Here is a 288,358-nt window from a genome sequence, read left to right as displayed (position 1 = left end):
GGGGCCTTTCTCTGTGGAGTTTGCATGTTCTCCCCGTGTCTGCGTAGGTTTCCTCCGGGTACTCCGGTTTCCCCTACCACTAAAAACATGTACAATAGATTCCCCTCTATTGTCAGGACTTCCCTGAAAAAAGAGATTCTTAATCTCAGTGGGACTATCCTGGTTAAATAAAGATCAATAAATAAAGCTCAGGTAAGAACATATCTCAGTATGGAAAAACGGTGGCCTGTTCCTTTAAGTACAAAAGATTTTGTCCATTTTGTTGAGTGTAAGTGCAGCGAACAGGCCACCCCATATGGATAACAGGCAATTTCCTCAACATTTAACTACGCAAGTTTAATCAATAAGTCGTCGCCAACTATTTGACAGTGAAAGGATTTCAGACTTTCAAGTTACTAAACCTTCAAGCCTGTGTCATAAACAAGTCCGTAGACTCTCCACCCCGGCATTATATCGACAACTGCTGTTACGCTACTATGTTTCCATTATGTGGTACGGAGGTGAGGACAGCGAGACGCAATGCACCCTGGTACATACGGTTCTTCTGGGGGAGTGTGTGTGTGTGTGTATATGTGTGTGTGTGTGTGCGTGTGTGAGGGAGCTGTCAGCCTTGCACTGAGCGACCTTGTTTAATTCAGCAGCATATATATTGCACTGTTGTGGAGCGCGCTACAGGAGAAGTGCACTAAAGGAGAGGTGCATAGCCGAGCAAAAGCCCATAGACACCCATTACAAAGACACACGTGGACATTGACACACATACCCACTCACCCCGGGGCAGAGGACGTATTTTGTCATTGGTGCTTATCGGTGGATATAAACCAGTGACAAGGAATGTGCTGTCGTTGCGAGCAGAGGTTCGCCATAGCACTCAGCGATTATGTGCTTGTGCAGCCCCTATAGACCAACCGCGTAGATAAAGCACACATCACTTTACATGCAGGCGATCCTTCATAAAATCGATATGCCTATAGTTAATTGCACAATGATTTGGTTAAAAAATAAAGATAAGGGTGTCTGATAGAACTAACCAACCTTATGACCACAGAGGAGCAATTCATTGGGAACAAATGCTGATGATGAGATTAATATGATCGTAAAAACATGGAGACACAACAACACATTTTATCTACTTACTGTATACCCTAGACAACCAGCCACAACTGACCTAACAAAAAGCTTGAGCCGCTCTCACATGACTTTAAAGCAGAACTCGGTAACTCATGCCCCTAGAGCCCATAAGCGTCACAGCAGGTGTCGTAGCATGTTGCGTTTTTTTTACAAATTAGTTGTCCGTGAGGGTAAATACCACACTGACAGAAAAGACAAAGGAAGAGAGGGATATTGTACATTCAATTACACAATGGAGAGATTTTTTTTCACTCAAACTTGTCTGTAAATATTGTTAAAGTGGCGCTAGCCCGCAGCTAGCTTTGCCCGTTAACCTGTTAGCTTCTTCTTCGTGAATCTATTCTTGTGTATTGCGCCTTCGATACGGAGCAGGGAAAGTTGCAAGTGTAAACAAGTTGCTTTGTTCTTCTTTAAGCTCAATAGTCATTCAATTTAAAGCAATCATCTGTAGTTTTTTTTATGCATATTTCATTGTTCAGTATGTCATTACCTAAAAGCCTATTAAACAAAAAACATAAGAAACTTGAAAAATTGTCCAAACCCCTCACATTGACAAATTATCTCCCCATGCCAATGTTGTATGAGTGAATGAAAACATATGATAACAGGAGAATCAGGATGTTAAACTTTATGTTCAATGACAATATCAAGTCATCAGTGTAATAGCCCCTAGTCTTCCCTCCTAAAACATACCAAAAAACATAAAAAAAATAAAAAAAATGAGAGACCCGTCAAGGCTTTCTGTCCAGGCACTATAATGACACATCAAAACTAAAATAATGGCATTTTCATAAAACATCAAGTGTATGACCAATACCAAAATGGTGCTGTCATGTGGCTCAGTAGATACGCTGTTACACATATGCATTGGGGCGTTGCTATAGCGTCAATACTCTAATAATTTCATTAGCATTTCAGATATTCAGGTGGCCTATTTTCCTGACCTTAGGGAGGCTATACAAGATACATTTTCCGACCCAATAATGTGTCTCCAGCCTAATGAGAGGTCCCGCAGTTGGATGTACATGTGGAAATGCTTGTGAAACATCTTGCTTCCTTCATGAAAAGCAGCCAATCAAAGCAGTGAGTCCCTTTGGTGATTAGTAGAATCGGCCAATCACGTTGCTCATTCAGAGCCTTGGCAACAACCTCCTCGAACAGCAGTGTGATGTGAGAGAGCGGCTGGGGCTGTGCATCTGTGCAGAGACCATGTGTTAGCTCTGAATGGTCTAAATCGGAGCCTGTGGTGAGTTCAGGGACTATGGGTTTATTATTAGCAGTAACGGTTATATCGGCAGATGCCAACCACTGACCAGCGTGAGACGCTTTAAAATCATCATCGGGCGACAATGGCTCAGATTGAAGACTACTTGTATTACAATTGGTTTTGATCTGGACTGATGTGTCTTTGAGCAAGGCACTTAATTTACCTTTTAGTAGCCCGTCAAGTGCAAGCCAATTATAATAATTATTCAAATTATTATAGAAAACAACTCTTTTATTTTCCAGTTTTCTACCACTTGTAGCAACATGTATATAGAAGTGAAAAGTTTTTATTTATAATTTCGTTTTTCTTTTATTTGAATAATGGTGTGTATTTTTCCCATTTTTTTGCCTCACACCAAAGTTCAGCCACGAGGTAGAAGTCCTGTGGTGGCCAGATCTAGCTTGACAAAGAAAAACTAACATTAACTTTGATCTCAAATGGCACATAAAATATAAGATGTACTGAAAACATGATTGATTTTATCATTCCAAATTAAACTTTAATTGCAATTTGAAAAGTCTGCATGACTTGATTCTAAACTTGTCATTTTATAGCAGATAATGGGGAATGTTATTTATTAAAGCAGTACTAAGTAACTCATGCCCCTAGAGGCCATAAGCGCCACTGCAGGTGTCGTAGCATGTTGCGTTTTTTTACTCATTAATTGTCCGAGAGAGTAAATACTACGCTGACAAGCAAGACAAAGGGAGAGAGGGATATTGTACATCCAATTACACAATGGAGATCATTTTTTTCACTCAAACTTGGCTGTAAATACTGTTTAAGTGGCGCTAGCCCACAGTTAGCTTTGCCTGTTAGTCTGTTAGCTTCTTCTTCTTCGTGATTCCATTAGTGTGTATTGCGCCGGGAAAGTTGCAATTGTGGTTTTCTGGCACCAGGGGGAGATGAAACACCCCCCCCCCCCCCCCGCAGTTATCCCATTAACACTTGTTTTACCCCCATTGGGACTAAGAAAAGGATATATTAAGGTAAACAAGTTACTTAGTTCTTCTTTAATATTGTTGAGTTTAATCTAATAATGTAATCAAATTTAGTCTTGTATGCTTTTCCAGTCACAATACAATTTCATGCATTATTCATTTACTCACTCACGGTCCACATTCATAGGGGCAAGGTGGGAGAAGTGTTTTGCCCAAGGACACATTGACAGGCGGTGCTAGTCAGTGCTGTGATTGAGCCGCCAGCCTTTGTGTTTTGTGTGGAAAAAGTCTGTAACCTCTGAGCCACCGCGGCCTTCATGCGTTCTCTTTTATCTCGCATCCCATGACGGACAGATTAATTTATGACTCCATAAATTCATGATTATGTTCCCCTACTCAGAGCTAATACAGCCAGGTGTGCTTCTGCATAAATAGGATTGAGTGGAAAATGCGCCTTGGCTGGTTCACGTGGAAATTGATTGCACGATGAAGCTGGAGTAGAACCCTGTCTCATCTAAAAAACAGAGTTAGCTTACAGTAGAGATGATGAAATACATGGGAAAACAAGGCCAACCTTTTTACTACGCATGTCACGAGACCCTATTGGCTCATAGCTACCCACTAGATTGAGTTGGTGCCTTTAGGGATAGTGCCTCAATGCTTAAAGATAAAAAAGGATGTCATTGCACGCTGTGCGGTAATCCCTAACGCAGAACCATAAAAATCAGCGTATTCTTCAAACCATTTTAAACTCCAGTGAGCAGCTGTTGAGGGGTGAAACAAAGCGACGCAGTGGCAGCTGAGGCAGAGTGTACGGCTTTGTCATAACCATAAGCTGCATGTAAAAATACGTTCATTTGCCTTTCGCTCTCCGCAAACCCGCCTGATATAAATCGGTATAGCCAAATGCTTTATGGATCAAAACAGAAAACATGTGAATTGATGGCAAGATGTTTAAAGGCATCAATACAATACAGATCTTTTTCTTGAGCTACTTCCTATTAAATTAGTTGTTTATGTGCAGACCACTTTTTCCAGTAATTCATAAGTCACAGAAAAAGAAACAGAATTGGCAAGAACCCAAATTTCATTTTGGGCATTTTCATTCAAGGATATTGTACTTTCAACACCTATATATTTTTCTGTTTAATTGTTGTTTTAGAACTATTACTATTGGAAATTAGCACATGCAATGTAAAACAATGCATCTGGTTAATCCAAAGCTATTGCTATGTGATAAATCATGATGTAATGATGTAATGAATAGATAAATAAATTGCAGGCCGTTGCATCAGAGCTGCAAGATTTGGGGTGGCTTTTCAAGTATAATTTAAATAGATACAGTTGTGCTGTCAAATATTCCACATTTCACATTTTGAAGTGCAGAGTGTTTGCCATGTAACATAGTGATGTCATCAGGACCATAGGGTTAGAAGTTAATTATAAATCATACTGTGCAGTCATACCATCTCACTTTGGCTGTTAGGCGCTGAGTGTTTCGGCTTGATTATCAGTATGAAGCACAACCAAAGTTACTCCTCATGTGGAAGTATCGCCAGACTCGAATGGTCAGACCAGCACAACATTTTGAGTTCATGTCACCAGGTTCCTTCTCAGGTTCCTATAATAACTCAATAAGCTGGTAAAATATGGAATTAGAGGGGTGGCTGGGAACTGCTTAAAAGTTATCCATTGGGGAGGGCGCAGTTTATACAAATGGCTCTTGGCATCGCTTGTGGAGTCCCCCAGGGGTCAGTGTTGGGTCCGAAACAGTTCTATGTATATAAATCACATTTTTAATATATTCCAAACTCTAAAACTCTTTGCAGATGATACACATATATTCTACAGTAGTGATAATTATAAAGATATAAATACGCTGAACAAGGAACTAAATACAATAAAGTAGATGATCATTAAATATTAGGAAAACTAAAGCAATGTTGCTCGGTTGTCTAAAAATGAATTCTGAACTGCAAATACCTATTGAAGGGATCTCAATTGAAAATGTAAATATGAATACATTTTTTGGGTTTTACAATTGATGACAAATTGACTTGGAAATCCAACGTCAGACATATAAAACAAAAATCTCTGATGAGAATGCACTCCACACTTTATTTTGTACCTCCAATACCTTTCCTATTGTGTTGAAATGTGAGAAAACACTTAATTAATCATTTATAAGGTTGGTTTCCTAGAACTGTTTATTCAGTCAAAGTTGCTAAAATTGAAGGATCTTTAAATTATTAAACGTCAATATTTCTACATAAAGCGTTTAATAATTTAGTACAACTTTGGAACAAATGACATACTCAGTACAACTCAAGCAATGCCAAACTATCCACAGATTTAAATTGTTATATAAACTTTGTGTCTGGTCACTACATAGAGAGAGTGGGTCTTAAATTTTACATTCATATTTTGTCTACTAGTGTTGATGTGTGCTTTTATTTCCTTACCATTGTTGGTATTTTGTCTATTCCCAGTGTTGGTACAAAATGAAGATGTAACATGGAAGATCACTGTAAATATTAATGAAATAGTGAAATGGGGGTGGGATTAAATATGTTTTCTTCTTCCCATCCCCATTTATGTAGAAATGAATGTTGTTGTTTTTTTATGCCTGAAATAAATAAATAACTCCTCCTGGAACCACCACCTTAACGTGGTGGAGGGGTTTGAGTAACCGAATGATCCTGGGAGCTCTGTTGTCGGGGGCTTCGTGCCCCTGGTAGGGTCTCCCATGGCAAACAGGTCCTTAGGTGACGGGTCAGACAAAGGGCGGTTCAGAAGCCCCTAATGAGAGACCAACAGGCCCGGTTAGAATCGTGAGGCAGTCCTTCTGTGGACCCACCACCTGCAGGAGGAGCCATAAGGGGCTGGGGCAATGTGATTTGGGCAGCCCCCACGACCCGGAAACGGAAAAGTGGAAGAAAATGGATGGATGGATGGATGGATGGATGGATGGATGGATGGATGGATGGATGGATGGATGGATGGATAAATAAATAAATAAATAAACGAGACATCCAGATTCCAGACTACTTTGTTTTCCCCCCTAAAACTCTCGTAGGGCTTTGCAACTAAAGGGAGTTGAAGGTGATGACAGAGATGATCGTAAGTCACTGACTGTATGAAAAACACATATATAAAGGATTATTATAATACACCATCTACACCAATTACTTTATCCATTTCAATCCCTTGCAAGGACCAGGTCATTATTGCTCTGCTTAAATGTGTGTGTGTGGGTTTTTTTTTCTTAACTTGATTAATGTCTAACTTATGACATTTGTGCAAACTCTTTGTGACACAAGATTACAGAACACCAAAGTTAAATACGTAGCAGAAGGTGTGGTCGTGTGGTTGAGGTGAGAGCTGACAGAGGGAACCCTGTTATCTGTTCTTGTGTCGGAGGTGCTCCTCCGGCTCTGACTCACTCACAGAGATAAAACAGCACCTCCCACATCTGCAGACAGCTGCGCAACGGAATGATATTATTTATCAATGAGATAATGTAAAGCAAGCCAAAGCAAATGACTGAAACTGCAAGAAGAAGAGGGTTAGGATATGCTATCAGCTGGTTTACTGTTACAGAATATTGATTTAACATTTTAAGCTGTAAACTAAACCGTAAAGGTTCTTCAAACACAGAATTTAGCTGTGTTAAATATGTACAATAACAGGCATTGTTGTTGTTTCTTTGGTTTTCGCTAAATTACCTGGATTTCAATTGTTCAAAATCATAAGCTAAACTTTATTGACAATTTAGCAAGACGAATTTGTCTTTTTATCAGACACCTTTTTTTTAAATAACAAATCAATATACACCATAATGTAATATATGTTATTAATCTCTTAACCCCCACCTGAACCGAGCACATTTTCTCGAATTTTTGCTTTATCCAAATCTAAAAGCGTCAAAATAGCGACAAAAAACATCCCGAAAAAAGCAACAATGACACAATAAAGAAGCGACAAAAACATAACTATAAAAAGTGATGAAAAAGCCACATAAAAGCAACAAAAAAGCAACAATAACACATTCAAAAAAGTCACACAAAAAAAGACAAACACGCACAACAAAAATGCATCAAAAACGCAGTGGAGAAAAAAAAGAATTACTCTGTGGGCAGTAAATAACTCTCAAGTCGAGAAGCTGTTAGATTTGGGTAATGCCGAACTGGAGAAAGTGCGCTCGGTTCAGGCGGGGAGTAAGAGGTTAAACACTTTTCTTTTTCGATTAACCGTGACATTTTACCCATGTGCCATTCTCCCTGTATAAAGCAGTCCATGACAGGAAAGAGTTGCCCATCGCTGCCTCAGATCACGCACAATGGCAGATATTTGGAGTTCAATCGGAGAGGAGGAGGTGGAGGAGGAGGAGGAGAACGCTTTGTCGGCGTGTGTGTGTGTGTGTGTGTGTGCGTGTGTGTGTGCGATTGTGAGTGTAGCTACAGTAGAATACATGAGTCACACTGAGGGGGCCTGATACATCTGCGCCCAGCACGACAAATGTGTACCGCTTGACTCTGTTTCAAGTCTACAACCACAACCCATATGGTCCTGTTTTCTTTTCTTTTTTTTTGTACAGCTTTCTGAATTAGATAAGCCTAAAGCGCGTGACTTTATTTTTTTAACCATACTTTAATTTCAGTATACACCAGGACAAATAGAAGTCATGATAGATGGTAATAATTTAAAAATGCTGTAATATTAAGCAATTCTTAAGAAATAAATATCTATCATATCTACCATGTACCGAGCATTAACTGGTGACCCCGGGTGCAAAATAAAAGAAAGATCAGTGTAGTCAATATGTAAGAGAAAGAGTAATGAATTACACAGCATCATATAGATAGTTGTTGTGTATTTCTGTGAATGTTTTCAAGATTTGGTTCACAGTGCACAATTAAAAAGCTCTAAGAGAATAAACATTTGAGAAAAGGCTGAAATATGAGCTGCTAGACTAAAACAACGCAGCTTTTATGCATAATACATTCTTATGAAGACAAATTATTTTGTGGTATTTCCAACCATTCACATTTCAATTGCAATCAAAAATGCAGGCATTTAAAGAAGGCACAGGCTATGATTTGAACAAACAGACTCTGCAGTTTCCAAATGATTTTATGTGAGTATTTATTAGATTTATTAACTTATTATTATGGGATGTGACAGAAGCCAAAATAATTGAAATGATTTTGACGACGTATTCCCAAGCTCGATAGACCAATTATAACAGTGGTTCCCGACTACTACAAACAAACTAAACTGATTCTAGCAACGGTATTGGTGCTGATGATAACAGAAAGGAAAGAAATACATAAATTCTTAGACACCATAAGATGTACACATAACCATGTATTCCACACGCAACATAACCTGTAGTACAGGGCAGGCAGGCGGGGCCGCTGCTCGAGGAGAGTCTCCTTCTGGCAGTGGACTCCTAAATCTTGTCTCTTTTAATGCACAGACACGTAGCAAAGGGTGGGCCGGTTGCTCGGGGGCTGCTTCCCTCAACTTCTTTTAATACACATCATTAAAATCTAAATCTGGTTACCATGAGAATCAATCAATCAATGAACCAATCTGTTATTACTTTGCTTCTTAGGAATAAATATGGGCTATGTTATATATCAGAATAACACTTATATACAACATAAATACTGTGTGATGGTTGTGATGATGATGATTTTATTTATTATATATATATATATATATATATATAAACATGCTGATATATTGGATGTAGGAATGAATAATTATACACTTGTTATAAAGTGTAGTATTTTGTGAATGTTGTCGTTGTTGCAACAACAACAGGGGCGGACTGGGACTGAAAAACAGCCCTGGACTCTGGCCAGCCTGGCCCAAATAAGCGTAAATGCGACACTTCCACAAATACATATGTTAACCTCTTACCACCCGCCTTAACCGAGAGCATTTTCTCCAGTTCGGCTTTATCCAAATCAAAAGGCTTCTTGACTGGAGAGCAACACTGTAACACACCTCATTTGAAAGCTAAAATCTAGAAAAGTGATGGTAACTTTTTGTCATGTTTTTGTTGCTTTTTGCTGCTTTTTCATTACTTTCTTGTGGCTTTTTGGCGTGTTTTCGTCTCTTTTTCGTCACTTTTTTGTCACTTTGAGTAAATAAGTTTGTCTTCTTCACTGGGGGTGATGGTGGCGCCGATGGTAGAGCGGGTTGTCTCATGATCAGTAGGTCGGGGGTTCGAATCCCACCTCCTGAAAGTGCACACTGCCGTTGTGTCCTTGGGCAAGACACTTCACCCACATTGCCCCCAGTGTCTGCTGTACATTGGTGTATGAATGAGAGTATGAATGGGTGAGTGGATCCTTGATGTAAAGCGCTTTGAGTGCCTAATGTAGGTGGAAAAGCGCTATATAAGTTGAGACCATTTACCATTCTTCCCACTCCTTTTCGAGCTAAAATGTTATTTATTTTATTCTGTTGGCCAATTATAGAGGCAAAGGAAGTGTGTTATATGTAAAGATCTTGGACAGATAAGGCATGTACCCTTGTCTCTGTATTTGTTCTTGTGTAGTTTTGTTTATGGCTCGAAATAAAATGTTCAAATCAAAACTACAGTCATTTAGCCTCAGGTACCCCTGGAGTCGTTTTGTTGGTCTACCTCAAGGATCCTGTCATTTGTACAAAGTGATCAACTAAACTCAGATTATTCAGTATCAAAGAGGGAGTTTAAAATAAAGCTAATTCAAACCTTTTACTGAAAACGTGATACCTTTGTGTATTGTGAGGTAATATCTTCAGCTATTTGTTCAATATTCCCTGCAAACTCTGGTGGGGAAACACTGATCGATGGCACTAAAGTTGTACATCGGGCAGATTTTGGAGCGCCTCTTTTCGAAACAGTCATTCTTAGTTTGTCAGCAGGTTTCAAATTATATGCAGATTTCAGAGCTGTCCATATGACGCTCATTGGATTTGTGGGATGTAGACCACACATGATTTTTATTGCGTTTGTCATTTGATCTGCAAATGTTAGGTCAAGGTTGCCCCTTTAAACCTGTCCAACTGCTCTGTGTAGCAATATATTTTTTAAAGTAATGTCACACACTCTGTAACAAGGCGATCAGACAGGTTTGAATATAAAATAAACCTTTGGATGTGTGATGTAACCCAGCCCTCAGAAGTCTGACATAATCAAATCAGATCAGACACGACTTCTGTCAAATGTGTGAGGCAGCTCAATGGTGAACAACTGCCCCCTCCTGGTGAGAGAGAGAACCACCTCGAGAATATCAGTTGTGAGCCTCAGCAATGAAGAATAAAACAGTGAGCATCGTTGTTTTGCAGTGAGGGTGTCTATTTGTCTGTGCCACACAAAACACAACATGAAAAAAAAACAATTGCAGAGGAATGTTCCATATACTATATACTAAATAATAGTAATTTAGATGGGTTATTTTGAGTTGACCAAGGAGTGCTTTGAGTTCCTCCTGTCCAATCTATCCAATTTATCTATTTTTAGCCACTAACTAATTATATTCAAGACAAAGAGGAGAGATGTAACTTGTTGCGTAGATATTAATATATAGATATAGTTGAAGTGCTTGTTAACCTCTTGATCCCCACATTTTCATCGCTTTTTGTCACTTTTCTGTTGCTCTTTTGTGTTTGTTTGTTGTTTTCATCACATTTTTGTCACATTTTTTGTCACGTATTTGTCACTCTCTTGTTGCATTTTCTTACTTGTTTCTACTTTTATGATTATTAAGAAGCATTTAAGTTTGGGTAACGCCAAACTGGAGAAAATATGCTCGGTTCAGGTGGGGGTTAAGAGGTTAAAGCAGTAGTGTGAATATGGGTAAAGTGGGACACCTAACTTTAATAATGATTCATGATTTTTTTTTAATGTGGCATATTTTATTCCTAAAAATACAAACGCATCTTAAGGTTATAACCTTTTGAAACTAACAGACATGCAGAATTATATTACAAAAGGGAACATCCCAAAATCACATGTTTATTCTGTATAGTGGGACAGACTCATATTGGCAACGTGGGACAGCGAATTTTTGTGGAAAATCCTGGGTATTAGGTGTTTTTTTATATTTACACATCTTCAAATTAGATCAATTTAACTATATATTTCTTGTTTTAATTAACTTTTCTGATGATTACATTTCTGATTGACATTTCTACTGTAGCTCTTGTTTACTATGAACTGTCACCATTTAAAAACATTTCAACATTAAGCTATTCTTTGAAGTTTCTTAGTTCTTTAATTGTAGCTTTTTATAATATAGACTATATATATATTTCTTTTAAAGTCTTTTAAACATGTTTGTTCCTACTGAACCAACTAAAAGCAGCCTGAGTTCATAGATTAACATGTGTTTTTTTCCCCCTCACAAATAAACAAAGAGGAATCTGATAAATGCACTTTACACAACATTATTCATCCATTGTTCTGTCACACTAGTTCATACCAAAGCGCCTGGTTAGATATTCCACATTGGAGCATGTCTGACAGCTCCTTCTGCCCCGACACAGATCCATCACAGCCCTGTCTCACACTACAATTAGAACAACCATTAGAATGGTAATTATTATTCATAACCCCTTAACATAGTCATAAAAGTAGTTCCCACAATAATGTTAATTATTTTTATCACAAAAATTAATAGTGTCCCACTTTACCCATAGCACATTGAAAAATGTGTCATTGGACCAACATGTGTTTGAGGCAGAATTATAACCTATGTTAAATACCTGACTTTTTTTTCCTCCACTGGTGTAAAGTAGGCATCTAAAGCTTTAAAAATAAATACATTAAACACTTTGGCATTTTGTTCAAAACAAAATATTAGGTAGAAATAGAATTTTCAAAAAGTTCCACTCTACCCATATTCACCCTACTAGGTAACTAATGCCCCTAGAGGCAATAAGTGCTACTGCAGGTTGTTGCGTTTCACTCATTAACTGTCCGTGAGAGTAAATACTACGCTGACAGAAAAGACAAAGGGAGAGAGGGACATTGTACATCCAATTACACAATGGAGATTTTTTTTTTACTCAAACTTGGCTGTAATACTGTTTAAGTGGTGCTAGCCCACAGTTCGCTTTGCCCGTTAACCTGTTGGCTTCTTCTTCGTGATTCCATTAATGTGTATTGATGGCTCTTACCCGGTGGCAGGGAAGTTGCAATCGTGGTTTTCTGGCCAGAGACACCAGGAGGAGATTAAAGACCCCCCAATCATCCCATCAACACTTGTATTACCCCCAGAGGGACTACGAACAGGATTTTTTTATGGTAAACAAGTTACTTAGTGCTGCTTGCTTCGGAGACACTCATGTAAGTAAACAAACCACTCCAGACTGTAGTCACGGTCTAGTTTCCATCCATTGTGCCACGCTCACACTCATGCATTCTTCCTGGATCTTCTTGCTATGAAGCAAAAGCAAACTGCTGTTCCACTGCACCGTATATTATTTACATTTTTGTGTTGTTTTTCTGTAGGGTGTCTATTTAGTATCATAGAGGCTTTACTCGTGGTTCTTAAAAATCACTGTTCTCTGTAAAATCTGTTAAAAAAAAATCCCCTTTCTGAAGGTCAGATATGTTTGGAAATCAAGTAATCCATCAGGGCACCTCCACCCGCAGGCTAAGGGAGAATGTGGGCCTCAGCTTTGCCCCGGGCCATATATGTCATAATAAACAGAGCAGAGTGTGGCCAAGTGACCAATGATTTATGGCTCAATATTCTATTCTGCTTCTGGGACTGGGACTAAACACCTCTGTCTCACTCTTGTAAAATATCTCAGACAGTAGACGTCATGCTGTCTGGTTGAGTCCTCTTTAAAAGGGCTCTAGATGTAAAAAATAATGGTTGATTGTTGACACTCAGACAAGACAGACATGTATTTGCTGTAGGGAATGAAGTTTACAGTGCAATATCCAAAAATATTCATAAGGCTGTATATTATTTATCCTACTACAAGGTTGTGCAGATTTCACTCTTTGTTTCGGTGTATATTGCAAACTCACTGTTGAGAATTACAAATAGTAGAAAGCCAAAACTGTCGGACCATGGTCAATTAAAGGCCCAGTGGATCATTAGATGAGGATAAATCATCTTTTTAATGTGTTTCCTAATTGCAGCTTTTCAGCCACAACAAATCCCTCAGAGTATTTACAAAGAAAACAGATCATGCTCATTTGGTGACAACGTGCCGCTAATATCCCCATTAATTTTATTTTTTCGCAGAGTGAGAGGGAAGGGTGTACTGTCTCCATTAGATGCTTGGTTAGAAATGGGCTGCTCTATACAGGATGTGCCACACTAACAACTGTCCAGATGCTACAAGCTAAAGAGGGAATAAACACATTAGTCTTGTTAGCAAAATAAATCCTCCACAAGAGCATCTTTGCACACGCGAAATACTCCGTCTCTACAGGCTCTTTTTACTGCCATGGATGGAAACTGAAAAGGCAGGATATCTCATGAGCTGCAAACGGTTGCATTTTGCAACGTCACGTTCAGGGACTGGAGACGCCCTTTTCATGTGTCATCATGCGTCTGTGTTTACAGGCAGTGCTATTGTTTTTCCATGTTTCTTTCAAAGCCTGTGGAGAATTCTGAGGCTCTCGTGCAATTAAATGTGAAGAGAAAGCTACAAAAAATCCACAAAGAAGAAAAATATGCCAGAAAAGCAACGATAACACATTAAAACAACGAAAAAGAGCCACAAAAGAACCACAAAAAACGCAAGGTCTTAGCTTTCAAATGAGGCATTACACTGGCCTATTAGGCTGTGAGCTGTTTTGGGTAAAGCTGAACTGGATGCACTTAGTTAAGGCGGGGGTTGAGGGAACAGGCCACCATTTTTACATACTGAGATATGTTCTTGCCTGAGCTTAGACGAGTTGATGCATGACTGTCTGGTCTTTGTGAGTGTGCTCAGTCACGCAAAAAGACCAAAGATGTTGTTAGCATTTGGCCTTTCCCGTATGTATTCCTATAGCTCAAAACGAGGGTTAAGTTGGAGGCTACCACACGCTCTTCCAGGGGCACGCACAAAGACCAGACAGGTACGCATCAACTCGTCTAAGCTCAGGTAAGAACATATCTCAGTAAGGAAAAACAGTGGCCTGTTCCTTTAAGAGGTTCAAATCCAACCGAGTGAAGGACAGCTTCCTCCACCAGGCTAGTCAGGAGGTTAGTGAATGAGCTATAACTGCCTGCTCCTTAATGCTATCTGTCCAAAACATTTAACATAACCTGACCGTCTTATTCTAATCTTATCCATATTTTGTTTTCATTCTCATAACCTCAACATTGCCAGTCCTGCAGTTCCATTGCTTCATCATAATGTCTGACCACACAACATATCTGATCCTACTTCTTTCCTTTCAGTCTCCCTCCATTTCTAAACATCCAAATCTAAGGTTAGCGTAAACACATTTCCATATCAATATTATACAGCCATCTGCTGCAGAGGTGTTCTGCATGGATAAAAAGGATTTGCTTTTTCAAATAGTTTCCTTTGTTGATCTGATCTCCTCTGCACACACCCACGTGTCAGAAATGTTGGCACACAAACACACCAAATAACAAAAGAATGTTGACTTTTCCATTTTTGTTGCGTGCCATTGTTTTGGATGAATAAGTTAAACAAATTATTGATTAAAGTGTTGTGTAGGAGAGGCCGGGGCTATTTGTCACGCGGGGTAATTTGTCACGTTGCTTTTAATAGCCACACTAGAGGGCGCTGTATGCTGGTTCTGATATATATAATATGTGTATTGGTCTTCTTCTCTTCCAATAATAATCTTCTCATTTGGACTGAAGACCTGAGGAGAGGACACATTTGAATTGTTCTTAAGCCTTTTCTGGGTTATTTTTGTAGTAAGAGCTTTCCTTTTGTCAGTGCCATAAACAAAAGACACTGATCTGAAAGACACAGATGCTAGCTTCAATTCGAGCCGTTTCAGAGCTAGCATGCTAAAGCCGTTTGTTGGCTAGCTTACATTGTTGGTAAAGTGGACACTGGGCTATTTGTCACAAAAACTGTGGGGTTATTTGTCACATGTGGAATAAAAAGTGGGACATTTTTTTCTTTTGTGTCTAATATCTTTTTCTGATCACTTTATTTTAACATTAGCTTTTATAGATACTGTTTGTTTGGGTCATTTTCATGAATTTGTACCTTTCATAGAGCATTTTGCAAAAACATCAAAAGTTAGTTCAAATGAGTGTAACAGATGTGTGTTCAGATGTGAACACAGCTGGCATTGCGATTGTTTTAAATTGTATTTTGTCCTTTTATGTCACTTTGCAAAGGTTTATAAAATTTGAAGTTGACATCAAACCAACTGAAGGACAGCTTCAGTCGCTTCAGCTTATTTTGTTCTGGTCATTTTTTGATGCTTTCTTCTCATCGATTTTTTTGCCTTGTTTTTTGATGCTTTTTTGTTGAGCTTTCATCACATTCTTATGTCATTTTTTAGCCATGTTTTAGCCACTTTGTACTGTGTTTTGCGTCATAAACACAAATCGTTAGTGCCCGGCACTAACATTAAAGACCAAAGCATCAGTTTGTAAAACGTACTTGCTGAATGTTACATATCAGGCGTAACTACAGAGACAAGATAGAGTACGGCTTCATGTATGACAAGTACAATTCCACTGATGCAGTATAATCACTACAATATCATAATAGTGACAACCAACCCCACACATTGTGACAACTTGCCCCTCGTATGGGGCACATTGTCACAGTCGATCTTGTTGTGTTTGACGGTTAATATCTATTTATGGAAATATGATAGAAAAAAGGAAGCAAGGTCTACTTCGAGTCAAGGGTTAAAGCTTCATTTAATGGAAGTCTGACTCTTGTGGGATTTTCTGTTGATGAGCAGCAAACTCTTACAAGTTCTTACAATTGGCTATTCTTCATACTATTAACTACTAACAATTATGAGAAATCGCTTGTCATTTTAAATATCTTGCAAATTCCTCTGTGGTAATTGTCAAAGTAATTATTAATTAGGTGTTCTCTTCCTGATAGTGAAATGGCTCAATATAAATTTGAAGTTTATGACAAATGTTGATTTAATGATTTTATTATTTCTTTATCCCCTAAATTACCGTTGTTTTAGAAATGAGGCCAATAAATGCCAATGGTGAACATCTTGAGTTACTTCAAAAAGGAAACTAATCTATTAATCCCTAATCTGAAGAGCAACTGGGTCGATTTTTTAACCATTTATTAAATAGACTCAAGCAGCAATTCAGTGATTATACCACTTTGGCCTACAAGGTTTTAAACTTTTGGCCGAATCCTCAAGCACTTTGATTTCATTGCAGCTTCCTCTTCTCATCCATCAAACACTAAACCACACAAGGTCAAGCTCCCGAAATCATGTCACGATCTTGGCCTGCGTGGTCTTGTTCAACACACAAAAAGGACACTATTGAAAGATATAAAAAATAAGGATGGAAATAATTGGGTTTGAAGCTTCTTGGCATCAAAACTTGTCTCCAAGTGACAGCCATGAAAAATATGAGGTGAGAGTTGAAGGCAATAGTGTTTCGACAATAATCTACAATGAAACAGAACAAAGCTTTTTGATTTTTGATAAGACAAGGTTTGTGTAATGTTCATTGTGTGATTTGCTACAGTTATGGACCATTTTACTGTTCTATAAACTGGGACAAAGTAATGATTTTGCAATTCACATAAAAACAACTCTTTGATTGAACAAAACCACAGTGGATATGAGGATACTATGTTTAGATGTCATGCTGATGCAGCTGGATCAAAGTAACTGGGGATAGTAATATGAACTGGAGATACAATGGGGTGATTTTTCCTAAATATTACTACTCAGCATTATATATCCAGTCTGGAAACCCTGCACGCTAGATGGTGAATTTACTGAAGAAGACAACAGTTAAAAGCACTTATTCTGTAGCATACTACCAAACGTTTACATTGAAAGCAGTATGTGCTGGCCTTTGCAACATTTCTGCTTACAAAAACAAAAGCAAGCTTTATTTTTCGTCAGCAGTGTTTATTAATATTATATTGTTACATTTCAAATAATTATAGTTTAGCTCACTGTAAGTTACAAACAATATTGATCAAGGTTCTACAGGAATGAGCAGCTTATACTTAACCACATGTGGTGTGAATTTACCAGCCACGTGTTTTACAAATGTGAACTCAAATCTCACTATGTAAATGCCAAGTGCTGCCAAAACAAAGTACAAAGGTAAAAAAAAAAAAAGAAGGTCATCGTGACGAGGATCAACATACAATATTTACATCACCACTTTTTGCGCAGTTACATTTAAAATTGTACTCCACCAAAAACTATTTCTTAGTTGCCTTTTTTTGCTCTCTTCCAAGTTTTCTATTGATTGCATTGATGGAATTGAATATTTGTGCTGCCTGCAATTTCTCTTTTACCAACTATACACAACAATTGTTTAGCAGCCAGAATCATTAGTTTAAGGCAGATCAATCTGCAACAGCTCATTTAAGCTTCATAAATATGTTACTAGAGACATAAAAATAACATAAAATAAAAACATTTTAAAATTCTCCCACATCAACCCTCTTGTCCCTGAACTTGCTTCTAGCCTTGGTCCGAGCTTTGAATGCAGCAGAGTTGTGGAGATGCTGGTACAAATAGATGAACAACATTAGTGAATGTTACTCAATGTTGAGAAACAAAGTCCCTGACTTACCCTTTCAAAGCGAGAGATTTTCATGGCCTTCATTGTCGCAGAATCAACCAACATGGGCGGTCCCAATTCGAATACGTCACGAATAAATTCATTTGCCTAGAAAAATACATGATTTGGGGTTAGAATCACTTGCATTAAAGAACAATGAAGATTAGCAAAATGTTACAAGTTGACATTGCTTTAAACTAGAGGGAGCTTATAAATCAAAGATAGTTTTGTTCAATATCTATAAACGGGATTAATTTGCTTCTTATATTACAAAAAAAAAACTAGCAAAGGAGCAGCATAGAGATAAGATAACACACCTGTAGATGGTAGTTCATTCCAGAGCCCACAAACTCCCTGAAGGTGTCATAGGTCCTCTTTCTGACCCAGCTATCAATGGTCATGCGCTCGGTCCCAAAACGAATGGTTTCCACCTGAAAGTCCCCCTCCTGAAATACAGACAGAAGAGTGAAATCAGATCAGTTCATAGTGCGCTGTGAACATCAAATCTGGCTAAACAATAGTCGGCCTCACCTCAACAGCTTTTAGCACATCCCTAAATACAGAGCGCTGCTTTCTCTTATCGTTTTTGGCTCTGTGCTTGTTGCAGTCAGTGGCCAAAGCGGACAATTTATCACACAGGTCATTGTAGTTATCGATCTCAAAATCCTGCAATGGAGAAAATATATATAAAATGTATCATTATCCTACAAGCAACAGCAAAGATTACACCTACAATGACAAAAAGCACTTACAGCGTCCATGTCTCGGGCCAACTCAAAAAGCAAAGCAATGGTCTCCCCTGCTGCAATCCTCATGTTGACATCCTCACTCTCCAATAGTCCAGGGAGTTTGGGCATGTGTCTAAAAAAATCAAATTCTCAAATTCAAATGAGTATTCCCACAGTACTAAATCGAACATGCGCAATGTCATACCTCCGGAGGACTTCCTGGAGTTGGCTGCTCGAGCAAATGGTGAGTAGAAGGGCCCATGACAGCAGAGCATTTGTGTGGAGTTGGCTTGTCTGGGGATTTACTGAAGGAAAGGTACCATCGCCCTTCGCATACGAGCGGGAGAACAGGCTCTCGAAGCACTCCATTGTGGCAAACACATCCTAAAGCAAAACCACGTACGGTTTAAAATCGTTATCGTTACTTCAGCTGCCTGTGCTGCAGCTGTCTTGCAAAGCACACAAATGACTGACCACAAATTGCCCTTATGCCCAGAAGTGCCAACCACAAACTGCAAACAAAAGCAGGAACTTACCAAAATGTCATCTTCTGCAACTAAAGTACAGAGTCCCAAGCTTGTTGCCACCTGTTACATAAAATACAAATCAATCATTACACTTCATATAAATCATTTGTTTTCTATTGGAAGCATTGCGAATGCTCTGCCTGTTTAGCAAGACGATCAGGTACTCACAGCCTGCCTGGCCTGGACATTGGCTGATCCATCTGCCAAGATGTTTTTGAAGACAGGTTTAAGGGTTTTTAACACCTCCTCACTCTCGATACCAGAGCCCAGCTGGATACAGAGAAGGCATGCTAAAGAAGCCGCTGCCCGCTGCTCCTCACCTTTTCCTGGGAACCACAGAAAAGACAAGGTGTACTTTTTAGGACTAGGTTTGCTGTGGGCAGGTAAATGTTGTTTTTATGCAGTTTTTTCCGGTGGATTTGATATCACCAAGTAATTAAGAGTCCAGGGCCAAAGTCAAAGTTATTTGCCCAGGACCAATGTTAGGCTGTTTGGCTGGCTGTAACATTTGTCCTGGACTCTTAATTACTTGGTGAAATCAGCTCGACCCTATCTTCCAATATTAGCCAGTAATTTGAGCATGTACCTTTTTTGAGGCATCGCTCAATACTGTCTGAAATGGTCATTCTTCTCTCCGAGATAAACTCGTACAAAATCCGGTTAGCCATAGCAGTCTTCAACCCGTCCAGCGCCCCCTGTCTGGTCTTTGCACTAAAGCATAAAAAAAAAAAAAAAAAAAAACACAAATTATTGTTTTTCTTGTCTTGAGACAAACAGTGTCCTGTCCTAGGGCTAGTGATATGTGTTATTCTTCCACCACATTGATCAATTATGATTCAATACATCTTTATTGAATGATATAAACAATTATCCCTTTAAATGTAGTTTTAATATAAGTTTTAATATACGGCTTGTGAGATAGCATTTCAAAATAAACCTCAGCTTTCCAATCCAGGGTTTAAAGCTAAAAAAAATTCATCTGATTGAAAAATGTTTTCAACTAAAATCTTTCTGTATCTTGGGACATGAATAGAATTAACCAGTACATTTATTCAAAAACTGCACTATATATTTGAGAGCAACATGGCTGTGCACTTGTTGCATAAAGTATGAATACAAATGCTATACAGTTTTACTTCCTTTTTTCCCCCACATTTCCAGTTTTGTTATATAGTTGTGTGTATTACTTTAGAATCAGGCTGCTATATCATAAACAGAAATTAGATAAGTGCAGTAGCACAGTACTGTTAGGTGGGCTAAATCAGAGAGTCACATGCATGAAACAGTACATATAACCAAATCTGATTTAAATAATTATATTAAAATAAAACTTTGTTACTACTATGTACTTCCTGATATGTACTTCCCAATGTGCTAGCTCCCACCACACATTTTCTTCAGTACATTATAAACATGCCCTACAAGGCTTATTTCAGGCCATCTCAAACTCCAGACTCAGGACCGGACATGAACCTTGGGGTGACTTTGTTCGGACACTGGCGGCGCCTCTGCATTGTGAATTTCACTGCCGTAGCAGAGCTTGTTGCATTCCCGTAAGTGCAGTTGCAGCTTTGACTTGTAGGGGCCGCGTATACAGAGTCGCACAGTCTGCTGGCAGACAAAAGTAACTGCCCTTTAGACACAACTGCTAATAATGAGCTCTTGAGGTCCTGTCTAGATTAACGGCTTGTATCAAAATCCTTGAATAGAGGTAGCATTATAATTGATATTCTACTCCCTTAACTGATCATAGAGCTGTAACTGTTAACATACAATTGATCAGTCCCTTGGTCATGCAGCCTCCTTTGTACCACGTTTTAGGAGCTTACTGACAACAGACAGTGCCATGTCTTTCATTAAAACTCTTGAGTGTCCCATCATAGGGCTGCGCTTTATTATAAATGTATAATACCAATATTATACTTTTTTATCTCACTCATGTTAAAATGCACTCTGAGCATTAAATTATTATACTTACAGTTTTTTTACCATTTAAATGTTTACAGTTTTAGTGCAATGAGCGCAGAATCCCTTTTTCAGACCTTTGACTTTATTTTCCAGTTTGAGAACCCCTGATTTAAATTGTTATGTACTTGCTTTGTTATAGCCACAAATAATAGACTGTGTGTGTGTATGCTGACTATGTCCCTTTAAACAGTTGGTATTTTTACCTCTTGTCCACAGTGCTGTCGATGAAACCCTTCAACTTGTACTGGAAGTCTTCCTGGGCTGTGTCCTCATTGACCTCACCACCTGGCGGAACAAACAAAAACATATTTTCTACCTCTGCTATGTGCACAGAAATCAAGACATGAGGGAGATAAAATCCCCCAATAATGAAAGCGACCAGCAACTTTAAAACATACCCTCCTCTGGTACGCTGGTGGTGTCACTAAAGCTGCTGCAATGACTGAGCGTCTCTATGGAGGCGTCCTCGTCGCTGAAAGGCTGCACATGTGCATGGTGCCCTCCTGCTGAGAAAGAGAAGGTACAACACTAATTTAATGCAAAAGACATTAGTGTGGAGCAGCATTTCTGCGCAGCCCTTATGTAACTGAAACCACACAGGTGCTCCAGCATCAGGAAGATAAGATTACCGAACCACAACCTTTGCACAACCAATGCAGCTGTTTTTTTTATCATCTAATGTGAACAGCACCATGTTGCCAAAGCACACGTGAGATACAAAAGTACAAGATCAGGTTGGAGAGACACGGGTCAACAGGGTCAATGTGACAAGTTACGGAAGACGAGGTATGCGTTACAGAGGAAATTCTCTATTGAAATGACTGCAGGAAGTAAATTGATTCCTTTAACACTCGAGTTGTATCCGTGATCCGAGTTCCTGTAATGCACAATGATGTTTTGTTTATATAATTTAAACATAAGAACAGTGCTGTTTTTTGTTTTTTTCCCCCCCTCCTATTGTTTACGTTGTCTAAGCAAAGAAATCATTAAATTGTAGATCTTTGTATTGTGACTGTATTGCAAGATAGATTTACAGTATATTTTCCAATATTGCCATAGACATCATATCATATTCATATTGCAAAAAAGGACACACGGTCAGTATTATATTAGGCATTGGCAATTAGAGTCAAAACTAATACTGATAATATAGACACGTAACAATAAACTGAGCATAGTAAACCATATCTTTTCCTCAGTTGCCCATGTAGATAATTATAATCAATAATCATAATATTCATCATTGTTTTAAGATAGATATGTCGCCTACATTGCCACAAAAAGGTAAAGAGCAATATATGATTAGAAGAAAAGTAATAACATTGGTCAACATAGAGGTTGGGCAACGTTGTTAATTGTCGTTTTAATCTAACATGTAGTATATAACCCATAATAATATAATACAGGTCTGTCCCATAGAGCTATAAATCGTGTTTTGTGTGTTGGAAAATGGCATATGTCCTTAGGCAACCTCTGAAGTCCAACTCTAATGAGTCACAGTAATATCCAAAACAAGTGCAACAATTGTCAACAATGACTGTTAAAACAAATTGCACACGACAGATTAAGTTGCGTAGTTTTGTTACGGTGTGTTATTCCCAGTTAGTTTACAAACAAAGAGGTTCGTTCAAATAGGGCCTATCTGTGTGAATCATGTGTCGACGTGGGCCATTTCTCCGCCAGCTGATTCCGAGGAACCAGGGCGCCGCCTTTTGCAGCTTCCGCACACCCCTTTGGCGCAAATAACAACTTCATAGACTGATAGCGACTATATTAGCATTATGCTATTTCAGATTGGCCCAATAATCAATAACTAAATTACACAGGCTATCCAACTTGGTCAGTAGTTTGGCGTAAGCAAGAAGAATTGGCGCTAGGTTGCGATGAGTAGAGAAGCCACGCTATAAAATGGTAGTTACTTGTAGTTTCCACAGTTTTAATCCAAATTTAGCATACAACGAACGAGAATAACAGATAGAGACAGGCAACAGTAAATATGTCAACGTTGTTAACGTGGCTAAACCAACGGCAGCAATGGTTACTTAACGTTGGCGACAGGGTCAAAATTAATCGTTTCTCAAAATGAGAAGACTAATTTAATCCGTCTAAAGGATTTATAATTGACAGCGGGAATATGACTAAAATACAGAGGGACGTTTTCCCACCAACAGCTATGCTTTGTGTTATGACTCCTAGCTAGGTTTGTTTTTCTCCACATACCAAGCTGTGACTTTTGTAGTCCGTACTGCGTCCACATCCAACGTTACGTAAGGTAACAGCGGCTCCAAAAGAACTACAACTCCCGTCGCGTCGAGTAGGACCTAAGCTAGGCCATAAGCGCCGTAGCCGCGCGACTCACCTTTGCTGCTCTTCTTCTTATTCCGTGGCATTTTTGCGCAGTTTCGAAGTAAGAAGATGATCCAAAATCAGCCAATACACGACCAGCCTTTATTGTATTGTCTCGTAAAATGAAAATATTCTCGTGGCACAGTAGGCAAGGAGGAAATAAGAGCGATCTTGGAGAAAGACTGTGAACCGAGACGATACATTTTCCCTCAGAAACCAGGGCTGCTTAGGAACAACGCGGCTCGGACTATTTATACCGGCAGACATGTCACGAGGAGGTTTCCCGGCATCGCTGGCCAATCCAGTAACAGGAACGGAAGTCTCATGTTTTCACTCGTGCCCATGTGTGGGGATAACAAAGAATGGATCTATTCGGTGATATTTGCACAGTAAAAAAAAAAAAGTATGGATGGCACTATGGATGTAGGCCTGCATTATTTGGCACACATTTAGGCTACGGGATAGCGCCCTGGTATATGTAATCGACGATGTCAGTATTGCATATAAGCCCATGTTCGGCATCTCACGCTCTCGAGAGTGAAAATAATTCCCTGACACTGACACCCTTGCAAAAATAGTGTATGTGGATAAAATCAACGTTTCGGCCCCGAGACCTTTTCTTTATCAGCCACATTGCCCAAAATTTGCCGGCAAGGTTGGCACAACTGGGATTTCCCCACCTCTCCATCTATAATATTTTTATATTTAAATAATATAATAATTTTTTTATAATATTTAATATTTTGATCATTCCTTACAGGTCCAATATTGATACTTTATTGGTTTGTTTCGGTGGGACGTGGGGAGGCTGTGGACAACCCAAGATTAATTTAAAACATGTCTTTGGTGAAAGGGAACAATTACTACCACAAACCACTGCAACCATTATGCAGTTGTTACACAATCCTGACAAAGTTAGTGTTATAATATGAATATTATAGGCTCTATGTTATAGGATATAACTGTGTGAACCGCAAATGATAAAATGTAATTAACCTCTGAACTCCCGCCTGAACCGAGAGAATCTTTTTCCTCACGTCATCAGATTTTTTTTCCATCACATTTTTGTAACTTTTTTGGAATTTTTTTGGAATTTTATGTCACATTTTTGTATTTTTTTTGTCACATTTTTGTCTCATTTTTGTCATTTTTTTGTCTTTTTTTGATCCATTTTTTGTCATTTTCTTGCTACATTTTGGTCATTTTTTAATCACATTTTTGTGATTTTTTGGTCAAATTTTTTATCACATTTGTCATATTTTTGTACATTTTTTGTCACATTTTTGTCATTTTTTGGTCATTTTTGTCACTTTTTCATCAATTTTTTCGTCACTTTTTTGTCGATGTTTTCTCACTTTTTTGTCACATTTCCATCAGTCTCAGTTTTGTTGCTATTTTCACAGTTTTTTCCAGAAGCTTTTGGACTGGGGTAAAGCCAAACTGGAAAAAATGTGCTCGGTTCAGGTGGGAGTTAAGGGGTTAAGGCAAAGGGATAGAATAATTCAAAGTTCATGAAAAAAATCTAACTTCCCCATGTTACATATAACTCACTAAGAAAATGACTTTGGCTGATATAATAAACTATATTCAGATTTCTGAACAGATTTTCATAACAGAAGTACAAATAATAATGAAAGCAGTGTTTTGAGTCAGTGTGACAGATTCTTTTACCTCAACATTATCCAAACATGGTCAATAAACTTTGGGAACTGTTGCATCATTCCAACTTTGACTCCAGGCTCCAGTGGTGTAGAAAGTGCACAAACAAGCCATATTATTCACAATAATAATACAAACCTCCATGAATGTATTTCCTCCCAAATAGGCTCTATAAAGCCTAATGTAAAAGTAAAACAAAACAAATATTGGTTGAACGGTTTGCTCTTAGTGCTGTGACCATGTTCCTCTATTAGAATAGTGCATGTTTTGTTACTCAGGTGGAAAATTCAAGCAGTTGCAGTAATTCCCATGGTGCCGTGGCACACTGAGAGATAGGCTCCAAGTGCAGATTTCAAGAGACTTATTTTCCCTGCCTGCAAGTGTTATAGTTATATAAGTTAGGCCTATGTATCAAATTATCCAGATACCAATGATTTTATACAAATCATACAATGTTATGTAAGGAAGAAGAAAAAGCCAGGTGTTTGCTAATCCATCCATCCATTTTCTTCCGCTTTACTCGGGGCCAGGTCGTGGAGGCAGCAGTCCAAGTAGAGATGCCCAGATTACCCGATCCAAGCCAGTGTTGGGTCAGTTACTTTGAAATTGAAATATACAGTGGTATGCAAAAGTAAATCTTCATGATTTTCTCCCTGTAAATCTTCATGATTTTCCTTTATAAATCATTGGTTGTCTGGATAAGAAATTTCAATGAAATATATCATATAGGATACAAACACAGGGATATTTGAGAAGTGAAATAAAGTTTATATGATTTATTGAAAGTGTGCAAGAATTATTTAAACAAAATTAGGCGTGTGCATAAATTTAGGCACCCTTGTCATTGTATTGATTTCAAAACTTTTAGCACTAATTATTAGAATTAGAATTATTAGATAAAAATTGGTTTGGCAACCTCAGTGCCCCTTGACCTCCATACACAGGTGAATCCAACCTTGAGAAAGGGTATTTAAGAGGCCAATTGTAACTGTTTCTCCTCTTTGCATCTTCTCTGAAGAGTGGCAACATGGGAGCCTCAAAACAGCTCTCAGATGACCTGAAAACAATGATTGTTCAACATCATGGTTTAGGGGAAAGATACAGAAAGCTGTCTCAGAGATTTAAGCTTTGACTTTCAACTGTGAGGAACATTGTGGGGAATTGGAAGACCAGAGGCACAGTTCTAGTTAAGGCTCGAAGTAGCAGACCAAGAAAAATCTCAGATAAGCAGAGGTGTAGGATGGTGAGAACAGTCACAGTCAACCCACAGACCAGCTCCAAAGACCTACAACATCATCTCTCTGCAGATGGTGTCACTGTGCATCGTTCAACTATTCAGCGCACTTTACACAAGGAGATGCTGTAACGACTAATGCGGAAAAAGCCTTTTCTCTGCACACGCCACAAGCAGTGTCGGTGTAATAATGCCGCCAAGCAAAAGTGAAAGTCAGAGATTTCCTTTTCCTTTGCTTTCCCCGTTCTCCCGTGTTTTGTATTGACGGCATTAGCTACACACTACTGCAGATACACCAACTTCAAACTTGATTTGGTGCTGCATTACACTCGGTGGGAGTTTGGCATTTTTTCATTCATATATTAAATGCTCTTGTAACTCGAGTTACTTGAAATGTAATGACTAATATATTCCTGTATTTTGTGTAAGTAATATGTTATATTCCTTAGTTACTGAAAAGAAACATATATTTTTGTAACTTGTTACTTTTGCAATACGTTACCGCCAGCACTTATCCACACACACCTCCTCCCGCTGTTCTGAGGGGACTACGAGGCGACACCAGGCCAGCTCAAAGACATAGTCCCCCCAGTGTGTCCTGGGTCTACCACGAGGCCTCCTCCCAATAGGACATGCCTGGAACACCTCCTGAGGGAGGCGACAATGAGGCATCCGGAACAGATGCCTGAGCCACCTCAGCTGGCTCCTTTGTTTCCCAATATATACTTTAATGAACACACAAATTACGGTCATAATATTAATTATTAGCTACAATATCTCAGTGAAAACAAACAAACAAGCAATTGTGGTGACGTCGCGGACACTATGGTTGCAGTTTCACATAATTGCCTTGTCACGAATATACTCTACCCAGTACAGGCTAGAGTTTCCACTACACACAAGGACTGCGGTTGTTGTGGGTGGCGCTCCCCTATGTGCACGCTGGAGTATAGATAGATTTCTGATGACATCACATTCTCCCATAGTTACATGTGGCGCCATCTTGTGTGTCAAGTGTCTAATTGTTTGTATTGCAGATCGTTGATAATATGTTGAAGCAATGGTTCACATCTGTGTTGTATGAGGCTGTACAAATCGTGCTCATCCCGACACAACGAAGAGACAATGTTTCGATATCCCAAAAGTGATTTATCACCAAGGAACTGACAGAAAAGCAACAAGAGACGTAATCTGGCGAGAATAAACAGAGAGGGCTTTGATCCTGACCCAAGACACTATAAAGTTTGCTCCGAATATTTTAACAGAAATTGATCAACAGTGTATATCCTTTAATTCACTTATTTTCGTGATTATCAGGGCAATAGCTGTTTTATAACCCATCGGGACCATTAGAAGATTGCGCACCCTCAGTAGTTTGCATGTTTTTCTCTCCATGTCCGGATGGGTTTGCTCTGGATGCTCCAACCAAAATCATGCACAATAGATTATTCCTCCAGCCAGGTGATTGTGACCAATAGCCTGGCTCCACATCTGGAGATGGGTCACTGGGCACTGCACTGCGGTCGCCCACTACTCCTTACGGGTTACAGAGGGTCATCAAAGAATGGGTCGAATGCAGAGGACAGGTTTTATGGGGCCAATAAAGTGCACCATAACACCTTAAAGGAGCTACTACACCTGATTTTACTTCTAGAAATGGAATGACATTTATTTTACCCTCTTTAGTATGTTGTAAACTCATACATTTGTGGGGAAAACACTGCATCAAATTATAAAACATGTGGATCAATTTTATGAACTTTCCTTTCAAGCTATTTTTCTTGTATTTTTGTGAAAGTGACCCTGAAAAGTGACCCTGCAAGTTGTGAAATGTGCCGATAAACTTGTCCCTGTAAAGCATTTGGATGCTACAAATATATTAGGAAAGTTTACAAATGAGTTTGGACCAAAACTAGCATCTTAATTTAGTGGCTTCCGATTTCATTTTTTGAAAAAAAAAAATCAGGTATAGGGCCTTTAACCTTATTTACAGATAACATACTTTTCAATCTGGCCAAAATGCTGGAATAAAGGTTCACCGACATGGGCACTAGGGGGAGCCATTCTGTTTAAAATTCATAGAGCACTCCTCAAGCGAAAATCTCGCTCATGTTTTGATGCATTATTTTTCTAAGCAGTTAACTGTGCTCACCTCTGAACTGTGCTTTGATTTTAAGAGTTAAATGGACAAGAGAGGGCAATGCAAATATCAAACAGCCAAACCAGTTCACTACTGTATATAATGTTATGCACATGGGAGTTATTATCATGGGAGCATTAGTGCTTATATATAACGAAGAAAACAATGACCTGCCAATAAACCAGTGTCAAACAGAGCAGCCCAGTCAGAACTTGCTCTAAATGCGTGAGGCGTCGTATCAATGGGCACTGACCCTGACCAAACTTATGCCCGAGGAATACAGATTACACCCATTATAACAGATAGCAGATACAAGGAGGGCTGACAGCACGTATAATAGAACTTTTCTGAATATTAATTCTGCATTGCCATTGTTTCTAAATAATTAATGTACTACATCGCCCGGAGCAAAATGATACGAGGCTGCATGAGGAGGTGTACGGTAGCCCTAAAGCTTCAATTATAGCAACATCAAAGGCCAAGCCCAGGTGACTGGTCAAAGAATCAATATGCACTTTTTGATGGACAGTTGTTGATACAAAGGTGATGTGCATTTATTTAAACAGTTTGATCTCACCTGACCAATACAGTTCACGCAAAGTTCCTATTTTCTGGGACAGAACAGAACTTTCTCATTCCTTATTCTTAGGGGTCTCAACAAAGTATCTTTTGGTTGTGGAAGGTGTTTACTTGGTTAATTCTGTGTTTTTATTGGTGAACCTCCCTGATTTCCCTAAGATGCCAATACATTAAATGAAAATGATAATTAAATCAGGGCTGTAAGATGAGACACTATTTAAAAGGTAAATGTTATATATATTATACTACAAAAACGTTCTGCAATGCATGTAATACTTGGATTAATCAGTTTTTAATGCCCCAGTACCACACACTTTAATGTGGTAAAATTCAAAATCCCCTTCACAGGACTGAGCAAAATTTTATATGGGCAGTAAAAATTGAAGTTGTACAAAAATGTATGAAATTTGGCAGAAAATTCCATTTGTGTCTTCCATCTCATCTTGTATATAATTAAGCTATTGCAAATTGTGTTAAATTTATCAAGATGACTGTCCTCCTTGACAATATAGTTAGATAACAGACGCTGAATCCATCTCTTAATTGTTGTCTTTCATTTTTCCCCCAAATTGTTCCATTTCAGCGGGGTTGAGCAGTTTATCGGAGAACTCTGTGACAGACAGGCTAAGCTTCTCCCTGTGTAATTACCTCATCGTCCTTTTTTTTTTTTTTTTTGCAGCTCATATTATACAACTACTTCAATCTCAATCCATTAACCATTTTAAGAGGCCCCTGAGAGCTCCTTTGTTCTGATGTGTGCAGTGCATGCTCTCTCAGAGACATGCCCAACATAGCGGCTAATTGATCAAAGAAACCAAGACAAAGTAACTGGTGGAAGGTCATAACAAAATGGCGAAACAGCTTTTATCCAAACTTCAAACTTCATCAAAAACGCTGAAGAGGGCTTTGAAACACAAGTAGCCTGTCTATCTCAATCCTAAACAAATAATTGCCACCTCATATTTAGTTTATTGTTGTTTTGCAGTCTGTTTTGTATCTCTTTGTGACAGTTTAAAGTTGTTGTTTTTTTTATTCTGTGCAGAATGTGAAGGCAGGTAATGGAGTCTTGTTAACCGAGCATGTGCTAACCCAGTTTTTGCATTTAAAAAATAGAGAAAAAATCTGCATAGCATGTATTTTATCAGTTGCACTGCAAAAGGGACATTTCGGGTGTAAAATCAGCCATTCATCAGGTCTAATGAAGGCCCAAAATGTCTTTTTTATGGTGTATGCTGTGCAATACTTTTTCCTTTGTTGGTCTTGCAGTTTTACAGATTCTGCTCTGTGCAGATGTCTGCTTAGTTTCATTTGTATGAATGTGTTATGGCTCAGTGTACCTTGTGTTGTCAGATTTGCCGTCAAGGTCTTGGCTGTCAGGCATCAAGCCTTTGGAATATGTGACGAGGGTGTTCTCAGGTGTTTTGGTTGTCACTGTGCAGGCACATCCATGGACCAGTGAGCAGGAAGGCTACAGTTTACTCTTCATAGGTTCTCTGGGTCTGAGAACACAACCTCTTAACTGTATTGTCTATGGAGGGAAATTCATCCTCTGCATTTGACCCATCCTTTGACCGGTAAGGAGAAGTGGGCAACCGCAGTGCAGCACCCGGGACCCATCTCCAGATGTGGAGCCAAGCTCCTGGTCAAAATCAGCTGCCTGGAGGATTCACCTATTGTGCATGCTTTTGAGGAAACCCTTCCAGACATGGGGAAAACATGCAAACTCCACACAGAAAGGCCGCGAGGTCTGAGGATTGAACCCGCGACTTCATTGCTGTAAGGCAGGAGCGCGGTGGCTAAGAAAACATACTTAGTGTCTTGTACATAACTTCACTTCACTTCAGTATCTTGTTCATAACCTGTGCAATTTGTCCACATAGCACTTGTGCTTCAGTTACAAAAAATGACAAGAGGGAAGAATAATCATTAAGCTTCACATACAGCTAAAACAAACAGTCTTCAGCCAAGATATGAACATTGAGCTGAGGCCTGTCTCGCATTCTCTCAAGGACTGTTCCAGATTTGAGCAGGGTAAAACAAAAACACAGCCTCACCGCGTTTAGTCCTGTCTCTGGGAACTAGCAGGAGGACCGGAGATGGTTCTACTTTGGTGCGAGACCAAGAAGAGACTTCTACACATGCAGAGATGTTTTAAAGTCTCTGAGCAACATTAAGACAGTGGGGAGACCTGAGCACTGGACTAATGTGGTCATGGCCATTACAATAGTCTAACCTGCCGGAGACAAACACATGGATGTGTCTGTGTTAGACACATATATTGTGTGTCTAACACACTATATATTTTTATCTTGTTTTTTCAGATGGTACAACTGTACAACTATTTGTTTAGCCTTCTTTTCTGCACCCCTACTCAAACTGCTTGTTTACTTGTGAAGGTTGAACAGACACAAACTTACTCAAAGACGTTCTCATCAATTTCCAGCTCAATCTTAATAACAATCTGCACAGAAAGCATTTTGCACGTCAGGTATGGGCTTATCTGAGCAGGCTAAAATCCATTACGCCCCACTTACACACTCGCTCAAAAGAGTACGCACACTCAGGCTGATAAGGTATTGTCCTTGTCATGTGGCCATCTTATTAAGGAGATTAAAAACACATTTGGAGGCAGGTCCTGGATTTGAATTTGGTGCTTAAGTGGTAAATGGTGCACTCACAGCTCTGCTGTCCTCAGTACCTGCTGTTCAATAATGGTTATGCTATTGTTGATTCCTATCTACAATTAAAGTTTTTTGTGTTTTTGAAATGCTCCTACAATGTCCATAAATTCCAAAATATTTCTTTTAATAACAGCATCAATAAACAACAGTAAATAGGCGACAAAATGTGGAACATTATATTTACCAAAACTCACTAGACTCAAAATGAAAGCAATTAAAGCAAAGCAGTATTGCGTTTTGTAGACTCTGCTAAAGATCTGAGTCACACAACTAATCTCACTTTCTACATAATGACATAATAGCCCCCTGCTTTTGTGTGCGTTTGATTATATAGTCTCAATTGGAGGACAGACAACAGGGGGAAGCGATCTGTTTTTCAGTTTACCATTGCCCGGTGTGAAGCCAACAGTGGGATCAATAGTGCTTTGCCGTGTTCAATTTCCTTTGAAAAACCCTTTTCTTTAATAGGGCTTTCTCCATTTTCTCTCTTCATCTGCAGGATGCATTGTGTAAGATGTTACCAATACAACTGATTAAATGATGGTAGGCTTTTAAATGAGTAACAATGCATACAGTGGAATAAACATTATTTTTGGGAACATTCGTATCTGTTTCCGGTGGTAAATAAAGTACATGTAATGTTTCATAGCGGTTTAAAAAAAGAAAAAAGCTTGTCTGGTTGGCATGCTTTAGTCATCATGAGCTCGTTCTCTCTGTTCTGTCATTTTTAGACCAGGTTTATCACCTTGGGTTTAGTCCTGGTGGTAGTTGGAAAACAGCACATTATAAGGTGGTTCTCAGCTTCTGCATCTGTTATACCACAGCTGCTGGGCAACCTGCAAAGTGACATGGGTGAAAACGTTTTTGGTGAAATAAATTGCAATGTGTTTTTGGCTATTTTACTTTGCGCATGTACAAGATTTCTCGTTGCAACGTATAAAATTATAAAACTAAGGCATTCAGTAGAAGTTTGATAGATTTGGTTCAAAGATAATATTAGGTGAGAGCTTTTATCCTTTTACGGGAGAGTTCTTACATAATAAGCCAATGTCAGTGTGGATAATGTTCTGAGAGGTCTTTTTTCTTTTTACTTTCATTTGTACAATCAGTCTGGCAGCTTGGATAAGCGCAAAATGTTATTACAGAATATTACTTCTCTTGTTCGACTGGAACAAGTTGATCGTATGCTGTTACATTCTGTGCTGCCAGGGGCCACGGACGAAATGCCTTTTCATCACGAGAGGACATCGCGCCCATGGGCTATAAAGGTGGCTGACAATGTGACGCAGGAATCTCCATTGCAGCTACAACCATCTATAACACATAGCACTTGGTGCATTATTGACTATGGTTCATCCAACTTCATCTCACTTTTATGTGTTCCTAGCCATCATAAATGCTCCCAAGCCAGTAAAAACAATGTGTATCACGCTATCTATTGACCTAGTTGTTGTCACTAGCTTTAGAGCGAGAAAATGTCAATTGTATCAGCGTTTGCGGAGGAATTATCATTGTAGATCTTTGTCTAACCCCTCAAGCTAAAAGCTAAAGTGGCTGCAAAAGAAATCTATTTCAGTCTGTAGGTAAAATCTCTTGTGACTTGGGTAATGTTTTTTATATTTGGAGCTTGTTGTCATTGTGCCAGTGGTTTAATTTAAAGGGATATTTCAGGATTTTTGACATAGGGCCTCATTTCCTAGTTATCCAGAGTGTTGTTGATTTCTGGAGATTTTTTTATTAATTCATGCAGTCCTTATATTTGAAGAGTTTAGTGGTGCTAGGCTAGTGCTAGGCTAGCACATGTCTATGGTAACTAGTAGCCTGCATTAAAAACCTCTGCAAAATCATGGGGTAGTCCCATTGACAGTATGGGAAGTCCTCCAAATGTTGCCATATCTGATTTGTAGAAAAGCTCCTTTATGAATTTTTGCCACGTTGAGGTGACAACATCTCCAATCAAAGTGGCACTTACAATATGTACACTGTATGTCCACTCCCAAAATGGAAAAGGGTCAAATAGACTTTTTGGGGTAGGGTATGCATGATATTAGTATTTCATAAACATCCATGTCCCCAAATATAAAATAAGCAAGTTCAATTAAAACATTGGTTTTACTGATGACAATTTAAAAGTCAGAAAATAGAAACAATGCCAGATCCCAAAAGCAAAATCAGCATCTCTCTTCATATAATAGTTTTAGCCACATAGGAATTCTTACTTTTATCCAAGCAGGACACCCTTTGGTATTGCTGCTTTTTAGCATGTAACAGTCATGTCTTACTACTGGATAAAACATTTTAGTCCATGTGGTCATTGGCCAGGAAGTCAGTGGGGGAACTCCGAGTTACTTATGTGATGTCCAGCAAAGTATCTGTTCTCCTTTTTCTCCACTCTTCCTCTTTTGGTGGCATCTTTTGCTCCGATACAATTAGATAGAAAACAATGCATAACAGATTCTGAGACTCATGAATTGTGTATGACAATATCTATTGATATTTTTTGCGTTGCAAAAGGTGACAGAGTTGGAGTTGCCCGCAAACTTTCTGGTCCCTCAGAGGAAGTGTGAGGCTAGTTCTGACGTCTGATGAATCAATGTGAAAAGAAAAAGTGTTGTTCGGCTAAATTGGACTTCTCCTTTTTAGTAAATGAATAGAAAACCAGAAAAAAATAACACATTGCCATGTTCTGCATTTATGGGAAATTATTATAAATGAGCAAATGTCTTGTGACACGACAAAGCTATAAAACTGCATTTATTTATTTATATGTTTATCAGTGTTGATATGCTTTTTACCAACCTTACTGTAAACAAATGTTAGAGCAGTGATTTACCCAATTAATGTTCACTTTTGATCAAAAATATTACACAGTTTTAATGGGCTAAAATTTCAGGGGTCCCCAACTGGCGGACCTGGGTCAAGATCCAGACGTCCAGAGGCTTTACTCCAGGCCCCAAAGCCTTTTCATTCTCTCAAGATACTCAATTTCTAAGGCTGAAAAATATCTACACAATTTGAATAAAATGCCAAAATGATTGATTCATTGATCAGCTCTGCTATGTAAATACACAACCTGTGCTCTTGTTTTAACATTTTCAAGAGCAATGACTGCATATGTCCGGACCCTGGACATATGTCGAAAGTTACGAAAGAAAAGTTTGCGGACCTCGAGCTGATGTAGTTATGGACCCCAGGGCTAAATGCTTATTTCAAAATACAATCTTTTTTCATGTGTTCATCAAGCCTTGATCATGGACTCAAAATGACAATCAGTCACTATTAGAAGAAGAAGAAGATCTTTATTTATACAGCGCCTTTCACAGACATGGTCACAAAAGACAATTGTACATTCACTCCATACTCGGTGGTGGAAAGCTACGTTTGTAGCTTCAGTTTCCTCTGGGGGAGACTGTCAGAGGCGCTTTCGTGACTACACATGTCTGCGCCAACGGACCCTCTGACCACCACCATACATTCACTCACACACATCATTCATCCTGGCCTATTGTACATGCTTTTAGTGGTAGGGGAAACCGGAGTACCCGGAGGAAACCTACGCAGACACGGGGAGAACATGCAAACTCCACACAGAAAGGCCCCGTGTAGGTGGGAATCAAACCCGGACCTTCTAGCTGTGAAGCGAGAGCGCAAACCGCTGCGCTACCGTGCCGCCCAATAAAGCAACTTATCAAGAAAGACCCACAATCGACTGTAAATGTTCCTGCGACACATACCAGAGCCTCCACGTAACCCGCATCTCAGTCAAACTACGGTGTTGTTACACTGATATATCAATGCCTTGTTTCGGGCCTATTTTGTCTCAAAGATGAGTTGAATCCACACGGTTCTCGTGCGGTCACTTACAGTAACTCTGGTTCTCTGAATGTGCACAGTCTAAAACAAATTGGGTTACTAACAGGCTAATTCTCAGAGGTCAGACAGAAGCTAGTTTTAAATCAGCGGTTCCCAAACTGTGGGTCAGGGACCAGAGGTGAGAGAATGTGACTATTTGCCATTTAAAAAAGTTGGGAAAGAGACTATAGTAGTCCTAAATCCCAGTCTCACAGTGGCTTAGTGGTTAGTGGTTATTGGTTCTCAAACAGAGGGACGGGGCCTGAATTGGGGTCATTATGTTCCACTTCTGCCCTGCACTACTGCACAGTGGAACTGCTTTTGACCACCCCTGTGTGGATTTTTGCTTTGGGCCCCAGAAGGACCAGCACTGGCTCTGAATATAGTACATTTTCCTTCAGTGCGAATCAGGAAGTCAGAGGCTAAATTAGCACACTGTTAGCATTGGCGCTCGCCTGCGTTCATGTCTCAACTCTGAACTCCGGCTGAGGCGAGCTTCTCATTTACACAGCAACAGAGAGATTTTACTCTTTTTTTACAGCTTTAATAGATGTCATACCATGTGACACATTGCAAATACTTCTCCATAAAGCCGATGTCCAGTACAATCTCACAAAATAACCGTTTTGCTTTTACACAAATATCTCTATCCCTGTTTTCCAATTACGATTATCTAATATCAACACAAAAGGAGCAGGTGTTTGCATGGCTGCAGTCCACACTTCATAAATTTGTTATCATCTTAATGGCTTGAGTGCATGTTCTTTGGTGCAGTGTCCATCTGAGTAAAGTAGAATCCCTGCACTCTCTCTCTCCCCCTCTTTATCTCTCTGCTCGCAGGAGAATTGGAGCATACAGAGATGTAACCTGGGACTCATAATCACCCAGCTGCTGCCTGCCCAGCACCACCTCTCTCCAAGTTATCTATTCCTCCTCCACCTCCTATTTCATCCATCTTCTCCATAGACCTGGCTGTAATCCTCCCCACAGATGCAGCCGGCGAGTTTACCCAGAATACCCCTGGGCAGGTGTTTATCCCGGCAGAAAGGGTCGAGATGTGGATCCAGATTGGGGTTCACGGAAGGTTCTCGGGGCTTAAGGCAGTGCCACCCTGCAGAGCACAGCGAGGGGCCGACCCGCGGATAGGGAAGCATTAACACCCATTGTAATCGGTTAAACTGTGAAAGTGAACTTAAAGGTAGTATTTATCACCGTGAGAGAATGGGGATAGTAATGGTTTGGTGGTCGTGTTGCACTAAATGAATCAAGCGCACAATAAAGGAGGTAGGTAAGAGCAACACATTTACTAAAGGAAAGCTTTCCTCCTTGTGGATGCCTGATATTGTCAGAGCTTGGAAGCAAAGGTCAGTACCTGGATGGGAGACAGAGGGAATACCATGTTCAACTTCATGGTGACTGGTGTGTAAAAAAAAACGCTTTACAAATAAGATCTCCTTCTCTACATGTTTTTCCTCATACGTATGCCAGTAATCTATAAGAGTTCCAAAGTTAAATCGTTCTGTAAACAAACGTCTTGCCTATACCTCTGAAGTCTCTCACCTTTATAAACCCAACAAGTAAGTCAACAGTGGGGGTGAATCAATCTATAAGACTCAATCACAAAAATATCAATACTGATGGCAGTAAGAGAGCAGTGACTCTGGTGTAGCTAAAACGAACTAAAAGCATTTTTAAATTTCAAAATTAGGTCGATTGAGCATCACAAACCTCATCAGTGCTTTGGCACTATTTTTCTTTTCTAAACCTGCTCATTTATTTGTGAATTATACACTTTCACAAGCACACTGTGTCTTTTGTTTATAACTTAGTGTGCATTTAAACGTGTATGTCCTTGGTTAATATGAGCAACACTTATGTGTTCTCTTAAACTCTCAGCCCACACTCCCTGCAGCAAAGGAATGTAATAATAATTGTAAAAAAGTGTCATTGTGAATACAGAAATACATCTACAATGGCGGCTACAGTTAGAATGAAGAGGTCAACAGAGTAAAGACAACAACAGAGCGGTGCCGTAATGACCATGGGCAGTATTTAAATGAGTGTGTGGCGCTTCAGTGCACAGGTTGACTGAATTATTACCTGTGTCTGTTCAGGGGTGATGTCTGCACGCTTTAAACAGCACTGGCTTTTAGACACAAAGAGAAAGGAAAATGGGGAAAAGACCACAACTGAAGATTGTAAACCAGAGACAAATGACATACTAATACAGCTCACATGTAAGTACTCATTTCAGTCAACCGGCATGGGCATGTAAATGAGCAGCATTACTCTCTGAAATATTGCAGAAGTCAAGCTGTGTTCCAGTTATGTTGGAAAATCCAACCAGGATCGAACGTTTTCTCCGAGTTTTAGTGTTCCACTTTTCCAGGTCTGAAGCTTTGGAGATTGACACGTGCGCAAAAGTTACAACTTTCTTGCTCATAATCAGTTCACAGTGAAAGTGAAACTTCATTGTAATACAAATATATACATATTGTAATATAGTTACATAGTATCATGTATTTATTATAATTGTCATGAACACAGTTTTATTCAGCTCTATATGTTCCTTTTCACCATTAATTGAGACTTTAGCAACAGAGCAGTAAAGCTTCTCTGTTTTGTGTTAACATTTAACAAGTGTATTTGGAAAACATCTGCTAAATAACGCAGTTAATGGAAGCTTTACATTTGTTACATGTCTTGTAGGGTGCAGCCATCTTTAAATTATCCTTCTTGGGTTAAGTGATAAAGTTGTGAGTTTCCGAGTCAGAATAATGGAGTTGGTGTGCGTTCCAGTTGAAATTTCCAGTTTGGAACTTTGAAATCAGTTTCTATTCATCATAATAATAATGGCTTACACTTGCACTTTACAAGCCTGTATTAGCAAGTTTCTCAAAGCGCTACACTGTCGTCATTTCTTGTGTAGCATAAAAAAGTCATCATTTTTAGTAATCACAATATTACTATCATTGCAACTGACATCATTGTTATTGTCAAATGTCAGTGGTGTGCCGTCAGGGCCAGCAGGGCCTTCTCTGCTAGCCCTGGCCAAATGAAGAAAAAAAAGGGTAAAATGTCTTATTAGTATATTTAATTTATAATTCATTTTTATAATGTACAGTTGAGTCGTTTATATTGGATTTGTTGATGTGTTATAACCCAAAAACTGCCAGCCAGCGTGACTGACAGAATTATCAGCCAATCAGAATTGGCAGCAACTTCCCCTATGTTTTCTTTGCCTGGGAAAACCGCTAATGTAGCCGCACATGGGCAAGACATTCCACTCAGAAGTGAACCGGATATACAGATATCATCTGGAAGTGTCCGAACGAGGCAAAATGAAGTGGATTTATTGATCACGGATATTTGGAGCTCCTTCCTCATGAAGAGCTTGAAAAGCAGCGGGAACAACCAGCTTGGCCCCAGACAGGAGAAGAGTTTCCCCGCGTCAGCTGCGCTGAGACTCGGGCAGGGAACAGGTACGGGAGTCGGGACTACGAGCCCTAACAAAGCATCTCACAAAGCACCAAACTGTAAGTTTAGTATATTTTTATTATGGGAGATTTCGCGTTTGAGTTGATCTTTGATGTCTCGCTCGGTCAAAAAAAAATCTCATAAAAACAGCCGCCTGTTTCCATGTTATAACACGCTCGTCTCCGCCTGTCATGTGTCGTGTGTTGTCGTGTGTTGTGTTTCCGTATTCACCTTGTTCCGCCCCGCCCACTTTTGCCTCTTTTTGCTTTGTCTCGGCACTTCCGTTGTACAGACACTCCGGTCGAGCGCGAAGCCCGTTCATTCCATAGAATTATAATATATATATATGTTCATTCAGGAGAACGAGGGGAAATGTTCTCTGCTCAAATCTGATGTTAAGTCGATTGATTTGTGTAAAATATCCAATGTTCATTTGCACCAACATGTCAACACTGCAACGTTTCTCTGCGCGGCGGCAAAGTGGCTTTTTCGTGTAGTCACTGATTTTATCTGGACTTCTCTAGTCCTATGTTAACTGATAGGAAAAAGGGGGCGGGCACAATTCATGGCGCCGCCCACGGGAACTTCCGGAATAAGGTGAATACTCGTACGAGTATAGCCTGGCCTTAGCTATCCGTAAACTTCGGTCAATTATAATTTCCCTACATGTATGTCTGGGCTTGATCTCAGTGGCTGCGTTACATCGGTTGACTTTCTACCATTCAGCGAGCGGGGGAGGCGGGTGTTGTAGGTGACGTCAAGCATTTGCGCCGATTTGCTGGTTGTAGTTTGGCAATGGCGGCGGATACGAAAGTAATGGAAGCTCTTCAATCCGTCCTGGCTCGGCTCCCAGATATCCAGAAATTAAAATTGAAGCCTTGGAATGTGCAAGGAATGCGCCCAAGAGTTATGATAGCTGCTTAACTCACAAGCGAAAATCTGTTCGTCAGATCGTTTCAAAGGAGTTCACCCCTCCCACCTGATAACGGAGCTCAAGTGAGAAGTTCCAGACCCTTGTACGAAACGTAGTAAATACAAGGGTATGGTAAAACCAGGCTAAGGCTGAGGCACCACTGCTTTGGTTTGCGTTGTTGATATATAGCCTACTTTAGCGAACAAGTGCCACACAAAAAGGTAATCTTATCCATACGCCTGTTGATCAGTTTATATGCGTTTGTACCTACAATGTGTTACGACCATATTAGTCTCTGCACTGGCTTCCTGTCGCTCAGAGAATAGAATTTGCTTGCTCTGCTTGTTACAAGTCTTTTCATGGTTTAGCACCAAAGTACATCTCTGACATGTGAACCATCTCGGGGTGTGGGAACTTCAGGGAGGGATCTCCTGGTGGTTCCTAGAGTCAATAATAAACATGGTGAGGCTAAAGCTAATACCTGGAACAGTCTTCATGAGGATGTGAGACAGGCCTCACTCTGACAATGTTCAAATCCAGGCTGAAAACAGTTGTTCTTACCCGGCGGGCATACATTGATTGTATTCTATCTGCACTCTTGCCTTTTACTGTAATTACTATTTTGTTTTTTTGTTTATGTTTCATGGATTGATTTGCCTTGTGTATGAGTTGTGCTCTATTAATACACTTGCATTGCCATAAAGTTTTGTGGACAACTTCTTTCGAAATCCAGCCCACTGGGAAGCACCTTGACGTGTAGCCTGTGCATTCTCGTTCCTTCAGAAACCACACTGTGTACATGAGGTTATATACTGTTACTGTAAAAATGCTTAGATCTACCAAAGCGCAGAGAGGCCATGGGCAGAAGAAGGGCAGTGGGTCTTTCTTCCACAGTTCTGCTCTCAGCTCCACACATGCTGCTCAGCACCTCAGGGATCTCGCTTCTCTTTTTGCTGTGTGGTCATGAATTTAGTTATCTGCTCTCAATTTCACTGCTCTACTAGGAGTCTGCTAAAACAGATGCAGCTAATTTCACAACATTTGGTGAAATAGGGTATAAAGGGGGATTAATTTTGAAGCAAAGTCATAAACAAGGATGAGCGGGCAGCCCAGGGAACTTTTATGAGAACATCAATCAGTCGCCATGCCCAATTATTGCAGCCAAGCTTCAGAATAGCTCAAAACAGAAAATCTGTTACGCCTTTTTTCCAAACAATAGTGGTAAAAATGTGGTGTATAACGTACTTTGCAGGCTATAAATGTAATGAATGAAATTACAGTCTTAGTTAAAGTTACAATTCAGCAGTCTGCCGTGTGTTATTGCAGGGGTATCTTGAGAGGAGAATCTAGTGATAATCCACAGCCTTGCCTCACGCCAAGAAGGTCCCAGCTTCATTTTTGGTCAATTTCTGGGCCAGGGCATCTTTGAAAAATATATCTTTGCCGACAGAGATGATACAGCTCATTTACGGGGGTCCAGACTTTTAACAAAGAAACAGACATAGGGCCCGAGGTTGGAGAGAGCGGACACTTCTGAGACAGGTGGGAGAGATGGACAGAACACGAGTAGTGAAACGTTCTTTGTTTGGCTAATCATGTCTCTTATGATACTATCAAAGTCCATGTTTTAAAGTGTCACACCCCTCTCCATCTACTGTATCTCGCAGAGCATCATAAAGCCCTCATTTGCTCACAACATCAAGTGCACAATGCTTTGTTAAGACACTGTTCAGTATGTTTCTGCTTGGACGTGGAGGAGTCCTGTGGAGGAGGAAATATTCAAATGCTGTGAATCTAAAAGCATCTGCACATGAGCCACTGTCACAGTAACAGTAAAGCAGAACTAAGTAACTAACTAATTACACCTAGAGGCCATACAAATATTGTACATCCAATTACACATTGGCTGTAAATACTGCGCTTGTCTGTAGCTTTGCCTGTTGGCCTGTTAGCTTCTTCTTTGTGATTCTATTAGTGTGTATTGGAGGCTGCGACCCAGAGGCAGGAAAGTTGCAACTGTGGTTTTCTGGCCAGAGACACCAGGGGGAGATGAAAGACCCCCCAAACATCCCATTAACACTTGTATTACCCCCAGCGGGACTATGAAAAGGATTTATTAAGGTAAACAAATAACTTAGTTCTTCTTTAAATGGGACCAATGAAGGTCACTGTCATTATTTAGTAATACATGAGTTATTAGCTAATATGACCATATTCCAACTCAAAGGACAGTCTGTGGTCTTTGAGTTATTTCTAACTTTCAGTAGCCTCACAGACCCCTTGGAAGCTTTAAAAATGTGAATTTGTAATCAAATTAATATCTTCTCTCAACAACAAAAAAAAGCTTACTTTATTTTGGCACCTAACCAACAGTACAGTTACAATTTTTGCCCCCCTCTCCAAATGAGTTTCACACCCTTGACTGAGATTAACTTTGAGCAAACATATAATGAGTCCCAGCTCCAACAATGTGCTTAATATCTCCCCCCCCCCCCCACACACTTTTCATCCCTTTTCACCCTGTGCTGTCCTATCCAATAAGGCCTATGGGCCAAAATCCTTAAAAAATATATTTATATGTTTCTTTCTTTTTTCTGAAGATGAATGACTGGATAACACAAAGCTGGTGAGTTGTGATACTATATTCACTAAAGCATATAGGCCATGTTACTCAGCCTCCAATGCCTCTTATAGCATAATGAGGTGATCATTTTTCTGCTCTGTTTACTTTAGCGCGCTTAAGCTAAATGAAGTGCACTATTATTTGCTGAAGCACAAACAGCTGGCTGAGAAATCTTTCTCCACCTGTACTCACTGTGCGCTGGCTGCACTGCTTTGATCTACGCTAAAAGCCCTTGGTCAAATATCAGACTGCCTCAGCGCCTCCTATCTTGTGTGTAGTATTGGATATTGCAAATGTAGTTACTAATTCAATACAGTATGTTTGGATCAGTTGCTTTACTCTTGGTGTTGTCTTGCCATTGTCGTTCCATCCTCTTTTTTATGGATTGTGATTATGGCACTAACTGTGTTCAGGCGAGGTTGCTTCCTGCTGTGGCAGCTGGATGTTTGTTTTTGTTTGTGGCTGCAGGTGGACCCTCCTCTATCCATGGACGAGCTGGCTGAAGTAAGCCGTGAGGGGATGAAACGTACAACTGGTTCATAAAGACAAATGGTTATATGCATATTGGCAAGAAAGGGGAGGAAAAGTGGAAAAAATTGCGGATGCTCAATTTCAGCTTGAGTCTCAAGGCGCATTGAGTTACCTTGTGTATGAAATGCATGGTATAAATGAATATGCATTGCCTAAGATTTAGATTTAATGCTCTTCTCTGGCCTTTTGTTAGTGTGTGCACCTTTCAAATGCATAGAAAGATATTTTATCTGGTTTGTTAAGTTTCATATGGAAAGCGCCGTATAGATACAGACGGCATCTCTGGAATGATCCATATATGGTCATGTTTGAAACACAGTTATGGGGGACAATTTCGAGAAAATCTAAACTTTCTCTAATTATTCAAGAACTACTTTAACAAATGCTGAATTATGAATATAGTTTTCTACTGAATAAAGATACAGAGACATGGAGAGGAGCAAAGTGGTTCAACAGCCCATAGATACATAAAAAACGGTGCTAATCGTGCTAATGCTACTGCCGTTTTTTCGCTTCTACTGAACAATCTACTGTGACTAAACATCCATATGGACCCGATTTATTTGTAAGTTTATATTTCGCCAGAAAATGGCTAAAAAGAGTGAAAAGTGTGTTTCCCAAAAGATTCTGTTTTCCCCCTCGGTGAGGCCCTTCTATTACGCGATGCTGTCTGTATCTATGCAGTAGTGCTGGGCAAAAAAAAAATTGAATTTAAAATGTATTTGGTATGTCAAATCGATTCATATTTTCAGAAAATCTTTTTTCTTCTTTTTTTTTGTATTAATAATGTGGATGTTTAAAAACATTTGCTAAAAGCTGCAAACGACGCCGGACTCTAGTACCAGAATAACCCCTAAAACAGTGTCAAATATCAGGTCCTGGATGTTCTGGGATTGGATTTAAATGAGTGACATCAAAGACTCATCATTTTATCCTGCATAAAAATACACATATCACACATAACGATGGACACAAATTGAATCCACTCAGCACGCGGCTCATGTATAATAAAGCCGCCGCTCTGGAGAATTGATTTCAAATTCATGATTTTCCAGCTTTCTCCTCCTCCTTCAAGGTGCTTTTACCATCACCGCGCCCTGCTAATGTATTCAGCCGGCGCCGAGATCAAAGATACACGCGTGATATTTTGGTGCGCAGATTGCTACATGTATGTGAGCAGCTAACAGGCATGTAGGCTTATCTTCAAACGCAGCGGTGGGGGCCCGGGGTGAGAGGTGGCATGCTGGGATATGTGTCTTGATGTCAGATTTCTTAACAGGATTTGCAGCCTCTTCTTAATTTGCAGTCACATTATACAGGTATGAAGGTGAATCACAGGCTGAGAGCGTCGGCGGTTTGTGCCTGTACTGACCTTAAATAAATACTGAGGTAAGATGGCTGATGTGCTGGAAGTCCTACTTACACCGTGACAAGCCTCAAGGTGTCCTGACGAGGACCAGGAGGCGGGACCACATTACACCGGTTTTAGAATCGCTGCATTGGCTCCCCGTGTGTTTCAGGATCGATTTTAAAGTTCTTAATGGTTTTTAAATGTCTTAATGGTCTTGGTCCTTCTTATCTTTCAGAACTGCTTTTACCTTATGAACCTTCACGGCCCCTTCGCTCCTCCGGCAGCGGTCTCCTAGTTATTCCTAAAGTCAAAAAAAGACTCATGGTGAGGCGTCTTTCCAATATTACGGCCCTCGCCTCTGGAACGACCTGCCGGAGGAGCTCAGGGCTGTAGAGAACGTTCATGTTTTTAAGAGCAGGCTCAAGACCCACCTTTTTAGCTTAGCTTTTAACTGATATTTATTTTTGCTAGGCCTATTTATTATTATTTATCAGCACCTTACAATTAATTAAATTGACATTTAATAGTTATTAATATTTATTTTGTATTTATATATTTTACCTCTCGGTCTTTTATTTATTTTATTTTTTTATTATCCTATTATTCAATTTTACTTACGTACTTTTATTTATCTTAACAATTTTTATGCTCTTCCAGTTTCCTCTGGAGGAGCCCTCTGCCTCGGGAGCGGTGATTGGCTGTGGCTGCTGGGGTGCTGTCTTGTGGGTGTCTGGATGGAGGTGTGGTGTTGTCCGGGCACCCTGTGTTGGTCCCTGTGGCTGCAGCCGAGGTGCCGCTCCCGATGCAGACGGCTCCTTGGATGGTGTTTCCCTACCTGGTTTATCTGCACCCAGCCTTATCTTAACCTTTTGTCCATAATCTCCATTGTTTTACCGTGAGTGTGTATTGTGTGCTTGTGCGGTGTGTCTCTGGGGAGGTGGGTGGGGGGAGTGTGAATGCTACAATGTGTCTTTTTTTTTTTTTTTTTCTTTTTTTTGGAAGGAAGTGGGTGTGAGAGAATGTTTTTAAATCTGTAAAGCACTTTGTGTTACATGACATGTATGAAAAGCGCTATACAAATAAAATTGATTTGATTTGATTTGATCAGTCATGAAACAAAAACTGTTTCAAAGTTCATTGTCTCCTCTGTCAGCACATATAAACTAATGTCTAATTATTTCCTCATAAAGGTGTCCAAAAGTGGAGACAATATTCAAAAACATGAGCGTGATTTTGCCAATTGCAAGACATAAAGAAATAATGGGTCAGGTTTCAAAACATTTCATTGGTGAAATATTTGATTGCCCTGATCCTCATACCCACCAAAAGGAGAATTTACTCTGATGAGCATTTTAAAATCACTACAGTTATTAATACCCCAGGCACAACCTCGGGCGCAAAACAGGCAAAGTTTTCATCATTAGCAGCAGTGTAGGGGTGAGGCAAATAATCGGTTTGTAAGATGCAATGTCAATGGAATTATTCTGAATCGATGCAGCATGGTCAATAATTGGGATTTAGCAAGCTATTGACTAAATATTATAGCCTTTTACATAGGAATACCAAGCTAAACCATTTGTTGCAACGAGGCAATCACAATTATGCAATTAAACAATGATTACAAAACGTGGCAGTAAGATAATTGCGACCCCGCAGTCGCCTCACCGGCTGCAGCGGCGCTTCAGCGGTGGCCTGCTGCGTGTCTGAGTAGACCAGCTGGAGCTGAAGAAACAGCGTGTCCAGAGTCACAGCCGCCAGAAAAACAACCAGGGTGCGCACCAGGCTGTGTCAGTGTTGGGGAGAACACTTTGAAATTGTATTTAGCTACTGGATACTGAATACTTGCCTTAAAATGTATTGTGTAACATATTCTGTTACTTTGTCTAAACAGAGAAGTGTATTCTGAATACTTAGGACACTTACTGTCACAATGATTGTCAGTGTATATTTATGTATAAATATGGCGTATATAATTACAAAACTACGATTGTTGTAACACCTGTTATAAACTCACTCACCAGTACTTAGGAACTCTTTTACTCTCTTGGCAAATAGAGCAGCATCATGTGACGCATGTGCTGTTTGTATGAACTGTGGCATCATCATTTAAATCTTTATTTTTTATTTTAGGAGGAAAAACAGGTCATCATTAAAAGTTATGTGTTAATAATGTTGTGCAATATGGAGGTAACATTTAATGATTGAGTTCTGGGATGTATTCTCTTGATATTTGAAAAGTAGCTGCATTCTAAATAGTCTCAGATGAAAGAGCAACTTTATCACTCAAAATTAGTATTCTACATGTATTCAGTTACTTCCCAACCCTGCGCACCGTAATCTCTCATCTTCACATGTCCAGGTCCAGGTAGAATCTTATTTCCACAGTTAAAACATCACGTCATTGTTTTGATCTTCTTCCTGAGGCAGCTTGACTGGGTTGACCAAGGACATTACTTTAGGGCCTGATGATTTGCACTCAAATGGTTCAAATAATAAGAGCGTTTATGAAATTCTGTTCACAAAAAGTGGCTGACATTTGCATCAAACACTGTAAAACCAAACAAAGTAGTGTTTACAACTCTCAGGCGTCCATTTCCAGAAGAATCAGTCCATACTTTGCCATACTGGATATTGATGTAAATGCCATGCGGTGCAGTTTTAGCCTCACACTATGCCTGCAAATACTGACTGCTTTAATGTAGTGGGAACAGTAAAACCACAGAACATGTTTTATCGTGCTCCGTGTCATGTAAATAACAAGGAATGAAATGTGGAAGCAATCAATGCAGTGCGCTGCCTAGAAGATGCAGCAAAGACTAAAAAACGAAAAACAGAGCCACTGGGTTTTATAAGGTTGTCTCAGCGCTTGTGACCGTTCCATTCCTGCCAGTCAAAGCTCTGATGAGAGCTGAGGTAGAGGGTCTGGGACATACACTATGTTTCAATAAAGTATCAGGTATGACAAGGGCATACATGAAAATGAATTGATTTCTTTAATAATGGAAGGTTTGTAGGATAAAAGAGGTATTGAACAGATAAATTATCTTGAAAACTAAAGCTATCCCATTAAAGCAGGCTCAGTGATAGTTAACAACTGACTCAAACACTGAGGTGAACTGGATCGTTCTAGTTCAGGGCTGTTGTCACTCAAAAAAAAAGCTCCTATTCCTTAGTGTTAAATCTTTGTAATTTTAAAACAATATATTGGGGAGACGTGACACAGATGGTGGAGCTTTCCCAGATGCCTTGGGCAAGACCCTTCACTCCTTCTGAGCACCTTGACAAATGCTCCCCCCTTGAAATAAATCCAAGCCCTCCTTTCAGTATTGTGTCAGGAGCAGAGTAACTTCCCCTCTGTGGGCCGTGCGGTCGAGAGCACAGATTGGTCTGAGCCGTTTAAACAGAAGCTGAGGTTGATAAATCAGAACCATGGGAAATCTGGGGCTGTTTCTTTCCCACTCTGTCTGTCCAGGTGCACTCTGGGTAACACTCACTACCAGCCCCGCATGAGGTCATCCATCTATCAGGAAATACTATAGATGTGCTCATATAATACTTCCTGTCCTGTTCTCGCATTAAGGGTATTGTGTTGAAGAATACAGTTTAAGACAACAAACCAAGCTCAAAATAATGCTGTTTTCATGTCCTGCTGCCTCTTCTCTTCTCTTTCTTCTCTTTCTCTCCAACAGTATGTGTTGTCTGCAAACTGTGTAATATTTCTGTGACGTCCCTGCAATATCTCCAAGACCTGTCAGACAAGGAGATCTTAAAGAGACGTAACGGTGACGTCGCAGAGGCTTCACCGGGACATCTCTGCAACTGAGAAGAAGTCTCGGAGACGATTGGGCTCAGACATTTCACACTTCAAAAGGTGTCTTGCTTGTGCACGTTTTTTAAGCCCCGCCCCCACGGCCACAAACAACTATTGCTACTGTTGTTGGGGTACGAGAAGCATGGGGGCCTATATGGATGGAGCGTAGAGCGCAGGTTCCAAGGATTAATAATGGATTTTGTGTGAAAATATGAGGCTAGCATGTGGATTATTGATGGTATAAACTGCATCAGTGACTTGTACGGAGAGGCTTCTGCTAATGCAAAAGTAATATGTTGTTAAAGTGATGCATTTTGGTATGTATGCTAGCTTATTACTTTTGATTGTAGCAATAGGCAATATCCACTTCTTTGCTTGCAATGTCTTGTAATAGCCAAGCTACATAATACTGAATATGCCAATTAAAAGAATATGTAACTGGGGCGCTGGTTAAAGATAGGCCGTGGCTCAGTCTGTCCTTGTGTACACTACAGCCTGGGACATACACTTCATGTAGACCACAATAGACGGCATGTGTGGATCGACACAGCTATCAGAAATGTTCCCATATCCTAGTCCTGCCGAAAAAGTTCTGCTCAGCTGTGGTGTCAAGAACAACCTGCAAGAACTGCCGAACAGGAGCTGCTATAGGACAAAATCACAACACTTCTTCACGTTCTTGCAGCTCTGGGTGCAAGAACAAATTTCCTGCATCTTATGTATGAATAGGCCCTTTATGAAGTATAAGCCTTTAGCCTTCATGTTTTGGCGGAGACATCTGCAAGACGTCACAGTGGCGTAATCTGGTGAGCACATAATCAATCCAAGTTGTGGCTGCCAGTCACGACAGTTGCAGAGACGTCTCCTCCAGTGACATAGTTTCAGCCGGAGCCAAAAATAGAAGCTGTGACAAATAAAATTAATATATTCCACCTAAAGGTCATAGATAATGTGTATGCATTGTGACATTTAATGAACAGTTCATAAAGTTTTAAGCGAACACACTAAAACATCACAAAACCAATAACAAAAGTGTTCTTTACAATTTGATTACACATTATTATGCATCCTTGCTGACCAAGGAAGACAGTTTAATTTGCACAGATGAATGTCATTCAGTCCATTTTTCTTCACTTTGACAGGGTTTAGCCACACTTCAATCTAATATTTTAATCAATCTTTAAAAGTAGCATTTCTGAGCCCTACGTCTCTCAAATACACCTCCCAGTGTTGCTGCTGTAAGTCTGCATCTAAAAACCTTCCGTATCCAGGCCTTCACCGTTACCCTACCCCTCGCTGCAAAAGAGATTTGGGACACCCCTTTGTCTCATGTGAACACGCAAAAAGGAGGGGAAGGGCTCAGGCAAAGGGCTAAGGGGGAGAAATGGGATTGGTTGACCCTCTATAACACTTACAATCAAGGCTTCTTATTCCTGATAAAAAAACTTAACTCATCATTTAACCATCTCCTAAAATAGAACGGTGTGTTACCCCAGAGCAACAGTAGGTGTTCACACTTTTGAAAGGCGTGAAATCAAAAACCACAGGCGTTTTGCTTCCTCATACACAGCCCTTTTGAATAGACAGTATAGTTTAGTGAGTACAGTCAAAGATCAAAGCTCATCAGACCATGACAGAATGGTCTTAAAACTCTGCATTTGACAAAATAGAAGCGGTAACCTCAGTTAAGTTGAGTCTCTTGGTCACAGGAGAATAATCTTTTCCCTGTCTGCCATGTCTTTATCTCTTGCCCATGCTTTTTGCCATCCTATTTGAGATTTGCTGGCCTCTGCTGTGGATGCTCGACGAGGAGTGCACTCACCTCTGTCAGGAGGAGGTTATCACTGCAAAGCCTGCTGCGTCTCCGACTGAGTAAAGAGCCACACAGCATCCCTCCACTGCATTTCATCTGAACCTTAATGGACAAAGATTATAGCCAAAGAACACAGGATTACTCATATAAAATTGGTTTCTTCTCATTTTAGTTTTAAATTTAGATAAAAGTGGGCCACAATGAGAAGATAATAAGAATAATCAAAAAGTCATTCTGCAGCATCATCGGGCGCTCTTGTACAGGAGTTTTTTTTACGGAAAGATATGGTTTTCAAGTTCACTCCGCCTTTCATCTGAGCCTTCACAGACAACGATTACAGTCTAAAACCTCTTCTTTAGTTTTAAAATTAGATTAGATAACCCCATTATGAGAACAAAAATATGGTTTGTGTAAATTTGGGTAAATTTTACAACAAAAAGGTTGGCAACTAAGCTAATACACCTAATCTGCGAACATGACTTTTAGCTAATTTATTGAAGTGCACTTACGGAAATTAGCCGTTGGATGACTTTTAACAATACAAACTGCAAATACATGAACAATATGGAACAAGATGCATTTGATGACACATTGTTTATCATTGAACTATAATGGGACAGTTTCCCTGGTGTTTTTTTTAAAGGTTATGACTATTTCATATCCGCCAGGGAGGGGTCTCTAATGCTGTTGACTTATCTGTCCAGATCTGTCTTCCTGTCTCTGGTTTTTGCTGACAAGATGCTACGCGACCAGCAATTCCCTGCTGGTTTCCTGATCCCTTTATTACATGTCCTCTCTGTGTGTTTTTTTTATGGGGGCCTCTCTTGGTTTTTCTCCCATCATCTAAAGACATATGTTGCTTTGTTCTAAAAATGTCTCTTTAGAGAATGAGAGGGAACGGTCGGCATTGAGTTAAACTTACCTTACCTCTCCTTTCTTCACAGCACATCATTATTTGCTTTTATAATCCAATATGAAAGATTGTATTCACTTTGCAGAATTGGACTATTTTGCTCATTCAGATAGAGGGCAGACATCTATACAACTGTAAAGGCGATTTACTATTATTGAAGGAAACAGAAAATACACAAATATGACCTCATCCTTGGCCACACACTTTCTCTCATTCTACACTGTAATCTTATGACTAAAGTCCTTTCAACTATCAACAAACATTGAAATATTCTGGACTTTGGTATATCATGATTTTGTTGTGTATTAATAATCTACATATACAGTGAAAACATTTTTATTCTAGTAGTATTGGGATTCTCCTGCTGAAATAACAACAGATAAAAGGCCAACAACTGTTTTACTCCTAAAAATAAGATATTTTTATATTTGAAATAAGCTTTCATTGTGTGTGGAAGAAATAATTTGATTTAATCAGCTAAATCCCATCATAGTGATTAGGGCTAAAGTTCCAGTTGGACCAGGAAGTAGAGCAATTACATCATTACTTAACAAACGTATTGTGCCTCCGACCCGGAGCAGGAAAAGTGTGGTTTTCTGGCCAGAGACACCAGGAGGAGATGAACGGTGAACAACCCCCCAATCATCCCATTAACACTTAACACAAGGATTTATTAAAGGGGCTAGATGCAAGTTCATCATTTTTACATTCACTACTGCCACCTCAGGTCTTACGCGTAATTGCAGCTTCGATATGAAGCTTGTGCATGACGGCACTTCGGACCCGAATTAACTATTTTTTGAGTGACAGAGCAGGATTTTAAAGGCAGTTGTGGTGAATAGGTCTGGGCTCATTCTACACATTAGGACATTGCTGGAACATGGAGGGGGAGGAAAATACATGATTTTATCATTTTTAAACTCCGTATAGTCCCTTTTAAGGAATAGGCCACCGTTTTTACATACTGAGATATGTTCTTACCTAACCTTAGACGAGTTAATATATACCCGTCTGGTCTTTGTCCGTGCGCTCTGTCACGCAAACGGAGCACATACGCAGCCTCTCCCACATGTCATATACCTCCAAAAAAGCTCACAATAGAAGCTACCAAGCTCTTCCACGTGTTCCCTATTTAAATAAAGTTACGTGAAGTGTTTTCAAGCGAAGTATATTTACACAGAAATGTAGCATGTCGATTTTATAAGCAGATAAAAAGTACTATATTGTGAGGCGTAATGATACGAGGATCACAACGTCCGCGCAGTAACTCCCAAAGGTTATTGACGGAAGTGAGCTTGGGAAAGTCTTTAGGAGTTACTGCGCGGACGTTGTGATCCTCGTATCATTACGTCTCACAATATAGTCCCCCTTTGTATCTGCTTATAAAATCGACATGTTACATTTCTGTGTAAATATACTTCGCTTGAAAGCACTTCACGTAACTTTATTTAAATAGGGAACACGTGGAAGAGCTTGGTAGCTTCTATCGTGAGCTTTTTTGGAGCTATATGACATGTGGGAGAGGCTGCGTATGTGCTCCGTTTGCGTGACAGAGCGCACGGACAAAGACCAGACGGGTATATATTAACTGGTCTAAGGTGAGGTAAGAACATATCTCAGAATGTAAAAACGGTGGCCTATTCCTTTAAGGTAAACAAGTTACTTTGTTCTCTTTAAACATTTGCTTCTGAAATTTAATTTTGGACACGCTGGTGGGACTATGTCTCCGAGCTGGCCTGGTGTCGCCTCGGGGTCCCCCCAGAACAGCTGGAGGAGGTGTGCGTGGATCGGCAAGTCCGGGCATCTCTGCTGAAACTGCTGCCTCCACGACCCGGCCCCAGATAAAGAGGAAGAAAATGGATGGATGGATGGATGGATGGATGGAAAAACAACTGCCAATGAGCAATAATTTAAAGCCAAAGCATTATTATAGCATTATTCTTTATTATTATTTACTGCTACTACTGTTCTGCTACGACTATACACCATTCCATTTCTTAACATATATTTAGTAAATACTCAGTCTACTCCTTAAGATTGCCTTTTCTGTTTTTTAATGTAGTGTCATCAAGCTCTCGTATGAATAATTAGAAACTCATGTGCACCTTTCATTGGCTAACACTAAACCACAGTGCTTTGACAAATTAACTCATGAGGAGATTTTATCGGAACTCCCTGATCCCAGTCGCCAGATTCAATTACCTCTCGCTGCGACCCGGCTTCACCAGTTATCAGATGAGTCCTTTTAATAAAATCAAAATCTGACGACTAATGTTGTTGTCATTGGAGATGGCCCTTAAACCTAGATATCAGACTTGGCAGCCACCGCATCAGGCTCCAAAGTGTGACCGAAAAATCTATAAATTCTATCTTCACACTTTCACACATGCGCTCATCTCAGCTCCTACAGCGCATATTTACTGCCATTACTCTGAATAATAATAATCTCGGGTAAGCAGATGGAGATTGAAATGCAAAATGTCCCTTATACACAATGTCCTTGCATATAAACTAGCAGCTGGCATGTATTTTGGAGTAATAGAAAGTGCTGACTAAATTGAATCACGTCCTCGGTATCACAAGCAGTGGTTATGCATTGTGTCAGCATGTTTTGGATGTTGATAACCGAGATAATGACAACCTTAGCTAATGCAAAGGCAAAGCAGAAATTACCAGCTCACCAGAGAGTGAATCTTAGGCACCGCGTCTTTCTAAGGATTTAAGGGTGTAGGAGGAGAGGCTACAGTCAGCACAGCACATGCACACCCACAGACCAGCAGCAAGAGAGAGAGAGAGAGAGATATGAACCTGAAAAAGACCAAACAGTATTCACTAATAGTCAGCATGGAGCCAGTTGGTGGTTTTTGACAAGTATGAGTAAGAGGAATGACTAAACAAAAGGCACTGTGATGAGGATGGCTAAAAAAAACCCCAAAAGGGATGGTGAAAAACATGTGATACGGAGTCACACAAGATCTCTTTCAGCAGTGGATTTGTCTGGTATACAAAAGAACAGAAAAACAAGTTTGCAGAAAAGGAATACCTGCCAGTGTTGTAGTATCCTTGGGCAAGACACTTCACCCACCTTGCCGATGTGAATGTGTGATGCGAGCGACTGAGCGGGTATTCGGTGGTGATCGATCGGAGAGGCTTGTGGTGCACACTGGCAGACATGTTTGTGTAAATTCCAGTGCTCAATTTGATCCACTCTTTCAGTTTTTCAAGGTTAAGGATCCGGGAACTGTTTTGGAGGATCCGGCAAAGAATTAAGATCATATCATGGTGTTTAATGAGAGCGTTCTGACATCCGTCTTGGCCCGTTCCCCCGAATCCACCACATCATTCCAAAAGTGTTCCTGAAACTGCAAATTTACAGATTAAACGTGGATTATGCCATTTTAATTTGGAGAAAAAAGTTGATATTTGTACGTATTTGACCCCTGTAGTGACACTGGCTGTATGGCACCTTTACTTTCGATCACGGTGGTCTATACAATGCACCACTGTGATGGAAAATAAAGGTGCCATGCTGACCACTCATACAGCCGCTGTGTCACTGCAAGGCCAAATACGCACAAATATCAGCTTTTTTTTTTTTCCACCTAGGTGCATTATGCAACTTTAAAGAGTTACTAACCCCTCCTTCCAGAGCCTCAGCCTCAGAGCCTCAGATTGCACTGACTGGTTCCAAATCAGTGTCTTACCAACACTGTGGAGGGTGAATGTATATTGCATATGTAAAGTGACCTTCAGGCCAGAGGATCAAATCAGGACTAAACTTAAACTTACAAAAGGTTCTAAAATAGACCTGAAGTGGACTGTTACATAAACCCAAAAATCAAGAAATTGCAACTTTCACGTTTTAAGATTACATTTTATTCCTTTGTTTTCATAATAACAGTGTGCAGCCCATGTTCTTTACAGGTCATGTAGTCTACTCACTTTTTCCTAGTCTTAAAAGGTAAAAGTTAGTTAGAAAAAGCATGTTAAGTTTGATCCATTAACGGCGGTCCAAACTCAAAAACTTTTCCAAAGCATTCCAAAAATCCCATTTAGATTTTATTTCCCAACTTATTGCAGGCTTTATGGCAGGCTAGTAGTTGTCGTTGACCCTTTCATGGTTAAGGGCTAACATTGACCCATTACCTCCATCATCATTTTATGTATCTGAAAGGCCAAGGAAATATAATTTAATTAAAGATTCCATTTGACACTTTTCTGTAGGTTGTAAGCTTGTGGAGGTGTCTGTGGTGGCGAGGAGGGCCTTGCCAGGCCTTGCTTTCAAGTGACTTAGATATACAACCATTTATGACAACCATCTGTCCAACACGGATTTGTGTGTGCGTATACACTTGTGTGTGTGTGCGAGTGGCTTCAAGGCTGAGTTCTGCTGCCGCTGGTGGGTGTTGGGGTCCAGGTGGCAGTATACAGTAATATTTCACCCACTGAGAGCTACAGCACCAGGGCTGTGGGGGCACACTCAGCTTGTTAGTCATAAGAAGCATTGTCAAATAAAGCACTGGTGCAGCTGATACCGTGAATCAAAACACAGAGTTTCTGCCTGTAAAGACATTTTTGTAGTCGGGCAAAGTTACATAAACGTAAAAACATAATAACTGTACTTTTTCTAAAAATCCATTTTTAGATATTGCTAAAACTCTTGAATAGCGAAAGCTATTTCCTGAATTGTGTTGCAGTTGGATGTCCTGATTTTTAAAGCCCATCATCGGACTCATTCTGAGCAGTTGTGTACTCAAACTGCATTTTTTTGCACATTTGTTTGCATACCTAGCAGAAGATGACTGCTTGTGTAGTCTTTTGAATACATATATAGCAATGGTATGCTTTCTTAGTTGGGCCGAGGGACTTTTGGGACTCATGGAGTTGGTGTCTTGGCTTCAACTGGGCTTTTTCTATTGGTCGTCTGTTGTCGTCTGTAGGGAGAGTATCATTTGACATTGAACACCTTTACAAGTTAGTTCACATTAGTAGAGTTGAAAAAGAATGACATTAGCGACATTTGTGTATTAAGTGGATAAATAAAATATTTGTATTCAACATTACATCAAGAAATAAGGCATGACATGTCCACTTTAAATAGTGAATTGGTTCTCTGACGCTAGAAGTTTTGATGCTACGGCAGATGACAATATGAATTCTTTAACAATACAGAACAATACAGCATGTGAGGTGGAGATGGCAATGATATTTGGCATTTTTTGGCAGCCACAAGATAGTGGAGCCACATGCAACCTCAAACGATTGCATATAGCTCGGATGTAATTGCATAAATTGAGGAAACTTCTACACATAGCAAGTAGCACAATAACTGGGCAAACAACCAGCGGACTTTCGGGCTTTACGCAGGAACGGTGGCTTCCCAAAGTTTGTAGCTAGCAGCCTGCACATACGTAGCTCCCTGCTGCGCATCGGCAAGTTGTTTGACGTCAGAGGTGAGAGGTTGAGCCACAGATGAGATACTTTTTTTTATTGGAGCACCCCTTCCCCTCATCAGCCATTAAAAGCAGGAGGACATTGGAGGGTTGGTGGCAAATTGTCTGTTCAGATAATCCCTGGTGCAAATGGATAAAAAGACAGCAGATGGTGTTGATGTCCAAACTTGTTTTTCCACCAGGGTCACATTTTAAAGTGAGAAAATGACCTAATAGCTCAGCAAGTGTGACATTTTTACCATATACCATAAAAACTGGTGCTTACTTGGTGTTGAATGGAGGTAGTATCTTAGAGCGGTTACATATGCAACCTCAATGTAGCTTTAACTCATCACTGAATGGGGCATGTAAACACAGAGGCAGGTTCTATTCTTTAAAGCCACACCGCATAGAATTTTAGCCAATAAATAAAATTGAAAAACAAGCATTTATTTTATGACAGATATTTTCATCATTGAAAAATACCTCAAAAATGTACAAACAAACAAACATGTGCCTTTGTTGTTAGTGGCTCAGCTCTCCTAAAACATGACTTTAGCTTTACCGGGAGTGGGTATGTCTCCAGCTGGTGTCCATGGTGATGTTGAGTAAAGTCAGCAGAATTTGAGATTTAAATAGGTTAGATTCTCATTCAAATCCATTCCTTTGATAACCCACTGCAGTAATAGAATTGTGTTGAGCTGGTCATAAGGAGCATGTGCCAACTGTGTGCCTTTAAGAATCATTTACTTGTTTCAATGATAATTCTCTTTCTCTTTTCTTTAGATTTTCTCTTTAGTGTAGATTCAATACAATTTAAATCTGTAATTTATTATTTCCAGAAATTAACAATCTCCTCATCCATTGTAGGCGACCGATTATTATTACAACGCAAAAACCCACACCATGGGCACAAAAATATTACACATGGAGACCAGAGAAGACAAGATGGCTGTTGCCCTGGTGCACTAACCAACCACTGACTGAAGCTGGACCTAAAATAAAACCACATCCCCTTCAGACCCGTAACACCTGTTACAACTACAGTGAAGACAAGGCGCAGTTGCAACCGGCATTGTACTGGAATGCTAAGCAGCTAAGGCGCTCTTCCTGCTAGCATGATGCTCCAAAACATAGGAGGACAGAGACTGAGGCAGAGTAAAGATGCGCGTGACCCTTTATTCTTCAATGTCACATATGGTGAAAATGAAATCACACAAATAATGGTTTCAAATGTACAAGTGATAGTGACTATATTTTCATGATGATTAGAAGGATATATATTAAGCTAACGCCAAAAGCTTTTGACAAGTGTGTTGCACTTTTAAGTTTTATTCCACTATGTTAAGAATTATTATGCAAATTGTACGCCTGTGATGATTAGGTAGTCAGGTAAGTCCAGTTAAGGGAAAAACTATACTGAAAAAGGCCGTTCAACATTATTAAGCAGACCACCATTTTCAAGCTGTAAGGGAAAGAAAAAGGATCTCTCTGCTGACGAAAAGCATTAAATCGTTGAATGCCTTGGACTAGGTGTGAAAACATTTGATATTTCATTCAAGATCAAGCGTGATCATCGTACTGATAAAAGATTTGTGGCTGATTCAGAGCACACATGAGTTTGTGCAGATAAAGGCACAATGAGATCGGTTTCTGCCAGACAAATACATCAGATTAAGAGAGCAGCTGCTACAAAGCAGCAAACAGGTATTTTAAGCTGCTGGTGCCTCTGGAGTCTCCCAATCATTAAAGGAATAGGCCACCGTTTTTACATACCGAGATATGTTCTTACCTCACTTTAGTCGAGTTAATATATCCCCGTCTGGTCTTTGTCCGTGCGCTCTGTCACGCAAACGGAGCACATACGCAGCCTCTCCCACATGTCATATAGCTCCAAAAAAGCTCACGATAGAAGCTACCAAGCTCTTCCACGTGTTCCCTATTTAAATAAAGTTACGTGATGTGTTTTCATGCGAAGTATATTTACACAGAAATGTAGCATGTCGATTTTATAAGCAGATAAAAAGGGGTACTACATTGTGAGGCGTAATGATATGAGGAGCAAAACGTCCGCGCAGTAACTCCTAAAGACTTCCCCCGCTCACTTCCGTCAATAACCTTTTTTTGGAGCTATATGACATGTGGGCGAGGCTGCGTATGTGCTCCGTTTGCGTGACAGAGCGCACGGACAAAGACCAGACGGGGATATATTAACTCGACTAAAGTGAGGAAGAACATATCTCAGTATGTAAAAACGGTGGCCTATTCCTTTAAGGTGTAGGACCCTCCAGAGGCTTGCAGTTATGCATAAACCGTCTATCTGGCCTCCGCTAAACTGTTCATTGAATGCTGATGAGCAGAAACGGCTGCAGTATCAATTTTCATACCATTCAACTATTTTACGCTTTTCATCAGCAGAGAGATCCTTTGTCTTTCCCATATTGCTTGAAAATGGTGGTCTGCTTAATGATGGGGACGTCCTTTTTCAGTAGTTTTTCCCTAACTGGGCTTACCTGACAGTGATTCAAAGAGCCCTGAGACACAATACAATCCATGAGTTTCCTTGACCTTTTTTTTTAACTTTATGGCACTAAAATACAATTTGCATGATTATTCTTAGCATAGTGTCGAGTCTGCTCGACAATTAATGAAGGCACCAGCCATATAACATTCCTGTGTGCCGTGCCCTTGACAGTCCCTTCACTTGGCACTGGATTTTGAGTTAAGTGAAGGAAACCCCACTTGCAGAGCTTTTGAAGTGGGATGTCTGCTTTACAAAGGTAGTACGAAGCAGTGTATGAAAAATGCTACGTAGCACTGACTCTGTTTTGATAGTAAAGGTTTTCAGAGCATGTGTTTAAAATAGATGTGAGACAGCACGGAGAATCACACTGCTGTTTCTAGCGTTTGAATCCCAGAGTGAACACTAAAGTTGACAGGACCCGTTTCTTGTTCAACAGTTCACGTCTCGCTGCTTTTGTCTGCAGCTCTGAATATCAAAACCAGAAAGATCATCCAGCGTGTGAGCAGAGGATAAAAATGGCCTTTTGTCTATTTTTACATCCAGCCAAAACACAGATGGAAGCAATTGGACCAGCAAGACTTTTCATAACATTCATGCAAGTCAATATTCTTATTTGTAAAGTTTAAAATGGTCTCAAATGGGCAGAAAAGCCTCAGTTCTTTCAAACAATTAGGCTATATTCAAGTCAAGTATGAGTAAAACAAGTGAGCTATTTGCATTTCAGTACTTGCTTCACATTTAATATCCTCATGAATCCCATTTTAAATCTTGCTTATATGACTGTCATCACATGTTCAGCCTACATGGTGAATAACCTTTTCCGTACATTAGGTTTTATCCTAAATGGAATTAAATCAAATGGACGGAGCTGGTGGATAATCCCTCAATATAGAAAGCTATCACAACATTTGCCAAAACTGCAGCCAAGCATTTTCTGGCAGCATGGGGAATTAACCATGGTAAAAACAAAACATCACAGGTTTGAGAATGACGGTCTGGTGATGGTTTATGAGTTTTGAGAGTGTGGAGGAGGACACTTATTCTATATATTAAGCAACACACTTCAAGAAATGTGTTGGCAGAATGAAGCAAATAGTTTAATGTTTGTGAAAAGAAATTGTTATGAATGAAACGTCACAAAATGTTTTGCCTTGCCTTTCTTTAGATTAGTCCCAGATGACAAGATGCTTTTTTATTTATGTATTTTTATTCTGGTTAAAAGCATTGATTAATTCTGATTTTGGGTCTTACTCACACCGTTAGCTGTTTTTTTTCCTTCTTTTTCTGATAGACTACCGTGCGTGAATTCAGCTTGATTGTATTTCTCTTAAGCTATATTTAGAGATGTGTTGAATGTGTGGATGATGCCTTCTGTGTGTGACCTTTAGCAGGCATACGCTCTTCAAGCATCACCCATCTGATCCATTCTTCCTGGTGTGAATTACATCAAAGCTGGGAAGAGCTGCAGCAAAAGTGATAGGTTGTGCTCTCACAATAAGAGCTCTTGCCATATTAGAGCCATAGTTTATAGTTTGTCACGCAAAAAGCTAAATAACATACGCGATCTGGCACGCAATGTTTAATAAAGCTGAAATAAATCAAGCTGTCCCTCCGCTCAGCTGCAAAGTCAGAGCCGAGATGAGTGTGAGGCAGGCGGGGAATGAGAGACAGCTCTAGGCGTTGCACACGGATCGCATGCGCAAATTAACCAAATGAAAAGAATTTCATTGATCAGAAACTGTCACATTGGCTGCGGAGAAGTTGCAGGGTTGCACAGTGGCACTTACACACGTTGTAAATACAGCGTTTTCTCACTTTTTTAACACAACAAATGCAGCCGCTCGTATCAGCTGCTTGTATCTGCATGTGCGCACTGAGCAACCGTGCCACAGGGTTTGGAGGAACGTGAACCTGAACTTGAGCGCCCTTAAAGGAGATTGAGCGAATTGAATGCAGCCAGTGTTTGTTGAAGTCATCGCTGCTTGTAGTACATGCCTCCGCCAACCCACTTTTTTTTCCTAGGCGACTCCCTCAGGCGACCGGCGAAATCACACATGCAAAGTGGTAGCCTACATACGATCAAAAATTTGCGATGACTAAGACTATCCGTGAGCCAGGCACAAGATCTGGCCCCATATTTTCAAAAGGATGACGAATAGGTCAAAACTGTGCACGATGAATGATTTGACAGTGAATGTTTGTATGTCACTGGTTAGAACTGAACTGTCCACTGCAAGCCAGTTTTGCACACCGCTCGAAAGTATATGAAATGAATTAAAGACTGTAAAAAAAAATCCCAAACTTCTGTATATTTCTCTTTTTTTTCTTTGACCCGGGACAGTTTGATTGATGCAGCACAGCTGTTGAGCTTATTTGTGGTGATGGGGCAGAAGATGAAAAAGCTACCGGTGGTTTGAGAGGCGGAAGTGCGGAGTAATCTCGGGATCCCATCTGGAGCAGTGGAGCTTCCCTGACAACTACCATCTCCATCTTGCCTCTTCGTATCAGAAGTTGAACGCCTGGCGAGGAACATATGCCGTCTCCCTGATGAAACACCCAGGAAACATCTCCAAATGTGGGGACACGGGAGGAAATGGGAGACATGAAAGGGACAGTGGAGATCATGTTGAAATAGGCATGTTCCAGCTTGTCCTCTGAACATATGCCTGACCTCTGCCACTCTGCACTTGCTCAGCAGCCACTTCATCACCCTATATCCGTCCTGCACTAATCTACCCAATAAGACAAAACACGTGCTATTAATATCTCCTTACCACTTATAAACAGGTGGATAAAAGTACAGGTTAGGGCAGTGGTTCTCAAACATGATATACAATCTAATGTATGCTGCACTAAAGTATTTTTATTCATTTTTTCGGGAAACTGGTTTACACATTTTTATTAGACCTGGTTTAGTCAGGGATTTGGTCTAGTGATGGGATTTATGTCTCTTTACTGGGCGCTAAGTCTTTGGAATCTGTTCATTCAAAGAGCCGTTCAAAAGACTGGCTCTTTTTAATGTGAAATGTTTAAAGCGTCAGCCAGAAAACTCACAATAGAAGACACGATAAAAGGCACACTTTTTTATTTATTTAAACAATCTAAAAATCACAATGGGACGGATATTCGTGCTTGGAAAAACATGTTTGTGAATAAAATCTACTAATAAAAGTAGCCGCAACTGTCGGACAAATAATGTTTACTACATTTAGCTTTGTTTGGCTGATTCATGTTGTTCATTTAAAGGGGTTATGGGTAAAATTGACTGAAAAAGAGATCCGGCTCTTTTCACAATTGCGATCCAGTTCGAACTGTTCACCTTAAAAGGCCGTTCCAAAGAGCCGGTTGGTCATGAATGCCACATCACTAATTTGGTCCTGATGACGTACTTCGGCAGCCAAATTTTTTATGAGTTGCTTGGTGTGCAAACATTGAGAACCACAGGAACGTTTTGGGTTTCTCAAAAACATCATGTGTTTTAATACTAAACTAAACAGTCGTGCATTGAATTCAGGGTTCAAGTGTTGACAAATGCAATGGTCATGTCATTATTATGATGGTCTGATAAGCCTATAACATCAATCGAGTTTATCTGTTGGGAAAAAAAAAAAGCACACTTCCTTCTGTTCCGTGTCCTCCATGGGACCACTCCATTGGGTTTGTGTCTTACTGTGCACCCTGCCTCATGATTTATTCATATGTAGAGGGGAACATTCCCCCATACACCCGGCAATGTACCCCCAACCCCCAACAACCTCTGATCAGAAATATTGAAACACTGTGAAAAATAAAACGGCTATATATATATTTAGCTTTTGTGATGCATGTTTATAAGATACTTTAAGGCTTACGGAAACACGCAGATAACCACACCAGATGACACAACCCCACCCTGTGTTAGCATATCCATTTATAATTCACCAAATAAGCTTCAAAGGTGAGAGAAAGAGGGGCGCATTTCTGACACTTCAAAGCAATAATGTTTTTACCACAACATAGACATGATAAAATAGGCTTTTACCAAAATGCTTTGTGCTCAGATACATGCGAGACCAGTACGATGAATTAGAAAGAGGCAGAACCATATTTTATAATGCGCCATCTGCGAGATCGAAGTGAAATGCGTTGCACATTAAAATGTTTAAATAATTTGCACTTCTTTCCCAAAACCCCAGTCGTGACGGCGGAATTAGTATTTGTGCGGAATGGATGTATTAAATAGTGATGACAGCCGGCTCATAAAAAATGTGTGACATTTGTGGAGTCGAACGCTCACCCACACAGACACGGGGAGACTCTCTCACATGGGGCCGGGCCGGCAGAGGCAGAGATGCAGCTGCACTGGCCTTCACTGGTCTTCACTGCCTCCTCTCTGGGACTCATGCATTTTTCATCTGGTCCCAGCACGGACCTCTATTCAGGAAAAAAATCCTCCCAAATACAAATACAAAGTCATGTTTTACAGTAGGGCACTGCTGTCTGTTCACATAACCTGCAACTGTAAATACAGATGATTCCCTGATTCCCTGATTATAGAATTTAACCTAAACATTCTAATATGGGCGGCACGGCACTACAGCGGTTAGCGCTCGTGCTTCACAGCTAGAAGGTCCGGGTTCGATTCCCACCTGGGACGGGGCCTTTCTGTGTGGAGTTTGCATGTTCTCCCCGTGTCTGCGTAGGTTTCCTCCGGGTACTCCGGTTTCCCCTACCACTAAAAACATGTACAATAGGCCAGGATGAATGACAGTGTGTTTGAGAGTGTGCATGGGGGACGACATACAGATACACTGTCTCTACCAAAATAAACCAATAATATAAAATCCATCTTGTAAGACCATCAAAAATTACTGCTGGGCTTCTTTGCAATGAATATAGAAATTATAAACACATACAATGTAAACAATTTTAAATCGCCGGCATTTATCATGTGACTGCCTTGTGCAGCCAAGCACACTTCATAAACAAGTGTGCCTAATGCTGCATTCATGTCTGGTGAAGGGCACTTGGCCCGAAACGTCACGTTTTGGGGTGAGCTTTATTAAATTTGGGAGTTAATCACGAGGTTGTGCTTTCTTTCTCATTGCATTCTTTGCAATTCCCCCTTAGCTTTTTTTTGGTTTTGTTTATTTTTTGTTTAAATAAGCTCTATGGGGGTTTAACCTCTACGTTGACGTGACGGACTACACTACCCAGAATGCTTTGCTGATTTTTTTTTTTCTTCTTTACGCTGTCAATGGCGCTGCGTTCAGGCACTCTTCGGACGGAGGCATTTTTCGTTTTCATCTCACACAGACCTTCATCAGCTGAGCATAAATGTTGATTAAAATTCAACAATAAAATCTACAAGAATTTACAGCCGGACTCCGTGCTTGCTTTTACGAAGCACTGCGTCTTTGTTATTTTTTAGAAAAGCAAACTAACAAATAAACAAAACAGAACATGAACGCAAATACAAACTGTGATTAATTTTCCATTTAGGAGTTGAACATTATACCACTATATTATCCTACACAGCTACACGGAAGTATACCCAACTGTTTTCAACACTGAAGCAAATGCGCCTGACGCGTATTTCGGTCGCGAAATAATGTGGTCTCAGTTATGACCTTTTCAATGCGCGTATTTCCTGCAGCCCGTGAACGCCCCCCGTGTCAGTTTCACTCTCCAGCCCTCTCTACTCCGAGCTCCTCCAGCAGCAGCAGCGGCGGCGGCGGCGGCGGCGGCGGCAGCGGTAGTAGCGGTAGCGGTAGCGGGGCTGCTTTCACCCCTGTCTAAACAATGCCTGCTACTACGCGCACCGGGGCGCACCAATAGAATGAGTTACCGGGACACCTAACCTTTGCTTTTCGCTGCTTTTCCCCCGCCCGCTCCCGTGAATGCGCCCGGCGTAAACATGTGGATACCTACGGAACACGAAAAATACGGCGTCGGTAAGTTTATTGCCTTTTCTCACCCCCCACCCCCCCCATCATTTCATCCCCTAGTATTGCGCCGTAGGACATCGGGAGGAGAGGAGAGGAGAGGGGGGGGGGGGGGGGGGGACAGGGGTTGTGGAAGATGTGCGGTGCTTTTGATATTGTGCGTGAACGTGTGAGAGATTTGCTTTGGAGTGAAGCAGCATCCGTTCTTTTTTTCCAAGGCAGCCCGTGATGGGATCTTGGAAAATTGAGTGCCACATTGCAATAGGTTTCTTCGCTATGACCCCCCCCGACTATTGCTTACCAAATCATCCCCCAGGAGTCATAATTAATTTGTCTTTTCCCTTTCATTTTTGCATTGTCACTCCATCTGCACGAACAACACAAGCACTGTTTTGTTGTGGTCCATCGGTGTCTTGTCTGTTTTGCATGGAAAGGAGGGGGGGGGGGGGGGGGGGACGGCGCGACGCTTACTGTAAGGTGATTAAGCCTAATGGTCATACGCAATTAACCCATCGTCGGTCGTTTGATTCGAGGCCATTTGTAGATTTAATTTTCAGGGGGGGGGGAAACGATATGAAGCTTGGAAATGACAGCATCGCAGTCTCGCCGTCTACCTGAGAGGGAGAGTCCTGCGCGCGTTACAGTGCATTGTTCCAGACTGGCGGGACTAGGCATCATAACAACGATCCATAATATATCACAGACACATGCAAAAAACGTACAGGGTAGTTGTCCTCACATTTTTTCCCCCCCTTTCACCCCCAGCCTTTTCATATGGGTTGACTTAATGAGCTGTTTTCATTGCTTGAGATGCTGAGCTTTTTTTTTTCCCTTCTTCTTCTTCTTTTTTAAGGGGAGACACTACAGGCAAAACTAAAAAAAATTCAGTTTTCAGGTTTTGGGACAAATTGGTCTCTGAACATACAAGCTTTCACCCGGAAACAGAAAATATACCTAATCTTCACAATAACATGTTTAAATATTGCGCTGATTCAATGTTCCCCCATAGACTTATATGGGAGAACACAATTTCAAGGGCCTTTTTTCTCAAAACACACTTTTCTGTCATTGTGGCGACACTATGTCCACGTCAGTCGGACCTAAAGACTTCAAATTTTTCCTGCCTTGGACTGAACGATATTTGGAAGATTTTTTCAGAGGGATTTTTTTATTATCTAATCCCTAAGCCCCATTTATTGAGTTTTGAATGTCAAAAAATAAGGCGAAAATTACATTTTCACAAAATTTTCCACTAAATAACAGCTTATTTTAAAACTAAACAAGAAATCCTAAATCCCCTCTGAAAACGTCTTGGTAACTCATTCATCAATAAAGTTAAACCATAAATTTGAACGTAGCTCTATCCATTATTCAGATTTCGGCGCCGAAAAGATAGGAAATTTGGGGCATTTTTAGGCATAAAACTCCTTGTTCTTATACGAAAAGATAAAATGACAGAAAACTTGCAACTTTCCTTATTCACCTGCAGTGTCTCGCCTTAAATGTCTCATAATAATATCCCCCTGAGATATAGGTCTGCACTCTGCTCGTGCTCTAGTCCCAAAATCATGCACCAACAACCATTCATTCAAGTTGTGCCGTCCTAATCCTTTTTTTTTTTTTTTTTTGTGCCAAAGCTCTAATCGTCCCCACAAAAATCATGCAATGTGAAACTTATTTGATTGTATTTTTCTTTTCTTCGGCCGTTATTGCAAAACTCGCGCACGCTCCTGTAATTGTTGCTTACCGTATCCAAAAATGCCACTTTGCACCGTGCGCTGAAAATAACCACAGTGGACCTTAAACCTCAGTCTTTGCCGTCCTCTCTCATGCACTTTGTGAGAACATTTTCTTTTCTTTTTTTTTTTTAGCCTGCAATAGACTTGTTCTTCTCCATTTTCCATGGACTTTGAGTCAGGACCCTGATCACTAAGCACTTATGTTATAATATCCTTAATCCTTGCTCTGGACAGTTCACCCCTTCAGCTTTGCCAATTTTGATAAGCCCTTGCACATTTATTGAATTTTCCTCCTTAATCCCCTTACTTGACTGTCAGTATTCACTTGACTGAATAATGAAAAATAAAAAAAACATTATTTTTGAAAACTTAACACCAGCTATTGTCCATGAATTGTGAGAAAGTGTTAAGTGGATTAGAGCCTATTATCTTCTCAATACAAGTGATTTGAATTGTTTTTGCGATTCTGTCCCTTTAACATTGTCTGGCCGCAGAAGTACACTCATTTGTGGCGTGATTTTGTGAGGAAGGAACTAAGCTGTTTTCCTGTTGAGAAATTTAGGTTAGATTATGACACATGTGTGCACACAGACGCTGCTCAGGCATAACTAAGTGACATTTCACTGCTTAACGTGATATAGGGCAACATTTTGGCTTGGGTCTTCAGATTTTCTCTCTTTCTTAAGTTTGCAATCAGCCAAGCATGCTCTGATTTTCTTTTCAATTTGATTTGGTTAATTTGCATTCTGTCTGGCTGCAATTGTGGGGGGTGCAAGAACAATGCAACTTATAAGGATCACAGTTGTCCTGTTCTATTGTGATAAAAACGGCAAATCCAGTAGTGAAACAACTTGACATGTTCTGAATGTCATGGGTTCATGTCAGTGTAGCAGGTGCTGTTTCAGTCTTTTAAATGCTCCTAGATGTGTGGAAAGAGTAAGACTAATACAATTTATACAGAAACAAGTATAATCACAATCTGATCGTGGCGTGTCAACATTCATATTCTCCAAAATAACTTGGGCCCAGTGTGATAAATGGTAATACAAATATAGTACAATGTCAGATGAAGTCATTAAAGGGATATTTCAGGATTTTTGACAGAGGGCCTCATTTCTTAGTTATCCAGAGTGTTGCTGATTTCTGGAGATATTTTTTTTTTGTAATTCATGCAGTTCTTATATTTGAAGAGTTTTGTGGCGCTAGGCTAGTGCTAGGCTAGCGCATTTCTATGGTATCAGCTAGCCTGCATGAAAAACAGTCTGACCCGCTCCACAGTGCACCTGAGGCAAATCACTTATAACTATCATATAAACCAGGGGCAGGCAAGTTTGTGTCATGGAGGGCCGATTTTCTTCATTGCCAAAACACCAAGGGCCGAAACACATAATTGTAGCCCAAAGTAAAGCACCTTTTTTCTACAAATATAAGTAAGTTTTGCACGCAATATATGATCTTATGGGTTGTTTTGCTGGGAAATGTGAAAATACTGAGCATTTTCCACATTTTAGAGTCATTTTCATGTATTTGGTCTCTGATTTCTGAATAAATGTTTCTTCAAAATTCTCTTGGGGGCCAAAGGTTTTATGCTGGAGGGCTGAATTTGGCCCCCGGGCCTGACGTTGCCTACCCCTGATATAAACCATATAAAATGTGTTTTTTATGCAGGCTAGCTGATACCATAGACATGCACTTGCCTTGCACTAGCCTAGCACTACGAAACTCTTCAAACATAAGAACTGCATGAATTACAAAAAAAAAAAAAAATATCTCCAGAAATCAGCAACACTCTGGATAACTAGGAAATGAGGCCCTATGTCAAAAATCCTGAAATATCCCTTTAAGTGGCTGGACAGTGCATTTCAGAACATTTTTGTGGAGGTCTAAACAACAGGGCTAGTAATAATAGCAATCTTTATACATGATAAATCCCAATACAAGGAGTTTGCTTTGTTATGAGCACATTGTGTTACCTGAATAATTGCAGCGATTTGCTAGTGGAAATCATTCAAAATTGTGATTTCCATTCGATTGCGATTAAGAGTGCAGCCTTATTCCGGAGTTTGTGTTCATATTGTTCATCTAAGGTTTACCCCAGTGGCAAAACAACCTCTTCTAAGCCCAGGTAATGATTTTTAAACGACCATTGATCCCTCGATAGTGGCTGAAAATACCATCTTCTCTCTTATCATGTGGAGAAGCAATCATGCCTTGCAAAATTATCTGAACTGTTACACTGGGATCACATAATATCCACCTGAACATGTCTCTTTGGTACAACGGAGGGTTTTATGAAGACGCATGTAACCGCTGCAGTGTCTCCTTTTTGGTTTTCTGTTTGGATTGCCACATCGAATCATCTCTTACTCGGTGTAAAGACTCCCGACTGTGTGGGATTGCTTTTTATTTTGCCGTTGGATTAAGAATGGATGCCCTTCGAGGGATTACCTTTATTTTGCCACTACAGATTACAGGCTACAGATTGCCAAAATAGGCTCATTCAGTTTACCATTGTATTGTTTACATTTTGAAATCCAGGCGTGAAGAGTCACAAGCTGATGCTCATGGTGCCTTCCCCAAGTCTGACAACATGGAGGTTCTTGTGTCAGGCAGAGAATCTGGTGTATGTTAATTACAAAGTTCATTGTGTTGCTATGATTCCAGGAGGGACAGGCCTAAATTGGAAAGAAGATCTAAATATTGAAATGAGCACATTAGTTGTTCGCTTCTTCAGGTGATAATCCCAGTGAACATGTTACCCTTTTAATGCCACAGAGGCTAAAGCTGCTTCAAATTCCTTGAATCCTTGCAGGGACATTTTGATCTGAGACCAAATGTGAGCACTGTCTAATTGGAAGGTAGCTTCCGTTTGATGTTCAATTCGCCTTACCAGCAAAAAAGGGCCCAGGGAGGATGACGGGCCACTGCTATTGATGAAATATGAATGGGCTCTTGGTGAGTTAATGTTAGGACACCGTAAGACGCCCACAGTGGAGTGATTACTGGATTTTAACCCCGAGCAAGAAGGCTGGAAGATTGATGAGATCATGCTAATATCTGATTTCTTAATGTACTTGTAAAGCTGGGGGTGTAGATTCTTTGAAATGCGAGCAAAAATGGTGACTGCTGCCTACGAGACCTATGAGATCAGGTAGCGGGGAGAAGCAGGGTGCCAAGCTGAGATATCACAACCAAGATGACAGAGCTACTTCCCAGATATTTCTGTGATGCTCAAATTGAATCTGTCAGAAATGCCATTGAATAAGCTTTGAGTCAGGCACTTGAGGCAGTGTTGTGTCATATTGAGAAATATGAAACCAACGCTTTGGACACGATGAGAGAGAGGCCTTTCCCCCTCAGTGAGACCCGTGGATTCAACCCACCAAGCATGTCATTCCTCATTATTAGATAGTTCTCGTAATAATCTAAAATGTATTCTGTGTGGCTATATATCACATTTTCTTCTTTAGACAAGACAAAGGCTACAGAGGAGGAATTAAAGTCTTCACCGAGACCCCAGCGATTCTCAAACAACGCGCCTCTCGCTCTTACAGCTGTGCGGCAGAGGATGAGCGGGCACCTGTCAGTGGAGCCGCTGTCTGTGCCCCAAGTCCAGAGTTTATGAAAAAAACTCAGCCACTCTTATCCTCGTTCCATTGCACAGAAAGCCCCTCTACGCTTATCTTTATATTTCCCACAAATGCGAGAGAGTCAAGTGGGAGAGGAAGTGATCGATGCACAATTAATTGGTAAGCTATTATTTCAACGGCCTTGCAAACACATCAACAACAGTCGTCCTTTACCTTGAAGTCGCAGCTTTGGCCCATTTAAACTATGAAGGCAGAGAAATGCACTGTCCACCGCCCTGGGCCATGAAGAGTCTTTATATGCATGATAAGCTATTTAAATGTATTATCTTATTGAATTACAGTCATCTGAATTCCACTCAATGCAGATGTTATATTTTGTGTGCTGTAGTGTATGTCACATCTATGTCAACAGCCAGGCTAGATGTGAGGAGACGGCCCCGTCCCCTGAGAGCATTGCACTGTGGAGAGCCATCACCGGGCCCGGGGCTTTCCCGCTCTCTCGTGGCTGACATGGCTTGTCCGTCCCTGGGGGGATGTCAGCGTGGTTGATGGGGGGTGCGGGAGGCAAGACTGGGTGGTTTTCGAGGGTGCTGGCGCGTGTCAAGGTTGCGCTCATTTTCAAGGCATCCCTCTCTGCTCTGTCACCCCTAAACCCTAACCGTGGCACCGGGCACACCCCTGCTGTTCCACAGGGGGATTAGCAGGTTGTTTTGGAATCAGCTTGAGGCCCATTCCAGTATTATGAGGCCATGATTCGCTAATGCTGTTTGCCTCTGGGTAATGTATGGACAGGGCAGGCTTGAGGGGGGGAGGGGGCGTGGTTTAAGCCGAGCCCTGACCAACACCAGCTTGTAATTGCTTCGTTGCCCGCTGCCTCCTCTCCATCTGCGGAGCCATCACCCCCCCCCCCTTCCCTTCCAGTGTACACGTATACACACATACAGCCCACAGCCATCATTCAACATGGACCGAGCCTGTAGGACGCTCCCTGGTGGATTGAGCAGATGCAGAAAATAATTTAGAAAATCGGGCGAGTTAACACACGCGACCAATCTGTTCAGCGTGCGCGGTTTAAATAAATCTGCATAGACATGTGACATACGACAGAGGAGTGCATAATTCAGCCGTGATTCACTGACAATAATAGACTTTGTACCAGGAAGACGGGAGCCGAGACGCGACTTGGAAAAGCGCCGCCGCAGCAGTTTAGTTTGTGTTATTCAATTAGACCGGGCTCTATTTGTTATGAAACCTGCAATCATGACACCCAAATTACACAAACATTGCTTTGTTTGTTTGGAGTCAACAACGCAGATAACACAGAGCAAAGAGACAGTTGTGTCATCTCACTCAGCCGTGTTGTTAAAATAATGAATGTATTTGAGATTCAGACTATTGATTGGTTCTTTTTATAGCGACTGTGCTGTTGGGAAGGCTGTGAACAAACGAAGGAAACAATACATTTTAGACAATTAACAAAAACACAAGCCAAACCTCAAACATCATGTGAACAACTCTGGGTCAATTATAGACCTAGACCTATAAGAAATCCACCCGTCGTCTACTTAAAAGAGAAGCTGGACTGTCCCAAAGATATTTTGAACTTTAGAAGCACACAGTTTCCATTGGCAGGCTCTGGTGGATTTTTTTTTTTACAAATTTAAAAATATTGCTGTTTCTGTAGAATCTGTTAATGATCAAAAAAATAAACCCGCAATAGGCGAAATCCGCGAAGTAATCAGCTTTATGCACTTTTCTCACTAGTTCCTACGGGTTTTCCCTTATGCCTGGTGTTCACTGTGCCATTTTTTTTGTCTTATTAGATTTTTAGATTCACATAACAGACGTGGGGATGGTAAAATCGTGAGCTGCTCTCGTCTCCACTGTGCGATTGTTCAAACTAAGAGACGGTTGTAGCGACCACCAAAGTTTTATCGTAGCCGTTTGAGGCTTCAGAGGGCGAATGTTTATTTTCGCGGAAAAGTGCAGGTCCTCAAATGCGAAGTCGGACCTGTTCGTGCCCGGCCTGTATTGCTCTGACACTGACCTCTGACACTGACCTCTCTAGTCACAGAGTATCCTCTCTGCAGCGAGAGGATACTCTGTGACTAGCCAATCAGGGCGCAGAACACAATGCACGTATGGCGTTCATGCACTGTAAAAAAGCATGCAAAATTGTCCTAAAAATGAATCCGCAAAACAACGAGGCCGTGAAAGGTGAAACGTGTTATAGTGAGGGACCACTGTACAGTACAGTACTTCTCATAGTTATTCAAAAATGTACTGTTTTTTTTGTTTACATTTATCCGTATGCTTACTGTGTTGAAGTGGTTTAGTAAAATATTGCAATATAATTTTGGCAATATTCTGTTAACACATATCACAAGTATATATTAAAAGTCTCTCTCTTCTGGCTCTGTGCAATCCCTGCTTGGCCCCAGCCTGTCTGCTTTGGTTGACTGTAATAGTCTGTCCAGAATGGTATATTATGCGCAGGCAGCTGGGGGTAGATGTCCTGTGTTTCCATTCCAGTGCCATCCCCGCGTCACTTACTGTAGGGCAGTGAAGCCGCACCACAGTGAGACGCCTCAGTAACTCCCAGCACATGCATATGGCTGTCTTAATGGCTTGGCCTTGTCACATTGACTCAATGTGAATAATTAGTCTCAGAGGCCTGCATGTCTGCTTGTTTATGGATTTCAAATATGCATTTTATTACCTTTGATGGAAAGGGTTTAGTAAAACATGAGTGGAATGTAATAGAAAAGCAGATGGACTGAAGTCACATTTTGAATGCTCACAAGCAGCTAATTGCAAAAGCTACAATTTTAGACCTTCTCGTCCCACCTTAGACCTCTATGTATAAATATGTTCTGACATGCACATAGTCTTGTGTTAGAGTTGCAGTCTTCTCACCATGCTCATAGGTGTGTTTAAATGTGCTCTGTGGATTGAATCTTACGTGTAATCTAATTGCAATCGTGAGTAGACGGTCTGCAGCCAGACCCACTTGTTAATTTAAGGCAGGGAGAGGCAACGTGAGGCCCGAGGGGCAAATCCGCCTCCACAGGACTCTGAGTCCCCTTAATCATTTTGAGAAATATATGATTGCACAAATATAGATCACCTTTTACAATACTCCAAAAATACTGAAATTAATTTAAATTAATTTCCTGGGAAGGACTCCACTGTTTAGACAACATGAGTAACACAACTACAGTATTTAACTTGAGTTTAGGCCTCCGCGAGAAGCCTCAGCCCCATATTTTTTGATAAAAATTGGCCCGTGACTAAGCACAATTGGATAGCTTTGTTGGTAAGGTAGAGATCGCACCGGAGAGACTTATTTGAGACTTAAATAATCCTCCCAGGGAAAATAATTACACCCTCTCCTCTGTGTATCCTATAGCAGTCTGTGAATGTAGCTTTCTTGATACAATCTGTGATCCTTGTGTGAGTGAGGTTAATAGGATATGTCCGATTAGTAATGCACCACTTTATCCCTCCAGTAAAGGGCTCTGCAGTGCTGTGTGTATTTGCGTGAGTTTTGTATGCTCTGTGTGGGCCGGTGAAGAAATGACTGACACGCCGTTTTCATAAGCGAAGAGCGTCTGCCGGTGACAATCACAGTGACTGACAGCTGAGGAGAGCTGTTTATGCGTCAGGAGGCTCTGGGTTTTAGCAGAAAGAAAAGCCACAAACACAAGTGCATCGGTGTCCAGTTGGATCTAATTCAAGTGTACGTAATTTTACCTCTATAGGGTAAAATCACTGCAATAATTCAATCTGGCATTATTCTGTTTCTGTTTAGATATTAAAACTTCATTATTTAGCTGTATCATTGTTCTGGAGAGTGTGCAAGTGTGTCCAAGACTTATTATCTTGGAAAAATGTTGGAAGCCTTGGCAGTAAAGCTAAGAAAGGTCTTATATGGCCCAACTAACCCACTCTCCCCAAACTCTTTCTTTGTATAGATACAGACGGCATCTCGTCATAGAAGGGGGCGTGGCTTCGCCGTGGGGGAAAATGAACCTGGCTAACGCCATGCTGCTGTGTTCGCTCAAATTATTTCGAATTGCACAACAGCCTGGGGACCATGGCCCAAATTTTCCGGTGGATTTGGGAACCAATCACAGAGCGAGGAGGGACGGCAAGACGATGACGCGCTATTCGATATACGGAAGCTTGTAGTTTATTTACGGATAAAAAAAAAAAAGTTTATTTACGGATCCAACATGACAGCAGCAGACACGATGGTATTTTTCGATCAAGCTTCAGACCTTGTTCTAAATAATTTAGCTCAAAAGTTTACAGCGGGTACATCATACGTCATCTCATACGATGATACGATTGGCCATGGCTATTTGCAGACGCATGATAGACTTTTTTTTTTTTTTCGTATCGCCCAATAAACGAGTATGGACGATCGTAAACCACACCTCTCCTACGAGAAAATGAATTGGTGGTTCCCAGACTAAATATCACTTGTGATTTTAGTCTGGTGTTAGCCAGGCTAGGGGAAAATAGAATCTTTAGAGAAACACAGTTTTCCACTCTTTTTAGCCATTTTCTGGTGGAATATGAACTTATTTATCACACATAAGTAAAGTCAAGTGTAAATTGGGCCCATATGGATATTTTCTCACAGCAGATTGTTCAGTAGAAGTGAAAAAACGGCAGTTGTAGCTACCGTTAGCATTAGCCCGATGATAGCATGTAGCATAAGGTTAGCATTCTCCGTTATTCATGTATTTATGGGCTGTTGAACCACTTTGCTCCTCCCCATGTCTTTGCATCTTTATTTAGTAGAAAACTATATTCATAATTCAGCATTTGTTAAAGTAGTTTTTGAATAATTAAAGAATTGTTTTCCCCCTTAACTGTTTTCAATCGTGACCATATATGGGCGATTCCAGAGATGCTGTCTGTATCTGTTACCAGCAGCCAATGAAAAGTTTGAACATTTGTGGAGCCACATGGAGCATTCTACAAAGCCACCCTAATAAACAAATAATCAAGACAATATAGAAAGATATTTTGTACTTCTAGCACAATCACCACTATAACCATTATTACTACTATTACCACTGCGGCTCTGTTATTGGTATCCACTCAGTCTAACTCTGGCTTGTATGTATTGCCAATAGAGGAAGTGCGCATTGATTAGTGCCAGCACTACTGGTGTTTGACCCACTGCATCACTATGGCCTCCAGGCTTTCATTTCTCTCTCGTCATGGCTACCTCAACAGCATTTTATGTCAATGTTTTACTAATATGGTTAGGCTTAGGTTGCTTATGTCTAATCAAACTATTGACTCTTTATTGGATTGGCTTTTAAATACCATCATTTAAAGCTGTACTTCCTGAATCAAACCGTGAAGTCAGAGGTAGTTGTGTTTGTAGCTCTCACAGACCCTCCCGCACATCCCGATTGCTCGCTCGAGTTCATTAGAAGCTCGTCTCAGTCGGAGTTCATAGCGAGACAGAGTTGAGACGTGGACCGTCAATACTACAATGTGCTAATTTATCCTCTGACCTCGGATTGCTTTTTTCTCCTCACATTTGTTTTGACTGGGCTTTATTATTTGAATGACATTTGCTTGTACGTCAACTATGCAGTATTTTGGATTGATTGTTTTATTGATGGCTAATAGAGGAGATTTGCAGTTGCGTTATTCAAGACTGGGATGGCCTATTTTTATTTATGTAATACAGATTTAAGCACTTTCACAGGCGCCGGGGGGGATGAGTGACAGAGGGGCTTGTTCTGGTCCACTTCTGTTGTTGAGCACTGTGGCCCAATCTATTTCTCTGTGGGATAATTGACCCTTATTAGCTCAAATCAAGAACTAAGCTGTTACAAGCGCTGCATGTTTCCTATGAGTGTCCGATAAGGCTTATTATCTCTCCCGACTACATTCTGAATTACAGTAAAATATATGATGTGTTTCATTATCTATTTATCTCTTTATAATAATCGGTGTTACAGACATTTGACTTGTGTCCCAGCTGATATACTACACAACAACCGCAGTTCATAAAGTGGGTAGTATTTGTCGACTTAATTGATTTTTCAAGGGAGGTTTGTCCACTGCACTTGAATCATTCCTCAACCAGTGAGGTCCCATCTCCAGAACAGGACAGGATCTTGGACTGGACTGCATTTGTATCTATTGCTGGAAGCTTTACTACTGTGCATGTGTTGGGTTGATGGGGAGGAAACCAACCCAGACGTGTGGAGGAGATGTTAACTCACCAGAGAAAGCACTCACATGGCCTGGGAATTGAACCTGTGACTTACTTACTGTGAGAGGAGAGTGCCGCTTACAATACATTGCTTACAATCAATCAATCAATCAACCTTTATTTGTATAGCGCTTTACAACAGCACCCGCTGAACCAAAGTGCTTTCCATAAGTGCAATATAAGTTATCAGCAACACTCTGACAATGCCCAATTTTAGATACATTTTTGACAAAAAACAAACTTCCTTTAGAGTCAAAAATGATGCTGTGCGGAAATTGTTAATAAGAAAGAGATGCTTCTGGAAGGGCCTCCTCCTTAAAACAAAATAGTACCCGGAACCTTGAGCTCCAGACCAACACTTCTGTTGGTTGCACCAGTACGCCATAGTATGAATAGATAATAGGGACATGACCCTGGTCTGTGAAAGGCAGGCGCTATATAAATACATTTTGCTTACTTACTTGAATTGTCTGAAAGTTTCTTACAAAAAGGAATTAACAATATGTAGCATCAATTAATCTTCCACTGTAATAATAATATTAATAATTAATAATTAATAATAATAGTAAATATTATGGGACCGTGACTTTTTTGTTTACCATTACACAGCTCTAAGGAGCAAATGCTCTACAAGCTGTTCATAAATTATTTATAAAGTAGGAACATGTTAATTTGAGATAGTGAATTAAGCTCAGGTAATAAAACTTAAATAAAATGTATGTAATAAGATAATAATAAATACGTTTGTAGGTAAAGTTTTAAATAGAGTGAGATATCTGTGCTGGCTGAAGGCTTTTTCTTTGAGTGATTAATAGCAGATATTTCTTTCATAAACTACACTTCAATAATGATATTTGATTTATGTTTAACAAGAATCGTTTTGTTTTTAATGATACAGAAGAGTTTGAGTATGAATTGGTATCAAGGAGATGCATTAAGATAAAAAATGACTTTATTGAATTAATTGTTTGTAGGTTATGGCCGCTAAAGGGCAGGTGCACCCCTTCAACCAGAGAAAAATATTCTGTCAACATAATCTGGGGCCCCGCTGGAAGCTGATGTAGCATCAAACCATCAAGGGGAAAGAGCAACTGAAGTGAACTTCTTGCACAAATATCCTTCAGGGCCCGGCTGTAATCTCCGCAACCATTGTAGTCAGACATATGAGCTTGTGAATATTATTTATGTGTGAATTTGGCTTTATTCTATCAAAACTTCAGAAACAATGAACTGCATCTTCATCTGCTACCTATTTGCCGGGTTTACTTGCCTGGCTCCCCGCTGTTCGACATCCTCACACACTGTGCATTTTCCTACGGAGCGTTCCAAGGACAGTATAAGGAAGATACATCACATTTCTGCAATAATGCTTTCATTGTTCCTTTGTGCCACAGAAATGCGCTCTTGCATGCGAGACTCTGTGATCTGCTTGCATCAGCCCCAGCAGACTGGAAATGTGCAGATGATAAAGCGCTCCAGACACCCTGCAGACTTCGGCACCGTGGCCACTGAGGAGGCTGCCGCTGTATATCAGTTTGTGGTGCCGCTTTTTCCACTCGCTGTCGAAGCACTTTGTTTTCATGTTGCTTTCTTAAGGAGACGCATCAATCTGAAGTGGCTGATGTTGAAGAGAGACCAAAATATCCGTTGTGTAGGTGAAGAGCTTTTGTGATAAAAACATTTCGCCGACCATTGAGGCATCCATCATGTGCCCCAGACTTGTTTTACTTCTGTATCAGCCGAGTGTGTGCTGTCCAATGTATCCGCAATGAAACCCATTCCAACTACCCATGACTTTCTTTTTTTGTTGTTGCACTTTTTATGGATTTGAAGCTCTGTAATAATACGAAAATGGCATGTCAGCTACAGCGTTTGTGTTATTAAATTTTGTATCGTAAACTCTTTGTAATGTCGTTGTACACATTCGGCTTATAGTTATTAGGATTACACAGGGCAATCTCTGGAGCAAGCCCCCTATTTCTCTTCCTTTTTGCCGCTCTCCCTCTCCCGTCCCTTCTGGTCAGGTATCCCGCAATAGCAGCAGTATTGACTCTGGGCTCAGCGGCCGTAGCGTTGACATTGATTGGTGTGGATGTGTCTTCTCTGAGGCTCGGCTGCTCTTGTTGTCATCACTCGCTCTGTCTGTTCAGTTCACAGCGGGGCAGTGGACGCTCTCCTCGTCTCCGTGCTGTTAGCTGTCTTATTACCTGCCCCGACCCGTGTGTGGGAATGTGTGTGTGTGGTGAGTAAAAACAGAAGCGGTACTAGAGGTAACAACTACAGATATGTGATGATTCAGTAGTAATAACTTATGCAAAAATCAAGAAATATGTGGTTTGTTGCTTGGGTTGCTATCAAATTGTCAAGCCAATAGCAGGCTGAAAGACACTGACTTTTGAAATAGCTTTCTTGGTCAACCCGACGACCCGCTTTTCCTATTCTTTACAATGACGTGTAGCCTGGGACCCAGTGTTATCTCCACAAGTTCTGATAGGCATGATTGACGGCCGGAAACGCATGGTCCGTCCGACATGGTGGCTTGTTCGAGTACAAAGACATGAAAAAGAACTGATTAAACTCACAGACGACTGAGAAGGAACGCCATTTTCTGCCAAAGCCATAGGCAAACAATTGAATACTTAACACATTTCAGATGAGAGAATTGATTGAGTTCCTTCTGCATTAGAGATACACCGATCCAGCTTTTTTGCTTCGGATACCGATACAGGTTTGAGTATCTGCCAATATCCGATATTAAACGATACCAGGAGACTTTATTAAAAGTAGTTACTGTGAATGAAAAAGTTAGTCCTCTATTCTCAATTGTGAGATCAATAAAGTATTTTTTCTTGCAAACAAGATGTGGTCATTATAGACTATCAATTAATAAACTGAAATGGACATTAACAAGAATAACTGGAAAATCGGACACTCTTTTATTAGGCTACTGTAGGTGATCAAATCATAGTTTCTGTCCCATCTTTGATTTGTTGACGTTAGCTTTAGCATACCATTGCTAGCCACGGCATTTTGCACATCGCTCAAAATGTGTCAAACTAACTCTGCGGTTGAACTACAGCATGTCTATATTCACTTAGATTAAGTTGGTGAAAGTTGTGTTTTTAAAGCGGTGAGAGCGAAAACTGGTATTGTACTTTTTCTGGTATTGGATTGGTGCATCCCTGTTCTGAATGATGAGAGAGTCTTCTGCATTTGAGTGGCACATCAAAAATTCTATCCCACAACCAAAACTACTACAGACAACTTTTACTACTGCCGCTATCACATGTATACACAGTAACATGGGTACAGTTACACTAATTCTTTCATTGTTTCCCTGCTGCTTCCTATTGTAATGATTCATTTCCAAAAGAGAGTATTCCTTAATCAATGCTCTCTTTAGTCCCCTTAAATAAACTCTGCACTTCCAGAAAGTTCTAAAAGAAACCAACAAAAAATATCAACACACTCTAAGAGGCCACTGCTCTCTCTCCTCCAGCTCCTGTGATCTGTTTCCTGCCCTGGCTGTTGTTCCTACTGTATCCTCTGAGCCCTTAGCTCCCCTCTATTTATCTCAACCTGCTGCATGTAAATATTTGGCTCTTGGCCCGGCCTCCTCACCTCTCCCCCCTGTACTTCCTCTCCGCTCAGGAAAAAAAAAATGTATGTCATGTCGACTTTCAAAAGGCCTTTTCAGTCTGGACCACCGCCGCTTGCATGCTAGTTTTCGTCACGGCTCCTTTTTTTCCAGCTAATTTGGAGAGACTGAAGTGTTCACGCCGATTGCAATTGATTTTTTGCACGCAAGACAGCCTGGCTGATTGAAATAGCTTCATTTCATAGAGGGGATTGTCCATTCTGAGTATGCCAGAGACGGACTTCAATTTGACAACTTGGAAATGAGATTATTGGAATCTGTGGCTCCTGAATGTGATTAGAAAGAATTTGGCTGGCATATACGGACCTTATATAGTGTCTGTCTTGTTTTTACTCTGCTGTATAACACATTTTGAAGTTAACGCTTGTGTTTGTTTAACCTCCAAAGATCTCAGTTTATTTTGAACTCTATCTGAAGCGAATCTTCTCCTCCCGTCTTGTGACTTGTTGCTTGTCTGTTAATTGAATGGGGCCTTCTTTGTATTCCTCCAGCAACACCTATGGTTGGCCTCTGAGTTCATTGTGGGGTTGATTGGCTTTGTCGGAAGTTGTTTTCTGGAAGCAGCACAGACAAACCCTCCTGCTTGATGCAGCGTATCCCCTGGTAGTGTTTCTAGAACTGTGGTACATTTACCACTCGTTAGACTTTACTCAATTGGGATAATACTTTATATGCTTCAGTAATTCATTTAAGTTTGGCATTTGTCTGATTGAAATGTGGTTTACACCCAGTTCAGACATTATACTGTGTAGTCTTTATGTCTATTTTGACCCTTTTTAATGATTTATTGATGGAGTCTCTCCTTGTACTTTCTTTTCCAACTCACGTTTCCCCCCTTTGTCTGCAGCTGTAGAATCAGTATCTGTATTTACTGAACTATAACTTTTGCAAGGATCCATAAGTCTTAACCTTTTCGGCCTTTTAAGTTCATTGTCAGTTTATGGATGGGTGTGGTCATTCACCTGCCTTTGCAAAGGTGATGTTTTTGTTCTTACGCTGGACCTTTAACGCCTGGATCGCTGTAGTGACTGCCTCAGCAACTGCTTCAAGCACCACCGGTACCGACCCTTGCTCAGTGCTGTAATTCCAGTACACAGAGAGCAGAGAGGAGGACTCTGTTTTACCCCAGGTGTGTAGATTTGTGGAACTTGGTTGGGTGTCGAAGACCGTTTGAACCAGGAACCTCAGATCTGATGAACTGCTCACAATTCCTCTATACCTGCTCGAACTGGAAGGAAAGTTTCCCCTTTCAGTTCAATGTCTTTTTGCACACATTTCCTACTGATCAGAAGACCGGGTATCATGGGTGAACACATTTGTGACACATGTTTGGCAGCAGCATGATTAAAACTGACACACATGCACCAGCGCATGCAGAAGGAGCAGAGAGAGTGACTGAAATAGATTAATTCATGCTTATTCATATAAGTTTGGCGTTTTTCTGATTCATTTTATTTAACCCGACTTGGACACTTTTTACACACTGTTGAGTCCTGATTTGATTTTTCATTTCAGCTAGTGGCGGCAAGGTCAACTTTTATGAGGAGGTACTTAGTAAAAAAGTTTGAGAACTAGTGCTTTTGAATAAACACAAGACATGGGACTGCAGCTACATCCTGGCTCTTTATTATGTGCTCCTACAAGTTACACTCTAAGCTCCAGTGTGACATTGACTTCCTTTCTCTTCTGTCCATTTGCTTCTGATATTAATGTCATTGATGTTTCCTTGACAGAAAAATATACTTCCACTTCTGACATAACCCTTTTGCCACAAGGCTATCCTGGCCATGCATGCACCTGGCATGTTTATTTCCCTTGCTGAAGCAGTCTTGCCCTCCAGTGAGACCCCAAAGGCCTAAAAGTGGATAGTTTAGAGTGGCTGAAATGGATCTCCTTTGTGTGGGAGAGACAGGGGGGGAAATGCGTAGGAAAACCCCCACTGTGTGAGCTTTTGTGTGGGGAGTTGGGGCACTTCAGTCAGGGCTGGTGCCTCTGGGATGTGTGGATCATGGAGACCTCAGGGGCAGTTGGTTGGATGTGACAGAGGAGACGACAGGAAAGAGGATTTATGGTTAATGTGTATACGCTGCCTAAGTACACAACATGGACAGAGTGTCAGTCTATATAGCAACACCCTGGCCCCCTGGCTATTCCTGTAGTAATCCAGGTTGACCTCACAAGCGGAGTATCTCTTCAATTATGAGACAGATCTGGGCGCAAGTCTTATTAAGTACAATTTGTATATATACATTTTCATAAGACCTAGACAGTAATGAAGTACCTTGCGTTTATTATCTCACAGTTTGATCTTTTGATCTCTGAAAATGTCATGATTGTGGCCAACGCTTTTTGACACCTAATTATTTCACAAACTTTACGATACCCTCTCCAAAGTTCGCACACTCACTATTGGTGCTATCAACAACAATCCAGCCAAGTTTGAAGCTAATTTCAGACGGTCAAGCGCGATTATTCAACAAACAAATTGTGATTTGACATTGACACAGACTGAGGTGTGTTTATTTCAGTCTCAAGGGCGTCTGAGTTTGAAATAGTCCCAAATACGACTGGAGGAATTTTCCCATGGTGTAATCCCTCCTATGCTCAGGAATCGATAATGGAAATCTCTTTTTGGATCAGGCGACCCCCGGCCTCATATATCTGCAGCTGAATGACCTGTCGTGGGTGAGTCGTCTGACCTAGACACTGCTCACCACAGTCTAATCTCATCTTTCAGTCATTTTGAAAAAAAACGCTACTTTCATGTGTTTCATTAGTTTTACTTGGAAAAGGCCAGTGGCAGGTATAGTTTAACGTTCACATTTGATGTTCCCAGCCTTTGAAACACGACTCCTTTTCATCTGCTAGACCTTTTCTTCCCCCACCCCTTGAGTGTAGAGGCCTATTTGTTTATCATGTGTCCTAATTTGTTTTGAGAAAAGCTAAAAATCAGATATGATGTATTTGAGTGGATAGGTGGGTCAAGCCAAAAGTGTCCATTGCGTGTTTTCTTGTCTCTTTTGGTTCTCCCAGACCAGCCTGGCCCTGGTGTTCTGTGCAGTGCTGACATAATGAGTATGGAGAGGCTAAAAATACTGATGCTCAAATGGAGCATGCTGCACTGCACACATTTATGACATATGCTGTGGGCTTGGATGCTATAGTCGCACCCAGAACCAAAAAGGAAAATGCATACCATAAAAGAAACACTTATGTAGGCTTATAGAAAGAATACCTTTAGCTTATACATTTACAGAAACTTTTTTGAACTGTAAAACCAACCCTGACTTATGCAAGAGGTAAAATCACAAGATATGATTCTCAACTTTCTTAAACCTAGAAACTGCCGATCAGTGGTGCTCAGGTCTCTACTGTTCTGCGTAACAAGGAGTGAGGAAAAATAAATGGCAAAATCGTTTTTCATGATTCGGTTTTCATCACACTTCACTGTGATTGGCTCAATTCACCTGTCTCTTACTCCGGCCATGACGGAGGGAGGCTGAGCAATAGGAGGAGAGAGTGGGAACAAAGACGGGATATGTTTGAGCCTAGAGCTGCATTAAACAGAGCAGACCTGAATCACCATCGAACCATCTCTACAGACTGGCACATTAACACGGACCCATATGGCAGTATGCTATTGAACACACTCAGTGATGTGGTGAATAACAGACATGGGGGATGAGTCTTTCTTTGTACTGGCCATAAAAACGACAATACCTTCAAGCGTTTACGATCAAAGTTTTCTAAGACACCGGTCATCTCACTGCTGCGATAGATATTTCGGTGTGCAGTATTACCATTGGATAAGATTATGTTGTAATATTAAAGGGCATATGACAGGTTTTAATGCTTAATGAAGAAATGTTGGGCATGAAATTATTATTTGAATTTTTAAGATGCTGACAGGAAGTGACATATAGCTAAAGGTAAAGTTCCACAGCAATTTGACTCACTCATTCCCCATTGACTTAACACGGTTGGCACGGCGACAGTTTAAAATCTATGTCACTTCCTGTCAGTGTCCAATAAGGAAGTGAAGCTATAAGCATCGCAAAAATGGTCAAACTAAAGGAGGCTCTCTAAAACTTTTAGCAAAATCATAAATATAATTGCGTTAACAATTTCTTGGCAAAAATGGTACTGTATATTTCCCATGAATTTCTATTCCCACAAAAAATGTCTGACTTTAATAATAGCAACTTTGCAACCCATCTGTCCAGAGGTAGACCATAAACCTCTCGAGCCATTTTCATGGTCAGGAATCCCGAAATAGGTCTTGGCCTGCTGCATGTTTAGGGTTGATGGGGGGGAAACTGGGGCACCCGGAAGATACCGACATAGAGGAGAAAATGCAATCGCCCCACAGTTGGGGCTCTCCGGGCCTGGGAATCAAACGCTAGACCTACTTGCTGCGAGGCGAGGGTGCTAGTTGCTGTGCCACTGAGACTGAGCCACTAAATAGCACTCAGACAACTGGCTCAGTGTCCGAGACCTGGATTCGTGCTTGAACTTGTTCTGACTAGACAGGCAAACCTCTGCACTGAATCCATTATGTCCAGTCTGTCATCCACGCTGTCATACGGCACATTCTAGTTTACAGTGTCTGTTACGATTTTAATACGTCATGTAAAAATGTAAGCTCTTAATCACATTGAAGCAAGTAATGCCAGATTATTGGCAAATGAATTTAAAATACAGCTGCATGTTTTAATTTCCTAGAAATAGCGGCGGAAATATTGCGGCAGTGTTCATTGTTTATGCATTTATCATGAGCAATGCTACTTTCTTTCCCCCCTCTCTCCCCTCACCTCCTCTGCTTCTCTCCCTGCTCCTCCTCAATATCTCTCTCTTCTGTTTATCATTCCTGATTCCCCCCCTCCAAGGTCTGAATCCAACATGCTTCCCGATGTGTATTGGGTGTCGAGTGTGTCTATGTGAGTTAAAAAGTTACGGGAGAAATGCAGCGGAAACTATTATCCAGAGGCGCTTGACTTTTTGACCAGTGTTTGGACAGGTGGTAAAGTGCAATAAAACTGTGTGGGATTTTCTTTTGTCCAGCTCAAAATAGTCAGTTCCGCTTATTACAGACTGCTTCGGTCTCTGTGACGTGACGGAGACAAATCACACTAGTGTCAGAATTGTTTGATAGGAAAGATGTTGCTGGCAGACATGCAAAGAACTGGCATAGCAGATTCAGTATAACTGTGACTCAGCTGGAAGAGCAATTTTAAGAGCAGCATTTACGCAAGTTGCAGTAATGCTGTCTGGTTCTTCTTATTTCCTCAAGTTCATCCAGATGCCCCGTATTTGCCTCAGCTCAGCACACTTCCACTGCGTCTCCTGCAGCTCTTATTCAGTCCATAGGTCAGTGCGGTCCGGAACAGTGATGGAGTGCACTGGTAATCAGGCCATTGATTTGCAGGGGAATGTTTCCAGGCATTCGGCATCAGTGGTGGTGTGTCACTTGTCTAAGCTCCCCCCGGACCCTCATCTGGACTGCAGCCATAATCCTCTTTACACAGGCTGCCCTAATGCACCAGTAACCTTAACATCCCCACCGCCTAGGAATGCAGCACATCCAGGGCGTAGCAGGATAAGCTCAATTGGTGGGTTGGCTGTGACTGTAAGCACAATTGTACACACACACTTGTATATTAAGCTGTCGGATCAAACCTGTAGTGCAGACATCACATCAGTAGGTTCTGAGACTAGGGCTGTCACGATAATTACTATATCGACTTATCGTTCAATAAATAACAGGTACACAATATATCTTTGGGCTCGATATTTATCGCGTATGCATTTATTAGCATTTCCTCCCTATTTTCCCTATTTTTCCTCCCTAGCTCCTAGCCTTGAGAACCTATAGCGCAGTGCGGTAAATGTGCAAGGAATAAGGCAAGCGAATTATGTTTGGGTTGCTACAAAAAAAATAAAAATCCCATTTCATAAATATTTGATTAGAATGATTCTGCTTATTTGTTTTCAGGGTCATGTTAGGCTCAGGTGTGTCCCAGAAGACTCAATCAGACTTGAGCCTGGTATAAAAAGCCCGGTATAAATTGCTACTTGCAGGCAAATATGGGCACGACCCACACACACTCACGCACACACACGTGCACACACACACATGCACCCACACACGCACACACGCACGCACATCAATGCTTCTGGCCAATGCATTATTCCAAATTAAATGGAAAAAAGGAAGGATATTTTGGTTGAAATGTACTGATGCATTCTTGATACTCCACTTGGATGCCGTGCTCTTTCAGATACCTGGCAGAAGAGCAGGCTTTAAAAGTTGAATGAAGAGCAAAAGAAGGAATGAGAGCTGACTGCGAGAGTTTGAGACGGCGAGCTAGCCAGGCGCAGCAAATCCAAGACAGCCTATGTGTGATGCTTGATGGCTTGTCAATTGCTGGTCCACATGGATTTCTCCCTTGTCCGAGTTGAGCTGCCAAGCCTCTCCATAGTCCCCGTGTGTCTCTATCTACCCGTGTGTGTGTGTGTCTCTGCACACTCATTATAATCTTTAGGCTTTTCCCTTTGGGACTTCACAGACTTTGAATGGGCAAGCAAATGAGGCTACCTTGTGCACGTTCTGTTCCTTCATCGAAGTAGGTGGAGAAAAACAAAGATGGAATTAATGGCTGTTCTCCTCCCTCTTCCTCTCCCCTTCATGCCAAAGTCTCCTGCAGCCTTTTTTTTAACTAGTTTGATTTAATTACAGACAGGTTTAAAGGCCACACACACGCACACACACAAGTCTTGTTGACCTAAATCTGAAAACTGGGCCATTTTTCCCCCCAAAAAAACTTTCTTACTCCTGTCTATTGATTCGCCTGTGTGGACCAGTCTACCGGCAAATTAGCAGCGGGCTCTCCCCTCACTTTTGACATTGCTGCTGTCTAGGATGTGTCTTTGGGCTGGCACTGTCTGGTTACTAGATCTGAAGTAGCCTAGTTTAGCCCATGTGTGTGTGTGTGTGCTACCTTTTATTATTTTATCTGTAGAGGATTTGTTGAGAGTCTATTCCACTTGGTGCTCGCTGACAAGAGCTGATGTAAATTGGGGAGCTACCTCTTTGTTCATTTTAGAGTACAGCTGCTGTAAAGTGTAAGATTAGGGGCAAGTGCAGTCGTAGTTCTTAAGCGATTATCAAGAAAGGTAGAAGAGGTTTTCTTGTTTTTGATTTGGGTATTTTATGCATGGAAGATAGGACTTTAAAAACATTACTTTTGGGTATAATTAGGGAAAGATGATTCCAGAACAGTGCACACCTCATGGCAAGGCTGAGTGACTACACAGATAATGATTCAGTCAGAGAAAAACAAAGCATCTTGCATATCTTAAATATCATACTATTTTGATATATTATACTCTGTTCTAATTTAATTATTTTGCCCCATTTAAAGCTACTCTAAGTGATCCCGTTTTACCGGTCCGGCAAGTTGCACTCGCATGAAGCTCCGCTAGATGCGCCCCCATGTGCGCCACACTCGAAAACAACAGCGGACTTTGTGCCGCAGAAGAAGAACGGCGCCGCACCTCCCTCACCCGTCTTAATAGATCCATGCCCTCAGCTCACAGCTCACAGCACACCCCCACCCCCACATGTGTACCATGTAAACACAAACACGTGAACAAGAGATCGCAAATGTTCGAAGCAGAAGACGCAGTAACAGTTAGCGGCTAACAGTTTAGCATTATGACCGAAGTTCACAAAAAGATGGTGAACTGACAAACAACTGACTGAAATCCTCATGAAATGTCCGTTTGTTTATTAATCCAATATCTATAGGAGCTGTCAGGCTATTTTCTTCCTTATTTTCCCTTAAAGCAAAGCAGCACCGGAGGAGAGACTGAGGCGTTCAAGGGTTGTTCTGCACTGTAAAATTAGACCTTAATGGAAGTATTATGTTCTAAATACCAACAGAAAAGAGACTTTCATGAAGTCTCAAAATGTTTATTTTGCTACATATATCTTATTTATGCTGATAAGTGTGCGTTTCACCCAAGATTGTTGAGATTTCCGTATCTCATTGAATGCAATCAGAGCAGCGTGTTGGGATATTTGGTGATGCAATATCCGTATCGCAAGAAGCCACAATATCGCAAACAGTTTAGTTTATTTGTTTATTTGTGCAGTATCAAATAGAGTGGGCTGAAACAAGAAGCTTATGAGTGCCTACCCTCTGATCTTGGTTTTGTTTATGCGGGAACTAGGAGAAAAACCCACCTTACTCGGCCTGGGAAACGAACATGGTTGTAATTTGTGCCATCCTTTACATAATACATTTCAGTCAGTTAAAGTCTTGGCACAACCCTCACCGATTTTTTTTTGTATGCTTCAAACACATCAATGTTTATGAGGGCAACATTTTCAAAATGTGCTATCCACTCCATCTGTCGGTGTTCATAATGTTCTGCCTGATCAATGCAAACTGAGCAGTTGTTTTGACAAAGCAAAGCTATAAAAACCTGGAATAGCAGCGTTGGCGACTAAACATAGAAAAATGACAGCGAGGAATCTCTCATGACTCAGGCTCATGAAGCCCAGGTCATAAATAATAAGAGTTTTCTCATATGATCCCTTTCCATAAACCACAAGATATGAAGAATGAATGACCATGTGTGCAAGTATTTGTGTATATTGGCCGTAATCCTCATTCTTTCCTATCTGAAAATTCTGCGGGTTTTGACAGTCAGATAGCACGGCTTGTTGGCACACTATCCTTTCTGACATCTGCTCGAAGTTAGACGGACCGATAATTGATGTCAAAACCTTATGTAAAGTGAATGCTTAAATAATAGGACCTCAACTGCAGCACGTCACCAAAAATGTCAACAGGAAATTCAGTCGGGCTAATGATGAGGAGCATAAAATAGTGTCAAAATCTCCCTCCTAGACTAATAGTTTTGTAGGAAGTGGCTTTTCCTTCCTGGTACGTGCTATAGGCATCAAGGCTGTCAGGAAATTTCACAAAAGATGGAGTAAATCGTGAATTCGCTTTCATGTCCTGACATAAGTGGATGCAAATATAGGCATGACGGGCCAGAGGGGTTTCCTCAACAGCGTGCGGGTATAAAGAGCTGTGTGTCTGAATGTATAGCCTCTTGTCCGTGCACGTGGTCGCGCATTCCTGCCAGGCTAAGGGCCTCAGCTGTCGCCAGGGCTATTTTCCTGTGTCCTCTGCATGCCATTGATATATCAAGGCGGATTATTCCTGGGGCTGGAGAAATGTTGTGGTAGCGCTGGAAGAGAAAGGAAAAAATGAAGTGAAAAAGCAAGAGAACCACAAACGTTTGGAACAACTTCTCCCAGGAATCAAAACAGAACGGACCGTGGAGCGAGGCGGTGTTTGTTATAGCTAACCACACGGAGCAAACTGCAGCAGCCAAGAGCTACACGGAGAGAGGGGAGCTTTGAGAGGAGAACTGTATGACATTGGTGTTGTCTTTTAGTGCAAAAACATCATCTAAGTCATTGTTGTGGTCGTGCACAGTGATGTACAAGAATCAGGATTGAAATAATGCGATATTATTGGAAGGGATGTGTCCAATAATGCAGAAATAGTATGTACTGTAAGGCTGTAGGGCTGTATTGACATCTTAACCCCCACCTGAACCGAGCAGATTTTCTCCAGCTTGGCTTTACCCGAATCTAAAAGTTTATTGAAAAAAGTGTCAAAATAGCAACGAAAACGTGGATGAGAATGCAATCAAAAAGTGATGAAAAAGCGGCAAAAGAGTGACATAAACCGGCCAAAAAAGCAACAATAACACAATGGAAAAATGACAAAAAATACAACAAAAAAATAGGAAAAAAGTGATGTCATAGCAATGAAAAAGTGAGACATAAAAACTACAAAAACACGACAATATGGTTCAAAAATGTGTGAGCTCTGTATCGGCTGTGAGCTCCGAGAAGCTTTTAGATTTGGGTAAAACCAAAATGTGCTCAGTCAATCATTTATGTGTTATGCCTCATTTGCATTTTTGAACCTCTTAACCGCCACCTGCACCAAGCACATTTTCTCCAGTTTGGCTCTACCCAAATCTAAAAGCTTCCTGAATAAAAGTGTCAACACATTAACAAAAATCGAGACAAAAAAGTGATGAAAACCCAACAAAAAAGTAAGTAAAATGTAGCAAAAGACCATCATAAAAGTGACAAAAGACCAACAAAGAAGTGACAAAAGACCAACAAAAAAAATGCACAAAGGAGCGACAAAAAAGGGATGATAATGCAACAAATACGACATCAAAAAGTGACAAAAATGTGACAAAAAAGTGATGGAAAGAGTGACAAAAAAAGCAAAAAACAAGCAACGAAAGAGCAACAAAAAAGTGAATCAATCAATTTTGGAGCTTTCAAATGAGGCGGTCACTGGCCTAGAGTCTGTAAGCTTCAGTCAAGAAGCTTTTAGATTTGGGTAGAGCTGAACTGGAGAAAATGCACTTGGTTAAGAGGTTAATCTCACATACAATTGGCACACCCTATTCATAGAAATACCTCGAGGAATTCTTAAAGCGTTATAGAGACCAAGTTGCCCACTTCTCATGTTAATGCATACTTCAGCTCTCACTGTACTCTCCCTTCACAGCGGCACTCTTCTTATCACAGGGTTTCCTAAATTGTTCTCTCTTCTGAGACTCTGCCCAATTTAAACTACAGATCACTTCACTTTGTCAAACAGTGAGTCTCTAAATGCTGCGGATTCTGATAATAAGGCATGCTCCGGTGGCTGGTATTTGTGTAGCACCTGCCAGCTCCGTGTCCTTGAGTGTCGGGCACAAGAGAGCGTTTCAGAGTTAACTGCCTCTTCCTGCGTTGTGCTCACAATTGGCCCGCTTTTGGCTTTTTCTCAGAGGCGACTACCACCGTCTGTCGCGGCGTTTTTTGTGCTCAAGCGGAGCCGTGTGATGCTCATGTGAAAGGCGCATGTTCCAGTCAAAGCTGTGTCTTCCCAGAGACGACTCTTCAAAATGTTACTCAGTGGCCTTCGACTCAGTGCTGTCGTGCTATTTATACACATCTAACCGGGCAGAGAAAGACATTGTGATAGTTTGTAATGGAGGACTACGATTTCTGAAAATAATAGTTTTTTCCTGTGTGAGTGAGGGCAATGCTGGACTTGGGACAAGGAAATATAGTTGTGTAGGGCTGTGCAATTAATTGGAATTTTATTATGATTTTGATTATTACACAATGATTACAAAATTAGCATAAACCTTTTTTTTTTTTCAAAACATTTATTTATTTATTTTATTATTCAAAAAGACAAAGTCAAACAAACAATACATGACATTTTCAACAGTTACAATACATTTGACAAACTAACAACAAGACAGGATTGGTCAGGAGTGGTTTCCAAAGTGGGGGTCACGACCCCTTGGGGGTCGCAGGGCTTTGGATGAGTTCAAGATGTAATAAAAAGAAAAATGCTAATGTTTTTTGTATATTTTTGTTAAAACAGCATATAATCTGTGAAATGCTTTCAAATATCCAAAATAAACAGTTTAAATACATATTAACTTGATTTAAAAGAAGAAGAAGAAGATTTCTGCACAAATGTAGCATAGGAGTAACTAACTTTATGTTATTTCGGGGTGGGCGTTTATAAGCTTTTGCTTCGGCCCACTCCTTTTGAGAATTTTAACTGCTCAAATGAACAAATAAACAAGTGATGGGGTTCCTGAGTTGATTACGTGTCAATTTTATGGTTCCCAGTCAAAAAGCTTTGGGATCGCCTGCAGTAGACAACAGTCTTGAATAGACATACAAAACAGCACTTCAGCACAATGCATTCCAACAAAAAAAATAAAGAAAAAAAATTGTAGTAGCTTTAGTAACTGTTTGGTTGATGATGAGGATGGTCATCCTTTTAACTTATTATAGAAAAATTTGTTATAGAAAAATGTGTTCATGCCTGATAAAACAGTGTTGTGTGACGATGTCATCAGGCCGCGCTGCTCAGTTTACTTGGGCAGGTGTGAGGGCTGGCCAGCAGGGGGCAGGTGTGAAACAGAGACCTCTCCTCAATCGGGGCATACTTGAAATTATTTGTACTTTTATGACTGTTCAGAAAACATTCAGCATAGTTTTTGATTAATAAATAAACAAAATAAAGATAGACTTTTTTTTAAAGGCGACAAATAATCGTTTGAATAATCGTGATTTCAATTATGACTAAAATAATCGTGATTATTATTTTTTCAGGCCTATAATTGTGGATCATTTTGAATTTAGTCAAAACTTGAATTTTACGTAACCTCTTAAGGGATGGGGCATATTGCTGCCCCAGCCCTTGTTTTTACTCAATCCCAGAGTAGTGCCTCTCCTCTGCACTCCCTCACTGAGTGCTTCATTTCATCTCCCCGAGAGGAGCCGCAGAATGAGGGCTACTAGGCCATAGAGTGACGTGAACATGCAGAGTACAAGCTCCGCATCACTCGAGCCACGAGCCTGTGGGGATCTGTGCTCTCTCCCCGGTTTGTGTTTTATTAGGTTTTCTTGTGTTGTGCATCAACAAACTAGGCTAATTCACAATCCCACTAGTTCTAAAAAATGCCACATTTAAGTAAACAGAAAAACACACTGTACTCTCTTGGGCTTTCTTTAGTCACTTTTTCAGCTGTGCCAACATTTCATTCGAGATGCAGACTATATCGAGTCTATTTTAAGCTGAGACACTGCAGATGAATACGGAAGAAAATTAATTTAGAGATTTGAAAGCTTTGATATAGATTACGGACATAAATATGAGGACAAATGTGTTGAGTTTTTTTTGTCATTTTATGTTTTCATGTAAAACAAGAATGCATAAAAATGTACAAAATTGCCTATTTTTTTGATAACCAAATATTAATAATAGACAGTGCCAGGTTTAAATTTGAAATGTATTATTTTGTTGATATATAATACCTTGAGGAGATTTTGGATATCTACTGGCTATTAAAAAAAATATGCAAAAATGCAAATTTTGCCTTGATTTTTTTAGTTTTATGACCAGCTCGATATTGAAAAACGCCTCTGACAAAATAAAACCTTCATAATGATGTTTATTACATAGATGCTACTTAAGTGGAGATGTTGTTGCATTAAAACCTAATTTTGAGAACACTAAAACACAAAAGTGTAGTAACATGCATGTTTATATCTTTAGCGGCTGGTGTCTTTCAGTAAGGAAATGACCATACTATATTTGGAGAGTATTGGCGAGTGCATTACATGCCTCACGTGAATACCAAACATGTTCATATTTTTGAATGGATATACATTGGACGCACGCCAAAGTGCAGCAGCATTTTTGTGATTTCCTGAATTTTTTTTTAGCGCACGTAGAAAATGCCATAAAATAGATATCGTAAGTTTGGCACCGCTGCCCTCTCTCCAGGCGGAAGATCATTCCCTTGATGTTTATCTTGTATTGGGCTTCAGGGCTACTCGATGTTCACACGTCAATTACTATGTGTACAGAGATGTAGCATGCACCATAAGGATCAGTTGTTCTTGATTCAGTGGCCTGGGACATGTAGGTTCAGCCTCATCTCTAATGGAAGACTTATGATCGCTGTGGTAATGAGATGAAAATGGTTGCTGAGGTTGAAGTCAATATTGACCCCATGGACTGACGGTGCCATTTATCATCAGCACATCCTCCTCTCCTTCCTCCCTCACTCGCCCTCCCGTGTGACCGGCTCTTCCTCTCTCCGTGCTCTGCTTTGGTTGAGAGGCGCTAATCAGGTTGAGGCGCTTGCTTGTAGCTGTCCACTGGGATCACTCTGACACCTCCACTTGTTTAGTCCTGTGTTTGAATAGTCGGCCAGATTTAACCCGATTTTTCCTCCATGTTATGTCCTTTAGATAAAGCATAACATTATGCTGCACCATCCATGTGGCTCTGCAATGAAATGTAGAATCTGGATATAGACATGAAGAGTAGAGACATAATGGTGGACTGTATTGATGAAAAATAATTTGTTTTTCTTAAATTTGCATAAACTATTTTGTTAGTCATGTTTAAATATTGAAATATAAAATAGACATTTTTGCTTATAATTAGAGATTCACCGATCCAGCTTTATTGCTTCCAATACTGGGGGCTTGAGTATCTGCCGATATCCGATATTACCCGATACCAAGATCTTAAAAGTGGCTTTCTCTGAGTGAGAAAGTGAGTGGTCCTCTTATCTCCATTGTGAGATCAATGAAATCTTATCTTTTCTTGTCATGATGTTACAGAACAATTATCAATTATATCTATTAGTTAACTAATGGAAAAACATTAAACAAGGATTCTTGGATTTTCAACACTACCCTTGGGACATGCAGCTCACATTAAGTGATCTGATCATTACAACATATCTTAGATCAGTTATTCTTCAACAGCATTCCATACAGTAAAATACTCCAGCAGTGGACGATTTTATTGTATTTGGCCACTTTTTTTTTTTCGATCATAGTTTCTGACCCAGCCTTGATTAGTTACTGTTAGCGTTGGCATGCTCCCGTTAGCTTTAGCATGCTGTTGCTAGCTGAGGCATTTTGCGCGGCAATCAAAAATACATTTGCGGAGGTTAAAACTAACTCATGATCGAATTCTCCAGGTTCTCCGCTTCAAAATGACATACAGCATGCCCATATTCACTTAGATTTAGTCAGTGAAAGTTGTGATTTTAAAGGGGCTAGATAAAGTTGGCCATTTTATTCTCACTACTGCCAGCTATGGTCATACGTGTAACTACACCGTCTATATTAAACTCGTGCATGACAGCACTTCACAGTCGGACCTGAAGCAACAACTTTTTGACCGTGCAGGATTTTAGAGGCAGTTGTGGTGAACAGGTCTGAGCTCATTCTACACATTAGGACATTGTTGAAACATGTAGGGGGAGGAAAATACTTAATTTTAACATTTTTAAACTCTGTATAGTCCCTTTAAGGCGGTAAGAGACAATAATTGTAGCCGATAACCAATAGCTTATTTTCTTCAGTATCGGCTCCGATATCTGATACCAGTATTGGATCGGTACCTCCCTACTTAGAAAATCTAAAAACATGGGATTACCAGTGCCCAAAGGTCTCTGCACGGCAAATGATTAAGCCTGAAGCGTTTTAACTGCGGAAATCTTTTCGCGCTTCTTCTTTCTGTCCATGGCGGCAAAAGTGACACCTGCACTGTTTTAGCACATATAGGGCCCTGCACATAACCGGATATAGTGCAAATACCTATAAGACCACATACAGGCAGAGGTTTCAATTGTCATTTGTTGCACTCCTCTCACTTCCTCTGTGCCATTTCCTCCTAAGCCCTAGAGAACTGAAAGCCCTTACCCTTTCATTTAAACGCAGGCATCTGTGGTGAAATTCAGTCATTGCAAACATTACTTAAACGCTTATAAAGAATGCAGAACAATAGTCTCGCAATTGGGATGAATGAGTTGTGGTGCTTTTAACCACAAATCAGTGCCAAATATGTCTAATGTGTTCTAAACACAGAGGAATCTCCCATATGGGTGTTCACGGCTCAGTGCAGATCCATGTACTTTACAGTAACAACATGCTTCTGGGTTCAGAGTCATATGTGCCTGCCAAGTGAATGCAGAGAGATGCTTTTCGTGGGGGGGCGAGCAAGCAATTTTAATGAGGTGATGAGCGTAGATGATGCTGAGATATGGAATGGTGTATATAGGTTACACATTCTCTCAGCGAAGCATGTTAGATGAGTAAATCCCTTTTTATTTGCAAGTCAGCTGAACTCTTTTCACTTATCAAGACATGTGCTAAGTAGCGAACTGGAAAGTAGCATGTGTATTTGTGGGCATGTTGCACTTAATTTACCATTTGAAATGACCTGGATTACAGTTTTTGGACCCCAAATCTGATATGTACAAGACGGAATGCTGCATGAGTAAAAAATCGGAAAATGACTGTGCTTCTGTATAGGGCTGTCACGATTTTATTAGCATTTCCCCTTATTTTTTTCTTTGTAAAACTTTGATTTTTTTTTAGGTATTTTAGGATGTGATGATGCACTTTTAGAACAAAGGTTTGCTGTAGGGGTGCGCCGATACAAGACTGGTATTGGATATCGGAGCCGATACTGGAAAAAATGCGATATCGGGTATCAGCTACAAATATCCGATACGATACTGAACCGATACCAGTTTTGGCTCTCAATGCCCTAAAAACACAATTTTTAGCGCCTAAATCTAAGTGAATATGGGCATGCTGTAATTCGATCACTGAGTTAGTTTTAACCTCCGCAAATGTATTATTGATCGCCACGTAAAATCCTGCGGTTAGCAATAGCATGCTAAAGCTCGCGGGAGCATGCTAGCGAAAACTAATCAAGGCGGGGACAGAAACTGTGATAGAAATGCCTAAAGTAGCCTAATAAAATAAAATAATCCCTGCTGAAGCCAAGTGTTTGTATTTTAGTTTAAGAAATAACTGATCTAATCACTTCAGATCACTTCATGTGAGTTGTTTATATTAATGTAACCTAAAGCCTGTCATACCCAAGGATATTATAGTGTAGAAAAGTCATCATTGTTAAATGTTTATCCAAGAGTTTATGATAGATATAATTGATAATTGCTCTGTAACATGACAATAAAATAGGACTTGATCTTACACTGGAGAAGAGACAATAAAATGTTTCACTCAAGAAAGACTCTTGGTATCGGTAAACACCGGATATCGGCAGATACTCAAACCCCAGCATCGGTACTGGTGGCAAAAAAGCTCTAGTTGACTGTCCGTTTAATGCCTGTGAGTTGACAGTATCCAGCATCGTTAGAGTCAATAATATCGTTTATCGCGATACTTTCCTGCCTCAATGTATCGAACTTCAAATTTGTTTTTGTGACAGGCCTAGCTGCTGATCCACATTTGCGTGTGTCACTTGTTCTGCACATGAGCAAACGCTTGGTAAATGAGTGAACGGGATATCGCTCTTTGATGTAGATCGGTTTGAGTGCCCAGTGGATGTGAAAAAGCACTTTATTAATGTGGCCACTTACCATTTGATCTTCGCCGTTTTATGCCCATGCTGTGCAGATGAATGCCGGCGTAGTACAACCGCGCTCTCTTAAAGAATTGAAAGAGAACATGGCTATGGTCCTTGTCCAGTACGGATGAAAGCCTCTGCTAGTGTAGTTGCAGTAGGCTTTTTATTCCACTTTTATGTAACCAGGAAAGTCCCGCTGAGATTCAGAATCTAATTTTTTTGGGGGGAGTACTGAAAAACTCCACACAGAAAGACCCCAACCGGCCGGGGATCAAACCAGACACCTTCCTGCTGTGACCGCCCAGGCCTCGCATCAATGAAGGCGCACTCTGGAGACAGATGGCACTCCCAGTGGTTGAGTTGTGGACTTGTACTTGTAAACCATCACATTAGGGGCTCTATTTACACTCATAAAGACTCCTATCCTGTGCAAATGATTAAAACATGTATACATTTCTCATTCATCCAGTTATTTGACAAGCTTACTGGTTTGCTCGCTGATTTGTCTTTCTTCACTCTCTATCTACCCCCCTTCCTGGCTTCCCTCTCTCCACAATGTCAATCCTGCGTGTTTGCGGGCTCCAGGCTGTGGCCCTGGGCTCTCTCTTCTTAAATCTCTGGACAGACACACTGCACAAATAAAAACCTACAAGGCTTTCAGCTTAAGCCACCGCAGCGCTTGTACCTGCTCTGCTTATGAAATCCAATTGATTTCGCGTCACCACGGGACATTTCTTTTCCTTTGGCTGTGTTCTTCTAAATGCCATTCCTTTAGTGCGTTATATCTGCCCTTTGGAGCTAAGGCCAATCTCTGTGTATTTTGTGAGATTTTGTTTCAACTGCTTTTCATCATCCGCAGTGGGTATATGCTCTTGATACTTTCAAGCCCGATGTAGCCCGCAGCAAAGGGGAAGGGTTTCTCTTGTCGAGTGGTTAATGGCGGTAGTGATGATAGCGGCACTTGCACGTTTTGTTATTTTTTGATAGATGGCACATACGCTCTTGCTTCACAGCTAGATGATCACGGGTTCGATTCCCACCTGGACGGGGCCTTTCTGTGTGGAGTTTGCATGTTCCCCTAACACTAAAAACATACAGTACAATACAACAACAATCCCACATCCGAGATCTGGAGGCGCGTGGGTCAGATCCGAGCTGACCCTTCCCACCCTGGACACGGACTATTCACCCCTCTCCCCTCAGGCAAGAGGCTATGGTCTATCCGGACCCATAAAGCCTGCCACTTGAACAGTTTTTTCCCCTCTGCCATCAGACTCATGAACAAAAAACAAGACCCAATAAGTTTGTTTTAAAGTTTTTGTAGCTTATTTTTATCGATGTTATATGTCTAGTCTGTGAACATGTTCTCAAACAATGGCACTAAAAACTATTCTGATTCTGAAAAAGAGATTCCTAATCTCAGAAAGACTTTCCTGGTTAAGTAGGAAGAAAAAAAAAACCCGAGTTCATTCAAGATGCAAATCCTGAGCCCTTTCCTCGCAAATATGAGCTACTCAAGCAACATTCTTCATCCATGTCATTAAACTTATTTAAGTGCCTAAGCCTGAAGCCTGCATAGTTATGTTTATGCTGCTGCTTTGAGCGACACTGAGGTCCTGACTCCAATCAAAATCTGCTGTAATGGCATGCAAATTCTATCATCTACAGTGGAAGGAACATTTACACCGGTGTGCAGTCATTTTAATGGGGGCAATTATTTATGTAATAATGTGCTCTGAAAACAGTAAATCCTTGAGGATGCACAAAATCTGTGTTTAGAGCCTCACACATTAGTTCTCAAATGCACGCGATTCATCTGATTCATCTCAATGCTCCCAAACTCCAAATAGTCCGGCTCGAGTTGTCAGATTATCAAGATTGATGTAAGCTTTGGACTTGCCAGTGCCACACCAAATAACAACTGCATAATTGTTTAATAAATGCTCTAAAGTCAGCCTATTCTGCTTTGATTTGCTGCTAGTTTTATTTCAAAGCATTAGAAGTATTTCAAATGTGTGGTATGGTTGCCAAATCTGTTTCAGAAAAGGCCCGTCTTAACATTTGCCTGTATGAACTCACTTGTGTAATGATTTCCTGTCAGTTTTAGGTGTGTCCATAAAGTCAGTCAGTCTCTCGTCTCTGGGCGGAAAGAGTGTCTCAGAAACGTTAAAGGCGGAGTAATAGGTTTCAGTCGGCTCTATAAAGCAGGACAGACTGACAGACTCATATTGCTCTCTGCGTCTTTCTGTTTACTATTCTTGTCATTGACACGCCCTCTATCTCTCTATATTGTTCTAGTATCAACAACAGCAACAAGTCACTGGATACTTTACTCATGTGGTTTACCTAACTACTATTTTGAGGTGAAATAAGAGTGAGAATGTAAAGTAAACATTATCCTTACATGCATTTTATCCCGGCCTGCCCTCTGAGTCCGCAGCCTTCACAAAGGGGAGGAGGGATGCGTTGGCACAGACTTAAACTCCCACACATCAAATGATGTCTTTACCGACCCATTGCTCTATGTAACAAGCAGCAGACAGGAAGTCAGATCATTGTTTGTACTTCGCCGAACAGTTATGGCAGCAAAAAGACCAATTTCCGAACAAAAAAGACAAGTCAAAGATGATGATATCAAAGTATTATGGGTAGATTGAAATGTATTCAGGTGAAGTAAATCCTCCTAAAGAGGATTAAGATGAGAATCTGAATTTGAGCTTCACTGTGCTATTGAATGCTGTATCTAATGGGAGATTTTGCACCAGATTAAAATTTAACACGGAGGCATGAAGCTAAACGCTCTTTGACCTATATTTACATTTAATCTGAGTTTCATGATTTATGAATGTTGCAGATCAGCATTTTTACTTGCAAAGCAGGCTGGATAATGGCATAATTTGATTTTCGTAAGTTGAGTAAGCAAGCCTACCTTAAAAGGTGCATTATGGAAAAAACATTGACATTAATGCATATTTGACCTATTGTGACAAAGCAGCTGTACGGATGGTGAGCAGAGCACCTTTCCTTTCCATCACTGTGGCCTCTGTTACGCTCCGGGACCAATTGTTTTGAAGATTGGTTTTCTCTGAGAATGGAACCACATCCATGGTTAAGGTTAAAGTATACTTTATTGATCCCCGTAGGGAAATTTGCATTTGCATTTGACCCCTCCTTCGATGCTGCTGGGGCAACCTGCAAGGAGCAGTTGGCGACCGCAGTGCAGTGCCCGGGGACCCGACTCCAGATGTGGAGCCAGGCTGATGATCGGCATTGGCTACATTCCATCCGCAAAACAAAAAAGATAATTGATCCTGGAGCATCATGGCCCACCAGGATGGAAAGTATAAGACGCCATGCTAACTGAGGTTCTGCTAAAAAGAAATGTAGTGTATATTGTGTTATATTATCAATAACAATGCACCTACATTTAAAGGAACAGACCACCATTTTTCCATACTGTGATATGTTCTTACCTGAGCTTAGACGAGTTGATACGTACCTGTCTGGTCTGTGTGCGTGCCCGTTGAAGAGCTTGGTTGCTTCTAACTTCAACCCGTTTTGGAGCTATAGGAACATACTGGGAGAGGCCAAATGCTAACAAACTCTTTGGTCTTTTTGCGTGACTGAGGGCACACAGTTCTTCCATACTGTGATATGTTCTTACCTGAGCTTAGACGAGTTGATACGTACCTGTCTGTATGTACGTGCCCATGGAAGAGCATGGTCGCTTCCAACTTCACCCCCGTTTGGAGCTATTGGAATACATTGGGAGAGGCCAAATGCTACAACATCTTTTGTCGTTTTGCGTGACTATGGGCACCCACAAAGACCAGACGAGTACGCATCAACTCGTCTAAGCTCAGGTAAGAACATATCTCAGTATGGAAATATGGTTGACTGTTCCTTAAATCATAGATAGACCGATGCGCAACTGCTTTGATATGAATGAGTGGGTCTAAAAACACAGCTTTTTCTAATGAAAGAACTCCAGTGTGAGAAATACGCAACAACAGCTCCAAATCCATACATAAATACAGTGGGGAAAAAAGTATTTGGTCAGTTTCACATAGACATTCTATTGGATTTTGGCCAAATACTTTTTCCCCCCACTGTATGTGGTGTGGAGACGATGGAGAGCGGCAGATTCCTTTCAGATGTACCTCACTCATCTGCATATAACGCAGACGGGTGATAAACTTTATCGCTGCCTTTCTCTAGCTCTGTCCGCAGTGTTTGAGACACACAGGGTCGTGGGCTGGAGGATGCTTTGTAGATATATAAATGCAATTAATTCTCTCAAAGAATAGTCTAAGCTAATTTATTACGTCTTAAGTCCTTAACACACTTATAAAAGCAAATGTACCTGTAATAGGCCACCGTTCTCTTGGACAATTTAATGATGTGCGATGATGGAAAAAAAATTGTTAGCAACATCAAGCCTTTTTTAATGTTTAGTCCTAAGCTTTTCTTATAGGCTTCCTAATTTCTCATTGATTGGGAGTGCAGGACATTTGGGGTTCATTCTTTCAGTTTGATGAGATTACCACAGAGCCAAACATTTGAGAAGCCCTGCCTCGGCATTTTGTAACAGCGCGTTCATCTTCACCACTGATTCATCATCCATTACCTTGTATTTTTTCTTGCGCTGCTGTATGTATTTCCCGTTTTGAACTGCGCTGTTTGTTGATGTAACATTTCGATGAAAAGTTTCACCCTGCTCTGAAAGGTGCTTCTTCCACAGCCTTTTCATTGTGGCTTTTTTGCGACAGGCCTAAGGTGTGCTATCTCCAAATGCACAAAGGCTGCAGAATGAAACCTGGCCATCGGGCAATGGAGGGGACAAATTGAAAGCCGTTCCTCCCGGCTGATCCTGCCTCCCTGGCTTTTGTCTGCTCTGCCTATCATGCGTCACCGCTCTTTGTGCTGTGTGTATGTGTGGGGGAATGCCAAGGTGAATCCAATATAGGCTTTGTGGCATACATCCCAGTATCCAAAGGACAACAGCCATGAAAGTATAGCTTTGGCGAAAATAATAACTTTTTTTGTTTCTTCATTTAAAACACTCAATCACTGTAGAGCAATTGGCAGATAATTTGCCAGATTTCACATGAACATTTAACATTTGAATATTGTTGAGCAGCAGTGGCTCAGTTAGCAGAGCGGATCGTCCAATGAGAAGTCAGCGGTTCAAATCCCGGCTCCCGCTGGTGCAGGCAGTTGTTGTGGACTTGAGTTATAGGCACTTCATCCACTGCCTGCATGAATAGTGTGTGTGTGAGTAGTTATTGCCTGTCCATCCATGGGAGGGAATCATTCTGTGGTTCTCCTCGAGGTTTCTTTTCCTCCCACTGGGTTTTTGAGGTTTTCCTTGCTGGGTAGAAGAGTCTAAGGGGCGGGAGACACCTGGAGCACATTTCCATCTGCCTTGGTCTGGACACTACATTTGTTTGGACATTACATTACATTACATTGTTTTGTTTTATTGTTTTAATGGCTGGTGCAGCCCTGCAAGGCAACTCCTGCTATGATATTAGTCTAGATACAAACTGATTGATTGATACTTTGTGCTGCAATACCAAGCATCACAATACTTTCAATACTTGTTGTGTTTGGAGGCATTTTTAACCTGCACTCCTTTGTTTTCCAGTAACAGCACTTTGTTTCATTTTGTGTTAATTCACTTTTCGAAATCTTAAAGAGACTAGATGAAGTTGGTCATTTTATGCTCACTACTGCCACCTCAGGTCTTACGCGTAACTGCAGCTTCTATATTAAGCTCGTGCATGCCCAAATTAACACCTTTTTTGAGTGACAGTGCAGGATTTTAGAGGCAGTTGTGGTGAACAGGTCTGGGCTCATTCTACACATTAGGACATGGCTGGAACATGCAGGGGAGGAAAATACTTAATTTTAACATTTTTATATTCTGTATAGTCCCTTTAACACTTCAATAACTGTCAAATGGCATCGGGTTTATAAAGTTTAGACACATGACTGTTTCCTTTTTCTACATTTTAAGGTAAACATTTTACAAATCATTATTACTTATTGTATCGGCCCCTGAGTATCGTGATATGTATCGGATCGTGACAACAGTGGATCATTATTTCAATTTAAAGCATTCGGTAAGGTTGTATCGCACATCTCTTGATGACATCTGCATGCAATGTTCTCGAATTGTTTTCTTGTTAAAGCATAAAAATTGAACCGGATGATAAAGGTACCCAAATGTTTTTAGTCGTCAGCTATGTGTAAATGTCCAGTTCAATCTTAACACACACAAAGAGAATATTGTAGGCACTTCCAGAAAATATACTGTATATAATTTCTTCTTTAACTAACATTGTTGCTGTGATAAAGCTTTGAAAATCCATAAATCAATAAATCTATCATTTAACGCAACAGCATAAACAACTATCCACCTTGGACTACCCTTTCTTTGCCTCTGGTCAGCCCTTGTTGAGCCTCTTGCTTTAAAATTCATGATTTAATTTTCCCAGCAGCGAGCTCAACACGAGAGAGGGCTTTTGCAGCCAAGGCACACACTGAATTAATCTGGCTCTCTCGTTGTTCGACCCCCCCCCTTCTCTGCCACACAAGCTTGTTTGGCTTTTTGTAAGAATAAACCTGACTTTTGTAGTTAGGATTTGGTTGACAAAATATCTTTGCAATTCCAGTGTGGTAATTCAGCCGCTGGCACTATTTTGGTTGAGCGAAAAAGAATTTCAACAGATTTTTATTGTGCCACAGAAAAGATAAACGCTTCATGTCTTTGATTGGGACTGCAGCGTGTTTGGCTTGGGCGAACACAGAACGTAATTGGGCGAGTTTTGGGTTGAGTGAGGAATGCCATAGTCACATTGCTGGAATTAAAAGCACTTTTGGTTTGGCACCTGTGCATCAGAGTTTTAACAGTGCGGTGTTTATTGGTCATTTGAGGAATTTATTATGGGGTTTTTGGTAGAAGTCGATATTTGGGGGTTTTACAATTTTTATCAGCCGATCTAGTGATCTCCCTCCATGGTTTGGGCAAAAGTTGGCAGTCCGGCTGAAATAATACAATAAAATTAGCTTCAGCTGAAGTGGCCAAGAATTTGTTTTTACAGGATTATAGACCAGACATTTGGAAAAAATATATATCGGCCGAGTATATTGGCATCGGCCTTAGAAAAACTCAACTCTGTTGTTTTTGGTGCTGTTTTGGTTTATTGTGCAAAAGCAGGAAAATAACTAAATGAAGCCCTTCCATTACTTGTTGGAAGTGGTTTCTTTATCTTATTTCAAATGTGATGGTAATAGTAGGGCTGGGCGATATGGCCAAAAAATAAAATCTAGACTTTTGATCACTTTAAAAAGTCTCCTGATCTTTCATATGAAGAAAATGGCTCAGAGTCCTGCTCATTAATATTTTATAATGTAGCCTACAATCAGGCCCTTTATTAAAAAAAATAAATACAATAAAATAAATATAAAAAAAAAAAAAAAACTCTTCCTCACCCTCCGCGGGCGGTCTCTTTTTCCTCCTGCTCGGGTCCTCTACCAGAGGCCTGGGAGCTTGAGGGTTCTGCGCAGTATCTTTGCTGTTCCTAGAACTGCACTTTTCTGGACCGAGATGTCTGATGTATTTCCTGGGATCTGCTGGAGCCACTCCTCCAGTTTGGGGGTCACTGCCCCGAGTGCCCCAACGACCACGGGCACCACTGATGCCTTCACCCTCCAGGTTTTCTCCAGCTCTTCTCTGAGCCCCTGGTATTTCTCTAGTTTCTCATGTTCCTTTTTCCTGATGTTGAAGTCGCTTGGTATTGCTATGTCGATCACAACGGCTTTCCTCTGCTCTTTGTCCACCACCACAATGTCCGGTTGGTTCGCCATTACCATTTTGTCCGTCTGTATCTGGAAGTCCCACAGGATCTTGGCTCGGTCATTCTCGACCACCTTTGGAGGTGTTTCCCACTTTGACCTTGGGGTTTCCAGCCCATATTCTGCACAGATGTTCCTGTACACTATACCAGCCACTTGGTTATGGCGCTCCATGTAAGCTTTCCCTGCCAGCATCTTACACCCTGCAGTTATGTGCTGGATTGTCTCATTGGCCTCTTTGCACAGTCTACACCTGGGGTGTATATATATATATATTTTATATATATATATATATATATATATATATATATATATATATATATATATATATATATATGTATATATATACATATATACATATACATATAATATTTCTATTTTAGATATTCCTTGTCTGCTCTCTAAAGTAAAACCTCTTAATAAGCCATGGGGTTTTCAAAAGTGTTTTATTGTCTTCATGCCTCTGCTGTAATTGACAACCGTCTCCATGGAGACTCAAGGGGCGGAGTTAAATGGTCCGCACAGAGCAGAGTGAGAGAAAGGCACAGGAGCAGACCGGAAGAAAGTGGGAAACTCTGTTTTAGCGGAAGAAAACTCCACCGTGACTCGATTTTGTGATTTAGCCATTTTCCAAATTGTCTGTTTTTAAAAGCACGAATTAATTGAATTCATTAGATTTATCGCCCAGCCCTATCCTAGAGTACAACTTTTTCAAGTTTTTTTGTTACAACCATTACTATGTTGGCAAAACATGTTGTATGTACTCGTTACTTACTACAAACACTAACACAGTGATAGTTTGATAAAATAGTTACTGGGCAAAATATTTACTCAGTTACAAACACATTTGCAAGAAAGGAACACTCGTTTTGCATGTTGCCTATTTTAGCCTCATAAACACCAGCACTTCTGTGGTCGCCAGCTTTAAATTCCAGCTTTAAATTCCATCCACACAAGTCGTCAAACAATGAAATATATCCGTAAAATGAAAACACACTCATGTGAGCATTTGTTCCAGTTTTAGAGAAGACAAGGTGCTTAAACCTACGCGCCAGAACACACTTTTCACTGTCAATCATTCTATCAGACAATCAACGTCACTGTTGCTGCTAATGCTCTCTCTCTCTCTCACTTCATGAAACAATGAACTGCGCTCTGTGGAAATGTGGAAATAGATGAGGGCTGGATATGAGGGACGTCGCCTTTCTTTGAGACAAATAAATCAATAAAATTACCTCCATTACTTAGACAGTATACGGGGTGCCGTTCTCACAGAGGTAATCGTAACTAGCACCGTTATTCCCAACACAATTGCAGTGCTGGCCGTGCATTCAGAGGATGAAATGATACGTGATGGTTGCAGCAGGAAAGGCATCCACCTTAGCATTCTATTAAAACCCTAGTTCACTAAAAAGCTGACACAAAATGATGCAGATCAATCAACTGACTCCGTGCATAGCTTAAAATCATAACAACGCCGCCCAAGAAGTGACTTCCTGTTTCGATCCAGCACGCCAAAATAAATGCACCCGGCTCGTCTCATTGATTAGTTCAGCAGGTACTTGCAACATTACAATATCATTAAATACACACATTGTAAGTGTTTTGTCGGTTAATAGGCAGAATGAAAGTTGAACTAATGAATAAGATGGTGCTTTTATTTTAGTGTGCTGGATCGAAACAGGAGGTCACTTCTTGGGCGCGTTGTTATGATTTGAAGTTATGCACAGAGTCAAATATGTTTTTGCATAAGAAATTAAAAATGTTAAAACATGCATCTTGCCACTTGGATTAAAGGGGCTAGATGCAAGTTAGTCATGTTGTACTCACTACTGCCACCTCAGGTCATATGCGTAGCTGCAGCTTCTATATTAAGCTCGTGCATGACGGCACTTCGGACCCCGATTTAACACCTTTTAAAACTCTGTATAGTCCCTTTAAGCTTTTATTGGTCAATGTTCTTCTAAATTCACACTCTAAAGTCACTATTTTAAGTCTATAAAATGTATCAGAACTTCCCTGTCAGGCCATCCCCCCCTTTTTTTTTTCCTGTATTAACATTGGCTTTAATAATTAAACATTCCTAAAACACGTTGGCACGGATCCGCATGTTGCCGCATCCGGATGAAATATTCATGACCCCTGCATCTGGCAGTAATGGAGGCCATAGCGAGCGCCACCAGTTGCTGCATGGCTAAATTAGCATATTAAGGATATAAATGGCGTATAATTAACGTGGGAGTGGATTATCTGTGGGAATCATTGTCAGATCAATCAGTGAGAAGAAAGGGCACAGCTAATGAGGCTACTAAGCATATTTACATGCTTTCTACAGGGAATTGAGCTTGCTTATTTAAAACAAAATGCCACCGGGGCCAAAATGAAATTGCGCTATGCTTTTATAACTTTAACTTACATTGTACACTAGAAAATCACAACGCATTATCTTGCTTTTAATCACAGACTTTTACCTACCTCATTGCATTAGCATAAGCTGGTATTTGGGATGAAGGCAGACACGGATGCTGTTCTTCCGCGTGGCCCATGGCTGTTTGTACTTCTAAGGAGCTTAAAGATAGTGAAGGTGGGGGGGGGGGGGGGAACCCAGTGTAACGTGGTATGACAGGAGCCGACTCCAAGTGGAAGCCTCCAACGTGCGCATAAGCCTAATCCGCACCACTGTGGGCTTTTCAGGAATCACGTCTTTACTCAGCAAAATGCTCAGCTGCCAGAATGTGATGGGAAGTTTAAAGAGCAATGCTACATGCCAGACATATACATGCAAGTAATTAAATAGAAGTACACGGATATACTTGGATGTGCGCAATCTGGCAAAATCTCTCATAAAGCTCACAATTTGAAGCTTTATGACAATTCCTGTGCCTTTAGGGGGGCTATCTGCTTCTTATCAGAGTTCACACTTAATGGTGGCTAACCTCTTAACCCCCACCTGAACCGAGCACATTTTTTTCCAGTTTGGCAAAAAGACACAAAAAAAGTGATGAAAATGGGACAAAAATGTGAAAAAAGAGCAACAGAAAAGTTACAAAAAAGTGACCAAAATGTGAAAAAAGAGCAACAGAAAAGTGACAAAAATGGGACAGAAATTTGATGAAAATGGGATGAAAAAGTGACAAAAATATGACAAAAATGTGACAAAAATGTGACGAAAATGGGATGAATATGGGACAGAAATATGACGAAAATGTGATCGAAAAGTGATACAAATGAGAAAAAGACAAAAATGTGACAAAAATGTGATGAAAAAGTGACAAAAATGTGATGAAAAATTGTCAAATATGTGACTAAAAAATGATGAAAAAGTGACAAAAATGTGATAGAAATGTGACAAAAATGAGACGAAAAAGTGACAAAAATGTGATGAAAAAGTGATGAAAAAGTGATGAAAAAAAGGACGAAAAAAGACAAAGAGCAACAGAAAAGTTGCAACAAAGTGACAAAAAAGCAATGAAAAGAAGTGTCAAAAAAGTGACTACAGCGCCACAACAAGGCAAGTAAGAAGATCCGTTTAAATTAGTTTTGTAGGTCTTGCGTTACACTGGCCTATAGGCTGTGAGCTGTTAGATTTGGGGAAAGCTGAATTGGAGAAAATGCACTTAAAAGGTTAAAAGGTTACATCCGTTCACTCAGAGCATGACAGACTGACCAATAGGAGGAGCGAGACGGGAAAAAGAAAGTGTGTCTGGTTTTGAACAAAGAAATGAAAGCACTGAATCAGCAATCTCTCTCTTTTTTTTTTTTTTGTATTGTATTTGTTTTGACCCATCCTAAGACCGTTGCCCCAGGGCGGCCTGTAAAGGGAGAAGAGAGCGACCGCACTGCAGCACCGGGGACCAATCAAAACTTTATCCACCTTTGTCCAAACCAAGCCCCAAGCGGCACAAAACTATGCATGCTCAACTAATTGCAAAATACGACAATGCTGTAGAAACTCTTTTCCATCATTTTGAATTTGTCTTGTAAATGAATGTAGATACTGTGTTATATAAGCATTGAGATGATGATTTTGGAATGCATTATGCAGCCAATCCAACCCCTGACCCTGAATATTTCACTGTCACTGAGTAAATTGATATTAACCCTGATTGAAAATGGGTTTGGTCCCATTTCGCAGCCGCTTCCTCTGCGTAATGATTTTTTTTTTTATTATTATTGATGAATTAATCTAATCTCTTTAATAATTCACACTTTGACTTTGAGGCCAAGGTGATGCAGATTGCTGTCTCAACCCTGCTCAACCTCTGTGGCTGAGGCGTGGATTGTGTCTCTAAACATGAGAGGCACAGGTACATGTCTTGTGTATAGCCAGAAGGATATTATCTGTGAAAATGGTATTTGAGAGCTGCTCTTGGTCAACCTAAGGTGCCGGTTCCTGCCAACGTGTGAGCAAAAAGCAGTAACTTTTGCCCCCTAGAGGCCACGAGCACCACTGCAGGTGCCGTAGCATGTTGTGTTTTTTTATCCATTAATTGTCTGTAAGAGTAAATACTACACTGAGAAAAGACAGGGAGAGAGGGATATGGTACATTGGGGGGGCCACAACCCAATTACACATGGAGATATTTTTTTTCCCCCGCTCAAACTTGGCTGTAAATACTGCTAAAGTGGCGCTAGCCCACAGTTAGCTTTGCCCGTTAGCCTCTTAGCTTCTTCTTCGTGGTTCTATTGGTTTAGGTTGGGTTAGCAAATAACGTTTTGCTAAATGTTCATCAACAAACCAAAAGCTGTACCTATACCATGTCATAAACTTCAGAAATGTTAGCCAAAAGTGATTTTTTTAAGAGAACTCTATAGTTCACATTCCCGAACTATATATAGGCTAATAGAGTTCGGGATGTCATATATCGCTGAGCCTCAAGGGATTAGCAGCAATTACAAACTAATGGAGATTTTAAAAGTTAAAATACTGGAGGCAATGTTCACATTAAAACACCACAGTGAGTTAGTTTATCAGTTTATACTGTTTTTAGCTAATGTTAGTCTACGGAAAATGTGTGCTAATAGCTGCAAAGATGGCGGATCTCCATGGCAACTGTGGATTTCCCCAAACTCTTTTGGGGCTGCTGGGTCAGAGCAGGGAATTGTTGCTAGTGAGGCCCGAGACACCAGGGGGAGATGAAAGACCCCCCAATCATCCCATTAACACTTATATTTCCCTCGGAGGGACTATGAAAAGGAGTTATTAAGGTAAACAAGTTACCTAGTTTTGCTTTAAAGAAAAATGGAACAACAAAGTCAACGTCTCTCTCTTCTTCAGACGTCCAAACTGCAGGTATCCAGGCCTGTCTGGATGGACCAATTTAGCTTCGTCAAAGTCATTCAAGTCAACATGTTCTTTTACCTTTTCACTATAGGCAAAATATATTGAGTTATTGTGCAGAAAAGAAAAATTGCATACTGTTATTCTTATACTTGCCCAGTACAAACGCCATGCAGTATGATCAAATTTTTCATCTAAAGAAACATGAGCTTCCACTATATGACGAGCACTACATGTTAAATTTGGACATTTTAGATTTCATGAGGAACAAAATGTAACGGTGCAATTTCAAAACCCAAATTCAGCTTGATGTAATTCTGAAAGTATTACTGTCCAATTTGAATGGCAAACATCATTCATCCTCTGACCCTGTAGTGTCATCACTTCTCCGATTCTCACTCATTCGTCCCATAGTGACGATGTCCGGTGTGATGGAGATGAGAGCTGCCACCGAGACTCTGTGAAGCTGCAGTGACACTCTGTATTAGTGTCGTGTCACTCTGGGGTCCTGAAGATTTTCATTCAGCCCAAATCTGCTCCTTGCTCCTCGGTTTTTTCGACATGTCACTCTCCGTTCTGTCCCCTTTACGTTTGGATGACCTTGTTTTCACTCAGGGCTGCCCATTGCATTGCATGTTTGTCATTGTAAGTTATCAAAAAAAAAAGGTCATGTGCACAGACAGGTGCTAAATTGCGGGCAGTACTTAGAATGAGCAAGTGCTGTTTTGTGAGTTGCAACTGATTTACAATTAGAAAGTTAGTTGGTGCGGCAAACCTGATATGTAAATGAGTTTACTGCGTGGGCAGAGTATGTGAAATCTGTCGCTGCTCTCAAAGGTCTGAGCACTTTTGAGAGAACAACCACATATAAAAGTTATGTTGGATGATGACAGATGCTCACTGTTACTTGTCACTTTATTTTAAAATATAGTAATAATCATCATCATCATCATCATAATAATGGCAAATAGACTCAACTCAAATCTTATCGAGATGTTTGGCTTTAGAGAAAATCCCTACTGCTTGCGATTTGTGTCTGTCTCTTTCAAATATTGAATCCTTGTTCACACCGTGCTGATTGCGCAAACAGGCGCAAGGGGGAAAACACTGTGAAATAAACCGTCCGCGCTCATCCAGAGATAGCCAAGGGATGTGGATGTGCTGGAAAACTCACAGCAGTAACACTAGGTGCGCCGCTGTTGAATGTTGGACCGAAGATTACGAGGTTTTCGAAAGCAGAGTTTGAAACAGCTTAAGGAAGAAACATGCCCGCACATTGGAGACGCCCCGGGGTGAAAGGAGCAGGCGATCAGCTCGTGCTTCCCTATGTCTCATCAATATGCCGTGTACAAAACTTCATAAGGACTTTAAAGCAGAGCTAAGTACCTTATGCCCCTACAGTCCTTAAGAAGGTTTGTGCACTGCATGTTGCGTCTCTTTTTATTCATTAATTGTCCGTGAGAGTAAATACTACGCTGATAGAAGAGACAAAGGGAGAGAGGGATATTGTTCATTGTGCCGCTCAAATTTGGCCGTAAACACTGCCAAGGTGGCGCTAGCTCCGATCCGGAGGCAGGGAAGTTGCAAGCGGGGTTTTTTGAACAGAGACACCGGGGGAGATGAAAGACTCTCCAATCATCCTATTAACACTTGTATTTCCCCCAGAGGGACAACGAAAAGGATTTATTAAGGTAAACAAGTGACTTAATACTGCTTTAATAAGGACATGGGGCAGACTTCTGAAAGCCTTTTAATGGACAACTGCTGTGAACCGCTCTAGTTTAATGGAATACAGACAGAAGCCAAGGCCCCAGTGTCGTATTTAGGCTACTTTCTTTCGCCTATATAACTCTGCACTACATCAAAACAACACAATTATCATCTTTTTGTCAGCAAGAAGGATCCAGGTTGCATGTTGAGATAGAGTTTCCCTACTTTCTTTCTGTTTGGCTAGGATCATTTGGTCTCCCATGGTTACCCTTATAGATACTCAAATCTAGTGTCTAGTCAGATTGTTATATTATTAATGATTTGCTCTGTAGTGATTCTCAGAGTTACATATTTTTGCTCTACAAACTGTCTGCAGCTCAGTCCTGTGATGTGGTTTGGATGAGAAGTGTCTGTGGTAACCCCATTGGACCAGCATCACACAGGATAAGTCTGAGTTTGTGTCAGTGAGGATGAGTCTGCTTTTTAGTTGCTAGAGAGCTGCTTGGTCAATGAAGCTCACATCTATTGTCCCGCCAGGGCTGTTTAGTCTGTCCGAGTAGAGCTACAGTAGTGTATCCAAATTCCAGACGTGTTTGTGTGCATTAGCCCGATTATAGGATTTCCCAATTTGCTCGCCTGGTCTTTTCACTGTACTATAGCGACACATGTGGAGGAAAGCGGTGAGATGAAGAGGATTTTCTGAGAAGAATAAGGCAAAATGAACAAATTCCTCAATCGTCAAAGCGTTTCCAGTGTCATCTATTGGAAGTGCTCCAAAGCATTTGATCATTTTGTTTCCTTCAAAAACAGTTTGTTTTTTTTTTCTACTTTTTTTTCTTTCTTTGCAGCTGGGAAAGTCAACGAGATAATTCATTCAGAGGGCACTTTTTGAGAGTGTTTGCTCTGATTGCTTGTGTTCTTGGCGAGTTTTGTGAAACTGGGCGCCTGTGTGCATGCAGTTTGGTGTTGAAATGAATTGCCAACTTGCGACAAATCCCTTGCAAGGATATTGTATTTTTTCCCGTTTTCGAGGATGACAAGGGGTTGGAGTCGCTTTTACTTAACATGCGAACTGAACACGCAGTTTAGCCGGCAGCCTGCAATGTCAAGCCCCCGTTTGATGGCGTCAGCAGACTTCATTTCAATGTCAACTTGAGAGCGTGGGCGTGTGGATAACTGTGCTGCATAAGTGGCTACATTACTGCATTTGAAAATACACTTTTCTGCCACTCAGGCTCTTTCTTCCTTGAGAGATGCCTCTGTGCATCTTTTTATTGAGAAATTTCTTTGGATATAGATACACATGGTAAGATATGCATTGTAGTACATCTCAGTACAGCTATGAACTGCGTTATTCAAAATGACCTAATAATCTGAAACACCATCATAGTCCAAAGTCCTTCTTCTCTATGCTTTGAAAGATGGTCACTCGCGCATACAGTATGGTTTCAACAATAGTGAAAGGTAAAAACGTGGCCTGACAAAAAAATTCTGAGTGCATGTTTCACCTTAACAATAGGCTATAATTACTGACTTCATAGGTGACTCTAAAGACATTTCAATGGAAAATTGCGAGCTCCATTTGCATAATAACCCCTGTAACTACCTCAACAAAGAACATTTTGTTCCACTACACATCATCACCCTCATGTTCTGACACGATAGAAGCGATTTCCTACAATTTCAATTAGCTGGGCATACGCAATCTCCAGGATCGGACGTGGGAGTTTCTTTTTCTGGAAAATGAAGTAAACGCGTTACAAAACTCTGTATTCTTATTTTTTGCCTCTCATAGGAGATTTAATTTTACGGAGTTTTGAAAATAATATATTTTATAGCAATACGAAGTAACTTGTTTACCTTATACTTTCCGTAGGCCCTCTGGGGGTAATACAAGTGTTAATGGGATGATTAACACTTGTATTACCCTGGCGTCCCTCGCCAGAAAACCACACTTGTAACTTGACTGCCACCGGACCGGAGCCACCAATGCACACTAATGGAATCACGAAGAAGAAGCTAACAGGCAAACGGGCAAAGCTTTACAGCCAAGTTTGAGTGAAAAAAAAATTATGTCCATTGTGTAATTGTATGTACAATATCCCTCTCTCCCTTTGTCTTTTCTGTCAGTGTAGTTTTCACTCTCACGGACAATTAATGAGTAAAAAACGCAAATTAACATGCAACGACACTTGCAGTGGCGCTTATGGCCTCTAGGGTGCACGAGTTACTTAGTACTTCTTTAAAACAAAGTCAGCCTCCATTGTCAAAACACGGATTCAAGCTTGTCGACCGGTATATCGGCTGTTTCGGTTCGGATGGTGTTCTGTACGTCTTCCAGGGTCTGTGGACGATTGTTATAAACCAGGATTTTGAGATAATCTACTGGAAATATTCATAGGGGACTAAATTAGGCGAACTCGCAGGCCAGTTCAGATCCCCCAACCTGCCCTCTCAGGGAGGTTAGTCGCACTGGCTTCTCTCAAAAATCCATTGACATAATTTTGTTTTGGGTGAAGCTGGAGTTAATTGTGAAGAATCCGATAAGCTGAGGGAAACTGCAGAACGCTGTGACAACGAAAGGCACGTTGCACAGAGTGGCTGCTATTAGCTTTTCTCCAACCTTAAATGGCACTGGTGTTTTTTCCACTTCTGCATGTGTCACAGAAGGCTTTCATTATTTGATAAATGACAAAGTGGTTTCAAAAGTAATGATGTAAGATTCAGAGTATTAAAAATTCACAATGAGAAAAGGCACACCCATTGCCAATTCCGTAAGTTGTCTGATGGGCACTTTATTTCCCACAAATTATGCACTCTGAATATACACTGATGAACTGAGGGCTGGACAGCTGATTAAAACTGCTATCTGTTCAAGTTATCTCTTATCCCTAACCCTATCTGTGTACATATTGTTATACCTTTTGTGTCAATTCTAATGTATGCATTTCTTCTTTTTCTTGCAGTGCTGGCCAGTTTCCGAGGGACCGTCCAACATGGCCTCCCGCTGGAAATTGGAGACACCGTTCAAATTCTGGAGAGATGTGAAGGTACTGTGCAAGTGCATCGGTGTACATCTCAGAGTAGCTCCTCAATGCCTGTGCTTTATTCATTTATCTATTTTTAGATTGAGATGGTACTTATTACAGCCGCTAAATGGTCTCTTTTCACCTTTATCACAGCTCTGTGTGGATTTTCCCGTGTGTTTAAAGCAACTTAGCCAGTAGCTACAGCATTTAATTAAGCCACTGGGCATACAGCAGCTTAAGAATCTCCAGAGCCGTTAGCAGCTAGTTAGCGGCTAGTTAGCATCATTGGCCTGTAGGAAACACTGCAGACTCTACGCTGCAGCACTAGCAACATTTAGCTCTGGTTAAATCTAGCGCAAACTCTGATTTAGGGAGTGTATTCTGTAATAAAGTCAGCTCTATGTGGAATATTGTATTTACATTAAAGAATTCTCCAGTTTGTCGCTAACCCAACAAGAAAGCGATGGAAAAAAAATGGAAAAAAAGTGACGACAATGCAGCAACAACGTGAGGAAAAAGCTCTATTTAGATTCATTTTGTAGGTCTTTCAAATGAGGTGTGAAACTGGCCTATAGGCTTTGTAGATGTGGGCAAAGCTGAACTAGAGAAAATGCACTCTGTTAAGGCGGGGGTTAAGAGGTTAATAAAAAAAGTAACATTCCTATGCTGTGCCATAATGACCTTATGTTGTAGTTTGTTATGCCACGTTCCTGCCAAAACTTTCTCAAATATGAAAGGAAATATTCCCATTTGTTTAAACAGTTAGCTCTCGCTCACTTTAAAACGCTCTGGATTTTTTCAATGATGGCTGCAGGGAAGTATTGCATTTGCAGATTTCCTTCCATTAGGTAATGGCAGGTAGAGAGTCTAATTAAGCAAACACAAGCCTGGGAACAGTCACTGAGCTTTGGCGCAAGAGAAGCTCTAATGGCCGCAGTGAAACAAATTGACCTGCAAAGCTCCTCGCGCGCCAATTCAAATGAGCTGCATTGTATCTTTGATGAAAGCGTGCGGAAACTCAGGTTTGCTACCGTTTCCTGCACAGCGGCCACAATGACTTTCCTGCCTTTGCTGCCTCCACACTCCATATGTTTTTCTCCTCTGCTGCCTCCTTTTTTCGACTTTACCTTTGACTTTTTTTCTGTTTATGTGATCCAAACAGTAACAGAGACTAAGAAAACAAAACAAACACTATCTCACAAAGCCAAGTCACCTCATGTTTTTCTTAGGAAAATATTTAAAACCTTAAACTCAGCTCTTTCCAGTTTGTGCACTTTTCATGCAAATTGCTCAACTTGAAATATGGCTTTCTGCACGACGAATAAACTTACTTGTGATGCTACATTTTACAATAGCATTATATTAAGTAGCCACCGCCACTGAAACAAACACACCACTGTTTTCCGGAGGTCTTGACTCATTCAGTCTCACTTCCTGTTTGAAGGCATAAACACATATAGTACAGAGTCTCAAAACAGCGATCCATGCACTCAGCCGGTTATTCGAAGGGGTGCGGTAAAAGACCCACGAGGAAGAAAACAATAGCTTGGCCCAAAGGAGAGGAACAAATTGAAAATACTGCCAGCAGTCAGTGGGGAAGAAGAGACCATGAGAGATGGGGAGAGAGAGCGAGCTTGCTGACAACACAAGAGACCGTCTAATAGCTGTGCCTTGTGTTGACGCCGTTGGCACATCACCGCACCATTGGACGGCGTGTGGCCATAACTGACATGTGGCTCCTGCTCGCAAACAGAGCCCAGCAGTAATTGATTTCTGCCGATGGATATCACTACTCGGCTGCTTGATTTGCAGTCTAAGGACGCTGTATGTTGAGTAAACAGCACTTTACTTGTGCAAAGTAGTTATTACTGTCTCAAAGGGAGAGTCTGGATGGAGATCGCCAGACAGGGGGAGTGACAGATTTGTGAAGATAATTAAAGCAATATTTCAGGATTTTTGACATAGGGCCTCATTTCCTAGTTATCCAGAGTGTTGTTGATTTCTGGAGTTAATCTTTTTTCAAATTCATGCAGTCCTTATATTGGAAGAGTTTAGTGGCGCTAGGCTAGTGCTAGGCTAGCGCATGTCTATGGTAGCTAGTAGCCTGCATTAAAAACAGTCTGACCCAAGCACAGTGCACTTGAGGCAAATCACCTATAACGCCAGACTACCGATATAACTGTCTGTGTCGATAGAGCAATTTTAACCATTTTGCGTTTAAAAGAACTTATATTTGAGCAGCATCAGCTTCGTGGTTGTAAGCTACGCAGCGGCGGAGTGATCTGCTAGAAAATAGTCCCTCAAAATGCAGTAATTAATGTGATGCAAGGTCATTTATATTTCAAAAATTATTCTATTGACACAGACATTTATCTGTACTCTGGCGTTATAAGTGATTTGCCTCTGGTGCACTGTGCTTGGGTCAGACTGTTTTAAATGCAGGCTACTAGTTACCATAGACATGCACTAGCCTAGCACCACTAAATTCTTCAAATATAAGGACTGCATGAATTAAAAAAAAAAATCTCCAGAAATCAAAAACACTCTGGATAACTAGTAAATGAGACCCTATGTCAAAAATCCTGAACTATCCAACAATGCTGAACCCTCAAGTGTCATGGTTTGTGATTCTCATGTTGCTCTCATGTCTGTGTAGTTCATTGAAAGTTTTGCATCCAAAAGAGCAGGATTAAGCTATTTCCCATGTGATGTGCGAGCACTACATGCAAGGAAGGAAAGACGCTTGCCAACAAATTAAATGTTAGTTCTTTTACATATAATTAGCTTGGGACAATTAGTGAGTTCATGATTTGTTTTTAATTCTGTTGCTCTTGTCTCTTCATGTTGCTAGGCCTGTATAATCCAAGTACAGAAGCACTTTAGAAAATACTTAATACACCCATACCTACCGCTATTACAGTGGTTTCCATCAAACTTTCCCATTTTGAGTACGTTCCGCCACATCATGACCTCTGCTCCTGCACAGAAGGTTGCACACGATGAACTGCACAATTCACCTCAAACACCTGGTTAAACAATTGAGATCTTATGAGTTTTACTTGCTCACACTCACCGTCTATTTTCCAGTATCACATTGTGGTTTGTGGTTCCAGGAAGCCCACATTTTAAAACAAATGGCTTCCTTCCACTGTTCGCTCATGCTGTAGACTGAGATTGTGCTGACATTTTCATTAGCCACTGATAGAGTTAGTCATCAGGGAAAGTGAAACAGGGCAAGCTCTACGTTTCGTTCCATTGTAATCAGTCGTATTAAAAAGTAGCAGAGTTTGTGTAATTTTAATGAAAGCAAGTAAAGTTTGTCTGAACTGGTTTACTAAAATGCACATTGTATTTCCAGGTTGGTACAGAGGATTCATCTTGAAGAACCCCAATGTCAAGGTAATCAAGTTTAATATCTTCTTGTTAAGTCCCTTGAGAGCAATTCTTCAAAAGTGTGACTAATGTTATGACAGGTGTCGAGCTCTAATGAAGGATAATTCATTGCTTGTCATAACTGAACAGGGTCGCCTTTACGAGAATATTGATTGCACAACTTCGAAAGACAAGACAAGAAATTTCATTTTAAGGCATACAATTTAATCTTGGTGTATTTAAAGAAGAACTAAGTAACTTGTTTACCTTAATAAATCCTTTTCGTAGTCCCTCTGGGGGGTAATACAAGTGTTGATGAGATGATTGGGGGTCTTTCATCTCCCCCTGGTGTCACTGGCCAGAAAACCACAATTGCAACTTTCCTGCCACCGGACCGGAGCCACCAATACACACTAATGGAATCATGAAGAAGAAGCTAACAGGCTAACGAGCAACGTTAACTGCGGGCTATCGCCACTTAAACAGTATTTACAGCCGAGTTTGAGTGAAACAAATTATCTCCATTGTGTAATTGAATGTACAATATCCCTCTCTCCCTTTGTCTTTTCTGTCAGCGTAGTATTTACTCTCAAGGACAATTAATGAATAAAAAACGCAACATGCTACAACACCTGCAGTGGCGCTTATGGCCTCTATGGGCATGAGTTACTTAGTTCTATGTTAAATGTATGCATTAAGCTGCACAATCCATATTTCATTTTTGGTTGAAGATTTGGTGTAAGGATAAAAGATGATATGATGAACAGCGAGTTACTTAAACTCAAACTGCATACTAAATTCAATAATATTACTCTCAAGTACTGTTACTGCGACGTATCTAGCGTTCCTCTAATTGGTTGATGGCGTCTGTCAAAAACGCCCAACGGGAAATCGTTGAGATCATGCTTGCTCCCGGACTACATGTCTTTGAAATATCTATGAAAAAGCATGTAGTTTGGCAGGCCAGGCAATATAGTTTAAAGAAAAGTCTTGATGAAAACACTTCCTGGTAATAGAGCTCAGTCCTGAATTGGTGTGTCAGAGCTGGCAGCATGATTGACAGAAATTCAACTGTCAATCCTCTCATGTTCAAAAGGTGTGAATATGGAAGGTCCTAAGCCTCTGTCACCTAATGTCCCATTTCCACCTGCCCCACTTTACTACTTATTTGTTTGGGCTACCACTGTTATTAAATATTGTGATATATCTTGCAGCCCAGCCATCCATAACAATGTGAAATCTACGGTAACCATGGATTATGTCATAATATAAATGATAACTCCACACTTGATGGTGGTAGCCACAGCTGCTCTGGGTAGACTGACGGAAGGGAGTCTGCCATTGGTAGCCCGGCAAGTCCAGAATGATACACTCCTGCACTTTGTTATACACAGGGATATCAGTCTGAGCCCCATGCCCTCGTCGGCTTCTCTAGAAAACTCACATGGTCCCGTTCAATCAGATTAGTTTATTTACCGTCACAAGTCGTTCTCGAGTAACGTCACTCTTGGGACACAGAAGTCCCCTCAATAACAATCCACGGATGGCGCACGGGGCGGGGTAAATGATCAAAAACACAACAGCAGTAGGTGAGTTATGTGATTTATAATGCGCTAATACCGCTAATTACAACACATGTCCTCCCTTCGGTGACTGGCTTCTCCACTTCCTGTTTGCTCGCGTTTGCTGGACCCCAGAACGTAGCTGATGCCATGGTCACTAGACTCAGGGAGTCTGGATTTCTGGGCATTGTCATTGGCCCCTCAGACGTGAAGTGTGTGAAGTGTCTGGAAACAATGACACTGCGCTGTGATACTGACCAGTTGTCTGTTTTGTACTAGCATGGCTCGGTTGTAACCCGGCTAAATGAAATGCTCAGTGTTGCTTTCGCACAACTAAAGCAACACGTGTGTGACATGCATACAATTAGGGATGGGACGATAAACAAAAATATTGTTAATCGCGATAAAAAATGCAATCAATTGATCGCCACATTTTTTGATTACCGTGATTATCGTGCTAGAAGTTAATCGCTAAATCCATCAGACAACCAGTTCGGGTAACTTTACCGGGAGTGGGTACATCTCCATGGAGAGCAGTATTTAAGATTTTAGTAGGTTAGGTCAGAATCCGAATTAGCTGCATGTTTTGTATTGATGACAACAGTATAGTCCAAAATGTTACACAGTGTGCCTTTAAACACTTACTTTATGTCTCACTCAATATGACATTTACAGCAGACAAGGAAGAGGAATCGTTAATCGCAATTATTTTGACCAAGATAATCGTGACGCCATATTTCATGATCGTCCGATCCCTACATTTAATTAGTATTTCTTTTAATGCAATATAAACAAAAGAAGAGATTTTTAACGCCCTCTTGTATGTTTTGTTTAAAGGGGATCTTTCCGACCAACTTCATTCACTTGAAGAGCGCCCATGTCAAAAACAAAGGGTAAGATCTTGGTTTTGTTAAATAAATAAAAGTGCCCTAAACTCCATTGACTCAAATGAGAAAATCATTTACTTCAGGGGTAAATACATTGACCCTCAAACTCTCAATCGCTCACAATATCACTGGATCTCCTGTAACTTTACTCTATACTACTTTGGAGTTGGCACATCCAGCCATCAATCTGATCCTGAAAATGTTTGGAAATGTTTAAATGAAACTTATAAAATTGTTTTTCTTCTTCTTCCCAGCCAATTTGAGACCGTCCTCCCCGTTGAGGACACCGTCATCACAGAGATGACGTCGACTCTACGGGACTGGGGCGCCATGTGGAAGCAGCTCTACGTGGTAAAGAAAACCCTCTGACTTCCACTCACTGATGTGGATTGCGCTGGTGCTTAAGCAGAATTGCCTTTGTAAGGTTTCTCATCAAGGGGCTCTACTTAGCCCTGGGTAATTCGCAAACTCCAAAAAGTCGAAATACGCGCCGCGCTACAATCATTAGCCGAATTGATGGTGTTTGTAGCCTATTAAGACGTCCATGAGCAGCAGCTATGTGCCGTTTCAATTGAAATGCGAAAGTCTCCTGGATCAAAGCGCATAAATTCACAGCAGAGAGCAGCGGGACAGTGAAACTAATTTGCACAGATCCATTTGAGTGCTCCATCTTCTCTCTGGGTTGTCTTGTTCTTGGCCTTTTATACCTCTGTTAATTTAGCTGTACTATCACATTGTGTTCAGTCATTTTGAAACCTCCACATTATTGTCTTGAGTCAGCCTTAGTTGTTTATGCTTTACACCAGCAGGAAATGAAGGTATCATCTATGAATAATAAATGTGATATATTTAGTAAACAGCTATATGCACAATGCACCTCTAAATAAATAAAAGGCAAAAATCATATCCTCCACTGACTTTCTGTGCCGTATCCAACTAAAAGATGAAAATGCTTTTCCTCTCCCGCAGAAAAATGAAGGGGACTTGTTCCACCGGCTTTGGCATGTGATGAATGAGATCCTGGACCTGAGGAGGCAGGTGCTGGTGGGCCACCTCACTCATGACCGCATGCGAGACGTCAAGCAGCACATCACTGCGCGGCTGGACTGGGGCAACGAGTGAGTAGAGCGGGGCATACATTAGTCCAAATCTGTGTGAGCCTGTTTTTTTTTTCTTACAGAACTAATTTATAACCGCAAAGTACAGAGCTGTATTTTCAACACTGTGTTTTGTTTTGCAAACTTTCTGCAAATCTAATTGTGAACTTTTTCTGTCTAATAACCATGAGTGCAACAATTCTTCCTACATTTTAAGGCCATTATTGCAGTGTTAATGGATTTCTAGTCCAAATCATCCAGGGACCGGCATTATATATTCAAAGTGCAATAATTTTACCGGCACAGCAACATAAATAGGTTATATAATCTCTGTTTACACTACAGAGCATTTTTAGATGCACAAAGCAATTATCAACAAAGTCAATTATCCATGTAAGCTTTTTGAAATTATGAAGTTGTAGTAGTAATAGTAGTTTGTTGAAATGCCAATAAACAAACATGTTTTGCCAATAAATTAGCAGATTAGATTAGATTAGAAATTGTCATGCTGATTATTATTATTAGACTGCAGTTTAGATTTTATACTTGTGTCGCCAACATCAAATATAGTTTGAGTTATACAGTTATTATACTTTTCGACATTTTGCCATACTATGGACCATAAACATAAATATATTTAATTGAAATTTTATGTGAAAGACACACACTAAGTAGCACACCATCGTGAAGTGAAATGAAATGTATACATGAGAGCGCAGGTGGGGGAAACTGTACAGAACACCTATTAGTCGCACATTGCACAAATCTGGACTTTATGGCAGAGTGGCATTTTCAAAAGAAAACCATAAGAAGTCCTGTTTGCTGTTTAACAGAACTACCGCATGGTAGCTTCTGGCAAACAGAAAGATAAGATAAGATAAACCTTTAAACGGGACTTAATAGTTGCTCTGTGTACAGTTTCCCCCACCTGAGCTGTAGCTCTCTGCAGTTCATCCAGGGTCATCATAGGCTTCTTGGTCACAGCTCTGGTCAGTGCTGTCCTTGTTCGGTCAGTAAGTTGAGGAGGACGGCCGAGTCTTGGTAGGTTTGCAGTGATGCCATACTCTTTCCATTTCTGGATGGTGTACGGTATTTAACTGTACTTTGAGAGATCTTCAAAGCTTTGGAAATCTTTTTATAACCTAACCCAGCTTAATACTTCTCAATAACCTTATCCCGGATTTGTCTGATGTGTTCTTGGACTTCATGATGCTGTCTGCTCCCCAATAGTCTCTTAACAGACCTCTGAGACCATCACAGAGCAGCTGTATTTGAACTAACATTAGATTACACCCAGGTAGACTCAGACTTTAGTCATTGGGTCAACATGTGATCATCCAGAAGTTGCCTGATGATAGGCAACTTCTGAATTGGTTGTGCTAAAAGGAAAGGGGGCCAATCACACTTTTCAGTTTTTATTTATTAGAAAAAATCTAAATCATGTATACATTTCATTTCACTTCACAATTGTGTGTCACTTAGTGTGTGTTTTTCACATAAAATTTCAATTAAATATATTTATGTTTATGGTCCATAGTATGGCAAAATGTCGAAAAGTTAAAGGGGTGCCCATACTTATGCATACCACTGTAGATGTTATGTTATATTCAGGTTTTCAGATGACTTTTTGGACTTCCCACAAGCACTTTTCCAAAGTAATATAAGGTTATTTTATCCTGGTACATTGTTAAATTATTCATGCGTTCTGGTTGGACTTGCAGCTCTCCTCCTGCTGCTCTCTTTGACTTTTGTTGTGCCCTTCCTACCCTGTGGCCACTCTCCTCTGTCACTCACATCTCACTCTCACTCTCCCTCTATCCTGTCCTCTCTCTATCCATGTCAGGGGAGCACAAAGATGAAAATATATCCCAACTTTTCTCCACATCTTCGCGTGTCCTTGTCTTCACTTTTGATTCCCTTCGGCTGTCCTTAAGTGTCCTCTCACGTCACAGTCAACGTCACACGATGTGTAGATTGTCCAACTAACCATGTCTTTCAGTGTACGCCACTGTGCAACTTGTCAGACTGTGTACATGCGCCACAGGAGTGCATTTAACTATACAGGAATGAGCAGGAGGTTTTAAATAGCGGTGGGCGATGTCGTATCGCATATGGTTGTCATGGTTGTCATCTTATGGTCAGCTTCATCAGAGCAGCTTAAACACTGATTGTAGAACACGTGGACATGTGCTTAAAGGGACTATACGGAATTTAAAAATGTTAAAAAGTAAGTATTTTCCTCCCCCTGCATGTTCCAGCCATGTCCTAATGTGTAGAATGAGCTCAGACCTGTTCACAACAACTGCCTCTAAAATCCTGCACTGTCACTCAGAAAGTTATTAATTCAAGTCCGAAGTGCCGTCATGCACGAGCTTAATATAGAACCTGCAGTTACGTGTAAGACCTGAGGTGGCAGTAGTGAGTGTAAAAAGAACCAACTTGCATCTAGTCTGTTTAAAAAGTAAAATGAAATGAAGGATGTAAACTGCTTGAGTAGATCATATTTGTGAGGAAATAAGTTAAAAAAAAAAACAATAAAATGTGACTGAATGAATCTTCCCAATAGGCTTAAGGCTGGGATATTGAAGTAATTTGTCCATTGTCAAATATATCATCAAATATATCGTGATATTTTTATATCATGATATATATCATGATATAGATTTTAGGCCAGGTTGCCCTGCCCTAGTTCTAAAGATGCACTTTAACACTGGTGCAGCACGTGTTGAAATTAAATTCAACATTACATTTATGATGTGAAAAGTGAGATAAAGATTAGCTGCAGAAACAAGAACTGTGAGTTACTTTTACCCATCAATTGCACAAACATCTTTAGGTTTCAAAAGTCAATGTCAAACCAAACTCTCCTGCTGTTATTCATTCCCACACAATAAAAAACACTGTCGAGTTCTCTGTGCTGAACTTCATAATCGAAGCGTGCCTATAGGAGCCTTGTTCAAAGGATCTCCGCTTCAGTGACGTGCATGCTGCAGGTACGGCTATATTACCCGTCGTGACTAAAACAACGATGAATGTGTTTTCTTGTAAGTCGTTACCGAGTGATTAACACCGCAGTAGTTCAAAATACATACAGTTGCTGGGAAGGGCTCCTCCTACCTCTTGTGGAAAAAAAAAAAAAAGAACACAAATCCATGAAATGACATTATTCTTTCACAAGTCTGTGTTTCTACACCATATGCAAATCTTAGTTGTGGTCTCAAGCCGCTCAGCCGTGCTCAGTGAATAGACAGTCCCTTGTTACAGACCAGTGTATGCTTGACCGGGCTTGTCTTATTTTCTCCACAGCATGGAGACAGACTAGAGTGGCGTTTTGGTCCACTGGGAGGACGATCTCAAAGCAAGGAGTTAATATTCTGTGGGTTAGGGAGGAAGACGGAACTGGAGACTGGGCAGATAAAGTGTGGTGTGAAGTCAGTCAGTGGTGGGGAACGAAGTAAGCATTTGAAGGAGTTAGGGACGGAAGAAGCTTGCAGAGGAAGGATAACGTGTCCTAGCAGGGGGCTAAAAGGAAACATTTTTGTCTTTCATCTTTTGCCCAGGCGAGGACCATCTGTCACATGTGTTTAAAGCTGGCAGAGCTGATCCGACAGCACAGCACAGATGAAAATGAGAGGGTTTTGGTTGAAATATTGACGCTCATAGGTGACAGTGGCTCACATGGGAGAGCAGGTCGTCCCACTGGTGCAGGCTGTCTCTGTCTTTAGATCATTCCTGACCCAGTCTAAACATTTTAGCTTATGTGTTTTGATCTGAGTGTTGAGAGACATTGCCAGTGTGAGAACTATTGAGCACCTTGTACTTCTGGACACTTCAGGTCGGTTACTGCTGTTGTAAATGACAGCACTGGAAGACAATGGATTAGCAATATCAGTATGGTCCAAAATCTTTGTTGCATTATAATTGTGCCTGCAGTGTATATCTTTTTCACCGCAAAAAGCTGACCTAAAATTGTTTAAAAGCTGTGCTCAACTTATATAAATTATGTATAAAAACATGACTTTACACAAAAACTGCTTGGAGAATTAGCACTGTTCTGAGCTGTATTTTGTTGTGTCCTGCGTTACAGACAGCTCGGGCTGGACCTGGTTCCTCGGCGGGAGTTCAGCATGGTGGACCCTGATGAGATCAGTGTCACAGAGCTGTACAGACTGGTGAGTGCCCCACATCTCACCACACAATCTCTCCTGCTCCACTTTCAGATTACATGCATAGTGTGGAGAATCGCAGGTGCAAAGCGGACCTAGTTTTTAGCACTTCCTTGCGCTGTACAAGAAGATATTTGTGATGCAGCTAACCGGTGAGATGAGAAGAACCCTATTCTATTGAACGGCTTAAACAGGATCAACAAGGGATCTGTTATTATTATTATATTGTTGTATTATATTCTGTAGACAAATTACAAGATACAGCTTCATAGAGTGTCAGGTGGATATCAAATCCTTAGTTTTGTTTTGTTTCATAGCCGGCTACACTTTCAGTAATTTGCTTGTCTCTTTCACTCTGAAATGCTGTTAATGTGAAGTTAGAGACGGGGAATTAGGGCTGAGGGCTTTATCAGACTGGCATTACACTTCAAAGCGTGTCCACTTCCCGTCTTAAACAAGTGGCTATTGACTTACCAGTTCAAAAGAAGAGGAAGAAAGAGGGATTTTTGGTGGGAAAACATATTCTCGTACACTGCTTCTTTCATTAAGTCTCATTGTGTGAGCAATTTGTTTTTTCTTAATTTCTTGGACATGCTTTACAATTATTGTCAAATCATTTATGCAATCAGCTGCTGCCACAATCCTTGGAAGAAAAAGAAACTGAAGTAAATCAGTTTCAAGTGCACCTACTGCAACTTTTTTAAAGAACATATTGAAACTGACATTACAATTACAGATATTTAGTTGGTGTAGTTAGTACATGGATCTTCATAGGTCATTTTGTACGATCATAAACCAAAAATGTAAGATTTGTGATCCAATCCAATGCAACACCAATAGATAAACCAGTAAGTCAGAATGAGAATAATACATTACTCTCACTTTTCTAGCACTTTATCATTTATTCACTTACAGTGTTGCCAGTAGTTGATAACTATAGAAATCCACTACTATAATTACAGTAAATCACTTTTCAGAATCGGAATAGTTTTTATTGCTTCTCAAACAAGGAATTTTTCTCGGTACGATCGTGCAACATATAAAATACAACACAGAATTTAGATAAAGATAAGCTAAAAAAGCTTATAAACGTAAAATATGGTAAGACGTCAGCAGCTTTACATAGAACAACAGTGGGACCGTGTTTACAGATGTGCAGGTATATAAAGTGATTTAAAGTGATTTAAAGTGATAGTAGCGGATCTAAGTGTTGACACACCGCGAAGTGCAAAAAAGCAGATTACATCCATGAGTCTGTTAAAGAGGGGGTATTATGCTTTTTTCAGCCACATAGCACCAGTCTATGGCACACTACAATGATGACGAAACCTTCTGTTGGTCTGTAAATGCAGTAAATTAGAATAACTGCCTTGTATAAAATTGCTCTTTCAAAATGGCGGTAGCGAAAGACTTAAATAGGCCTCTGTCTCTTTAAGAACCTCTGACCCTTTCCGACACGCCCCCTCCACACGCTGTCTGTGGCATCACAACAACACTGCGCTCGTTGTCTCAACTGTATTGAAACTACGATCGGTGCATTTTAATTTTTATTGTTGGAAAGGACCTACTGTTTATCACTTTGTGAACAATGGCCACACAGGATATTATTTGGAGACGAACCTTCCACACCGGACGCTTGGAAGGGGCTCTTGCCTGAAAAATAACTGCTGTTTGGAGGCTATCTCTTTGCATCTGCCATGCCCTATGGATCTCTAACTATACCCCCATGGACGACACCAGGATCTGCAGGAGCCCATACGATTCAAAGACGGACATTATCTGTGCAGGTGGACAGTGGTTTTTCGAGGTTACCCGTTAGCTTGTTATAATAGACTACAGCTCATTGTTGATGAAAAGTCTGCAATAAACCACAAATGTGTAAAGCCAGGCTCATTGTGTGATCATCGTAAAGGCTGCTTCAAGTAGTTGCTGCTTTATTGACGTTATTTGTGCATAATATGCTGCCTGTTTTCAATGAATGTTGTGAAGGTGAAGGTTGTTAGCTTGTCGTGGCTAATAGTGCCTTAGCTCCGGGAGAAAACCACTCGGCTACGACTCACTGTAGATGAAATGTGAGCAATAAACTACGAAATCAACAAGCCAGGCTCAGTGTGTAATCATCATAAAGGCTGCTTCAAGCAGTTGCCTGTTTTAATGACGTTTTCAATGCATAATATGCTGCTTGTATTCAGTGAATTTTCCCGTTAGCTTGACGTGGCTAGCTTGTTAGCTCCGGGAGAAAGCCACTCGGCTATGACCCATTGTAGATGAAATGTGAGCAATAAACTTCCAAATCAACAAGCCAGGCTCCGTGTGTGATCATTGTTAAACGGTTCTTTATGTGTGTGGTGGTTTTATTGACTTTATGTGTGCATATCTCTCGTTTTCACGTGATGACTCGAGGTTTAGCTTAGCATTAGCTTTCTCCGGAGGCTCTGTGCATCATCAAGGCCCAGCGCAGAACCAGACACTGAAATAAGCGTTCTTGTCACCGGTTTTAATCCTGGGTGTTTCGGTAACAGAAACACTGATGTGTGTCTTTGTAAAAGTCTGCGGTGGCTCCGGTTCACAACACATGAGGCTAATCCTCCATGATGACTCTGTTTACATCTTAGGGCTAGACACTGCGGGGAGGGGGTTCTGCTGAGGGGCAGTGGTTGGTTACTCGGCTGGTGACGAAAGGTTGGAGGCGTATCCTGGAGGTCGGAGGCGTTTCCTGAAGGAATCAGGCGTTTTATCCCTAAAATGGCTGCCATCGGAGTTTTTACAGATTACTCGAAAATACGTGAATGTGCTAAGGCAACACTTCAGGCATGGTTTTAATGAGGGAATGACTTAATAACATGATGTAAAGCTTGAAAAAGTCGATTTTGCATAATACCCCCCCTTTAAGCTATCAGGTCTTGTTTTTTGTGTCTGATGGCGGAGGGGAAAAAACTGTTCAAGTGGCGAGATATATGGTCTGCTTGACCAGCCTCCTGCCTGAGGGGAGAGGGGTGGATAGTCCGTGTCCAGGGTGAGGAGGGTCGGCTGTGATCCGACCCACACACCTCCGGGTCCTGGAGAGATGAGAGCCTACAGTCAATCACCTTCTCAGCAGTACACACAAGGCGCTGCATTTTAAGTAATGTAATGAGATTGGATTATAATTTCTTTATGCAGTACCTATTGATTACACCTTGAATAACATTTTGACAGCTGAACATGTCTTATTACTCATAAAATATCATACATTTTGAAATACAACTGAAATCTACAAAGTCTGGCTGGAAATGGAGACATTATTTTGAGTTTATCATGCCTAAAGCAAAGAATATTGCGGTTCATTGTTGGATCTGTGCGCTCTCAACTACGAAAGACGAAGTGGAGGAGACCTAAACAGCCTGGCTTCATTCTTTTTTAGTACCTAGTAATCAGTAATCAATGCGCTGGGGAGAAACGACCACCAACAATCACTCACTCCCCATACAATAATAATAATAATAATAATAATAATAATAATACCTTTAATTTGTAAAGCACTTTACATGGAAATCTCAAAGTGCTACAGCACAAGTAAAAACTGACAATAATAAAAGCACACAAAAGTTGAAGTTAAAAATGTTAATAAGGGAACAGAAAAGTCTTGAGTCCTCTTCTAAAAGTCTCCAGAGACTGTGGGGCCCTCAGGTCTAGTGGTAGGGCCTTCCACAGTTTAGGAGCAGCCTCCTGGAAAGCCCTGTCACCAATTGTCCGGAGTTTTGTTCTGGGGACGGAGAGAAGGTTGGTGTCTGTGGACCTGAGTGTTCTGGTTATGGGTGGAGGGGTGAGGAGTTCAGTGAGATCGTCCGGGGCGTGTCCATAGATGCACTGATAGGTGAGCAGGCAGATTTTGTATTTGATGCGTTGACCGATCGGGAGCCAGTGGAGGTCACGGAGGGCTGGGGTGATGTGCTGGTGCTTAGGGTGTCCTCGTCAGGATCCTGGCCGCGGCGTTCTGAATATACTGAAGTTTTTGAAGACTTTTTGCCGGGATCCCGACGAGGAGGGCATTGCAGTAGTCCAGCCTGGAGGAGACAAAGGCATGAACTAGTGTTTCAGCGTCATACGCATTGTGGGTGAGAAGAGTCTTGTCCAAGGACACAATCGCAGAATTCCCCCGTCAACCACCGCCCCCCACAAAGTAACAAATGACAACATACTTCTCGCACAATCTTCAGGACATTATTGTTGACATATTTCGTGTAAACTTCCCAGTCAACCCCCCCCCCCCCCTTTTCTCGTCACCCCCCCCCCCCCCCCCTTTTCTCTCCTCTTTCCCCCTTTCTTCTTCTCTCCACTATTTGCTCCATGCGCCTCCATCGTCCCATTTCGCCCCAACCGCTGTTACCGTGGCAACCACTTCTCTGCCCTGGTACGGCGCTGGAGAAAACCATGCCACAATTATACACACATAGACGCACGCACACAATACAAGACTTTTTTCCTTCGCGTGGGGTAATTTGCGGCTCTTAATCCATCTGTTTTCTCTCTGCGCCAGTCAAAACAAAAAGCAGGCGCAGCGGCACGAGAGCCTAATGCACCTCTGTTTAATTCAATACGGAACGAGTAAATGACTGAGGCGCTTTTGTAGCGGGGACGTGCGATAGATAAAAAGAAAAAAAAAACAACAACACAGCAGCATTCTCTAGGCCTACAGAACACGGCAGCAACAACGTAGACAAAATCACATCAGTATTTGCCTGTCTTTGTTTAGGGGAGGAGAGTCTTTGTTTCCGACTTGCTGCCTCTGTGGAGCGACTTAATTAAATTGGGATGGGGATTACCTGCGTGTGTGCTGGGAGCGGAGGAGTCGAGCTGTGGGAAATTCTAGCCTGGCAGCTCTATTGCATCATGAGATCACAGCATGAGATTTCTCCGTATATTACGTAGATAAGAAAGGATGGGGCTAATTTTATATGAGGCTTAATATGAATCTGAAGTACTTGGGGCATTTTGTTCTTCAGAAGTAACCAGTCTTTCAACCAGCGATTCAGGGCAATCAGACAGGATCAGTGGACAGCGCAGTACCCGGGATTAAATAGTTGAATATGGAGGGTGCCTTCTTAAATTCTCTGCCCAATCAATTTGCTAAACCCTGCACACGAAGATGAAGGCGCATGTTGTGATGTCATTTGCTGATTTATCATTGGTCACATCTACTGGTGGTCCGACGCTTGCTCGGCTTCGCATCTTTACATTCAATGGGATCTTTTGTACTGACTTCATTGCCATTTTCATCACTACTTTCATCACAGTTCCCCTCTCTCCCTTTTAAGCCATGGCATTATATGACTTGGCAAGAGATAGACTTTGATGGGCTAAGTCGGTGTAAATGGGACTACAGTTGGTGCCCTGTCCGTGCACTTCTTAAGGAAAGACGCGTATCAATGATTAAATGATTGGACACAATGATGATCGGTCAAAGGGGCTTGACATTTTTATTTAAGCTTCACTTGACCTGGATGTGTTGGCAAGTATGGTGGGTGGATTATGCAATTTAGGAAAATGCAAACTATGGGTAAAATAGTTTTGTAGTTCTGTAATTTTGCCACAGAACATTGTTTTTTGTCTGTCTGCTTTGTAAGATTGGCCAGTTTGATTAGAAAGTGTGTTGAAGAGTGAAGAGTGAGACATTCATTTTTATTTGACAATTTTTGATGTTAAATTTACTGAATTACCAACAGCTCCTTTTCATTGGACACAACATTACCATTAAGTAAGTACGTGCTTTATTAGTCCTGAGCCGCTGCGGCTGCCATTGTGGGTCAACCTGACCAGCATGTTTTTAGGGGTTGTATCACCCGGAAGAAACCTGGCTGCCTTCAGTCTCCTCTGATCCTCTGAAACAATGCACCGCCTCCTGGGTTTGTCCCTGTTTCAGAGCGTGGTGTCCTCCACTGGTCAGCTCCACCTCCTCCTTTTCATCTCCCACCTGCGCAGCTTCCTCCGCTCCACAGCAGTCTTTCACCATCTTCTGGGAAGATCTGTTAATCTGTTTTTTTGTCCAGTGAACCTCCATTAGCCGAAACAATAGAAGACATGTGTGGCTTAGATGTGAGTCTCGCCCGGATACCTCCTCGTTTGTCCCTTCCTTGTTTAGTGGTGGCGTCTTTTGTGACGCCTCCACTATGCTGCATGTGTGTGGGCTTTTGGTGCCTCTTCAGTGTTTCAGAAGAAAACATTCTTAGGTCTCAAATGGGTTTAGATCATAAGCTAGCTGTTTACTTTTAAAAGCTGCTTTTTTCAGGACCATTATCGACTCTCTCTGCAAAAAAACAAAAAAACACCGAACCTCACAAAAACACGGCATCCAGTAAAACAATGTGGAATGTGGAATTTGCAGAAAAGGACACAAATATGCAGCTGCACCAAGTTCATGAGATTTGCTTAGTAATAATTTGGCTGTCGACATTTTAAAGTCAATGTCACTTATAATATGAAGTAACTCTAGCTGAAATGTTAGTACCTCTCTTTTTGTGTCTCGTCATGCTGAATCTGTCATATAACAACTCGGCTCCCGCTGCTGCTGCTGCAAACCAAAAATAACCTCATAATCACACCCCACAGTAAAAATCAGGCCTTTTCCACACCGAGTCATTCTGTTTCATACCATAGTCATTACTCAGAGGAAAAAAGAACGCAGATAAAAACAAGCATAGAGAGAGAGACACGATTCAATTTGTAAAGTGATGTATTTATTTCATTTTTTTCTGAAAACTTGTGAAATAAACCAAAAGGAGAATCAATTGCAACATTCTGACATCTGCTTTCTTTGCAAGTGTAGTTTACTGCCCCTGGGAGTCCCTGGATTAATCTCAGATTGTCTATCTTGCGCAAGCGGCGACCACAAGCTACTGTCCTGCGGTCTAGAGCAAGATAACTAGATAAAACACATCTTCATACTGTATTGTCTACCACTCATTCCCTCTTATTATACAGCTTGTTATTTTGTTATGACTGGGCTTTACTTTTTTTTTTCCAAGCACTACATCTATTTCTGTTACCGTTCTGTCTATTTAGGATTAACGGGTGAATTCTTTTCTTAGGCCGCTTCTCCGCTTCTCCTTGCCCTCTCTCTCATTCCTGTGTATGTCCAGAGGTAAATGTGGCGCATAATTTGGCTGAGGGAGCCTTGGCCATCTGGTGTTCTTGGAGAGATTGTTGCGTGCAGAGTCTGTGTGTACGTTCTTATATTTTACAACAGATTAGGACGAGGCGCCAAACAGTGTTACAGCGCTGTTGTTCAGCTCGACTGTTGTCATACAATTGTCTGCACCGTGGTCTCTTCAGTCATCATTGCTGTTCGATTCTGTAATACATCTCAAAGCATTGTATGTAATCATCATGTAATCATCTCATCTACACTCTTTATTACCCATGCCCTTTTCGCTTAAAGGGGCTAGACGCAAGTTAGCCATTTTATACTCACTACTGCCACCTCAGGTCATACATGTAACTGCACCTTCTATATTAAGCTTGTGCATGACAGCACTTCGGACCCGAATTAACACCTTTTTGAGTGACAGTGCAGGATTTTAGAGGCAGTTGTGGTGAATATGTCTGTCATTCTACACTTTAGGACATTGTAGGGGGAGGAAAATACTTAATTTTAACATTTTTAAACACCGTATAGTCCCTTTAAAGGAACAAGCCACTGTTTTTCCATACTGAGATATGTTCTTACCTGAGCTTAGATGAGTTGATGTGTAGGAGAGGCTAAATGGGAACAACATCTTTGGTTTATTTGCGTGATTGAGCGCACGCGTAAAGACCAGACAGGTACACATCAACTCGTCTAAGCTCAGGTAAGAACATATCTCAGCATGGAAAAAAGGTGGCCTGTTCCTTTAAACCTAGCCCTCGCCTTAAGGGCCCAGGGCAGCTGAACTGAGGGTTGTAACAGCGAACAACAAAACAAGCAAACAGTTCTATAACTTTAGAAATGTTGCTTATTGTTTGTGGAGTTAGTATGCCAGCTTTCTGTGCCTACCCCTCCGCTGTAAGAGTGCATCTGAAAAATCTCCCTTTGAAGGATACCACCTAAACCTTGAGAGGCCCTTCCCCTCAGCCCCTCCCATGTTTGTAGAGTTTGCTTGTCTTATACCCTCAATCAACTGAATTGTGTTTTGAGCCATCCATGCATAGTATTTGACAAATTATTGGGAACTGTTCAGCGCCATGCTTGCGATCACAAAGCGCGTGTTGCATTATGTTTCATTTCATCTATTGCAGATGGAGCACCGGCATCGGAAAAAGGATACCCCAGTTCCTGCCAGCACCCACCACTTGTTTGTTCATGTGAAGAGTTTGATGAGTGCCAATATCGGAGAAGAGCTCGAAGTCTATTTCCACATCTATGACGGACGAGAAAACCGGCCACTCAGGTACGGATGCAACTGTTGTTGTCTTTGTGTTGTTGTTTTTTTGTATTGCCAGGCTGCGTAAACTCTTGTTGCTCCATGTACAGTACAGGATTTTGAGATGCATGTAAAAACAAATTATTACTTTTTCAATAATTTAATTTTTTAATAAAAATCATTCCAGAAAACAAAACAACATCACAAGACTAGAAATTTGAAATTGGTGTCTGGTGGTTCTACCTAACAAAGTGGAGACGTTGCATTTTTGAGGAGCACTAATTAAACATCTTATTATGAAGAGGAGGCAGTTTATTTGTTTCCAGGTGAAAGTCTATTGAAAATTAGAAATAATCAGTTTTGCTTGCATTGGGGAAAGGTACGTAGTGGGATGTGAGTTTTGAAAATAATTTGATTTGACATTGAAATGAAAGATCAGGATTTTAATAGACTGCTCAGCCGGGGATGAATCATGTCTGACTGTTATTCTTGAGTCATTTCCAGGCCGGCAATTACTTTCCAGCAGCATTATATATTATGTTGCACCTAATGAACTTCCTCCTGACCTGTTCTTCATCTCCACCGTGTCTGTATGCTGAGTCTTGTAATTTATTGTAATTTATGGTTTTCTTTTCTTGTTTACTTCTTCACACCTTCTTTGTTATGGCAAGCAGTGATTTCTCCTTCAGCCTCCGGGCCTTTACATAGTATTGGAGAACAATGCCATACTCCTCAAAATGAACGATCACCAATACCAACAGACCTGTACGTGAAGTAGCCCCATAAATGGATAGAAAGTGGAGGGTCTGGATCCTGCTTTCAACAGGATTCATTGCCAAAGAGCAAGAAGTGGTGCTCCATTACTATTACACCTTCATTCTGGTCTAAAATTGTCCTCTGTAGCCCCATTTGCTTTCGCGGAGGAAATCTCCTCGTGGCTGCGATCCAAATGTTTGGTCACACATGTAAACAGAGCACACACATATTTCTCGGTTTGCCTGGCAGGGAGCCACCAGTCGTCCCTCCAAAGAGCTGTGGGAGTCTGTCAGGGACCAGATGGGGGTTTCGACCCATAGTCTCTGCCTGTGCCAGCACCAGCCGCCCCTGTTCACGTTGGCAGCTCCGTTGTGTTTAATACAGGCTCCTTGTCTCTCTCGCACACACGCATACAACTGAATACTGTATTGGACCAACATAATACCCCACTGCTCTTTTGGAAAATGGCAGACTTACTTAACTGCCCTCTCTGTGTCCTCTTTTGTCCATCTCACACTTCGCCTCCGCCTTACACTCGCACCGCTTTAACAAGGTCACCCACAGACGAACAGGCATTTGTCTGTATAGCCGCTGCTGATCTCAACATTTTTTAGCGAAGCGTATTGCCACATCTAGTATCTTATTTGGCAGCCTGCATTTGGCATACCCCTTCATGTTAGACAAGGTATTGGAGCCCAGTATCAAACGTTGCCTGAATTGTCTTTACTTGTTCTGCTTTTATATGTGTGGCAGTAGTGTTGACAGTAGTTGGTGGCTCAGCACCAAAGCTTCTCACAATTCATCCAAGTGGGGGTAGTATGCCATTTCTTTCTGACTAAAAAACAAAACAAAATGTTAAAATAAGGTTGGTTTTACTAGGGATGCACCTATCTGATACTGGTATCAGATATCAGAGCCGATACTGAACAAAATGTCATATTGGGCATCGGCTAGAAATATCCGATACTGAACCGATACCAGTTTTGGCTCTCAACGCATTAAAAACACAACTTTAACCACCTAAATCTAAGTGAATATGGGCATACTGTATATCATTTTATAGCTAAGAACCTGGAGGATTCAATCACTGACTTAGTTTTAACCGTCGCAAATGTTTTTTTTGATCGCCGCACAAAATGCTGTGGTTAGCATCATACGCTAAAGCTAGCAGGACCATGCTAATGTTAATATCAACTATTCAAGGCTGGGACAGAAACTATAGTATAGATACCTAAATTAATAAAATAAAATCGTCCACTGCTGAAGCCAAGTGTTTGTATTTTAGTTTAAGAAATAACGGATATGACATATTTGTAATGATCAGATCAATGTGAGCTGTTTATATTAATGTACCCTAAAGCCATATACCTAAGGATATTGTAGTGTAGAAAAGTCATCCTTGTTAATGTTTATCCAAGAGTTTATCAATAGATATACTTGATAATTGATCTGAATATCATGACAATAAAATATGAATTTATTTATCTTGAAATGGAGAAAAAGGTCAATTAAAGTTTTTCACTCAGAGAAAGACACTTTTTAGAAAGTCTCTTGGTATTGGTAAATATCGGACATCGGCAGATACTCAAAACCAAGAATTGGTATCGGGATCGGTGCATTTCTAGTTTTTTTTTAATTTGTGCACAGAATCAAGCCTTTACTCCCAGACGAAACGCCAAACCTTTTAGGAAGCTCATGCCTGCTTTCCTTGTGTCTGAAAACACTTAACCCACATTCTCACAAACTTACCAAATCCACTCCACTACTGTATCTTATGACATGTGAAAAGAAAGAAAAACATACACAATAGCATGTTTGTTGTGTTGCCCAGCTGTTGTCAAGTCAAATGTGAGCCAGCTAATAGAATATGCTGCTTATTTAACGTATTGGTTAACCCACTCCACCCACTTTTTACGTACGATTTTATTACAAGTTCCTAATACAATCCAGTGGGAATAGTGAAGCGGCTGTGGAGAGAGATTGTCCATTCATGTTATGTTAATGTGGGCCGTGATGGAGGGAGATATGGTGCCGCTGGGGGACACCGGCCCTCTGAGCACGGGCGATCAACACGCTGCAGCCCGGCGGTGAGCAAGGCTGTTTGAGAGGAGAGCTGAGCGTCTGTTATTGCAGGAGAGGCGGTTAATTGGCTGTAGGGATTTCAACAATAGAGCACTAATTAGAGTTCTTGAAACATGTTCAAGTCTCACGCCTAATGCACGAGAGTCTGGAGGCTCCGTATGGCCTAATGCTGCAAATGAACTAGCAGGGGCGAACCAGTGCAGTTCTCATGTAAAAACCTTCAGAGTTTATTCAGGCTCGGAGCTGGAACAAAGGGGTTAAGCGCGGTTTAACCCTTGTTTTGCTTCACCGCAGCATATTTACGATGAGACTTAAATAACTGAAATGTACCTGCATGATATGAAAATTAAATATTGTGGCAAATTGTCTCACTAAATTTAAAGCAGAACTAAGTACCCATGCCCCCAGAGGCTTTAAGCGCCACTGCAGGTGTCGTAGCATGTTGCATATTTTTTGGGGGGTGTTTTTTTTTTTTACTCATTAATTGTCCAGGACAGTAAATTTGGGAAATCGTGACAAACCCATTTATACTTTTCTGTGTTTTTTGTTTTTGGCTGTGTTTGCACAAATGGTGTAAATGTCATTCAGATGGACATTATGCACATTGTGTCACCTAATATGATACAATTATATTAACTTAATATATGAATGTATTCTGCCACAATTAAAAAGGTTTTGTTAAATGCTCACTATATTTTTAATGAACCTGCTACTGACTCTCAAACACATTTTCACAAATATAATGTACTGTACATCAATGAACTACTGTGTGCACTCCTGAATGGCAGATACACATTACCAATATTATGCTTAGTAATTAGCATTGGGGATTTCAACAATGCCGCGTCAATTAGAGCGCTTGGAAATCTGCTGAAGTGTAATGCAAAGGAATATTGAGTCTCCATATGGCTGAATGCAGTTAATGGACCGGAAAGATACAGAGAGAAGCTAATGAGCGCAGTCATATTCAAACTCCACTATCCCTTCACTGAATAAAAGGGGCATTACAGAAGGAATACATGTATTAAAAATTATGAGCATTTGTATAATTAATCAAGTGGGGCTTAATTAATTCATCCATGGGCACCCACTGACCTACATACACAAAAGCTGGTTTTAAAATGGTACAAGTCAGTCTCTTGTTTACTCCAGTCATTGAGACAGCAAGTTCTGTTTGTGTTTAAAGTAGAATTTGCAAAACATCCTTAACAAGTAATAATGTTTTCTCTTTATAATGTGTTGCACAATGACTGAAAAAGTTGTGGTCCAAAATCATTGCTAACTTTCCTAACATATAGGCAGGTTTCACAACTAACATTTAAGTGTAGTGGCTTCCTCTTTCATTGTTTGCAATCAAAAAATCAGGTTAAAGTGCATAAGACACATTAGTCACAATTTTTGCTAAAACACTTAAGACTTTGCTAAAGATAGTACCCAGCTTTCTTTAGTTTGACAATTTTTGTGATCTTTACAGTTTCACTTCTTTATTGGACACCGACAGGAAGTGACATAGCTGAAGGCAACCCATTTTAAACTGTTGCCGTGCCGACCATGTTAAGTCAATACGTTTGTTATTATGTTAAGTGGGACAACAGATAAAAGGCCAAAAACAGTTTTACTCTTAATTAAAATCATATAGCTCACCATTTATCCAGGCAAAATTAAGATATTGTATTTAAAATAAGCCTTCATTGTGAATGGAAAAAATGATTTGATAATTAATGTCAGAAAAGCATCACTAAAGAAAATCCAGAGTAAACGTAATATTTCTTTGTGATCAGATGTTTAAAGGCAGCCTGGTAGTCAGCTCAAAACCTGGTTAAAATCAGCAAAATTCCATTTAAGTGAATAGGGCGTAAGTTTTGTTGGACCCGGAAGTGCAGCGATGACATCATCACTTAAAGGATCTATATCATGCTATTTTAGCCATTCCAAAGTTAAGTATAGGCATTTATATGAATGATTGTACCTCTACCGCTATTGAGCACTCATTTTTGTGATAAATATAAGTGTTTTCTGGAGGTATTTTTCAAACCCGGAAGACACAACGCTTCGATTCAGTTAACTCCGCCCCCTCTCTCCGCACATACTTTACCGTAATATAAATAAACAGCAATAAGTGAAGATACTTCACAATGCAGTTATACGGAGTTGACATCTGCAACACAGCTTCATAAATGGCTAACACACAAGCTAATATGGAGCTGACCAGTGCAGGACACCACGCTCTGAGACGGGGACAAGCCCAGGAGGCGGTGCACCGTTTCAGATGATCAGAGGAGACAAAGGGCAGCTACAGTTTCTCCATCCTCCAAGGTGGAGTGGCTGAAGGACAACGAGATCATCGACCCGGCCGAGGACAGGAACTTCTACATCACCGTGGACACAACCTGATCATCAAGCAGGCGCGTCTGTCCGACACGGCCAACTACACCTGTGTGCCCAAGAACATCGTGGCCAAGCGCAAGAGCTCCACCACCGTGGTCATCGTCTACGGATTTCCCATCAACCAGTGCTCCTCCTGTGACCAAAACAGTGAAGATGGCGGCCGCGACACAACGATCTTTCACCAAAGAAAAAAAAAGAGTGGAAAAAGAGTGGTGCGCACTGAATGGGTGCTGCTGCCGGATGCTCTCTCATCGAATGCAATTTCTCCATCTGTGAGATCAATAAAGTATCATCTTATCTTATCTTAATATGCTAACACACAAGCTAACCCGCGTTTGGACTGACTCACCGCTCTGGTCCATCACTGTTTACATTATGGGACTTGCGTTGGTTATAAAAGTTAATCCACTTTGATTCAGGCGAAGGTTCACCAAACATCCATCAGTGACAGTCACAGAAAAAACAACCAGAATAAGTTGCAACGAGCTCCATCTTCACAGCTGCAGCGCAAACATGACTGATCTGTTCAGACGCTCAGGGGTTTGTTTTGGCCTCAGCTGACCTGGAAGCACCTCGGGCACATCCTTTTTTTTTTTTTTCTCTCTCTTTGCATCTCTCTTACGACAGAAATAAAGAAAAGGGTGGTTTACAAATTAAAATCCGTCCGTAAGCATAGAATTAAGACATTACATTACAGACGTCGAGCACTTCCGTTCCGCTGTGTCGACACAACTGAACAGGTCAGTCGTTCACCAGGAGAGGAAGCACAGCTGCTCAGAGAGCAGGATTCAGGAGGATTACTGAGAGCTGCGTGAATGAAGCCACAAACCACTCTGGGGGTGTTTTTAATAAGGAAATAGCATAACAACATGGCTAAAAGCTCTAAAAAGTCGATTTTGCATGATATAGGACCTTTAACAAATGTATGGGAAAAGAGTGAGTCCAGAACTTTACCTTTATCTATGTCACTTCCTGTCAGCAGCTTTTCTGCCCAACATTTCTTCATTAAAATTGCTGCGTCGCTGAAATAAAATGATCATTATGCAACTGATGAACTTGCAACTGGTGTTATCCATCTAAATAAGTCATATTTTCAAAAGCATTAAACCTGTTGTATGCACTTTAACTAGAGTTTTGAGGGTCTGCATCCATACTTGAGTGGTATTTGTGTTGAGAACGTATTACTTTTACTCCTCTATATTTAAAAGACAAGTACTGCATTATACTTCCTACTCCGCTGCTTTTCTGAAAAGGCTCCTAAGTAAAAAGCACTTTTAAAAAGCACGATTAAACACAATTGGTCATGATTATTTTGTGTGTGTGCATATTTATTCTAACATGGTCATCTGTCATCTGTTTCTATCCCTTTACATAATGTTTATGTTCAGCTCCACTGTGAATGAGTATAGCGTTTTCCACTAGCTTCGCCAGCAACTTGGCCCTTTGTCAGACTCTGGTGCATTACAAGGTTTTCTGTCTGCTTATCGTTGGACTGTGAAAGTCACCTAACTGGATTAGGCCTCAGCTCTCGGGCCAGGACTGGACTGACCCAGCAGGAAGTCTCCACTGTGTCTCTTTGAGCTGAGCGCGTAATAGAGAGCCATGGAAAAGTGCAGTGAACAAGAGATCCATCCTCTCTAGTTTGACCCACAAGCAACAAAGCACTTCTGGCCTCCACATGAAGCGCTGACAATTTATGTGAGAGCAAGTTAACCAGGATTTTTTTTTTTTTTTCTCCTACTTTGTTATTTTAGCGAACCAGTCTTTTTCACTGAGGGCCACTATTTTCTAGCCTGGTGCACTACCTTAGCCACCCCAAGCTTGTAGAGGAGCCTGTTGCCAAACAAACAAAACACCAAGAGAAAAAAGAGAAAAAACAAGAGAAAAAACACACAAAAAAACATAATACCATTCTGAATGTTTTGCTTTAGATAATTCTGATTCGAGAGCCTGGCCAAAGTTGTCCAGAGGAAAATAAATTGTGGAGCAGTAGCAGATTGTGATACATCCATTTCAACTTTATTTAGAAAGCATTTAAACAACAACAAGCAAAACATGAATGCTACACAAATAGTCACCACACCAGAGGAAAAAAAAACAAAAAACATTTTCAGCAGCGATTTAAACACAGGACATTAATTGACAAGAAGTTAGTTCCATATCCGCGGAAAAGCTAGCAGTGCTCAGTATTTTATTGTGAGTGACTGAAAACGAGGGCTGGGACAAAGTATTGGATTGGATCGCAGTACTTTTTGCTGCAATACCAAGTATTGACACTTTATCAAGTTTTTGTCAATCTTAACACTTTCTCTCACTCTAATGGCATTTGGTTTATAAACTGTGGACACATGATGTTTTCTTTTTACACATTTTAAAGGAACAGGCCACCGTTTTCCCATACCGAGATATGTTCTTACCTGAGCTTAGACGAGTTGATGTGTACCTGTATGGTCTTTTTGCGTTACTGAGCGCACGCATAAACACTGAACATGTTGTTAGCGTTTAGCCTCTACTCCTCTCCTCTATGGATCCAAACGAGCTTGGTCGCTTCTAACTTCACCCCTGTTTGGGTCCATAGAGGAGAGGATGAGAGGCTAAATGCTAACATGTTCGGTGTTTTTGCAGGTACATCAACTCGTCTAAGCTCAGGTAAGGACATATGTCAGTATGCAAAAACGGTGGCCTATTCCTTTAAGGCAAATATAATCTAATTACTTACTGTTAATTACTATATCACAATGCGTATGGGATCGGCCCCTGAGAATCACAATACGTATCGGATCGTGACTAAGTGTGTTGTTCCAGCCCGACTGAAAATGGAAAGTTCTGTTTTATGTTAAATCAACCACCTGACCTCCAGCCTGACTTATTGATGTTCATGATCCTCTGGTCATGAACTTAAGAATCATTACGTAGGATATGAAGATGGGTCAATGGGCAATGCACCAGCTCGGTTGCCTTTGTTGCCTTGACGATGGGTAAAATGCAACCTTTGCAATTACTTATCGGGTCTTGACTTTCCAAATGAAAATGCAGTTATTGCCTCTAAAGGGGCAATTAGAACCTCAGAGATAAGGTTATAGTAACATTTTGCAGTGGCTGTTTTTGGTGACAGACAGTTGAGTTTCTGGGCTAAAGATGTCAGAGAGACTATTTGCAACAACACACTGAATATTTCATCCAGGCACATTTCCGTGTAGACTTGTTACAGACAGTCTTTGTGGGAGTCTTGGTTCAGTAAATCAAACTTTGCACATCCGTTTGCCTCCCTCCACTGTGCCTCTGTTGTCTCTGTCTGTTTTCCCCTGCACCAGATTCTGTTTGAAGGATTGAGACGGTTTTAGCTTTATAGTTTCAACTTTGAAGACATTTCTCCAGTGGCTACAGTTGAGTGCTTGACACTTTTGACGCGTTTTCTAATCTCTTTTCTGTTCCGGTTAGCAGCAGTTTGGATACGTTTTGTGTACAATGACGGCGAGCGATCACTTCTGACCTCATTCATCTCCATGTGTGTCTCCTCTCTCTCTGTCTATCCTCTTTTACAGTGAACGCTTCTTTGTCCGGCTGAATAAGAGCGGTCTGCCCAAGTCGCCGGAGAAGACCGAAAGACAATGCACGCTATTTGTGGTGAGCGGTCCATTTTTAACAATGTGTCGAATTAATGAATGACCAAACTGCTGCGTGTGGACTTAGTTTTGAATGTTTGTGTCAGTATTGGTGTAGAGGTTTTCGAAGACGTCAACTGGACTAGGTTAAAAATGTTTTGCCTCTTCACAAAGGGTTTTTTCGGCTCTCAATTTAAAATGATCCGTAACAACAGATGAATGAGGGAAATTGACAAAAAAACAAATCTATAGCAGTTCTTACCCCTTCCTTTAGGAGGAGCCTAGGAGGAGAGTTTAAACCTAGCTTGCCTGGCCAGACCATAGACTGTAAAAAAAAATGGACGTCTTATGCTCACTCCTCCCCGTTTACCAGAAGGACCACGGCAGTGGGGCAATTCATGGCGGATTTACAGACTCCCCCTCCCCAGCTCTGACGAAGCATGTTCCTAAAAAGGACATACGGGCGGGATTTTCACCGTAGACTCGGCCCTTGCGTGACGTGTAGCTCGCGCTGCTCCAATGCTAACAGTCCGACCCTCATTAAGTACGAGATTTCAAAAATTCATATTACGAAAACCAGCCTGGTTTCATATATTGTTATTAACCCAGCGTTATCTCAAGAGGAATATCTAGCCTAGTCTAGTGTTGAAACAATTGAAACCAGGCTTTAAAGTAGTTTTTAACGTGTCTAAAGTCCAATGCTTTTCAATGGGGGCATTGGGCCAGACACAAACAAAATGGCTGAAAAGAAAAAAATCTAAAGTAAAATATCTAATTGTGATTGTTCTGCCGAGTGTTTATTTATTTATGGTTTTAACAATTTTGTAGATTCCTAAACTACAACGACCTTGTTGTATACAAGCCCAGTTGAATCCATTCTCAACATCAAACTGATGCTGGTGGTTGAATGACTATCGAAAGACTCTTGAAGAAAGTATAAAATCTTAAGTCTGTCTTTAGTATTGCTGTTGAACATATAAAGTACATCAATTCTCAAGTATCCATGCAAAGTAGAGCCCTGGCAAATACTTGGCCTTGGCTGTGTATTCATTCTTTTGGTGACCAAAACAAGGTTGGAGCAGCAGGGGTCAATCACATGCTAAAGCTGTGCTAAACTTAGGCTTAAAAAAAAAAGGACAAGGGTATAAATGCCCAAAGTGCTTCAGCTTCACATACCTAAAATAGAAACTGTAAACCAGAGATGCGCAAAACATGGAATAAACTCCACTGCGGGCATTGAGGGATGGGTCAAATGCAGTGGACAAAATGCTCCACACCTGATCCTTCTCTCAACCTACACTAAACCTGTGGCACAAACTGAGAAACTTTAAAGAATGGCTTTGTAAGTCAAACCTACAAAGGGATGCTTACATTATTATTATTATTTATTTATTTTCCTTTTTTAACAGGATTTGGGCAGCAGCGATCTACGAAAAGATGTCTACATTGTCGTCCACATCATCAGAATAGGTGGGAGTAATGACTCATCTCCAAAAAGCTTTTTTGTCTCCGCATCTACAATACTTTTTAATTTTGTTATTTTGTACTCAGGGAGGATGGGAGCGGGAGAGAAGAAAAACGTTTGCAGCGTCCAGTACAGGCGTCCATTTGGTTGTGCAGTCGTGAGCATCGCCGACCTCCTCACAGCTGACTCCAAAGATGACCATCTGCTCAAGGTTTATGCGTAAGTCTCACTACACAAGCTCGAGCACTTGAATTCATTCAGCGCGGCCATTTACTGCTGTTTTGCAATACAGTTGTAAATATTTGTCAACACTGGAGATAAGACTAGAGTATGAAATATACTTCGGTAATCACGTGTTTCTCAGAACGTGTTTGTAGAGGTTTAAATTGCAAGTTTAGCTGGTTGTTTATACATAAAAGCCCACATTTTGCTGTAAATCTTTGTAATTACAGCTCACTTAAGCCCTATTATGGACCACACAGAGAATCACTTTTTATATTAGATGTTCTATATAGTACACTTGAATTCATGACCTTCACTGCGTTTTTTTCCCTGTGACTTTAACAGGTAGCCATACGATTTAAAGTTACATTGTACATCGAGGAAACAACACCGCCGTTGTGTCTCTTTAATTACACATTGCACCATACTGTCTGTTCCTGCCCTGTGTTTCTGTCCACTCTCACATAATGCCCCAAGGCCCAGACAAACTAGTGCTGACACAGTGGATTGACCTAAATTACAGCAGGATCAGAGCAGTGCCCTTTGTCAAAAAGAAACCTACACCACTTCCTCTGTGAAGGGCAACACACAAATTACTCGGATTAGCTTATGTTTGGATCTAACTGTGTTTTTTTTTTTTTTTTTTTTTGATAGAGATACAGCTCATGCGCCACAACAAGTAATTTGTTTGTTTCGACCGTGTGGAAACTTTTACTATCTTGTCACACACCACAATAGAACTAATTAAGAAGTAAAAATAACTATGATTTTGTTTATAGATGCACTGTCACCATACATTACGGACAATTCAGCAAGCAGACAATTGTGTTAAAATATTTTAGATAATTCACTCTTTGCATAACTTCAAATCATAACAACGCCGCCCAAGAAGTTTCGATCCAGCACGCCAAAATAAAAGCACCATCTTATTCATTAGTTCAACTTTCTTTCTGCCCAGCTATTAACAGACAAAACACTTACAATGTGTGTGTTTAATTATATTCTTGTATTGTTGCAATAATACCTGCTGAACTAATCAATGAGACGAGCTGCGTGCTTTTATTTTGGCGTGCTGGATCGAAACAGGAAGTCACTTTATGGGCGCTGTTGTTATTTGAAGTTATGCACAGAGTCAATTGCTTGTGTAGATAAATGTCTTGTGTGGACAGTTTAAAAAAAAACAGCCAAGCCCAAAACATTTGCATACAATAATTTTTCATTCAGATTAGGCTTAAGGGGTTGGAGGATATCAAATCTGTAATATTGATTAGTTTTGGTTTCTCCCCATTTATTTTGTACCAGGTGCAACACAGAGAGCGAGTGGTTCCAGATCCACGAGAACATCATTAAAAAGGCCAATTCCAGATACAACCTGTCTGGCTCCAACACGGGTGAGTTTGGTGTAACTAACTGTTGGTGAACACATGCCATAACCTAAAGCTGTGTGTTATTGTGTGGGTTTGAATCAGAGATGGAGGTTTTGTCCTTAAAATTATTATTCAGTCAATGTGGGCAAATAAACTATACAGATTCTAAATTACAGGGGCTAAAGTGGTTATATTTGAAGTATTCCATTTACAATTGACTACAGAACAAAGTTAAAATACTAAGTGAAAGTACTGACTCGTGTTCATCGACCAACATTATCATCATGCGTCATCCTCCTCCTCCTTCATGCAGCTTGTGGTCATTCTGGGCATTGTTTTGTGGGAGTTAGGTTCCTCTCTGCGAAATCTTCTCCAGGAAGTTAAAGCTGTTGCACATGCATTTAGATTACAGATTATATAAACAGCCGCCTTCGTTTGCACCAAATCCAACAACAGCATCACCGGTTTCCCATAGCAACAGGTCGGTGGAGAGTCTAAACAGAGAGTGCGTCAAACATCAGTGTCACGTCTATTTAGGAGATGTTTTGAGACTTAATTATTTCTGTGGCTTGCGTCTCTATGTTGTAAATTACTGATTGTGCAATTGCAAGGAATAATGATACAAATAATAATTTGGTTCTCGAAATGAAGGACAAGTTTAGGTGGTTAAAGAAGAACTAAGTGACTTGTTTACCTTAATAAATCCTCTTCGTAGTCCATCTGTGGGTAATACAAGTGTTGATGGGATGATTGGGGGGGTCTTTCATCTTCCCCTGGTGTCGCTGGCCAGAAAACCACCCTCGCAACTTTCCTGCCTCCGGGTAGAAGCCACCAATACACACTAATGGAATCCTGAAGAAGAAGCTAACAGACTAATTAGCAAAGCTAACTGCGGGCTTGGGCCACTTAAACAATATTTACAGGCAAGTTTGAGTGAAAAAGATTATCTTCAATGTGTAATTGGACACCCAATATCCCTCTCTCCCTTTGTCTTTTCTGTCAGCGTAGTATTTACTGTCACGGATAATTAATGAGTAAAAAACCACAACAGGCTACGACACCTGCAGTGGTGCTTATGGCCTCTCGGAGCATGAGTTACTTAGTTCTGCTTTAAATACCAAGTATAAAATGATGTTAACTTTTTCCAATGAATATTTGCATACACATGCAGTATCTTGTATTTCTCTTAAGTTAATCTAGAGTTAAACTAGATAGATGTGCCTTGATAATGAAAAGAAACCACCCTCTCCATGGAGGTGACTGACGAAGCTCATGGAAACTTCTTCCTTTGTTCTCTGTCTCAATTAATTAGACAGCAATATGCACACTGTTATTTTTGTAATAAACACATGTGAGCAAATTCCTCCCGTGTTGGATAAAGGATGCAGGATATCAGACTCCTTTATTTATAGGGAAGTCCCACGGAGATTAGGAATCTCATCTCCAGATGAGTCCTGGCTCCAGAGAGGAATGTATTGTACATATTTTTTTTTAGTGATTGAGAAAAGTGGAGTAACTTAATAATTGCTTAACATTGCCAAAGGAAGACTCCCAAAAGATCTATGAGCAGCACAGCGTATGTTATGTCAGGGTAAAAATGAAAGTGAAATTGTCAGCTGATAGGTTCGTTCATTTGTACAAGAAGGGCCAAAGTCGCTTCCACCTTCTGAGGAGACTGAGGTCCTTCGGAGTGAGCAGGCCTCTGCTCAGGACTTTTTATGACTCTGTGGTAGCCTCTGCTCTCCACTACGCTGCCGTGTGCTGGGCCCCGAGCAGCACAGAGCGGGACAAGAACAGACTGAACAAGCTGGTCAGGAGGGCCAGCTCCGTCCTGGGCTGCCCCCTGGACTCTTTGGAGGAGGTGAGGGACAGGCAGGAGGGTGTTAGCCAAGCTCACCTCCATCATGGACAACACCTCCCACCCACTGCACGGGACTGTAGAAGAGCTGTGCAGCTCTCTCAGTGGCAGACTGAGACACCCTCAGTGCAGGACGGAGCGCTACCGCAAAGCCTTCATCCCCACTGCTGTCAGACTGTACAATAAGACTGTAAAGTAACATGTGCAATAATCTCTCTATCAGCTGCACTTTATTAACTCTTCTTCTTGAACGCCGACTGTAACAAGTGAATTTCTCCTTTGTGAGATCAATAAAGGTTTATCTTATCGTATTTGTTTATGTCACTCTTTTGTAATTATAGTGAATTCATGAGACCTGAGATCAGGGATTATGAAATATCTTTTTCTCACAATAATACAATGACGCAATAATATTAGTGTTTTGCAAGTTCACTTTAAAGACAGTTCAGAACATAAAACACAACCTCTTCGGCTCTTCAACTTCTCCACACACGTCTCATCCGAATCCCCTGTTTGTTTGATTGACTGATTTTGGGAATGAACACACATCTCCAAACTTGTGCAAACATAAAAGAGAGTATTTCATCTGATACAAACCGGTCGATGTCCCGCCTCAAGTTCATCCCCATAAATGTCCACACAAGAGTTAAGGACCACCTTGTGTAATTAAACACCGGCTATTCATCACCTTCGGCGTCAGGAGGATAATTAAAACAAAGTTGCAGTGTGCAGTGGTGGTAAGGAATATGTCGCTGTGTACATGTTTATCGAGCTCCGTGGAAGTGCGTGTGTGTCTGTGTGTGTGTGTGTGGGGATAAGACTCTGTGCTGCTCCTTCAGTGCAGAACTTGGACCTGTGCCAGAGGTCTCCTATTAGCAGCCAATTAGCGGTGGAGGGATGAATGCGCTTAGAGTTTGAAATACAATGAATGCTGCACAGTGTGGCTAAACGTCAAGCAAAGAGTCTGTGAGGTTAGTCATTTTTATACAAAATCACAACATTTTTGACCTTTAAGGATGTGGGCCAAAATAAACACATTAAAATCTATTGAAGATGGATGGTGTACAGATTTCAAATAGTGTGGTGATTATGTTTCCTTTTTCACAAGTGACTTTTGCATAAGGTTTTACTTAAAGGGGCTTAATTTTTGTGCTAAAATAATCGGTGGCACAAAATTTTCTATGGTGAGTAAATTAGAGCATCAGTGGTTGTACCCCAAAGTTCTACTTGTGATTCAAAACAGTAACAAGCTATAAGATTTAGAAAAGAAAAGTTTGGTATTATTTTTTAGGAAATCCAGTTGACAGTAAGCTGGGCCAGGTAAAGCAGCGCCCACCTCCATGTGAGCGTAGGCTGCCTCGGAAAACATGCACCGTGCCCGGTGTGTTGTTTTGGACTTTTTGTTTTGGTCTTTGCGAGTTGTGAAGAGGCAGCTGGGTGGGCTGGGGCGCCGAAGGTCGACTCTGTTTGAGTCAGCGTTCGCTCAATGTACTGCGTTGAATTGTAATGAAGCCACTCTCTGTAATTATGGCTTTGCAGTCGCTTTTACTTCCCAGATGTAGAAAAAAAAAAAAACTCCAGATCCTCAAAAGACAGTACACAGCTAAAACTTATCAGGATCCTCACATATTTTAATAACAGTAGTTTTGTTTTGTATCATGATGGTAATTCTAAGTCATTTTAAATTCTAAATTGAAGCCACAATTTAGCAGAATGACCAGATTATAAAGTGTGTCTGCAGATAAATACATTAACAACAACACACGGCACGTTACATACTAGGTACTTTTATACAGTAACAGCTCTTATTTTACATTTATATTGTATATAATTCTATAATCATTTATATAATGAGAGTTGGTAGTTTAATATTGCTTATTTTAGCCCTTTTTTGACACAGTAGATATTGGAAATTACAGACAAGAGCTGCTCTTTTGTAGATGCTCTGACACAGTCCTGTCATAATGGGTCTCTTGGCTCAAATAGACTTTTATACAATGCACTCCTGTTTAGTCAGAAATTATATCTGGGGAAAGTACTCGCCTACATCACTCAATTATAATCAAGGTTTTGGACACATTTAGATACTTATATACATAACAAAAAAAATACAAAGTTTATTTTGACGAGGTTTCCATTTACACTTCTTTATAGCGCATACAGTTTTTCTTTAATCATTGCATCCACCACAATAATAATCACTGTCATTTCCCTCATTTCCATGCTGTTTGCTTGTTTAACTGTCTACAATTCACCGTCATTAGCCCAGACAGACACACATGCACATCAAGGAGAAGCTGTCTTTAATATAAGCACGCAAATGAATTTAGAAGTCACATTTGGTCATGCTGGCCTTTATAGAGGATTTTGTTTTAATAGCCAACCACGTCTTCCTTAATTGGAATGAGTCTTTCATGCTGCATTATGGCAATGCTCCTGACAGGTAGCCCTTGTTGTCAAAATTATAAATTCTCTTTTTTTTTTTTTTTACAAGGAAGTATCTTTTTCCTTGCATTTATTACAAATACAGATTATGCAACAACTATGATATAATGATAAATATTCCGTTTTTTTGTTTTCTTTTTCCTGCAGGTTTGGCGGTGGCTCTACAGTTGCTTCACGGCGACATTGAACAGCTGAGGCGTGAATACATGGTGCTATTTACTCGTGGAGTGTCCATCACAAGAAAACTGGGCTTCTCTGATGTTATCATGCCAGGTAAGATACTACGGCCTAGATTTAGTAAGTAATGGTCTAATACAAGATGTACTTTTCTGTTTTTGTTTTGCCTTATAATTCACAATCAAATATTAGGTAAAGTAAATTGAAATTAAAATCAAAGGGTTGCTTTGTTTATTCATAGTTGTTGTTCCAAAATGTGCTTCAATTACCTTAAATAGAATAAATTGAATGTTCTCCTAATTTAGGGTACGCATCTTCTAATGTGAATGAAATGGAAACCGTCCACATTGCTGCTAAGTGGCAGAATAGCATAGATACAGACGGCATTGCGTCATAGAAGGGAGCGTACCCTGGCTGAGAGGGAAGGAAGTATGTTTTACGAAACAGTTTTTTTTTCCCACCGTTTTCTGGAGGAATATAAACTTATTTATCACACACAAATAAAGTCAAGTCTAAATTGAGTCCATATGGATATTTGGCAGTCGTAGCTAGCGCATGCTAACATGAAGCATCATGTTAGCATTCTCCGTTATTTATGTATTTATGGGCTGTTGAACCACTTTGCTCCTCTCCGTGTCTTTGTATCTTTATTAAGTAGAAAACTATATTCATAATTCAGCATTTGTTTAAAGAGACTAGATGCAAGTTAGTCATTTTATGCTCACTACTGCCACCTCAGGTCTTATGCGCAACTGCAGCTTCTATATTAAGCTCGTGCATGACGGCACTTCAGACCCGAAGTAACAACTTTTTGAGTGACAGTACAGGATTTTAGAGGCAGTTGTGGTGAACAGGTCTGGGCTCTCCGTATAGTCTCTTTAAGTAGTTTTTGAATAATTAGAGAAAGGTTAAATTTTTTTCCACTTTACTTTCCCCCTCAACTGCTCCAAAACATGACCATATATGGGCGATTCCAGAAACGGGGTCTATATCTATTGCATACTTGCCACTCAATTTGCTGCTGTTGTCGTGATGTAATGCTAACTGCCGTTGCTAAGTTATGTCGTCACATGCATTACACGTTCACTGTTACCATAGAAATAAGCCTAAAACTGAATCAAAATTGGGGAAAAATGCCATTGAACAATTTCGTTAGCTGCTGAGTCACTAATGGTAAATACATCCAACACATTGTAGTGTTCAAATGTTTTCATGTAAATAATAACTCCAGCGTTTTTAAAATTTCAATTTGCTTATGTAAAAAGCATGCTGCAAATCCCATCATGCTTATTGATAGGAGAGTCCTGAACACTATTATTATTATTATTATTTGAAGCGCTTGAAAAGAGCAATGGTTTGAGTAGGAAACAAACCTTGGTCTCCCAAATCCTTTCAAACACTGTCTAGTAATGTAACATTGTTTTGATGCTGCTTTCCTTAAAACCTGAATCCAAAACACACTTTAGATTTGAATTTGGGCCATGGGTGTCTTGCAGAATACGAAATATCATGTGTGTTTTTAGCTCTTGCCATATGCTACACCAAGGCACCTTCTCCACAAAATGACATAGACCCCCTCCCTCCTCCCCCTTAGGATAAGATGAGGTTGCTATGGTTACTAACACACAACCATTTGAATAGAAGACAAGGGCAAGGTGCAAATTACCTGCTCTTTTTTTTTTTGCATGTACATTGATGACTGTAAAGTGGACAGTATGTCAAAGAGGACTGGCACAAGCAGCTCTTTTTTTATTGCAGTGAGATGCGTACGTGTGGTCACTGGTCAGACAAAAACAGAGGAAGCAGAGACTCCCCCAGCGCCTAACTAAGACAGATTTATGTTCAGTGTCTTGGTCTTTGTCTCTTTCTGCACATAAAACCCTTTCGCTCTGCCTGTCTGTGGAACTCTGCCCTTGGGCTAAAGATCCCAGCTCTCCTCCCTCTTTGCAGTCTACCCGTGCCCCCCTCATTTTTGAGGATTTGCACCGTGATAGAGACAGATTTGTGTTCACATCTTCTCTACAACATACATTTGGCTATTCACTCCCACTTCCCATTGAACAATAAGGAGCAGCTACACCACACGCTCCCATGTTTTTCTTTACAAACAACTGAAACAAATGAATAATATAGCGCAAAAAAACATTTTAAATCTGGTTTATATTCAAAATGTGACCTTATCTCACACATCAGCAGGAGTACCCAAAGTGTGGCCCAGGGGGCAAATGCAGCCGCAGTCTAATTTTAGGTGGCCCTCAGGCTTCTTGCTGAGTCATCAGCGATGGTACATTTTACTGCAAGTTTAATAAGTCTACATGATTATAACCTCAGTAACTTAACATTTTGAGTGTGAGAATAGAGCTGAATAAAGGTTTAAGGCCTAAAAATGAAGTGGTTGCACAGTTAAAAGCTCTAATAAATGTTCCTGATTGAATTTTTAATGGCCCTACACAGCATAAACACTTCATTTTTGCGTCCCTCGATGGAAAAAGGTCGAACTGCTCTTGCATACAGCAATCATTCCATTAAAAACCAAGAAATACTTAAAATATATCTTTCTGGGGATACTTCTGCGATAAGTTAAAGTCACAGTGCGGAACATTCCCGTTATATGTTGCTTTATCACCAGAGCACTTAAAGCAGTACCAAGTAACTTGTTTACTTTAATAGATCCTTTCCGAAGTCCCTCTGGGGGTTCAAATCCCACCTCCTGAAAGTGCACACTGTCGTTGTGTCCTTGGGCAAGACACTTGCTGTAAAGCGCGTTGAGTGCCTACTGTAGGTGGAAAGCGCTATATAAGTCTTTCATCTCCTCCTGGTGTCCCTGGCCAGAAAAACACAACACAAAAAACTTTGCTGCCTACGGGTCGGAGGCCCCAATACACACTAATGGAATCACGAAGAAGAAGCTAACAGGCTAACGGGCAAAGCTAACTGTGGGCTAGCACCACTTAAACAGTATTTATAGCCAAGTTTGAGTGAAAAAAAAAAAAATCTCCATTGTGTAATTGGATGTACAATATCCCTCATTCCCTTTTTTCTATCAGCGTAGTATTTACTCTCACGGACAATTAATGAGTAAAAAACACAACATGCTGGGTTACCAAATAAATGAAGCATTTAATGTGTTTCGAAATCATGTTAGTCTACCTGTAATGAAAGCAAAGCAGAAACATCTTCACGGAGGCAAGCTGGTGCTGTCACGCTCCCAGCAGAGTTTTATTTTTAACCAATCAAAACACTTGTACAGAAATAACTGCTTGCATTTTGTTTTAGTTATGTGAAAAGTTACGCAGTGTGGATTTAATCTTTTGTGTTTCCGTTTAATTTATTGAGTGTTTGTATTGTCCTCCTTCCTCATTTTAACACCAGGTACTCAAACCCTACTTATTTCCTTTTTTGTACAATAAGGACCCACGTGTTGCTTTCCTCTTCACAATATGTGCTCAACAATGCGTTTCCGTGGGTACACATTTCAAAAGGAGAAAATCAATGTTGACCCTTGAGATATAGAGATGTGATGAGCCAGGCGTCAGACTCACTGCAGTGGTATAGGAGGAACCTATTATAACAGTCTGACCTCAGCTCTGGTTGTTCCTGAAACAGCTCAATCCATTTTTGCTCACAATGCATACGTTGCACTCTTTTGACTTCCTCTTTGGCAAAAAGTAAATCTCCTCTATTTGTATGCATTTAACGGTGAAATATATCAATTTGCTTTCTTCTTTGTTGCTGTAGTCGAAAATGCCAACTTGAGTTGTGTTTTAATAACTAACAATGAATACAAACTTCCATTGTATGTGTTCTAAGCATTGTGAATGGAAAGTGAAAATATTACAAGCAAAAGAGTAAAAAAAGAGTAACTGTAATCTGAATTGTACCTTTGGCCTAATTACTTTATTTCATGCAAGGCAAGTTTATTTGTAGAGAACAATTCATACACAAGGCAATTCAAAGCGCTTCACAGTTGCATAAAATTACAAGAAAGCAAATAAAATCAATAAAACATCAACATAAAAATGTATTAATTACAATTAAAGGCAATACACTAAATACTTTCAGTTGTCATATGCACGGGTAAAGTGAACATTTTGAACATGGTCAGAGTTGAGGCCTGTCTCACATCCTCATGAAGACTTTCATATATTAGCTGCATGAAACTGAAACGCAGCCTCACGATGTTTAATCCTGACTCTGGGAACCACCAGGAGACCCCTCCCTGAGGCTCTCAGGGCCCGAGATGGTTCATACAGCACTAACATATCAGAGATGGACTTTGGTGCTTAACCATGGAAAGACTCTATACTCTGAGTGACAGGAAGCCAGAGCAGAGACCGGAGCACTGGACTAATATGGTCGTATGTCCTGGTTCTTGTCAGGCGTTCTGAACGTACTGCAGCTCTTGCAGCTCGTTTAGAGAGGCCAGTGAGTAGGCCATTAAAGTAATCTAACCTGCTGTAGACAAATGCACGGATTAGTCTCTCTTAGCAATGTTTTTCAGATGGTACAAAGCTGCTAATGTTATTGCTTTAATGTGGCTGTTTAAGTTCAGGTCTGAGTCCATGATTACTCTGAGATTTCTAACCTGATTTTTTGGTTTTAGAGAGAGAGCCTCAAGGCGACTGATAACACCAATGGGCGCTGGCTGCTCTGCTTTGTGATGACAACACTAGGGTCCGCCATTGTTGTAGTACCTCCATTTTGCCGCTAGTACCCCATTGGAATGCATTGCGCTTTAGACACGTTAAAAACAACTTTAAAGCCTGGTTTCTAATTTTCTTAAACTTTATACAGCTAGATATTCCTCCGGTGATAATGCTGGGTTAGCTACAATCAAAGAAACGAGGCTGGTTTTCATTTTTAAAAATTTAGAAATCTCGTACTAATGAGGGTCGGACGGCTTGCATTGGAGCAGCGCAAACTACACGTCACGCAAGGGCCGAGTCTACAGTGATGATCCCGCCCTTGTGCCCTTTTTAGGAATATGCTTCATCAGAGCAGGGGAGGGGGAGTCTGTAATTCTGCCATGATTTCCCCCTCGAGCGTAGTCATTGTGACAAACAGGGAGGAGTGAGGAGGAGGAGACGTCTATTCTCTTTAACAGTCTGTGGATAACACTTTCTCTTTGTGTCTGTGGGCCAAAAAAGCATGATCTCAGTCTGAGTTTGGTTGGAGAAATGCATATACAGCAGGGCCACATCTTGACCCAAACGTGATTTATTACGGCCTCTTTGATGTAAATACTACTGTACACCACTGTCATGATAAATAACACGAGTGCAGCGGAGGCGTGGATCATTAATGATGCTTTCTTCTATGGATAACGTCTGGTGACCTTTTTGCTTAATGTGGTGCAGGAGAGATGAGGAATGACCTTTACATCACTCTGGAGAGAGGCGAGTTCGAGAAGGGAGGCAAGAGTGTGGCGAGGAACGTGGAGATTACTATCTACGCATTGGACATTGACGGACAGATACTCAAGGTAAAAACCATGTCTTTCCCATTATCTTTATAAACTAACAAGAAATACTGCAAGTGAAATAAAGTAAATGGTTTCAGAACTGGTAAAGCCGTATGTAGTGCCATATAATTGCATGACTGTGAATGTTTTTGGCTAAGATAAAATATTGAATCCTTAACCTCATAAACCCCACCTGAACAGAGCACATGTGCGCCAGTTTGGCTTTACCCAAATCTAAAGGCATAAAAGCATCTAAATAACAACAAAAGCGAGACCTAAGTGATGAAAACGTGACAAAAATGCGGAAAAAAAAAGTTTTCAAAAATTTGACGTAAAAGTGACAAAAATGCAACGAAAAAGTGGCAAAAATGTGATAAAAAAGTGACAAAAATGCTGTAAAAATGTTACGAAATTGTGTCAAAAATCCAACAAAAACGCGATGAAAATGTGACGAAAATGTGACAAAAAACTGGCAAAAAACGGACAAAAAACTGGCAAAAATGTGATGAAAAAGTGACGAAAAAGTGACTAAAATGTGACAAAAATGTGACAAAAATGTGACGAAAAACTGAAGAAAATGTGACGAATAAGTGATGAAAAAGTAAAGAAAATGTGACAAAAAAAGGGACTAAAATGTGACAAAAATGTGACGAAAAACTGACAAATAAGTGATGAAAAAGTGATGAATATGTGACGAAAAAGTGACAAAAAAGTGGCAAAAACTGTACTGAAAAAGTGATCAAAATGTGACGAAAAAGTGACAAATTTGTGATGAAAAACGGACAAAAAGCGACTAAAATGTGACAAAAATGCGGCAAAAAAAAGCAATGGATTTTTTCTTTCCCAAATAGTCATGGGGAAAACGAGGAAAAAGGTCAGTTTTATAGGTCTCAGCTTTCATATAAGGTGTTACATTGGCTCCATTCGAGAAGCTTTTAGATTTGGGTAAAACTGAACTGGGGGAAATGCGCTCGGTTAAGGTATGGTTAAGAGACAAAGAAACAGAAACAGTGTCTCTTCATTTTGTACGCTCCTCTTCCATCTACCATGCAAACATTCATGTTCTTTTAGTGTCTCAACAAGGCTGTAGGATTAATTTATTTAAATAATGAGTAAACATATGTAGATTTTTGTTTCTGTGGTTATTGCTGTAATAGTCAAATAGAGGATCGAGCGTTTCCCTTCTGCCCTGCCACCAGTATTTCGGGCGCAACCTTGTGGCAGTTTTGCTCTGTGGTTTCCTGCACTGCCTCGGCCTTGGGGAGAAAATAGATTCAAATATAACCCTTCTGCTTTTGCTGTTGTCACCACATGGCACGCTCCCTAGTAACACTGGCAAAAACACAAATGAAAAACCGTGCCACTCAAACTTTATTGCTCTTTTTGGTGTGTGTATGTCAGGCCCCATGTGGTTTTTAATATATTCTTGTCACATTAATTCATCGTGCAGCTTCACACACCGCCTCCATTATCAAGGCCCTCATTTCCTCTTTGCTTCCGGTCTTTTGCACCTGTTTGCTCACTTGCTTTTGTGTCTCTTCCTGTTAGAGTCAGGTGGCGGCCGGATCCGGAGAACCAGGGGCGGATGAATACCACTCGTTGGTGCTTTACCACAACAACAGTCCGCGCTGGGCAGAGCAGATCAAACTGCCCATCCCGGTCGACATGTTCAGGGGGTCTCACGTCCGCTTTGAGTTCAGACACTGCTCCAGTAAGTGCTTGGGCCAAGTGGGCCTTTCTGTGTCTGTGTCTAGTTCTTCCTGTATCTGTGGAAGATTCCTCCAGGCTCCAGGTGCTCAAGTTTCACCCACCATTAAAACATAATACAATTAACTCTGTGCATAGCGTGAAAATCAAGCTAGCGGTTGCTCTACAAGCCGCGCAGTGAGTTCTGGTTCCAGTCCAGTAGGCACTTGCTACTTCCCATGAGGAATATGATTAAATATGCATATTTTAAGAGCCTCTGTATTGCTATCGAGTCGGCCTGTCACGATAACAAATTTGAAGTTCGATATATTGAGGCCGGAAAGTATCGCAATACATGATAATATTGACTCTAATAATGAGAGCTGTCATTTTCAGCTCTCCGGCATGAAAATGACAGTCCTTTATTCTAAAATTGCATAATCATGATCCTGAACTACCATACAAGCTGCAATAAACATTAAATATAATTCAACTCAATTTGCTTCAGTTAGAAATGAAAGTTTTACAAAGAAAAAATAGTGAGCAAATGCTAATAAATGTATACACGATAAATATCAAGCCCAAAAATATATCGTTTACCTGGTATTTATTGAACGATAAGTCGATATAGTACTAGGTTGCATTCACAACATTCTAAAGAGCCCATAGTTTAAAATTGAGGTGGAGGCAGATTTTTTGAGTTCGTTTTTGGTCAATATCTCAGTCATTACAGGAAGAATCCACGTGAAACGAAAACGTTTTCATTGTTCATTGTCTCCTCTGTCACCACATATGAACTAATGTCCAAATGAAAGGCGTCTAAAAGTGGTGACAATATTCAAAAACATGAGCGTGATGTTGGCCAATAGGACTTTCAGACATAAAATAATGTGGCGGGTTTGTGAATCCAATCACTGTCAAACACTGATGAGGAAAATCATTTGTTATTACTTGTTATTATTAATCGTTTGTTGTTACTGATGAGGAAAATCATTTTCTTTTTCTCCCATAGAGACTTATATTGACTGAAATTATACCTGTAGATCAAGGTTGAGACTGCTTGTAGATTGTGATCTGTAGAGAGCGCAGAAAAGTGAAAAGGACAAGAATGAAAGTTGACACTTGAGAGAATACATTCCCTTTTAGTTCTTCCTTTTCTTTCTTCTTTGACCTTTTATTTAACCTCATACCTTTCCCGGGGGAAGCTCAAAAATGTGTTTTTTTTTTCATGAGAGTTTCGGTTCCATTGGGGACTCCATTGTACATATAGGACATGTGAATGAAAGAGATCCCAAAGGTTATAGTCACATGACAACACAGCATTGTAAACAGCCTGCAGTGGGAGCTAAGATTTCTATTGTGGTAACTATGGTAACGGTCAGAACCATCTACGGTCAGACGGCAGCTCTTAAAGGGACTATGCAGAACTTAAAAATGTTAAAATTATGTATTTTCCTCCCCCTACATGTCCCAGCCATGTCCAGCTTAATATAGAAGCTGCAGTTACGCATAAGACCTGAGATGGCAGTAGTGAGTATTAAATCACAAACTTGCATCTAGCCCCTTTAATGCTCAATAAAAAAAAATAAAAAAAATAAGAAGAGGTTGTTCAAATATTTTTTTTACTATTCTGGCTGTGCAATCCTTCATGACAAGTGCATTTTTTTCCTCCTGCTCCCACTTTAATGTAGAATGAATCTCATTATTATAATATGACCTGGACGTTCGGACGGAAGTCGCATTGCTCAAGATCAGATACGTATCTATAGGATTTAGGACCACATATCCAAGGGGCCAGAATCGCATTTGAAAACATCAGATCTGTCATGAAAAGATCAGATACTGGTTGCAAAGGAGCAAAAAACATATTACATATTACTGTCTCATAAATGTGTCTTTGTTTGTCTGTTTTTTTATCTGATTAGTGCCAAATATTGATCAGGTTCAATATTTTGAGATTTTTTTCACAAGATAAAGTCTTAGCGTCTCTAAGAAAAAACATAGAGGAAGATGGTTCGACCAGGCTGTAAAAGTGTAAAAAAAGAAAAGAAAAGTTGATTGGTAAAGAAAAACGGCGCCGTATGGCAAAGTGGTCAAGACTTTGAGAAACCCCCTGGCTTTGCTAATGATATAAAACTTTAATTATGGCCAAAAATATTGCACCTTACCTGCTTCAGGACTACATGGAAAAGCCGTAAACCTGTTCTCTCATAACAAACTGATATTATTCGGCTTTTCGCGGTGCAGCTTTGAGCGTGTGTGAATGTGTGCAATAGATATAGTTGCCTTATTACTGCTGGCAGTGTCAGCAGTTAAAGGCCTAATTTAAGCCTGTGGTGGCACCGAGAATGGGTACTTTATTGCATGTTTTATTAGGGCTCTTAACCTCTGGGATACAATGTCTGCCGAAACGCTGTCATAAACTTGTGTAATTTTATTTAAAAACAGCTGACATTAGTGAAACGGTCTATGATATAGTACAATACTTTGGGTACTTTTTGTGAGTTTTTAAAAGTATAAAAATCAGCAATTACAACATCTATATAATAATTACCTCAAAGGATCAGCTCGGGTTTTCACACTATTTGATCTTTCCCTAATCCTCCTCTTGAGGCTGCGTGGCCTCATCAGATACACCGACCTTGTATGGAGCTACTATTCTGTCTGTGCAAAATCTATGACACATTTTTATACAACTTGTGGTTTCTCCCTGGGGCTGCACTTCAAATAACGCACTACTGTAGAGAATGGGAAATGTGCCCACATTAACACCAACAGCAGAAAATAGTGATTTAAAAACAACAGCTCAGTTTCAATCCTGAGCTTAACTACATCTCAAAGCAATGCAGTTGCTGAGAAGATCATTTTGAATTTTAAACTGAATTTAAATAGAATTGTTTGGGAATGAATATGTAATAGATCCATGTTTATTGCTCAAAATCACCCATGGATTAAAACAAAAAAGAAAATCTTTTACTCGTATCACATGGACTACATCATTGAAATACTGGATTATACTGCACATACGGCTGAGCTGTTGCTCTTGGAGCAGTTTTTCTTAGTTACATGATAATGCAATTAGATTTTATTTCTGCAGCATTTTTTTTTTTTTTAGGATTCATCTGAAGTCAATGTGTTGTTATTCACAGCTAAAGACAAGGGAGAGAAGAAACTCTTTGGCTACTCCTTTGTTCCTCTGATGCAGGAGGATGGCAGGACGCTGCCAGATGGCATCCATGAGCTCATTATCCATAAGGTAAGGGCAGCGGCACCTCAGCACCTTGGCGCAGATGCATATATACGTATATATTTGTGTGTATATATATGTACAGGTGCTTGTCATATAATTAGAACATCATGAAAAAGTGCATTTACTTCTGTAATTCAACTTAAAATGTGAAACTAATATATGATATAGACTTATTATTATTTCATGCAAAGTGATATTATGTCAAGCCTTTGTTATAATTTTGATGAGTCAATTTTAAAAATATTTTAGATTTCTGATTTTTAATTTGGGGTTATTACAAGCTGAGCCATAATAATCAAAATGATAACAAATAAAGGCTATATATTTCACTTTGCATGTAATGAATCTATATAGGTTTTACAGTACAAGTTGAATAACAGACGTAAATGCACTTTTTCATGATATTCTAATTATATGACGAGCACCTGTATGTATGTATGTATGTATGTGTATGTATATATATATATATATATATATATATATATTTATATATATATATATATATATATATGTATATATATATATATATATATATATATATATGTATAATTGTTGGGGCCATTGCTTTGATTGATTTGTCTTTCTAAAAAACTCTCACTGTGTCAGTGCCAAGCAGTTTCTATTTTACTTTATTTACAAATACACAGGGAATGTCGGTGAAGGCTCTCAGTCGTTTAAGAATTATCCATAGGTATTTCTGTGAATAATCTTCAATATAATTGTGTGCCCCCACCATTTGACAAATTCTTTAGATCAATAACATTACATGAGCAGAGAATCTGTAACATGTCTCATCACTTGTGCATCATAAGTGTTACTTTTGGGAGACGTCTCATTGAGAGCATTTTTAAGTGTTCTTAATGGCACAGTGCAGCCTTTCTGTTATTACACGGTTGTTCTGCATCTGAAAAACAGCTTGCATCATCCCACTGAGTAATGCCCTCGATTTGAAATGACCAGGTAGCCAGCTGAAGCCAACACCGTTATGCCTCTTTGTGGGCTATGTGAGAGCAAGACTTTGTTATATTCACATAAACAAATTTCTCTTTTTGGACCCCTCCCTGCATGTGTCCAAACCATCTCAGTCCAGTGCTGACCTTTTCTCCTATACACCTAACATGAACCGTCCTCTGACAGTTCTAATCCAATGTACTGTAGCAATGAAACCTCAGTCACTCCAACACAACTACATTCAGCTTTGCCTTCTGCTTCTCCGCCGCATCCATACAGTATAAATCTAAACAAGACTACATCTTTATTGCATATCCTTGGACCTGTATGAGAGCACTTACTAATATATTCATACAATTGCTTCACCGAACACATCAAAGGATAAAAAACAAATAAAAAAGGATCCTTGTTTTAAAGCCACTGGGAGAATTTCTTGGGTGTAATTCACTATAATTGCAGAGTCCATATTCATCCTCAGCTGCAGGCAGGCGCATAAACCTCAGACTGAGCTGGGCGTGGAAACTCCTGCACAGTGTGTTCAGTCACTTTATGGGCTGAAAGGCAGAGCTGTGATCCAAAGCGACATTTATTATTTTTCAGGTTAGCTGTAGAAAGTTTCAGCTGGCTACTGTGTGCAATAGGCCTCGTCGTATTGTTTTGCTTGTGGAGTGAAACTGTTGTATCAGGTGGACTACTGTCTTTCTAGTGGCATTTGGAAAGGTTTTGTAGTTACTATACGGAGTTTAAAAATGTTAAAATTATGTATTTTCCTCCACCTACATGTTCCAACAATGTCCTATGTAGAATGAGCCCAGACCTGTTCACCTCAACTGCGTCTAAAATCCTGCACTGTCGCTCAAAAAGGTGCTAACGGGTCCGAATTGCCGTCATGCACGAGCTTGATATAGAAGGTGCAGTTACACGTGTGACCTGAGGTGGCAGTAGTGAGTATAAAATGGCTAACTTGCATCTAGCCCCTTTCAGTTAAGCAGCAAGGATTGATAAAAAATTACAATTTTAATGTAGTTCTCGACGCTATATTGCTGGGTTGCAGGTTCTAGATTATAATGATGTCACCTGACCCAACGGGGGGCAGAAGCCACTTCTTCCTATTAATAGCGTTACATTTTCACAAGTTGTAGCATAAAAGAAAATTTATGAATTTAAAAAATGATCATTAACATCAGTCACTGGGTCCATGATCTCTCTGAATAAGACCAAAAATGTCCTCAAAAACAAAATAGTTTTCCCTCTATATAATAGTATAGATACAGACAGCATCTCGTCATAGAAGGGGGCGTGGCTTCACCGAGGGGGAAAATAGAATCTTCAGGGACACACAATTTTTCACTCTTTTAAGCCATTTTCTGGTGGAATATGAACTTATTTATCACATAAATAAAGTCAAGGGCAAATCGGACCCATATGGATATTTTCTCACAGCAGATTGTTCTGTAGAAGTCAAAAAACGGCAGTTATAGCTAGCGCCAGCTAACTGTTAGCATTAGCCCGATGCTAACATGTAGCATATTGTTAGCATTCTCCGTTATTTATGTATTTATGGGCTGTTGAACCACTTTGCTCCTCTCCATGTCTTTGTTTCTTTCTTAAGTAGAAACTATATTCATAATTCAGCATTTGTTACAGTAGTTTTTGAATAATTAGAGAAAGTTTAGATTTCTTCAAAATTGTTTTCCCAGTTAACTGGGTGATTCCAGAGATGCCGTCTGTATCTATAGGCCTTTAGAATGTTGTGATGTCACCTGCAACCCAGCAATACTGCAGAAAACAAAACGCCCAGTCCATCTCTGTTTCATGGGAACTTTATACATAATGCATTATTAATATTATTAATACATTGGGGAAATATAGAAAATATTGTGATAAAAAATTGGGGAAAACAACCAAGTCACTTCCTTTAATGCTGTCCCTTGACCAACAACCCCCCCCTGTAACTACATTTAGATACCAGTAGAACCTAAACCTTTTTCCCGATACCAGACTATCGTTTAATGGTAGCCCTAATCATGTACAACGCTGGCAAAATGGTGCTTTACATTGGGCTAAAATTGTCAGGTCCGGCCCTTGGTCTTTTTACAATGAAGAAAGCAAACTTGCCTACCCCTGTTCTATTTCCTGATGTGGCACCAGGTGTAGATTCTGCAGCTGTATTCTGCAACAACAAGTACAACCCCAGTAGCTTGTTTTCCCACCACCGGGACGAAAGGGCTCTTGTGCCAGATGGAAGTTGTTGAAAAGCTCAATGAAACTGGCATGGCCTAGTTTCTCCTCTGACCTAAAATAGACACGAATCTGTCCAAACGGTGTGGCATTTTTACTGCTCAAACCCTTTCCCCCAACTGAGAGAAATCCTCCAAAATTGACAATGGTTTGTTTCTGTGTGTTTATCCACAACACAAGCAAGATGTTTTTTGTTTTTTTTGGCCAGTCTTTAAAGTTTATTCCGGGCTGCATCTCAGTTTGGTGAATCTTTGGGGGTTGGGTTGAGGTAGGTGATAGTTAAAAGTTATGTGTGACGATATTAAGTTTAGTGAACAAGAACAAGAGATTTATCATTTTTAGATGTCATGGGTCAATTTCTCCAAGTTGTTCTTTCCGACTTCATGTTTTACTCTTTTCTAATAGGCCACATCATTTCCCAATTTCAAAGTGGGGACTCAAGAAATGATGTCTCTGTTGTTTTCTGTCCCAGTGTGAGGAGAATGCGAGTTTGGCGGACTGCTCCCGTTACCTGAAGCTGCCGTTCTCCAAAGCCAACCTACCATCCAACAACCAGACTCTGAAAGGGATTAAGGAGTCTTTCTGTATCACCAGTTTCCTCTGCTCTACCAAACTCACACAAAACGGTACTATATTTCTTATTTTATGTTTCATTACTCTGACTTACAATCCCGTGAGTGTTGTTTCATGACTTGAAGTTATGCTCCTTTGATGGCACACTGCTTGTTTTGTGGGTCTGAGCCATGTTGTTGATAGCAGTACCCATGTTGGTGGAGGAGGTAGTAGCTGCAGAAGAAGGGGGGAAATTGTGTACAACCCACAATTTGTCAGTAACTTCTGCTTTTACAATTATGTAAATTGTTGCGTTACTTTGATAAGTTCCTCTAAAAGAAACTTAAATTGCATTTATTTAAATTGGTGCTTCATTTTGTTTTAACCCTAACCCAAGTAACAAGTATTTGTGCACAAAACCACACAAATACTGTAACTGTAATTTCTATTAGTTACAGAAAAACGCTAGAGCAAGGTCACTTATTAGTCCCTTTATCACACGTGAAAATGTCGTAGTTTTGGCTATATAGGGATAAAACACTTTGTTCTTATTGCTTTCATGTATCTTGTATGTACTTGTACACTTGTGGAGTCCGTTGTCCACTCATAAGGCGTAGCAGATCAAATGAATAACAGTCTCTGCCTGTGATACCCAATGGGCGGGGAAAGAGCTTGTCTTTGGTCCTCATGGCTGAGAGCTGACATTGCTGCAATATCACCCCCAAGTGGTCAGGCGCGACTCAAAAATTAAACTTATTCCAACAGAGACGTTACACCTCCTTATCACAGCTTAAAAGCCTGGCTCAAACAAGTTTTTTTTTTTTTTGTGACCCATGTGACAACGCTGGGCAAGGTATCATATTTTTAACCACACTGGTTTTTGTTCTGTGGAATTAAACATTTTAAGCCTGAGGCTTTGATTGACGGGCTCTGGAGCATTTGGAGGCTTGTTGCTGCTCAGCCCCCCTCAGGGGGGCGGAGTTTCCCGCCTTTTTGTCCTTTTTTCTGCAGGAGAGGACTGAGAAGTCTTTATGGATTCTCTCTCAACTGGAGTAATTTATGTAAATCAGGGGCAGTGAGCAATGACAGCCTGTTATTAAAATAAATCACACAGGTTTATAGCAGCTTGTGCAGTCGGCCTCAGAATTATGATCTTGGGCAAATTATTATTTTAGAAGTTGAGAAGTTTGAGAGTCGAATTTTTGTATTTCACCTTTGGAACGTTTTATCAACTTTGAACCAGATTATGGTTAAAAAAAATACATACTGGAGATCTCTTTATAGAGCATATTTATAATTTTTTTTGTTTTTCAGAATCACAAAGTGAATATGGCACCATTTAGATTCATTAACAGCAGTGTGTGTATAAGGAAGCCTGTTTAAGAGCCTCAACATTTCTGAAAACTATTATTGATTACTGTTTAAGTCAATAATTGTTTCAGTTATCGACGAGTCATGATCAAGTCTGGGCCGGACTATGGCCACCGCCTACAGGCACTTACTCATAGTGTAAGGCCTTATCGATGTTTTATTTCTCCTTCTGTCTCTCTCCAGGGGACATGCTGGATCTGCTGAAGTGGCGAGCCCACCCTGAGCGAATCAACGACAGCCTCTCAAAGCTGAAGGAGATCGATGGCTCTGAGATTGTCAAAGTAGGTCCACTGTTATCAGACCCTAGGCCCGACATTGCCTCCGCTCCACTGGTGTTGAGAGTATTGATTGTTCCTTATTTGATTTTGATTCATACAGGCTTTTTATATATTCTTAAAGGTCAGTCTGTTGTGCTGTAACTCTGTGTGCGTGTGCTTTATCCCTTCAGTTTCTCCAGGACACACTGGACACTCTGTTTGGGATTCTGGATGAAAGCAGCCAAAGATATGGCCTTAAAGTTTTTGATTCGCTGGTGAGTTTACAAAAGTAAAGATACCAATTTGCCACTATTTCAGCTATTTGAAATATCTAATTAGGGCATTTTGGATACTTATACATATTCCAATCCAATACGGAGCTGCTTTATATTGCAATGACTAAAATTCACAGTTCACACCACCATAACTGATTGCATCGGCCCACGGCTCGACCACAGAGTCCCACAGACAAAGTTTTTTGCTCCACTGCAGTGATCAGCATCAGAGCCCCGTGAACCAATCTCACTGCGGTCACACCACGCTGCGCTGATAGACCGCAGATAGATCGATTGGTTAGCCGTCTCGCCTTTTCCTTTGACTGCAACACACTGACACACGAACACACTTTTTTTTCCCCCCACACACCGAATGCCGTTATCAGCGATGAAAAAACGCTCCGTGGAGACCGGAGAGACCTCACCATATCTATTTGTGGGCTTAAATCAGTCGAACAAGCCTGACTCTTGGATATTTTATCTCCTGTGGCCAGATAGATAATATACAATTTACAGCAATCTCCGCACAGGGGGAAACCAGTGGGTAATGGATGCAGAAAGCCAGTGTCTTTGGTTGTGTAACATAATGGTTTTGGCCTTATGTAATATGCCTACACTGATTTTTTTTTTCTCTTATAACAAACACAGAAGTGGTGAATTTATAAAAGGAAGAAATGCACTAAAGTTTCTTTCAACTGTATAGCACACTTTGCAAAGACTATTATTTTTTTTGGCAGTTGTCAAGGCCCTGTTTTAAAAGTCTGTTTGTCCTTGTTTATCCTTGTAATTGCCAAATGTTTTATGCAAATGTTTCTTGCTTCTTCATAGGTTCACATAATCAACCTCCTCCAAGACAGCAAATTTCAGCATTTTAAACCAGTCATGGATACCTACATTGAGAGCCACTTTGCTGGAGCATTGTCATACAGGTACGTTTTACTCTTAAGTAGTTTTTTTTTGTTTTTTTGTTTTCTAGAAATGCCAAAGTGAACCAATTCCCAATCAAGATGATGACCAAGAAACAGGATAGAAGCATATACTTTTTCATCCAAAATCATACTTCATTTAATTTAAAAATGATTACTATTAATTGTGTTTTTTTTATTAGGGGGAAAGGCTTACATTTTGTATCTACAGCTTGTGAAGAAATGCAATTTGATAGTGAGAATAACAATATGTAATAATAGACTGATCTTAGTTATATTATAATAGCATGAATGCCAAAAAATGCCCATATAACTGGTCTGCTCAGTGTTGAACCTGTTTGGATGTGAATACAATGGCTACACTGCCCCCTGGTTGTTCAGTTGAGAACTACGTTGCATCATCTTCAGTCTCCTTCACAATTCCAATTACCAGCTGCACGGACTCGCACGGACTCACATATTCACGACCTGCTGTTCTCACCGGCTGTCTTCTTCACACTCCCTGTACCTGCTATGATGTCCATGCTGATATCATGTTGTTTTTTTACACACGCTTAAAACACACGATGTGCTGCTTCGCCATGACCGCCGCGATTCAAAAAATAAGTTGAAGCTATGAGTATGAGGACGCCAGACAGCACATAAATGGCTTTAACATAACAGGAAACATTGTTGCGGTTAAATTAAAGAAAAGGTTTTGTTTTTTTTCAATTCTGCGGCCTCCTGGGTACACATGCTGCTTGGTAAATTGCCAGGCATCAACTTAAATATAATCTCTTGCTTTTTAAAATGGTGTATGTGTTATTGATTATGTATATATTTTTTGTGTTTTGTGTATGGCACTTTGGCCAAGCTGTAAAGGTTTAACCGTGCTTGGTAACACTTTACACTACAGCTAAACTAATAAAACTAATAAAACAATCGGCAGTGTTGAACACAACACTGCCACTGAACCCAACACTTTATACATCCCTTAATATATTGTACAAAATTTAGTGCAATTTAATCTGCTTTGTAACAATCTGTAATAACTTGTATCTATGTTGTACATGCACAATGGAATAATTTGTATTAGTACTTTGCAGGAACATGTATCTAACCCATAGGTACAAGTTTTTACACATTGTTACAAAGCCCATTACACTGTACTAAATTTGGCAGGTACAATGCATCAAGGGATGTATAGAATAAAGTGTTACTGAATGGTTTCAATCACAAAGGCTGTAATTATTTAGGCAAAACATTTTTCCTTCGGTGGTAGTGTTGTGTTTAAAACCTGCTTATCCTGTCCTCTACATTGATTGCTTTATTAGTTTAGCTGTTAACCCCTTAACTCCCACCTGAACCGAGCACATTTTCTCCAGTTTGGCTTTACCCCAATCCAAAAGCTTCTGGAAAAAAGGTGTGAAAATAGCGACAGAACTGAGACGAAAACAATGATGAAAATGTGACAAAAAGTGAGAAAACTTTGACAAAAAAGTGACGGAAAAATTGACGAAAAATGACAAAAATGTGACAAAAAATGTACACAATTTTGACTAAAAAAAAGACAAAAAGTGATGAAAAAGTACCAAAAATGTCACAAAAAATTGACAAAAAATGACAAAAATGTGACAAAAAGTGGAAAAAAAAAGAAAAGAAAAAAAAAAAGTTACAAAAATGAGTTGAATACCCCAAAATATGATGGAAAAAAAATCTGACGTGAGGAAAAAGATCCATTTAGATGAGTTTTGTAGATCTTATTAGCTTTCAAATGAGGCGTTACGATGGCCTACAGGGTTTGGGTAAAGCTGAACTGGAGAAAATGCTCTCAGTTCAGGCGGGAGTTAAGAGGTTAATACTTTAACCTTCTCTCAAACGTTAGTCCTTGTGGCCTTGTTTTTACAGTGGGGGGCAAATGTATGTGAACGCTTTGGATTTTCTCACATTACTGTCAAAAATGGTCATAAAATGTGGCCTGATCTTCATCAAAATCACAAGAGAGTCACCTATTTTTATTGGCCATAACATTCACAGGACAGGGATGAAAACGTAAGTGAACTCAGGAATCTCACTGAACTGCAGTAGTTTTGTAAAGTGGAATGGTTCAAGATTCATCCTGATCGTTGTGAGCGTCTCATCTGCAACTACAGAAAAGCCTTCTTGATAAACTTATGAATTAATTTTTCTATTAATGAGATCACGTTGTCCAGGCCCTGAGGCACCAAAACGGCCCCACACCATGATTCTCCCTGCCCCATACTTCACAGCGGGATAGGGTTTTGATGATGATGTGCTGTTCAATTTTTCAGACCACATTTTATGACCAATTTAGGCAGAAATGTGAGAAATTCCAAAGCGTCACATGCATTGGTCTCCCGCTGTTTGTACAGTGAACTGAACTTTGACAGTACAACATAAATTGCAAATCTAAATGCAAGCGCAATTAGGTATTTTTGTAAAGCTGTGCAGCCTTAGTGTCGGTTTCAAACCTGCTGTAGCTGAAGTTGAAATACATTACAACTGTATACATCTGCAGGAGGATGTTTGGCGCAGAGAGAGGCCGTAGCTGGAGCTGAATGGTAAATGGCTGTGTGTCTCCGCAGGGACCTGATCAAAGTGCTGAAGTGGTACGTGGACCGCATTGTGGACGCGGAGCATCAAGATCACATACAGCAGGTTCTCAAGGTGAGACAGAAAATCACACAGGAAAGGACTGATATCTTTGTTTTGTGGATGTATCTGTTTTTTTTTTTTTAGATTTTATTTCATTTACAACACATCATTGCAATTAAAAAGTAAAGTTTCAGTAGGGAAGACAAGGAAATTACAGTAACTTGTGCTCTACTGCAAATTTACATCCCTTCTCATCAGTAAATAAATCCATTTACATCCAAACTGTTGTACATAATCTTTTACACACCATGCATATTTAAATATACCGTAGTTCTTACATTGTAGGAGTTGCACATCACATTATTCAAACGACTCACAAACATTACACTGTATCTTCTTCAGTGGGCTTTCTCATCTAACATTGATTATTACTTTTGGCAACATAGTAAACAATACTCGCTCATGCTGTTAATTATAAATGAGCAATGCACCACACAGTTTATTCTTTTGCCATCCAGTGAGGCATCAAAGGGCTGCCGTTTACAGTGATTATTTTTTATATTTCTCCAGATAGCTCTTTATAGCTGGGGTGAAAGAGATGTTACCCTGCTCTCTATTATAATGATTTCATTATGATGGACCTGGCTAAAATCCTTATGTTCGCTCCTTTTTTGCTTTTAACACATGGACAACAATAAAATGTTCACTTGCTGACTACTATCTATCCCACTGAAGGGTTAAATGATGCCAAATAGAAAAAAAAAAGGATATTCCCAAATGTATATATAAACAGGATAGTATGGAGAAGTGGTGAATGGGTCAGCACTCTCGCCTGACAAGGTACGAAGTCAGTTCCTTCAGATTTTTTGGGATCTTTGTGTGTGGAGACTGCATGTGGGTTACCTCCATTAACCTATGATATTGCTCCAGCTGGGTGGGTCAGTTCAAAAAAAGAGACTGTATTGCAGTCACCCACTGCTTTTGACAGGTTGCCCCAGCGGCATTGAGGGATGTGTAGAGTACCGAGGGCAAATGGAAGACACAGAACCCCAAAAAGCTCTATGCCGGTAACAAACGCCAGTCAGGAGGGCAATAGAAGGTCTGAGGCACTCTGACTGTAAAGATAAAAGTCCTGTATTGGCACAGAGACGCCACTGCGGACTATAAAGTATGCATGGAACATAACCTAACTTTGACTTTCTTCTTCCTTTAGGCCAGCGAGTACATCTTCAAGTACATTATCCAGTCACGTCGGCTCTTCTCGCTGGCCACAGGAGGTCAGCACGAGGAGGAGTTCAGAGTCTGCATCCACGAGCTCTTCATGTCCATACGCTTCTTCCTCTCCCAGGAAAACAAAGGCATTAGCCCAGTCGCACAAACACAGGTAAAGCTTCATCAATGTGTATGTCGGGAATGGGGCAGTGTACATGTTCCCAGCTTAATAAGATTATTACTGTATTCTTACAAATGTAGGAATAAATGTAATCATAAATGCATGTAATGGTGGCCATATTCATCATTTGTCACTTTTCCTTTCTACTGTAAGTGAGTAAATTATACCCATTCATGCTAATATTACTGCAGCTTACATCAAAGTGCAAATGTGACGTCATACAAGAAGAAGTAACATTTGTATCCTGGGATTATTTTGTTTCTGCGCATTCTCTAAAACTTTGTTAGTGAGCGTTTAATAACTTGAATCGAGATAGTAAGAAATGGTCACTAATTAAATTTAGCAGCTGCAGGAGACGGGAACAGCTGGGCGACCGCCCTCACTGATTTTAAACAAGACCAAAACAAACAAGCTGAAGAGGCCTGAGAAATGCATAATTGCACACACACGACAGCTCATGTCTTTGTATACAGTGCGATGTGGGATCAGGGCAATATATGTGTTTTGTAGGAAGTTTTTGTGTCTTTCGAGACGAACCCTTGAGTTTGACATATAAATCAAGAAAGGTTGCGACTTAGCATCAGCTTTTTCTTGCAATTGTTTTAATATAACAATGCTTTAAAGGGACTAGAAGGAATAATAAAAAAAAAATATATATATATATACAGTATATCTCCATCGTCATGCATGAGCTTAAAGAATTTTTGACATAGGGCCTCATTTTTTCTATTCATGCAGTCCTTATATTTGAAGAGTTTAGTGGCGCTAGTGCTAGGCTAGTGCATGTCTATGTAACTAGTACCCTGCATTAAAAACCTCTTCAAAATCATTGTGTAGTCCTCCAAACGTTGCCATATCTGATTTGTAGAAAGCTCTTCTGTAAATTCCACGTGTGGTAATGCACAGGTAAACAAACTACTGTAGATCTGGTAACCTAGTAGATCACTCCGCCGCTGTGTAGCTTACAACCCGGAAGCTGATGCTGCTCAAATATAAGTTATTTTTAAATGCAAAATTGTTATATATATAAAAAAAAAAAAATCAGTCAACACAGACATTTATATCGGTAGTCTGGTGTTATAAGTGATTTCCCTCAGGTGCACTGTGCTTGGGTCAGACTGTTTTTAATGCAGCCTACTAGTTACCATAGACATGCTCTTGCACTTGCTTAGCACCACTAAACTCTTCAAATACGTATAAGGACTGCATGAATTAAATATATATGTATATCTCCAGAAATCAACAACACTCTGGATAACTAGGAAATGAGGCCCTGTGTCGAAAATATCCCTTTAGCATAGAGTCTGTAGTTACGCGTAAGCCCTGAGGTGGCAGTAGCAAGTAAGTTGGGCTTATTACCAGGCTTGAAACTGCTATTGAATATTAAATAGTTGCGAATAACATATAGCAATATAACAATATAACAAATGCAGTTGACTCTTGAATTAGTTGTGCAGTCATGTAAGTCTTCAGCCATGTTAAAAATGTGTGCACTAAACTTGAGTCCGTTCTTTTCACACATTCATTCTTCAGCCCTTGCTTATTAGGCTCTTCTTCACGTCTTTCTCTCCAGTCAGACTCTTACCCTAACCCGGATCATCAAAACTATTCTTGTGTAGATTGCTCACTAAAAGAATAAATAAAACACTACCAGCTGCATCGCAATCTGTTTGGACAAGTGCCTTTCTTTAATCCATAATCCTTCTATACAAAGAAAATGAGGATTTAAGTCTATTCCAGGCTTCTATATGAATTCGGCACACTCTGCTTATTGCTTATTGAACCGCTTATTAACTGTGTTGTCCCAGACCACTCGATAGAAGCTTGTAAGGCACAATGACAGCAGAAAACATCAATACATTGAACATGGTCTTAAAGGTTGTTTTAGTCGTGGTCAGATTTTGGCACAAGGTTAAAGATTGCTTTTTTTCTTCTCCTCCTATAGGCTGTGTTCCTAAGGACATTTCCTGCAGTGTATGGGGAGCTGCTGAAGATTTTCACGGTGCGGGAGGTGGCTGGTTTTGTTAGAGAGACACTGGGAAGTCTGCCCACCACCGTTCAAGCAGACTGCCCCCTAGAGACCGTCAAGCTGCAGTGCATTGCCAAAACAGTGGAGGACCAGCTTTACATCAACCCAGGTAAATACAAACAGGGGCGCCAATTTATGTACTCCTGAGTGGCCTTGTAGTACTTGAAACTGTGCACATTATGAGGGGCATTTCAAAATCGAATATGATCAAAAAATTAACTAGAAAATATTCTGTTCGTACTGGTCTCAGCGCAGTTGCATCTCGGGCTTTACTCAATGTATATCACAATGTAGAATGATAATAAACATAGTTAGACTTCAGAATATCAAGATAATTACAGCATTAGTATTGGAGCCATTCAACCATGGGGTTTATTTACTCCACAGCACCAGAGTAAATAAATAAAATCATTTGCTAGTGTTAATCCTTGGGGCCTATGATAATTAATGTGAATATAGTTACGCTCCATGTCCATATTACCGTCAGGTGTTGCCCCTGCAGTTCGGTAATTTGTCCTCACACCTTGGATAAACGCTAACCAACAGTGCTCCATGTCGTTTAATTATTCTTAATAAAAAGCAAATTACGGTGTTGTGTTTCGTGTTTATTTATACTACAATCCCAAAGGCCTCCACAGGGCAGGGAAAGACATCAGTCATGCTGCTCACATTAATGTTGTAGCTCTGGAGCCTTTAATTATAGCAACATTATGTGCTTGCACTGTTGAAACCTTTCCTCTAAAATTGTATATGTCTCCTACATATGTGCCGGGGCTGAAGTAATGGATTTTACAACGCTATTCATTAATTGCAAAAAAAATAAAAAATCGCAAATTGACAAATTAGCATTATGTACTGTATAAAACCTCCTAACCCATCCATTTACACATCTGTTTGTGTGTTGTTTTTTTTCATGCTAGATTTAATTTCATGTTGCAAGCAATGTCAGCATATTTAAAGCAATACTAATTAACTTGTTTACCTCAATAAATCCGTTTCGTGGTCCCTCTGGGGGTGATACAATTGTTGATGGGATGATTGGAGGGTCTTTCATCTCCCCCTGGTGTCTCTTGCCAGAAAACCACTATTGCAGCTTGACTGCCACCAGACCGGAGCCACCAATACACACTAATGGAATCACGAAGAAGAAGCTAACAGGCTAGCGGGCAAAGCTAACTGCGGGCTCTGTAATTATGATCATGTTATGTGTTGCAGAGTCCCGATGTCTCTTGTTACCAGTGGTCCTCCGGCTCCTCCAGGCCCACATGCAGGAGCAGAGGGACCAAGTCATGTGCGCCCGGATCCTCACCAGTATGCTGTCTCTAATCAAGAAGGAAGAGAACGGCACTGCGGTAAGTAATGTACATGCATGAATATGGAAGGTTAGGTTTGCGACATGTTCCTGCTGTTCACCAAGAATATGAGGAGCAGTTGCACTCTTATATGCCAAGTGGCTCATGTGTTTTGAGTGTGACTGTTACTGCCCCGTGTTTTGTTTTGTTTCGAGTCCAGACTTTTCCAAGAAAAGTTGAGATTCAATTTACCTACAAAAAAACACAAAACAAAATGTGAATCTAAATAGGAAGTGTTCTTTTCAAAGTATCTTAAAGAAGAACTAAATAACTTCTTTACCTTAATAAATCCTTTTCGTAGCCCCTCTGGAGGTAATACAAGTGGTAATGATTGGGTTTTTTTCATCCCCCTTGGTGTCTCTGGCCAGAAAACCATACTTTCAACTTTCTCTACACCGGGTCAGAGGCCGCAATACACACTAATGGAAGCACTAAGAAGAAGCTAACAGGCTAACGGGCAAAGCTAACTGTGGGCTCGCGCCACTTAAGCAGTGTACAGCCAAGTTTGAGTGAAAAAAATATCTCTATTGTGTAATTGGGTTGTGGCACAATGTACAATATCCCTCTGTCCCTTTGTCTTTTCTATCAGCATCGTATTTACTCTCACGGACAATGAATGAGTAAATAAAACGAAACATGCAACGTCACCTGCAGTGGCGCTTATGGCCTCTAGAGGCATGAGTTACTTACGTCTGCTTCATAAGAAACAGAACAAATTGATGATTAAATCAGATAAGTGTTTTCCTCTTAACCCCCACCTGAACTGAGCACATTTTCTCGAGTTTGGTTTTACTCAAATCTAAAAGCTTCTTGAAAAAAGCGACAAAAATGAGACAAAAACATGACAAAAAGGCAATGAAAAAGTGACAAAAATGTGATGAAAATGTGATGAAGAAGCCACAAAAGAGCAGCCGAAAAGTGACCATAATGTGACAAAAACGCATTAAAAAAGCAATGGAAAAAAGGTTTCTAAAAAAAAGGGATGTCAACGCGAGGAAAGTGATCTGTTTAGATGAGTTTTGTACATTTGGGTAAATGCCTTTCTAGGGTGAAACATTACAAACTAGCCAAGGTTATAAATGTTGTAGTGTATTCATGTGATCGGTGCCAAACAAATAAATATGTAGATTATCATATTCAATTAGAAAACAATGTCCCTTGAAAGAAGCTCCTGGATTCAGTCATCAATTGATATCCCCAGCTAACACAAAGCAACAGATTGCTTTGTTGTAAGTGTATGGTTAATTAGTCCTGGTCACTGAGAGACTGGCAGAGTAGCAGTCTGGTAATGAGACCCATCAATTTAGCACTGGGCATTGTGGAAGCAACAGTCACTCCAAACCATGCAATTGTGTGTGTCTGATTTGTGTCTATTGGGGGCTAACCGGGGTCTCCCTGGTGTGGTCTAGTGGTTGGCAGACGGGTTAGCCCGTGGTAAAGGCGCCCAGTGGGGGATTATAGCCACACACAGACTGGCAGTGCCTCTAAAGGGAAGTGACAGCAGTGGCAGCCAATGTGCCAGTCTGAAGCTCCTTCTCATTATCGCAGCGTCCAAGATCTGTCCGTCTTGTCGAGGGGAGAGAATAGAAAGAGCCGCACACAAACACGCGCTGATTTATTTTTGCCTACTGCCTTTTATCTTGTCCTTTCTATTTATACTCAAACAATTGTATCTGCAGACTGGAGACTGTCAATTCTACCAGAGCCGCAATAAAAGTCAGTTCTCTGTCACTTCAGTGGATGTGGTTACATTTCAACTGGGAAAATATTGGGTAAACTAATTGTTAATGGCACAGTCCTAAACTTAAATGATGCTTGTGTTGTGTTTAGTGTCAATTGTTTTAATATTGTATGCAGTTAATTTGACAATGGACTATTTGGTGTTCATATCGCCCAGGCTCATTATGATCACATTACTCTTACACTGAGGGAATGTAAAATGATTTCCAGTCAGTAAATAAGCTTTATGTTTTACAACTAAAACAATATAACAACTCTATTTTCTATCTTCCTTTGATTTACTGCATTTGAAACATGTAAGGTGACAAGTTTTACACACCTCTGTAAAATACTTATCCTGCGCAATTTTGTAGTGACCTTCACACCGCTACTACAAGTGGGAGGAAAAAATATGTGAACGCTTTGGAATTTCTCACATTTCTGCCTAAATTGGTCTGATTTTCATCAAAATCATAAGAATGATTTTAAACAGTGTCTACTTAAACTAATATAATCCAAACATTTACATTATATCATATTTTTATTGGCCATAACATGTAAACATTCTCAGGAGAGCGTGGAAAAAGTAAGTGAACGCCCAGAGATCTTGCTGAACTGAACTCCCGAGTTGCAGGTTGGAGGCGCCAGCTTCTTCTCTGTTGAAAGACAAACAAAAATGCTGATTCCTTCTTGTAAAAAAAACAACAACACTAGGGATGGGGCGATAAACAATAATACACTTAAAACAAAATAATGTGGCAAATAATCAATCGGCGCATTTTTTGATTATTGTGATTATCGTGCTAGAAGATAATAGTACCTCATACAAATCCATTCTTTGATTATTTGTGTGGAGCTGTTCATTAGCTGCATGTTTTGTATTGATATTTTGTATTGGCAAAAGTTTAAATACTTCATGTCTCACTCAATATGACATTTACAGCAGGCAATGAAGAGGAATATTTAATAATTACCCAAATCCCCCTTCATTTCTGCTGTTTCAGTGATTTTTTAAACCATAGGCAAATATCGTGATAATATCGTTAATCGCAATTATTTAAGATAAAGATAAGATGGAAGATAATCGTGACCCCACATTTTATTATCGTCCCAGCCCCACTTGTCACCTCAACCTCCTTTTGTCTCCTGTCTCTCCCGCAGGAGCCCGTCGTCTCCGAAGAGGTCCAGCTAATTGTGGAGAGCCTTTTGGGAGTTTTACTGAGAACCATCCTGGAGATCAGCAACCGGCCCCAGCCCGCGGGCCCCTCCATGAGACTGCAGTTTCAGGATGTCACAGTGCGTCACGTCTCTCGCCTCTCATTTTGTTTAACGGTTTGGGGACTCGACCAAACGCGCTTGAGTAATTGCGGATTCAGAAAATGACTTGCTGCCATGGCGACTTTAATTCCTCTGTACATGATTAACATTAATGGCGATGATTAAGATTTACGGGACAATGGAGCGTTTGGCGGGCAGTGATGCGGATATTAATGGGATAATCATCACCGCCTAATGATCCGATCAGAAGTGAGTTGTGCTAATCACGCCGCAGAGATGGGACAAGAGGTTAATCAAGGCTATGTGTCTAGCAAATCATACACTGCCTTTGCTCACGCGTTTCTCCTTTTCTTGCAGGGAGAGTTTGTGGCGTGTTTGTTGGCTCTGCTTCGACAGATGAGTGACAGACATTACCAACAGATGCTTCAGGGGTTCAGCAGCAAAGACGACCTGAGGGTAGGACCAGCTGTCTGTCTTGTGTCACATTCAAATGCCAGTCTGAATGTGTGTGTTTTTTTTTTCCTTCTGATGTGTGAGAATAACTTTAAGGAAAAAGACAGTGTTATTTGTCATAGAGACCCAACAGAATAATGTGTATTTGATCCAAGTTTTTGATAGCCGATTATGGTCCAAAAATGTGTTGTTCAAATCAAATATATTGTATAATTAAGCCATTAATCTCTCCACCCACCGCCTTAACCAAGCACATTTTCACCAGTTCGGCTTTCCCCAAATCTAAAAGGTTCTTGACAGGAGCTTACAAACCTATAGATCAGTGTAAGGCCTCATTTGAAAGCTAAGAGCTACAGAACTTAAGGTGTGCTCGTTAAAGTGGCTAGATGCAAGTTAGCCATTTTATGCTCACTACTGCCACCTCAGGTCATACGTGTAACTGCACTTTCTATATTAAGCTCGTGCATGACGGCACTTTGGACCCGAATAACACCTTTTTGAGTGACAGTCCAGGATTTTAGAGGCAGTTGTGGTGAACAGGTCTGGGTTCATTCTACACATTAGGACATGGCTGGAACAGAATTTTGAAATTTTTTAACTCTGTATAGTCCCTTTAAGTATTAATAATGTTTTAATAAGCATTAATAATATGCTTGTAAAGTTTTAACACACTGCTTATAAGATAAGATAAGATAAGATAAACCTTTATTCATCTCACAAAGGAGAAATTCACTTGTTACAGTCGGCGTTACTTCACAGTCTTATTGTACAGTCTGACAGCAGTGGGGATGAAGGCTTTGCGGTAGCGCTCCGTCCTGCACTGAGGGTGTCTCAGTCTGCCACTGAGAGAGCTGCACAGCTCTTCTACAGTCCCGTGCAGTGGGTGGGAGGTGTTATTATACTTTTATCTGTTAACATACTAATAGACCATTAATAATACGCTAATTCAAAGCCAACCCTAAACCTAATCCTGACCTTAACCCTTACCCTGACCCTAAAATGATTACTAATGCTTTTTAATACTTAATGAGCACAACTTAATCTAAAGTGATACTGTTTTTTTTTGTCACTTTTGCATTTTTGTCACTTTTTTGTCGCTCATTTGCCACGTTTTTCTCACATTTTGGAAGTGATTTTGCTGTGTTTTCCTCTTTTTTTAATTACTTTTTGACAGTTTTTGTTGCTTTTCTTCTCCTTTTCATCACTTTTTTGTTCTTTTTCATCACTCTTTAGCTGTGTGTTTTGTTGCTTTTTAAAAAAAAAAATGTTTTTATCCCTTTTCTGGCACATTTGTATCGCCACTGTTTTGCTTGTAAGATTTGGGTAAAGCCAAGCTGGAAAAAATGTGGAGGTTAAACCAGTGGATAACAGTTGCTTGATCTGATAGCAACCTATTCAATGGTTGCAGAAAATAAACATAATTTGCATCCCTACACCAAACACGCCTCACTTTCAGTCCCATACTGTATGAAAAGCGCACAGAAAGGTCAAATTGTACAATATACAATTTGACCTTTCTGTGCACTTTTCATACAGTATGGGATGTATGTGGGTGGTATAGTGTAAAAGCATTGACCATTTTTCACTGTAATAAAACCACATTACACTGTTTGGCCTTTGGTTATTTTTCTGAAATAAAGTCACTTTTCACCATTTACGTCCATTTCACTTTTTAACATATACATAGCCTTAGAGATGGTTGTGCCTTTGCATAATTCAGATTGATATTCACTGTACCTCTGCATATATTTGCATAGAAATATCTACTGCATATAGATACTGCATATAAATACTTGTACAATGGATCTAATGTGCACTTTTTATTACTATTGGTAATGGCTTTTTACCTTTACTTGAATTTCCCCAATCGGGCCTAAATAAAGTGTTTATCTATCTAGTTTTCACTCTCTGTATTTGATTTCCGTTTAGGACTTCCTGTTGCAGATCTTCACGGTCTTTAGGATCCTCATTCGACCAGAGATGTTTCCAAAAGACTGGACAGTGATGCGGTTGGTCACTAACAAGTGAGTTTGAACCTGAAACATTTTATATGAAGTATTTTTTGAACTGTTTCGAAAAGCTTTAAATGTATGTTTGTATGTTCTACTGTGATCCTTATTCACTTTTCCTTTCAGCGTCATCATCACAACAGTCCTGTATCTTTCTGAGGCTCTGAGGAAAAACTTTCTCAATGATAAGTTTGACAACAAGGTAAGTCCTTATAGTGGGAGGGTCTCAAGCAATTAAAATGTTGACTTGTTTTTTTCTGAAACCGTTGAGTAGAAATGAAAAAGAAAGAGGAAATCGTTAATTGTTTTAGATTGTTCTATTATTTCTTATGTGTTGAATTGTTTCACCCACTGCCTCTCCAGTCTCACGACAGCATGTTGTGGAAACTGGTTGCAAATTACCTCCGTCTTCTTCCGCAACTATTCCTGGACGCTCACAGTTGATGGAGGAGTTTTTGTGCCGGTTTGACAGAATCCTATCTCCGCTGTCATTTCTAGGTGTGGGACTCCTATTTCTATCTGTCAGTAATATTTATCAACCAGCCCTGTCTGCAGCTCGAGTCCTTCTCGCCGTCCAAGCGAAAGAAGATTCTGGAAAAGTAAGAACTGTTTTCTCACTAACGAACACACAAACACACAGGTGGTGAGCCCGAGAATGTGAAAAGCCCATTGCTTTTTCTGAAATCACTCAAAAGTCTCCCTGTGGGCGGCAGACAGAGCAACGAGACCTTAACCTGCAGCTGTCACTTTGCAACTTGCCTGAAGCTAGCATGCAAATGTATATATTTTACTTATTTTCTTACAGGTACGGCGACATGAGGGTGATGATGGGCTGCGAGATTTTCAGCATGTGGCAGAATCTGGGTGAGACGATGTTGTTTTTTGAGGGGTATAATTTATAATATATATACATTTCTGTTGTGGTGGGTAACGCCAACCAGTGTTAATTTCGTCGACTAAAATATTTAGTCTTAATTTTTTGACGACTAAAATTGGACTAAAACTAAATTAAACGTTCCTCATGAGACTAAAACTATGACTAAAATGTCCAGATATTTTAGTTGACTAAAATAAGACTAAATCAAAATTAAAAGCAGAGACTAAAATCATCCAAGCTTCTATTGACCGTCTGAAAGAGCCTCATATCATTTAAATTCACTGTCAAATGAACAGGTTTGTGCTTTATTCATGTGGAGCAGCTCCATGAAGTCGAGGACCACGATTAAATATGATTATAATGAATATTATCAATGCAAAGTCGACTAAATTAGTCTTAAATTTAGTCGACTAAATTGACATGCAATTTTAGTCAACTAAAACTAGACTAAAATTGAAACGTTTTTTTGGACTAAATCTCGACTAAAATTAAATTACATTTTAGTCAAAAGACTAAAACTAAAATAAAATATGTTGTCAAAATTAACACTAACGCCAACTCTCCATTATATTAGCCACAGCACCGGGTTGGACTTGATTGAATTCATTTTTATTGTACTAAATTCAATGACCTCACTCAACTTCATCACTCTTTTCTACAACTCAATAAAAGTGTTTAATTCCCCACTAGATATAGTAGATGTATGCGCGGTTTGAGTGTAGAAAGCATGTGAGTGATGAATGAAAGTGCATAAAGCAGTCTGTTCACAACCTTGAAGGATGTGGATGAATGAGAGCGGTCGCTATTACAGGGTAAAGAACACGGTTTCGTTTCGTTTATTATGAATATACAATAAAAACATTTACACATTCATTCATGGAGTATTGCATATTCATAAATGGGACACCCTTGAAGCAACAGTTTGCTTATATATGGGGCCCACGGAGGGCAGGGATGTTGTTACCGGTTTGGTGAACGCTATGACAGACCTGTTCCACACAAAGCCCTAGGCTGTGCTCAGTCTGTGTTGCACTGGTTAAAGGGATGTTTCAGGATTTTTGACATAGGGGCTCATTTCCTATATCCAGAGTGTAGCCCATTTCTACGATATCAGCTAGCCTGCATTCAAAACAGTCTGACCCGCTCCACAGTGCACCTGACGGCAAATCACTTATAACGCCAGACTAACCATATAAATGTCTGTGGCGATAGAGTCATTTGAACCATTTTGCATTTAAAAGAACTTATATTTGAGCACCATCAGCTTCGTGGTTGTATAAGCTATGCAGCGGCGGAGTGATCTGCTAGAAAATAGTCCCTCAAAATGCGATCATTCATGTGATGCAAGGTCAGTTATATTCCAAAAATGATTCTGTCGACACAGACATTTATATGGTTAGTCTGGCGTTATAAGTGATTTGCCTCAGGTGCTCTGTGGAGCGGGTCAGACTGTTTTTAATGCACTGTAGCTGATACCATGGAAATGCGCTAGCCTAGCACAAGCCTAGCACCACAAAACTCTTCAAATATAACAGCTGCATCAATTACAAAAAAAAAAATCACACTCTGGATAGGTCCTATTTCAAAAATCCGGAAACATCCCTTTAAGTCCCGGCCAAAAAAATACATTATAGTGGTACTTAGAATTTTCAGTAAACTTGCTAGCCCTACAGCAGTACAACATAATACACTTTAAAGTTAGCAGCAGTTCTGTTCTGTTTATATTGTTTCTATTGTTCATTTTTATTAGGTATTCGATGTTAATCTGTCATATTAACATTGCATTTAAGTTGAAATAATAAACATGACACGACTCACCTTAAACGCCTTTAAATTTCACAAAGTGAATGTTGTGCTCGTAACTTTAGGAAACAACTGATTCCCATCCGTCGTCCCCCATGCTCACTCTCAAACACACTCTCATACATCCTGGCCTATTGTACATGTTTTTAGTGGTAGGGGAAACCGGAGTACCCAGAGGAAACCTACACAGACACAGGGAGAACATGCAAACTCCACACAGAAAGGCCCCGTCCCTGGTGGGAATCGAACCCGGACCTTCTAGTTGTGAAGGACAAACACTAACCGCTGTACTACACACAGGCTTTTGGCCTTCGCATAAAAGCATAGAAATATACTTAATATGTTGTCTTGGAAAATAGAAGTTTCAGTAATTTATTTGAAGGTTTTGATTGTTAGGAAACTTGGGCTTTGTTTTTTTACATACAAATAAGATTTCATTAACACTTTTTATTCACGTGAGGTTGAGTGTCTTTTAACGTGAACCACATTTTGAGTTTTATTTGTGTTTATTTGAGTTTATTTTAGAAAAACAAACTTTGTACAGCAATACTGAATAAAAGCCAACCCTGGGCCTGTTCTAATTTATTTGATGAAAATTGCAATATTTGATTTTTAAAAAGTGCATTTGGGGGTGCTCTTTGTCAAAACCTTTCCCTCCAATATTCATTTTAGTAAAATCCACAGATTACCTTTAAAAAAATATTCTCTTTCTCTCTTCCTCTCTTTGTTGGAACTGCCTGGAGCACAAACCCTGCAGGCTTCTAATGCAGACTGACCTGTGGTTCTCCCTCAGGTGAGCACAAGCTGAACTTCATCCCAGCGATGATTGGTCCGTTCCTGGAGGTGACTCTGGTGCCTCAGCCCGACCTGCGAAATGTCATGATCCCCATCTTCCACGACATGATGGACTGGGAGCAGAGACGCAGCGGCAATTTTAAACAGGTCCGTGGCCATTACAAGTTTAATAGGAAGGCCTTCGTTGATGTTTATAAGGTTAGAATTTAGATTGTTTTTTTGCCAATATTGAAGTACACACACATAAAAAAACATAATTATCTGCACTGTGAGCGGGCTTGCATCCTGACTTGTAACTTTGCTGCCATCACCCGCTCGTCAACTGCATAACATTTAAATTAAGTAAAAAAAGAAAAAAACAGCCTGTGTCTAGCGGATCATTAAGAGCAACTTCATTCATAGTGTGGCTCGAACAAACATGCTAAATACGCAAGAAGAAATGTACAAATGTTTACAACTCAATTATTATGAATATGGTTTCGGTCGCAGTCGTAGTGGTCGTAATACTGTACACTCCCTGACAAGAAAAAAGTTGCCACCTGGATTTCTGTTTCATATCTTTGGTATATTGGTATGCATACAAAAAAAAGCAGTGAAGTCACTTGGATAACAATAGCAAACATATTTGTATCCAACTTAAAAAAAAAACAAATCCAATATAAAAGGAAATGTCTGTGCAACAGACAACAAAAAAACTAATTTAACGTAATATAATGAACTCACTATGTATTGCACTAGTATAATACTTTCCCATAAAATACAAAATACAAAAAATAATGCAAAAAATGAAGAAGAACAAGTGAGAGGAAAGAAAAACATAAAAAGAGTGTGTGTTGGAATTAGCCTGGAAAAATAAATGGCTGCCACTAAATTTGACCTGATTACCTTGTTTAGAATATCTTATTTTGTTCCAGTTTTAGAAAGGACATGACATCCGTCATCCGTGATCCAAAGTGCATTGGACGGGGCATTTGTTGCTTTCCAATTAAGAAGGAGGTGGCGTCTCACTATAAAGGCCACCAGGATTTAACCATCAGGCGTTGCTGCAGTTTGTCAGGTCCATGTGCCTTTAAGAATGGGCCCATCAGGGCAAGGCAAGGCATGTTCATTTAGGTATCACTTTATGTTACACTACCTTGATGCATTGAACCTAACTAAATTTAGTACAATGTAATGTGCTCTGTAACAATCTGTAATAACTTGTACCTATGAGCTACATGCACAATGGAATAATGTGTATTAGTACTTTGCAGGTACATAATGTAATAAGACATAAGACCATTAGGGTTAAGACTTAAGGTTAGGGTTAGAGTTAAGTCTTATTACATTATGTACCTACAAACTACAAATACACATTATTCCATTGTGTATCTAACCCATTAGGTGCAAGTTACTAAATTTAACTAGGTACAATGTATCAAGGGTAGTGTAAAATAAAATGTTTCCATCAGGTAAATTTTTTCTTGGGTAGGCCCGCCTGTTGACTGGAGGGCGGGGTTGGGGGGGGTTGAAAAAACGTTTGTGAACGCAGACCATAGACCAGGGGTAGGCAACGTCAGGCCCGGGGGCCAAATTCGGCCCTCCAGCATAAAACCTCTGGCCCCCAAGAGAATTTTGAAGAAACATTTATTCATAAATCAGAGACCAAATATGTGAAAAGGACTCCAAAATGTGGAAAATACTGTCAATATTTTCACATTTCCCAGCAAAACACCTGATTAGGTCATATATTATGTGCAAAACTTGTATTTGTAGAAAAAAAGGTGCCTTACTTTGGCCTACAAGACTGAGTTTCGGCCCTTGGTGTTTTGGCATTGAAGAAAATCGGCCCTCCATGACACAAACTTACCCCTGCCGTAGACTGTATATGGACAGCTTCTGCTCACTCCTCCCCGTTTACCATAATGACCACGTTAGAGGGGGAAATCATGGCAGATTTACAGACTCCTCCTCCCCAGCTCTGACGAAGCATGTGCCTAAAAAGGGCATACGGGCGGGATCTTCACTGTAGACTCGGCCCTTGCGTGACGTGTAGCTCGCGCTGCTCCAATGCTAACAGTGCGACCCTCATTAAGTATGAGATTTCTAAAATTCAACTTACGAAAACCAGCCTGGTTTCTTTAATTGTGACTAACCCAGCGTTATCACAGGAGGAATATCTAGCCTAGTCTAGTGTTTAAAAAAAAGAAACCAGGCGTTAAAGTTATTTCTAAAGTCCAATGCTTTTCAATAGCGGAGCAATGGCGCCCTCTAGTGTCGTGGGCATAAAGCAGAGCAGCCACCGGGCATTGACGAAGACGCAGAGGGATTGGGGCGTGGTTAGGGAGGGGATGTGTGTTGCAGTTATTTGCATAGTCCTTGAAATGAATGTTAAGAGTGAATGTTCAGTCGCAAAAGCCTCAGTCCGTATCTGGTTTAGCTCCGTGACTGGACCTTGAGTGGGGATAAGAGGCCCAGCTGCTTCAATCTCTCAGGAGGAAAATAATAATTCCAGTATTAGTTCATCAATTTATAATTATTTTGCCTTTTTTTTTGGCCTCAGCATGAGTTCAGTTCTCCAGGGCAGGTAGCTCCCTTCACAGTTCATCCCTTTTCCTCCCAAGATATAATCCTCCTATTGTCCGTGTCCACAGCGAGCTGCCAGGTTGAATACAACAGTCCATCACTGTGTGTAGTGCGTTACTTTCCAGTGTAATTCCATCACTCGGTCACTCCCTGCTCCAAAGTGTTTGTTCATTTCAAGCGACAGCAGCGGGGCAAAATTGCAACCTGTCAACTTTCTGGCTTTCTGATAAGCCAGGGCAGCCCATCCAATAAGCAGGCGCCCTGTTATCAAGAGTCCAAATAAGTAAATATCTTTGACGTCTCCGACTGACAGGACCGCTAGGTAAACAATCCACTTCTACTTTTTGGGGGGTCAGGCAGTGTAGTGGCAGTAGAACGTTAGGTATTTTCAGATTTATTTTATTTTTTCCATGTCACATGTATTTAATATAAAAATCTGACAACTTCCTTCAGGGGAATTCAGATCAAAAATGGTCCGACGTCACTTAAAAGCCCACTGACTGACAAGGCCTAATGTTCGCTGACTCTCTCGCCTCTCCATCTGTGCTGTGGTGCCCCTGTTCTTTATCAATATTGTGTGTTGTTAAAACGTTTTATTTGGCCCGCAGGTGGAGTCCAAGCTGATCGACAAGCTGGACAACCTCATGTCCGAGGGCAAAGGAGACGAGACCTACCGGGAGCTCTTCAACAGCATGTGAGTGTGATACAACAGCGTGATTCGTCTGCACAGCGGGCAAGGATAGATACTGTATATATCATTGTAATATGACATTGTGCTGTTGTATATCTGAAGGTAGGTCATCTCAGAGCATCCCCCCCCTCCCCCTCACACCACTGTGGGTAGTTCTCTTGTCCATCCTGTTTCCATTTTGTGCTTCTGCATGCATTAGTGAACGTGTTTGGTTGTGTGGGTGTGTACGTGCGTTTACCTCAAAATCTAAACACTTCATTTAGTATATCACAAATGGTCACCGTCTTATTTCGAGAAGGATTTGTCATTCCTTCCACATTTGTTCACCCATGACATTACCTCGAAGTATCAGTAAGTTTGAGCATACGTAATGTCAATGCCCTTTCCATAAAAACATGCATCTATGTCTTTGTAATAGATGTAATAGTGTTCATGTTGTACAATGAAGTATTCTGAGTGTCCCCTGTGACTCTCTGCAATTAAATACCACTTTTGCTAATCATCCTTTACAAATGATTTATCCCCAAAAGTAAACACATTGCTATATTTTGGTTGATTTAAATACATTTCTGATTTATTATAAGTTTGTACTTCTCAGTTTAGCTTCTTTGTTTACTTTCCTCCGACTAACTCCACTAACCCCTCGTGTGTGTGAGTGTGTACTGGTATTAATCGTATTAATTTATTCCGCCTATGCTTCCCGCCTGGAGTAGAATTCCTCTGTTTGGTCCGTACCCTAGGTAAGACACCCTCCTCTCTGCTCTCTCAGTGTCATCTTTGTGGAAGTAAATGGATCCAAGAAAACTAAACTTGCAATAATAACAAAGGTTTTGATCTTCAAGCTGATGGCTCTGCAGATAGTGGTTCTTAATGTGTGACACGTCTCACCCGGTGATTTAAATTAGATACAAATTAAAAATTAGCTGTTCAACTACACGTTTAGTTAGGGATAGTATATGTTTTTCTTACATTTTTACATTTTTGAAGAAATATCTGCTTTCATCATGGCCGTTTTTAAGTCGTGATATTATCCTGGATGTTCACTGTTTCTTGTCTTGGTTAAGCCCTGTTTAATGCAGATTATTCTGTTATAATTACAATGTTAATAGTTTAGTTGCATCCAGTGTAGATCATTTACAGATGATTGTGTTTATTTTTTGGTTTACTCACGTTAACCTCATGACCCCTCCTGAACTAAGCACATATTCTCCAGTTTGGCTTTACCCAAAGCTAAAAGCGTCTTTCAAAAAATGAGACAAAAAAATACAAAAAAGTTGAAAGAAATTAAACGACAAATGACAAGAGAAGTAAAAAGTGACCAAAATTAGACAAAAAAGTGACAAAAATGAAACAAAAAATTACAAAAGTGGCAAAGAAGAGAAGTAAAATGTGACAAAAATTAGACAAAAATTACCACAAAAAAAAGACAAAAAGTGATGAAAAAATCGACAAAAGCACTTCAATTGTGTAACAAAAATGCATCGACAACGTGACAAAAAAGTTACGATCAGTTTTGTGGGCCTTAGCTTTCAAATGAGGCATTACACTGTATTCCAGAAACTTTTAGATTTGGTTAAAGCCGTAGTGGACAAAGTGTGCTTGGTTCATGTGGGGGGTAAGAGGTTTATCTGGATCAGATTTTTCTGTTTTGACAGCTGATTGGATATCACTTGTAGAGTGATTGTTTTGCTGCATCTGATTTGAGCTTATTTAGTCCTGGCTTTGTCCAGGGGTTGCCCTATTTGTTCTGTTCAGCAAAGATTTTAGTTTGTTTTATTTCACTACAAAACCGTGTGGGAATCACTTGTTTGCAATGCCATAATTGTTAATAACAGGCAGGACAGAAAGCATAGGTGACACTGGCTTTTAAATCCTGTGTTGCTTCCTTTTGTTCCTTTGGCCCATTGCCTTTCTTTTCCCATTGACAGAACTGGTACTGCTGATTTTTGTTTTTGTTTTTTTGTTTTGGATCTTCACTGCTTTGTCTTGTCGTGTCTGTGCCCATTTGTAACGCAGCCTGTTGAAGAAGATTGAGAGAGAGACCTGGCGGGAAAGCGGGATCTCTCTGATTGCTACTGTCACTCGCCTGATGGAGAGGCTGCTGGACTACAGGTCAGTCAAAATAGGCGAGGTTATTTGTAGAGCACAATTAGAACCTTAAGTATTGTTTAACTATTGTGGTATTCAAAGTGTGCGACAGAACAGGCATGTATTGAAAATAGGCGACACACGGATTAGATGAAAGGAACAATAAGCAGGAAACCACTGCCTGAGAATACACACCTGTTCTAAACTCACAAAAGTATTTCGTATTCAAGTATGTTTAATTGGTTTCAGGGATTGTATGAAGCTGGGGGAAGTGGATGGCAAAAAGATTGGCTGTACCGTGAGTCTGCTGGTGAGTAATACAATCCTTTATTTTGTTTTGGTCAAAAGTAGGGATGCACCGATCCCATACTGGTATCAGATATTGGAGCCGATACTGGGAAAAATACATTGAGTGTCTGCTACAAATATCCGATACTGAACCGATACCAGATTTTGCTCTCAACGTCTTAAAACCATAACTTTACCACCTAAGAATATGGGCATGTTTTATATCATTTTGAATGAAGAACTAAGTGTGCTGAAGCTAGCAGGAGCAATGCTAACAAAAGCTAATCAAGGCAGAAACTAAAACAGAAGTACCTAAAGTAGCCTAATAAAATAACATAACCACTGCTAAAGTCAAGTGTTTGTATTCTAGTTTAACAAATAACTGATCTAACATATTTGTTATGATCAGATCAATTCATGTAAGTTGTTTATATTGATGAGACTAAAGCCTGGCACAAACCCAAGGATATTTAGTGTAAAAAAGTCCAGTGATCCTTGTCAAATGTCCAACAGTTTATCATTAGATATAATGATATATATAAGAGAAAAGAGTCAGTTTTTCACTAAGAGAAAGACACTTTTAAGAAAGTCTCCTGGTATCGGCAAATATTGGATATCGTCAGATACTCAAACCGCAGTATCAGTAGCAAAAAAGCTGGATCGGTGTTTCGCTAGTCAAAAGTGATGCATTATCCACATTGTCTAATTTGTCTGAGCTCTGTAAGAAATGTTGTATGCGTAGAAATACTTTGTTTAGGTATATCATGGATCACACTCACTATCTTTTGTAAAAACCTATCATGACTGCACTGCATTTCATGAAATGGTATTTTGGTTACATTTAAAGGGGCTAGATGCAAGTTAGTCATTTTATGCTCACTACTGCCACCTCAGGTCTTATGCGTAACTGCAGCATGAATTAACACCTTTCTGAGTGACAGTGCAGGATTTTAGAGGCAGTTGTGGTGAACAGGTCTGAGCTCATTCTACACATTTGGACATGGCTGGAACATGTAGGGGGAGGAAAAAAATGTAATACACTACATTTTTTAACTCTGTATAGTCCCTTTAACTGAATGGATTGAAACATTGCTAGTATCTGTAAGCATCACACTGTATCAGAAAATAAAACACACACAAAAATGGGCAAAAATCTGATTCTCTTAATAGACATTCATTTTTAAATTGACAGTAAAACAGTGTCTTTTTGAGGCACATGTTAATTCATAGATCCATGAGCATTGTAGCGGAAAGTTTGGCAGATGATAAAGCGTCTGTTTCCCGTCCGTAGCTTGCATAACAATAAAACCATCTGGAGTAGCACCTGGTTTATCAGACTATAATGTTAGGTCATGACAAGCTGGCAGACGGTCATCTGTTTCACTCCTTGTGTAACTGTTTTTTTTTTTAGTTTTTGTCATATTTCTGTTGACTTTTTTTTAATATCATCTCTATCAACTGAATTTGTACTTCCTCGGCTTTTTCAGAACTTCTACAAAACCGAGTTGAATAAGGAGGAAATGTACATCCGCTACATCCACAAACTCTACGACCTGCACTTGAAAGCACAAAATTACACAGGTATATTGCTTTGTCTCAGCTTATTTTGCTTTTGTCCCAGCAAATCTTCACCAACTATTGTTTTTCATTGAAGCGCACTCACCGACTAAACTGTATATAAGGCCTAGTCTAGATTCTTCCTATATATGCCTCTGAGGAGAAGAAAAACCTTCTTAACTCTAAAACTTTATTTCCAAAACATCAAACAAGCATTTTGTCAATATACTTCCTCATAGTTTTTGCCTCTATAATATTTTCCCTTACTAAAAAAAAAACCTGAATCCCTGAAATTTGGGGATTTTTATCTTTGTGTGTGTCCTCAGATTATGCAAATTCAACATCTGAGGAACAAGTCTGGTTCTTGTTCCTGGTAATATGAAAAACCAATATTTGCTACACTTTTTGGTTTACAAATCGATGAAGGATTTCGTAAACTTTATGCAGACTGAAACTAGACTGTGATTAATTATTATATCATGGTCTGGGTGAATACTCGATGCTGATTGGCTGGAAGGTGTCCATTAAAAAGTGATAATGTACAGCCTGGCATCATCCACTGCATCTGTTTCCATAGTAACGATAAACAACTGAGCTGGAACCACTTTCAGGTAAAACTGATTAAAAAGTGAATTATCCCTTACTTATTACATCCGCCACATTTAAAGAATGTTTTTGTTATTCATCATGCTTTTATTGCAGACACAAGGTTAAGTTAAAAAACAAACACACAAACAAACAAAACACATGAACAACAAATAAAAGTTTAGACTTTGATCTTGGTCAAGCTCATAATCACAGTCACAGTTGTTGAGCCGACAAATAAATCTGTACATTAAGTTCTGATGCCAGCAGAAACAAGTAAATGGCTGGCGCTCTCTCATCGAGGTCTTTCCAGCAATATTCTTAGGCAGTCATAATATGCCACGTTAAGTTTTCATATGCTCGAACATTTATCATTTTTATTTCAGAGGCATCTTACACTCTGCTGCTGTACGATGAGCTGTTGGAGTGGTCGGACAGGCCGCTCAGAGAGTTCCTGAACTATCCCATGCAGAGCGAGTGGCAGAGGAAGGAGTTTTTGCATCTCACGATTGTCCAGAACTTCGACCGGGGAAAGGTGACCCGCAACACTAAACATCTGTACCCCCCGGCTGCATAAAGGCTAATAACATAAACAACTTTCAATAAGGGAGATGGCCTCAGTTTGTGTAGTATGTGCAAATACATACTGCATTCCTATATTGTTTACTGTTTATCTATACTGAAGTGAATCAAGGTTGCTATGGCAATATTAGAAGCATACGAAATTAACAATAAGAGCAAAGTAGCAATAATTGTACAGTTGTGGTAGAGCAGAGTAGTGCTCAGTATGTAGAGTATTATATCTGATTGCTCAATGTAATATAATTGTCTAAGGGAAATCACACACATGATATTAATAACATGAAATAAATTGCCTTTGTAACTGAGGGAGGTGGGGGATCTGAGGTGGTGCCTGTGCAGAGTTACAGAAATATGTTGATTCCTGTCAGAGATTTAATTTATACTCGTCGTGAGCTGTGACAGCGGCTGGAGGCGTCAACACCTCCCCAGTTTAATCAGATAAATGGCTGACAGCGACAATTAAAATAGGATCCATATCAACTCCCCAATATCCTCCGCCTTTATGCCTGCTCTATGTGGGACAGTGACAGAGTTTGAGTGGCAGAAGAAGCATGCATTAAGCAAGAGAGTTTGTTTTTGGCAACAGTACAAAGTCGAAAACAAAGCTTAAAGCTAGAAGCGCAGAGCAGCATTCAACGTTTTTTTAATGTTGTTGCCTCTTCACTTTTGTAAGACTTTGATTAACACTCACACACACAATAATTGGTTGTGTTCATTCTACAAGTTGATGTCAACATTTCCAATATGTTGGCAAGGACCTACATAACTCAGTGGATGTTTTTAGCCGTTACACCTTAAAGCAGTACTAAGAAACTTGTTTACCTTAATAAATCCTTTTCGTAGTCCCTCTGGGGGTAATACAAGTGTTAATGGGATGATGATTGGGGGGTCTTTTATCTCCCCCTGGTGTCTCTGGCCAGAAAACCACAATTGCAACTTCGCTGCCTCCGGGTAGGAGCCACCAATACACACTAATAGAATCACGAAGAAGCTAATCGGCTAACGGGCAAAGCTAACTGCGGGCTAGCGCCACTTCAACAGTATTTACAGCCAAGTTTGAGTGAAAAAAATACATCCGTTGTGTGATTGGATAAAGCGGAAGAAAAAAAAAATGGATGGATGGATGGAGACAATTGATGAGTAAAAAAACGTAACATGCTACGACACCTGCAGTGGCGCTTATGGCCTCTAGAGGCATGAGTTACTTAGTTCTGCTTTAATATAGAGTCTATGCACGTTAATCACACAACCTTTATTTGAAGGTAGAATATGTATGATTTTTTATTTTAATCAATTTGTTATTTGGTAATGGATGTAGCACATCCTACTTCCATTACCTTTTAAAGATTTCACTCTGGGACCACATAAGTTAGCCTCTTTTCTTTCTCTCTATTGAGACGATTGCTTAACTAGCGCTCTAATTACAGCACTCTTCTTCAGTAGGAGAATTAAGGAGATCCTTATAAATTAGGCATTCACAAAAAAAACATCAACATCTGAATGTTTAAAAGCCTCCACTCATTACTCATGGTCCAATTTGACTGAACATTCACAAGGCGGTGCCATTTCCCGTGCTGACGCTCTGGGAATAGGGGTGCAACGTGTAGGGGAAGGTTTCTGTTTAATTAGCACGATGGCTGTCTGTACGGTCTCTACCTGCATGAAGACGTCAAAATGCTTCAGGGGTAGGTGACTCGCCAGTGCCACCCAGTGGAATCAATGGAGTAAAGCAGCGTCACAAAACAAAGAGAGATCAGAAATGTTAGTGTTTCTGTGTAAATGTAGATGCATGAGTGTTTTTATTTTACAGGTATGCTTATATAATGAATATACTTGACTCTCCATAGTGCTGGGAAAATGGGATCATCCTGTGCAGAGAACTGGCTGACCAGTACGAGTCCTTTTATGATTACAGAAATTTGAGTAAGATGAGGGTAAGTGACTGTTTGCAACTCAATGATTATTTAAAGATATGAAAAATGTACAGTTGTATTGTCTTTTCAATGGGACCTAATATAATGTATGTCGTATGTTGTGTGACATTTAGATGATGGAGGCATCTCTGTATGATAAGATCATGGACCAACAGCGACTTGAGCCGGAGTTTTTCCGAGTTGGTTTCTATGGCAAGAAGTTTCCTTTCTTTTTAAGGGTAAGGCATAACTCTTGCGTCAGTGCAGTCCTTTAACACCGAAAGTTTCATCTTCTTTAAAGACAAAAACACTCCGCACTGTCTAAACTTTCCTTTTAAAACTCCACAAGTTGGAGGTGACATTCAGCTACTCTTACTTAATGCCATTAAATGATGTAACAGCCCCTGTCCTTGGACTTTTTCCCTTGAGTGCAGTTACAGAATATGACCAGTAGATGTCAAACTCACTCTGCGTTCCCCCTCTCCTGCCTCTGCAGAATAAAGAGTTTGTGTGCCGAGGCCATGACTACGAGCGGCTGGAGGCATTCCAGCAGCGGATGCTCAACGAGTTTCCCCACGCCATCGCCATGCAGCACGTCAACCAGCCGGACCAGACTATATACCAGGCCGAGGCGCAGTGTATCCTCGACTATTGGCATGAACACATTCAGGCTGCAGAGATCTAGGCTGCACCTACGCTGTCAGATGTGTGGGCTGAGTACAAAGCTTTACATGCATTTTAATGACTTTGACCGACATGTAAACACACTGGTTTCTTTGTGAACGTTCTACACATAACAATATAATGATCCTGACGGTGCTGAGCTGGGAAATGCTACTACAGACAACATATCTTTTTTGTTCTTCTTGTAGCATTTAATACTCTTTCGGCAGGTGTGTAAGGAGAGTGATAATATAGAACAAAAAAAAGTAAATATGTAGTGTGTGGAAGTTTAAACGCTTTGGTTTTCATTATTCCCATCTTTATATGGCAAAAGATTCCCATACAAACAAATCGTTGTATATTGCAACTTTTACATAAAATTGAAACTTAAAGGGACTATACAGAGTTTAAAAATGTTAAAACTAAGTGTTTTCCTCCCCCTACATGTAGAATGAGCTCAGACCTGTTCACCACAACTGCTTCTAAAATCCTGCACTGTCACTCAAAACGTTGTTACTTTGGGTCCGAATGCCGTCTTGCACGAGCTTAATATAGAGACTGCAGTTACACCTAAGACCTGAGGTGGCAGTAGTGAGTGTAAAATGACCAATTTGCATCTAGTCTCTTTAAGAAAGTAACATACCTTAAGTTTAAGATGAATAAGTCTCTTGAGCTAGTAACTAGTTAACTAGTAATTAGGGAAGTCACGATTCTAAATCTTCAAGTCACGATTATTGTGAGGAAAAATATTGCGATTTTGCAATTATTCACAAAATTAAGGAAGAAACTACTAAAGGAAAAAATTACATTTTCATATTTGTTTAAGGGTTGTTTTAATCAAAAACCTATTGAAGATTCAGCTTTGTTATTTTTATATTTATGCTTTTGTCATTTAAAGGGGGTAGATGCATGATGGCCATTTTATACTCACTACTGCCACCACAGGTCATATGTGTAACTGTACCTTCTATATTAAGCTTGTGCATGACGGCACTTCGGACCCGAATTAACATCTTTGTGAGTTTGTGAGTGCAGGATTTTAGAGGCAGTTGTGGTGAACAGGTCTGAGCTCATTCTACACATTAGGAGATTGTTGGAACATGTAGGGGGAGGAAAATACTTAATCTTTAAACTCTGTATAGTTCCTTTAATAAACAAAGCAAAATAATATAATAAAAAGTAAAATAATAAATAGGCAGTATAGCTATACCTAAAGGAAGCAAATTTATGTGGATGTTTTCTATTTCTTTCCATGTGCTCACACAGCTCATGTCCCCATTATCTTTTGGGACTCTTCCTTTGGCAGTTATGAAAATGGATAAGATTTGCACATTAGACGATTGAACCTGCCGTTGACTTTGTGTGTTTTGGAGCAGATTCAACACTAATGACGAGTTCCCACAAATAACTCGTGAGACGATTTAGCTTGGGCTCTAAAATTCGTACGATAAAGCTTTTATAACCACGGTAATGGTAAAATCGGTTAATCTTGGCATCCACAGCACTTTAACCAGCACATTATATGCTTGTACTTTTATTTTAAATTAGAAATATGTACACTCTTGCACACTTTCTAAATCAATATGCACATCACTGCAGGAAGGCAAAAGCTTCAACGAAAAGACAATACTGTTAAATTGATTTATTGTAGGAGTCTAGGAAGGAGTTCAAATTAGCTCATGAGGGCAGTCTGGTTAAACCGGCTCTTTATTCACGCGTTAAGTCCGCTTACCTGCGTTTTCATCTTCTTTTCTTCTACACGAGACGAGGATCGTGAATAAATAATCACTCTGCTTTATAATTCTGACAGAAATGGTAATTAATTTGAATCCTTTTAAATTGCTCGGCTGCCCTTAAATCCTGTCAAAAGAACTCCTGCATAAAATGTTGATTACCTGTGTTGCCTCATGTCTCTCAGTTGTCCTGATACAGCCTCGTCTATAGTGTTATATTCGAGCAGTGTGGGGAAAACATTGAGTCACTTCCTGCGTCCTCCTCCGCGGAAGTCTCTGCTTTTAAATGTAAGGCAGAGACACAATGACAGAACCGCATTCAAGCATTTTAGTTGATTCATTGTGGTTTTCTGAGGTAAGCAACAGGGCATGGTGATGAAATTGCTTGCGTTTTTAGTCGTGTCAAAAATTAGGTCAAAGCAGGCAGCAGACTGACATTGTGACACCAAATTTAAAGCTCACGGGCTTGGCAAAATGCATGACGGTAGATAAATAGACTGACTTTTAATCATTAGTGTGTGCTTCACTCTGCTACTGCCGTGGGAGCGGTTTACTGGCCACTGAGTGCACAACCTCTGTGTGTCCTTGTCCTTCCTCCATAGTGTGTTCCCATGTTCTTTCGGGTCACAACATTCTGTAGGTCCATTAAAATTCTGTTGCGTTTTTTTTTCCCTCCAAAAGGGCCTCCTGACCAACATCCTGGTTAAAGAACTTGAGTTGGGTTCCCGGGTGTTGCACTGTTCTAAACATTTCACATACACAGGGAGATTTTTACAGTGTTATTTAAGAGTAAAGTCTATATTGACATTGAAGCTATCCATCCTTATAGCAATTAAGATGCCAAAGATTTTAAAGGTGAAAATTCCTCAATATGGCACTCAAAAACAGATAAAAGTTACCATATTTTCCGGACTATAAGTCGCACCATCCAAAAAATGCATAACATAGAAGGAAAAACATATTTAAGTCGCACAAGCCTTGGCAACAACCTGGGCATGGAGGCGTATCTGCACCGTTGACAGGCCTCTCCCGGCATCACGTTGTTCAAGCACTCGTTCCTCTACAGCTGTGGCCATCTAGCTTTGAGCCTGCGTTAAGTTTTTTTTGTTTTTTTCATTGCGAGTAACCTCTGCTTTTCGCCAGTCCCTCACAAGTTTCTTGCTCACTCGAAACTTTACAGTGTTTTACATTTTCAGTGTTACAGTAAGTAAGTAAGTAAGTGCTTCATTTGTAGCAGACACTGGTACTCAAGCCTAGAGCGGCCTTTAGCGGCTGTCAGTGTGAAAGTAACAAACATTGTGGGATTACTGCATATATTTTGCTATATAAGTCGCACCTGAGTATAAGTCGCACCCCCAGCCAAACTATGAAAAAAGTGTTGACTTATTGTCCAGAAAATACGGTATATGACCGAAACCTATCCATAGGTGGTAGAGTGCTGAGGCCACACTTGCACAAGGATTCTATGGAAAATCTACTATGTCGATAGATACAGACGGCATCTCTGGAATTGCCTATATATGGTCATGTTTGAAAACAGTTAAGGGGGAAAACAGCTTTGAAAAAATGTAAGCTTTTTCTAATTATTCAAAAACTACTTTAACAAACGCTGAATTATGAATATAGATTTCTATTAAATAAAGATACAAAGACATGAAGAGGAGCAAAGTGGTTCAACAGCCCATAAATACATAAATAACGGAAAATGCTAACATAATGCGACATGTTAGCATCAGGCTAATGCTAATGGTTTGCTAGAACTGCCTTTTTTTCACTTCTACAGAACAATCTGCTGTGAGAAAATATCCATATTGACCCGATTTACACTTTTACACTCTACACTGATTTTACTTTATTTGTATGTGATAAATAAGTTAATATTCCACCAGAAAATGTCTAAAAAGAGTGAAAAATTGTGTTTCTCAAAAGATTCTATTTTCCCCCTTGGCAAGGCCACGCCCCCTTCTATGACGAGATGCCGTCTGTATCTATTGGCTTTTGTTACTGTTATAGCTGCTATTAATGCATATATTTTAAGCCTCTCTTAATCAGATTAAATTGCAGCAACATCCATGAACGGCATTTAATTTTAACTTGCTCGGACTATGGACTACAGCATTTACAGATTGACATCTTGTATATCAGTGTTAAATTGTGCTGCTGGCTCCTTAACCCCAGCTCCTCCAGACCTGCAGATCTATGCAGTGACTCCCATCCCGGAGAGCCAGGACGTGCTGCAGAGAGACGGTGTGCCTGACAACATCAAAAGCTTCTACAAGTTCAATCACATCTGGCGGTTCAGATACGACCGGCCTTTCCACAAGGGCACCAAAGACAAAGAGAACGAGTTCAAGGTAAAATAGACACCGCACAGAGATGCCTGTTATCTGTCCCAGGGAACTGTTGGCAGACTGGGCCTTTCTTAGACTGCTAGTTTCATAATAAAATTCTGTCAGATAGAAATACAAAGTCGTTAATCTGAAGAGGTCATGTCAAGGCCTGGTGCCAGCACAGTATATCTACAGAAGTTTTTGTTGTATTTATTTTCATTGTATTATTATTAGCTCAACCTCCAAGAAATTATTTTAGAGGGTTTTTTTCTTGGCCTTAGAAAGAAGGTAATCAATAGAGGGCACTTTAGTTTGTGTAGTTCGCCGGAAGCCCCTTCTTCATCTACTGGAGACAGGATCAATAAACTGTGTCCGCACCCGTCTGCTGTGCGAGAGTGTCCTTGAGCAAGACCCTAATTTTAAACCAGGCTTAAATAATTCAAAAATCCCCTCACTTGTACCTGCTCCCTCAATATATCAGGCTGAAGGTGACATCGTAGGCTTGGTCATAACTCTGTTAAATTAGGCATTTTTCCCTGATGTCTTCTATTTTCCATGGCCATACATGCTCCATGCGCTTTACTGTGTTACATCTTACCTGCCACCTTAACCAAGCGCCTTTCTAAAATGTTCAGCATCACCCAAATTTTAAAGCTTCTCGACGGCAGAGATTACAGCCTATAAGCCAGTGGAACATCTCATTTGAATGCAAAATCTCCAAAACTCTTAAAGAGATTTTTAAACTCAATGACTTTTATCCTGGATAAATAAATGTCAAAGAAAAAAAATGGATCGTAATGTTATTGTCGTATTATCGCCGCGTTTATGTCTGGGCTGGCCGATTTTGCACAAAAAATAAAAAATCACGATTATTTTCCCCATATTGATTTATCTCGATTTTCAATTTCTATTGTCCTGGTCCTCTGACGACTCCCTGCATGTTTCTGTTTTGCCCACTAGACTTTGCAGCTGATTTTACACTTAAAATCACCAGGTCCTCTCCTCTTGCTGCCGCATGTGCCATCCTGTGCTTCCTGTTTGTTTGGGCTGAGTGATCCCTGGGATTGATCTGACAGGCGCTGCAGCATTGTGCCGTCCATTTTTTATTATTTTTTTTCAGAATGCGACAGGACTGGCCAATTGTCCTCGGTTGTTTATTGTGTTATTGTTGCTTTTCATCCTCGTATTCGGCGCTTAGATTTTGGTAACGCCAAACCGGAGAAAACGTGCTCGATTCAGGTGGGGGTTAAGAGGTTAAATCATCTTCAAGTGGTGGGTTTATATAGGATTTCAGCGGAGGAAAGAAAAAAAAAGAAGATTCATTTTCTAATTTCTTGCTCTTTGCTGATTGAAATTCAAAACTACATACATTCTTGTACTGACATACCGACAACAAGAGCCTTTACTTCTCGGTTGCCTTTTCAAAAAGTTTAGAGTGATGGGATGCATTGAGTTGGTTTCTTTATGTGCTGTCAGTCTGACCTTGGGCTTTGTTGGCATATTGACAAGTGCGCTGATAGTATTAGTCCTAGAACATGAGTGATGGCTTGAGATATAACGCATAACATTATTTGACCTGCAGATTAAAGTGTTTTTTTTTTTCTTTTTCCTGTAGAAGATATAGTCAGCATGTTTTTGATCATAATTGTGAAACATAAAAGCTACAATATGACTGAGGCTTGTGTACAATGAGCTGACCCCCCCATCCCTTGTTTCTTGTTCTGACTGTGTTTTCTCATGTCTCACTGCAGAGCCTGTGGGTGGAGCGGACTACACTGACACTGGTCCAAAGTCTTCCGGGCATCTCGCGCTGGTTTGAAGTGGAGAAGAGGGAGGTGGTACGTGAGACCTGCTCTCAAAATAGTCGTGATCTTTGCCGCGTTGAGTTGCATTTTGAAGGATGAATTCTGTTAACCGCTACTCTGTATCGACCCAAATGCATTGATCGATTGCACTCACCGAGGTCCTGAGGTAAAGGCCATTGGGCATGTTTCATGACCTTTGGAATCAGGAAATCAAATGTTTTTTGTTTTTTTAATTGTTTTGTTTTTATGTATTTGTGAAGAGCGAATGAGACAATCTGGTTAGTTTGGCATTTCAAAAACATAACATAAGGACTAGTATTTAACTTTATTCACACAGTTTTGAGTAATCCTGTTCACTTTGGTTGTTTCTTCTTCTACTGCTGAAGCCTGCTCTACATTTATGAAGCCCGCACTGAACAGTTCTGCGCCCCATGGCATTGCTAACAACACTGAAAGCTTGTTTTTACATTCACACTGCTACCTGCAGAGGGAGCTCCAGGCAAGCTCCTAAACAGCCCTGGTCCCGGTGTCTCAGGCTTGCAGTTTTTCTTTGCATACACATGTCAGTTTAGAGAACGTAAAATGCCAATGCAGGGATACCCACATGCATATTCTTAAGCCTCAATTATGCATGATTTGTCGACTTTAATACAAACCTAAAATAGCAAGGCCTACTAAGTCGGAGTTTATTTTCTAGGAATATTGCATCAGCATGTCTTGATGTATTACTTGCTTTAGTGACATCAAATATTACAGTGCATTGGCTCATATCCAAGTCGCTTTCATTTGTATACCTCACACCAGTCGGCTCAAGACATTTTGTTAAAAAGTATGACAGACTCGTACAGTTTGTTTTCTTGTCACTGTGACCTGCTGTGTCGCGCAGGTGGAGGTGAGCCCGCTGGAGAACGCGATCGAGGTGATCGAGAACAAGAACCTGCAGTTGCGGACGTTGATCACGCAGTGTCAGAACCGGCAGATGCAGAACATCAACCCGCTCACTATGTGCCTCAATGGGGTCATCGATGCTGCTGTCAATGGAGGGCTGGCCCGATACCAAGAGGTACGCCTGGATAGACGGAGGACAAGGTTGGAGAGTTTTACAGACTGAGTCGGAGAAGAGAGATGACATATAGATTTCCTAACGATCCATGAAGGTGGTTCGAGTCCGGGAGATGTATGGACAGGCAGGCCCATTTGCGTTGGAGCGGATGGATGGATGGATGGATGGATAGATAGATAGATGGGTGAGTGCATGAAAGACTGCGGGAATGACTCAGGGCACTCCAGTGCGTCGAGAAGGAGGAGGAAGTGCCCGATTAGATGGATGTGTGATATACAAATGACACGGATGGGGGTGAAGTGGTGGATGAAAGCAGGGATTAAGAGGGTCAGTTCAAAAATGTGGGTGAAAGGAAGTGTAAAAGAGGTATAGATGTGTATAATGACCAAATGAATGAGATGGGAGGGGCTCAGCAGCTGGTTTCCCCAAAGTGCAGTGTGGAGGAGGCACGTGGCAGTTGATGACATATACTGTAGTGTATGTAAAAAATGTGCTGTTGAAAATTTTGATTACGCATCTCAGTAAGGGGAAATCATATTTCTTTACTTTTCAAGTATATCAAAATGACCCTTCAGAATAGTCGTATAATTCAAAGAGAAGATCTAAAATGTACTGGAGAGAACGGTTGTACATTCAGCAGTGACTGGACTCAGTGCCTTGCGCTCTCTGTCGCATAGCAACCGCCATGTTCCACCGGGGAGCGAGTGTGTGGTATTTTTATGCGTGTGAGGGCCTCTTGCTTTCAGCGTGTGTGTGTGTGTGTGTGTTCTTTCAGCGTGTGTGTGTGTGTGTGCGTGTGCGTGTGCGTGTGTGTGAATGTAAGTCTTTGTGGTTGTGCTTTACCTGGGGGATCTCATGCGTGAGGATATATCCCTGTTCATTCTTAAAGATTTATTGCAATCAATTTGAAGTTGCATTAAATCCCAAAACAGCTAATCGTCTTCTGCTGCTAAGACCTTCACAAACATGTTCCAAAATGCATGTGATTCTAAAATGCATGTGATTCTAAAATGCATGTGAAGCGAGTTCATCGGGGCAATATTTCAGTCTTTCTTCAAGCGTTAATGCTCCCGGTATTGGTGGGTGACTCTGTGACGTAGCTATTAAGGTCTGTAAGATTCTTCATGGAGCCATTAAAGCAGTACTAAGTTACATGTTTACCCTAATAAATCCTTTTCGCAGTCCCTGGCGGGGTAATACAAGTGTTTATGGGATGATTGGAGGGTCTTTTATCTCCCCCGGTGTCTCTGGCCAGAAAACCATGTTTGCAACTTGACTGCCACCGGACCGGAGCAAGCAATACACACTAATGGAATCACGAAGAAGAAGCTAACATGCTAACTGCGGGCTAAAAAAATATTTCCATTGTATAATTGGATGTACAATATCCCTCTCTCCCTTCGCCTTTCCTGTCAGCGTAGTGTCTACTCTCCAAGACAATAAATATGTTAAAAAATCGTAACTTGCTACGACACCTGCAGTTGCGCTTATGGCCTCTAGGGGCAAAAGTTACTTAGTACTGCTTTAAGTGTCTCTGGCATATGTTTTACTCCATGCACAGTAGGTTTAATCCTTCTCCTTCCTTCTATACCTCCTCAATTTTGCAAAGTTAATCGCAGTTGAAATTTGGAAGGTTCACAGTTAGCGAATCTCAAGCGCACCGGTTGGTATGTAGTGCTGTGCAAACCCTTAACTCCTGCTTAGACCTTGACAAGCATGTTCTAAATAAGTGAGTTTCAGTTTCGTATTGTATATATTTCATGGTTTTATGAAGTTCTTTCGCGCTCTGTGAAGTTGCTATTAAGATTTGCACAGTACTTGCAAGTTTAACATGTTAAAATGATAATGTGGAAATAATCTTTACGTCTCGTGTCATCTGTGACCAGTTTGAGTAGCAAAGTAGTCATGTATATTGCTTATTATAGTAGTGCATTATTAGTGCTTGGTGAGAATGTTTAGTGCAATTCGAGGCACTACATCTCACAATATACAAACATTTATTATCAGGTTTTGTAGTACCCTCGGAATCATAAATCTATTAATTTCCCCACATAATGGCAATTGACAGCAGTGGCACTTTGCTCTTTTAGAAACGTATGAGAAATTGTGATTATTAATATTCAAATTTATCGCTTTAGCTCGAGCTGGACCCCTTGAGGAGGATGCAGTCTGATTTATCTTCCTCCCCTCTCCGTTCAACTGTAATTGGACTTTTCTAGTGATTAACTGAGCCACTCCACAGCGAGCTCCGCTTTCGTTTTTGCGCTGCATGAATTTTTCCGTCATTGACAGATTGGTAGATTGGTATTGATTATATCTGCTAGTTTTTCCTGAGATATATTATGACGGGAGAAATGAAAGATAACTTTAACTGTTATCTTTTTAATGTACTACCCCGTTATGTCCCAACCTAGATTTCAAATATTTGTTTCACAGGCTAAATCATGTTTGAAGTACGTCTAGTCTTGTGCTCATAGTACAGTTTAGTCCCAGACAGTTGCAGTCTGACTCACAAAACTTAACAATAGTGTGACAATACTTTTACATTGCTAAGTCATTGGTGCATAGTTTTTTTCTGATATATTATTTATATATGCTGATCTGTACACTCCCTAAACCTATTTATATATGACTGTGTACCGTATTTACAGTGGGAAGAAAAAGTAAGTATACCGTTTGGAATTTCTCACATTTCTGGCTAAATTGGGCACTAAATGACGTCTGATCTTCATCAAAATCACAGGAACGAATAAACAGTGTCTGCTTGAACTAATACCACCCAAACATTTACATTTTGTCATATTTTTTTGGCCATAACATGTAAACATTCACAGGACAGGGAGGAATAAGTATGTACACCCTTCAGTCTCACTGAACTGCAGCAGTTTTGTTAAGCAGTTTTTGCTGCAAAAGAGGGATCAGCAGCTATTTAATGCAGGGGTTCACTTACTTATTCCACGCTGTTGTGAATGTCTCAGGTCTTTCTGCAAAATATCTTGATAAACTTATGAATTCATTTTTCTATTGATGATAGCACGTTGTCCAGGCCTTGAGGCAACAAAACAGCCCCACTCCATGATTCTCCTGCAAAATACTTCACTGTGAGAATAGGGTTTTGATGTTGATGTGCTGTTCCATTTTTCCTCCACACATGACGTTGTGTGTTCCGCCCAAACTATTCAACTTTGGGTTATTCAGTGCACAGAATATGTTTTCCATTAGTGCTGTGGTGCATTCAAGTGCTCTTTTGCAAACCAAAGGTGAATATTTTGTCAGTAAGTGAAACCCTGTATTATATAGCTGGCTGATCCTTCTTTTACAGCACTGCTTTTCTGTAGTTGCGCTCACAACGATCAGGATGAATCTTGGACCATTCGTCTTTACAAAACTGCTGCAGTTCAATGAGATTCAGGCGGTGTACTTACTTATTCACTCTCGTGTGAATGTTTACATGTTATGGCCAATAAAAATATGATAAAATGAAAATGTTTGGGTGGGTAGTTTAAGCAGACACTGTTTATTCACTCTCAGGCCACATTTAGTGACCAATTTAGGCTGAAATGTGAGAAGTTCCAAATGGTGTACACACTTTTTCTTCCCACTGTATATGTCGTCCAGGTGGATGTTCAATATTCCTTCCTGCTTCAGAAAATTGATAGCTAGCAACAGACAGTATCGTTTTAATCCGGACATATTTACATTAATGCACTTTGCTGACTTGTTTATTAATATGCATCTTACATGAAATGTTATTGTGAGTTACACTTTTAAGGGTGCGATCAATGTGCACATTCAGCGTTCACTATTGGCTTGTACAGCTTGTTGGTGGGAGTCCAATGTAGCTGTCAGTCATTTTTTTCTCTGCATCTTTGGAGACGGTCTGGTGTGTCACTGGGAAAAAAGAGCTATGCTGATAAATTCGTGAACCCCACCTTTATCGTTCTTTGGTTTTATGAGCTTCCTGCTGTTCAAGATTTGGAGCAGATGGCTAATTTTGTCTATTTAGTTTGGTGGCTTAATCTGTACGTTGATGTGCATGTGTGTTCTTAATCTCAAGCACAAGTGATCATTTAGCATCGCTGTTTCTGTGAGGACACGTCAACTCAGGTTTAATTACTCGGTCAATTGAGGTAATGTTGTATGTTATTTTGCTTCCAGTTTGCCCATTGACATTTTCAAACAGTAAATCGCGTTTGTCCTCGTTCTGTGCATGGGCCCGGTGGGGATCTAAACACCTGTGCAGGGCTGCGCTCTCTCCCGGTGTGAGAGTAACAGATGTGGTGTGTTTTGTCCCTGCGCAGGCCTTTTTTGTGAAGGACTACATTCTGAACCACCCAGAAGACGGAGACAAGATCGGAAGACTGAGGGAGCTCATGTTTGAACAGGTCTGCACTCGAATGCCATTGGTTTGACTTCGCTGTGTTTTAGGATGTAAAAAAAAAAATAGTTTTCAAGCACGGGGGTTAACAATCTTGCGTGCTGGCATTTTCCCCCTGCATTCGTAGGTTCCTTCTTGGGCTTTGCAAATAAAGGATCTGAATCACGGTGGCACTTTTTGATTAAATAAAGGTCAAATAAATATGAAAAATAAAAAGTAAAAAAATACACACTACATCATCTTGACTTGTATATGAGCTCTAACAATAGCAAAGTACTCTCAGTAGACAAGACATAATTAATTACTGCAATGGATCCCGCTGTAGAGAGTGCAGCCAATACGTGCTGATTTATTATCCCAAACCAACTATGATAACATGATAAGCTGCTGGCATAACATAGTAGCAGGTATTTACTATGTTCTCCTAGGTTGTCTTGTCCAATTGTTTAATAATAATTAAAGCCAAAGAGTTACTATAAACATCTACGTAATCAGTGGCATACTGTATAGTGAACAAAATACAATTAAAAAAACAGAACTATCTACAAAGCAGTAATTAGCAAAGGTCAGTTTTGTCGTATTTATCATGAATATGTGTAAAACAATTATTACATTTAAAAAAAGACAAGTGCTTTAGAAAAAGGTCAAAGCCTTCAAAAATGTGAGTGTGATCCTCTACTCCCTTCAGGCTCATATTTTGGAGTACGGCCTGGCTGTGCACGAGAAGTTTGTACCTCAGGACATGCGACCTCTGCACAAGAAGCTGGTGGACCAGTTCCACCTGATGAAATCCAGCCTGGGCATTCAGGTACCTGCACTCTCTACTTTGTTTGTTCTTCCAACTGCTCATGCATATTCATCACCTTCCATCGCTGACAAGTTTACGAGGCACTCTGTGATGGAAGGTTTATTACAGGTAATGTATTGTGCATTAGAAAGTATAATATTGTTTTGCTTGAGCCATTAACTGTGTTTTATGGGAACACACCCTGCATTTGACAACAGCAGTGACCTCTTCAGTTCACTGTGAGGAGAGACGCGCCTCATTAAACAAACCCAATTTGCTTTTAGACACAAACTCAACCGTGGATATTGTGCCGACTTTTCATACATTTCCCCGAAAACCTTTGCTTTAATTACATTATGCATTTTTGTGCTTCCTTTTACCTCAATTGACCTGCTGGATTATTAATGACAAATTAAGTAAATACGATAAACTGAGGTTGGTAGAAGTTGTAGTATTGCAATAAAACATATCAATAAATCAATCTTCCAAAAGGTTTAAATTTGTTCTCTGTACTGCACATCTTTCCTTAGTAACCTTTCAAAATTCCTCCCAAAATTCTGCCACAACTGACACCAACCTCCATGTATTCATGTGCACTTGCTCTTGTCCCGTCCTAGGAGTTCCCGGCGTATGTCCGTGCCAGTCCGGTGCACTTTACCAACGGCAGCCCCCGGACCTGCCGGAACTCTGTGCCCAGCATCATTAGCCCCGACGGAGGCAGGGGAGTCGCCAGGCGGAGGTGAGCAACCTGTTTAAAGCGGTGTCATTTTTCAGTTTCAGTTTAAAGGCACACTGTCCAAACATTTTGGATGATACTGTTGCTAGCAATACCAAACGTGCTCCGCTAAAGAGAGAAAATGCTTTATTTTTACAGTGGGGAATCTAAGAAAAATGTTAAAGTGTGGATTTGTTTCAGTTTAAACATAATCTGTACCACACTTCAGCATAATAACATAAGAATAAATAGCACTGTATGAATATTTCATAAACCTACTGTAGCTTTGATTGCCATTAATGTTTAGTGATGTGTGTTTTTGTGTGGTTTTGTGTGGTTTTAAAGCAGTGCTAAGTAACTTGTTTACCTTTCGCAGTCCCTCTAGGGGTAATACAAGTGTTGATGGGTAGACTGGGGGGTCTTTCATCTCCCCCTTGTGTCTCTGGCCACAAAACTACAATTGCAGCTTTCCTGCCTCCGGGTCGGAGTCACAAATACACACTAATGGAATCACATAGAAGAAGCCATCAGGCTAACGGGCAAAGCTAACTGTGGGCTAGCGCCACTTAAACAGTATTTACAGCCAAGTTTGAGTGAAATTTTTTTATCTTGATTGTGTAATTGCATGTACAATATCCCTCTCTCCCTTTGTCTTTTCTGTCAGCGTAGTATTCACTCTCACGGACAATTAATGAGTAAAAACCATAACATGCTACAACACCTGCAGTGGCGCTTATGTCCTCTAGGGGCATGAGTTACTTTGTTCTGCTTTAAGTCTTCACAATATTTCAGCTTTTTCTCTGTTTTCACATTATGTAACTTTCTTTCACCAGCGTCCTGTTAAGATCTCTGTCCTTATCTCTTCATGTTTCACCTTTCCTTTTTTTTTCCTCCATCAAGAGCCCGACAAGCTTCCCTCCTTTCTTTCTCTGTTACTCATAGAGGCGTAAATGGCGATGCTCTTGTTTGGGTGGTATTTGTGTGTGTGCGTGTGCCGTGGCCGTTGACCTTGGTTCAGTGTGTACCTGCGCATTTCTTCCACAGCCCGATCCCAGGGGGCAGTGCTCCACGGAGAGATACAAGCCACTGCATACCCTCAATCTCCCACTGACATTTTACTTCTCCTCGTCTCTGAATTCTCTTTTTGTTTTGTGCGTTGTTTGGTGACAGACAATAAGGTTGCAGGCATTTTTGTGAAATGTTTGTGCTATGAATGCTGCCTCAATTTGGTTTCACTCCCCCCTTTTGAAATTTGTTTCTTTGTGTTTTCTGTCCCAATTGCTTTGCTGCTGCTCAAAATGATTTTTGGTGAGTAAAATCTACCTTTGCAAATGATCATTAACCATCATTATCTATTCTTACTACTGGTCTTTTGTCCATTTTTCTACAGTCCCCTCAGTTACCCAGCTGTGAACCGCTACTCCTCGTCGTCACTGTCGTCTCAGGCCTCCAATGAAGTCAGCAACATCACAGGGCAATCGGAAAGCTCTGATGAAGTTTTCAACATGCAGGTACTACTACAACAACGACAAAACGACAAAAACGCTTAAAAATGGGATGGAAATGGGTTTTGCAGGTCTTAGCCTTCAAATGAAGCGTTACTCTGGCCTATTTTAGATTTGGGTAAAGCTGAACTGGGGAAAATGCACTTGGTCGAAGTGGATGGTATGACATAATACAAGTGGTGCTACTACCACTTACAGTTACACAAAATTTGTGTCAATAATTGTAGTGTAATTGACTCTGTGCATGACTTCAAATCATAACAACGCCGCCCAAGAAGTGACTTCCTGTTTCGTTACAGCACACCAAAATAAAAGCACCATCTTATTCATTAGTTCAGCAGTTCATTAGTTCAACTTTCTTTCTACCTAACTATTAACAGACAAAACACTTAAAATGTGTGTATTTAATTATATTCTTGTAATGTTGCAAGTACCTGCTGAACTAATCAATGAGACGAGCTGTGTGCTTTTATTTTGGCGTGCTGGATCAAAACAGGAAGTCTTGGGCGGCATTATGAAGTTATGCACAATTAGTCAATTAGTAATGGTAGAACTTCATTATTTATTAAATACACTGCCAACCCCCCTAAAAAGCTGCCACAAAACGTTCTAATATGGAGCGCCTTAACTGTGTATTCGCTGTGTATTGATGATGAGAGAGTGTGACCACTGTGCAAAGCCTTCTCCAGCTCATCCCAAAGATTCACAATGGGGTTAATATCTGAACTTGGTGTCCAATCCATGTGTGAAAATGATGTCTCATGGTCCCCGAACCACTCTTTCACAATGTGATCCTGATGAATCCTGGCATCTGGTCATCTTGGAATATGCCAGTGTCATCAGGGAAGAAGAAATATATTGATGGAATAACCTGGTCTTTCAGGATGTTCAGGCAGTTCAGCTGATTCTTTGGGCACATAGTGTTGCTGGAACTAGACCTGACAACTGAGCAACTCCAGATCATACAAACCAACCAGCCGACCGTTTTCTATAGCCTCAAATCACACAGACAGGTGTTGTCAAGAGGTGTATTTTGTAATTGCTGCCTCTCAGACCACCACCAAACACACACTCACACACACTCACACACATTCACACATAAACAAGGTGGGTGAAGTGTTTTGCTCTTGGACACAATAGCAATATGCAATACCCAAAGCCTTGTTTTTCACTCATACACTTTTGAGAACATTTTACACCTCTGCTCTGTCTCCTTAATTGAAAATGTTTGTTTTGTCGTGTTCTCTTTTGAAGCTTTAGCCATAGAAAGTACCTCTTCATTATACTAAACCAAAAAGGTAAAATTGTCTTGTACAGCATGGGGAGCTCACCTGAGTTGGCCAGTCCTCTCAGCTTTGGCTAATTCTGAAAACTGCTGGCATGGAGTCTGTTTGTTGCACCTGGCAGCACCTGATTCATTACAAAGAATAGAAAAACACGGTTGTCAGGAAGTGCTGAGCCTATTACAACATAGACATGAGAAGATGCTGCTCCTTTGGCGTGTTTCTCCTCAGAGGATACATTTGTAGGTTTTTAATTGGAGCCCCGCTGTGCTTTGTGGGACATGGGACAATTTACTATGTACACAACCATAATTTTGGGGTTTCTATTAATCAAATCATGTTTTTGTTTGTCTCTCAACAGCCTAGTCCATCTACCTCAAGCCTCAGCTCGAACCACTCTGCCTCGCCGAACGTTACCAGCTCTGCCCCATCCAGTGCCAGAGGTGGGAGTAACAAACATTTTCAACTTAGCTCATTCGCAATCATCCTATGTAGCAGGCAGTTAAATCCAGAGCGACCAAAAAAATGTACTTAAAAGACATTTGAGTGGAAGCTCTGAGCACAGGGACATGATCTTAGACCTTTTGTTTGGCACAACATCCACCATGTGGTGTGGAGGTCAGTGAGGGCAGTTGACAGCTAGGGATATGCAGGGCAAGAGGGCAGTAGAGACAAAACAAAACAAGTCGAGACTAGAAAAGATACACAGAATATGAAATTAGGTAAAAATTTAACTCCATAAGGGGCTGACACTTAAGGAGTGATTGAAGAGTGACGCCAAAGTTTCCCCCATACTGTGTATACTGCACCTATAGCTTTTTTCATTTACAGTGGCCTCAGAAAGACCTTTTTTTAATTAATTCTAAATTCTTTTAGGATTCCCATTTGACCCCACAAAATTGTTTCTTGCCCCCATGGAATCCAAATTTGTTCCACATTTTTATGTGGCAGTTTGGATTGTAGAGTATGATTGAAATATTATTTTAAAAAAAAGTGTAATGTCAGACCTGAACTCACTGTATGTCTATGGCCAAAGATACAGTCGTGCTCAAAGGTTTACACACCCTGGCAGAATTTCATCATAGGCCATCATTGGCCTTGTTAACAACAAACAAGTGCACCATACCTACTGTGAAATATGGAGGTGGTTTACTGATGTCAGAATAAAGTGAAGGTCCCATTAGTGGCCATCTCAGTCTCCTGACCTCAATATCATTGAACCACTTTGGGGGGCTCTCAAACGTACAGTTCATGCACACAAGAATGGGCCGCTTTACCATCAGAAAAAAATTAAGAACCTCATCGACAACTACCACAAAAGACTCCAAGCTGTCATCGATGTTAAAGGGGGTTATACACAGTATTTGATCTTTTGATCTTTCCTTTTTCATTAAGATTTAAAAATACAGTAGCAAACTCAGTTGTTTCTCCATAAATGGCTTCACACAACCACGACTTATGAGTGAAAAAAAATGTTCATATTCTAAAATTCTGCCAGGGTATGTAAACCTTTGAGTGCAACTTTGCGTAAAGCCATAACTAAATCAGAAATAAATAAACTAATTACCTGATTTATACCTAGGGGGCTATTGCGTAAATCTAGCTCAGGATAGCAAGGCTTTTACTGGGAGTAAACACGTCCAGGTTCAGTCCATGTCCACACACTCGCTCAGGGCTTCCCCAGCTGCGCTCAGCCCAGTCCGACTGAATGAGCCGTACTATCGGCGTATGCGGGCAGCCTTCGGGAGAGGAGCCAAGATACGATTGAGCGTCAATGCAAGACTCCGGAGAGGAAAGCCCACCTCCGCCAAAATGTTTCTCAGACACCCTGGTGCAAGTGGACAAGCTTTAAAACGCTACCACTCAAAGCCGGCTGCACCGCACACAGGTCTTTAAACATCAAAAAGAGACCGACTCTGACCAAGATGTTAAAATGCTCTGCATGTTAGGAGGACGGTTATAAATATGAAGATAAAAAGAAAAATATAGTGACATTAGGCTGTATGTAAAGAACCTAAACATATCGATTATAAATATGGAATAATTATGGATATGGTTGCCTATCAATCTGAATTTATACTCCACATTTGAAGTTGTCTAATACATTTGTTTTTCTTAACAAAGTTGCAATGATCTAGTGATAAAACAATAGTTTCAGTAATAAATGTTTTTTTCCCATCAGTGAAAAAGAATTCAGACAAAGGCGGAGAACTTAGCCTTGTTCGGGCCAGGCAAATTTTAACCAGACCAAGAATACTATATTAGGGCTGAGCCACGTTCTAACCAGAACTGACCAATGACAAAGCCAGGTCTAAATCAGACATTTAGGTTCAATGGCCCAACACGAGCAAAACAGAAGCAGGAACAAAACTGGCTTTAGATTAATCATTTAAAGCAGTGGTTCCCAAACTTTTTTTGTCTCGCGCACCCATGAGTTGTTCTTTTATACTCCGAGTACCCCCTACCTTGAGGATCTTGCCAATATTATCACACAGTGACCTACTAAATTAAGATTATTCAGTATTTAATAGTGTGTTGTGTTCACTATGAAGCTAAATTACCCTCAAAATGAAAAACCTTTTACTGAAAAACCTCAAAATTCTAGACAGTTTTACTACAGTTAAATAATTACAAGTGCCCCCTGCTAAGTGCTCAAGTACCCCCAGGGGTCCCCGTACCCCTGGTTGGGAAACACTGATTTAAAGTATAGGATCCAGTAACAGTGCAAGACAGGGTATAGCAACATTACCTCTCTTATGTATCTGCTTCACACTTACATCCGTAGTCCAGTTTCATCTACTTCAGTGTGAATATTCAACATGCACTTTCCCCCTCTCATCTCACTTTTGCGCAAATCTGCAAACATGTTTCTAGCTTTTATCGTCAAATCAAGAATATATGAAGACATTTATGGAAATACATACCTTTCCCTTTGGCAAGCTCTTTATGCCGAGTGGTGTCATTATGCAAAATACCCGCTGAACATAACTATCGCTGCTCTTAACTCAATAAGAGCTGATGGGTACTTTTTAGCAATGGGATAGCCTGAGAAGTTTCCTCCTCCGCCACTAATGGATCAAGGCTTAAGTAAAACCTAAAACCAAAGAAACTGAAGGGATTCATCAGTGAGGTGTTTTTTGATGCATTATATCTAACAAAGCCTACGACCCAATTTTGTTTTTATAAAAAGCCTGAATAAAACATAATGTAGCCTGTGACTATTATATCCTGAAACTTGATGTGTTTGAAGCAGGGAAAAGCGCATTGCCGTGATAAGGAAGCGACGGCAGAACTAAAGCCTCAACAAAACTGCAGCCCTTGTGCCGTGTTCCTGCTCTGCTGTCCAGTAAACGGCCAATTCATAACACGCAACCTTATTACCTGCATTATTAGGCAGGTGTTCGCGTTCGGTGTAATTTTCTCTCGTTTTGATAGCGTTACGTATGCCTCTTTCCCTGTCTTTCTTTGTTGAATATGTCCAGTGCACTAAAGGAGGCAAGGCATTGTGTATCGGAGTGTGTGGGAGGGTGTAGGCCATTTATCATGTTGTGGACCTAGTGAGGCTGAAAGCACCCGAGAGCGGGTAGTGGGCAGGAGGAGAGATTGGCCTTTCCTGATTGCCTGTATTTGTGGGTAATGGTCTTAACACCTTGCTGCTGTTTGGTCCCTGGAGTATTTGTACGAGCTTGTTGTATAGTAGGTGGAACTACATCTCTTCTTTGTCGTTTCAGGTTCCCCTCAAATGGCAGAGAAACACAAGCATTCCAGAGAAAACGCCTGTCTGTCTCCGCGAGAGAGGCCGGTCAGCGCCATCTTTCCCAACCCACTGGATCCTGCACAGGTGGGAACATGGGTACAACTGAGACAAGATGCTCGTGTAGTGATAAATGACTGGACTACTGGACGGAAAAAGTACCCTATGGACTTAAAAGGACACATATCATGCGTATACTGTGCCAATGTTGTTGACTTATCAAGAAAAATATGCCTGGAGTCGTGTTTTCCTTTGTTCGCGGGGTTTGAGTAATCCTTTCTTCTACTGCTGAAGCGCCACAATCTCTTTTCCGGATATTTATTGAATTTTTTAGGTACTGTATCACAAAACTTCCTCTGTAACCTGGAGGTAGGCCTGTATTTTTAGTAATTTGCTTGAGCAGGGGTGGGCAATTCATTTTCATAAGGGGCCACATGAGAAGCCTGAATTGAGTGGAGGGCCGCACCAACAATAACTCAAACTTATTCTGCTCAGCTTTATCCTATTGTACATTACACTAAATGATGTATTTTGATTAGCTCATACCGTTATTTAGTTGGACTATTATTTTCTGTAAATATTTAGCCATACTAACCAAGGACATGTGTGCATCATTATTTAGGTCAGTGGTTCTCAACCTGGGGGTCAAATTTGGAAGGTCGCCAGATCTTGTAGATAAAAAATATATATTTTACTAGCATATAAAATAATATTTTGCTGTAGCATGTGTGTCCTATTTTACCAGAGAGCCATTATTTGTTCTTAATTTGATTCATTTTATTTTAGCCATTTTAGTTTTGTCTTTGTTTTTTAAGAATTATATAGGCAAATGTCCCTATTTCTCACGGCGTGACCCGAGCAGGGGTCACAAACCCCTTTAACTGTTATAATGGGGGTCGCGACTCCAAAAGATTGAGAACCACTGATTTAGGTTATTCAACTTTTATCCTTGTTAACTTCTACCATCGCACTGAAAGCACCTCTGCGTTTCAAACAATCAAAGTTTGTGGGAAATGAGGCGATGCACTATAACAGGGGTCTCCAGGTAAATTTCCCTGGGGGTCAAATTATATCAGGAGTGTATTGCCGGGGTCCATAAACAGAAGCTCCAAAATAAAAATATGTTTTGATTGGGAAAGTACTATTGAGGAAACTGTTTTCAATAAATGAATAATAATGAGCCTGTATGAGGACTGTAAACTCATAAAAACGGTTTACACTTGTATTGCACTTTACCAGCCTGTGTCACAAGTTTGTGCTGCACTGTAGTCGTTATATATATTCACTCCACACTCGGTGGTGGTAAACTGCTGATGTAGCCACAGCCACCCAGGGCAGACTGTCCATTTACCACATGGCTATAATGTGTTGTTTATATCTTGAGCTCTCATTATGTAAGTGCCCTCTACTCATGTGTAATTATTTCCTTTTATTTTCATTTAAGCTGCCCCCTAGTGGCTGGAGTGAGCATTCTGGTCATTTCTTTAAAAATCATAACTCCGCACAGGAATGGGCTAGAGACTTACTTTTTTTTCGACACACTCGGAAATTTATGCCCTACAAGTGGGCCGGAATGAATCATCTCGCTGGCCAGATGTGGCCCACAGGCCGGTTTTGCCCAGGTCTGTGCTTGAGGAGGACAATTGTAATAGTATAAATACAGTTATACTTAGAAAGATGAGACACTCCACACGAGGCGCGGTGTAAATGAATCTGCCTTGCCACCATTATTTTAGTTTGATTTGATTTAGCAGCAACCCACAAGTCCAAATTATAACTCATCAAACTCTAGTGAGCAAAATAAGTTCATGTCAAGCCCAAAATGATGAGCATTAGTAGCAATAAACTACAGCTTTCTAGGGCCTTATCTCATCTTATTTAAACAAGGAGAATGTGAGATGTGATCGAAGCACAAAGGAATTCATAACCAATCCAGGGTTAAAACTAAGTGTTGCTCAACCAACTTGACTAAACTTGAACTAAACTATGACTAAGCAGAAGCCAATTGAAATCTAACCCTCAACAAAGAGGGCAATAACAAGAAGAAAACTGTTTCTGCATGTAAATGTTTGCCTCGAGTAGCGCTGTCCCAAAAGGTTAGTGTACTGCATGCACAGGGTCACCCAGCGGGCACACGGCTCCCCTTGATTTGTTTCTGGACACAAAGTCAATTGTGCGCTGACGCAATGTCTTTGGATGTAATTATAGCCCCTTTTAATTGCACCAGGTGTGTGATGTTGTTATTGACAAATAGCGCGGCCTGTTTCCATTTTTACCCGGTGCTCATGGCAGTTGCATTATTTTCACTTCTCCAGGTGCAAATCCCAGTAGAAATTACAACTCGAGCAAGCCACATTTACGGGGTGATTATTTTGATTTATTTCGCACTGATTTGAAAGTCCGTGCTACCTCGCTGCCAGTGGGAAATTCAGGACATCAAAGTTATCGTGCTTCACTGTACGTGGCTTTATATTTCTGTGCATTGGCAGAAGTTTAACACATTTTTGTGGGTTTTTTTTCATGTGTAAATACGTGTATAGCCACAAGCCAGTGTTGTGTATGCTGTTTAGTTGTTCATATTTTCATGTGATTGAACGACTTTTGTAACTATGATCTTGCATTCACAGAGAGCTCCTCCTCATCAAATAGGGGACGCCACCTTACCGCGAAGTGACCCCAACCTCTCCGCTCCGGACAAAGGTACACTGTGCATATTTATGCATTTATAATTTATCTCATGGGCATTCAGTACAGCATATGCGCAATTCATCTTTTTAGTGCAGTGGAGCATGACAGCAGTTAGCATGACGGGTCTGTTCCTCACTTGATTCTCACACCACAGTCATGGCTGAGGTCATCTGTCCAGAGATGAAGGGTGTATGACAGTGACAGCCAGGCTTCTGACCTGGGTGTCACTTACAGCCTTGGGAATAAGTATTTGTATTTTCACACCCGAGCAGTAGCTGGGCAATTTTTTTCCCCCACACACAATAACTGCGAACTGTAAATATATTTTAAATATATATGTTTATTGTATTTAATTAAAGTGCATCAGCTTAAACAAAATTGCAAGTAGTATTTGGATTGAGCCAATAAAACAACAAAAGGCTGGGTATTTTCTTGCCAGACGACTGAGTCTGAGTCTTGTAAAGTTAGCCTGATGCTGCTTCCACCACTCAAGTGGGTCAGTGTCAGGATCCACCTCAGGACCCAAGAAGGAGGAGGTGAGGTCTACATCGTTTTGTCCTTTACTGACTGGTGGGACAGTGATGCAGGTGCTGCTTTCTTAAAGAAGGCAACTAAAGTTTTCTTCTTAGGTGGGCTCTGTTCTTCTTGGCACATTTCTACAGCAGGACCTTCTTCCTCTGAGCAGAGGCCAGAGAGCTAAAAAATAAATAAAATTAAAAAAATCAGATTTGATCAGATTTACTGTAAATCCACTGAAAATGAGATTATTGTCATGTTCATTTATACAGCTCATTCTAAATTGCTTTTCACACTCAGTAAACAAACGAAAAGTACCATAATAAATAACAACATACTAGGAATATGCAAACAGCTCATTGAAATGATCAGAAACTACAACAACAATAAAGCAAAATTAAGTGCAACCACAAAACCACGATGACCACATGAACCATATTAAGTGCAAAAACCTCCACTTCCTAAAAGCTAAAGTTAAGTCAAGTTGGAGTAAGTAAAAAGGTCATGAGCAGCTGCATTTTGAATGATCAGAAATAAAATCTTCAAGGCCATTGCAATGTTCTAACAATCAAATGATGATAAAATAAATGAAATTTGTGCTCAGAGAGGTGTCGGATAATGGACAAATGAATCACACATTTTTTATTGTTTGATTCAATATGATGCATTTCACTTCATGACAAAGCCTTTTTTAAAAGTCGTTCAGTCGTAACTTTAGACCAGGGGTAGGCAAGTTTGCGTCGTGAAGGGCCGAACCTCAACATCGTAGCCTAAAGTAAAGAACTATTTTCTGTAAATGCCAATGTTTTATATCAGTCGTTCCCAAATGTCAGGACTTTAGGACCCACCATTACCCTCGGATGACAAGCCGAGGACCCAAATAAAACTGTCATTTGTCATATATCGTATAAAATATTGTATTCTCCCCACCAGAGACTGAAATTATGATCAAAACAACCCAAGAACATTCACTTTAACAGACACAGTTAGCATTTCTGTGCAGTTTCAGATAGAAAATATTGAATAAAAGTTCCCTATAGACTCGTGACCCACTGAAAATAGTTCCGTGACCCACTTTTGGGTCTTGACCCACCAGTAGAGAATCACCGTTTATCATTATATATGACCAAGCAGGACATTTTGAAAATACTGACACTATTTCTCGCATTTTAAGAGTGCTTTAACAGGTGTGTGATCTATTTGCATATTAATATTTCTCAAAATTATCTTGGGGGCCGGAGGTTCTGTGCTGGAGGGCCGGATTTGGCCCCTGGGCCTGACGTTGCCTACCCCTGCTTTAGACCTTTTAATCTGTGACTGCCAGTGTCTTTAATAACTGTCACAAATGGCTTCACTCCTGACTGACATGAGTGACATTCATGAAGTATGCATGGATGCACACAGCACTTAAATAATAGTATAAATAGAGGTACAGAATAATCCAGAGGGACACTCGAGTGTGACACTGTGTTAACCCCAATCTAAAACCTTTCAGTGTTGTCACAAAGCTGAATACAAACCTATTGTATATAAACGCTAAGACGGCTAATGGCTCCAAGAATTGAAATAACTAAAGATAAAAAAAACTTCAAAATAGACGCATGTGGAAGAGACATCTTCCGTGTGAGTCTCACCAAACCTCATGCAGTATTTATATATATCAAAGGTGCGATTGGTAAATGATGCAGCGAGAGAAAATTAACAAAGACAATATGGTGCTCTGTGTATGAAAAAAACAATAATGAGATGTGATAGAATTATATAAACAGCGAGACTGTACAAATGCGTTACTTTGTCACATTATCGGCTTTGAGGCGTGAATTGTGAAATCTTCTGGTTAAGTTGGTTTAACAGATGGGTGTTCTATTATTATTTCAGCAGAAGTGCTTTTATAATTCTCTGTGGCCAACGCTGAGTGACTCAAAGAATCATTCATTTGTCCTTGCCTGAGGGCCCAGATACATGGACATGGATATTTTTAGAATCGGGGCTCTTTGAAATATCTGGCCACCCGCAACTGCTGGCAAATAATCACAGTATGGATCAGAGAAGCCGGCAAAGCCAAATTTATCATCAAGGCTCAGAGCAAAAGAGGGTCATTTTTATTTCTTTGAATTGACAAAGAGACAGCACAACACCCAGTTTAAATTTAGATGCTGGAAAACGATACTGTGAAATATAAGGGTGAGGTGTTTTCCACTCCCTGTACCGTCCCCATATGTGCATGTTTTGGCTTGTTTGTTTTCCATTGTGCAGTATATGTTTTGTGTCGTGACGTGTGGATGTTTTGTGCTCCATAAGTGCGACCCGCTCCCAGTAGCTGGAGCCTAGACAGTGTCAAAGTGGGAAGCCCATATTTCTCTGAGTCTGTGAGCAAACAGCTCTGCCCTCCTGTCCCTCCTAGGCCACCGTATACAGGTAAAATGGCCACCAAAGCCAGTTTTGTTTTTGTTTGAAGATGATACTAATTTTCCACACTGGCTTCTAACAACGGCAGGCTTGATGCCTCACACTATTGTATTTTCCCAGATTCTCTCTCCCTTTCAATTCTGGACTTTGCATTTGATTGTCTCCTACTGCAAATCCACAATGATGCCAAGGTTTTATTTGAAAATCGGATACTTCCGCTGCTGAAATCTCCCTGGACTTTTGAGGCTTATGGCGCTATCCTGATTCAAATAACGTATTCCTGGCTTTACACTTTACAAGGCGCTCTAAAATACTTGCCTTATTTACAATACTCTACAATAGACGTACATTGATTAGGGCATAACATTTAACTATTTAGCACACTATTATGCTTGATGATGTTGTTTTTATCCAGCGGAGATGATCATTTCTGTGATTTCCTTCTGCTTGTAACTGCATGAGTTGCCGTCCTTGGATCCACAGCTTGCAGCTTTACAGATTTCCTTTACTCTAAGCTACTTCATGAGTGTTTGCTTGACTTATATATTATATACCGTAGTATGTTTTGTCAGTACAGAATTTGTTAATTTTGTGTTTTCTCATCTTTCTGGCAACAGTTTCAGCTAAAAACACAAGTTCACAGTCGCCACTTCCCAATTCAAGATCTCCACAAAAGGTTAGTGCATCTTTTCACATATTAATGATGTTATTTATTTGTGTTTTTATTTTGTTCAGATGAGTTTAAGCCAGGGGTGTCCAATTTTTTTTAACTGAGGGCCACATACAGAAAAATATACAAACAACTGGGCCACACTAAGTAGAGGTCAGATATATAACTTCACCTCTATTGCATTAAAGTTAACAAATTCAATAAAATGCTAACTATGCTTTTTAATTGAATATGCTTAAAGTAAAAAAGAAACAGCCTTCATCACAACTTTCTAGGAATGGATTTTAATTTAGGGTTAGGCTTTTTTTTCCCTCTGGGCCGCAATTAGCCCGCGGGCCGTAGTTTGGACACCCCTGGTTTCAGCCTTAGTTACTATTGAGACAAAAGAGCTGTTCTTTCTCATATTTTTTTTTTTAGACAGCAAATTAAAAGATTCATTATGTTCAAGGATTTCTTTTTTTAAAGAATCATTTTCAAAGATGTACATCAGGGGGAGAGTGCTCAGAGCTGAATGTCACTTCCTTTAGACTTAATAAAGTGGAATTTATTGTAATCGACCGGTAAATCCAAGCATATGTTGAAAGTGTGTTTTTTATTTCTCTTATCATTTAAACTTGTGTTGATATAACATAGCAAATGCAGGCCTGTATGGTTTGTCCTCAGAAATTACGCAGAGTCGATGTGCGGGATCACATGCAGAGCTTGTAATGTCCTGCGAATAAATGATCTTCATATTAACCAGAGCTTAAACCTGCGCATTCGGATGTGTCACTACCAGCAGTTTAACAGAGAGGGAGACGCAGAGGGGGGGCGGGGCCAGGACACAGAGTCCAGCTCCAAACCAGCATCTCATGGTCAGAATGAGTGACAAAAGCGTCAGAATCCTGGTCAACTGAGACAAAGGAAAACATTTCTTTATTAATATTTTTGTGTTTTATTAGGCCAACATATTTTTAATAGCCAATTACCCAGAAAAGCCCAAACTGTTTAAATTTGGGAGACTTACTGGAGTTCCATGTTATAATGGATGGATTTTTCATTGTGTCTGCCAATTTGCAGATTAGACTCGTCTATTTGTTTACTTCACATTTCGCTCTCGACTGTTCTATAATTTGGACATTTGGCTTTACTATTATTATAACTACTATTACAATTATTTCATAAGTGAAAAGCAGTTGAGGGTCACCATTTAGTTCTGTGTTTGACTCTTTTCTACTGAGCTTTCTTGTACGAAGTCAGGCTGACCTTGCTTGGTGACAGCCTTGGGTCTTTATCCAGAGCGGCTAATAATGTGTTAGCACTTTGCTCCGGGGTCTTTATCCTGCTCTGTGCCAACTCAAGGCTGGAGAGCTCTGCATTACTGTTCAGTCAAGCTGCTAACTGCTCAAGTGCTGCTGATTTGGTCATTTTATGCCCTGACTGTCCTGTGAAAAGGGCCCACAATGGGACTGCCTCGAGCAAATTCACTGGTGTACTTAATGTGCACATGATATTGGGACATCAAGTCACCTTGCCCTCATAAAGTCTTCAGGGACACATTCAATTGCATTTGATGATGGTATTATTACGTTACTATAAAGGTCTGCAAGAGAATGCTTCTTAAAGTTGAAACAAAAGAACAACCAGTAAGAATTAAATCCAGGCAATGCTATGACTAAAACTGGGCAAGTTTTTGACGCAAGCAGGTGTAAAAAAAAAGCCTGACATTTTGGACAAAACCATGAATAGATTTGGATTAAGTCAACCAACAGAAAACCTTTTCATGAAGCAATCCAGTCTTTAAAACTAGATAGATAGATGAACTTTATTGTCTGTTCCGGATGATAGAAATTCTTCTTTGACAGGCTCAAACTAAAACAATAAATAGTAGAGCTTCTTAGAGGTTTCAATGTTACATGTCCTGTAAATATGCAAAGTGTCACAACACTGATGAAAATATTTTTGATCCCCTTTATAGCATATCATTTTAGTTTAGAGTATACCTCTGCCTAGAACACGTTCATACATTATCTAGCACCTCCTCTAAAGCTGGGCATACACTGAGACACAATTTTGAACAAGCGGAATTAATCATCAACTCACACTGTGCGTCTGAGTCACATACAAGGAATTTAAATTACGAGCCCGCGATGGAGGCGCTCACACTGTACGGAGCGAAAACGCACTGTCCGGCTCACACTGGGCGACTGACATGACACACGTTACCATGGATACTAGCTTGGTCTGTCAAATCATCTCCTCAAACAGCGCGATGCTGATTTTCGCGTGCGATTTTCAGTCGTACGTTCGTCGTGAGCAGCTACTTGCTGCTCGTAGCCCCCTGTACACAGCTTAACTAAGCACTACGCACTACGCAAACTGACATTGAGTATTGTCCATGTACCAAGGGACAGTGTTGGGTAGTAACAGAATACATGTATTATACCCATTTAGAGTGGGCAGCCCAGTGGCGAAGCGGTTAGCGTGCATTCCTAAACAGGAAAGTGCTTCGGGAAACCCTGTAGAAGGTCCCCGGTTCGATTCCCAGCTTCACGGGGCCTTTCTGTGTTGAGTTTCCATGTTCTCTCCGTGTCTGCGTAGGTTTCCTCCGGGCACTCCAGTTTCCCTTAAAAAATGTACAACAGGCCAGGATGAGTGAGAGCGTGTTTTTAGATGGCCAGTGGGGGACAACGGATGGAAATGATCCCAAACCGGTGTGGCGTGTTTACATGCATGCATGTTTCCGCACTGTCCCGACTAAAAAAAACACTAAATAAGTAACTGTGTACCGGTGCAGTTACTCTTTCCATTGCAGTACTCGATCATTAAATTTAAGCTTCATCTAACAATGCACATGAGCGCCGTATGTCGGGTGATCTACTGCACTAGCTGTGCATTTGCAATGTCTTTTTTTGTTTTTTGTTTCTATTTAGTCAGAAGTTCATAACAGATGTTCAAACTAGTGTAGGCTACATGATTTTAGTCTCACGCCATATTTAAACATGAACATATAATGCAAATCAACATATAAGTATTCAGGAAACCGTACTGTAACTGGTGAAAGTAACAGAAAACGTTACAAAATACATTTTACAGCAAGTATTCTGCATTCTGCAACTACATACAATTTGAAAATATCCTCCCCAGCACTGCCAAATGGAACTATCGCTCTAACTAACTCGTTTGTTGGTCCATCACAGCTTACACGGCACAGCTTCGAATTTATAGACTTGGAAAGCAAGTACACAGGATGAGCGTTTGTTTGTGTGGTCTCAGCTTGTATCAGGTGCGAAGAGGGAGAGAGACGGGATCTGGGAAGTGAGAGTGACAGCTTGGTGCGCAGCAGGCTCTGTCAGTCAGATGTGTGTGTGCGTGCACGGGATGTGTGCGTTTGTGTGGGAAGTTTGTGAGCGTCGTGGTAATAGAGGAGACCTGTGGTGAGGAACCAAGCTGCCCATCACCGCACAGTCAGGGGCAGGCCTTTCTCAGACCTCCAGCAGCCCCTGTTATCAGCCACACGAGTCAACACGCATGAAGCCTTTGGGTGGCCAGCGGCAGAGAAGACAAAATATGTACCTCAAATACTGTAGAAGTAGCTGAGCTTAAGCTGAAATATACTGTACCTCAAAAATAAAATGTCAATAAGTATGAAAATTATTATATTAAAGGGATATTTCAGGATTTTTGACATTGGGCCCCATTTCCTTGTTATCCAGAGTGTTGTTGATTTCTGGAGATATTTTTTTTTGTAATTCATGAAGTTCTTATTTATTATTTGAAGTGGCGCTAGGCTAGTGCATTTCTATGGTATCAGCTAGCATGCATTAAAAACGGTCTGACCCGCTCCACAGTGCACCTGAGGCAAATCACTTATAACACCAGACTAACGATATAAATGTCTGTGTCGATAGAATAATTTTTGGAATATAACTGACCTTGCATCACATGAATGATCGCATTTTGAGGGACTATTTTCTAGCAGGTCACTCCACCGCTGCGTAGCTTATACAACCACAAAGCTGATGCTGCTCAAATATAAGTTCTTTTAAATGCAAAATGGTCAAAATTATTCTATCGACACAGACATTTATATGGTTAGTCTGGTGTTATAAGTGATTTGCCTCAGGTGCACCGTGGAGCGGGTCAGACTGTTTTTAATGCAGGCTAGCTGATACCATAGACATGCACTAGCCTAGCGCCACATAACTCTTCAAATATAAGAACTGTATGAATTGCAAAAAAGGATATCTCCAGAAATCAACAACACTCTGGATAACTAGAAAATGAGGCCCTATGTCAAAAATCCTGAAATATCCCTTTAAGTATTCAAATAAAAGAAAATAAGTATTAGAATAGAACAAAGCACTCGACATAATGCTTTAACACATAATATGTTCCATTACACTTCCCGGGTTGGACGGGGTCTTTCTGTGTGGAGTTTGCATGTACTCCACGTTTCTGCTTTGGTTTCCTCTGGGTGCTCCAGTTTCCCCGACCATGTATGGTTTTATTTATGGTTTTTTTTATTTTGGTAGGGACAGTGCAAGTTAATGAACAAGCCACACCGGATTGTAGCCTTAGGCTAATTTTCATCCGTCGTCCCCCATGCGCACTCTCAAACACACTCTCATACATCCTGGCCTATTGTACATGTTTTTAGTGGTAGGGGAAACCGGAGTACCCGGAGGAAACCTACGCAGACACGGGGAGAACATGCAAACTCCACACAGAAAGGCCCCGTCCTTGGTGGGAATTGAACCCGGACCTTCTAGCTGTGAAGCACAAGCACTAACCGCTGTGCTACCGTGCCGCCCTATGTACAATAGGTTTCCCTCTGGGGCCAGGACGATCCCCGTAAAAGAGATTCTAAATCTCAGTGCGACATTCCTGGTTAAATAAAGGTCAACAAAGGTAAACTTTCTCTGAAAAATAAAAAGCGCCTGTAGCATGACTAATGCCACCTAGCTGGTCAATTGTATACTTCAGTAGATCCAATTAAAAATTTAGCTGAAATAATGGTGCCGGGCTGTAATTGCTCAGACAAACATTTTGATGAGTAATTGGATTTTGAATAAGGAAGTGTGGCATATTGCGCCTTTTCATCTCGGTGCACAAGGCCAGCCGATGGAGTGGAAAAACAACCTGGCCCTCCCAAGCTGTTCAGTGTCCCGGCTCGGTATTTTGTGCCTTTGTGACTTAAGTACTGTGCTTTCGTGGCATACGGTGTACAGGTGTGGCATTTAAATATTCTGTGCAGTCCAATGCCTGACTTATTTCATTTGTAGCCAGTTTTATACATGGTTTGGTTCCTGATTAGATTAGTCCTTCTTCATTACTGGTTACATGTCTTGTTCTGGTCCTGTTTAGATCTTCCCAGCTATAAGCCCTAACTTACTTAATTTATTTGTAGCATCCCAATTCTACACACAGACAAGTTTACGGGTACAGTTCACAATGTCGTCACTTTTCCGCATCACTTTCATGGAAATAAACCTGCAAGTCCATGGAATTGATGATGATTGAAATTGCTTTATAATTAGACGCACAGTGTTTTTCCCACAAATGTCTGAGTTTACAGAATACTAAAGGATGTATAATTGTGTTCCACTACTAGGGACTAGATGCAAGTTGGTCATTTTATACTCACTACTGCCACCTCAGGTTGTATGCGTAACTTTTTGAGTGACAGTGCAACATTTTTAAACTCTGTGTAGTCCCTTTACAAAGCTGATATTTAGCGTGTCCCTTTCTTGATCATACACCACAATATAATGTTGTTAGCTCATACTGGAAAGGACTGGTTCTCAAACTTGTCATGCCTAGTACCCCTTTGAACAAAATTAGGCTTTTCCAGTAGCGCATTTTCCGGACTATAAGCAGCCAAAAAAAATGCATAATGAAGAAAAAAGCGTAGTCGCTCCGGAGTATAAGTCGCACCAGCCTTGGCAACTACCTGGGTATGGAGGCGTAACTGCACCGTTGACAAGCCTCTCCCGGCATCACGTTGTTCAAGCTCGTCTTTGCGAACTCGTTCCTCTAGCTGTGCTGTGTGTAGCTTTTTTGTTTTCTTCATTGCAGTAAGAGTAACCTCCACTTTTCGCCGGTCCCTCACAAGTTTCTTGCTTACTCCACACTTTCTTTCTGCTGCTCAATTACCGTTCTTTTAAATCTTCAGTGGTACAGGAGTAGCAGATACTGATGCACAAGCTTAGAGCGCCCTCTAGCAGCTGTGTGAAAGTAACAAACATGTGAAATGATATATTTTGATGTATAAGTCGCACCCCCAACCAAACTATGAAAAAAAAGTGTGACTTGTAGTCCGGAAAATACATTACTACTACTTCAAAGGGCCTAAACAATGGCTAGGATTAAAGTCAGGCTTAAAGAGCACCAAAATGTGGCTAAATGTAAACTAAACATAGAGGGGACATCGGAGGAAGTCTGTAAGCCACTGAAAGAAGCCTGACCACTACATTCTACTACCAAATGCTATTCAAAAGACGTTGTAATTCTCTCTTTTTTCTCCCTTCAGACCACAGTGCCGCCGTTCACGCCCTCCCCCACCGAGTGCCAGTCGTCCAGCCTGGTGTCCAGCTCCCCGGTTCTGTCCGGCAGCTACAGCAGCGGCATCTCCTCCCTCAGTCGCTGCAGCGTGTCTGAGGCGTCCGGCACCGAACTGCCGACATCTGACCACCCCCCGCCCCACCCGCTGGCCCCTCCCACCACGCTGCCCACCTCCCTCTCCAGCGGCTCAGACGAACCCATACGCAGGGAGAACAAAACCCCGCCCCCCTATAACGTCTTCATGAGAGACAATCCCCGCAGGCCCGTCCCGTTGCCCCACAGTCTGTCGATCCCGCCGCAGACGGACCCGCCAGCACTGCCGCCCAAACCGCACCAACTCCGCACTGGGAGCATGAAGCTGGATGGGACGTCCGATCCGCGCGTCCCCAGACCGAGACCTCTGCCCAGAAAAGTGTCCCAGCTATAGGCGCTGGTTCAGGTTACCTCCGGGGGTTTAGAAATACACTGGCAAATTTTGCACTTTTTTTACTGGGCACTCATGTTTTATGGCATTTTACTTTGGCATTCCGACTTTTCAATAATGGGCAGAGGGTTACACGTCAATGAATAATCAACATTTTTGTAGAGGGCATTGCAGTGACTTTGCATTTATAGGTGTAGGACATCATTTTTCAACATTCTCAATACAATCTCGAGGCGATTACTTGCTCAGAACACTTTCGAGGAACAATGTTGTGATGAACTGTATATTGGCATACATGGAAATTGTTTTGCCTTAAGTATTGCAAACAGAGTCTTTTATTAATATAAGTATTGCACGTTTATTTTATGTTTTTTTTGTTTTTTCAAAAATAACTGTACATTGTATATTGTGTGGCTAAAAAGGTGCTAGAGGCCTCGAGTATGCATTTCAGTGAAGTGTAGTATATAAGGGTGTGCTCCTGTATCCATATCCACATGAGTAATGGTAGAACATAATGCACAGAAATTAGGTTAGAAAAGGTTTGTAATCTGTTATCTGTACTGGGTTGTTTTAGGGTTGAGGATGTTTTTCCTTTTGCTGAAACAACTCAGTAGTGATGATGACCTTTGCCTACAATGAAAAAATCCACACGCTTGTTAGGTTTACGGTGTTGGAAGTTGAGACACTTCAAATCATAACAACGCCGCCCAAGAAGTGACTTCCTGTTTCGATCCAGCACGCCAAAACAAAAGCACCATCTTATTTATTAGTTCAGCAGTTCATTGGTTCAACTTTCTTTCTGCCTAACTATTAACAGACAAAACACTTAAAATGTCTGTATTTAATTATATTCTTGTAATGTTGCAAGTACCTGCTGAACTAATCAATAGATACAGACGGCATCTCTGGAATCGCCCATATATGGTCATGTTTGAAAACAGTTAAGGGGGAAACCAATTTGGAGAAAAATCTGAACTTTCAAAAAACTACTTTAACAAACACTGAATTATGAATATAGTTTTCTACTAAATAAAGATACAGACATGGAGAGGAGCAAAGTGGTTTAACAGCCCATGAATACATAAATAACGGAGAATGCTAACTTGATGCTGCATCTTGGCATCGGGCTAATGCTAACGGTTGGCTAGCGCTAGCTACGCCTGCCGTTTTTTCACTTCTACTGAACTATCTGCTGTGAAAATATCCATATGGACCCGATTTACACTTGACTTTACTCATGTGTGACAAATAAGTTCATATTCCTCCAGAAAATGGCAAAAACAGTGGAAAATTGTGTTTCTCTAAAGATTCTATTTCCCCCCTCGGCGAAGCCACGCCCCCTTCTATGACAAGATGCCGTCTGTATCTATGAGACGAGCTGGGTGCTTTTATTTTGGCGTGCTGGATTGAAACAGGAAGTCACTTCTTGGGCGGCGTTGTTATGATTTGAAGTTATGCACAATTTCAGATAAAGCAATGGTAAAGGCTCTTTTTTTTTTACATGTTAAACAGTCAGACTTGAGGCAAACTGATGCCTTACCAACACTGCCCTTTTTTAAAAATTATAAACTTAACATACTTTCCCACAATTAAACCATCAGACGATGCCTCGGCCAATAATAAAGGCTGCTCGTGTATGCCATTTCACCATTACTATTGTTATCAATGTGGAAGAAGCCCCCCGTTACCTCTGCATGGTGTATGTGGCAACAAATGTTAGGGGTAGAGTTACCAAGTATTGTGCCAAAAGATCGTGTACAATATGCTGTAAAGATCGATTTGCTATTTTCATTTCAGCTCTCAAATCTTCAAGAAATGTGTGTGCCATTTATTGTATTTTTTAAATTAAAGTTTTTAGGGTGTTAGCCACTGATCAAGCCTAGCAAACTTAGCACAAGCACAAATAGTAAAACAGTCGTAACTCACATGACCAGTACTGTTATGACAAATTATCCAATCAAAAAAAGCTGTAACTAGAACTAAGTCGTGAAACCTATCAAGGACTTTTTATTTTTATTTTTTTGGTTTGTCAGCCAAAACACACAGTGGACAATTTGCAAACTAATCAGTGTCAAATATTTGTACAGTTCAGATTTAATTTGTGTTTTAATTAAAAGCGCTGGACGTGGTTAGACTGTCAGTAGTTGCCCAGGTAAACCGCAATGCCACAGCTGAAGTCGAAAGGCTGTGGCAGGCAGATGTCATGATGTTTTGTAAAATACAGAACAGAGTGGATGTTCAATTCTGTGCAGCTTTTTTGAAGGGCAAAACTAGCTCATATTGTTTGTATCTTTCATTTTTTGTATGGGTAATCGACTTTTTAATTTTTTGTGAATTTTTGGAGATTCAATGTTCACATTAATCAGTACTTGACAACCTGTAAATTATATGAGATTAATTGTAAGTATGCCAAATATACAAATGTGTATTGCAATTAATGTAAATATTGTGTTTTTAACAAAATGTAGCTATAACAATTTACAGCTTTGAATGTAATGTTGAAGCGGCAAATCATTATTATAATGTTCAAACTTTTATGGTTTTGTGAGTGTAGAAAAACTAAGATCACGGCAATGACACACTTAACACATTTACAAGTTCAATAAACTACCCTATGCTATAACGGTGTTTTTGATCACATACTTGTTTTTTTATTTGGCCTATTTATATATGTGTTTGTTTTTCATTTCTAATAGGCAAACTGATATAATTGCTAATTATGCCAGTGTTAGGGGGGCCAAAAAAAAAAAAAAACAGTAAGTTAAAGGAACAGGTCACTGTTTTAGCTTAGACGAGTTGATGGGTACCTGTCTGATCATGTTGTTAGCATTTAGCCTCTCCTCCTCTCCTCCATGGGGCCAAATGGTGGTGAAGTTCGAAGCGACCAAGCTCTTCCACGTTTCCCATATTTAAATACGGTTACGTGAGTAGTTACACGATCCGATTTAGTTACACAAAACTAAAAATGACAATTTTCTAAGCGGATAAAAAGGGGTACTATATTGTAAGGCGTAATAACACCTTACTTCTGCACAGTATAGTAAAGTGTGCAGACGTCACGTAGCCATATTTAAATAGGGGAAACGTGGAGGAGCTTGGTCGCTTCGAACTTCACCCCCGTTTGGCCCCATAGAGGAGAGGAGAAGCTAAATGCTAACAACATCTTTGGTCTTTTTGCGTGACTGGGCACGCGTGTAAAGACTAGACAGTTATGCATCAACTTGTCTAAGCTCAGGTAAGAATATATCTCAGTATGGAAAAACAGTGGCCTGTTCCTTTAAGTCATGGGTGTGGTATTTGTTGACAGCGTACTTTAATTATGTTCAGATACCTTGATTCAATGACTGTTTGGTATGATGAGCACTGAGCAGAAGCACAAATTACACAGGTCACAAAGATTCCTGCCCAAGAGCAGGTGTGGTCACCTCTGAAACTCACATGCTGTGTACGCCCAGCAATAATGTAAAACTAATATCCGTTCATCAATCCATTTTCTTCCGCTTTATCCGGGGGTGGGCCGCGGAGGCAACATTCCCAGCAGAGATGCCCAGACTTCCTGATCCACGCACACCTCCTCCAGCTGTTTTTTGGGAAAGTCCAAGCTGACACCAGGCCAGCTCGGAGACATAGTCCCTCCTGCGTGTCCTGGGTCATCCACAAGGCCACCTCTTAATAGGACATGACTGGAACACCTCCCGAGTGAGGCGACCAGGAGGAATCCGAAACAGATGCTCAAGCCACCTCAGCTGGCTCCTTTCAACGTGAAGGAACAGCGACTCTACTACGAGCTCCTCACCCTATCTGTAAAACTATAATAATTCCTGAATTCCTTCATGAATACAACTATACAAATGATTAGGCCTATTATTATCATCATCATTATTACTGTTTTATAGCTTGGGAAGAAATGTCTTTGTTTTTTACCTCTGGCACCGGGCGGAGCATCGACTATTGAGCTCCACGTCCTTTCGATTTTACACGAAAAGCTGTAATGAGCTCCTCTGTTATCGCGCCAGTTTCTTAAAGTGTCAAGGCTCTCCGATTAGAGATGTAGAGATGTAGAGACAAAGGCTGCACTCTGCCACGCGTGTGCGCTTGGTTTCCGCAAACGAGTATTTCAGACGCGGTGACTAAAGGAACTGTAGCGCCGTGTTAAGCAAAAGACACATTCACACAGGGGAGGGAGTTCACTGTTGGTCTAATTACGGCAATGTAGCTGCATAATCATCCTCCCAATTGTCTGCGTGCGCACCGCTTGACCAGATGCCTCGGCATGAATGTGATTTAAATTGTTGTGGTCCACGCCAGTCTAATTGCAAAGACTCTTGTGTGGCATTCATCACTATTGTTGTCGGTGGGCTGTGTAATTTGACAGCAATTATCTCAGAAATGAATATGCTGCTAATTGTGGCGTCCCTCCGCAGCAGAGCGCGCAGGCTTCCGTGATGGTAGATTCATGGAGTTTAGCAGCTAGTCATGTATCATCAAACCCTCTGTGGGTTTGAGAGGCCGCGCTGTTACCGAGTGAGGAGAACCTTATTGGGGCATGCATTAATATAAAACGGCATGAGAATTAGGCGGTCTGCATGCTATTTCTGATAACAAGATACTGTCATTTTTCATTCATTATATGCAACATTTCGAGTCCCTTCATGCCGTACTTGCTTAAACTACTTCAGCAATGCAACGTCGAGGCAACTTTGTGTTATGCTTGGTCTTTTATAAACCTCATTATCTTGGCTTGTGTTGCACTGTTTTACAAATGCAAACAGAGAGTTAGGAACACACTGTTTATGCTTATTCAGGACATACAATTGAGCGTTTCCCGCAGTAAAATATATATATTTCCAAAGTGTAAACACAATAGTTAATAGTTTGTTTATTGTAAACGCAGCACATTCCAAGAGCATTCATTATTTCCGGCGCCACATTTTGCGGGAACGTTTTAGCCCTATTATACAAGCACTAAACAGCCTCGGTTTGTAACATTCATAGGTGATGATACACAATTATCAAGGGAGAAGCGGCGCCGAGGTATTAATTTAAAGTTGCCAACGGCGGATTTGGAAGTACACACAGCCACCGAGGAAAGCTGAGGTGTTTGTCTTCCTCCACACAAATGTCCCCGGGGAAATAGAGGAAGCTAGGGGAACTCTGCGGGGACTGAGTAACCTCCACTTCCAAGACACATTCAATCGAAGTTTCAAAGACCATGCAGCCAGAAGAAAGAGTACGGAAGTAAAGGGGTTGCCAGGTGTAATAAGACATAGATAGATGATATGAGTGGAGGCAATTAAACATAGTTAAATAAGAGAATTGTTCATTTTAGCCTATAACTTTACATGTAAAGGCAATTATCCAGCTAATGTGAAGTAATGGTAGTGATGTCGGTAGTGGAAAAAAAACAACTTCCTGCTCTTCTATAGGACTATAATCATATGTGTGTAAGTATGCAGCTTATGAGGAGAACATACGCACCAGGAAGTCCATAAATTCATGTACTAAATTGAAATCAAATGATATTTCACCTTTCTCGATGTTTAATCTGTTAGCTCTGATGCTAAACCTGTACCGCACTTTTCCCTGTAGCCTGACAAAATGCGCAACTTTTTTTTTTTCCTGTTTTTTTGTACAGGCTGTTCTTAGAGGAAAACTGTTGCCGAGGCTGAACAGAGCGTAGGTGAGGAGTTTCCAGTGCTGTGAATACTGAGCAGGAGGCAGCGGTATAAGAGATCAGAAAAGGGCAGGTGAGGCAGTGTGCTTCAGATACTACTGCAATACTGTGACATCTTTGAAGCCCGTGTGCGAAGTGGAGACTATGTCAAGGCTCTTTGTAATAGAGATTATTATGTCAGCCACATGTAAAGCGCAATGGGTTGCGTTCGCGTGTCATCAAAACATCCTAGAGAGATTATAGAATTGAGGCGACGGGCAACTGAAAAGTAACTATGGTAACGGTTGAACTTAGTTTTTGGCAGGGAGAATCCACATGAAACAAAAACAGTCTCAAAGTTCAATGTATTCTTTATCAGCGTGTATAATGCCCAGTTATTTTCTCTGAAAGGTGTTCAAAAGTGGAGAAAATATTCAACAACATGCGTGATGATGGCCAGGAGGAAGGTCTTTCTGCCATGAAAATAACACAATGGGTTTGTGAATCCGATCACTACAAATACTGATGAGAATTTGAGAAGATTTGGTGCTAAAACATTTCTTTTAACTAATTAAGTGTCAGACCTTCTGTTTCGTCTATACTTGTAAATATTAGGGCTGGGACAAAATATCAGATTGGATTTGGATCACATCAATACTTTTTCAGTATTGCAATACTTTCAATACGTGTTTGGAGGCGTTTTTATTCTGCACTCCTTTGTTTTCCAGTAACAGCACTTTGTTACATTTTGTGTTGATTCACTTTTCGATCATTAAGAGACTAGACGCAAGTTGGTCATTTTATGCTCACTACTGCCACCTCAGGTCTTATGTGTAACTTCAGTCTCTGTATTAAGCTTGTGCATGACGGCACTTCGGACCCGAATTAACAACTTTTTGAGTGCAGGATTTTAGAGGCCGTTGTGAGGAACAGGTCACAGCTCATTCTACACATTAGGACATGGCTGGAACATGTAGGGGGAGGAAAATACTTAATTTTATTTTTTTAAACCCTGTAAGAAATGTTTTTAACACTTCAATAACTGTAAAATGGCATTGGATTTATAAAGTTTAGACACATGACTGTATTCTGTTTTCTTTTTATACATTTTAAGGTAAACATACTACCAATCATTATTATTTATTGTCCCCTCCTGGAACCGCCACCTTAACGTGGTGGAGGGGTTTGAGCTGCCGAATGATCTTAGGAGCTCTGTTGTTGGGAGCTTGGTGCCCCTGGTAGGGTCTCCCATGGTCCCAACAGGTGCTAGGTGACAGGTCAGACAAAGAGCAGCTCAGAAGCCCTTATGAGAGTCCTCCCGTGGACCCACTAGGAGGAGCCATAAAGGGCTGGTGCAGTGTGATTAGGGCAGCTCCAACAGCTGCCCCCACGACGGCAACGGACAAGTGGAAGAAGATGGACGGATGGATGGATAATACTACTTATTGTATTGCAATGTGTATCGGATCGGCCCCTGAGTATCGTGATTCGGATCGGATCGTGACAGAAGTGGATCGTCCCAGCCTTAGTAAATATTGATTGCAATGCTGTCCTTTCTTATCAAATGCTATTGTAAAATTTGCCAAAAGTTGGTACAAACACAGACCTCTACTGACCTGCATCAACATGACTTCAAAGATTTGTATGTTGTTTTTTGAAGCTAATTACCAGAGCAATTCATGGAGCATTGTGCAAACTGTCTATTTGGTTGTTCACCTCCTGGCAAGTAGGTTTCAGAAAACAGTCACTATTTGGTCCCCGTTATGTGATGAAGCAGGCTAACAGTCGGGGTAAACCTCAGGAGAGAGGGAACTCGCGGTTTGATACTGAGCTATTATTGCGGCAGACACACACTGAAATCTTCCTTTTGTTCTGGTGTTTCAGCTCAGGGGGTCTCCTTCAATGAATTCCAATTGATTTTTTCCGGTCATGTTATCAAATGGTATGTGGCCAAGTCGTGACTATTTTCCTCATTTGTTCCCCAAGGCCTGGCCATGTTTATGAGGGGCAGACTAAACAAAGGCACACAGAATATTTGATTGGACTGTGGAAAACTGAACTTTTTTTGGTGCGATGTCTGCTGTTTGTGTTTGCCATTTCTATATAATAGATTTGAATCTTTATATCAAATGGCATTTGAATGTATTTTAGATTGATTATTGTTTTATGATATCTTCATTAACAACTGAAACAAACTGCTCCTTAAATATAGAGAAAACATTGGGAACTACTGTACAGATGCATGCTGAAGAGGATGAGGAGGAACGAAACAGAAAGAAGAAATTAATGTGACATACCAGTGCTGTGATGATGGTTGTTTATAGTTGTAACATTTAACTTAAAGGGGCTGGAAGCAAGTTCGCCATTTTATACTCACTACTGCCACCTCAGGCCACATGTGTAACTGCATCTTCTATATTAAGCTCGTGCATGACGGCAATTCGGGCCGAAGTGACACATTTTTGAGTGACCATACAGGATTTTAGAGGCAGTTGTGGTGAACAGGTCTGAGCTCATTCTACACATTATGACATGGCTGGAACATGTAGGGGGAGGAAAATACTTAATTTGAACATTTTTAAACTCCTTATAGTCCCTTTAAAATGTACTTCATTTAGAAAATTTTGCAGTAATGGTTAAATGTTTAGCCTCTTACTCCCTGCCTGAACCAAGGGCAACAGTGTAACGCCTCATTTTAAAGCGAAGGCCTACAAATTAAGTGATCATAACTTTTTTATAATGTCATCATTGCGTTTTTCAGCATTTTTGTTGCTTTTTTTTGTCTCGTCAAAGAAGCAATTTTTGTTAAGAAGGAGAACTTCGATTTCATCTTTCTCCAGTGTACAGAAATCTCTTACGGCCCATACCTCGAGGGCTCTGTCATGTTAATGACGCTGAAACTCAGCCCAGGACCGATCAATAGGCAGGGAATTATCAGTGATCAGCTGAGATTAGGCTCGTTCAGACTGAAACTTAGGTGTGATTTAAGTCGTTAGGACACAGAATTACAAAGACTTCAATTCCAAAGATGTTTACCTTCAGGGGAGAATAGCTGTTAATAGAGGGGAGGGACTAAGCCAAGCTGAGCCAAGCTCCTCCCTGTGGTCTATATCTGGGCTGCGGGCTGAGCTGAACCTTAATGCGCTGACAAAGCTTTTTGGATGAGAGGCGAAACGTTCGACACTTCAACTACAGAATACAGAAGATGACTCAAAAAGCATCTTTGTAGCCTACACTTGCCACTGCAGATATCTCTCCCCCTGCCTCTCTGCTTTGTATCACACAGAGTGGGGGGAAGAAAAAAGACGAGGGAAAAAATCTGAGACTCTGTCAGGGGTCTATCAGACTTTTCTGAATCTGTTTCCCCAATAACCGTCAACTAGTGAGCAGCACTGCCCTCGCTGGAATAAAAGTAGGATTACACTATTCATTGTACCAAAACAAGTAGGATTTTTGGTTTCATTTGAAAAAAACAAACAAACCCAGCAGCAGCTCACAGCTCTGACTGACAGCAAGAGCAGCTCCCTCAGACACTGGCTGTTTCCCAATTGCCAGGATCCTCGGCGTCTCGACCACTTCGGACGTCATTCGCGTCATCACAGCGCCGCCAAGTGGTGTTCCATTTCACCTGGACCACTCGCAGCTCGACTCCTCCGTTTGGCTCATTTACGAAGGGTACAGCTGTGGATCCTCCGCTGCGTCGGAGAGCTGAAATGATGCACTGCAGCATAGTTTCTTTTCTTTTCTCGCAAAACTTTATTAGTTTGAACTCACTTCAAAAAACGTTGTGTTCCACAGAAACAGTTTCCTGGCCTCTGTTGTTCATAAAACAGTTGTTTTAATAAGCATAGATTCACATTTGATTATATGATTTGACACTTGACATGACGCAGCCGCTCGCTCCGGAGGCCGTTCCATTTGAGCTCAAAGTGAGAGGACACTCCGCTCCGTTTTGGAGGAGCCACCACCTTGGACGTCAACGAAGTGGCCAAACGGAGGACGGATCCTTGCAATTGAGAAACAGCCTCTGACTGTCCTTCCGGGGAGAGGGCAGCCAATCACTGTTCACCTAGAGGGAAACACAACACGCCCCTCCTTTGTTGCTCTGGCTTCTGACCTAGCCAGTCTAGCCAACCAGAACCTGCATTTTCCATAATGAGCCTCTCAACGCTCCAATAGCTTTTCTCATAGGATGTTCAAGCAGCTCTTAAGTGACAGGGAGATCATATTGAAGCCCACACTGGGACCGTTCACATGATCTTCTCATGAAATGAATCAAATTAATACAGACTTTTAATTATAAATACAGAAACTTGATCAAATAAAAAATAAAATAATGGCATTTAGGGGGAACTCAGCTTCCCTTGTTGTCAATGAGGAGCCGCCCCTGATGTGAACATTATATGAATTGTGCCGGAGAGGATTGTCTTTTATGAGCCTGTACAATGCAACATTAGTTAATTATTTTAATTATTCTATGACAGTTGGGTAATTTTCCTCATTCTTAAAGTTTCTTGCTGTTCTGGTTTACCTGTTCTCATAATATAGGCCTACCAGGATATCTCGTTCATGGAGTTCATGCATCTCCAGTCCTGGCTGAATGCCTGTCTTTATTGGGACCTCCTCTGGACTCTGGCTCTAATCCTGGGCCCGTGGCTCAGTTTGTGGCTCAGTGTCCATCTGTCTTCTTCAGCTCGCCCATTGCTGGGGGTTTGGGCCAGCAGGACCACACTAGGCACCAGCTGCTTGCTGCCTTTTACACTGATTCCCACCAAGCCTCACATTTACAATACTGCTCAGGATAGTGAGAGCGCATGACCTCCCAGCTCTCAGCTCCTGCCTCTCTGTCTTTCCTTGTGTGGTCAATAATAGCAATTAACATAAGAAAAATAGTTTGATTTTAAAGTTGGAAAATTCATCCAATGGAGCTAGAAGACAGTCCAAAAGTACATTTGAAAAAAACAAAACAAAACCTGCCACTCATCCACTTCCAATTTTCTTTAACATGCTCCATGAAACACTACAATCTAATGTCCAATTGGCCATCAAAGTTCCATTCTTTAAGTTGGACATTACATTGAAGAAATATCTGAATGGTGCTGTATCATGTGCTTATCATGTACTAAGTAATTAAGACTGGCAACCCTGTAGAGCAGGTCACAGTCACAGGATTGATTTGTATAGGCTGCTAGTAAGCATAGGGAGACACTAAGCTAATTAACTCACATATAAACACCAGGCTGCCCTTTAGTCCCATCGAATCAGGCCACAGGTTCTGAATAATGAGCCCAGTTGTGGAGGCCTTTAGGCTAGAGGTCCCTCCTCCTATGGAAATCAATTTTGGTTTAAATGGCAAAGAGATTAGTGCAGTGCTGATTTCATTATGTACACATGCTCCTCTGCTGCTCCCGAGTCACACTGAAAGGCCAAACTCAAATTTCTAATTGATACAGTGATGCATGTATATGTATCTGTAACTCCCTTCCACCGCAGGTACTGAGAGATCAGCAGAACCATGAGGACAGTGAAGTTTTGAAAGTTTTATTATAAAAAAATGAAGTCCTTTAAAAGGCTACAATGGGGAGGGCAGTGTCATGGATTGGAGCATGTTGGGGGGGAAGAGTTCAGAGTTAGTAGTATGCAAGTGTTGTTGTAGGTTGCCACGGGTCCAGGCAGGGTCGGCTCGCTCTGTTTCTTGGCTTCCGGGTCCTAGCCACTGGTCAAGTGCTGCGACCCCAGTGTTCCTCATGCCCACTCTGCAGAGCGGCCGACTGGTCTTTGGACTGGCCTGGACCCTGGCTGGACAGAGGACAAACAGGAGTGAACGAGGGAGAGAAAAGGTTCTTTTTTTTTTTAAACAGGTAGCCCCACCCCTTCACACCTGCCAAATAATTAAATGAAACATGGCAATTGGCCCACAGCAAACAGTTCTACCGTGTTACATACCCAGTGCTTTAAAAATGTTAAATGGGTTAGAGTCCTCCAGGGGTCGATCTTGGGACCCCTCTTATTCAACTTGTACATGCTTCCTTAATAAACAGTACTAATGTGTCTTACCACAACTACGCAGATGACACTCAGATCAATGTGTCCCTGATGGCAGGTGAACATGGGCCTGCAGATACACTCAGTGCATTGAACAGATCAGTTTGTGGATGCAAAACAACTTTCTCCAACTTAACTAATTTAGATAATTGTTTTTGACCCACAGACACAAAGAGTAAGTGTTATCAGTCACCTCACTCTCTAAAACCAAAAAATCAGGTTAGAAATCCAGTATTCATCATGGACTCAGACCTGAACTTAAACTGCCACATCAAAGCCATGAGTCCTGACAAGAACCAGGAAACATGACCATATTAGTCCAGTGCTCCGGTCTCTGCACTTGCTTCCTATCGCTCAGAGAATAGAATTTAAAACAGCTCTGCTTGTGTACAAGTCTTTTCATGGTTTAGCACCACAGTCCATCTCTGACATGTTAGCGCCATGTGAACCATTGCGGGCCCTGAGAACTTCAGGGAGGGGTCTCCTAGTGGTTCCCAGAGTCAGAGCTAAACACGGTGAGGCTGCGTTTCAGTTTCATGCAGCTAAAATCTAGAACAGTCTTCGTGAGGATGTGAGACAGGCCTCAACTCTGAAAATGTTCCAATCCAGGCTGAAAACAGTTTGGTGTGTACGCAGAACGCACCTTTAGGTTTTGGTGTAGCCACTAACACAGGTTTTATTGTAGTGCCCCGAGTGGTTGAGAGCCTCAATGCGCACCACTCCATGGCGTCCATGGCTCCGTGCTCATTAGTTTGCGGTCTGGGCTTCACACGTGAGGACCCTATGTGTGAAGCCCAGTGGACGCCTCCGAAGAAGCGGAGGGGAGGTTGATGTGGGCGTGTGAGAGTAGGATTTGCCTTGTCTCATGGTTTATCCCTCACCAGTAAACGCACTTAAACAAACCCCCTTTCATTTCCAGGTGGACTCAGCTATGCTGCTGTCTTGCTTCGTTGATTTGGATCTCTATTTTGCTTCTGTTATGTTATATGGTGTCTTGTAACATAAACTTGTAAGACTTGTAGCTCAAGCTAATGTGATTAACAGATGTAACAACTAAGGTTGATTGAGTTGAAACGTAACGTACGGCTAATGTGAACAAACTGGTATGAAAACTGAACTGAAATGTTGAATGTCAAGCAAAAGACCATACTACAAAAATACTGCCATAACAAAACACAATAGAAATTATAATAATTTTAAAATGTCCCATGGGAGTGTATTATTGTCATTTCTGCCATTTGAGTTCTGTGCATATTTGTTTATAAACCGTCACACTGGATGTTTGGTTAATGATTTGTTTTTAACTTTTTTGATTGCGGTGACATGTTGAAATAACTGAGTTTTATTTATATGCCCATATGTGACATTGAGATGAACAGCATGAATGTGAGTGCCCATGGAACCAACAGTTTTTTTCCAGTGCAGTCACTATAAGTGAATAGGACCTACCTTCTGCTGCTCTTTCATGTATCACATTCTCAGCTTGACGTTTCTAGCTGAAAAAGGTATTGACGTAATGCACTTGGCAGTCTTACTACATAAACCATGTTGTAACAACAGGCACTGGCCAATTGGGGCTGATGGCATGATGACATTCTTTGGCAAGCTGATAAAAGAGAAAGAGTATGTCCACTTGGCTCAGTCTGCTACAGCTTTAATGTAATGCATAAGCTTTTGTTGACTTTAGCCTTTTGTCTGTGAATCCTCAATTTCAAGTGCAGAGGATACAGTGTGTTAATTGGCTTTTATCACTAATGTGTGACATGAAGTAACATGGCAGTGTGTACTGTGGAATAAATATAGCTTCACAAGTTGTTGTCGCCTCGTACTTGCACTCGCTTTGTCATGTGTTGACTCTACCCAGCTTGTGTTTCCTCTACACGACACAACCACAGTTGTTGTGGGCGGCGCCCCCACGGATGTGCACACTGCACAGAACATCCTTAATTGTTTTGTAAGCTGCGATGACAACTAATGTGGACAAATGCTGCCTCTGGTGGGGGTTATGGAATCATTCAGAGGTGCCAAGGCAAATACTAGAGGAAAGAAGCAGCTAAAAGAAGGTATGAACAGTAAGCAACATGAAGGTAAGCAACATGCAAATGTTATACTAACACCAGCTTAAGTTGCGCTAACAGCAGCTAAATGCTAATATTGGCAAAATCCCCTTTTAGAACAGCCGTATGATGTTGTGGAATATTAAATCCATATGACCTGCATGGTAATAGGGCTGTCCTCTCTCTCGTTTGCCATCAGACAGAACTGTCTGTTCACGTCACATAGTCTCAGTTCAGTGCGCTTTAGCAATAGCCAATGGCCGGCTCTGAGAAGTAGCCCTGATTAATTAACTTGATATGACTTGGGGTTGAAGGAACTTTTGGATGAGAAATATTTAACAGAATTGTTTTGTTTGCATGTTATGGTTTCTTTTCTTGTCTTTGTCTTGTGGATTTTCTTACTTGAGGAGATGGGCCATTTGGGGCCTATTGTCTAAAGGTGCGAGGGCCTCGTCTTGAGTACAGGAAGAAACCGGTCTTTCTACCTGGTTTAGTCAGAGGCCCAGCAGGCGACCCAGCGACAGGACGCCAGTGTGGTTACCAGCTTAACTGACTAAACTTGTCACAACACTGTACATCAACCAATATAGTAGTGTGGGCAACCTCTTGTAAGTGGAATGCAACTTTTGGTTTGACTTTTTTCACATAAATGTGAAAAGGTACAGACCTGGGTGTGAATTTAAAAAAATGTATTGGGATTCACACCTCTCCAACCACATGTAGATCTAACACATGTTCATCAGGGGAGAGGTGCTGTCTGCGGGGAATAGTCAACTCTCAGTGTAAGAGAACAAAAGATGGATCTCACACCGGAGCCTTTCTTCCTCCCACCTCCATTTCTCCAGGGTTCCAGGAATGAGTCATGGGTTGCAAGGGCTAATTGCGTTAGGAAAAAAAAAATCTCCATGACTCAGAGTCGGAATCAGAATTGTTTTATTGGTCATTGATAGTGAACAGGATTTTTTTTTTTGATTCAATCGCGCAACAGTGAAACATAAAACATATAACACATACAATTTTGATAAATAATAAACTATAAAAACGTAAAACTATAAGACTATAAGCTCATGCATAAGAAGATTTCATTTAAACTATGATAAAGACAACAACAATTTGACATAGGACAACAGTGTGAGTGTGTTTGCAGATGTGCAGGTGCATTAAGTGTTGGCAGCAGATGTGAGTGTGGACATATCACATAGTGCAATATAGCAGTGGTAATGACTGGAACAGGTTATTACGTTCATGAGTCTGATACAGAGTTATTGGGTCTTGTCAGGGGGGTGCAAAATTGAGTTTTTAGCTTTTTAGCATCTGGAGTTGTGTTTTTAACCACTGTTTGTAATCTTTGAATCTTCCCCTGTTCACCCAGCGCTCGTCCAACCACCCTGCGCAACCAGGAAGTGATTTCCTTACCCTCCGATTTATTTCTGCATAAACGTCATTCTGCAAATTCGGCTTGGTCAATTGTGTTCTGAATGGGTAAATAAAAGAATTCCCATGTCATAGAAACTCATTTTTAATGACACACTTGTATTGCAATGTGTAATTACAAAAGAAAACATATTTCTTCTTTATTTTATCTACAGTGAGAAGAAAAATGTGGTCATAAAATGTGGTCTGATCTTTATTTAAATCACAAGAATAATATGATAATGACATCAAAACCTTATCCCCACTGTGAAGGATGGTGCAGCATGAGGCAGCATGGCTTTGCTGCCTCAGTGCAGAGATGGTGTGCGCCTTGCTGTGCCCCACAACCGACTGTTCGTCTTGTGTCTTTTAGTTTATATAGTTAACCATCATATTACTTTAGAAATATGCCGACCACTGAGCTTGCCATTGCTTATCCCTCAATTGGGACGTCCTCGGAGTTTCTACACCTGTGTGAATTTGCCATGTCGGTAATTTGGAAAGTAAAAATTCCCCTGATTATTACCTTGGGTAATTTTGTCAACTCCGAGGTCCTCACATCAACATGTTGGAGTATGGAAAGTTTTTACCCTGCGTAATGAAGTCTAAGAAGTCTCTATAGAAGAAATGTGACTTGTGGTCATCGGCACCGTTAGACAAACATGAGTGAAAGTTTGGATACGTTTGGTGCGAGGCTGAATCAGAGTGAACGGATTAAAAGAGAAGGGAAATGAGAAAAGCAGACATGACAACATCTGGGTCAAGTTGACGCTGGCAACACGAATGAATAAAAGACTTGTTGTTATCATTCAGTGCTATTATCTATCAGTCATTCCCGGAAAAAAGTCAATAAAAAATGATTAAATTACTGACATTGTTTATCCCGTGCGAATGCCCATAAAAATGTCATTTCAGTTTTACTGATGTCCCAGGTAATTCTAATCCTGTGCCAAATAGGGCTTCAGAGAGAATTTCAATAAGATGTTTTTGGGCAAAAGGCATTATCCTACCAACAAAGTGTAGTGTTTGAAATATATAAAAGGCTGCAATAAGCACAATATCCCCTTCTACCACTGTGCTGCCCCAACAATTTCTGTTTTTTCTTAACGTTATAATATTTGTACAACTGCAACACTGAATAAAATGTGATTGATATATCTTCCATAGAGTACACCAACTTGTTTCTTCTCTGGTCGAATCCTACAGTCCTGTCTCACTTTAGTTTGCCTTCTTTTGGTGTTTTTATTGCATGAGTCTTCACTGCTGCTGAGCGCTGCGTTGTTTGGTGGGACCCAGTGGAGCCTTTGTCTGGAGGCGAACGGCTCCACAGGCCTCTGTGCGGCTGATGTCATTTCCACTCACAAATTTGATTGTTACAAAAACATGAAAACCATCACATCAAGTCCCACATGGGGAGCACAAATGAATATTTCCTCTTCTATTGACTGTGCAGCTTTTAAATATATATTACGTCATCTAAGGGGAGCAAACAGTGTTCATGAAATAAATACTGTACATGTTTAGTCCTACTAGCTTCTGTTTTTTTTATATTGTACTTTAGTATTGAAAACCAGCTGTTTAAAATGATGGCTGAACAGACTGCAATTAATAAAAAATGACGGAAAAGGATGTGACTTTGAAGCAGTTTTTGTGTTGCTTCCCGTGTGATGATGACAAAGTGAGCCTAGTGCTTCCTCTGTACCAGCGCTGCTGTACGTGTTAGGTTACATTCACGCACACAGGTGTTGTTTGCCTTTGGGAAGGTGAAAACAGAGCTGCTAATGAACACGCTGCAGATTTCACTCGGAGCGATCTGTCATCACCTCCAACGTGGAAATCATCTAAACGCTATGGGAAATTACAACTTCACACTCTGCGTCCATGTACTGGTGAAGTCAGTTCTAAAAAGCTCTACTTGAAAAGGGGGGAATTATGCAGAGCCTTTTCAAGCTTTTTACCATGTTACACTGCCTGACATCCAATATTTCAGTAGACCTTTGATTACAGCATGTAGCAGAAAGTACAGATATGTGTTTTAATAGTAAGGAGTAAAACTAAAAAGTTGTCAGAAAAAATAAAGCGCAGATGAAATACAGATCTATGATAACCACAAATAATAAAGAAATGATAAAAAAAAAAAGAAATAACGAGGAACTTGTACTTCCTTACTTCCTATCTCTGCTGCGAGGGCGTGTTCTCTGCCATAAAGGACCCGAATAGCTTGATCGGTTGTTTGCGCAAAAGAAGTGTGGATCCATGCATATACTGTGTGTGAGAAGAGCTGTAGGAGTGGCTACAGCAGATCCCAGGAAATACATCAGACATCTCAGTCCAGAAAAGTGTGCAGAACCCTCGAGCTCACAGGCCTCTGGTAGAGAACCTGAGCTTGGAGGGAAAGAGAGACCACCCACGGATGGTGAGGAGTGAGTTTATATATATATAGTAACATTCTTAACAGTGTGAGTAGTACATTGTGTGAAATATTGCAGTTTATTACAGTATAAAACCCGACCCAGTGTGTTTCTAAATCAGATTTTGATTCCTGTGAAGTAGCTGTGGGGTTCAGTCCACTGTCATCAGTTTCCAAACAACACGGCGCCAGAGTTTCCCTTTCTTCCTCACTCAACTGCAACATGTCCAACAGGCTCCCTCTATTCCAGGGAGCATTTAACTGTCTCCTCCTTTCTGTCATTTCCAGACTCTACCCCCATCGTCTGTGCCACAAATCACATATTTATACCACTGCACTTAGTTAATCTGGGACACAGTGTGCTGGCCATATCTTATTAATTACTCACATAATTCTTGCTCTTTCTTCATGTGTAATTGTTGCAGGCTTATTCTTAAGCATTATCTATTGCAGTTCACAATGTCATTAAAATGCAATCATATCTAATTTATGTGGGTGTAAAAGAAAGATGAAAGAAATGTACTTAAATTGAAATAAAAAAGACTAAATGCAATGTTTGCCTCCAGGCGAATAATTCAATATCTAGTAATGACTCAAAGCGTCTTTATTCAAACAACATTTACATCACAATTTTCCAGGGCATTAGGTTATCTAATCTTAGTACTGAGCTTCTCATTAAAGGAAGCTATCACAATTAGATGGTGCTAAACGCCAGATCATTTTCTTAGCCAAGGTTTACGAGTCAGAATTGTCTGAATTTTTAGACAATAGTGATATGAACCAAATCTTTATTAACAATGTAATCTTAATCTATAATTTCCCAAATTAAAATCGAATGTAATTTAGAACAATATATTTGTATTTACAATAAAAATGACATTTGTGCATAAAACAATATGGGAGAGTCTTAATTAATCAATCCTATATTTGCATGTTTACTTCATATTTAATAAGTGCTTCCCTCATAATATCCTCTGAAGGTCAAGTTAAAACTGTAAAACTAAACAGGTGAAAGCACAGATGACGAGGTAGATGCAAAGTCTTAAACTAAAACCCATTCACAGTGTCAGCAACACACAGGCTGCACAACAACCAAACTACAACAACATGGTGTGCAATGTTTTGACAATGTCATCATTTATTTAAAGCCAGTGGTTTTCAAACTGTGCGGCTGGAACCACATGGGCCGCTCCAGACACAGCAGGCTCCTGAAGACCCTTTTATTCATGTTTTTTTTTCTATTTTTTGAGTGGACCGACTTGTTTTACCAATTTTAAACCTGGTACAGCCCAAACTTGATCTGGTACTGACCCGCTGGTTCCCAGAAAGCTACAGTTATTCTAAGGTGATTGCAAATTTCCCAATGGGGAGAAAAAAAAAGCTTACACAAAACATTACACCGTCATAATCAACCGTTTCACAATAGCTTGCCAGTCAAAATATTTTACATTCCTTTCATTTTGTGAAAGTGTTCAGCTCGATCACTTCGTCTGATCACAGAAGCAGGCACCTACTTTAAGGCAGAACATTTTGTTTATATCCATTGTCAAAGCAAATCTCATTCGGTGTTTCAATATCAAGCATGTTTATTTCTTGAGGGGTTTCTAATTCCCGCTCATCGCGAAGATTCACTCTTGAAGGCGAATAGCTCAAGGGAACATTTGGGTCCATGGAGAGAAAGGTTGCCTGCTGAATACACTCCATTATTCTGTCACTTTGAGAAAAAGCTACACCCGTCTCCACTGCTAGCACTTTTATCATGCATGTAGTGTAGGCCATTATGAAACTGATGTATTTGTCACACTGCTTTGAGATGCCCGTATAACGGATTTGTGCATAGAATGTGGTAAATGATCTTATATAGGGCTTCGAACCAAGGAACTACTCACCCATTCACACTCCCAGTCATACACCAACACTGACACTGGAGGCAAGATGAAAACTTACGCAGACACGGGGAGAACATGCAAACTCCACACAGAAAAGCCCCATCCCGGAATCGAACCTGCTTGCTGTGAAGCACGTGCGCAAACCAGATGGATTGACGGATATCAGTAGAGAATCACAGCTCGTAGCATCTGTACATTACAAAGATGAATGAAACATAAATGAGCATGTACCCTTTGTAAAGCTCTGTCAGGAAAGACAACAGCTGAAGAGACTCCAGATAAGAGACAACTTTTTTTTAAAATAGCACAATATAAGTGGAAGTCCTGCATCTGCACAGACTATGACGGTGCTACTTGGACACGTAGAAAAGGTAAATACTGAGATCATTCACTCCAAAATAATGCACGAAATTGTAAAACATTGAGCATCTGTAAAAGCGCAATATAAGACTAATGCACTATTATTATTATCAAACAATAATGTACTGTACTGTATTAGCCATTGCAAAGCCATGGCCAAGCGAGTGATGCTGTAAAAGTAATCAACTTTACTCACTCACATCCACTCAACCGCAGACTTTTCCAAACGCTGTGTCAGGAGAGTGGCACTGAGCATGAACAGCCTCTGCTTTATGGATGTACACTGGCTTTCCTGTGGGAAAACAGTACTGAGACTTTATGAACTTCATAGTGAGATGTGTTTCTTACAAGCAGGGTCAGGGATCGTTTCTGGGGTGGCAACACATTTTACAATGTCGAATGTTTATAGGGGGGTACGCAAGTTTTGTTTGATCTCAAGGACATTTTTTAAATCACATCACATTAATACAGGCCAAAAAAAAAACGATTAAATGAATCAGGCTTTGAAGATCTGGATTGCAACTAGTCCTTGAAACAATGCATATATAAAGTGCCAGGTTGATGACTACACTAGACAGTTCCAGTCAATGAGGTGGCAGCTGGGGTGGCAAAACCTTTACTAGGGGTGGCACTTCCACCCCGTGCCACCCCTCTAGATCCCCCTGAGCATCAGCATGGTCTCTCTGTCGTGTTTGAGGATGTTGAGTGGGTTGTTGAGATGTTTTTTGCAAAACTCAATGAGCTCAACCTGTCACTCCAAGGCAAAGAGTCACATATTCTCTTTGCCTTGGAGTGCAAAGACATGCAACCCATTAATAAATTGATCTTTGAGGCTAAAATCTCACTAAAGGCTGCGAACAAACCTTGTTCATGTGTTTGAGAGATTACCTTGGGCCTGTTTCTTCTCTGAAACTGCACAAGCTAAATTATTGTTCCTAAATTTACACAAATATTGTTCCTAAATTGACTGGTTTGGGTTTGTGGTCCGCCTGGCCACAGCAGTATATGAATCAAAGTGATGGGTTCACAAAGAACTCATTGAAACTCATCTTGCCACCAGTAAGTTACGCAGGTAGGCGCCGTAGTCAACATAGTGAAAGCACATCAGTCCAAGCTCAGCCCTGATTTCATTCACTACTTCCAGGACATTGACAGAAATTCAGAGGCTCGACTGGGTGAGGAATCTATTCATCATGAGTGAGAGCAGCAAAAAATCTTCCTGCTGTGCTGCAGGAGCAGCTCATGGATTTATTCTTTGACCGTGGACTGAAGATGGTACACACTAAAGTCACTGACTGAGTTTTGGTGTGATGTGGGGAAGGAATATGCAGATCTGGGAGACTGTCTGCTTTTTGGGTCTACCTACTTGTGACCTTCTCTGCTTTGACACACTTCAAAACCAAACACAGAAATAAGGCTGGCTGTGGAGAGCAGCCTGACTACAGCCGTTGCCTCACTGTCCCCTGATAAACTGATGGGGGAGAAGCAAGCTTAAGCACTGAGTAAGAAAGTTAAGAATAATCATTATTTTAATAGGCTTGCAAAATGTTCTGTTCTGTGTAAGCCATCAGGATAAAGTATGCTTTGTTAAGTATTTAATGTTGCAAATGAATGTGAATGTGTGTCTTTTGATGCAAAATGTTTGTTGAACTATGTTGCCGCGTATGACAAGGGGGTACTCATGATCTGACTCAGAAACCCACGGGGTTCACAGGCCTAAAAAGATTGGGAACCAACGCTTTAGACGTCACGCACATAAAGCCGCTCTTTTGGGATATGGGATGGATTTTACGGGCAGATTTGAGGAGGATCACTTGTCAGGGATTATGCTGCTTTTGTGAGGAGTAATGCAGTCAGGACAGTCATAGTAACATGTTATAATCTGATAATGTGACCATAGCGCAGGTGTGACTGTGAACATGGTGCTTTGTGCTGTGATGGGCAAAGGGTGAGAGGTTTGCAGAGATGAGTTTCCCTTACGATATGGTGCTGGAGTTTTGGCACTGTCATGGCAGCAGCTCCATTCTTCTGAAATAAAAACTCTTCCTGTACAAATAAAAACATTCATGGATTTTGAGTTGCCTGGCCGGAGTCTCATTCAAATAAATGACAGATTCTGCCTGTCAGAGATAGACAAAAACAGGCAACTTTTCTATCCCATACTGCTGGAGAAGTACATTGGCCATACGTTGGTTTGTGATGGGGTGGAGTGAGAATGTGTGGGATATAAAGAGGGTGCATGTGACTTTAGTTGTCAGATATCATCAGAGTAATGAATGATTTCTCCACAGTTTCATTGTTCACCTATTCCCAAAACTGCCCATGTTTGTCACTTTTCTTCCTCTTCTTCAATGGCCGTTTGAAAATCTTAAAACACACTCACCATTTTGAAAAAATCCATCTGAGGTGCCTTTATTGCCCCTCAGAAAGATGAGAGATGAAAAACAAGAGTTAAGGGAAAGTGATGCAGGCGACAGCTTCGAGATCTCAGAGTGCACTGCAGCCAAACAGTACTTCAGAGGCACGCAGCAGTGCACTGTGGGTAGTAGGTTGGAGGAGAGGAAAATGGCAAGAGATTAAGTTTAGAGAGCTGTTGAGCATTGTTCCCCGTACACTAATGAAGCTGGAGCAGACTGAAAAGAACTGGTCTCTGTTGGGTCTGTGTTTTTTTGTCAGGTGTGTTCCTTCAGACACATGTGAGGCAGGCTGTCGCTGACACTAACATGAAACACTGTGAAACAGGCTTACAATACAGCCCTGTGGGGTCCTTTCATGGGTTTATGCTTCTGCTGTCTCACACAGAGCACACTTAGGGGCCAAAGGAAGTATGTGTGTGAAGTGCTTCTTGCTTAACAGTACATTGATCTCCTCAACTCACATTTACTGTATTATGGACACACGCCAAACGGTGCTTAAAGGAATAGTTCACCATTTTTCCATACTGAGATATGTTCTTACCTGAACTTAGACGAGTTGATGCATACCTGTCTGGTCTTTGTGCGTGCCCTCTGTCGCAAGATGTTGGTAGCATTTGGCCTCTCCCAATGTACTCCAATAGCTCCAAACGGGGTGAAGTTGGAAGCTACCACACTCTTCCATAGGCACAGACAAAGACCAGATATCAACTCGTCTAAGCTCAGGAAGAACATATCTCAGTATGGAAGAACTGTATGCCGTCAGTCATGCAAAAAGACCAAAGATGTTTTTAGCATTGGGCTCTCCCAGTATATTCCTATTCACCTTATTCCGCCCCGCCCACTTTTGCCACTTTTTGGGTTGTCTCGGCACCTCGTTTTCCAGACACTTCCGGTCGAGCGTGAAGCCCGTTCATTTCAACGGAGAACGAGGGAAAATATTCTCCGCTCAAATCTGATGTTTCGTCGATTGATTTGTGTAAAATGGCCAATGTTCATTTGCACCAACATGTCAACACTGCAGCGTTTCTCTGGGCGGCCTGAAAACGGCTTTGTTTTCGTGTAGTGACTGATTTTATGCGGACATCTCCAGCCCCATGTTAACACATAGGAGAAAAGGGGCGGGCACAATTCATGGCGGCGCCCACGCGAGCCTCCGGAATAAGGTGAATAGCTCCAAACGGGGTGAAGTTAGAAGCACGCTCTTCCATGGGCACAGACAAAGACCAGACAGGTACGCATCAACTCGTCTAAGCTCAGAACATATCTCAGTATGGAAAAACGGTAACTATTCCTTTTAAGTTTAGCTTCATCATTTGTTCCGGTATGCAACTGTTATCTTTTATTAAGCTCACCACAGCCTCAACGACTGTGCACATAGTGAAGCAGATTAGGCCCAAATTTATAAGAATTGTCTGCACAAAATGGTGCCTATTTCAAACATGTCCAAAACTACACCCAGAGGTAGGGGTCCATGCAACCCGTTAATAAATTGATCTTTGAGGCTAAAATCTCACTGAAGGCTGCTAACAAACCTTGTTCATGTGTTTGAGAGATGTATCTCATATCGCCCAGCACAATTCTTACCTTGGGCCTGTTTCTTCTCTGAAACTAAAATATTGTTCCTAAATTGACTGGTTTGGTTTTGTGTTCCGCCTGGCCACAGCAGTATATGACGCAAAAAATGAAGCACTTACAAGTCAAACATACTCATGCTGGGATTTGGAACATAGTGTATGCACAAAAAGAAAGACTTAAGCGCAAACTTTACTGATCTGCAAGTAAAGTTGTCACAGTAACTCAATAATGTAACAAATTAAAATATTCTGAATCTAAACCAAGTAATGAACACTGTCTGCCTATATTTATATCCGCCCTCATCTATACCATTTTCCAGCTCAAAATGGCAGCTTTCCCACATTGCATCGCTAGCTGTGCCACCTTTGAAACAGCGCATCGGCGTTGTCCTGCAGAAGCAGAGACGAGCGGACTGATCAGTACTGCCTCAAAATCCTGATTGATGTACAAAAACTAAAACATGCTGTATGTCACTCACCAAATGGGTTGTGAACCTGGACTCCTCTAGGACTAAATCGGGACTAAACTTGGGCTGGTTCTAAATAAAAGTTTGCATACATACAGCATCTCTGGAATCGCCAACATATGGTCATATTTGAAAACAGTTAAGGGGGAAAACAATTTGGAGAAATATCTAAACTTTCTCTAATTATTCAAAAACTACTTTAACAAATGCTGAAATATGAATATAGTTTTCTACTAAATAAAGATGCAAAGACATGGAGAGGAGGAAAGTGGTTCAACAGCCCATAAATACATAAATAACGGAGAATGGGCAAATGCTAACGGTTAGCTAGCGCTAGCTACAACAGCCGTTTTTTCACTGCTACTGAACAATCTGCTGTGAGAAAATATCCACATGGGCCAGATTTACACTTGACTTTATTTATGTGTGATAAATAAGTTCATATTCCACCAGAAAATGGCTAAAAAGAGTTGTGTTTCTCTAAAGATTCTATTTTCTCCCTCGGCTCAGCCACGCCACCTTTTATGACGAGATACCGTCTGTATCTATCAGAAGAGGAAGGGAGTTGAGAACAAATAGGAGAGTGTGCTCTAGCCATACAGTCACAAAATGGTCTGTTGCTATTTTTACCTTCCATGTGACAACAGATTTGCTAGATCATTTTTGATGTGTTTTTCCTGTGTTCAGACTGTATAGGACAGGTCTACACTACCCAGAGCCCACAGTGGAACAAGCCTTCAGGCATGTTACTTGCACATCGACAGCTGTTCCAAGCCCAAGATAAGCCTTGGGATTGGCTGTGCCTTCATTATCAGACCTCTTGTATCACCAAAACGGCATGCAGATTGAAGGGCATGCAACTTGAATCAAGATTTCATTTCTAAAGATCAATATGAAAGCATTTTGTCGCTAAAATGAGATACGCTATCAGCACGCCATCTCCTCTCGCACTAAATATTTCAGGAACAATAAACACGGGCTGCTGGATGTGCACCGAGATGGTCATAGGAAGAAATGGCAAGAAGGAGGAGAAAAAAACAGCTCTTCCAGTTCCAAGCTATCAGTGTGAAGCAGTTCACGCCCAAACTGGCTAAGGCAAAGTTACTATTTACAATGTTCATACATTTACACCACAGAAAGACACTGAGCATTTATATGATAATCTTTTGATCAAATAGGCTTTTAAGAGTTTATTCTTTTCTACCAACATGACCTGATATTCAGAAAAGCCAAGTTCAGCATTTCCAAAATATATTCTTATTCTTATAATTTGATATACATACAGTTCTTTATTTATTATCAGTTCATTTATTAAATTCAATGTACAGTATATAAATATATTAAAGGGGCTAGATGCAAGTTAGCCATTTTATACTCACTACTGCCAACTCAGGTCATACATGTAACTGCACCTTCTATATTAAGCTCGTGCATGACGGCACTTCGGACCCGAATCAACACCTTTTTGAGTGACAGGGCAGGATTTTAGAGGCAGTTGTGGGGAACAGGTCTGGGCTCATTCTCCACATATGGACATTGTTGAAACATGTAGGGGGAGGAAAATACATACAATTTTAACATTTTTTGTGTTTTTTGAGAGCTGATGTAACAAGTGAATGAATCCATTGTGAGATGAGTCCTATCTTCTGGAAAGATATATATCAACAGAGGGTAATTCACACTGGTAGTTTTATTTACCTGTGTGAATTCTTATTTATTTCCTTTGTTTTAGCAGGCAAAAAAGATGAATAATTATTTACAATGTTGGCCTGAAAGTGTTTAGGATACAAAACAAAAAAATTCTATTGGCCCATAGGCGCCTTTAGACCCTTTTTCCAGTTTGACGCGAGTAGGTGAGCGGATCAAACATCCATTTAACCTTGTATTGAGCTCACAGCAGGCTCTTCCTCTGTTTCAGTCCAGCAGCTGTTCACTGAGATCCAACAATCAGTGTGGCACCGCTCAGGAAAGAGACAGGGAACCGGTGTGGACTGAAGGATTAAATATTGAGCATCATTAATATTTGATTTTACGTTCAGTCACAAACAGATAAGACTGAAGGGTGATTTAACGCAACATTAGCTATTCATTTTGTTTGTCACATCAAATCACCCTTTCCCCAAAGAAAATATTTAAAAAACAGGTTGTTGCTTAGACAGCCATTTTCAATTCCTAAATATTCAACTATAGTAACTCGGCATACAAAGCAGCTTTATCCTGATTACAATTTAAATATGCAGAACAATAACAGACATAAAAATAAAACAGCAAGCGACGATTATCTGCCCTGGACAAACTGCACAGAGCAAGGGGGGTGCTATTGCGCCCTTTGTCTCCTTCAATCAGGGCTTTTTCACAGAGGCTTGAGTTAGATCGACCTAAAGGGGCTCTTGACCCGAGAGTGGCTTACCCAGTGGGAAATGTGTCATTGAGGGCGCATCTTTAGACCAGCACAACCAGAGCCTATGTGCGGCCTTTGTACAACATAAGCATGAATTAGAGTGGTGCTACAATGCAGAATTACCACCAGAATATCAATTGAAAGAAAGTATGTCAAATCCACACGTGATGTTGAGATGGTGACCAGTCCATTGGTGATTTTCATTTTATTCTACAGTAATGACCACAAATCCAAAAGGTGTTTTGTTGAAAATATCAATGTGATGTGTTTTAAAATACATCAATATTTGATAAGCTCAGCTTGTGGGTGCTTGGAAAAAACACATGGGAGAGCTGTGCTGTGTAGTAGCCAGGTTTCATTAAGATGTGGTTATAAATTCATGGGTGCACTGTGAACGGTGAAAAGAACAGCTTACGACAAAGTTAAAAGGCCAACTCTAGCTGATGCAAGACAGAAGCGAGCTCTGACTGAGGAGTGCATGTGTGTTCATGAGATACAGATAAAAGACTAGTGACGTTTTGGCTATAAGCCTTCTTTTATCTGGAGTTTTATGTTTTGTTTTGTTTTGTAATGTAGAGAAAATAAGAAAGAACAATTTTTTGAATTTATGAATTTACTATTTTCTCTGTATTCTGTGTTATTGTTACAAAACTTTATTTTCTCCAGCCTCAAATGCCACAGTGTTTCACTCCAAAATAAAAGGACAGAGAATATGCAATAGTGATCTGTGTAGAACGGACAGATGAGCCTCAGAACAACACCCTAACCCTAAAGCATAAACCCTGTTTAAAATGTTTAAAATACTCCCATCACTTACAAACCACAATGACATACAGCTGTCTGTGTGGACGCTGGCTTTCTTGTTGCATTAAATGGATATTTTTCGGGATTTTTGACATAGGGCCTCATTTCTTAGCTATTTCTGGAGATGTATATCTCCAGAAATATTTGAAGAGTTTAGAGGTGCTATGCTAGTGCTATGCTAGTGCATGTCTATGGTAACTAGTAGCCTGCATTAAAAACACCCAAGCACAGTGCACCTGAGGCAAATCACTTATAACACCAGACTACTGATATAAATATCTGTGTTGACTGAATCATTTTTTAAATATAATGTAAACTATGCAGCGGCAGAGTGATCTACTAGGTTACCGGATCTACAGTAGTATGTTAAACTGCGGCCGTCATTACTACATGTGGAATTCACAAAGGAGCTTTCTACAAATCAGATACGGCAACGTTTGGAGGACTACCCCATGATTCTGAAGAGGTTTTTAATGCAGGCTACTAGTTACCATAGACATGCGCTAGCCTAGCACCACTAAACTCTTCAAATATATGGTCTGTATATATATATGGATAACTTGGGAATGAGGGAATGAGGCCCTATGTCAATAATCCTGAAATATCCCTTTAATCCTCAGATAAAATACTCTGCCCCTCCTGATGAAAAAGGGTATACCTTTAAGTCAAGACTGGTTAAGTTAAGTAAGGGTAGTTTAACTGTTAATGATGATTTATCCAAGTTTAGAAAACAGAATCAGTTATACAGTATGTAGAAAAAAAGCTCAACCGTAGCTAATAGTGTTGCCTGATATAGCAGATTTTAAAGTTTTATCGTCCTTTGTACTTTTTTGCTTCTAATACGTGGCAACAATCTTAGCAACATGGGCAACACTAATTCTTTAAAATGCATTAATTTAAGCAGTGAACCTGTAAAAAGAGTGTTGCTGCCAGTATTGCGGATTAGACCGGCTGCTTGGCTGGAACCTAAGAGGATGTGGATTTTTGGGACAGTTTGCCCAGGGACACATTTAAAGCTTCTTTTAGCCTTCATCAATTTTCACCCACCAATTTTCACACATAAGCATATTACAGGACACCTCCATTTCAGAAACATCAATGGCAACTGGGTCACTGCCTTGACACATTGAGAGCAAATAAAGGAAAAAAATGTAATTGGTAATTTGAATTAATATTTCTTCATTTAACTTTGGGATCAAATGTAAGCCTCATTAAAAGAGGCTGTTGACTTTGGCTGTTCTGACCCAAACTTGTGTTCAATATCAGGCCCACTTATTCATGATGGGAGCTAATTGCCAGACCTGTTTTTTTTTGTAGTTGCCCTATAAAGAGTCGTGGTACATCTGTTTTTATACCACGGCCAATTATGAAGATTGATTTGTCAATTTGCAGGAACTGAACTGGGCTGTTTCCGAAAAGTAGTACGGGATAGAAATTACCTTCGAGAGACATGTGCCCGTGTGGCTGGGATGTTCTCATACTGCTTTAAATGGGTATGAAATACAGGCGCTAGAGCTGGAACACACAAAAACACACTTTAATCGGAAAATCGCTCAGAGTTAGATTATGGACTTTACATTAAATTAAAATGCACAGTCTTGACAGTTAATTATCATCACATCATGTGTCAGGAAAATCATAATTCGACATCACTAAAATGGTGTCCTACCAAAACAACACATGTCCATAGATAAAAAACTGAATTCCATATTTTCTTATTTAATATCTCTCTTGATACTGGTTCTGGTTTTGTGTGGAATTGTCATCAACGATTGAATGAGTACAGAGGGTTGACAGAATGGGGCCGAATGTCTTGAGCCTCTGACCTCGCAGCCCAGCCAGTTGTCCACTCATGTTTATACTTTCCACTGTCCTAAACATCACATTTCAGGTATTTGCAAATCTTGACAGTAAAAGACAAGTCACTGCGCCTCAAGCAGCTGCACGTCCATCTTTCCGAAGTGTTCCAAAAACTACGGAACATTGAAGCAGTGTCCCGTTCATAGATTCAAATAATAGAGATCATGGGTCCCATTCAGCCCCGTTCATAGTATTGATCCCGAGTGGCCTGTGAAATTAACATGGCTGCTCATTCTCTCTATGAAGCCTGTTGCTTAAATAGGCAAAAAGGTGCAGTATTTGAATAATATACATCAAATAATACCTGTATTCAAACTGAAAACAGAGTGGGGAGACGTATCACATTTGGCCCTACATGGGGAGGATGTTGCTAAATCGCTGGATAGCACATGACTGTTTTTGTCACTTTTGTCTTTAAAGTGATTGTGAGCGCATGCTTGGAGGGAACTGTCTCTTGCAGATGGTGCCCAGGTTTCCTGGCGAGCGATGTCTGCCACCTCAGTTTGAGTTTGTTTACGTGTTTATGTGCCCCTCTGTGCGGTCCTGTCTCTGCTCCTGCCTGTGTAAGCATATGTGACATACAGAATCTACAGTGGGGCTAAATCTGTATGAAGTGCTCCTAAAAAAAAGCATGTCTACTGGCGGGAAAGCTCTGGATATGCAAACTCAGCATTTACTCCCGGAGGTTTAGATACAGCTTGCGTAGAATGTCCACATTCATTTATACCTTCTACTCCTCACTCTGCATTTCAGGGGGCCTCTGTGTGGTGTCCCTATTTGCTATAACTTCTCTCTTTTGAGACAGAACCAACAAAAATACATTATTAATATTTACAACTCTAAAGCAACTACTTTTACAAAGGGTTTGAAACCTAACAAAAACATCTGTAACTCTCGGAGTGCAGATGGACAAACAGCAGCACCACTAGACAAGTTTAAAATGACAATAAAAGGACAACACTGGGCTGGCTATTATATTTTTAAGTACACTGTTTTTTGTGCAGCAGAATTAAAAAGTTAAAGCTTTTATTAATAAGCTCTAGCACACTGTGGAGGCTCATAGCCGGTCCACAGGCTCTCTGAGAGGAGATTGGGCAGCCATTTTAATTTCACAGGCAACATGGGCTCATTACTATGAATTAGGGCCGGGACTTTTTTCGATTATTTACAATTTCTTCATTGCATAGTTTGCATGGGATTAAAAATCGAAATCTAAATTAATCACACTATACTTTAGCGGCACCAACACAAAAGCAGTCAACATTTTTTTCCCACACAGTTAAGCCGACATAAACGTATCTAAAAAGATCATTCTCCGAAATAAATCAAACTGCCATTGTCTTTGAAGTGTTTGAAATGATCACACAGGCCTCACATATCCAGGAAAATAAGTTCAAATGTAGGAAAATACAAAGACGCATCTGAAACATACCTCTGAAAAATCAATACAACCCCTACATAAATGATGCTTAAATGCGATTTATTGTGATTAATTAATTACAAAGGCCATAATTAGTCCCACCACTAATAGTAACATTTCATATCCAGAGCACAGCCTCCAAGAGATAAATAACAGATGTGTGGAATCAAAGACCTCAGCTCTCCAAAGTCCTGCAGTCCCGGGCTAGGAGATTCACACTTAGATTTCTCTTCAAGTCAGGTGCTACTCCCCATAGGCTGGACCTCCATCACCGAGCACATCCGGTCTCCTGACATTAAGGAGGGCTTTGGATCAAGAGGCTTGGGCCGCAACAGTGAAAGAAATGACTGAGATGGGCAGAGATGAATCCTAAACCAAACAGTACTTGAGAGAAATGTGGCCCTAACATTATAGCTAAAGACAGCTGCGTTATTAGACAGTCCGGACAGTGTGATAGCGTGAGATTTGAATGCTCTATATTACACTATATTACACAGAGCAGTTTTATAAAAGACATTATTGGACTTGGTTAAAAAATGCCAGATGAACCGATTCTTCATTTGCAGTCCTTTGCCGTCCCAGGTGGAGACAGTGCAACAACTACACAGCCAAATCAATCCAGACCAAACCAATAGTGCAGGACTGCTTGTTTTATGTTGGTGCACACAGCCAGGTGCAATAATAACTGCAGCTTAAAGTCAGTGGGGATGAAGCAATCTCCCTGTTTGTGCTGCTATGTGAAATGTTTTTCTCATTGTGATGCGCAGCTGTTGATTTGCTAAATGATTTATAATTAGGATTTGAGGGAAATTATGTCTTTGGCGCCCTTGACATAAAGAATTTCTCCTGTTGTAAACATGTGTACTGTATGTGCCTCTGTATGTGTCTGTGTAACTTTGTATCTATCCATGTACAGCATCAATGTAAATATGTAAATATGTATGCATGTTTTGTATCAACAGTATGTGTCATTTCATGCAATGTGCATAGATGTCGCTCTGTATTGGTGAGTATGTATTTACTGTACACATATTTGCCATTGGCTATGTATCCATGGATGTATACAATGTTTTTAAAGAAGAACTAAGTAACTTGTTTACCTAAATCACCTGTGTCAAGGTCAAGGCCCGCGGGCTACATGTGGCCCACAAGATGATTTAATGTGGCAAGTAAGTCTCTAGCCCATTCCTGTGCGGAGTTATGGATTTTTAAAGAAATAACCAGTTTGCTCACTCCAGCCAAACTCCAGCTTAAATTAAAAAAGGAAAGAATTCCACATGTGTCCAGCAGAGGGCACTGACATAATAAGATATCAGGATATAAACAGCATATTATAGCCACGTGGTAAATGGTCAGTCTGCCCCAGGGCGGCTGTGGCAACAATAGTAACTTACTGCCATTGAATATGGAGTGAATGACTTCATGCAGCACTTTAAGAAATATGTGACACAGGCTGATGAAGCAAGTGTGAGCCGTTATTTATCAGGCCACAGTCCTTCACAATATATGTGGCCCGCAACCCGCCGTTGGGACTAAATTTTGGCCCACGACCCAAACGACTTCGACACCCCTGAAAATAAATCCTATTCGTAGTCCATCTGGGGGTCATTCAAGTGTTAATGGTATGATTGGGGGGTCTTTCATCTCCCCCTGGTATCTCTGGCCAGAAAACCACCCTTGCAACCTTCCCTGCACCGGGTCGGAGGCGCAATACACACTAATAGAATCCCTAAGAAGAAGCTAACAGGCTAACATGCAAAGCTACCTGCAGGCTAGCGCCACTTTAGCAAAATGCTGAGACACCTGCAGTGGCAATTATGGCCTCTAGGGGCATGAGTTACTTAGTTCTGCTTTAAGTTTGCATTTATGTAAATGTAGATGAGCCTAAAATAAAAGAAAATGACTGTTTGTCATCTATTGTGCAATGTGGCATTTTATTTTGAAAAGCGCAGTAGTATCTTGAAGTTATAAATAAATGACAGTATTGAGCTGTAAAATAAATAAACAAATACACAGAAAGTCAATAAGATACAAGGTATAGCACCACCAAGGTTATAATATTTGACACGTGAATGTCTGAGGCCTCTACGTCAACAGTGTAACTTTTTACCCCATATGGACTTCTGAACACTGTTTCATGCTGTGACTCGCTCCAGTTCAGTTCAGTTCATGAGAAACAAAGCCCAATTATTGCAGATAAAGTGTGTTTTCTTTCTAATTCTGTACACTGTAAATTCTATCACTGTAAATGAGGCGCATACACACATTTGGAAACGTTTTTAACGTAAACTGGAGTTCATACCTGCTTCACAAAAATGACTAGGTTTCTCTTCGTGTAGTCGTGATATTTGCCCTGTTTTGCATATTCATTAGGTCCCATGGGCTAAATTTGCACTGTGCCCTTTTAATGTGAAAAGATGCCTTTGAGACACTGCTTATAGCCAACATTGACTACATATTGGTATTACTGAATTAGCTCATCATTATCCTTTATCTTCCACACACAAATGGGATAGATTGACAGGTATATACATGCCGCCACTGGATTCTGAGAAATAATCACAGTTGAGGCTCAAATACGTATCCTTGACCGTGACAGAAAAGCTGCAAAGAGACAGTAGAAGACTAAAATCTCACATGGCATTTGCTAATTCGATTTTTCAGAAGCTAGTCACATACAGGCTTTAAAAAATAACAACAAAAAAACATCATGCATTTGTAAAATTGTGAATAAAAAACCACTGCAGAAACTTGATGTTCTGCATCAAGCTACAACACCCCCAAGTGGTGGCAACAACCCCAACCTCCCCTAATATATGAACAACAATGGTAATATGCTTCAATTGGCGAGGTGTCCACTGAAAGCCAATTTTATACATAGTGCATTACATTTACATATTAAGGATTGATAGACCTTCAAACAGATCCCATAATGCTCTCAGTATTTATCCTGGACTCAAATTGCAGCCAAACACATTGCGATAGTAAGTGATATGTGTCTGACAAGGTGATAGTGGGACCTTGGTGTTTTATGACTGATACAAGACTATTTACGAACTCCAGCCCTGAGTTAATAGAGCGTTTTATAGTCTGAGTTTACACATAAATGGAGGGTATTTTGGGAGAAAAATTGTTATGTGGTTCAGTCACATTTTGACGGCACACAATGCTCTGTAAATGATCATAGTTCATAAGCTGAAATGTTCTAAATTTCACACAACATTGCCTCCTGTTTATTTTTGATTAAATACTGAACTAGGACATGTTGGATTGCGAAAGCTATGTCAAAATAAACCTGTAATACGTCTTACTACCAGTGACATTCAAAAATCTATTATGCAGAAAGGAACAAGCCTTTGCATATATCAAAGGTTTGCCCACAAGTACTTCAACCTTCTTCTTATTCATGGCATTATGATATGTTTTATCTGTGTAGTTCCCACATAGAAGCAACCACTAGAGTTTTCAATGAAGGTTCTTAAGTCATCTTTTGCACTCTGTAGTTGAAGTGTCGAACGTTTCGCCTCTCATCCAAAAGGCTTCGTCAGCGACACTTAAGTTCAGTTCAGCCCATAGTCCAGATAAAGAGGCCATAGGGAGGAGTTGAGGACCGTTCAGACTGAAACTCATGTGTCAGGTCGGGCGTTAGGGCTTAGAACAACAAAGACTCTTAAACTACATAGATGTTTGCCTACAGGTGAGAGTAGCTGTTAATAGAGGGGCGGGACTTAGCCAAGTGAAACTCCTCCCTATGGTCTTTTTCTGGACTGCGGACTGAACTGAACTTTGGTGCGCTGACGAAGCCTTTTGGATGAGAGGCAAAACGTTCCACACTTCAACTACAGAGTACAGAAGATGACCAAGGACCTTCATTGAAGATGGACAACTCCTGTGCGACCGAGAGCCTACACAGACAACTACTAGAGTTGTGTTTCTCTGAACAACAGTGATCAGACCCAGAAAAATGGGAACTGATCATTCACGTATTTGGTAAATTGCACATATTTCTTCACAAGTCGCCTGATTTGACCTTTTGTATATGATCAAGTTTATTCCAGCACAATCCCAGCTTCGTTTGACTTATTAATAACTCAGTCAGTTTCCCTATAGACCCTTTAATTGTTTGTAAACATTCTGGGCTTAGTTGGAGGCAGGAAGCTAGATTCCTATTTGCTATAGATGTTGTCATAGTAACGATAAACAAATGTCTAGCAGTTGTAGGAAATATCAGATAAACCTTATTATATTGTCTCAAATGTCATTGCTTTTGTTCTTGCACCTTAAGCCACAACAGGACCACATTTCTCAGTTGTATTTTTACACTTATAATTGCTAGGTTTAGTTTAATCTTATTTCCTCTGAATCACTTCCTGCCTCCAGCTGATGTCACTGATGATGTAAGCAGCGAAAGGGTCGAGGAGCATGTTCCTCAAACTGCGATGCTGCTTCACCTATTTTATCCTTTACTATTGGACCCTACTGCATATGACAAAAGGCACATACATACAGCCTTTCCTACACATCCATGATGGATTGTCTTGCTTTACCCTCGAGTGGATTTGGACCTGTATTTTTGGGTTTGCTCCACAAAAGGGAGACCAGCCACCAGGGACAGTGCTGCCCATTCTAATCCTCCCAGTCCTAAATCTCTGCTCTGAATCCAGCCTCCAAGAACAATGCACCTCTGAGCTTTAGGGAGAAGCAGGAGAAGATTCCAAGAGGCGGGGGAGGGCCGACATGGGAATTCACCACTGCAAAAGGGAGCTGTAATGTAATCCTGTACGAAAAACTACATTTCACCATGAAAGGATATTAAGCTGTGCTTTATTATTAATTCAAGTTGTTTATTTACATACGTACACATTTGGACAAACACTTGGAGGCTGTACAGCCAGGTGTGAAAAACAGCACACTTATACGAAGCACGGTTCAAAATGTGTTGAATTTAATATGAGGACTAAAAAATGGTGCAGTTTAATTACTTTGAATTGGTGCAAAGCAGTGTATCGTTCACAATAAGGAAAGACAGACACGTCCAAAGCCACTGACACTTTGTAGTTTTTGGGTGGTTGCCACATTTATTTCAGTGAATCTATTAACCAGACCATTTTTTTTTAAATAGCACTGAAGCAGCATCTCCAGTTTGTCCTGGATCAGGCCTAGAGCTGAAATGTGTTGTGCAATGATTTTATCCTGTCTAGCCATGTGTTAATAAATGCTGTTTATTAATTGTGATATTTTGAGTGCTTTGTTTTGCTTTACTCCCCCTTTTGAACTCTGGCCCACTAAATATTCAAAAAAAAATAAAAAAAAAATCTCCTTAGTCTCCTTGTATCCTTTGTGTGACAAGAAAGAACTGATGAAATAGTGACTGCTTTGAACATAAGACAAACCCTCCTTTGTTCTGACAATTAAAAAGTGACCCAAAGTTGTCAGAAATGTTTTTAGTCCCGGCTCTTTCGCTCTGTTTAAAATCCATGTCCTTGAGTTTTCACGTCTCCTCCTCCAAAGCGCACCGTTATCTTTTATTCATGCAAAAATGAATTGCAGCTTTCCCTACCCAAATAATTACACAGTGAATATACAACCAAAGTCTTCTTCATGTCAGCGTGTCCTCTGCGTTACCGACAGATCAAGTTTCAAGGCATTGGATTCCTGTCCCCAAAAGATAGATAGATGGATAGATAAATACGTTATTGATCTCGAAAGGAAATGATGTAGCAGTCTGTTGATCACATTCACACAAGGAATAGCGGAATCAATAAGTTAAAAACATATAAAAACATGCAACACCAAAATGACCCAAGAGAGATTAAGGCACTGCAAGACCAATGTTTAAGTCCCAGAAGCAGACCCAGAACAAATCCAGTCTTCTTGGAATGGAGGTCAGCAGTGTACGGTGCACAGTGAAGAGTAGGGGTGAGTGCACCTTGCCCTGAGGTGCTCCAGTGCTGCAGGTCAGTGTCGAGGACCTACAGCCACCCCCTCGAACAAACTGTGGCCTGTGGGTCAAATAGTCTGAACCCAGCGCACGGGATGGGGGTCCAGTCATGACCCCCGTCTCGTGCAAATAACATAGGAAAAAAGACACAAATATTCAGATAATGGGTCTTTCTAAAATCGTCCATCGATTTTGATGATGCAGAAGAGGAAAGCAGAGGTAAATATTGACCAAAAAAAGATGGTGAATCTTGAGAAAATAGGCCAAGAGTAATTGGAAGCATTGAGCAACAAAATATTTGTCTTTCTCTCTGTGAAAGACTCGCTGACTGAAGGACTACTCCTTTTGTGCAACAACATTAGCGACATAATTGTACCTGTCAGCTATCAAAATATTTATCTAGTCAAAATCTATTATAGAAAACGCTATCTCAATGGCCGCCGCCTGGGCGCCGCCATCTTTATTTCCCATACCGACTTTGAAGCTAAGCAGGGACGGGCCTGGTTAGGACTGGGATGGGAGACCGTTTGGGAACACCAGGGAGCCTGGCGACAGTAGTGAGTTTGTGCGTGGTTGGTGGTGGGGGCTGATGTGCGCATAATTGTTCAGCAACTTTGAGCGTCTGGAAAAGCGCTATATCCGCGGCCGGCCCACACGTGATGGTCCCACCAGCCGCGGGCATTGACCACGGGTCCATATGGACCGCGGTGCTGCTGTCCGAGGACAACCCGCCGTCACAACAACGCGAGTGCACGGCATCTGCCTGCCGTGCGTGTGCGCGCATCCAAACAGGGCGGTGTGTGTGTGCGTGTGCGCGCGCGTGTGTGCGCGTGTATGTGTGCGCACGTGCATCCAAACAGGGCGATGTGTGTCATCGTCACTCACCGCTAACCTGCAGACGCTCCGCACAGGTACAGTTACATCCTCCAAAAGACATCTGCGGGTCTTTGTTTAAGTCTCTCCTGCAGTGACCGAGCCTGTGGTTCATTATAGATCCAGGCAGTATTCCGTCTCTAAAGCTTTGTCTCCGAAAAACAGTACACGCAAAACATTGCCCAAAAGCCTCTAATCAAACGCGCTGCTCCGACTGATTTCTCCTCCGTGTGAGTAAAAGCGAAAATGAAACTACAACTTAACGAGCGCATGGCCTGCACTGCGTAGTTTTTTTCTTTTTTTTTTTTTGCTGCTGTACCATTTGTTTTCTATTTTGCTTTCACGTATTGTGAGCCCAGAGGTACATTTTATTCTAAAGCAGCTTTGAACGCATTGCCAATTTTATTGTTAAGTTATAAATACTGTCTAACAACGATCATTAGGCTATTTCATTTCAAAACCTACTTATTATTTTTTTGATTGTACATTACCGTGATGCACCAAACCGCGGGTCCTGCACCGTGAACCAAACCGTTACAGCTGAACCCCTAATATTTATCCATAATTATTCCACTGTCTCTTGAATTCTATTTCCTGAGTTTAGCGAACATATTGTCGTTGTAGTTAATAAGAAAAGAGTACGGGTGCATCACACACTCCAATTGCAGATTGTTTGAAATTATTTTTAGCATTCATTATTTCAAACATTTGTAGTGGCCATAGTTTTTGGAATGGGTTGGGAACCACTGGTCTACAGCTGAACTGTGTGACGGGTTGGACATTTCTTTGTAATCACTCACAATCTCAGAATATCAACTGTGGAGACTAGCAGCTAGTAAAATATATTGTGCCTGATTTGATCCCAAGAGGATGCAAGGCATTCACATTAGTGTATGAATGAGAGTATGAATGGGTGAGTGGATCCTTGCTGTAAAGCGCTTTAAGTGCCTAATGTAGGTGGAAAAGTGCTATATAAGTTGAGTCCATTTACCATTTACCATCTATAGAAAACATCACATGTTAAAAGAGTACCTCGCTTTCTACTTCTGGTTGTTAGAAATTCAACTTTCAATACTCAATACTTTAGCCAAAAAACCTGATTATTGAGTCTTGATAGTGTATATTGTCTTCTCTGTTTCTCTCGTCTAAAACATTTTTCTAGGTGTACAGGGAGTATGCAGTGGTAAGAGCACAATTGTTCGATAAAGGATTCAGGGTTTGCAGAGGCAAGGCGTTGAGTTAAAAGAATGTGTCTTTTATAAAACCATATAAATTCAGTTTCTTAGAAAACATGTGTTCCATTTCCAGGCAGAGCATGTGCTGCATATGATTTGGTTATTTAGTAATGAACTTGGTGAACTGTGGCTCTCCTCAAAGCCTCATTACTCCCAGCAGATCACGACTTTATTATAGCCCATCAAATCAGTGTAAATGCATGATGTATGTGCTCCTCCTATAGCATAGTGAGCTGTGAATATAACATTAATTTGCCTCATTTGGTGTTGCCTGGCAAGCGCAAGCACACACGTCTAGGAGGAAGGGTGAGACAACTACGGCAATGGTGTGTTTTTTGTCTTTCCTGATAATGTCATTTTCCCTATACGAGACAACACAATTATCCAAAAGCATTTTCATATCGAGCTGATAATCTGTCCAGAGAAAGAGCAAAAATCCAGGCAGGTTTGTGTCGATGAACGGTCATGTTTCCTTGATGAGAATGTCATCATTGGATGTAGGAAGAGACTTTTGGAGCTCAGCAGAGCTATTCCTTGGGGATCCTGTTTGTTTGTAGAGTCTGCGTCTCCTGTCGCCACACACGGAGAGCTGTGCTGACCAGCTGGCCACATCCTACATTTGCAGACTATCATTCTTCACTTGGCTATTATAACTTTCAGATTTCGGGTATCTGTGATCTTACCTGACTTTAGCCATGTGGAGAAGAAACATAAATGACCTTCTTCTTTGGCAAATATCTGCAATTAACCAGTCGGGTTTTTTGATAAAAGAGTGGGTGAAAAACAAGATTTTTTGATAAAAGAGTGGGTGAAAAACAAGATTTAAGTGTATTTTGCTGTTACAAAATGCCTTAAGTCACTGAATGAGAGGAAATGAGAGAACATCGCCCTGCCCCATAGTCAGCGACAGGGCAGTGTTAATTTTGACAACATATTTTATTTTAGTTTTCGTCTTAGTCTTTTGACTAAAATGTAATTTAATTTTAGTCAAGATTTAGTCGAAAAAACGTTTCAATTTTAGTCTAGTTTTAGTCGACTAAAATTGCATGTCAATTTAGTCGACTAAAATTAAGACTAATTTAGTCGACTTATATTTATAATATTCATTATAATCATATTTAATTGTGGTCTTTGACTTCATGGAGCTGCTTCCACATGAATAAAGCACAGACCTGTTCATTTGGCAGTGAATTTAAATGATATGAGGCTTTTTCAGACGGTCAATAGAAGTTTGGATGATTTTAGTCTCTCCTTTTCTTATTTTAGTCGACTAAAATATCTGGACATTTTAGTCATAGTTTTAGTATCATAAGAAAGTTTTAATTTAGTTTTAGTCCTATTTTAGTCGTCAAAAATATAAAACTTTGACTAAAATCAAGACTAAATATTTTTGTTGACGAAATTAACACTGCGACAGGGTGTTTGGTTGGTGTAAATCTACTTTAAAGAATCCGACACACACAGGAGGGGCTACATCGAACAGGCGTAAGGAAGTTCTATCCCTACCCTGAACATCCCACTGTAATTATGAACAAGAGATATTCTTGTCAGGTCAGCCCCTTACAGCCGATGTGCTTTTTTTCTCTCCTCTGGTAAGTATGTGGCACTTGAGCTGAAACAAATGTACGAGCCCGTGTTGTTTTTGGTTCTTCAGTGCTAGTAGGTGCATGGGTATGTAACCAAGTGGTAGTTTAGGGTTAGTAGTGCATTTTCCCAACCTGAATGTGCCCATAAACGCACTACCGAGAGGTGCCGTCCCCGCCCCCGCAGTGACGTCCGACTCTGACTGATTACTTTATTAAAGATGTGCACGTCATGCCGTTTTTTACAACTTGGGAAGCCTTTACTGATTGCTGAATATTGTTTGTACTTTTGGGATGAAGGTGGTTGAGCAGAACATGCTTGGGGGGACTGGTTGCTGCTGACGGCACCCTCCGCCCCATTTAGAGCATGGTTGACTAAATGTTAAAGGAACAGGCCACCGTTTTTCCATACTGAGATATGTTCTTACCTGAGCTTAGACGAGTTGATGCGTATCTGTCTGGTCTTTGTGCGTGCCTGTGGAAGAGCTTGGTCGCTTCTAACTTCACCCCGTTTGGAGTTTTAGGAATATACTGTGAGAGGCCAAGTGCTAACAACATCTTTGGTCTTTTTGCGTGACTGAGGGCACACTGTTCTTCCACACTGTGATATGTTCTTACCTGAGCTTAGACGAGTTGATATGTACCTGCTCTGGTCTTTGTGTGTGCCAGTGAAAGAGTGTGGTAGCTTCCAACTTTTATTTGGTCGTTGTGCGTGACTGAGCACACGCACAAAGACCAGACAGGTACGCATCAACTCGTCTAAGTTCAGGTAAGAACATATCTCAGTATGTAAAAACGGTGGCCATCATTATTGCAATGTGGTCCTGAACTTTTGATTTTTTGCTGCTTAACAGTTGCTGCCAAAGTTACGCACTAGTTACGCACTATTTTTGGGAATAATATGGTTTTTTTTTTGTCTCTCTCCTGTATTTTTGTTGGTAGGCTATGAGCTGTAAGTTGCTGTTGGGTATGATGGTTATTTTTTGCTAACCCAGGCTAAAGTTTGTGCATATCCCTAACTGTGCCAGTTTGTATAGTTTTGCTGATGTACATTTGTAGCCATTATTTACACCAGCTGTATGCACTGGACTTAAGCAATTGGCATTTGAATACAGAGAATTGCTGCTCTAGATCTCTAAGTAAAGTTTTTATTTTATTGTAAACCTTCAATAAAATTGTGATTATATTTTTCCACTATTTCTGCCTTTCTTCATTTTTGACGCCAGACCAATGGCCACTGGCTGCTCGGCTTTGTGACGACAGCACTAGGGGCCGCCATTGCTCCTCCATTGCTGTAGTATAGCCGCTAGTCTCCCATTGTAAAGCATTGCACTTTAGACACGTTAAAAACAACTGTAGAGCCAGGTGCCTAATTTTTGGGAACTTTCTACAACTAGACATTCCTCCTGTGATAACGCTGTGTTAGGCACAATTAAAGGGACCAGGCTGGTTTTCGTAAGAAACCATTTAAAACCCTTGTATACTAATGAGGCCCGGACTGCTAGCATTGGAGCTGCACGGCTACGACCGAACTCTACGTCCCACAAGGGCCGAGTCTACAGTGAAGATCCCGCCCTTATGTCCTTTTTAGGAACATGCTTCGTCAGACCTGGGGAGGAGGAGTCTATAATCCGCCATGATATCCCCCCTTGTACGTGATCATTGTGGCAAACGGGGAGGAGTGAGGAATGACGGTCTATTAATAACATGTCTATGCGCCAGACTTATGTTGCTATTAAAGGGGGAATTGAGCCGCCCTCGGTTTCATGTATAAGAGTAAAATAGATAGGACAGATCCACACAGACACTCACTGATTGTTAGTTGCACAGATTGTAACTTCACAACAGCAGAGACTGAAAGAGGAACTCAGAAAGTGGTGCCTTGACTTCTGGCCTGAAATCTGCCGCTATTTATGCTTGCTGATATAGTTTTTATTATGCGTCCTTGTACAAGACTGTAAAGCATGTATATCAATGATTTTATTCCTTATTCTGCATTGTGAAATACAACACATCTACTTCAGCAAGTGGTTGATGATGCTATTTGAAAACCATAACAGCCCTGTGATGCCATTACAATCTCATAGAGGCATTTTGTGATGTACAAGAATAATAGAATAATGGAGATGACTTGTCCCAGCAGATCCATTGAGCTTCTAAACCACACGGAAAGGTGTGAAGACCTGATTTGAATAAAGGTGTCTGCCGCCTGTAAAGCACCTCGGGTTCACTGCCGGTCACTGCCTCCTTTGTAAATGCCTTCCAATGAGCCTATGATGCTAAATGTGTCTGTATCTTTCTTCGCAAATGTCTATGTTAAATGGTTGCTCATATGAATACTGGGTATTTTTTACTTGAGCTGACCCCTTTGGGCCTGCGAATGTGCTTGCCTATTTCCATATAATGGCTCCATCGTGTAGTGAGGTCCCAGGAGAGTCTTGTTGATGGCTGTGGTTTGCTTTACTTAGCCCCCGTCTTCACACCACAGTGGAGGAGAGCCATTACTGTGTGATGTGCTAACACTGATGGGAGGAGGACAGTCATTATGTTGGCCAGATCATTCTCTCTCCAAAATGAGGAGATTGCCAACAGCACACGCACTTATTCATTAAACACATGAAATATGACCCAGGCTGCACCATGTGTGGCTGGGTGCATGCATGATGTGCCAGCCAATTCCCTGCATTGTTTCTTTAAGACTAAATGGACACGTTTACTTGGTAATCTGGTCATCTTTTTAAATTACCATTCGATACATTAGTGTACTTTATTGACCCCCATAGGGAAATGTTTCCCCTGTATTTGACCCCTGCTTCAATGCTACTGGGGCCACCGGTATAAGGAGCAGTGAAGCCGCATGGCACCCAGGGACCCATCCAGATGTTGAGCCAGGCTAATGATCTCCTTGCTGGATGACTGATCTACTGGGCATGTTTTTAGTGGTAGGGGAAACCGGAGCGCCCAGATGAAACCTACACAGATGAGGGGAGAACACAGAAAGGATCCATCTGCCTGGAGATCGAACCCAGAACCTGCTTGCTGTGAAGCACGGGCACTAACCGCTGAGCCAGCTTGCAACCCTTTTGCACAATCTCCACAGTATTATTCAATGGACAATATTCAACACACAATTGTCTCTTTATATGCTATTCTTCAAAAATGATAATATATATTATTAGGCTATAAAAGGTCTAATATAGTTTTTTTCAGTTTTTGTTTGTTATACAGTAAATGTGTAGTAATTATAACTTACTGGATCTTGCCCTTTAGCTTCATGTTAAAGGTCCTATATCATGCAAAATCGACTTTTTGGAGCTTTTAGCCATGTTGTTATGCTATTTCCTTATCAAAAACACCCCCAGAGTGGTTTGCGGCTTCATTCAGACAGCTCTCAGTAATCCTCCTGAATCCTGCTCTCTGAGCAGCTGCTCCTCCCTCTCCTCGTGAACGGCTGAGTGTTCAGTTGTGTCGTAACAGCGGAACGGAAGTGCTCGAAGTCTGTAATGTAATGTCTTAATTCTATGCTTACGGCCTGATTTTTCATTATTTCTGTCGTAAGAGAGAAACAAAGAGTAAAAAAAGAAAAAAAAAAAAAAAAAGAAAAAAAAAAAGGATGTGCCCGAGGTGCTTCCAGGTCAGCTGAGGCCAAAACAAACACATCGCGTCTGAACAGATCAGTCATGTTTGCGCTGCAGCTGAAGATGGAGCTCGTTACCTACTCTGGACACCTGTTCGTCATTCTTAACTAACGATAATGTCACGGACGGAGAAAAAGAAGCGCGTTTGGCTACGAGGACGAGGAGGGTATATATATAAAAGGGTATATTCAACCCTTTTCAGGAAGAGGCCACTCAGCTGTTTTTTTCTCCGGGATTCAGCGACTATCAACCAAAATATTGTTTTTCTGTGACTGTCACTGATGGATGTTTGGGGAACCTTCGCCAGAATCAAAGTGGATTAACTTTTATAACCAACGCGAGTCCCATAATGTAAACAGCGATGGAGCAGAGGGTGAGTCAATCCAAACGCGGGTTAGCTTGTGTGTTAGCATATTAGCATGTGTGTTAGCCATTTATGAAGCTGTGTTGCAGATGTCAACTCCATATAACTGCATCGTGAAGTAACTTCACTTATTGTTGTTTATTTATATTACGGTAAAGTTGTATGCGCGGAGAGAGGGGGCGGAGTTAACTGAATCGAAGCGTTGTGTCTTCCGGGTTTGAAAAATACCTCCAGAAAACACTTATATTTATCACAAAAATGAGTGCTCCATAGTGGTAGAGGTACAATATATCATATAAATGCCTATACTTAACTTTGGAATGGCCAAAATAGCATGATATAGCTCCTTTAAAACATCATCTGTGTCTGTCTAATACACCGATGATTTGGTCAAACAACCGCTGCCATTGTGTGTCTGTGGAAGGCACTATATAAATAAAGTCCTCTCTTCATAGATGTTTGTTTTCAGAGTGATGCGCTGCATCAGGGATCTACTTCATTTTGATCTGCCCGTGAAGAGCATGTTCAAACCCATGGATAATCCTGTGGTTTGAAATGCCTTTGCTGAGCCCAGGCATTCGGATCAGAGGACTAATACGCTTCAATAAACATATGAAAACACGGACGCAGACACAATAAAGAACGCACTGGATTCCAAACATGTTTTAAATGAGATTTCATCATGACATGAGGCTGGACAGGCAGGTACTGCACAATTAAAACCAACACATATTGAAATAATATCCAGTAGAGGCAGGAGGCAGGAACGCAGCAACAGAGGAGAGCTTTTTTAATGTTTTTTACTGCAGTGGCTCTTCTTGAAGTGAACACATGCGAGTGACTGATTGCGAGCCTTTCAAGCCACCAAATAGTGAATTTCTCCAATGTGAGATCAATAAAGGCTTATCTTATCTTATCTGATCTTAGAAGAAGCAGCGCGATTCGTCCGGTCTGGTGTGTACGTACGTTTAGATCTCATTTTGCCGTATTTTCTGCCTGTACAGCTTATTTCCCCGCTGTCTTCTTGTGGGCCCTTTTAGCTTACCTTCACCCCCATTCCCCAGCCTTGACCCACAATCTCTGCTTTAAGAAAATGTGAGCAGTGATTAATGCTGCAGGGAGGTGGAGACCCGGGCTGAGCCATCGCTGGGACTCATCTCTGCGCTCGGGTCTGTAGGGGCTTATAGGCTGACTGCTGCATGCAAACTCAAATCTATTTCAGTCTCCAGTTTATGTCCATTTCTCAATTTGATGCAGTGCAGGTATATCACCAAAGGTTGGCAGGATGGTGTGCAGCTTACAGTGTATATTAACCTAGTTTTATTTCACAAAAAAGAAAAGTAAACGTTTATGAGTGATGTTATTCCTAGGAAAGGAGCAATTTGACACTATTTGTTGAGAAGAATTGTGTTCACATAACATGTAATTTAATTAATATACTTTATTGCAATCCCCTCCTGGAACCGCCACCGAGACGTGGTGGAGGGGTTTGAGGAGAATGATCCTGGGGGCTCTGTTGTCGGGGACTTCGTGCCCCTGGTAGGGTCTCCCATTGCAAACAGGTCCTAGGTGACGGGTCAGACAAAGGGTGGTTCAGAAGCCCCTCATGAGAGACCAACAGGCCCGGTTAGAATCGTGAGCCCGTCCTTCTGTGGACCCACCACCTGCAGGAGGAGCCATAAGGGGCTGGTGCAATGTGATTTGGGCAGCTCCAACAACTGCCCCCACGACCCGGAACCGGAAAAGTGGAAGAAAATGGACGGACGGACGGACGGACGGACGGACGGACGGACGGACGGACGGACGGACGGACTTTATTGCAATCATCAAGAGCAATCATGAATAAAACAAGAACTTGGCTGCATTCACATGGCATCACAACAAACAATCAAGAGCCTATATTTTCAAATTGAGGTAGTGGACAGCTATGAATCCTACAACAATAACTATAAATACACCCTAAATATATCTAGTGTCCAAAAGCGACAGCGTTAAGCGTTTTTTAGACCTACTGATGCACTTTTTTCTGTTTTTCCAAAAGCGTTAATTTGAAAAATGAATCCTGTATTTTTTGGGAAAAATACAATCTTAGATCCCCCATGTTTTCTGCGCGTGTATGACGCTGCTCTGTGTAAATGCATTGCCTTTTTGACACCTTTTGACATAGATTTCATTGAAGGTGAATTGGAGCGGCCACACTGAGCTGTGCGTAACGTGCGCCAGAGGCAACGTACAAGATGCATTCCTTAGAATGGAACCAAATCTATTTTTCCACGCATGCATTAATCGATGTGCGATACGTCGCCAGTGTGTTTGGAACCCTTTGGAACCCGCTCACTTCCGTCAACAACCTTTAGGAGTTACTGCGCGGACGTTGTGCTCCTCGTATCATTACGCCTCACAATATAGTACCCCTTTTTATCTGCTTCTAAAATCGACATGTTACATTTCTGTGTAAATATACTTCGCTTGAAAACACTTCACGTAACTTTATTTAAATAGGGAACACGTGGAAGAGCTTGGTAGCTTCTATCGTGAGCTTTTTTGGAGCTATATGACATGTGGGAGAGGGTATATATTAACTCGTCTAAGGTTAGGTAAGAACATATCTCAGTATGTAAAAACGGTGGCCTATTCCTTTAAAGAGATATTTCAGGATTTTTGACATAGGGCCTCATTTCCTCGTTATCCAGAGTGTTGCTAGTTTCTAGAGATATTTTTTATGTAATTCAAGCAGTTCTTATATTTGAAGAGTTTCGTGGCGCTAGGCTAATGCAAGGCTAGCGCATTTCTACTAATTCAGTTAGCCTGCATTAAAAACAGTCTGACACACTCCACAGAGCACCTGAGGCAAATCACTTATAACGCCAGACTAACCATATAAATGTCTGTGTCGATAGAGTAACTTTAACAATTTTGCATGTAAAATACCTTATATTTGAGCAGCATCAGCTTCGTGGTTGTATAAGCTATGCAGCGGCGGAGTGATCTGCTCAAAAATAGTCCCTCAAAATGCGATCATTCATGTGCTGCAAGGTCAGTTATATTCCAAAAAATATTCTGTCAAGAATGTCAAAAATCCTGAAATATCCCTTTAAGCAGAGATGTTCATTGCCTCCTGCTATTAGGATCCAGACTAAAGACCTAGTCCCAATAGTCCCCAAACGGGACATGCCTAGAATGTGACCTCAGTGTCATCTCTCGAAGTGATGGAGCACTATTTCACGCTCTTCCAGGAGAAGTAGATGTTTTGAGTTCTACCAAATTAAAATAACAACTAAAACAACTAAAATATTAGCCTATAATAGCTAATACTGCATGGCACTACAAGTATTTGTCAAAAATTGTACCAGTTAGTAAGTAGTGCATACAGCGCTGCTCTCCATTCCCTTAATAGTTTTGCAGCTCGACATTACATTATTTATTTTCTGTGCAATTGTCACTAAGAAACTACTCATTAGTTTGAGCTCTTGTGCTGAGGATTTACGTGACAGATCTGGCCATTTCTCCCCTCCTGTTTCCGTAGTAACAGTATGAATGTGTTTCTGTCAGCTGCATGTCCTCACTGCTCTGTCTGCTGCATGATTATTGAGGAGGTTGCCGAGTCCCAAAGCTTCTTCAGTGCCATGAACTGGGTCATTTGTTCAAACAGAATTGACGGGATAAGAAGGGCAAAGGCTGAGAGTCTTTAGATGAGAAGGATATTCAGACAAACAATAAATGTAATCAAAAAAGACACAAAATAGGCCTCTTTCTGTTTTGGATATTTCATAGTCATGTGACCATTGGAAAAAATATGTACTATGTCCTGACTGCAATGGAGTTTACCGCTTAGTCTGTCCTGGAAGGAAGAAGAAGTCAACATTTGTCATGCAGTGGTCAATGAGGACCTTTTTTTTTTTTCTAATTAACTTGTTTGTTTTTAACCTTTGTGTATGTTTAACTTTTGCACATTTATGATTTTTTCCCACAGATGGCACAGAACCGTTTGCTATTATGGTACAAGGCTGAATGACAAGTGCATTGGACAATTTTTCAAAGTAATGGGGCAGTACATTTACTGTTTAATAGTTCATAAAGAAATGACTCATTTCAGTGACACATCGCTGCAGTGAGTTTCTTTGTCATGCCTGTGGGCTGGTCCTGGCTGTAATTGATTTGTATTAGCATAGCACGTTATAGTGTGCATATATGGTAGGAGATGGGAATGTAATATTACTACATACAATTAAACTCCAGAAAATAAACTTTCATGTAAAGGACACATTCGACTCATTGAGGAGAGGCATCATCAGTTAAGATCGCGAATACAAGCGGCCGAAATGAGTTTCCTTCGCAGGGTGGCTGGGCGCACCTTCACGTCGAAAGGAGCCAGCTGAGGTGGCTAGGGCATCTGTTTCGGATGCCTCCTGGTCGCCTCCCGCGGGAGGTGTTCCAGGCATGTCCTAGTGGGACAAGGCCTCGTGGAAGGCCCAGGACACGCTGGTGGGACTATGTCTCAGAGCTGGCCTGGTGTCGCCTCATGGTCCCCCCAGAACAGCTGGAGGAGGTGTGCGTGGATCGGGAAGTCTCTGCTGAGACTGCTGCCCCCGCGACCCGGCCCCGGATAAAGTGGAAGAAAATGGATGGATGGATGGATGGATGGATGGATGGATGGATGGATCATCAGTTAAGTAATAATTTATTCAATATTTATTTGTTTTAATTTCTCAAGCTCATTAGTTTCATAAACTTACATATTTTTGAAAAGGGCAGATGTCCATGTCATGAGCACAGAAAACAGTCCACTTTGAACTTTTCAAATCCACATGGTGACATGGTGTAGGCAACAGACTTAGGAGATAGATCATGCAGTTCTAATAAGCAACCGTGCACCGGCCCAAACGCCACAGTGACCCAATGCAGGACAGCGGACTCCCTGCAGCCAAACCAAAGCCACCGCACACCGATGTGCCACAGGAGTACATTATCGGCGTGTCTCAAGGCTCAGCCACACCGCAGCGACTCTGGCAGCAACTCACATGACGAACCAAGCGCCCACAGGAAAAGAGACAGAAGTGCACAATTCAGGGAAAGAATCAAGAAAAACCTTGGGCTTTTATAATCTAGGGGTGGCGCCACCTGCTGACAACTCCATCCTTCTACATTCGCAGCTGTTTATGGATTAATTTTGTATAACAAGCATTGAAAATGACCCAGCATAGGAAGGTACACTTTGTATTTCACAAAAGCTTTTAACTTTTTAAACAACGATTATATGTTAGGTGAAAATGTTGTATTGAGTTACTTTCTGCCTCTCATTTTGGCATACCAGTTACAAGAATATAAGGATACTAGAATTTTGTTTTCAAATTTGAAGGTGCAATTCTGTCCTATTTGTGACATGAATGTATAACGATTTAGAGCAGGTTCTTGTTTTTAATCCTTGGCCAGATCCAATCCCACTCAGTCCTCATTTTATGCCTGCACCAAAGACAAAATGCATAAATGGATTAGTGTTGCTGTTGAATTGCCATTGTCCCCAGTCAATGGCTTTGGTTATGTGTTGTGTCTTACAGCCTTGCAGCGCGTAGTGTGTGTCAAAAACATTCTGTTATCTTGAAAACAGAAACACGCCACGGCTCCATGTAGCAAAGGAATGAATAGAAACCTAAATTACTTCTGAGAGTTTATACGCCTCTCCGTGCAACACAGATTCTCAGTAAATGTGCGTATAAAAATGAAATCACATACGGTGTGTGCTGTGCATGTCGCCCTGTATAAGATAACCAGCTTGACCAGAGGTTCTTAACCTGTGGGTCAGGACCCAAAAGTGGGGCCTAAGACAATTATCACTGTTGATGAAATAGTTTTTGATACCTGACCTAAGGATAATGCTTGAATAAACAGATTTCTGTAAGGGAAACCTGTATTTTCATCTGAAATATTCTAAAACAGGGCAGAACTGCAAATTGTTATTACCATAAGCTGAAATGATAATATTGTTTTTTTTGGGATCACGCCACATCACGAAATGTTGATGGTGTGTTCTGAAAACCAGTTGATAACCACTGAGCTAGACTACACCCTTTTCCTCTATATCACAAGAGGACCTGACCTCATCTCCGCGAGTTTAGATGGCCATGGTTTATAAGGGGATTAATGAATCAGAGAAAACGCATCCAGTTATAAACATGTGATGCCTTTTATGTATGATACTCTACATCAGGGAGTCAAGCTCATTTGGAGCAGCTGCCAAGAAGGTAAACATAGTGTTGGTCAGGAGCCTAAACAGACTAAGCTTGAGTAAATAATAATTTGACTACGATATTTTCCAGACTCTCCGGAGTATGAGACGCACCAGCCAAAAAATACCTAATGAAGAAAAAAACAACAGGCTGAATAGGCGTATGGTTTGTTAACGTAGCACATTGATGGTTAGCTACATGAAGCATAAACGATGGAATCTAGAGATCACTAAATCCATTGGCCACGGAGGCGTAACCGCACTGTTGACAAGCCTCTCCCGGCAGCATGTTTTTTCAAGCTTTCATTTGCGAACTCGTTCCTCTAACTGTGGCCATTGAGCTTTTACTTCTCTAAGAGTCACCTCCGCTTCTCGCTCACTTCAGACTTTCTTTCTGCTGCTTGATAAGCCTGCAGTGCCCTCTAGCAGCATGTGAAATTATATATTTCAATTTAAAAAAAGGGGGGGAACAAATCACATATTAGTTGCTCAACTATACCAAACTGTGAAAAAAAGTGCAACTTATAGTCCGGAAAATATGGTACTTCATTACCTATTCACATTTTTGAAGATTCCATGGGTTTTCATCTGGCCTACTTGTTGTACTCTGAAGTTAGACATTCTCAAAAACTCATAGGCCAAAAACTCAAACAATTTGTGTTCGTGTGTTAGTTAATAATGGATTCATGTGTTGCTCATAATGACAGTGACCTTCACATCATACTGGGTTTTTCAGATCAGTCTCACTTTATGTTGCTGTTCCTGTGACAGTGGCTCATGTGCAGCTGTTTTTAAGTTTATTGCATTTCATTGATCTTTACTCCTCCACAGGACTCATCAGTGTGTCCAAACAGCAACATACACAAATAAAAAGTGTCCTGAGCGTCACACTGTGCACTCACTGTTGTAAGCAAATTGCTGGGTTGCAGGTTCTAGAATATGATGATGTCACGGACCCAACGGGGGGGCAGGAGCCAGTTTTTGAAACTGAAATATGAAGACTATGTGCGGACTTTTTTTCTCATCTTCATAGTCTACTTTGATCCTGCACACTATTAAGACTGGATGTGCGTGGTTTTCTTCTTTTTTAACGCTATCTAACTTATAGCCTGTCCGTCCATGGGAGTGGAACTCTCCCTCTATGGTTCTCCCCGAGGTTTCTTTTTTCTCCAACTGGGTTTTCCCCACTGTCTAAGGACAGGGGACACTTATAGGGCTATCACGATAATTACTATATTGACTTTTTGTTCAATGAATAACAGATAAACTATACATTTTTGGACTCGATATTTATCGTCTGTACAAGTATTAGCATTTTCCCCTAATTTTTTCTTTGATTTTTAACTGAAGCAAATGTAATTACATAATTGTTCATGTTTATTGCAGCTTGTGTGGTATTTTAGGATATGATTATGCACGTTTAGAACAAAGGTTTACTGTCTATCTAGTATCGTTAGAGTCAATAATATCGTTTATCGTGACACTTTCCTGCCTCAATATATCGAACTTCAAATTTGTTATCATGACAGGCCTAAACACTTATTTGTACTTAATGTTTGCTTCATTTACTTCATTTGCCTGAACTTAACATTGTCTTGTTTATTGTTTTGTCCTGTTGTGATATTGGGCTATGCAAAATGATTGATTTGATTGATCGCTGCAGGGGCTTATGGGAAATACAGTTCTAACATGTTTAATGCAGTTCATCAATGGGCCAGTTATAATATTATTAAGACCTCATCTCGGGGCCAACAGATATTATCTGCTCACATTAGGTTGAACACATTTGCGTCTGACTCTAAACTGGAAGATTACCCGGCTGCAGTTTGACAGATGATGTTATCAGGGTAGTAATTATATAGATTTAATATGTTTATTTGGATAGGGAAGTAATTATAGTCGTGGCTGCAGTCGCACTAGTCAGGAGAGTCTCAGTGGTGGCAGTTAGTGCTTATACAATGCTTTCCACAAGACAGACGCACTCAGAATCCGAATCGTATTTATTGCCATGGTTATGAACAGGTTCACAGCAGGGATTTTTTTTTGGATTGATCGTAGAGCATGAAACATAAATACCGCCTTTGCGATGCCCAATCCCGTCAGATCTCGGAAGCTAAGCAGGGAAGGGCCTGGTCAGTAGTGAATGTAGTGAGTGAGTGAGTGGTTGGTGGTGGTCGGAGGGGCCGATGGCGCAGACTGGTTGCCTCGCTTCCGTCAGTCTACCCCAGGGCAGCTGTGGCTACAATAGTAGCTTACTACCACCAAGTATGGAGTGAATGAATAATGCAATGTAAAGCGTCTTTGAGTGTCCAGAAAAGCACTATATAAAACCGATGCATTATTATTATTATTATTATTATTAAAACATACAACACATAACTTAGATAATAATAAACTATGAAAACTTAGAACTGTAAGACTGCAGGATTAAATTTAAAGGGACTATACAGAGTTTAAAAATGTTAAAATTAAGTATTTTCCTCCCCCTACATGTTCCAGCCATGTCCTAATGTGTAGAATGAGCCCAGACCTGTTCACCGTAACTGCCTCTAAAATCCTGCACTGTCACTCAAAAAGGTGTTAATTCGGGTCCGAAGTGCCGTCATGCACGAGCTTAATAGAGAAGGTGCAGTTACATTTATGACCTGAGGTGGCAGTAGTGAGTATAAAATGGCAAACTTGCATCTAGCCCCTTTAAACTATGGTAAAGACAAAAACAATTTGACATAGAACAACATGAATAGTCCGTGTCCCGGGTGAGAAGGGTCAGCCGTGATCCGACCTACAAGCCTCTTGTATATTATCGCAATCGACACAGAATGTAGCCTGGCTCGGGACTCCTGTCATTATGTTCCATCACACAATGTGGCTAGTTGTGAAATTCGGTCGTATACTCAGAGAAAAGTCATAAATGGCATTGACGACTGAGCGTTTTCATGTTGGGAGTCGTGAACATAAACGTGAATGCGAACCATCTCAGCACTTGGTGTATAGTCTTTATTGCAGATTTGTGCATCGTGTACCTGGCCAATGTGTTTTCAGTTAGCACCCGATAAAAATAACATCCTTGAGCACATCCACGCCTTCACAAAAACAGAAAGTGTGAAGAAGAGAAAAGTGTTTGGCGAAGGGAGGGCGTGGAGGAAAACTGCGACACGAGGAGAGGAGGAGGAGGGTTTCAGCCGCTCACACCACCAGCAGTGTTCCCTACAGAGAGAGTGAAGGAAATTACCCAGAATGAAAATAGACTGTGAGCCCGTCTGGGAACAAGGTGCTGATCGGACGGCTAGTGGAGAAGGGGGGGGGGTCAGTTGCGTTCAGTACACTCTGACATTACATTTGACAACTTCGCGTCTGTTTATATCAGGAACCTCAACAACAGTTTATTTTTGCATTCATATTTTGTAAAGCATCTCTAGACTCGGGCCAATGACGGGATGTTTGAGTGGGTGTGGCTTCTTCTTGGCCGTTGATCAGTCAGACGGGAGGGCAGGTGTTGGACAGGACTGGCACGATATTACAGGGAGAAGGCACAGAGATGGAGAGAGACATATGGATGGAGATAAGACATCAGCTTGGGGCGGATTGTATTTCTGGATTTCGCGGCAGGAAAAACTAACTGCATGCAAGTGAGTTTTTGGACCATATTGTGATTTTTTTTTTCTTCACTCCAAACTGTGTAAAACTGAAAGGCTTGTTGGATTGAAGTGCCCCAAATGATGGCGATGTTTGTAATGAGGGGATGTGTTGTCAAAGCCGGTCCACGCTCTGAATCCCGTGTGCAGAATTATTATGCAGTCATTATCCCTCACACAAAATGGAAAGGAACACACATCTTAAAAAGTCATGAATTGTTAATTGCTGGTCAGGGAGATGGCATGGGACCACAGAACCATCAAACGTGTTGGTGCAAAAGACTAAAGTAATGTCAAAGACTGAAGAAAAATCAAGCGTAAAGCCATCAGGAATCCATTATCTACCACTGCTACCATTTTCATCAGCTACAACAGACCTGAAGTGTCCAGAAGTCCAAGTATTCTGATCTCAACAGTCTGTAAAACCTGTAAAACTCTTGTCTTTAGATCATTCCCAACCCCAACATTTTAGCTCATGTGTCTCGATCAATGGTGGATCAAGTTTGCACTTTTCTCACACTGGCAAAAACATTTTTTTTATTCTGAGTTTTTAGGATGTTTTTTCCTTCCCATTTTGTGTCAAGGAAAACAGATGCATAATAATTCTGCACTTGATTCAGTGGCCACACACATTGACATCACCTGGGACATTTAAAGCCTTCAAGGTTTGCACAGTTGGAGGAAAAAGTGAGGATATGGAAAAAAAATGATCAACAAAAAACAGCTCACTTGTGTAATAATTGTGCACGCAGTGTACATGGAAGAAGAGATCAGAATCAATGACGCTGACATAGATCTTCATAACTCAAGGTGTGAGACCTATGGCTGAGAAGATTGAGGTTTATAAATAGTTGGACCCTCAGGTGATGATTTTCAATGTTCAAGGATTATGAGCTAAAGGAGTGCCTGCAGTGTCTTTGGGTATGGCAGGAAACAAGACAATCATCAGCTATTTGCTACTTTTTGACAAATATAGGGAATCTAATATTAGTGATTGCTGTTGTTATTGTGATTTCGGTGAATGATGCATTCAGGCCTCTAACACTGTTTTATAAAATGACTGATCTGTCACAGCGCAAGGGATGTGATGCCCTGTTTGTGAACAATGCTTTTGCCTATCACAGAACTATTATTATTTATTGGGTGGCACGTGGGAATGTGTCCCATGGTTGTATGGCAGTGATGATGCGTTTCTTTGAGCGGTGTTAATTCTTTCTTTGCAAATAAGCTTCCGTTCCATTGCTGTCTAGTCTTCACCCTTTCATATACCGTATTGTCTTTATCAGTTGAATGAATGTGTACAGGATTTTTTTTCTGACAGCAAAACCAATAATTATTATATATAAACTATTAACCGTAAATCTATTTGACACAACACCAACAGGGAGACTATTTTGCACTGGCCTCCTTCACTAAGACTCCCAGGCAGTGTTAGTAATCTCTTTAATTAGCAAATATTATGCCAAGTGGATAAGTTTACAGAGGACTACAAGTGAGTGCTGGGGTAGAACAAAAAAAGCCCCCGCCCCAGCCAGTCCTGGAAGTTGTGAGTGGGTGAGAATAATGCAATATATTCTCCCTACTTCCTACTACTACAGTCTTGTGTCCCATGTCTTTGTTTCAAGAACTACATCTCCCAAAGCATACACATTAGTAAAATATTTAACAAAGGCCCTAGCTTACCATCTCTGACAGCAGCATGTTGTTGGCTTTGAGAAGCCATGTGCAATTTAGCATGAAGTCAATTTCATACTTGCAGAAACATTTTGCTTTGAAAGCCCACGAGGCTGCTGCAACTGCTGTTGCACGACACCATTTTAGAGCTCACTCTGTCACAGACATTGGTAGAATTATAATAATCAGATTGTCAGCTTGATTTGGTCGGTTGTTTTTGTTCCTCTGGCCACATTTGAAAGTGTATTAGCTATTTAGACACTAGTGGTGGTCTCGTTTCCAAATACATGTCAGGCTAGCTATTTCATTAATACAAGAACAAATTTGGGAATTGAGACCACAGACAACTCTAAGACTGGAAACAGGCTATTGCTTGTATTGCATCTGCCTCTCTATATCAGTGCCTTTGTGGTCCCAAAGCAATAAAAGTATTGCTGTTAAACAGAACCAGCTGCTAAAGCAATGTGTCTGCATAATGTGCATATTGAGTCTGCATAATGTGCATATTGAGTCTGCATAATGTGCATATTGAGTCTGCATAATGTGCATATTGTGTCTGCATAAAGTGCATATTGAGTCTGCATAATGTGCATATTGAGTCTACATAATGTGCATACTGAGTCTGCATAATGTGCATATTGAGTCTACATAATGTGCATATTGAGTCTACATAATGTGCATATTGAGTCTGCATACTGAAATTGTACTTGACATCCATTCACGTCCATGTCTGTAGCATGAGAAGTCTGGGACAGTTGTGTTTCCAGCTGTCAGAGGGATAACAAATTCTGGAAGGTCACACTTTATAGTGTTACCTGTCACCCAGCCAACACTGTTACCCCAGAAGAAATTTAATTAGCTTGAAGCGGCAGTGGGGATGCAGGCGACATTAAAGGAACAGCGTCATAATCTGCTTTTAATCCTGTCCTGGCCAGATAATAGAAGAAAAGAGCAAAACTCTGCCTTTATCGAACAGTGCTGACTTTGATGCAGTTTCTTTTTAAAATTATATGTGGCATGATTAGAGATGCACATGTGTTTACAAGATAAATAAACCACCCGCAAGTGCTTTGAAGTGTGAGCCTTTGACAGAAATAACACAGTGGACAGCTAAGGTTTTGATGCATTCATTCACTACCTTTGCAGTGCTTGCATGTAGCCTGTACGTCCTTTTCTTTTAAAGCAACAGACCGTTTTTACATACTGAAATATGTTCTTGCCTGAGCTTAGACGAGTTGATGAGTACCTGTCTGGTCTTTGTGCGTGCCTTCAGTTACGCAAAACGACCAAAGATGTTCGAACTTGGCCTCTCCCAATGTATTCCTATAGCTCCAAACAGGGGTGAAGTTGGAAGTGACCACGCTCTCCCACATGCACACACAAAGACCGCGCACAAAGACCAGACAGGTACGTATCAATCGTCTAAGCTCAGGTAAGAACATATCTCAGCATGGAAAAACGGTGGCCTGTTCCTTTAATGCATATTAAGTAGTCATGTGCTCTGGGTGGAGTCAGGCCTTCAAGCTAATACAACAGAACTGTGAAGGCCTTCAGATACCAAACTAGCATGTGTCTGTCAAAGGGAGTGTTATAGTACTGCATCTGCTACAGCTGGTGTTAAAAAGGGGCTTTAAATGCTGCTAAATACTTCATGTTTTTGTCCCTTCCAGTGTTTGTCCTCTTTCCCATGTTGAACATTGACATAGTACGTACAGTATTTTGGAAGTGAGGAATCATAGTTAAGCTGGCAAAACCTATACACAGGATATCAAGATTACAAACTCTATTAGTTTGAATAACATACTTTGAATCAAAGAAGCACAGTACAGACACAACCTGAGTTCTAGCTAAACTTTAAAGGAGTTAAAGGTTGCATGAAGCATGCCCTCTGATTGGCCAAGGTGCAGTGATGTCAGGCTGTCCTGATTCTTTCTCTTCTCAGACTGGTCTGAACTGGGTTTTGTTGCTGTCCTTCTTTGCACTGCAACACAATCATTATTGTATGTAACATGAGACAAAGAGCAAGGCCTCCATAAAATGTACAAACAGGCCCAGACTCAAAGCCAGGAGAAAATTGTGTTATCCAAACACCAAGTACATGATGATGAATGTTAGACAGAGGGTGTCATCAGATGTTGATCTTTTTCTTTTTTCTTCTCTTTGAAAAAGAAAAACAAGGAAATGAATAAATCGAATGCTATGGCCTGGTTAACCTGATTTTTGTTTTTGTTTTCAAGTACATTAAATAGCCTTTGTAAGTCTGTATTTTAATGCTTCTCAAGTTTTAGCTGTTCATGTAGAACAAAATCAAAGCAGCTGCCAGTCGCCCACTATCAACAGAAACACACTTCAGTCTTTGAGTTGTGTTCTTGTGTTCCTCTAAAATATTCCCTCTGAAGCACTTAGCCTAATTACTGATCATTTATTCTCCCAAACTAATCAGTCAAAGTGTTGTGCGCCTTCTCAAATAATAACAGCAAAGCAGTCGACAGCCTACATTACAGCAGCTAAGTAGTGCATGTATTTGTATTACTGATTTTACTGTTTGTGGGGTGTCTTCATGTGCAATATTTAATTAGGGACATGGTTTTGTATCATTGACAAAGTGAAGTACATGTTTAAGCCTTCTGCTAAATAAATGCCATGTTACAGTACACAGAGCATACCGCCAGGGTTTGAGACCCATGATCTTACATGCAATGAGTAAAATAACTTTAAAAGGGGCAAAAAACAACTAACAGCTAACAACTTGAAGTCATTCCCCATCCAAGTGCAAGTGAATAGCTCCATTTCAATCTGTCTTCTATCTATTTTACATCTTTCTCAGAACCAACTGTGAGCAAAGGAATAACACAGTAACACACACACAATGTCGAGAAGCGAACAGTGTGCAAATGAATTTCACATTACCGTAGGTCACTGAATTCATTTCTGAAAAGGCAATTGCTATAATCTCTCTGGGGACTTGTTGTGAGAAGTGGGCCACATTTACCCAGTTACCCTTGCACCTCTGTGTAGATTAAGAAATACGTTTAACCACTATCACCCAATCAACTGTACCTCATTTGTTCCTCTCCGACAATTCACTGAACAAGGCTTTTCTGGGGTGCTTTAATACAGGGCACAGTTGCCAAACCAGCCATTCTACTTTCTATTGTAAGTCTATTTTAAATGTGCTGTGCTTTCCCTGGAAAAATAAGACCAGCACCATATTGGTATACCGAATAAGAGTTAATGTAATTGATAATATATAAGTATCTTTATATTACCTTTGAGAAGGGACCAAAAGCCATCTGTTGCTTCTGATTCCGTGTAACTGGACTGACCCACATGAGGAGTGAGTGGGGAACAGTATTTAAGTGCATGAGCTGCATCATTTAATTTCAGCATGTTCTGCTTATGTTTATGCACAAATAATGACTAATGAACAAACAGACAAACATTAACACATGATAAGGGGAGATCGGGTGGGAGTTTGGGGTTAAAAACTGAAGGGCTACATTAAAATGGGTTAGCTCTGGAGATAGCACCTTACGTGCTCTATGCAAAACCTAACACTGCAGTTCAGCTTAGACCTCTATAAACATACCTCAAAAAGTACAACATTAAAACTGGAGTTGGAATGTTAGAAGGTCATCATTGAATAATTTGATCAATAGGTGGCTAATGTTAATCAAAGAGTTAAAGGAATAGGCCACCGTTTTTATATACTAAGATATGTTCTTACCTAACCTTAGTCGAGTTAATATATACCCGTCTGGTCTTTGTCCGTGCGCTCTGTCAGGCAAACGGAGCACATATGCAGCCTCTCCCACATGTCATATAGCTCCAAAAAAGCTCACGATAGAAGCTACCAAGCTCTTCCACGTGTTCCCTATTTAAATAAAGTTACGTGAAGTGTTTTCATGCGAAGTATATTTACACAGAAATGTAGCATGTCGATTTTATAAGCAGATAAAAAGGGGTACTATATTGTGAGGCGTAATGATACAGGAGCACAGCGTCCGCGCAGTAACTCCTAAAGACTTCCCCCGCTCACTTCCGTCAATAGAAGCTGCGTGACTTGTAGAGAGCTCGCAGAGAACAGTTGAAGAAGCGTGGATAACTTGTGAACAATGCCTTTTACGTGCATCGTGCCGGGCTGTGATAACAAGCAGAAAGTATATAGTGTAGTAATGTTTCACAGATTTCCAACTCACCCCGGACGACGACACAGGACTCAGGACCTCTACCATGAGGTACGAATGCGCCAGCACTTTCCGAAAATATATTTTCTGCTTGTTGTAAAAGGCTCTCTACAAGTCACGCAGCTTCTATTGACGGAAGTGAGCGGGGGAAGTCTTTAGGAGTTACTGCGCGGACGCTGTGCTCCTCGTATCATTACGCCTCACAATATAGTACCCCTTTTTATCTGCTTATAAAATCGACATGTTACATTTCTGTGTAAATATACTTCGCATGAAAACACTTCACGTAACTTGATTTAAATAGGGAACACGTGGAAGAGCTTGGTAGCTTCTATCGTGAGCTTTTTTGGAGCTATATG

The 288,358-nt window shown here is 40.6% G+C and overlaps 2 protein-coding genes across 7 annotated transcripts; one reads left to right on the top strand and one right to left on the bottom strand.

The window, feature by feature from the left end:
* Nucleotides 1-17,403: 17,403 nt before the first annotated feature.
* On the bottom strand, nt 17,404-23,880 carry ifrd1 (interferon-related developmental regulator 1). The gene is made up of 12 exons (XM_079551702.1): nt 23,657-23,880; nt 21,696-21,800; nt 21,501-21,582; nt 19,916-20,040; nt 19,498-19,655; nt 19,339-19,389; nt 19,008-19,186; nt 18,827-18,935; nt 18,606-18,740; nt 18,392-18,520; nt 18,087-18,182; nt 17,404-18,018 (listed from the first exon to the last, which is right to left on the bottom strand). The coding sequence occupies exons 1-12, from the start codon at nt 23,685-23,687 to the stop codon at nt 17,932-17,934; spliced, it is 1,287 nt and encodes a 428-aa protein (XP_079407828.1). The 5' UTR covers nt 23,688-23,880; the 3' UTR covers nt 17,404-17,931.
* Nucleotides 23,881-64,895: 41,015 nt separating this feature from the next.
* On the top strand, nt 64,896-228,537 carry dock4b (dedicator of cytokinesis 4b). Of its 6 annotated transcripts, none has more exons than XM_079552360.1 (53): nt 64,896-65,109; nt 115,176-115,259; nt 118,597-118,637; nt 121,010-121,065; nt 121,314-121,410; nt 122,029-122,177; nt 126,244-126,328; nt 134,576-134,727; nt 143,472-143,553; nt 144,941-145,001; nt 145,083-145,215; nt 146,521-146,609; nt 151,036-151,161; nt 156,423-156,547; nt 158,075-158,237; nt 161,362-161,468; nt 165,127-165,280; nt 166,761-166,858; nt 167,026-167,109; nt 167,938-168,038; nt 170,621-170,702; nt 171,844-172,014; nt 173,969-174,161; nt 175,268-175,413; nt 178,285-178,419; nt 178,759-178,857; nt 180,784-180,878; nt 180,990-181,065; nt 181,362-181,462; nt 181,669-181,727; nt 184,337-184,485; nt 187,512-187,597; nt 188,308-188,334; nt 189,611-189,706; nt 189,932-189,992; nt 191,458-191,551; nt 192,499-192,647; nt 194,542-194,628; nt 194,742-194,846; nt 195,104-195,245; nt 199,191-199,357; nt 201,085-201,171; nt 202,025-202,201; nt 206,503-206,586; nt 207,268-207,387; nt 207,984-208,105; nt 209,481-209,592; nt 211,231-211,312; nt 214,601-214,710; nt 217,251-217,323; nt 220,129-220,245; nt 220,854-220,912; nt 227,418-228,537. In XM_079552360.1, exons 1-53 carry the CDS (start codon nt 65,073-65,075, stop codon nt 227,874-227,876), a joined length of 5,946 nt encoding a protein of 1,981 aa, XP_079408486.1. In that variant the 5' UTR covers nt 64,896-65,072; the 3' UTR covers nt 227,877-228,537. The 6 variants fall into 6 exon arrangements, with proteins under 6 accessions (XP_079408486.1, XP_079408487.1, XP_079408489.1 ...); XM_079552361.1 differs by having other exon boundaries at nt 175,268-175,404; nt 227,418-228,536; XM_079552363.1 differs by lacking the exon at nt 188,308-188,334 and having other exon boundaries at nt 175,268-175,404.
* The last annotated feature ends 59,821 nt before the right edge of the window (nt 228,538-288,358 follow it).

This window comes from Gobius niger, assembly GCF_951799975.1.
Source record: "Gobius niger genome assembly, chromosome: 2".
In the NCBI taxonomy this organism is placed as follows: Eukaryota; Metazoa; Chordata; class Actinopteri; order Gobiiformes; family Gobiidae; genus Gobius; species Gobius niger.
Note: the sequence above shows the minus strand (reverse complement) of the source record. Positions and strands in the feature narration are given on the sequence as shown.

What these genes read in the sequence shown, in the direction of transcription:
- ifrd1 (XM_079551702.1), bottom strand. Translation starts at nt 23,687, where the DNA reads ATGCCACGGAATAAGAAGAAGAGCAGCAAAG. An exon ending in TTGCAGAAGATGACATTTTG is followed by an intron (nt 19,187 to 19,338) that starts GTAAGTTCCTGC and finishes GTTTTGCTTTAG; the next exon opens with GATGTGTTTGCCACAATGGA. An exon ending in CTCCAGGAAGTCCTCCGGAG is followed by an intron (nt 18,936 to 19,007) that starts GTATGACATTGC and finishes TGATTTTTTTAG; the next exon opens with ACACATGCCCAAACTCCCTG.
- dock4b (XM_079552360.1), top strand. Translation starts at nt 65,073, where the DNA reads ATGTGGATACCTACGGAACACGAAAAATACGGCGTCG. An exon ending in ACATACAGCAGGTTCTCAAG is followed by an intron (nt 170,703 to 171,843) that starts GTGAGACAGAAA and finishes TTCTTCCTTTAG; the next exon opens with GCCAGCGAGTACATCTTCAA. An exon ending in ATACCAGGCCGAGGCGCAGT is followed by an intron (nt 195,246 to 199,190) that starts GTATCCTCGACT and finishes CAGCTCCTCCAG; the next exon opens with ACCTGCAGATCTATGCAGTG.